Raw genomic sequence first — 288358 nt, 5'->3', positions numbered from 1 at the left:
AGGACATCCTTTTCAGGGCCCTAGTTTCATGGCACCAGTAGTCGGTTTCTTGCATGGCTCTGCGTTCCTGATGCGGAAAGTCGTGCACAGAACTGACGTCAACGCGCATAGGTGGCTCCTAAGTAGTCTCCGTGACGTAATCTTGGCGCATAGGACGCCAGTGACGGACGAGGAGTCGCACAACGCCACCTACTGACGCGCAGGGGTACTGCTAGCAAAACTTTCCGGATCCAGTCTGACACCTGGGGGTATTCTAAGGTAAGGAATCTATCATAACTTTACACAAAGACAGGCTACGCACGGGAGACTCCACAGACCACCCATGAGGAATCAGGACCCGATGCACATCGACCCACACAAACCCCCCCCAGGACTGGCCCACCTTTCCAGCCACCCCCAGTAGACCACTTCACCAGCATTGCCCATAGATAACGGATCACAGAGGAGCGATGCCCCCTTAGCCCACCCACCCCCCCAACCTACCCACATTTTCCAAAGTTACATTCCCAGTTCGGATATAAGTATGGATTACCCCTTCACATTACCACCTACAGACGAGAAAGGTCCAGCAACTGTTACGAGGGACTGGGTGCCACAGTAGTCCGCTCGATCTCACCTACAAACATGTTTTCAATGTACCATGCATAAGCAGAGCGGCATAACCCTCCCCCCTCAATGGACATGCAGCTATCACCCGTTGAAATGTTGATACTAAATGTATTACACTGAAAAATTTACCTGAATGCTGTACACCGTATATGGAAACGTAAAAATCCAATAAAAAGTTTTTTAAAAAACTAATGTCTCTTACAGATACATCGTTACACAAGTAGTAACTTGTGCATTATTGTGCAGTATCCTGTGTGTGTGCTGCCATCTGAAATCTTTCTGGAGTTAAAAACTACCTACCAAAATGCTAGTTGTTTTAAATTCTAAGTAATTCTCTCCTTCTACAGACTTTGAACAAGTGAACATTTTAAATGATTTATGGAAAAGCCCATTGCAACTCGTCCCAAGTATGAAAAAGATAAGTTAAGAGGGGCCTTATTGGACATTTTGCATCGATCAAACCATTTTCCTATTACACGGTGACACAAAAAATGACCACACTGGAGCCCCAACCCGATTTACGTCAAAATCCCACTCACTATTGGACTACAATCTAGTGAGCTTGAATATTTTTCATAAGGTCATCAGTTTTTAAATAGATCCTAAACCAGACATTGGTCATTTTCCACAAATAAAGCTGGTGGTACAAAGTTCCAAGACCCATGAGAAGCCCCCCAACTCAATCCTATGCTCATTCTTTAAAAAGACTTAAGTGGAAAGAAGCAAATCTAATTCCTATTCTTCAATATTCGAATCAATCTTTACAAACCTGGTCAACATGGAAGGCTACTCCATGGACGATGGTACACGTAGCCTTACTTTATTGCAAAGCCGTTGGAAAAACGTTCAGCTCCAATACTTTTTAAGGCGAACAACCTGTACCCTAAGCATAAAACAAATCAGTGGTTTTCCAAAACATTAAGGAGAGAAAAGCACACATTTAACAAGGAAATAAGAGCCTTTAGGAAACTCTCAATTGCCACCAGACCATGGCAGCTCCAAAAATTAAGGCTAGTCGGTCAACATACAGGAAAGAATTATAAAAGCCAAAGCAGACTACATAAACCATAAATAGATAACAATTCAGCACTTATGTAGAAAGGGAGCCGTAAAGGTTTTGGGAAGTTTATCAAAGGCCTAACCTATGCCGACTACAGGGCGTGCACTGCAAACATCTCAGAATGCGTATGGACAAAATATGTAGAAAAATGATATGGCAAAACAATACTGGTTGATTTTATGTCACACGATTTATAACAATTCTCAAACTTAGACCACTTTAGCTATACCTCAATACAACTCCAACAAGTCATTAAAGAGGCTAAGACAGGCTGGGAACCTGGCTCAGATGGTCTCCCAACAGCACTATACAAAGCTGAGTCTGAGTTTTGTTCAACCAACTTGTGTATTTTATTTAATAATTGCCTGACTGCTGACAATATCAAATCAAATCAAAACAGACTTTATTTCGATTGAATTTACAATCATAAAAGCTCATGTGAAAAAATTTCCAACAGTTAAAAGAGAAAAGGAAAAACACTAGTAATTGCTATGTACATAGGTATAAAATTAGTATTTCTTAACGTCATCTGTACATTTAGAACCTCTGTAATCCCTGGAGAAGTTTATACACACAGTCAATATATATATATTTTACGATGCAGAGACAGCAGATAGAGAACGACAATATAATTCCAGACTCTTGGGGCCATATGTATGAAAAATCGAATTTGCGATTCACAGATTGCGATTTGTAGCGAATCGCATTTTGAGAATCGCAAATAGGTATGTAAATAAATATTCGCAAATAAATAGCGATTCCTTAAAAATCGCATATTTAAATGCGAAAACCTAAATAGCGATTCCTTAATTGCGTATCCGCAAAATTTGCGAACTCGAAAATAAGGAATCGCAAATCTGCTAATCGGAAATTCAAGTGCAGCTTGATGACATCACAACCAGGAAGTGTGACTACCCATGCTGCACCTGAGTTTCAGAAGCAGAGTGAGAGGCTGAGAGGAGAGTTGAGGCACCACAGCACTGCTACTGTGAGAGGAGACATGGTCAGCCAGGACAACCAGAAGGGGGAAACAGCAAGGAAGAGAAAACAAAAGTTTTCTGAAAGGGAGCAGGAGGTCCTGATAAAGGAGATGGTGGTGAGCCATGAGCTCCTCTTCTGCAAAAAATCCCTGCGTGTGCCAGAGACACGCAAAAGAAGAATATGGGGGGGATACTGGAGAAGGTAGACTCCATTGGCATCACCCACCGCAGCGTTGAAGAATTGCACAAACGGTGGCATGACATGCGCCAGCGCTCGAAGGAAAGGGTTGCTGCCAGGCTGCAAGAGGCGAAACAGACCGGTGGAGGGACTTCCACTGCCACCGCTTCCACGCCACTGAAGGAAATGGTCGAGGGGACCCTGCTACCGAAGAGTGTGAGCGGCATGGCAGACCTCGACAGCTCTGACCCCCCAGAACCAAGACAAGGAAAGAAGTATGCCATCACACCCCTGATACCGACCTACTTCACCTCCACACCCAGGAGAGATCCAGGCACACATCAAAAATGCAAGTCCAGTGTAGGCACACAAGCACCCAGTCCCACTCCGGGGACTGCAGGGCTTCAGGGCTGCAGGGCTCCGGGGCTGCAGGGCTCCGGGGCTCCGGGGCTCCAGGGCTGCAGGGCTGCAGGACTCCGGGACTCCGGGACTCCAGGGCTCGGGGGCTGCAGGGCTCCGGGGCTCCAGGGCTTGGGAACTGCAGGGCTCCGGGGACTGCAGGGCTCCGGGGCTGCAGGGCTCCGGGGCTGCAGGGCTCCGGGGCTCCAGGGCTCGGGAGCTCGGGGACTGCAGGGCTCCGGGGCTGCAGGGCTCCGGGGCTGCAGGGCTGCGGGGCTCCGGGGTTGCAGGGCCCAGGACCCTTGGAGCCCATCCCGGGTACTTTGCCAGGCCGCGGGCTGGAGGAGGGAGCCCCGGACGCCTGGGAGGTGTTGCCCGGTCATCGCCCATCTGGTCCCCGGCAGGGAACCGCCAGCCCCAGAAGGGTGTCCGGGCATACCCTTGCCCATAGTAATCCGGAGGAAGGCTACCCCTCTTTCTGGGAACCCGTGCGTGCCGAGTGACGGAACGGACCCAGGGCGCCGACGTGCCCGACCTCCTGGAGCCCTCGCTGGGATCCGGGAGGCGAATGGCACCTCATCGGGACTTCCAGGGAAGCCCAGGCATCTGGTCGCCCCATTGGGAAGCATTGGTGCGACCAGATGGCCGAGTGGAAAGGTGCGACCAGATGGCCGGGACCGACATGACGCCAATCTGCCTGCCCCGAGCCTCCGCGGGGGGGCTCCCGCCTGCCCTTCCAGGGCTCCGGGGCCGCAGGGCTCTGAGGCTCCAGGGCTCCGGGGCTCCGGGGCTGCAGGGCTCCGGGACTCCAGGGCTCGGGGGCTGCTGGGCTCTGGGGGCTGCAGGGCTCCGGGGGCTCTGGGGCTCCGGGGGCTGCAGGGCTCTGAGGCTCCAGGGCTCCGGGGCTCCAGGGCTCCAGGGCTGCAGGGCTCCGGGGCTCCGGGGCTCCGGGGCTGCGGGGCAGTGTGCGTAGTGGCACTATGCAAACTACGCCCAGCCCTACATATTACCACTCAGTGCCACATAATTTGAGGTTCTATGCCATAAAATCAAGTCAGGCTCTCCAGCTGACCCGTTGTCATCAACCTATTCTTGTCAGCTCCACTCATCGATTGCTCCTGTGAGCCTAGAAGTGGCTAATTTGTCTTTGAGGTCAGCTTCTGTTCCTAGGGCGTGGAAGCATGCCAAAGTTAATCCTTTAATAAAAAATCCACTCTTGATCCGGAAGATCCGGGCAACTATTGTCCCATATCCCAGCTGCCTTTTTTGGCTAAGTTGGTGGAAGCACATGTGAACTCTACTCTATCCAAATTTACTGAACAGCACAGTATCTTTGATTCATCACAGCATGGTTTTCAACCACGGCACAGCACTGAATCAGCGCTAATGGCAGTATCGGAATCCATTCGTTGTGGTTGGATGTGGGAGATTCAGCGGCCTTGGTCCTGTTGGACCTAAGCTCTGCTTTTGATACGGTGTCCCATGCGATTCTCCTTGAACGCCTCTGGGAAGTTGGGATTAGGGATGGGGCCTTGGATTGGATCCGCTCTTTTTTGGAAGATTGGACTTTCCAGGTCTCAGTACCACCTTTCCACTCCCAGGAATGTGCCCTGTGACAGGGGGTACCACAGGGCTCTCTTTTAAGCCCACTTCTGTTTAACCTATATGTGAGACCCCTGGCAGATGTGGCAAAAGGCAGGGGGTTGTCCTTGGTGTCGTACGCTGACGACACCCAGTTGGTAATTGCCTTCTCCAAAAACTGCTGTGTTAATTTAAGGAGGATCTGCTGGCTATCTCAGATTGGATGACGGCAAACTGTTTACAGTTAAATGCCAGTAAATCTGAGATCTTGCTATTTGGCAAGGACCGGGAGCTCTGGTCTGAGCAGTGGTGGCCGGGCTGTCTCAAACCCGCCCCGTCACCTAGGGAGGCTGTGAAGAACCTGGGCATGTTGTTTGACAACGGACTAATGTTTGAGAAACAGACAAAAGCTGTTGCCACTGTCTGTTTCGGGCTCTTGCGAGGGTTGAGACCTTTGCTTGGCTTTTTTCCCCCTAGAGTTCGTCAAACCATTGGTCAGGCGTCCATTCTCTCTAGGCTTGACTACGGTAACTCTCTGATTTGGGCGCTAATAAGGCCAGTATCAAACGCTTGCAGAGGGTCCAGAAGGCGGCGGCACACCTCTTGGTGGCTTTACCTAGATCCTGCTCGGTGGCACATGTGCTCCCTTAGCTTCATTGGCTACCCATCGAGAAACACATTCAGTTTAAGGTGCTGTGTATCTCACATAAGATTTTGACCCATCAAGCCCCGGGCAGACTTTCTTGCCTGTTGACACCTTATGTGCCTGGGAGTGCATTGAGATCTGCCGACCTTGCGCTTGTCTGTGCTCCTCGAGTCCGGGGAGCGAGGGAAGGGGGCGCTCCATTTGCTTTTTAGAGGCAAAACTGTGGAACTCGCTCCCGGCTTACATTAGAGCTATTCCTAATCTTTTAGCGTTTCGTAAAATTATAAAAACCTGGCTGTTCCCACTTTCCGATGTTTAATTATTAGGCTGGCTCTCTCGCTCTTCTCTCTTGGGTCTCTGGTTGCGCTGGGACGCCTCGTTTCTGAGGCAGCCATGCGCATTACAAATCACAAATAAATAAAATAAAAATAAATAATTACATGCCACATAATAACACTCTACTCAATGCAACATAAATACACTCCATGTAATACCACTCAGTGCCACATAACTACATGCCACATAATTACTCTCTACTCAATGCAACATAAATACACTCCACATAATACCACTCAGTGCCACATAATTACACACCGCATAATTGCACTGTACTCAATGCAACATAAATACACTCCACATAAATGCACTCTATACCACATACCACCAATCAACATAAATGCCCTCCACACCATGACACAATTTCACTAAGCATAATTTCACTCAACACCACAGTTCCAGGCCACACAATTCAACTCCACACATTTCCAATACACACCGCATAATTACACATCAAACAACATATTTCAACTCCACAACTCCACAAACCACAATGTACTTCCAATCCACACCATATAGTGCCACCACCTGAGCACCAAACATCATTCGCCACCATTATTTTGCATCAGCGCATCACCTAAGCATCATGTCAGTCTGCCCTTGGAATCTGGGGTCTTTTGATTCTCCCCTAGTGTCCGTCCGCTGCTCGTGTTCTAATTCAATTACTGTTTTCCAACCTCCACTCCCCCGTTATTTGTGTCCCGCTCTCCTATAACAATTTTTTTTTTTATAGCAAACAAGCATGAGAACAGGCAGGAAGAAGTGGCCAGCAGTGCAAGTACAAAAAAGTAGAAGACATTTTTTATGTTAAAATCTTTTTTTAATCTACACCTCCATTTGCTGCTATATAGATGTCTGTGCACGTGTGGTCCGGGGGTGGGGGAGGGTGTTTGGGTGTTGGAGGGGTTGGGGTTGGGGGACAGGGTGGGTTAGAGGGAGTTTTCTATACTGAGCTTATTCTTGACACATGCTTGACCTTTTGCTACCTGTATGATTTGCTGTACCGATATTGTCGTGGTGATCTCTGGTCTTGGAGGTGCCACGTTCTTATTGTTCGTTTGCTCAATAAAATTGGTTGTGAAAAAAAAAAATCTTTTTTTAATCAGGTTTTTCAGTTGTATATAATGTTGTTTTCAATTGTATAAAGGTAACCAAAATGCTTAACACTTTTCATTATGATGGAGAGGTAGTATTTTCTGGTAGTTTCTCAATGCAAAACCCTCATGCTACCTCTAATTTACCGCTCAAAAGGTGTTGGGCCCTTCACACCATGTATTACCTTCAGGATATTTTAAATAATCATGAACAGTAAAAACTGCAATTATTATTCAAGCCAATAAAGAGAGTTGTTGAGTATTTTAAAGGGTTTTATTTTCTAGTCAAAAAGTTAATTTTTCTCTGACCCTTTATACATTAGTAAAATATCAATCAGGTTACAGAATTTGGAAAACAGGAAAAATATCAATAATATAGAACACATTACAGTCTGCATATAAGCATTACATGTGGTTATGAAATGTGGCGCAAAATTTCAGTCACAATTCTTAAAGAGTTTCTAGGAAAAATAGTCTTGCATAGCTAATCAATAATTAAATAGTTTGCAAAAAAATCTCCCATTAAGAGAAATAAATGCACAAGACAAATAAATCTTTTCAGACCTAATTAATTAGTCAAAGCATAAACTTAAAGTTTAGCATCTAATTCTAGAGAGCCTTTCTATCTGTTGCTTCTCCGTGCATCTCTGTGTCTAAAGAGCAAAAAGGAGGGAGACAGCCCGCCCTTCACAAGACCTCAAAGGAATGCGGCCTGATATGCCAAGATATGACGTGGAAGCAAGAAACCTCCCCCTGAATCTCCTCGGACGCAAACCTGCCCTTCAGCAATCTCCCGAGACGTTTCTCGTACCTAACCCATAGAAGCCAGCTGAGCTGAGAAAAAAGTAGGCAGCCCCCATCCAGAGAGGACAGTATTTATACCATAATTATTGGCAGAGTACACAAAGATGTAGCATCTTTCAGGAGAACCTTACGTGATTGGTCAGTCATAAAGGCATGAGTTCACAATACCCTGACTCATTCTAAAATCCTGACTTCACCAGTTTTTAACAAAGAAGCATACATGCATAACTACATTTATAAACATTTGCAACATTTACTAGGAAAAATGTTTCATTCTAATTCATCCTTCCTTCCACAGCGTAGTCAGAACGGATACTTTTAACTAACTGGTACATTGGCACAGTTACAAAAATGTAGAGTTCAGGTTGTCCTTGACTTTTTGTCATGAGGAAAGCTGCCACAGTCTGCGCATGCTCCCTTCTCATTAAATTGCAAGCCATAGCCTTGATGGATTCACAGGCATCCATGTTTTGTGTGGGCCCCAAAAATAAAACAAACACAAAGATAATATTAATTTCATGTAAATCAGTCCATTATGTTTCCCAAGTGCATTATTAATTCACACACATTATAAAAAGAGGTGTTATTAACTGAAAATGTTTATCAAAATATGCAACAAGTCAAAGTCTATTAAGACAGGAATAATAAATCTAGATTACATGGATGAGCTGGGAAGAGAGAAACACATTCTATTAATCCTCAAAGCTAAAAAGGCCACTTTTCTCTACACTGTAAACCACATGTTAATACAGCAAAAGCATTTTCTGACAAAATAGGCCTCACTTTCATGTTTTTCATGTGCCATGTTTTTAACTTGCACCAAAATGTGCGTGGCAATTTAAATGCAGCCTGTCTGAAGCACAAAAAATAAAACAATGCCTGACTGCAGATGAAATCTGCTCCATCAATTATAACTGATCAACATAATGCACAGCAGCTACAATGCTCTACAACATTGCCAAAAGTTCTGGCTAAACACATAAGGTCCCAAAGGCGAGACCTATTGGCTTTGCCAATGCTTGTTAAATAAGACTGACTGCTGACTCTGAAACAGAAGTTACCTTCAGTTCTTGATCACTGCTGTTGGTCGTATTGTTGTAATGTACATGCGTTGAGAAATAAAATGGAACGCTTTAAATTAGGTATGATAGAGCAAGCATCGCATCGCGACTTGCTCAAGTCATGAACCTCGCCCGTGTGTAATCAATTAATAAAATTTGTACGTCTTACTAATCTTTTATTTTTATATTCGAACGAGGTAGAGGAAGCTTGCGTATGTGTTTTCTAATACAACTAATCCATGTCTCTAAAACATGGCCGCCGCTTGGAAAATTTCTTCTGCGCATGCGTCAGTCACACTCACGTGACCTGACGTAGTTATAAGTTTGGTGGGAAAGGGTGCGCATGCGTAATACACAGATTTCGTGAATAACGTGGTGATGCTCTTGTGACAGTGTATATGTTGCTAACATTTAAACTGCATAGTATATTTTTATAATGATAAGTTTAAAGTACACAACCCATGATGTGTTTTTCATACCGTCATTTCTATGTTTTAATTTGCTTTCGCTTACTTTTCATGTATCCTCGACTCGGAGGGGTGCTGGGCTGGGGAGTCCATCTTGGAGGGTATTTCTGCGCAGACTCGCCAGAAGTTGCTATGGCATTGAACTCAGGCCAAAGAAGGTTGATGCCAGAGCCACCCTGGGAAAGGACACCTTCACCCAGCAGAAGCATCATGATTATGCTCTATTGTAACGAAATGTATTCTCTTCATTGTATTCTGTGCGGCTTTCTCATGGGAACCCCAATCTTGCTAGGCGGTGCCCAGAGATGTAAATTAGGCCTCCAAATAGTCTATTCTGATTGGTGTGTTACCCAGACCCTACCTTAGGACCAATCCAGCCCGAGCTACCTCAACAACCGGATCAACTTCTACACTCCCAAGCGCCTCCTCAGATCAACCAGCCACGCCCTCGCCGCCGTCCCCCGCATCCGAAGAGCGACAACAGGAGGAAGGTCCTTCTCCTACCTGGCCGCCAAGACCTGGAACTCACTCCCGACCGACCTGCGCCTGACCCAAGACCACCTCTCCTTCAGGAAGAAGCTCAAGACCTGGCTGTTTGAGCAGTAACGGCACCCCCCCCCCCATCCCAGCGCCTTGAGACCCTACGGGTGAGTAGTGCGCTCTATAAATGACTTGATTGATTGATTGATTGATCCAAATTGAGGGATTCTGACACTTTGCAACATTGGGGGTGGTACACCGTCCCAAACAGTATATCTACCCTGGGTTCACCTAGGGAAGTCGTCCGACTTGTCTGGTTTAGCTGACCTGTCACTGACCCAACGCACTCAATAGGTGACTGAAGATACAGAGCGCTGCGGAGCACTCTGTCCGAAATTGACCATAGACTAAGGTTTTACTAAACCTTAAAGTGCTGGCGGAGCACTTTGCTGGGAGTTCGCTGACCCAATCGGGGTCTTGATCGATAGCTGCAGAGAGGGTGGAGCGCAGGCGTTGCTTCCGAACTGCGGGTGCCGGTCCTGTCCTGAGGGTTCCTGTCCTGAGGGTCCTGTCCTGATTCTAATCTGGTCTTCCTGTCCTGTCCTGGGTGTCCATTCTGCACCTGCTGTCCATTGAGGGGTATCCTTCCTTGAGGGGTTCCTGTCCTTAACTGACCCGTGGCCAGGGTTTGGTTTCCACACCAGTCTAGGTAAATATCACTCTAAATCTCCTGAAACTGCACCTTTCTATTTTTCTGTCTTTTGCTTTAATAAAGACATACCTTTGCATATGTTAATTTTCCATGCTTTGCCGCAACCATTGAATCATAAAGTCATTTGCATTTATTTCATAACGTGTTCCTATGTTACCCTACCTGTTAGAAATTATATTTTGCATTGCAGTTTGTCATTTCCTGATATGGTCTAGAACCTCCTTACTTAAACTGTCTAAAGAACTTTTGCCTTAAAGCATAGCGTCTCTCCCTCCATAGACTCTCCTATAGATATAAATGTCCCGAACTCCTGTCTCATTCCCTTGAAATAATTCTAGAATACTAGTCCTAATCAAAGCCTATCCCATCTTTAGCGATTCATCTCAAACATTCTAGTTCTGGATCCTTCATTTAAGTGTGTCCTGGTTCCATTAGTTTATAAATGGTTGCACTGACTTATTTGCTATTCAGCTATGTACTTTCTGTTATTCTGATTATCGATTGCTTAATTACTGTGAATTTGATGATTTCTGAATTTTACTAAATTAGATAAAGACTTTAAAACTTCCAGTTGTCCGTGGTCATTTTATAAGGATTATTGAATGTTATTTGCTGGGTTTGTATTTTGCTGCCTTTCCTTTTACAGCTAGCTCCCTGATCCATTGTGGTCATAGGTACCCGTGTCGGTGGATGGTAAGTCGGGTACACTGAAGAATAACGAAAGAAACTCACAAATATCTGATAGCAGACCGTGAGGTCATCTGGTCAATGTATATGGTGATTTGAAATATATGGGCCCGAAGCCGGAAGTGGCGAAATTATTGGTCGGGTGACCCGCGCGCTCTATCAGTATTTTCTGGTAGCAGAGCTATGGTTAGGGAATAGTTAAAGGTTAGGTAAGACTAGTTAAGCTAGCCAAGCCGGTAGCTGCTAATCAGTATTGCTGCTATAAGAGCGGCCATTTCGGGGGACTTGATCACTCTCTTGAGAATGCGCTGTTTTTGAAATTTATGAATTGGTTGAAAATTGTTATTCTTGTTCTTATATTGTTATATGTATTAATCCAAGCGTATGTAAAACGTGTTGTTAGGTGTTGTCGGAACTCCCCGGGTAATTGAATAGGCAAGTGGTGAATAGAATCCATTGCCTTGAGGTCGCAGGCTCAAGGAAAGTTAGGTGCAGGTTAGGTAGAAACCAGAAGCACTAACTAGGGCTTTTTCTGAATACATGTGTGAATAAATGTTAGTAACGAGGTTCATTGGCAAAATTCCAATAGTGGCGTAACCTAGTAAGGGTCACATCGGAAGAGTAGCAGGTTCATCGGAGCTTGAGTGAAAGCAAAGGGGTCCGCTGGGAAACCTTAGACTCGGATATATCCCGGAAAGAGTGGATGGGTCTAGGGAAGTAACAGGTTCACTGATGCTAGAGTGAAGGGTAGGCAGAAGAGATCTACCCGCAGCGTGTGAAAAGTAAATGGAAGTAGTTTACTTGCAGTAAAACAACTCTTTCCTGTCTAGACACTTGAGCACTGTGGCGAATGTGTATTCGTTGTAAAATAACCAAGCTCTAGCACTTTAGAAAGAAAGAAAGTTTCCGTTACCTTGTGAAGGGAGGGAGTCAGTCGCGAAGCGTCTCTGACGTCACTCTGTGCCGCGCTGGGATTGGTAGAAACAGCGGGCGGGTAGCGGGGCTGGAATTGTGAAGGAGGGGTGAGCGCCGAAGCGTGAGAACTGTCTCGCGAAAAGGCCGCGCACCCATTGGCCGAAAATATTTGAACTCGTGCACCCCATTGGTCGCGCGGAATTGCAAGACGCATCCTGATTGGAGGTAATTTTGTAAACAAAGTTAAGCGTAGAAATCGTATGTGGCACTCGTATACTCCAGAGACTAGACCCGATCCAAGAAGCTTAGGTTTTGAAAGGGATCAGTGGAAGGCTAATAGATACGATATTATGTACGGAAATAAGCGAAAAATGTCCCTTGTAAATAAGGTAAAGAATTACTTCAAAAAGGACAAGCCGATTAAAACTAGAGAGGGCATTGTTATTCCACCACCAAATACTCCCGCCTCTTTCATGATGTTTGACAGAGGGTACAATACATGTGTGTGGTTAGAAAATTGGGTGAAATACACAAAAGACGACGGAATAATGGCCTTTCCGTTAGAAGGTACCTTTAATGGTAGGATCCTATTTAATTTAAGAACCCGAATGAATGAATTACATCCCAGACCGAGACTAACGCAGTATGAGGCATTAGAGGAATGGGAGATTGAGGCTTTCCAAAGAGAAAAGCCCCGAATGGACAAAGGGCTGACAAAGTATTACCCAAAACTGAGACAAGAAACCCGAGATAAAAAGATGAAACAATGGAGACAGAGCATGATTGTTGAGGGACTGTTTCCCATGATGCCAGCAGAAGATCCTCCTGGGGGGGGGAAAAGAGCAGAAAAGACCAAACATTTGGGGCCCCTGGGAGAATCAGATGACGAATTGTTAGATGACATATGCATGAGAAGTCCGCCTCCTTATAATGAGGGACACCGACCTTCGAGTGCAGGAGATATTCCCCGGAGACCCCTACAAAGGGAAGAGGTCAGGTCCGCAAGTGTAGGAGGGGATTATCTAATTCCTCCTTATACTGAGAATCTGGGACCCGTAGAAACCAGAAGTATTTACCCCAGGAGACCCATGGGTGGGGAAACGGGATATTCACGTGAAGGAGATTTTTGCTCTCGCCCCCCCTATGGAGGTGAGGTGAGGTCCTTGAGTTCAGGAATGCCACGATTACAGTCCCGGGATGAGGAAGATCAGAGAATTCTAGGCACAGGAAGTCTGTTTCAGCAACCTAATTATGGCGGAGGACCAAGTGAGACACATCCCACTGCCCCGAGTTATGCTCCCTTTCTAACCCCGCAGGTGTTACATGGAAACACTTTGGACAGGTTATTAGAAGAAAAAGAACGAGAAGCATTAGGAAATCAGAGAGCTGAGATAATACAGAAAATCAAATGGTCGCACTGGCACTGGCTGGTGCAAGTGTCTCCTAGGGCACTGATAGCTGTGTGCTGAATTGTCAGCAAAGTTATGAACAATAAAGTTTTCAACAAAGTCTGTTTTCTTTGATAATTCTTTTAGGTATTTTATTCATACTCGTAGAATTTTTCATATGTAAATATGAGTTTTTCCATATTGTAATTGCATGTGTTCAGCATATATGTTTTACATCCGATTTGTTTTTGAAATATGCAAAAATTACATTCCAATGCATTTCGGCCAAAAGGCCTTCATCAGGGAAATCTGTGGAACAAGAATTGTATCCATCACAATGTGATTCAATGTTAAGCATGGTTAAAACATAACAGTTGACTAACGTGATAAGTTACATACTTCCTAGCTCATCTGATGTCAGAAATTGTGCTACTCACGTATAATGAAATTAATCGTAACCCTGATATTGTTCTCAGTTTACACGTTTATAAATATCTACTATACAATTATTACTTGTATTATCCATCATAACGTCGATTATTCAACCGGTTAACTGATTTTATCAACTAGGTGGCTCATGTGTAAGTTAACTGCGGCATAAACGGGCTTTAGCGCGGTGTGATTTTACCAATGGTGGAATAAGTCGCTTTCCATTAACGTATCTGCTCGCGTGAAGCGTTTCATAAACGGGGCTTGCTAATGAATGAATCGCGGTTACAAGTTAACTATGGCTAAGATACAATCGGCGCTGTGGTTATTCTTACCGGGATACAATGTATTCAAGATTCAAGCCAGCAATGAGGGTGTCCGCTCTCGCTGCTGCAAAGTTGGCGTGTGACGTATGTGGATTGGGTTGAGTTATAAAATTACACGCGCTGCCATTAAAGGGCCAGGGTTGTAGGTTATTTCAAGGGACCATGGTAAATGTGTGGATTTCAAGAAACGGATAAGGGGATATGTGGAATAACTAATAAAAACATGCTCAGCACTGCGATGATACATTTGATGTGATTGTGAAGCACAATTTACAGATAACAACTAAATTCTGTCCTTTCATTAATTCCATGTGGACGCAGGGTCTGTAGATGGTATATCCAGTAGTTTTCACGTTTTAGTAAGGCCTTTCTGTTGTCCGTCTCTTCGTTTTTTTGCACCACTTCTAGTATACAAGCTTTAATTTGATTGATTTGATGGTTTTGTTCAATGAAGTGGTTGGCGAGCGCAGATTTTAACACTTTAGTTCTTATGTTGCTCTTGTGTTCAGTTAACCTGATTTTGAGTTTCCGTTCTGTCTGTCCAACATAAGCGTAACCACACGGGCATTTTATCATATATATGATGTTTTTTGTGTCGCATGTACCATTAACATGTAACTTGATTTTGTTGCCTCTCATTGGGTGGGTAATCGTGTTACCTTCCATGATATTGTTGCAGTTACTGCAATTTCTGCAAGGAGTTGTTCCTTTGAATGTTGTGTTAGGTTTTGTCACTGTAGTTTTCTTGATGATTTCTCCTATGTTTTTGGCTCTAGTGAACGCGAATAGTGGTTCTTCAGTGAAGATATTGTTAAAATCAGGTTCAGTTTGTAACATCCGCCAATGTCTTTTGATAATGTTCTTAAACTGTGGACTTGCTGTGGAATATTTGCTTACGCAAGTGGTTCTGTTGGCCTTTTTGCTTTTCTGTATTGAGAGTAAGGATTTTCTGTCTAAGGGACTTGTTCTTTCTAAGGCTCCTTGTAGTACTTCATGTGGATATCCTCTTTTTTTGAATTTATCAAGCATGATTTGTGTTTGCGTCTTTGATTCTTCCGGGTCTGAGACAATCCTTTTTACTCGGAGGAGTTGAGAATAAGGAAGATGTTGTTTGAGGGGGGTAGGGTGGAAACTCTGATAGGCTAATAGGTTGTTCCGATCTGTAGTTTTGGTATACAGGGTAGTTTCAAATTTGTCATCTGTTTTTTTGATGGTTACATCCAAATAGTTAATTTGGCTTTCATGTATTGTGTAGGTGAACTGTATCCTTTGATCGATGAGATTAGGTTGTTGGATGTTGGTAATAAGCCGTTCTTTAGTGTCTTTCCACAAAATGAAAATATCGTCAATGTATCTTAGATATAGCCGTAGTCCTTGTTGCCATTGTTCTTTTTGCAAAATGTGATTGTTTTCATACTGGTGCATGAAAATATTAGCGTATGAAGGAGCTGCCGGATTTCCCATGGCAGTTCCTGTCTTTTGGAGGTACCATTTATCTTCCCACTTGAAGAAACTGTGCATCAAAGTGAAATTCAGTAGTTCTAACAAAAATATTTTCATGTTTTCATCATATTCCATGTGAAGTAGTGCTTCTTCTACTGCTTCTAACCCCAATAAATGCGGTATGGAAGTGTATAATGCTTGAACGTCAATAGTACACATAAGTATGTCTTCATTTGGTGCAAGTTTTATGTTGTCAAGTTTGGTCAAAAAGTCGGTGGTATCTTTGACATAAGAGTTCATGGTGATAACAAATGGTTGAAGGTATTTATCAATCAGTTTGCCTACAGGCTCTTGGATGCTTCCACAGGTAGATACTATGGGACGACAAGGGGGTTTGACTGGATCTTTATGAATGTTGGGTGTCAAATAGAATTTTGGTGTTTTAGGATAATCTGTGGTTAGATATTTTTTCATTTTGTCATCCACACATCCATTCGAGATACCCTCTGATATGATGGTTTGGAGTATCGCTTGTGTTTCCTTCGTGGGGTTAGTATTGAGTTCCATGTATGTGTTTTCATCCTGCAAATGCACGGTTGCTTGTGAGTTGTAGTAGTCCTTGTTCATTATAACTAGAGCGCCACCCTTGTCCGCTCTCTGACAAATGATTTTGGGATTGTCTGCTATATTTCTAAGGATAGCATGTTCTTTTTGAGTGAGGTTTTTGATTTTACTTTTTCTCCGGTAATTGATTTTGTTTAAATCCTGTTTCACCAATTGTTCAAATAAATCCAAAGTCTTATGGCTTATAGGTGCCATATATGTGCTTGTAGTAACTAGACCTTTTAAAGAGTCTTCCTTCTTTTCCTGTTGTTCTCCTACAATATTAGAGAAAAAATGGCGAAGTCTAAGTTTTCTCATAAGTTTGAACAAGCTTATGTTGACCTCCAGATGGTTGGTGTGTGCAGTGGGTACAAATGATGTGCCCTTCTGAAGAATTTTAGTTTGTAGTTCGGTAAAGGTAACGTCTGAGATGTTAATCACCAAATTGTCTACCGGTTCTTCTTTCTGTCTTTCCTGGTTGTTGCATTCCGAGTTTGCGGGGGGTCTTTCTCCGTTATTTGTCCAAGATTTTCTTCTTGACCTCCTGGTTCGTCTCTTTCGTTGGGGCCTACTCCTAAAAAAGGCTGACCAGATGTATTGGTTGAAGGTGTTGGTGCAGTGGGTCTTTTTCTGGATGTGTCTGATGTACCATCAGTATCCGAGGAGGAAGTGTCCGTCTGTTGTGTGTATGGACGATTTTGTCTTCTTCTTGCATATACCTCCGCCCAATTATATACTTCATCTAATTTGTAATCGATGGTATCTCGACGGTATTTACGTAATTTTCTTTCATTGACTTCTTCGGAATGTTTTGCGAGTTGGGTCTTGATGTCCTCTAACGTTTTATTCAATTCTTCAGTTGTCATCATTTTGCTTAGTTCTTCTTTCACTATAGTTATGTCTTTCTCCAGTTCTTCCAGTATTTGAGACAATTCTTCAATGATCAATAAGATGAGGTCTAACGAGCACTTATTTAGGATTGCATACCATTTGTCGGTGAATTTTTTAGAATTTTTACACAAAGATGGTTTTAATAAAATTCTCAGACCCCTTGGGATTCTAGACGCTTTGTGATATCTGATCATTGTGCTGGCATGTAATCGTTGATTGATGATTTTGCGTGATAGATACAAAAGTTGTTTCACTTGTTGATCTTTTGATTTCGTTGTGGTATATTCAATGCTTTCTTCTTGGATGAGTGAATATATTTTGGAAGATTCTTCATGAGTATATGCAAATGTATCGGCTTTAGTTTCCGTGAGTTTGGTGATCTCATCATACTGCATTTTTCTTGAGTAGCGTGCTACAGTCCCAGAGCAGGGTGATATCAAACAATTAAGGATAGTGGCCGTGCACTGCTTGAGGTTTTGTTAATGTTGAGGCGTAGGTCGTGCTCCTATGGGTACTCCCCGCTCGAGAGTATATGAAACATCAAATGGTCGCACTGGCACTGGCTGGTGCAAGTGTCTCCTAGGGCACTGATAGCTGTGTGCTGAATTGTCAGCAAAGTTATGAACAATAAAGTTTTCAACAAAGTCTGTTTTCTTTGATGAGCTAGGAAGTATGTAACTTATCACGTTAGTCAACGGTTATGTTTTAACCATGCTTAACATTGAATCACATTGTGATGGATACAATTCTTGTTCCACAGATTTCCCTGATGAAGGCCTTTTGGCCGAAATGCATTGGAATGTAATTTTTGCATATTTCAAAAACAAATCGGATGTAAAACATATATGCTGAACACATGCAATTACAATATGGAAAAACTCATATTTACATATGAAAAATTCTACGAGTATGAATAAAATACCTAAGAGAATTATCAAAGAAAACAGACTTTGTTGAAAACTTTATTGTTCATAACTTTGCTGACAATTCAGCACACAGCTATCAGTGCCCTAGGAGACACTTGCACCAGCCAGTGCCAGTGCGACCATTTGATGTTTCATATACTCTCGAGCGGGGAGTACCCATAGGAGCACGACCTACGCCTCAACATTAAGAAAACCTCAAGCAGTGCATGGCCACTATCCTTAATTGTATAATACAGAAAATGTCACAGCTAAATGCAAGTCCTGAAGCCTTGACGATCCCAGTAACAATTGGACCGGTGGTTCCGTTGTATGGGGACCGTCAAGGAAGTCCGAAACCTCCCGTAATTACTCCTGTCATTGTACCGACCAGACCAGAACCCTTAATTGTAGATGACCAGACAAGTGAGTGCGAGTCGGAGGTCTCACTGCTAGATCTGCCCATTAGAAAGACTGGGAAAAGGATACCGAAAGGACAGAATACTTTTAATGCGAGGGAAATTCAGATGGAATCGACCTCAGGTACGAAGAGTGTCACATTGGTGACTCCTGAAGAAATCGAAAGATGGAGTCAAGAATTGGAAAAACAAGCGTCCCCAACAAAACCTTTAGATCTCTACAAGCTGAGAATAGAAATAGAGGAATTGATGGCAGGAAACGTAGGATTAGACAGATTAAGTACCTACTCTGAAGACGAAATGCTGTTTATCTGCAAGAGTCTCACTCGAAGTACCAGAGTACTTCATGAAAAACTGACAGACACGGCTGCTAGAATGGGAATAGATATTTCAAGATCGAAACCGCTGCGAAAACCATACAGGGCAGATTTCTCAGACAAAGATTTGGAAAACTTGAATATGTCGGGGAAGAAAGCACAGGTCAAAGAACTATTGACAGTATTGGAGAAATGGGGAGATGTGGAAAGGTGGAAAGCCAGATGGGCCAAGAAAAAGGATGAGGCCAGGTCTAGGCAGGCAACTCCCGAATTCTTGCTAAAAGAAGCTGAAAAACCAGAACAGTTATGCCCTATGCGTGAAGTACCAGGTGGAAAGTATGTGCACGTTCCATGGTCCAGACAGGATATTGTGTCCTTTACTAACGATTTCCCCAAATTGCGCGAAAAGCCAGTTGACTGGTACAGGCAGGTGGAAAGGTTCGTAAAGGTGCAAAAATGCCTGTGGAAAGACCTGGATGGGTTTTTCGACATTGTGGTCCCGGTAGATCTGTGGACCGAGTGTAAAATAGCCATAGCTTGGCCTAGTGAGGAATACCCAAGAGATGACAAAACAGGGGCACCATCGAAGGAAGTAATGAGAAAATATGAGCAGGTAATACAGCATCTGAAACTAAAAGTGCCAGCAAAGGAAACTGATTGGACCAAGATAGACAGAACCACGCAGGAAAGAGACGAGACAGTGCACTCCTTTTATGAAAGGCTGTTGCAGGTGTTCAAAACATACAGTGGAATAGATAACATCGAGATGAAGGATATGACACATTTTATTTACAGGTTTGTAAATGGTTTAAGACCCGAAATTTGTCAGTGGATAAAAGATAACAAAATCTGTTGGCATACTAAAAAGATGGATGAGGTCCTACGGTACGCAAAGTACTGTGAGGACGAGATGGCAGAAAAGAAAAAGGCTCTCAAGGAGAAGGTTATGTGGGCTCAAGTGAAGCTCGCAGAACAGCAGGAAAAACAATTGAATAAAATGGCCAAAACTACTCAGAACCAAGGTCCTGGGGGTGGGGGTGGAGGCAAGCCCCGGCCCAAAATGAGCAGGGAGGAGGCTAAGAAGAAATTTTCCTGCCACCAGTGCGGAGAAATTGGACACTGGCGAGACGAGTGTCCCTATTTGCCGGATGATAACTCCAAAACACCTGATTTAACTCCACAGACGCAGAATGAAAGACCAAGAAAGACACAACAACAGGTAAAAACGATTCAGTTGCCCCGAGCACCAAAGCAAGTATTTAAGGGAAAATCCACACAGGGTGATGACGTAGAAGTCTGGGAAAGCAATGAGAACAGAAATACAGCAACTTCGCAGTATTTACTAAATGATACCTTCCTTTGTGATGACCAGTACTGACGGGGCCTGAGAGGGGAGGACGAGGAGTGCGTACTTGGCGCCTCCTTGCCGGTAGACCAGTCGGGGCCATACATTGAAGGAAAGGTTGACGGAAATGATGTCACTTTTCTGTTGGACACTGGCGCTACCCGTTCTACTGTGAGAACAGTGGACGTTCCAAACCTACCCCTCTCGGGAGAAGCCATCCAAGTAGTGGGTGTATCTAATCAATTGATTAGTACTCCTGTTACCGAGCCCATGGAGATCTCAATTGGAAACTTTAAAGAAATGCATAGATTTGTCGCTTGTGACACCAGTCCAGTGAACCTACTGGGACGTGATTTGCTGTGCAAAATGAACTGTACCATCTTTTGCACACCAAAGGGTGTTGAAATTCAGACCCCAGATGAAGATGGCATTTATAAATTAATGTTAATCAGACCTGACTCAGAAATTAAACGAATGACTATGCAGGATTTGCCCAAAGAACTCCAAGAAACAGTGAAGCCAGAGGTATGGGACTTTACCGGAAAAGATGTAGGATTAATGAAAAACGTAGACCCCATACAGATAGCCATCAAGGACAATGCAGTATACCCTAATACTAAACCCTACAGAATGAATGCAGAAGTGAGAGCATCGTGTTGCCCTGGAAATACAGAAATTACTAGAAGGAAACATCATACAGGAAGTAATGAGTAGCCCATGCAACTCACCGATTATGGGCATCAAAAAGCCTAGTGGCAAATACAGAGTAGTTCAGGACCTAAGAAAGGTGAACAAGATAGTGGTTCCTTGCTGCCCTATTGTCCCGAACCCAGCAGTGATTCTGTACCAGATTCCCTGGGATGCTGAGTGGTTCACTGTGATAGACCTGTGTCATGCATTCTTTTCCATTCCCTTGCATCCAGACAGCAAATTTATTTTCTCATTTGCCTTCAACAGTCACGTGTATGTCTGGAACAGGGTCCCCCAGGGGTACACAGAGAGCCCCTCTATCTTTAATCAGATCTTGAAAAAATGCTTGGAAACTTTGGTCTTACCTGGAAATTCTGTCTTGGTGCAATACATTGACGACCTCTTGGTGGCGTCCAAAAGTCATAAGGACTGTGTGATTGACACCATTGCCCTACTGAATCACCTGCGTGAGAAGGGACATAAAGTGGCCCCTGAAAAATTACAGTTCTGTACAAAATCAGTGAAATATCTGGGGCACCAGATAGAGAAAGGCATCAGGAAAGTAACATCAGAAAGAGTGAGAATAATTCAAAAGATGTAGTTACCCCGTACTCCGAAAGAAATCAGAATGTTCCTTGGAGTGATAGGATACTGCAGGCAATGGATTGTGGGATTTGCAGTCCTAGCTAGGCCCTTGATAAAAATGACCAAGAGAGGAACACCGGATATTGTAGAATGGGATGATGAAAGCTTAACAGCCTTCACAAAATTGCGAGATTGTCTGTGTACAGCCCCTGCGTTGGGAATGCCAGACTATTCCAAGGAATTTGCCCTGTTCTGTGACACTCGCGATAATTGCGCGTTGTCAGTCCTAACCCAAGAACATGGCACAACCAGAAGGCCAGTGGCATATTTCTCTGCCACCCTGGATCCAGTGGCTGCTGGATTACCAGGATGTCTGAAAGCAGTAGCTGCTACTTGCACAAGTTTAGAGCAGAGTGAATCCATTGTCATGGGACATCCTGTAACTGTGTATGTTCCACATGGAGTGGTGATTTTACTAACAAGAACGAAAACTCAGTATCTCACCCCTAGTCGGCTGACTAAATACGAGAGGATTCTCGTGGGTGCTGCAAATATAACAATTGTCAGGTGCAACATTCTGAACCCCGCCACTCTGCTTCCCAACTCAATGGATATGGAAAATGGGGAGGAAGAGGAGCATAACTGCATTGATTTAACAGAATTTTGCACAAAACCACGCCCAGACATTAAAGAAACACCTTTGCCTAAACATGACATGGAATTGTTTGTGGATGGTTCATGCCTAAGACATGAACAAGGAGGCCTGAGTGCTGCCTATGCGGTAGTCTCCTTAACCAAAATTGTAGAAGCAGGTTATTTATTTGAAGTAAAGTCTGCACAAGTAGCCGAATTGATCGCTATGATAAAAGCTTGCAAAATTGGGAAAAACGTACGCCTAACAGTGTATACTGACAGTCAGTACTGTTTTGGAGTTGTGCATGACTTTGGGCAATTATGGCTACAGAGGGAGTTCCTGGCTTCATCAGGTACCCCTATTCGAAATGGAAAAGTTGTTCAAGACCTTTTAGAGGCAATCCAATTACCAAAGGAATTGGCAGTGGTCAAGTGTGCTGCCCATAAGAAGGACTTTGACCCTGTATCTTTGGGAAATGATTTTGCTGATCGAGTGGCACAATTATGCGCCAGGAATCGATATATCATAAGTCCAAAACGGGGGGGGGGGCGGAAACAGCTGCCAACTTCGAGTGTTTGAAGAAGTGCCTACATGGGATGAAGTGAGAGAATGGCAGCAGGCGGCACCCTGGCAAGAGAGAGAGAAGTGGAAGGAAGAAGGGTGTAGACCAAGACGTGAGGATGGTGTCATCTTGGGCCCAAATGGTATGCCTGTGTTACCCAGACACTTGCTTGGCACAATGGCTAGACTGATACATGAGGGATCACACATTGGTAGGGACGCCATGATTCTGGTATTCCAACAGACTTGGTACAGCAAAAAATTCAGGAAAGTAGCAGAGTCCCTCTGCCAGAGGTGCCTGTCATGTCAAAAGATGAACCCAGGCAAGAGAACAATGGTGGAACTAGGGAAAATTGGGAGGTCAGGGGGTCCCTTTGTGAGAATACAGGTTGATTTCATCACCATGCCACGTTGTGAGGGGAAACGTTATGTCCTTGTCATTGTCTGCCTATTTTCAAAGTGGGTGGAAGCTTACTCTACTCCCAAAAGTGACGCACTGACAGTAGCAAAGTGTTTACTGAAAGAACTGATACCTAGATTCGGGGTTCCAGTCACTATTGAATCAGATAAAGGCCGACATTTTCAGAATGATGTGATCGACCAACTCTGTAAGGCCTTTGGGATCTCGCAAAAACTCCACTGTGCATATCATCCAGAGGCATCTGGAGTAGTGGAACAAATAAACGGGACTATCAAAACAAGACTAGCGAAATTGTGTGATGCATCTGGCATGACCTGGGTAAAGGCCCTGCCTCTGGTTCTGATGGGACTCCGAAGTATTCCAGACCGGAAGACAGGCCTGAGCCCTCATGAAATCCTGATGGGAAGAGTGATGAGACAAGCATGGGTACCAGGAAGCAAATTGTTGAGTATTACTGATGATTTGGTGCTTGAATACTGCAAGAGATTAGGTGACCAAGTGCGTTATATCTCTCGCCAGATCAGAGAAGACGCCGTCGCCAATCCAACGACTCCTCTCCACAAACTGGTTCCCGGGGACTGGGTCAAAATAAAGAAGCATACTCGGTCGAGCTGCCTGGAACCAAGGTGGGGAGAGAAGCGCCAAGTGATCCTGGTAACGACCACAGCGGTGAAGTGTGCAGGTGTTCCCCATTGGATCCACGCCAGCCACACCCAGAAGGTATTACCAGACGGGGAGCCTGGAGAAGAAGGCCGTCCAGCAGAGGGGCCTGCAGAAGTAAGACCAGAAGTAACTGACGACGTACAGCCCAGTACCAGTCAAGCTGTGCTGTCCGCAGACATTGGTCCAGGAGTAGTTGATGACGAGCTACCAAGAGTCCAGCCTGCTGAAGGGTTCCCAGAAGTTGGTCCAGAAGTAGCTGATGACGAGCTGCCAAGCATATGGCCAGATGAGTGGATACCCTTGATTGACCTCACCGAAGACCCAATCAGAACAAGAGCGCGGATTTGGAAAGGTAGAGAGTGGAATAGAGAGGAAAAGCAAGGCACAGGCGAAGAACCTCAGACTATTGAGATTCACATCAAAACTGAGGAAGGAGAAGGTCAGACAGGGACTGAGCAAATAATTGATACACCTCCCTAAACTCCAGAAGTCGAAAACAAACAGATTAGACCTAGTAAAGAGATTCGAGCGGAAGAAAATCAAGGGATCGAAGTGCTCGAACAGGATCAGATAGGATTAGAACAACGTGTTCAGGAAACAGAAACAGAGACATTTGAAAAGCAAACGCAAAACTCTCCTGAACAAGGCCAGATTAGTAACCAGGCAGAAGAAATAGATGCAAGTCCTGGAACTAGTAAGATAGGAAGGGAAGAAGAAGCAGAATTGCCACAAACTAATGAAAATAAAAGGGCAAGAGAAGAGAACGAAGTCTCAGTACCAACTAAAAGACTTAAGAAAAGAAAGCATATTGAGCCTGGATTCATAAAGAAATTGAGACTGAGAATAAAAACGGTAGAAGAAAAACGTGCAGAAGAAAGGAGAAGTTCTCGCATAGCAGAGCAACCAGAAGACACTTCCAAAAGAAGGAGTGATCGAATAAAAAGACAAAACAAAAAGTACAAGTCTCCTGAATGGACGCTCGTTTTGGAAGAATTTGAAGATCTTGATATAACTGACGAAAGCGACGGAGAACCAGTCGCTGAGTACTCTGCCGAAGAAGAAGACGAGCCACCGTGAATTTGCACAAAGTAAGCTACTCGTGTAAAGACACAAAGAGGGGTCGAGAAACTTCTTCTGAGCCAAAATGTCTGATTCAAACGTGAATGGTAGACCTAGTCGCAGTTGTTGCAAAACATGCTGCAAGGTATGTGTATGTAGTGTAATTATAGTGATATTAGTTTGGATAGGACTAACAGTGTTCATTCCTTTTGCGGTGAGGAAAAACACTAATATTGACCCTACTGAGATTGTAAATACTGACAACGAGGAGCTGACAACACAGAGTGTAGCAAGACATGAGAGAGCACTCAGACAAACAAAACGAGACCTAGAAGCATCAGATGAGGGAGGACTACATTATCATGGAGTTAAGAAGAAGACACATTTAAATGTTTTCGCAAACTTGTTAATACACTATGTAGAGACTATGGAAATTGAAGATTGCTATGTCTGCATGAAGCTACCTACCTCTGTGGCTGAAGGCGTGACATACCATCACCTGCCCCTGACATATGGAATTTCCTGTAGCATTTTAGCAAGCTTATTTTACAAAAGGGAACCGTTACAGTACTATTACTCTAACAATGACGTGATCTTTTCTGAACTTCCTATACGTGGGAACTTGAATCCTGTACATACTAAAAGTGACGTTACTCCCTACATGGGCGAATACTTTCTGACTATAGGTAATATCGACATAGGTGACGCACACAGAGATAACTTGACCTGTTCTTTGCGTGAGCAGGAAAAGATGTTCCTGAACATGGCAGAGAAGAGGAGAATAAAAATACAAAGAAAGGCAGATGACGAAAGACAGACAACGCCAAAATGGGCTGAGAACATGGAAGGCACCTCAAATGGTGGGGCGGGACCTGCTCTGTTGCTGGATTTTGAAAAGAAAGGAAAGCTATGTCTTCACCGCGAGAAGACTAGCTATTATAATAACATTTTCATTGGTTCCAGTGAATGTGAACATAATTACAAGGTAATTGGAGGATGGGGTTTCAAAAATGGGTCAGAGCCTGTGTTTCCTGAAATTTATTATATATGTGGAGACAAGGCTTATTTCAAATTGCCGGATCACTGGTATGGAAGCTGCTACTTTGGCATTGTCTTCCCGAAAATATACCACGTGAATGAAGTTGCTGGAAGCAGTGAAAATACTAATGGCTTAGTGCGTAGTAAAAGAGAAAGCGTAGGTGAAATAATGGGTAGTATTTTTAGTGCACTGATACCTGGAGTGGGAGTGGTTCTGAACACTCACAGAATTTGCAAATTGTCCACAATTGTAGATGTGTTGTCTACTGACACAGCTCATGGATTTCTGCTGGTCAATACCGAAATGGTTGCGATCAGATCGATGGTTTTGCAGAACAGACTTGCTCTTGACACCTTATTAGCAAAAGAGGGCGGAGTCTGCCGGATGTTGAAGGCGCAACATTGTTGCACTTATATTCCGGATAAAAGTGTGCAGCTCAAAAGATATGTGAAAAACATTACTAATTTGGAAAGGGAACTCAAACCACTCGAGGTTGACAGTGCCTGGAAGAGACTGGTAGATGGTCTCTCAAATGTAGGTCATTGGCTTGCTAGTTTAGGTAAAAGCTTATTGTTCAAGGTACTGATGCCAATTGGAATTATAGGTCTTATCCTATTTTTCATATTTGTCTGTTGCAAATGCCGTAAGCACACCAGAAAGCATCAAGTGAATGCCAGAGGAGTGAAACGAAGTGTGGATGAGCTTGAATTAGAGGAAATGAATAATCAGATATACAAAAGGGTGAAAAATTCTCACCCTACCAAAAATGAGAAAGAAAAGCTGAATCGCTTGTTGGAAGAGATAGAGTTGTATAAAGTGTGAAGAAGTTGGCATCTGGTTCCATTATTTTTGTGATGATAGTAAATATCATCAAAGAGGGGATTGATAGAGCAAGCATCGCATCGCGACTTGCTCAAGTCATGAACCTCGCCCGTGTGTAATCAATTAATAAAATTTGTACGTCTTACTAATCTTTTATTTTTATATTCGAACGAGGTAGAGGAAGCTTGCGTATGTGTTTTCTAATACAACTAATCCATGTCTCTAAAACATGGCCGCCGCTTGGAAAATTTCTTCTGCGCATGCGTCAGTCACACTCACGTGACCTGACGTAGTTATAAGTTTGGTGGGAAAGGGTGCGCATGCGTAATACACAGCTTTCGTGAATAACGTGGTGATGCTCATGACAGTGTATATGTTGCTAACATTTAAACTGCATAGTATATTTTTATAATGATAAGTTTAAAGTACACAACCCATGATGTGTTTTTCATACCGTCATTTCTATGTTTTCATTTGCTTTCGCTTACTTTTCATGTATCCTCGACTCGGAGGGGTGCTGGGCTGGGGAGTCCATCTTGGAGGGTATTTCTGCGTGGAGCGCAGGCGTTGCTTACTGAGAACGAACTTTAGATAAAGACTTTAAACTTCCAGTTGTCCGTGGTCATTTACAAAAGTATTGAATGTCATTTTGAGTTGTATTTTGCTGCCTTTCTTTTACAGCTAGCTCCCTGATCCATTGTGGTCATAGGTACCCGTGTCGGTGGATGGTAAGTCGGGTACACTGAAGAATAACTAAAGGAACTCACAAATATCTGATAGCAGACCGTGAGGTCATCTGGTCAATGTATATGGTGATTTGAAATATATGGGCCGGAAGTGGCGAAATTATTGGTCGGGTGACCCGCGCGCTCTATCAGGTATAAACAATAAACCATCTCCTACTGGTTTGAAAAAGGCCTTCCAAAAGTATTTCACCTCTCATAAACGTGGTTCGGAGGTCATTGTTTATTCTGACATTCTTTTATTCCTTTTCCAGGGATGCGCTGAGTGATTATTATGTTTTTCAATTGCACCAAATAAATACATAAATGACAAATGTAAGAAATAATATAATGCGAAGTCTAACCGCGATCCAGAAACAGGTTTCCGAGCCTATGTGGAAACTGAAAGGTGACATGTGACAACCCCCCCTCCAGAAGGTTTTCGAAATTGTCGTAGAGACTGGGGCAAAGTACAGTAATACACCGATGAGGTGATCTCAGAGCAGGCAATATCCTTACCCTCTTATAGATTTTGCATATCTCCATAGCATCAGCATAAACCCCTGATGACATCACACCATCTGCACTATGATGTCACAAGGCGAGTGGAACATGAACATAACGTACTCGATGGGGACAACTCCGCTGCAGCAGAAGCAAGGAAGGGACCTCCTGAAACCAGTATTCACCTCAGAGACTACACAACGAACTGTCCACGCCACTGGTTAAATGAATTAAACAGGTGGATAGATCACTTGGAAAACACAATCACTGCTGTGATTTCCCGTTCCACCCCCACAGCCTCGAGCACATGGTCTTTCCCGATTGTGATGAGGAACACATTGTGACATATTCTGGGTATATATAAGGGTCAGTTACTAGGGAGCCGTCGCATTGAAGAGCCTGACATGTTCACGAGGCAACAGACTCTGCTGGAGCCAGGGACCAACGAGAAGACGGAGTCCATGGCTGAATGACACGGACTCCCTCGGTGGAGGAGGAGAGGGTTACGCCGCCTGCCACAGAGAGAGAATGTGAGTCAGTGAAGCAATAATGCTCTTGAAACCCGTTGTCATCATCCACCTTAACCCCAGTTTTCGAAATGTCTTCACACCTATACCCCCTCGAAATCGTTTTAGGCAAATCCACTCTACTTACACCACTTCATGAGGCCTTCTATACCCCATGCAGGAAGACAACACAAGCTGTACGACAGACAATGGGTATAGGAATATGCGCATCAATGTACGAGATGTGACAAAAAATTGTAACTATGTAATCCAGAATCCCGGTGCTAGCCTATACTTGTAGATTTAGATATCACTATTGCTTAGAGACAAATGTAAGTATACATGTGTTAAGAAAAAATGCAATAAAGTTTGTGTTAAAGATAAAGTGAGGCCTTTTATACCCGAAATCTGCCAAGCCACTTATTTTTCTTCCAATCTTTTCAATCCTTCCCTAATCTGTCTATTTCCAAAACCTGCCTTATTTCAAATCTGCTTTCCTTGTTCCAAATTATACCTCCCCGACTCACATACCCTCTTGACCTTCAATCACCTCATCTTGTCACACATGCTGCCAAATCATATTTCAGTCCCTCCCTTAAACCCAGTCCGTTTAATTCTACTCCCCTACATTACGCCCATCACCCCTATTACTCGTACCCCACTTCTGGAGGATGTAGCCTTAGAGATAGAGCGGTCGACCTCGTAGCTGGGGCACCGGGTTCGAGTCCCGGCAATGACGCTCAACATCCTGTGATTCTGGGCAAATCACTTAATCTCCCCGTGCCTAACAAAAAGGAATGTGTTCATCTGTAACGAAACCGGTGCTCGTGTAAAGTGCTCTGATACCTGATATCTTCGGCTCTGGATCGCGCTATGTTAAAACTCTAAAAAAAAAAGATTCCTTCTGACTGCCACCCACCTTAATTTGTCTCCCATTTTGCACACTCCATCCTCCATTATTTGCCAAACTTCTTCATCCAAGTTCCTTACTTCAAAACACTTCACTTGTCCCAAATCTTAATTTACCCAAATCTCACCTGAGCCCTATTTTCCAACAATTCCACTTCTCCATTATCATTACAAGTTTGGGTTACATCGGATATATATATATTTTAATCATTATCTGGCAGATGCATCAAGCAAAATACCTCCCGGTAAAATACCGAATCGGTAAAACAGGCCGTTACCAAACGCTAAACCTGAAAATGCCATGCATCAACCAAAAATCGCAAAAAAATAAAGAATCGCTAACAACATCCCCTCGGTAAATTACCGAATCGCTAATCAGACAATCGGAAATAACGAACACCAAAGCTGACCTCGGTAATACCGAATCGCTATTGAAGAATCCCAATGGAATGCATGAACAATCGCTAATACCGAAAAACGCCAAAAACGCTATTTAGCATGAGCAAAATAAGGGGAATCTGAATCAGGAGGTAAAGTTATTTGAAGGATAGAAAGAATAAAAAATAAATTCCCAGCATGTGCTGACAATCAGTAACCCTTCACATATGCCCTGGGAAACCCCACAAGTCATCCAAAATGGCTGCCCTCTACGTGCTTGCTAGGAGGAGGAGGATCAATGCCCAGGCTCAGCGCAGGAGGATGATCCAGGACAGGGTCTTCAGGGTGGGCATCACTTTGCTGGGGCAGACCGAGGAACAGGTGTACGATAAGTACAGACTCAACGTGCCATGATCATGCGCCTAATAGATCTGGAACCATTACTGCAGCATGAGACCCGTAAGACCAGCGCCATACCAGCCCATGTCCAGGTCCTATGCTGCCTGCACCTGCTGGCGTCTGGAAGCTTCCAGGGGGTAATAGCTGAGACTGGAGGCGTGTCGCAAAGCGCATTATCACGCTTCTTCCACCGGTTCCTAGAGGCCATGCTAACATTCATGAATCTCCACATCACCTTCCCCACAACCCCCCAGCAGCTGACCCGCACCAAACGGGAATTCTACCAGGTGGCACAATTCCACCATGTGATAGGGTGTGTTGACTGCACGCATGTCCCCATCTGTCCTCCATCAGCCACCGAATACATATACCGCAACCGGAAGTCATATCATTCTATTAATGTGCAGGTTGTGTGCAATGCTAAGTACATCATTACGGACCTTGTAGCCCAATTCCCCGGGAGCACACACGACGCTTACATATTCCGTCACTGTGGCCTCCACAGGCGCCTGATCAACGGTGAATTTGGAGAGGGACACCTACTAGGTACATATTGATGCATCATCGTTCACTCCATCCCCACATGTATCATTGCATTCATGCTGATGACCTTTCTCTCCCCATCCTGCAGGTGACAGCGCTTACGCATTGCGTGAATATCTACTGACTCCCTACCTCAACCCAGCTACACCGCAAGAGCAGCGCTACAACAGAGCACACATCAGCACACACAATGTGGTTGAACGTACATTCGGCATCCTCAAAAGTCACTTCCGAATACTGCACAAGACTGGAGGTGCCTTGCAGTACGACCCAGTGACCTGCTGCCAGATCATAGCAGTCTGTGCCATCCTGCACAACATCGCCACCCGCAGTGGGATACCCATAGAGGTGGACGGAGAGGATGAACTACGTGCACAGCAACCCCCCCCCAACACCAACAGGCGCATGTGCCCAACACAGCAGAAGGGCAACAGAGGCGGACATACATCTCACAGCATCATTTCTGAGACAGGTAAGAGAGTGCCTTGACAACAGTATTTGATTTGGAAGGGTTTAATGGAAATGAACACCTGACAGGTGCAGAAATATGTAACTCAAACATGATGCAGCTGCAGTAGAAGTTAAACTTAAATTGTCCCTTCTCAACACGGGTGATGCATGTGGCACTATAGTTGGGCCATGGTTACATCACCATGGATAGTCTGACTTTGCCACAGGTCTACTTGCATTTGCCGCGTACCCCCAGTCTCTTGTCCTGTGACTCCTCTGCTTCTCCACGATGGGTGTCAGTGACAGTTGAGCTGCGCACACTGCGCCTCCTGCCGCTAGTCTCCGGCAGGGAGACGCTGCTCACACTGGAGGCTGCCTCGCTCCCCTCATCCACTCCCACACTGCTGACACTGGCTGACCCAGGCTGCAGTTGCTCCACTGCAGTGGTCACCCTCTCAAGGGCCTTTGCCACATCCCCACAATAATGCCCTAGGTCCACTTGCAGGGACACGGACCTGCGGGACAGCACAGCTGTGCTGTTTCACAGCTTATTGATGGCCTTGTTGGTGGAATTCAAAGCGAGCATAACCTGCTAGTGACGCCGGTGCTCACTTTGTTGGCCTGTGACTATGGCACGTGTCATTTCCTGCAGGCAAAGCTTGATCTCATTGTTGCCCGCAGCAACGGCAGTGGTGTGCTCACGCACAGCGTCAGTCATGTTGCCTATTTTGTTGCACAGTTTTGTCATGGAGAGTTTCATAGCACCCATGTGTCTCCCCTGCAGGCGCTGGACACGCAGCATCCGGCCTCCACAACTCCGTACCCTTCGGACGGATCCACTTGTCTTGCTGCTGCCCTGACCAGGGGCACAGCCCTCTGTCTGACCCGCTGACGTGCTGCAGTTTGGGTGGTTGGAGTGACGACAGCCTGGCGTGGGACATTTTGGGGTGCTGAACTCTGCTCCGACTCCATCTCGACCAGGGAGGGAACATCTGCCCTGCGGAGTTGACCGCACTGGTGGTGGTGGTGGTGGTGTCTTTTTCCGCGAGGATGGCGGTGGTGGTGGTGTCTTTTTCCGCATGGATGGTGGAGGTGTTGTCCGCGGTGGTGGTGAAGGGGAGGACATGGCTTCATGTCTCTGTGAGCACTCCGCATCGGTCAACACTGGTGACTCCGAGATGACGAGGCGGTCACTGCCGTCCGAATCCATGGGGGATGCATCTGTGTGTGAAACAGTGCATAGTTAATATAAATGTATTGTATGTGGATATAGCATTGTTGCCTCTAAATAAAGCTGTTTTTTGGACAGACATTTGGCCCTTTGCTGCTGTATTCATTTCATTCACCTCTGGGGTCAGACATGCACTCATTCATGTATTGACTACAACTCCCATGGTGCAACACTGTGGTGAGGCTATGTGTTTGAGTCACGGCTACATGTGCACTGGGTCTGGCATGGGGGAGTGGGCAGGGATTGACTACACGCTGCATTGCTATGCTGCCATGCATCTTACCTTGTCCTCCTTCCGCAGCACCAGAGGTGTCCAGATGGGTGACACCCACAACAGCTTCCGGCTCTATGGTAGACTCCACTAGGTCCTCCAGGGCTGTGTTGGGTGTCACATTGGATGTGCCCCCACCTGTGCCTGCAGCATCCTTGACCCTCTGCGCAATCCTCTCCTTGGCCCTTTTACTCAGGGCATACCAGCGTTTTTTTTTTTAAATCGTCGATGCTGCGGTGGGTGACTCCGCAGGCATTGACCTTGTCCTTGATGCGCAGCCACATCTTTTGTTTTTCAGCCTCAGGCACCTTCAGCGACAACTTCCCAAACAGTTTGTCATTGTTGCTGGTCACACACTCTATCAGGATTTCGAGTTCCTTGTCTGAGAACTTGCGCTTCCTCTTTCTGTGTGTGTCCTTTCCCTGCTAGGGGGGCCTCCTTCTCCATCTTGACCTGCTTACCTAGTCCTGGTTGCTGCTGGTTCAGTCTGGCTCCTCAGCTCCTGTGCTCTGCCTCCTCCTCTGAGCTCCTCGGGCACAGAATGGAGCATGGACTGTCCTACTTCCTGGTTGTGATGTCATCAGCCTGCTTCCGATGCGTCGCGTATTTTTGCCGTTTTCGCTATTACCGATTTCACAAATACCGGATTCACTAATACCGATTCGGTATTTGCTAATTCGGTATTTGCTAGTCTCGCTGACGATGTTTCGCTATTTAATACCGATTTTTACCGATTCGGTAATTAATACCGAATTCATTGATGCCTCGCGGTTTGCATGTCCTTAATAGCGATTCCTTATTTTTCGCTATTAAGGACATGTAATACCGATTTTTGATGCATATGCCCCTATGTTTTTTATGGAAGTGTTATATGCTTTTATGGCTTATTGACCGATAAAGATGGTTTTGATTGGTTGCATCGGATATTGGGCTTAAGCACTGTTTGTGCCTAATCTCGAAATCGGAGTAGTGTGAAATTGCTGCACTTTCGGTTGTCAGGCATAACAGATTGTAATGGGAGAAAAGGGCAGATTTTGGATGTGGCAAGCCCGCGTTCGCACGTCATTTCCTATTCCGACGTCATTTACTCTGAAGGGGGAAGTGAAATCGTCGGGGTAAAACACTGTTAATTGAGTTACCCTGGGGAGATTTTTACTACGCCGTAATTCTGTGGCATTTGTAGCAACGCTATTGATTTCCCAACATTTTTTTGTAAATCCCTGTCACCCAAATTTTGGTTTTACATGAAAGTTTCTACAAAAAAATTGAATTTATTCTTTATTGAGCACCAGCTCGGAATGATGTCACTTCTGGAGCTCAGAACTAGACGTGCTGTCAGTTGAAAACTGACAGCATCCCTCGGGGCACACTATGCAGGGATAGTATCCTTCATAAACTTTTCCAAAAGTATTCAAAGTTGAAAATGTTCTTTTATTCGCAATAGTTCATATTAATCCATGTTAATCCACAAGTTTAGTTAAATAAAGCTTTAGATGAAGTAACTCGTTGTCAAAGTAATACTTTTTGTAGCTCCAATGCATTTCGGGCTACCGCCCTTCATCTGGGAGCATCTACAAGAACGACAGAACAATGTATGTATCAAAATTGGGTGTTAAAAGAAATGTTTTGCATGCAAGGTGACTAAGTGGTGAAAATACACAAGCTTGTTTGTGAACGGTGTTTAAAAATGCCAAACTGAGAATGAGTAAGGTGAAATGATAGGTCATGCGGAAGAAACTATGAACCAAGTGTAAAACAACGTTCAATAAAGACGGGTGGAGAAATGGTGAAGAGGTCTGGGAGTCGAGGTGCTTTAAAGTGAGTTGCCGGGTAAATGATATGAACAGTGACTCGATACTATTTACGAGTGAATTACATGGTGAGGTTAACGTAACGGTTACTGCGACGCTGAATGCGCGTTTTCTAAGTTGTGGCATCATAGGTTACTTACAGTTACTGACAACGGTATGTCTCAGCGGTCGCGTTAGGTGCGGGCTTCCTCCATGTGAGCGAGCCAGTTTGTGAAAATGCGGAAGTTACTGCCGGCGTGTAAACCGAATGGTGAAAGTGTCATGTGACTCGAGAATATCGAGATAGAAAGAGGGCTATATCGCGGTGTTGTGGTACGCGCAAGAGGTGATGTGTGAGAGCGAACTGGGTTAACCATGTGGTTAGTTAATATCAACAATACATAACAAAAACATATTTGTATTTGTAAACATACACAATTCAAAAATAACATTAAATGCGGTCAGGCTGGTGGATCAGAACAAAAATGCCAGCAATGGGCTGATACAGTCATCATATGTATGATTCAAAGGTAGCATGAGAATTCAATCCGTTCATTAGGCCCATAGGGCTTGGTCGAATTCAATCTGTAAATCCAATAATTCTCTCGCTGGAGCAAATATTTAGTGTTGTCTCTTCCTTCAGTTTTAGTTATCACTTCCAATACCATGGCTTTTAATTGGACGATATTATGATTCATTTCCATAAAATGGCTAGCTATTGTCGATTTTGAATTTTTTGTTCTTATGTTCGATTTATGTTCATTGAGTCGAACCTTGAATTTGCGTTCTGTTTTCCCTATATATATTTTCCCACAAGGGCATTTCAACAAGTAAATTAGATTCATGGTGTCACATCTAGCCGTAACGTTCAGTGTTCTTTCATGGCCTTTAAGGGGATGTCTCATTTTACTGCCTCGGATGATGTTGTTGCAATTGCTGCAATTATTACAGGGTCTAGTGCCTAATCCTGTTGTGTTCATTAATTTGGGTTGTTTTAAAATTTCTCCCAAGTTCCTTCCTCTGGTATAGGCAAACAGGGGTGGTCATTTGAACATGTCTTTGAAATCCTCCTCTACTTGTAACATGGGCCAATGTTTTAGTATGATTTTCTTAAATGTGGTGCTCACATTGGAAAATTTCGATACAATGACCATTCTGTCACTTTGAGTTTTATCTCTGGGTTTTCGTAACAGTTCAAGGCGATTGATATCATTTACTTCTCTTGAGGAGGATTTTAGTATGTGTTCCGGGTATCCTCTCTCACGAAATCTTTCTGTCATCTCTTGTAATCTTACTTTGGCCACTTCTGGGTCTGAAACAATCCGTTTAGCTCTTAACATTTGTGAGTTTGGTAGATGTTTCTTAAGCGATGCCTGGTGAAAACTTGTGTAATGAAGAATATTGTTACGGTCAGTGGCTTTACGAAATATGTCAGTGGTGATATGATTTTCCTTGATAGTGATGGCGACATCCAGAAAGGTAATGGATTCAGGTTCAATTTTCCATGTAAATTGCATGCGTTGGTTGACACTGTTTAAGGTATGAAGTGCTCTTTCAAGACTTTCCTTGGTATCTTTCCATAAGAAAAACAGGTCGTCAATGAATCGAACATACATTTTAATGTGTTTGTTCCAATCAGGGTTGGACCAAATGTGGATGTTCTCAAACTCGCCCATGTAGGTATTAGCGTAAACTGGAGCAGCGAAATTCCCCATGCTCGTGCCCACTAGTTGCAGGTACCAGTTTTGATCATGTTTAAAGTAGCTTTGATATAAGGTAAACATTACCAATTCCATCAGAAATACTTTCATTCCTTCTTCTACTTGTAATTTCAAGATCGCTTGTTCCATAGCCTCTATTCCTTCCATGTGAGGGATAGAGGTATATAGTGAGCTGACATCAGCTGTGCACAGCCAGAGATGTTCTTCTGGTTCAATTTGGATGTTCTGTAGCTTACATAAAAAATCTGTCGTATCCCGAATGTAGCTTGCCAGTGCTTGTACAGTTGGTTGAAGGTGTCGGTCCGGGAATTGACCCACAGGTTCGTGAATGCTTGCTCGTGTAGATACTATAGGGCGTATCGGAGGGTCCTTTAAGTTTTTGTGTATTTTGGGTGCTGCGTATATAGTAGTACTTTTGGGATTGGTTTTGATCAAAAAGTTTCTGGTTCTTTGATTGATGATACCTCTTGTTAACGCCTTATCAACTATGTCTGTTAGTATCACACTGAATTGAGACATGGGATTTTCTGAAAGCATCATGTAGGTCGTTTGGTCTGATATGTGATCATTGAGTTTTTGTTGATATGTACTTGAGTTCATGATAACAAGGGCGCCGCCCTTATCTGCTTTAGTACAAATTATGTCTTTGTTGTTGGCGATGGATCTTAGTTTGTCTCGATCTTTTTGTGTAATGTTTTTGTATTTAGTTTTTTTGTAGTTAACTGATTGTAGTTCCTTTTTTATCAATTGTTCAAAAAGGTCTATAGTTTTATGGCTCGTGGAAGCCTGGAAAGTACTGTGAACTTTTAGTCCCATGAGGGGATCTGGTTCCTTGTCCGTCTGGGGAGGTACTATATTTTCGAAGAAATGCCGTAGCCTTAATTTTCTTGTAAGTTTGAATGTACTAACTTCTAATTCAAGTAGATCTGAAAGACTAGTTGGTACAAATGATGTGCCTTTTTGTAGCAATTTGATTTCTTGATCAGTAAACGTATGGTCAGATATATTAATGACTAGTTGCATGGAGTCTTCTATTTCTTCTTTTTGACAAGTGTTGTACTCCTTGTTTGAGGAATTTCTTTTGGTTTTACCCCTCCTGGGTCGTCTGGTTGTCCGACCTGTTCTAAAAAATCAGAGCCGCTCAATATACTTGATGTACTAGGGATTATCGATGTTGTAGGTGTTTGTTCCTGTGAGGTTTGAGTTCTGTTCAATGATGCTGATCCAGATTTGCGTTGGTGACTAGTCGCATCACAATCTGTTGATGATGAATCCGTGTTCTGGGTATAAGGTCGGTTGCGTCTTCTCTGAGCGTATATGTCCGCCCAGGTGTATTCCTCGCCTAATTTGTAGTGCCCCGAGGGATGCTGTCAGTTTTCAACTGACAGCACGTCTAGTTCTTTAATTATTCGTCTCCGGGTGGTTCGACGATACCTCAGGAGCACCTACCAACCATTTAATATACCACTATCACTCCAGAACAAAAGCTGTGCACTGGTTGAACACTTTCTTTGTATTTTCATACTTCTGGCGCTCAAACAGTAAATTTACCCACTAATATAGGTAGCGAGTTTGGCTGAATTTACAGTTTAAATACAAATTGAAATTTTTGCAGGGAGATATTTAATGAGGGTCGAGATTAAGCCAATCCATATTATGGAGTTTATCTCTCTGCAAATTATGTTTTTGGAGTTTTTGTTTCCATGCGAAACCACCATTTGTGAAAAAGAATGGAGAAGCTACTTGGGGAGGATGAAGGGTTGTCTGGTAAAATTGTGGGAGTTCTTTATACCTGGAGCCTCGATTGAAGAGGGTAACATTATTTTTCTTCTCCCAGGTTCGTGCCTCTCAATGCATTGGCGTCTGTTATTGCAGTGACCACCAAAGATGGACTGTTTTCTGCTAGGTATGACAATCAGCCTTTTGTAACAGATTTGTAGTTGACGCAGCAGGTCTTAAAGATGATACAGGGCCCCTACAAACAAGAATGGTTCCCAAGGATATCAACTACAAACAGATCAATATTTTTCTAATAGTGCAAAAGTAATTGAACCAATCATCCTTAGGCCAATAAAAGTGGTTTATAATTTTAGTAGCTCCACACTATATTCAGGACGTCTCCATCTTCTTTGTGATAAGTTGGTTGAAAGATTGGTTGCTGTTTTAATGTATAAGGAAATGCTCGTTTAAAACAAAAATATATATAAAAACATTTAGAAATTTGTACGGCAACGTAAATTAGTACTGCTACTCAGTTTTTGTGACATGTGCAGCACGTTTTGACACTTTTTCAGCTATATGGACAGTATTTACAAATCAACCATATATACATTATTTAACAACTATATGCATATTTGAAAACCATTCAGTGATGATAATATATACAAAAAAGCGTCAGTATCGTCGACGTTTCAGTCTCACATAAAGCCATTCATCCAGACCATCATCAGGACATGCGTTGCACCATGAATAACAATTATTGGCACAAGGTCTCTGGTCCTTCTGCCTCTAATGATGTTAATTGTACAACAGTTATGAAAGCCACAAAGTTGCCCTCGCAGTATTTGAGTGAAAAAGTAATTCACCTCGTCCGCCCTCTCTCGTTTAGGATCGTCCTAACGTGCTGCACATGTAAAAAAAACTGAGTAGCAGTACTAATTTACATTGCCGTACATGGATTTATATATGGAACAATACCTATACAAATGAAAAAGTATATGTCTTGAAAAACTGATATAAAAAAGAAAATATTTTTGATAAAATTGACTCTTGAGTACTGGGATTTCATGTTCACTAGTGTGACAAATTTTAAATTATAAATAGTGTAAAATTATTCCTTTAGGAACAATTGTTTGTTTGTTCTTAATGAGGGAAGGCAGCAGTCCCAAGCTTTCTGGAGGCAGAGCTGGCTGCAGGTAAGTGTTTGTTTTAGTTTTAAACTGTTTGGTGCGTGCCTGTATTTATGTATGAATGTTTGGCGAAGAGTGTTGTAAATGAATGTGATTGTCTGTGTGTGTGTGCGTGAGTGAATACATTGCTTTAATTGTTCTGTGTATGTGTGCGTGAGAGGGTGACCCGTCCGCCCCTCCATCCGAAACGTACCTCAAAAATAAGATTTAAGCACACCATGAAACAAAGACTAGACAATCTCTTCCTTATAACTTCCACCGTAATCTTTTGTGTGAAGAATCCAATCAACTGCTGACATTTATTTTTCTTTTCTCTCTTGCAGAAACGCTGGAGCTGTGCTCCCATCCTGTAAAACATGAATATATTAATCTCATGGACTACCTTATGGTTCACCCTGATCTTGACAGACTTCTGGACAAAGGTGTAAGTGTCCATTTTACGTGACAACGCATTTGCAGCATTTGATGCCTCTTTCGTGGGGTGTCATACTGAGCTCCGTGAAAAAAAGGACACCCGCTCCAGAGGTTTTCATATGTGTCCATGAGTGTGCTACTTGAGACTTATCTACAACATCAAGAATGAAACTGAAGTGTTGGAGAACAGTCGGGAGAATGAAGTCTATAGATCCTAGGAATCCTGGATGTTCTGGGGAGTGATGAGCTGAGATGAAGGGAGCCTTCTGGAGTTTCTTAAAGAACAGCTAGAATTTGGCAGGTGCCCATTGCACGCAGAAATTATGTAAGCTGTTAGGCTCAAAACAAGAAGATCTCAAAAGCAGCAAAAGATAGAGGTACAGTCCATCAAAGCATAATGTGCCTAGAAGGAAGAGCATAGTGCTGGTGCAACAGCCAAGAAAGAAGCAACTGATCCACAATGGAAAATCAGAACGTCTGAACAGTATAGAACAATCAAAGTACATATTTCCAGAACTTGATTAACTGAAATCAACTTAGCCTGAACATACTAGGGTGCAAACTAGAACTGTATTCTCTCCCCCAAGAAAATACCAACCCATTCCAAATGTACTGCCCTAGAAGTTGAACCTGCTTACCCCAAATCTCTACTATTAGATCATTCTTTGCTATTCTATGTGGTTTGGTTTAAGCTGTTACAATGTAAAATTCCAAACTAACAACAGATTACGCCCTCATAATGTTTGCTGCCACCGTACACCTATCATCATTGCCTTTCAGATATTCATCCCTTTCATGCCTCATACCTTTGCACTCATTTTAATTTTGGTTCCTTGTTTGAGTTACTTACACTCACAATTGAATTACTCTATGCCACTCCACTTTACGCCACTCCACTGTACGCCACTCCACTGTTCGCCACTCCACTCCACACAATTGAATTCTACCACACTCTACACAACTCCACTCCAGACAACGCCACTCCATGCCACTCTACTCTACACCACGCCACTCTATACCACTCTACTAACCCACTCTACACTACTCCTCTACCCCATTCCACTCTTCCATGTCACTCTACGCCACTCCATTCTACACCACGCCACTCTGCACCACTCCATTCCACTCTACTCCACGCCACTTCCCTGTATGCCACTCTATGCAATCCTACTGTACTTCACCCAACTGTACGCCATTCTACTCTACAGCACTCCACTCTACTCTATGCCACTCTACCGCACACCACTCAACTCTACACAAGTCTATGCCACTCTACTCTACACCTCTCTGCTTAACGCTACTGAACTCCGCTTTAACCAATCCACTCTATGCCACTCCACTCCCTTCATTCAACTCCACTCCAATCTATGCCACTATACTCTACCACTTCACTCTACGCCAACTCTACTCTATGCCACACCACTCCATTCAACGTCACTCCACTCTAAGGCACTGCACTCTACTCTACATCGCTCTATTCCATGGCACTCTATTCTACACTACTCTACGCTACTCCATGCCACTGTCCTCTACGCCACTCCATGCCATTGTCCTCTACGCCACTCTCCCCTATGCCACTCTATGCCATGCCACTATCTTTTTGCCATGCTGAACAGCTGCCACGCCGCTGATCAATATGGCTAAAAGACTGACAAAACCAATAGGCCTTGCATAGGCAAGAGCTATTGACTTTGTCCATGGTTGTTTGTGTCTGCTACTGCCTCATGGCTTTTCAGATGCCTCCTGCTTGGGCAGCAGTGTCAGCTTACTTCCACCTAGCTTACAACACAGGGCAGTGGGACAGCCCATTTCCATTTCAACTACTGATCAGTTAGCCAGCTATTCATGTTTTTGATCCCAACAGTATTTAGGACAACACTAAAGTATACAAAACTGTGATGGATAGAATGCTTGAATTAATCTCAGCCACTGGTAATTACTCAGGCCGCCTCCCAATCCATTATTTTGCACACCATGCCATCTTAGTTTGGACCTAGCCATACCCTGCTCCAATGACAACAGCCCAACTTGAACTACCAGGCCAGGTCCTTCATGAGATGAAGTAGGTTTAGGGGCGTCAATGTTTTCTCGGATCTTCTGCATTTTTTTCATTGAAGAAGAGGTTGATGGCATTGCACTTTTCTGTGGAGTGAGAAATATGTGAATCTAGCAGGAGGGATGCAGTTCTTGATTGTCTTGAAGAACGTTCTGCTTCTTTTAGTGGATTCATTGATGGCGATGGTATAGTACTGTACTTAGGCTGATGTGATGGTGTGGTGGGAGAGGTGTGGCGCCGCGGCCAGGGCGACTGAGGCTGGAATCTGGGGACCACGGTTCGATCCCCGGCTCCGGCGGCAGGTTAGCCCAGCACCATGTGACTCTGGGCAATAGCTCGCTTAATCTTCCCGACGGCCCCCAGCGCCTAGAGACCCTTACGGGTGATTGTGCGCTTTACAAATATGGACTTTACTTTATGTGATGATCTGTCTGCATGTTGCACTGATAACCTTCACTATCAAGAGCACCTCAGGAGTTCTGTTTTTCTTACCTGTATCATATGGATTGTATATTGTTAGGAATGTCTTTAGCATGCAAGGGCGCTAACGGCTTTGGCTTGAACCTGCATTTAGTAATTTGGGTGTGGATGTTTGTAGGAAGCTGGCTCTGTTTATACTGTACCAAAAAGAGGCATAGTGTGAACAGAGTCCAGTGAGTCCGCAAAGGTATGGCAGAGGTTAAAGTAGATAATACCTTACTTTTAATTTAGTGGTAACTGGACTGAGCAGCTAGGCTTACCAGAGGGTAATGTTAAGCATTTATTGTACACTCTAAGGCAAGAAATTATATCTCACAGTCAAAGACTGACTCCAGACCAATGGGTTGTACATAAAGTTGTTACTTTGTTGTTTTATTTCTCAAACTAAGAATCATTTACTGCAGGTAAGTTTCACAGTGGTTTAAAAGTAGCAATACTTTTCAAGAATGCAGTAATGTTTTGTAAATGCAGTTATATACTTTACAGTATTAAGAATGTTTTCAGTAGATGTCAATCAAGTACACTTGTGTGCTTTTGCAGTGATAACGTTTGAAAGTTCAATGTAATAGATAGAACTACAATGCAAATCTATGGAGGAAAACAATGTTAAACAATTTGCAGGAAAGTACCTAAACTTACTTCCCCAGGCTTCGGGGGTTTAGGACAACACAAGGCTAGGTTTAAGACCAGGTAGGAACTGCACCACAAGCGGCACTGGGGCGACAGACTGCAGAGGTCACTGGGCCCAATGTTATCCAATGGAGCCGGGGGTACCTCGAAGTGGCACAAGTTGAAGGTAGGTAACCATGGTCTAAGGGCAAATGCCCCAGGGCGGCCACAAAACAACACCTAAGCTACACCAACAGCGGCACAGGGGTGTCCGGGTCTAGGGTGTAATGCAAACCAGTGTTGGGCTTTTCACTGGAGTTCGTCGTTTTTGGAAAGAGGCTGCAGGCTTGGACCAGGAGGCTGGATGAAGGCGACCAACGGTTGGGTAGGTAAGTTGGATGGCTAGGGGACACCATCAGCTGGGCTCCCTAAAGTCAGGGGGCGGAGGATGCAGGGGTGTCTTTTGGTGTTGGGGCTTCTCACCTGGTTCCAGTAGCAGTCGGGCTGCAGGCGTTGACGTTGAGATGGGGTCATGGAGAGGTCAGCCACTGATGCAGACGAGGTCAGGATCGCCGGGGAGACTTCACAGGATAGGTGAGTCACTGGAACTTGGGCCGTGGGCGTCGGGTGCAAAGTGTGCTGGGGACACGGATCCGCCTGGATCCGGATTCCTTGATGTTGGAGTTTCTTTGTGGGACAATCCGTGTCCTCGGAAGACAAGAGTCTTTTTCGAAGGCAGGGCAGGTCTCCAGGGTTCTTGAAGGCTGCTTAGCTGCAGGACTCGCTGGCCTCAGCTCGCAGGTTCTCTGAAGCAGAGGACAGGCTGGCAGGGATGGGACCAAAGCAGTTGTTGTCGTCATCTTCTCTGCAGCACGGCTCTTCGGTTCTTCTTCATCTTAGGGTGTCGTATCTAAGGAGCAAGGTTCAGGGGGACCCCTAAATACTAAGATTTAGGAGCGTTACAGAGAGATGCAAGTTGGGAGCAATGGGTCCCTTCCCTGGGGTGTCTACACCCCCCTTATGCCACCCTCCAGTGGGAGGGGCATATGCCTCGTCCTCATTGGGGAAGTCCTCTCATCTTCAAGATGGAGGGGACTGAGATGTGTGTTTCACTTCGCCTCCCCCAACCCTTGCAAAGGTGGGCACACCTCACTTTCTCTCTAGGTTTTCCCACCAATTCTCCTGCCCAAAGTGGGGGTCAGAACTGGTGGGAGCCAGCTCCTGATAGCAGCAGAGGCTTTGGCTAGCTTACGAAGGAAGCAAGCCTTTGAAGCTTCCAGTTTGTGGAACCTGCCCATCCTGGGGGAGGAGCAATGACACCTCTGCACAGGATGTGCTTTGTTTCAGGACCCAGACAGGTGGCAGGCAGATGGAGGGTAGCCATTCAGGAACCACTGCAGGGATGGTCGTTTTCCAGGGGGCATCTCTAAGATGCCCCCTGAGTGCATTTTACATTATATCCAACACTGGCATCAGTGTGGGTTTAAGGTGCAGTGAAGTTTGGTACCAAACATCTCAGTCTTCAGTAAAGCCACGCTGTGGCGTCCGTGCTGACAAACTCCCAGCCCGTGTACTCAAAATGGCTTCACCACACTTACAATGTCTGTTAATGGCACAGACACTGTAGTGGAACTTTTTATTTTTTCACCGAGTTTTATATAGCGCAAACTTGACCAGGTTTCGGGTATCAGAGCGCTTTACATAGCACCAGCTGGATTACATGAGGACACATTCATTTTTGTTAGGCAAGGAGAGATTACGTGATTTGCCCAGAATAACAGGATGTTCAGCGTCATTGCCGAGCCTCGAACCCGGTTCCCCAGATTCAAGGTCAACCGCCCTAGCCGTTAGGCCAACCCCTCATGCAGCTATTCCTTCACCAGTGGTATGGTGTACCTGGCATTAGGGCTGTAATGCCTGCTAGAGGGGTGACTTATCCATACTGCAGGCAGAGTGGGTGGACATTGCACACAGGGATGTGGGCCATGTCAACTCTTTGTAAGTAAGGGTATGCAGGTAAGTTGGATAGCTGGGGGACAGCATCAGCTGGGGTCCGTAAAGTCAGGGGGCGGAACATGCAGGGGTACCTTTTGGTATTGGGGTTTCGCAACTGGTTCCAGTCGCAATCAGGCTGCAGGCATCAAGGGGGAGAGGTGTTCCTGCATAGGTCAGCCACTGATACAGACGAGGTCAGGATTGCCGGGGAGACTTCACAGGATAGGTGAGCCACTCGAAATTGTGCCGTGGGCGACTGGTGCAGAGTGTGCTGGGGATACGGATCCACTTGAATCGGGAGTCCTTGAAGTTGGAGTTTCTTTGTTGGACAATTCGTGCCCTCGGAAGACGAGTCGAAAGCAGGGCAGGTCTCCAGGGCTCTTGGAAGCTACTTAGCTGCAGGACTCGCTGGTTTCAGCACGCATGTTCTCTGAAGCACAAGACAGGCTGGTAGGGATGGAGCCACAGCAGTTGTTGTCATCATCTTCACTGCAGCACGGCTCTTTGGTTCTTCTTCTTGGGTGTTTGTATCTAAGGATTAAGGTTCAGGGGTGCCCCTAAATACCTAGATTTAGGGGTGTTACAGGAGGATGAAGGTTGGGACCGATGGGGCCCTTACCTGGGGTCTCTTCGCCCGCTCTTATGCCACCCTCCAGTGGGGCGGGCATATGTCTCATCTTCATTGGGGAAGTCCCCTCATTTTTCAAGATGGAGGGGAGTGAGATGTGTGCTTCACTTCGCCTCCTTCACCTGAGGGTTGGGCTGGCAAAGGTGAGCACACCTCCCTTTCTCTGTAGGTTTTTCCGCCAATTCTTCTGCCACAAGAGGGGTCAGAACCAGCTGGAGCCAACTCCTGATAGCAGCAGAGGCTTGGGGCTAGCTAACAAAGGCAGCACGCCTTTGAAGCTTGCCGTTCGTGGAACCTGCCCATCCTGGGGGAGGAGGCATGACACCTCTGCCCAGGATGTGCTTTGTTTCAGGACCCAGAGAGGTGGCATACAGCGAGTAGCCATTCAGGAACCACTCCAGGGATGGCCGTTTTCCAGCGGGCATCTCTAAGATAACCTCTTAGTACATTTTACATTAAATGCAAAACTGGCATCAGTGTGCTGTGAAGTTTGGTACCAAACTTCTCAGTCTTCAGTAAAGCCATCATGGAGCTGTGCAGTTCGTTCTGACAAACTCCCAGCCCACGTGCTCAAAATGGCTTCACAGCACTTACAATGTCTATGAATGGCGCGGATACTGTAGGGGCATATTGTTCATGCAGCTATGCCCTCCCCTGTGGTACAGTGCACCCCGCCTTTAGGGCTGTAATGCCTGCTAGAGAGGTGACTTACCCATGCCAAAGGCAGTGTGGGTGGGCATTGCGCATGGGGATGTGGGCCATGTCGACTCTTTAGTTTGGGCTGCACCAAAACACGCTGCCTGCAGTGGCAGTGTGTGGGCGTTAAGGTGAGGGGTCTCCGAGGGTGGCGTGCCCTCAGAAGCCCTCTCTGGTCACAAGTGTACCAGCGGTACCATTTACAAGGGACTTGCATGTGGCCCAGAGGTGTGCCAGTTGTGGATTCAAAGGTACAGTTTTGGGAAAGAATATAGGTCCGGTAAACCTGATTGGCAGGGACCCAGGGCACGCTCAGTCAAGTTGGCATGATGTATCTGGCAAAAAGGTAAGGAGTAACGATGCAAAAAGGGGCACTCAAAGACTGAATTCAGACCATTAGGTTGTAGAAAACATTGTTACTTTGTTATTTTATTTCTAGAAGCAAGAATCACTTAGTGCAGGTAAGTTTCACAGTGGTTTAAAAGTAGTAATACTTTTCAAGAATGGACTAATAGTTTGTAAATGCAGGTATATACTTTACAGTATTAAGAATGTTTTCTGTAGATGTAAATCAAGTACAGTTGTATGCTTTTGCAGTGATAAGGTTAGACAGTTCAGTGCAATAGATTAAACTACAATGCAATCCTAAAGTGGAAAACAATTTGCAGGTAAGTAATGAACTTACTTCCCTAGGCTTTGAATGTTTAGGACAACACAGGGCTCGGTTTAAGACCAGGTAGGTACTGCACCACCAGCGACACTAGGGGCGGCTGGATGCAGAGATAACTGGGCACAATGTTATCCAATAGAGCCTGGGGGTACCTCGAAGAGGCACAGTTTACAGGTAGGTACCCGTGGTCATATGGCAAATGCCCTGGGGGTTGAAGTGGTACAAAAGGAGGTGGTGATGGACGGAGCATCTGAATGAGCACAGGGAGGGGTCCCCATGCAGCACCAAAGCTGCACCACCAGAGGGACAGGGCAGTTGGTTGCAGGGTGCAAATCAGTGTCTGAGGCCCACTGTTTTCCACTGGAGGTCGTCGATTTCGGAAAGAGGCTGCAGCCTTGGACCATGAAGCTGCACGAAGGGGATCATCGGCTGGGAAGGTAAGTTGGATAGCTGCGGGACACCTTGGCACCATCAGCTGTGGTCTCCAAAGTCGGGGCGGAGGATGCAGGGGTGTCTTTTGGTGTCAGGGTTTTCTCGCCTGGTTCTTGTCGCAGTTGGGGGAACCTCGGAACAGAGGCTGCAGGCGTTGAGGGGGGTCGTGGATAGGTCAGCCACTGATGCAGAAGAGGTCAGGATTGCCGTGGAGACTTGACAGGATAGGTGAGTCACTCGAATTCGGGCAGTGGGTGTCAAGTACAGTGTGCTGGGTACGCGGATCCGCCTGGATCTAGAGTCCTTGAAGTTGGACTTTCTTTGTTGGACAACCCATGTCATCGGAAGACAAGAGTCTTTTTCGAAGGCCTGGCAGGTCTCCAGGGTTCTTGGAGGCTGCTCAGCTGCAGGACTTGCTCTTTTCAGCTCGCAGGGTGTCTGAAGCAGAAGACAGGCTGGTAGGGATTTGGCCAAAGCAATTGTCGTCGTCATCTCCTCTGCAGCACTGCTCTTCGGTTCTTCTTCTTCTTAGGTTGTGGTATCTAAGGAGCAAGGTTCAGGGGTGCCCCTAAATACCTACATTTAGCTCTGTTACAGGGGGTGCAGGTTGGGACTAATGGGTCCCTTCTTTGGGGTGTCAACGACGCCCCCTCTTATGCTACCCTCCAGTGGGGAGGGGGAATATGCCTCGTCCTCATTGGGGGAGTCCTCCCATCTTCAAGATGGAGGGGGCTGAGATGTTTGCGTCACTTTGCCTCCCACACCTGAGGGGTGGGGTTGGCAAAGGTAGGCACACCTCCCTTTCTCTCTAGGTTTTCCCACCAATTCTCCTGCACAAAGTGGGGGTCAGAACCGGTGGGAGCCAGCAGCTGATAGCAGCAGCAGCTGGTGTTAGTTAACAAAGGCAGCAAGCCTTTGAACATTCCCCTTTGTAGAACCTGCCCATCCTGGGGGAGGAGGGCATGACACCTCTGCCCAGGATGTGCTTTGTTGCAGGACCCAGAGAGGTGGCAGATGGCGGGCAGCCATTCAGGAAACACTCCAGGGATGCTGGTTGTTCCAGGGCGAATCTCAAAGATGTTCTCTTGAATGTATTTTACATTGAGGTGGCATCAGTGTGGGTTTAATGTGCTGAGAAGTTTGGTGCCAAACTTCTCAGTCTTAAGTAAAGCCATCATGGAGCTGTGGAGTTTGTGCTCACAAACTCCCAGCCCATGTGCTCAAAATGGCTTCACTGCAATTACAATGTCTGTGAATGGCACAAACATTATAGGGGCACATTGCTCATGCAGCTATGCCCTCACCTGTGGTATGGTGCACCCTGCCTTTAGGGCTGTAATGCCTGCTAGAGGGGTGACTTACCAATACTGCAGGCAGTGTGGGTGGGCATTGCACACAAAGATGTGGGCCATGTCAACTCTTTAGTTTGGTCTGCACCAAAACACGCAGCCTGCAGTGGCAGTGTGTGGGTGTTAAGGTGAGGGGTCTCTGAGGGTGGCATGCCCTCATCGGCCCTCTCTGGTCACAAGGCCCTTGGTAACAGGGATACCTTTTAGAAGGGACTTGCATGTGGCTCAGAGGTGTGCCAATTTTGGAGACAAAGGTACAGTTTTGAGTAAGAACATAGGGCCCTGTAAGGGAAACAACCTTTACAACGCAACTTTTACAACGCACTACCATTACAACGAAACTTTTACAACGCATACCATTACAACGCATGTTTTTACAACGCAAGTACTTTTACAACGCATGCCATTACAACATAAGTATTGGTAAGTATATAATTATATTTAATATTTTATATGTTTTTTTTTTTAAGTTTTCAGTTTTTGGGTAAAGGGGTATTTTTAGGGTTCAGGGTCAGTTTTCAGTTTTTGGGTAAAGGGGTATGTTTAGGGTTCAGGGTCAGTTTTCAGTTTTTGGGTAAAGGGGTATTTTTAGGGTTCAGGGTCAGTTTTCAGTTTTTGGGTAAAGGGGTATTTTTAAGGTTCAGGGTCAGTTTTCAGTTTTTGGGTAAAGGGGTATTTTTAGGGTTCAGGGTCAGTTTTCAGTTTTTGGGTAAAGGGGTATTTTTAGGGTTCAGGGTCAGTTTTCAGTTTTTGGGTAAAGGGGTATTTTTAGGGTTCAGGGTCAGTTTTCAGTTTTTGGGTAAAGGGGTATTTTTAGGGTTCAGGGTCAGTTTTGGGTTTTTGGGGTACAGGGGTATTTTTAGGGTTCAGGGACAGTTTTGGGTTTTTGGGGTACAGGGGTATTTTTAGGGTTCAGGGACAGTTTTGGGTTTTGGGGTACAGGGGTATTTTTAGGGGTCTGGGTTAATTTGGGTTTTTTTGGGGTACAGGGGTACAGGGTAAAAAAAAATTTAATTAATTAAATTAAATTAAATTAAATTAAATTATATTAATTACAATTAATTTAAATTAAAAAAAATATTATATACTTACCAATACTTACGTTGTAATGGTATGCGTTGTAAAGGTATTTGCGTTGTAAAAACATGCGTTGTAATGGTATGCGTTGTAAAAGTTTTTGCGTTGTAAAAAATTTGTTGTAACGGTATGCGTTGTAAAAGTATGCGTTTTAACGTCATACATCCCCCTGTAAGGCTGATTGGCAGGGACCCAGGGCACACTCAGTCAAGTTGGCATCACGTATCTGGCAAAAGGTAACCATGCAAAAAGGGGCACTCAAAGACTGAATTCAGACCATTAGGTTGTACAAAACATTGTTATATTGTTATTTTATTCCTAGAACCAAGAATCACTTAGTGCAGGTAAGTTTCACAGTAGTTTAAAAGTAGCAATTATTTTCAAGAAGGCAGTAATGTTTTGTAAATGCAGTTATATACTTTACAGTAAGAAGAATGTTTTCCGTAGATGTCAATTAAGAACTACAATGCAATCCTACGCAGGAAAACAACGTTAAGCAGTTTGCAGGTAAGTACTCAACTTACTTCCCCAGGCTTTGGGGGTTTAGGACAACACAGGGCAAGTTTCACGACCAGGTAGGTACTGCACCACCAGCAACACTAGGGTGGCCGGATGCAGAGGTCACTGGGCACAATGTTATCCAATGGAGCCTGGGTGTACCTCGAAGAGGCACGATTTGCAGATAGGTACCCTCAGTTTTAGAGCAAATGCCTTGGGGGTTGTGGTGAGCACAGGGAGGTGCTACAATGCAGCCCCAAAACGACACCACCAGCGGCACAGGGGGGTCAGGTGCAGGGCGCAAATCAGCCTCTGACGCCCAATGTTTTCCAATGGAGGTTGTCGGTTTCGGGAAGGGGCTGCAGCCTCGGGTCATGAAGCTGCACAAAGGTTATCAATGGCTGGCCAGGTAAGTTGGATAGCTGGGTGACACCTGGGCACCATCAGCAGGGCTCTCCAAAGTCAGGGAGTGAGGATGCAGGGGTGCCTTTTGGTGTCGAGGTTTTCTCATCTGGTTCTTGACGTGGTTGGAGGGACCCTTCGAACAGAGGCTGTATGCGTTGAGGGGGGGGACCTGGAGAGGTCAGCTACTGATGCAGATGAGGACAGGATTGCCAGGGAGACTTCACAGGATAGGTGAGTCATTTGAACTCTGGTCATTGGCCTCAGGTGCAGAGGGTGCTGGGGACGCGGATCTGCCTGGATCTGGAGTCCTTGAAGTTGGAGTTTCTTTGTTGGACAATCCGTGTCCTCGGGATTCAAGAGTCTTTTTCAAAGGCAAGAGCTGGTCTCTGGGGTTCTTGGAGGCTGCTGGCTGCTGGACTCACCCGATTTAGCTCGCAGGTTCTCTGAAGCAGGAAACAGGCTAGTAGAGCTGGGGCAAAAGCAGTGTTGTTGTCCCCTTCTCGGCAGTACAGCTCTTCAGGCCTTCTTTTTCTTAGGTTTTCATACCTAAGGAAAAAGGTTTACAGTTGCCCCTAAATACCTATATTTAGTGGCGTTAAAGGGGGGACAGGTTGGGACCAATGGGTCCCTTCCCTGGGGTGTCTACAGCTCTTCTTATGCCACCCTCTAGTGGGAGGGGACATATGCCACGAAAGAGATTGGAGGACTCCCCTCATCTTTAAGATGGAGGGACTGAGATGTGCGCTTCGCTTCACCTCTCCCACCTGAGGATTGGGGTTGACAAAGATGGGCACACCTCCCTTTCTGTCTATGTTTTCTTGCTGATTCTCCTGCCCAAAGTGGGAATCAGAACCAGTGGAAGCCAGTTGCTGATAGCAGCAGGGGTAGCTAACAAAAGCAGCAGCCTTTGAAGCTTCCCCTTCATGGACCCTGCCTATCCTGGGGGAGCAAGTATGACACCTCACGCGGACACTGTAGGGGCATATTGTTCATGCAGCTATGCCCTCCCCTGTGGTACGGTGCACCCTGCCTTTAGGACTGTAATGCGTGCTAGAGAGGTGACTTACCCATGCCACAGGCAGTGTGGGTGGGCATGGCACACAGGGATGTATGCCATCTCTACTCTTCAGTTTGGTCTGCACCAAAACACGCAGCCTGCAGTGGCAGGTTATGGGTGTTATGGTGAGTGGGTTTCTGAGGTTGGCATCATACATGCTGCAGCCCCCAGAGGCCCTATCTGGTCACAAGACCCGTGGTACCAGAGGTACCTTTTACAAGGGACTTGCATGTGGCCCAGAGGCTTGTGAATTGTGGAGAAAAGGGTACAGAATTGGGAAAGAACACATGCCCTGGGAGTCTGATTGGCAGGGACTCAGGGCACACTCAGTCAAGTTGGCAACATGTATCTGGCAAAATTTTAGGGTGTAACCATGCAAAAAGGGGCACTTTTCTACAATGTTCACATAGTTTTCCATGGAATTGTTGAGTCCAGGCAGGCAGGCACCGCACAGAGTACGGGCAGAGTGCTCACTTGGCAGACTCCTAATTTAGTTCAGGGCCAGAGTCCCCCACGCACTGTAGGTGCTGGATGTAAGGTCAATATTTCATTTTGTTCCCATTAACTACTCCCATCATTTTCTGGAGGAAGATTTTTTTTAGGAAATTAAGCACCAAACACATTTACATACCTTTCAGTTTCTGAGGAATCATGGAAGCACTCTGTTGCCTCAATCTGGGGCACACCTGGAGACTCCCACGTCACTTGTGGAGTTAAAAGAAATTCTGAGCCTAACACTCAACACGGGAAACCTACACAACCCAACTGTACAGTCCTTCTACTCATGCAGTTTGGGCAACACCCAGCTTCGCACTTATCATGAGCACAGCTAGGTTTTTGATTTTGGAGTCTATGTTGCTTTTCAATGATAATACAGCTGCATTGCCCAGGATCACCCATACCATGACAGACTCTTCAAAATACAGCCTGTCGTGGAACTTTTGTCTGCCAAGTTTCTAGAGATTTACGGGTCATCCGTCATAATATAAATCGCCCCCTAAACCTTTGTCTTGAGTGATGCTCCTTACAGCGGGATTAGCTCGAGGCTGAAGCACCCACAACAGATGCACAGAGGAGGTGTGAACAGTCTGTAACTTCACAATAAACAGCCAAATCTGATAGAAATCAAGAAGAGACACTATGGGCTGTTCACCTTCTAAGTAACTTTCACAACCAGAGACCAGATACTGCAGGCCAAATACACTGAGTGGCGAGCAATTATAGTCCCAGACTGCATTGTATGAGATAGGCTGCGCCCAATTTCAATTATCCATTTGTGAATCCAAGTTTATCCAATGCTTTATTTATGGGGCAACTATTTACAAATCTTTTTAACTAACTGTTTTCCAAGTATATTACACTATCTCAAAACAATGTAAGATACCTCCTTTGTTGTCAATCAACTACCAATGCATTTCAGACAAACTGTGCTTCAGAGGAGATGATCTTATATTTCTGAAATACAAAATACAACTATTGTCAGCTGAGGAAGCCTGATGCATGATTACCAAAACAAATACATACCATTTGAACGCTTAGCATGTTTTTAAGGATTGTAGACAGAAGGCCTACCAGACCATTGCAACAAAATATTGGAAAATGTTCCATTTAGGTTGAAATTAGAGTGTTTGTGAACTAGAACTAACAGATACTGCAGTTCCACAACCCTACCATCCATCAAATGACTTAAATCAGCAGCTCTCTGTATCGGAAAGGACCTAATCGGATTTATAAGGGGGAGGCTTGTCTCAACTTTCCCCACTTTAGTGTCTGGGTTCCCTTCCTCCAGTCTCAGGAATACCAGCAAAACATTTCCACTGGCAAAGCATACTCATAGCCATGTTGTGTATATGAACAGTCAAGGACTTCTAACCTGTGTTACTCTGTTCACTCATGCACTGCACACCACCATACTAGCATACACGCACATAATTAAGTGCATAGGATCTTGGTGCTAAGACCCAAGATCACAGTGACCAGCAGAACACTAATGCTGCCACCACTGTGCCACACGTGTGAAGCACCTGACCGGGACAGTAGTCCAGCTGTCAACATGAGGATTTCGCTTGGTGCGCCCCTCGAAGTTCAGGACCAGCATAAGTCCAGTACCTCTCGCAAGTTAATGTCAAGCCTAGAATTCTGAATACACACTGCATTAGTGACTCACCATGCAAACTTTATCTATTTCCCTCATTCATCATGTAAAGTTGGATAAGCCTTTGGGTGACAACATCACTGACAACTTTCACAACCATGCGCCAAAACAATAACTCACTAACACTTGACACTGTCACCACCCCATTTCATGCCCCGGCTATTTACAATGGACCTGAACCCACAAAAGCTTTATTTTAAGATCTTGACAACATTTTAGATCACCTTCACACTCTGGTCCCTCTGAACATTCTTGTGGTTTGGGTTTGTAACAGATACACAAACACCCACATACAGAATACAATCTACCCTCTACTTCATGCTGACCAGATACTCATTAATATTCACACATGCTCCACTCACAACACAACAACCTCATACTGACCTCTGGACACAGAGGCTACTTCTGGCCCTCCTTGTCCACATCCCTTTGATCATGCCTGCATGCACATATCAGTTACACTACTTGCACGATGATTCACTGAGTGTCAACTCATTCCTCTTTAGATATAAAATCCTGTACCTTATCCCTGCTTGCTATAACACAGTGCACAACAATCTCTCTACTTCGCCCAACATCTTCTACGACCTCAGAAACACACTTCCCTCACTCTTAGATCCACACTTGCATCTCAGAACCTTTAACCCTCCAGCACCACATGCAGAGCAATGGATCCTTTTTGATGTCCAATCTCTGAATGCCAAGCTACAATCCCAAGTGCAGTGCTGGAATCAACCCTGTGCCCTCAATACCTGGAATCTTACAAAAACCCACTCCTTGTCCTTGCTATAACTTGACAAAACCAAACATTTTTCAATCACAAAATGTTATCTTCGCTCCAGAGCCATCCAACATGTCTTCTTCATTCCTTACAATCACTCCAAAATTCCATATCTGTCACTTCAGAAACTCTTGCAGCCACCACTTTTGATCAATATTTCTACTAGAACATTTACATCAGGATCACACTGGCCACTCTGTGTGCAATACCTCTAGCTCTCTCATTCATCCCATACTCTTATAACCAGAACTATTGCACAGCGTCTGCCTCAAGGCATACAATCAACATAAGAGCAATTCAACATTACCAGCCATTCACACGCTCACCTCAATCATGCATAAGAGGCTACAAAGTAGGCCTTCTTCTAAACAAATCATTTAGAGCTACATGTCCATACTTCAACTAGGTGACACTTGAACAACTGACCATTAGCATCATTGTCCCATTTTAGGCACACATTGTCATCTGCCATCCACCCAGACTTTTAAGAATCTCGAACAACATCTGAGATCAACTAAACCCCTTTGCCACTGGTTATATTTGGAGACTGTACTCAACTAAAGAACGACAAAAGAAACACACTCTTCTCACAACTTCTTGTTGACCATAAGCTAAACAGGACATATTCCATTCAATCACACTGCAATCCTCTTGACTGCATACAAATCCCTCAGCACATGAACAACTCTCAAATCTCCCTGTGCTTATCCTCCTCTGACCACATCCTCATCCACTTGTTCCTCACAGTACCTCCACCCAGTAGTCCCCTAATTCACCCGTCTCCAGACATCCCTGATTACCACAACACAGTGCACAACAATTTCATTATTTCACCTGATCCCAACTCCTTCAGTAACCTCACACCACTCTACACTTAACATTAGACTCACACTTTCCTTTGTGAACTATTATGTTACAAGCACTTTACCCTGGATCTTTCCTGGCACTGATCTTTAATAAATAAAGTGTGATTCCAGATGTGCAGCTGGAAAAAATATCAAAGTTCTGAAATCTTAAAAACATTTGCCTCTTGCCCTAACCACTGCTCTTGTCTAAAACCTAATTATACTAATACGGAAATCTCATCTTCATTCCAGCCTTATCAAAACCTTTATCTCTTGCCTTAACATTATTGTTCCCTGACTACACAAATCTTCTAGTGAAGTTGTTTTCACTCAAATATGTGCATGATGGCCACACAGCTATATTAAATGATCTTCTTCACTCTTACACCCCAAAAGACAAAAGCCACTTCTTTCACATCCTTACCTACAACCTCAACTACTGAATGTCATCCCATTCTGAAATCAGATAATCAAAATGCTGTTGAAATGTTGCCATGGAATACAGATACATGAATGCACTTTGATAGAATGTTAATCAATAAACTGTGCAATGTATTTTATTTGTTAATGTAATAATTTAGGATGTCTTTAAAATGGCTCATTAATAAATGTGTGTTTTAAAAAAAAAAATGTACCAGGCAACTATATTGAATCCTGAACAGTAACAAGACCCAAAGGCCTTTCTTGCAACCTTTGCTCATAGTGGAGCGGTACTGTGTGTCTGCTTAGCACTGATGTCATCTTAGAAATGTGCTGACTATAAGATGTTTACTTAACTTTTCACCCCATGTTAGATCATTGCAATAGAATACTATGAGCTTAGTAGATTTGTATAGAATAAATGGTGACATAAACTTTTGTAAAATATTGCTCCCGAATAAAATATACACGTATCTCTCCGTTGCTGACTAGCTTTTGTCTACACAATGAGTTTAAAGAGCATCCTTAGCTTAGGTAAGAAGGTTCTCATGAGAATCCTCCCTCATGTAACAAACATAATACAATTTGTATCAAACTTGGATGATGAGTGCAGACTGTAGAAATCGAAAGAAAATGCATTGCGCTACTGGCGACACCATCAGATGGATGACTTTTATTCTTCATCAAGTGAAGACGCCTTAGTATAATTATACAATTTCAGAAAACCTATATTAAAGAGTGTTCCTAGTATAACCACACTTCCTATTCCTTTCCCTTGTCCAGTGGCCACACTGATGGATTATTCCCTGTCCTTAGACTCTTCTTATTCAAGAGTTGAAGTTGATTCCTGTGGCTATTTTTGTCTGAAAGCAGTTTAGCTTTAAACTGAATGATCAACAATTTTCAAATGCCTCCATCTCCATTGCAGAATACTATACGTCACCACTCACCCCCACCCCCAGGAGACAAATGCAACAAGTTTTTTATTCTTCCATTAGCTGTGCCCAAAACCTCAAAAACATACATTACTAGAATCCATGGTAAACGTAGTGTGACATTTAGCACCAAAATTACCAACACAGGATTTTTCACTCGTAATCGTTTTTTATGCTCTCAATCCTTTCTGTGCACACATGATCCCATGTAAACACATTGTTGCATTAGTTTCCTTCGCGTTTCAACTACATTCAAGACTTTGTCCACAATTAGAACATTATTCAGAGATCTGTTTCCATCACCTCTCTGATCATACTTTCAATTGAGTTTATGCCCTTTGCAATTCCAGTCCATCATCAGATACATAAAGCATGTGCATATATAATTCTTTGCTCATCAGTGTTTATAAGCAACAGAATCTTCAAAATGACCCTCATTTATATGAGCAACAAAGTGTGGTTTATCCATTTCTAATCTCCATAATCTGGATGCAAACCATGTTCCCATTTTTAGGTCTCGCCTGAGCCAGCGCACATGCGCTGCTCGGCAAGGCATTTTGTAAGGGCTTTTAAATTCCAAACAAACACTTGTGCGTGTGCTTGGAATTTATCACTTGCTATTGGGCTTTGCGTGCTGTCTTTCTAAGAAAGAGAGCATGCAATTGGCCCAAGGGGGGTGCATGTCCCACCTTCTCTGTTCTGTGGCCTAGGGTTCGCGGGAGCGAGCATGAGCGCTATATGCTTCCAATTATTGCGCCATGTCTCGCGGTCGTGTAATTGGAAACAGATGGGCAAACAGGGTGCTTTCACTTTCCACGCGGGGCCACAAGCGTGCTCGCGTGCGCACCACTTCCGGGCTTGTCTTTGTAATGTTTTCCTGCACAATATGAGCACTCTGCACTATAATTTTCTTGATTAAAAACTGGGAGGATTGTGGGGGTTTTAGAGCCAAAGAACAGAACAGCTGTAATTAAAGTTCCAGGTTTGAGGAATCCACGAACACAACGCCTTGAACCTCCTCAGATATCGCCCAATAATTTTAAAAGAAAAGGGCGTGGAAGGCCCCTCCTTAGCACTGTTGCTACTTTGGGGTGCGTGGTCAGGCGGCGTCGTTGCCATGTGTTGCCCCCATAGCTCCCTCACCCCCACCCCCTCCCCGCGCTCCTCAGGTCAAAGTGCAAATTTCCTGTGAGCAAGTGTATCCCCCCACCCCTACCCGCAATTCATAGACGCCTACACCGCGGAGAGCGTCGTCTTCTGAGGCGGCAATGTCACAACGCTGGGGTAGTCGGCCTCCACCTCCTACGGCCAATAGGCGGCTCGCAACCCTGGGAATGACTTCAATGGGTAGCATGGCTCCTGTTTGAAGGGGGCGGGGCTGAGAGTGCTCGGAGTGGACGTGACTCAGAGCCCTAAGTTGTACTAAACTAAAGCCTTCAGCTATGGAGAAGTTATTAGCCATCCCAAGCCTGGAATTAGGCATGCTCCATTAGTGCCCAGCTCCATGGCACCTGCTGCAGAAGTCCAGCAGCCTGTGCACCGGAGGGGAGCAAGACCAGAGGGGAGCCCTCGGCAGCGGGCGAATACTTGCAGGGGCTGGGGCTCTGCATCCGAGGGCTGCGTCTTAGAGAGCGGTAAGTTGGACCTCACCAACTGTTTCCCACCTAGACAACTAGACCCTGTAACACCGCATGGCCTCATGCACCCCTGCTTCCCCTGAACCTGGTAACTTTCCGGTAGGGTAAAACCCTACATTAAGAGCTGTGGACGCTAATCCCTTTAAATTAATAACCCTAAAATACGTGCAGAAGGCTAAGCTTATTTGGTAATAAGCCGCCACTCTCTAATGTCCATCGAGGCATTCGGCTTGTTAAGCCTGTCATCATGTTTAATTGAAGGTGGCATTCCACGGTGAACTTCGAGCTGCTCCTCTCATGAGACCATTTATTCATCCAACCACACCGCTGCAGGTTGAAGCAGCGGATGTATGACATCACAACGCATGCTTTTACTCCGCATGCCATTACAACGCAGTTTTTATAACGCAAGTCGTTACTACGACTTGCGTTGGGGGGTGTTGGATAGTGGAATAGTTTAATTTTCTATTCCAACTACAGTCCCCGTGGATAGTAGGGAAGGTGTTGGATAGAAAATTAAACTATTCCCTATCCTACAGCGCCCTCCAGGGCAAGTCGTTGTAACGACTTGCGTTGTAATAGCTGCGTCGTAATGGTAGTGCGGAGTAAAAGTTGCGTTGTAAAGGATGTTGCCCGAAGCAGCGGCACAGGTTACTTTGCCAAGATTGCAAGAACACATATACCAATGGAGAACTATTGTACCTTGTCGACATAGAATGGGTAAATTCCTTTGATACATCAAGACCAAGGACCTGAGCCTATGGGGTGGTCAGCATCCCAAAAATTCATTTGTACCCTAAGACAGGGGATAACAGAGGCCCCCCTGCAGCCCCTGCGGTGCAGGTAGACTCCAATCCTTCAGGGGTGCCCTAACCCTTCAGAGGGCCCCATTCCATCCAAGACCAACGAATATCTGTGGATTTGAAAAACTCAAGGACCCCACTTCACATTTTGCCTGGGCAGCCCCCATTTTACATCATGCCACTCCCCTTAGACTTCTCTGATAGATTACCAGTGCTTGCCACATTCCTGGTATTTGTCATCTTTTACATCTGAATTATCCAGCTGGCGTTAGGTGTCATCCTGTTTTTGTAGAACACAGAACCTCACTTTCTGGAGTGATAAAATGCAAGATGCTATATTGTACCCTGCTTTTTTTCCTTTAAGGCCACCAGTTAATCTTAATTTTTGAAGGAAGCCTTCTTTATTTCCTGATTGGACCACTGTGAGTCTTATAACTGATTGCTGTCAGCAATGACATCAGGATGATTGTAGATATGGAAAGCTTGGCTGCCCTCATCTTACTGAATTTATCTGCAGCTTTCGATATGGTTCGATATGATTTCTGGTGACATCCTTCCAGACAGACTTATTAATGCAGGGCAAGGGGAACAGCACAGAGTTTGTTTTCTTCTTTTTTATAAGGGCACTGAAAATCGGTTACGTTGTCAATATTCTGCTCCACTTACAAAACCATAAATTGTAGTGTGGCGCATGGCTCTTCTAACTGCCCACTGCTCTTTAACATCTATGCAGCCACACTTGCCGGTTTTATTGCATCTTATCGTTCTAGGTCTGACATTTCTGTGTGTGATACACAAATCAAACTAAGATATGAGGATCATCTTATGATGCATCAGGAATAGTTTAAAAGGCACCTGTTCTCGGTAGTGAGCTGTATGAATGCCTTCGCAAGACCGTTGTCCTAATTTGTGGTAATCTAAACCTCAAACTGGTGGCCCAACACACTTGCTGCCTGGCCTGTTACTTTTTCCAATGTGAGGCATCTAGCTGGCATTGTTGACTACTCTTAGACATGACATCCTTGGTGTGGCATACCCCCAAATCTTTTGCCTTCACTCCTACGGCTTGCAGAATTAATTTTTAATGGCTTTAGGACTCTGTTTACTTTTATCACTGCTAACCAGTGCTAAAGTGCTTGTGCTCTCTCCCAGAAGCACAGTAAAGTGGTCCTACACCTGTTTGGCACATTTAATTTACTGGTACTTCCCTAGTATATGGTACTACATGTATACAGGATTTGAAATTAAATGATACTAGAGGGCCTACAGCATTTGTTGTGCCACCAACTAACTGAGCACTTTAGAAAATGTCTCATGCCTGACAATTGTAGCCAATAGGTTAGGTTTAAACTGCCCTTTTGCCCTGGTAAAATGAACTTTTTTCCAGGCACAAACCTTCCTTTTTAGGTCGAGCTTTGACCGACCTGTTATATCTGTTTTTTGAGGTTTGGCAAACCCACCAATTGCCATTATATAATATCTGTGTCATTCAGAAATGCTGGCTTGTTATTGCTTCATTGGTGTAAATGCCACGCCTTTGCATGCTTAGTTCTGATGTATATATTCTCAACATTAATGAGGATTGCAGATTGATGAATATTTTCTATGAATATGATCACTGATTGTGACATTGTGAAGTCTCAGGGGATCAGCCTCCATTGATTCCACGATTCGTTATTGGTGTTTCTCAGGACTGAATGGTTGGGATCAGGTCTATTCTCTCTGGTTGGATCTTGTTCCCGGTTTTCCTCAATTTTGGTCTTATTTGCACACATGTTTCTGTTCTTAAAGGTGATTGGTTCTTTTCACTCACAGCGGGGTGATTGTGCAGTGTCTCCCATCTTTTCTTTTTAATATGTAATTTTGATTTCCATTTGATCCTAACAAACTACTGGGTGTGAGGAATAAAGCACATTTGCATCTGAAAAAAACCATAGGAATCGTAAACATATGATTATCACTAAACTCATTGGGTTTTTCCGACTGGTCCTTTGCCCTGTGGTCTGTCTGTGCCCCATAGTCACAGCTTTTCTGCATTTTCTCACTATGGCTATCAACTCCTCAAAACAAACACACACTTTTATTGTGAACACACTTTCTCCCTTCAGCTCAATATCTTTACCCTTCATTCTCTCTCTTTCCTGAACTTGTGCAACCTTTCTCCCGCTCCCTCACACTCCCTCTTTCGTAACAAAAATGCTTAACGCTTTTTATTATAACTTTTCAACATGATGCGCACAATGCTCTACAACATAGCCACAATTTCTGGCTAAACACATAAGGTCCCAAAGGCTAGACCTATTGGCTATGCCAATTCTTGTTTTACTATGTATTTATGATAATCATGTATTATTGGTTATTTTTAAGGTTTGCGCTGAATTTATTGACCCATAAATGTTTTTATTTGTATTTGGTTTGAATTTTTAGTTTGTGATTGTTTTTTATCAACCAAAACAAACAAACTTAAACTGTTTACTGCCATCTACCACTGATGTCTGGGGCCAAAATATTGGGCACTCCAATTGGATGATCAAGTTGTTTCCTTTAGGCAATTGACCCCCATACATTAGCAAGCTCAAGCAGGTTCGACTTACTTCAGAACATGTTGGGGTTTAGAAACCTAGGTTAAGTTTGACACTTTAAATAGCACTCAATAACATAAATATCCCACCAGTGCTTTATTTTCCAAATCGTATTCTTTTAAAAATATGATAACCAACAATGAGAGGGTGCCAGCACTCTCTGGGACTCCGATATGACCCAAATGCTTTTATAGCTCCCTCTTGCTAAGCGCTGACTTTTCTGTAACAGTGGGCCTATGGCCAATGCTTCCTTTGCATTTTAATTCAGACCAACAAAGTAATGGGGTCTTTTAGTTAGTGGATGGTGATTATCGATTGGTCAGAGCTTAGAATACTAGAATTGGATCTCCTGGTTATGTCCAGATGACCCGTTGTCCAACTGGGCACACAGTACAGCTTACCGCCATCAAGGGACAGTGAAGGGTTTACCTGATCCTTATTCTATAAGTGGGGGACAACAGAGATGGGGACCATTTCCCATTATTTGATCACAAAAATCCCATGAGTCCAAGGGCCCCTGTCTAAATATCTCCGAATTATGGTCAAGATATACTGGTAGTGGAGCACCTGGGAGGGTCTTGGTATCCACAGTAGATGCAGCTGACACCTGTAGACATTGGACAGTTTCGGGTTAGCCTAGACTGCAGCTTCAAGCAGTGATATCTTCAGAATCAAGAGGGTAAAAAAAATGGTTTAAATGTTTTTTTGTCATGGTGGCATCAAGTCACCAGACCCGACACTGGAGATGAGATGAATGACTGAATGTTCACAAGAACTCACATTTCTCAATCAGGTAATGGAGCAGCCCTTCGACACAGATGGGTTTTTTACTTTCTATTTGGGCTGCTGGGCTTTGGTGACTGTGACTTCTTTGACGTCTTAGTCTGTCCATCTGTTCTCATGCAGCTCTTTCCTGTCAGCAGACCTTGTGTTAATCTTCCTAGTTAACAGTTCAATCCTGGTGGCAGGCACACTTTAGTATCTCAACAGGTAGATGATATCAGCAGAAGTGACTCTGCAGGCTTTTCGAGACTTGGGAGCGGGTAGCACTTTAGCAGAGATTCTAGATCCTTTCCCTGATCCAGGAGTCTTCTGCCTACTGTGGTGTATATATTCAATATCAATGGGGTGACCCTGTATTCCCACGAACCTGTCGCCACTCAATATCTATGCATGAAGATGGACAGTGCACGGGTTCGGTGCAGAACCCTTCCCTGTTACTGCAACAGAAGATCCTCTTGAAGAAGTAGCCTGACTGGAGGACTGATGGTCATGGCCAACAGCTTGGGACACCAGTCATACAAGGGGTATGAGAGGCAACATGTATAGAGTGAGTGGGTGGTTGCTCGACTGCAATTAGACCAGGGGAAGACCCCTCTCATACTTAGATATTGAGCAGCGAAAATTCACTGTATTCGATCTCCCTCCTGTGGTTGTGGATTTTATCCTTGCTGAGCTCATTTACATCCAGCAATGGAACCGATTTTGGGCTGGTGTGGTTTCCGTAACACAAACCTGTTACAAGGTAAACTGTTGCATGTGTTATTGTTTTGTTTTCGGTCTTTAGCCCAGCAAAGACTTGCAGTGGGCACTATTAAAGGTTTTATGTCAGCCGTTTCTGCCTTTTAGCTTGTGCCGGGCCAGACGTTTTAGTTTAAATTGCCTATTGTGATGAGGTTTCTGAAAGGTTAAAAACATATTTTCCCCTAAAAGGTTTATGATGCCACCATGGGATTTCAATTTGGTCCTGACTTTCCTCATGTGTACTCCCTTCGAGCTGATGCAAAGCTGCGCGTTGTGTCTTCTGACTCTGAAGACTGTGTTCCTTGTCACAATTACTTTGCCTAGTTGTGTTAGTAAGTGTGAGGCTCTTAGTGCAGTCGCCATACACCCACCACCTATTTCCCCCAGACAAACTGATGTTGAGGACCTAGGAGGCCTTTTTGGACTGGACAATCCATCAACTCCTTTGCACGTTGGGCAATGCATCCATTTCCTGACGCTCTTTGCTCTGCCTCATACCTTGAAAGAAGAGAGATTCAATCAACTAGAGTCTAGACCCAAGAAGAGCCTCAAGCTTTTATATTGAATCCACCAAGTAACATAATGTGGACTATCAGCTTTTTTGGGGCAATGAATGGCAAGTCCGTGCAGAAAAGGACTTAGTCACGGTGGATAGTCCTTTTCATTAAGATCTTTTAAGTTTTGGCTAAGTTTCAGCCTCAGGAATGAAAGAGGGCTCATTAAACAAGGGCCAAGGCTGCTACAACTGCACTGGCACACACAGTGGGAGATCTCAAAATTTTTCAGGCTGCAATGTAGGCGTCTAGACACACTTTCACAAAGCACAACTGCGTTGGCATCCAGGTCCGGAGGAAGGGAATGCCACCTGTTCTGTCCTGCAGGACTTATCTCATAGAGACTCTAGTTGTAGATTCCTTATATTTTGAATTTATTTTCCCCAGGCGTCAGTCTGGACCCGAAGATTTGTCCATCAGCAGTACCCCTGCATGTCGGTAGGCAAACGTTGGTCTATATATCACTATGTGATCAATTGTTACTACGTAGTTTAGTAACAATTGATCACATAGTGATATAGGCCAACGTTTGTGAGGGATATTTACCCTGAAGAAGGCTAGTGACCCAGAAGGGCAATTAAATTTGGCTGAAACGTGTTGGTACATGCAGTGGGGGATAAGTGGTAACTCCTCCTATATACCCCATCTTTTGATTTTTTTACTCCTTCCAAGGTGGTCCAATAATAAAGGAATTTAGGTGGAACCTTCTTAGGCAGTTTTAGCTCACTTTTTCTGCACCAGTGATCCCTCATGAGGGAAACTTTCCCTTCACTTTTCGTTTACCTCACAAAATATCAGCACTCCGTCCAGTGTGTTGGTCTACACCTGGGCGTTGTAAGCGGCCCTATGATGAAGCATGCCACTAATTAGTGGGGGTGGGCAGTATTTAAAAAATCTATTGATTTTCCCTCCTATCCCTTTCTCTCAACCCTCTTTGTTGCGGTTTCTTTGGCAGAGGCACAGAAATAACTGCTCAGAGTAGAGTCTTCTCTGTTATGTTTTTTAGTCCTTCTCTTCGTGTGAGTTAAAGTGTATTTGTGAGGGGAGTTAGAGAAGGCTCACTCCCTAGTCTCTCTTTTTGCGATTGTGGCTAGCACCATTTCGGACAGAGAAGTTTCCTTATATCTGAGGTCACTACACTTAAAACCTATAAGTCACCCTTAAGGCAGGCCTTTCAATCCTGAAGGCAGGGTGCTCGGTTCTAAGTCCTACAACCTTCAGAGTCCATTCTCCCAGGTTGTAAGTGCACCAGCCATTAAGAAACATAGAGTGGCCATGAGTCATTAAGCGATGGATATCTCTAACCTGTTGTGTTTGGTAATAAACATGTTGGAATCATAACCCCCACACTGTAAGCGGTGTGGGCGGTATGATTCCATGCACTGTAAAGCTCCTCCGGGAGGCCCTCAGTGCTCCTGGTACCAGTCTCCTTGAACCGGACAGCAAACTATGGCTGCTGCCGACCAGAGACAAGAGTCACCCCTCCTGCTGCTCAGCCAAGCTCTAGCAGGGGAAGGCAGAACAATAGGTATCCTGTCACAGGGAGGTGTGACCACCTACCAGACATGACTTAGTGTATTGGGACAGGGTGGGGCACTTGCTAGCGCCACAGACTGCTGGAAGAGCGCATTTGAAGCCCTCCTTGCATACGCCATCGGGCATGAGTTTGCCCTTTATAAGTTGCATTTACATTACATTACGTTACTCCAGTTCAAACCAGTTCAGGGAACCATTGGCTCCTGCTCTGGCGCAAAACTGGACAAAGGGCATGGGAGTTTCCCAGACTCATCTACGTCTTCTGGGTCCATTCCTGACTTAAGTCGTGGTTTGCATTACACTGTTTTAGTAAATGGTTTGGTCTCTCCCTAGAGACCACTGTGTATTCTGTGCTACTTACATATTCTATTGACAAAGTATTGTGTGTTTTGTGCATATATATCTCCGGGTAGGAGATATTGTATTGCGTTAGTGAGTGTTAATAATAAATACATATTTGTATAACTACACTGTGTGGTTCTTTTTCGCTTAACCTATACCATAAGATTAAGTACTGGTAAAACAAGCTGCTTTACTCTCCTTCTGGACTAAACCTCAAGGCTGCTTTCCACAGCTACCACTTAGAGAGCTTTCTAAGGTTGTCTAAGACCAGTAAAATCACCATAAGGGTTGTTTGGATTAGTGCAGGGTGCTACACTTACATAAGTGTACACCATATACTAAGCCAGCGTCCCACAAAGTGACTCCATAACATTTCACAAACAGTGAAGGGCATTCTTTGCTAAGGAAACAATTTAAAACGGCAAAGACCCTCACAAAGCAGTTATGCAAAGGAGCAAACTTCAAAGGATCTTGAATGCAGCTAAACCTTACTGGAAATTATCGAAAACTAGTGAATAATGGACCCTGTTTTCAAATACACTGGGGCATATTACCAACAACTAGCGATAATTTTTGTCTCTAACTTGTTTAGAGACAAAAATTATCGCCGCACATCGGCGATTTTTATCGCAGATAAACCTTGCTATTAGCAAGGTTTATCGCAAATGCGATAAAAAACGGCCGCAATGCATGAATATCGCTGAAAAGTCAGCGATATTCATGCATTATCGAGCAAATGCTCTTAGCCATGTTATCCACCTCCCATTGGATAACATGGTGAAGAACTGCTCAGGGCAGGTGTTAGCTTTTGGAGATATTCGCGCTTAGCGCGAATATCTCCAAAAGTTGGTAATAGGAGATAGCGATGTTAGCGACTGTTTCCAGTCGCTAACATCTTGGCACGCCCACTTTGCATGTCATTAGTGATAAATATCACTGACATGCAAAGCGGGGCCCAAGATGGTCGCTATCTCCTATTAGCTGTCACTAACTGGTGTTAGTGACAGCTTGGTAATAGGGAGATAATTTTATCTCCGCTTTCTTGGCTTTTAAAGCCAAAAAAGCGGAGATAAACCCCTTGATAATATACCCCACTGTCTCCTTGGATTGGAAAGAAAAATGTCTACCAGTCAATGACCAAAGTTTTGGCTCCTGAAACTGCAAAGTAGGCCAGGAGACTTGAGGAGACAGTGCATATTACCATACCGCTGCCTATCAAACCTCTTTTTGCATTTTAAAGAATGAACATTTAGTTAAACCGTACAGGCTCTTCAAGTACGGCTGTTGTAGAGATATCTTTAATTTATATATTATTAAGGTATTCATGCATTCAAATAGGTATTGGGTAAGAAGAAACACTTTTCTCTAGTACAGTGTTCTGGGATCCAGTTTGCAGGCGGACCTATTCTGTGTCCCTAAATGGGACGCCACAGCTCGTTTCAGAATCATTCCCCGGTATTCCAACCTAGAATGAAAGGGGGATCAGCCTCCAAAACTTCAGGTTGGGGATTCTGGAAACAAATCCTAATTCAGGATTTCAATTCAAGTGACCACCAAAGAAGCCATTCCGAAATCTGCATCCTACAAAAGGGAGAGGGCAGTTCTTTGACCGTTGGGAGAGGTCCTGTGGACTATGTCACCTTACAAGTCATGCCAAACCCTATAAATATGGGGCCTCATTTGTGAGGCCCCAGCACTTTTACGCCGCTGGGACATCACTTTTTTAAAGTTCCGGTGGCCCAATGTGCCATGGCATATTTACAATGCCACATATGGTCTTATAAATATGTGCCCCTTTCATGCAGAAAAGTGCGTGAAAGGGGTGTTCTATGGGTGTTACTGTGGGTGTTCCCACGCAACACCCATGGAATCTGAAGCATTCCCAGATTTAAGAGGAATCGTAAACCTGGGAATGCGTCTGAACCTAACACCACCTCAGGGGTCGTGTTAGGGAGGAACAACGAGGAGAAATTTTTCATTTCTCCATATGCTTTCCTTTTTCTATGTATGCTACATTCTGCAGCACGCATAGAAAGAGGACACCACCTCTAGTGATTGATTTTGTGCAGGAAGGTGTCCCTTCCTGCACAAAATCAATCAGCCTCGCAACGCAGGCATGCGTTGGCGCAATTGCAGCCCATTGTGCGCTTGCGCAGGGGAAAAGGATAGGAATGCGCTTTATCTTATTGACAGGGTGCATTCGTGCCCATTTCTTTGGAGTACGGCAGCGTAGCAGGAAGGCCTGAGGGGTGCACTGCCCTACGGCAAAGACTCATAAATGTGACCCACGGTGTATTGGCAATACACCGTGGCAATGGGGGAATATGCATTTTCACTCTGACTGTAGAACTGTGGGGTGAAAATACTTGATAAAGGGCTGCAGTGAAGAAGGTTTAGACTAGAGGAACATGTTGCATATTGATTATCTACATGTAGTGAGATATGTGATCGGCTGTCTATAAATTGTCAAACTGTAGATCAGGATGGCCAGTGTACTAAATACAGCATCCACTTATTTTTTTCTCCCTGTGCTTAGGTAACTAGATATGCCACAATTCGGGACACTTTCAAAGCAAGTTATGCAGATATTAAGAACCACATAAATAAATGGACTGCTACATTGTATAAACATCACTGTAGCTACTACTCATTATCAATGGCATTGTTCGTATGTTAGACAAAATGAAAACAAGTTCATAATCAACTTGTATACCTAGGCACAAGTGTATGCTGTCAACCAGCATGAATTTTCCAAGACACAGTTTATCAATGATTCATTCCAAAGTTTTTCTTTATTAGTCATCCATGCTTGGTAACGACATCCAAATGTTACTTCACATTTAATATCCAGCCAAACGGATTAACCATTTCATATTATCAATTAATTGATCAAAGATTGGCCTCCCAATGCATTTCGGCGCCAGCCTGCGCCTTTGTCAAGGGATCTGCAAATTCAAATGCCAATAATTAATACTACGTCCTGAGCGACCAACAAAGCTGCATGCTCACTGCGCTGCATGCTAACTACGCTTGTTAATTAGTGTGTTAAGGGAACAATTTAAGTTTCTGGTCGTATTACTGTGTAGACATCAGGTTAACAATAGATGCCTTTACGCGCGCTAAGTACGTGAAAAAAGCTCAAGCTTCTGATGCGATCGCAGCCCAGAGGGTGGACAGACTAAACTAGGGAGAAGCCGTGTGCGGGTAACTGGAACCCTTGGGTAACGGAAGGTGAATAGCCGGTGTCAAGGAGCCTCCTACGTATGTGCAGGAAGCAAAGGGGGATAAAGTTCGGGTTTAAACACTCCGCCCGTTTTTAAATTACCCGTCACCTTGGTAGATAGCGCCGCTTAGCTGCGTTAGCTTTAAACAGCCACCATTAATTTCGGGCAGAGTGTTTAAACCCGAACTTTATCCCCCTTTGCTTCCTGCACATACGTAGGAGGCTCCTTGACACCGGCTATTCACCTTCCGTTACCCAAGGGTTCCAGTTACCCGCACACGGCTTCTCCCTAGTTTAGTCTGTCCACCCTCTGGGCTGCGATCGCATCAGAAGCTTGAGCTTTTTTCACGTACTTAGCGCGCGTAAAGGCATCTATTGTTAACCTGATGTCTACACAGTAATACGACCAGAAACTTAAATTGTTCCCTTAACACACTAATTAACAAGCGTAGTTAGCATGCAGCGCAGTGAGCATGCAGCTTTGTTGGTCGCTCAGGACGTAGTATTAATTATTGGCATTTGAATTTGCAGATCCCTTGACAAAGGCGCAGGCTGGCGCCGAAATGCATTGGGAGGCCAATCTTTGATCAATTAATTGATAATATGAAATGGTTAATCCGTTTGGCTGGATATTAAATGTGAAGTAACATTTGGATGTCGTTACCAAGCATGGATGACTAATAAAGAAAAACTTTGGAATGAATCATTGATAAACTGTGTCTTGGAAAATTCATGCTGGTTGACAGCATACACTTGTGCCTAGGTATACAAGTTGATTATGAACTTGTTTTCATTTTGTCTATGATATTTCTCACCCCGGAGTAGAGGGTGTTCCTGGAGCACAGTAACCGTTTCTAAATTTCAATCACACCTTGCAGTGCTCGAATCTTTCAAACTTTTGTGATTGTTCGTATGTTCACAGCATTTTCGAGGTTAACCATTGACGCCACTAATACATCTATTCATGCATCAGTGAGAGAGATCCATAACCGAGCACGAAGCATCTTATTTACATATGTATGGGCCTCGCTTCTCCCAGTATACAGATATGATGTAAATCCTACGTTGCCTCCTGTGCTTTAAATGGGCCGGAACTCACAGGTACCGAGTACTGGCACTTCCAATTTTTTTTGCCGTCAGTACCGGCACTTCTCTGTGGCCAGGGAGAGTTCCGGACTCTGATCCACGGCACGGCAGGCGCAGGTTAGGTCTCTCCTTCAGTGCAGGGCAGATGCCGCTCTGCTCCCGAGGAGCTTCTAATGAACCGAGCCGTAATGTAGCCTTTTGCAGAGTTTCAGGGCCCATTTGAATGTTCCAAAACAGCAGGTGGTTGAAAGGGCTTGTGTCACGCTGTGATTAACAGGACAGGATCTCTAGACAGACCCTGCACTATCAATCAGGTGGGCAGCGACCATTCCGGTGAAAGTGCCATCATGGCTTTCATTATGTGTAACGAGTTAATCTGTTTTATTGACACAAAGGCATTACTCGTGTGCTTTAATATGTGCTGCAACTAGTACAAAAGTCATTATGTATGATCATATCTTGCCCCGCGCCCCGCCCCGCCCCCTTGCCACACCTCTATTTTATTGAGTACCTGCACTTATTCTTTCCGATTTAAAGCACTGGTTGCCTAGTCAAATGGGCTTGCAAATCACGTTCAGAAAATATAAGGATGTTCTGAACAAGGCTCCAATTAAACTAGATGCTTTCTGGGCTCGAGGCCATTGATGGCTCGCCCCTTGTCACTGGAATCAGCTGCCCTTGTCTATTCGTGGATGCTCTGATCTCACCCTTTTTCGAAAAAACTCCTGAAAACCTTTCCATTCACCCTATAATCTCATTTCGTACAGTGTGATATCCCCTGCTGCAAAGGCGCCTAGAGATCCCCCTGGGGGTGATTAGTGCGCCAAATAAATGAATAAAATAAAAAATAAAAAACCACGCCCATCACTTCAGGCCATTTCATTCGCAAAATACAAGCCGCGAGGACAAGAGCAGGGACCAGTTTAGGTGCAGTACTTCCTAAGGAGGCAGAAGTGAGTGGGAATGAACACTACTGTATACTTTATATTTAAACTTTTATATCACCCAAATAGTTTTCAGGTGGCTCATTTCAAATCTTCTACAGCCTACTAATAATTGCCCCGTTTACAAGAATAAATGAAAACTTTGAGAAGAGAAAAAACGAAATAAAAAGATATTATCCTAACTGCACAAATAAATACTTAATTGGATGAAATATATGTACCCCCGCCCCCACACCGAAAACACCAAAGGGCATCCTGCCAGGAAGACTTCACCAGGGTGCATATAAGAAATCCTTAAATGAGTTTCATTACATTTGCCGGGCGAATAAGCTTATATATGCTTTTAAATACTCTGATTCTACTTAAATGGGTTTGTTAAGTATGTCAGGAAATCTAAGCCACGGTCTTTTACCATGGCTTTGAAGTTTATCAGATCTTTGTAAATTTATAAAATGTGTCATTTGCTGATTTGCAATCTTTGAGACAAAGGATGCTACACTGTTTTTGAGTAACCCTATGAATAAGCATTGGCAAAGCCAATAGGTCTTACTTATGTGAGAGTTATTAGCTTTGGCAATGTCTTATAGTTATGTTGTAGAGCAGCATGGCTAAAAGTAATTTAAAAAAGATACGACACAAGAACAAGAAGTTAAAAAAAAAGCAGTATGACAAAGCCAGAGTTGCTGCTTTATACTGCTTTAATTTTCTTCTAACAGGTGGGAGAGAAGAGGCAACACAGACAAATGAGGGTGGAGATGTGACGGAAGAGGCAATACAGACAATGGTAGGGTGGGGGAACGGGCAAGGAAGAAGCAACACGAACAATCGGAGTAGTGGGAGGGAAGAAGCAACACGAAAAAGAGGTGGTTGAGGGATGGGAGGGAAGAAGCAACAAGGAGGACTGACCTAGATAGAAAGAAAACTAGTAACTCAATCACTGAGCTAGCAGCAAAAGGAAACTACATGAAGTAATCAGTACTTGGTCCATGCTCCAGATGAAAGAAGAAGAAGTGAAGCAGCACATTAGAGTGGCAAAGAATCCCACGTATGTTAAGGAATGGGCTGGCTCTAATCCCCTTGTAGACAACAATATCTTTCATAAGTGAGTGGGAATGCGCTATCGTATGTGTTCCACGTGATACCTAAAAAGAAAATATCCCAGATACTCCACACCACATTTACATAATCCAGAAAAAACCTTATGTGAATGCCAGATGTCTAGAAAAAATACATATAATTTTCATTTGGTCAAGTAAAATACCTTATATTAAAAGTTACACAGACGCTGGTTGAACATACCACAATACATTATACATAACCTTGGAAGAAAGTTTTTTTTTTGTTTTAACACAAGACAAATCAATTTGTCTTTAAGCAGATGCACCAATACCAAATATATCACTGAGCATTTATGAATTCAGTTATTCAAGTAAAAATGTCCAGTGTAGGTAGATGGTGACACAATAAATCCTTGACTCGTTTCAGTGAGACAAATTATAAATTCGACCTGTATCAGGACTATAAAACGTATATCTCTTCCGTAAGAGTAAAATCTGATGTTATAAAAACATCTACTTTGATACTGATAATCTGCTTCGCTGATGTGGATGGAAGCCCACTTGTCAGCCAGAAGTGGTTAAAAAGCACTGTGTTTCTAAAAGGTTTTCCTTTAATCACTTCAACATGCAGAAATCCAAGCTCCAGGATTATATTATATAGTGCATACCATATCTGGAACCTTGCTTGGTCTTAAGCCTCTACACCTACAACAAGGCTAATCTGTTGGTTATTGTACTAAAATATTCAAGGCATGTAAGTGTTGAGCTCACATGTAAACTTGGGACACAGAAGCACTTTGGTACTCTATTCCCTCATCCGTCAAAGACCCCCGAGCTGTCCCAGCTTGAATAAAGTACATCTGTGTAGAGGGTAATATCTGCTTCTAGTCCTATGTAGAACTAGGGGCAACGCAAACTATACCCGTTACACACTAGGGGCAACACCCATTGTAGTCAATAAAACCACTATTAAAACCGCTACCCCAGTTATTAAAGGCAGTCAGTTAACAAATGACCATGAACAAAGAAAAGGGACTGCAGTAGGAAGAACTGTCCCATCGCTCCTAATCATGGCAACCATGAGGGACTGGTCATATTTCGCAAAGCTTGGTTGTACAGCAAGATGGGAACCAAACAGCAGCAGCATGGCTCTTAGTCATATCTACCACTGTGCCGTCTACCTGTGCTACTCATAGGAGTCTTGTACCGCTACCCTGTCCTGGGGTAGCTACGTTTAAAATATAACATGCACGCTGTGTTTGTGAATGCAGTACCACGGCAATAGTTAAAGCAAGTAGCTCTTTCAAAGCCATGTAATCATTCTTTTTTTTTTTGTTTTTTTTAAAACCTTTATTGAAAGACAGGTATAAGTACAAGCGCTGGCCCACAACCGCAGGGGCCGGCCGCAAAGTCAGGAGAGTCAAAAAAATAAAGCAATGTATACGACAGGATGAATACAGGATGAAAGCAAAAAAGTCACGACATCGCCAGCGCCAGGATAAAGCGGTTTCATTTTACATTTTACAGTAATAAAGGAGGCAACAACCATATCTACCAGCGCGTCATGCAACATATACCAAAAAGAAAAATGGGGGGGGGGGGCGGGAGGGAACAACCCCCCACGCAAGCAGATGACCACAGTAGAGCAGAGCCCAAAGACCTCACACGCCCATAACAGGCGCGAAATAGACAAAGAATACCAACAAATGAATAAAGTGGACGCCATACGTACAGCCCACCCACCCCGAAAAAGGAGAAAGTGCAGACGCTTACGAAACAAAGGAATAAACACCAAGGGACACAGCCCACCCCCTGAAAAAAGGCAAAAAGGGACCATAGAATAAAACAAGCTAAAACAACAAACACCCCCCCCCACCCTACATCACTGTAATGGCTACGGTCTACCCCACTAAACAGCGTGCCTGTCGCCCAGAGTCACCCGAAATATAGAAAGAAGAAAGGGGATAATAACAAGGAAAGAGAGGGGACAAGAAAGAAGGGAGAAGAAAGGGAAGAAAGAGAGAAAGAGAGGAGAGGAGCCGGCGAACGAGACATAAAACACCACCCCCCCGCAACAATAATGCAAAAAACAGGATGTAGAAAACACTGAAGCGTGAAAACAGGAGGAGGATCAATTCCAGGCAACCCGGTTCCCACCAGTCACTAATACACCTTCCACCCCTGGTTCAGGACAAGCGGCAAACAGTAAGACAAATACAGGAGTGAAGCATTAATCAACAGCGGTCAAATAATCTGGACGCAAGAAACAATCCCAAACCCCGGTCCATCAGCCCAGCAGCCAACAACAGGAGAAGCACCCTAGCCCTGACCCGAACGTGGATATACCCCCAGATGCGCTTCCCAAGAGAGGCCCGCCCACCGCATAACAAAGGAGCAAAATGGCGAGAGGCAAGACGACAACAATATGGGAGCACAAAATGGCCACGATGAATCACCAAGGAGTCCGTCAAGTATAGCAGAATGGTCCATAATAACACCAGGAGCACACGACGTTGTAGGCAGTGTAGGCAAGAGGCACAGTGCAGGAGGAGAAGGCAGCCGCAGCACCACAGACAGTTCTCGAGGCACACACGATAAAGAGTCCGGCCACAATGTTGCACTCTTCACTGAAAGGGGAAACAAAGTATCTCGGGCGGAGTTGTCAAGCTGGTGATCATGGGCGGCAGCAAAATCGACAGCGAGCTCAGATGTATAGCAGGCAGGAGAAAGCGCTGTCGCCCCATCCATTGAAGGTGGCGGCAGGCGGCAGCTTTGCAAACCCGGATCATTAGCGCCCCACCTCTGCGTAGACGCCATGTCGTCCAGCTTGTCCCCCAAGTCCCGGTAGCAATGGCGCACATTTGCACGGAGGATGCACAGGGCTGCCAGGACAGTGCCAAGGGTAATCTTAGGCTGTAGTCCCTGGACCTCATGTCCCCGGGGAATCTCTCGAGTTTCGGGCTCTCCTGTAGACAGGGCAACACTGGTCGCTGGCGTGGACGGGCGCATCACCTCACAAAACATGGCGGCGTACAGAGCCATTGAGACCAATCTCCACGACGTTCACCGGGCCAAGGAGAGAACCAGCGCACCCCCTTTTAGCCGCCGGCGGAGCATCCCGCGCCGCGCCCAAGAGACATTCCGTGCAGTTCAAGCGCCCCTCGGCAATCCCGGGCAGCGAAGCGTGGGGTCAATAAGCTACATGCGACCCAAAATGGCCGGACAGTCCTCTCCCCGTACCCTCCGCCTCGAACAAAGGCTCTGTTCCGATGGGGATCTGCAGCTCCGTGCGCGCTGCCCTCTCTCCGTCCGCCTCGCGTCTGAATAGGTGGCTGGGCTCGGGCAGCGCCTCGCAAGGGTCTCGTCGGTGTCTCAGCAGCCAGCGCCAACGGAGCTCTCCGGCCGGCAGCAGGTCTCAGGGGCACGGCAGGAGGAGCCCACGTAAGCGGGGTCCGGGGCCGTGAGCTAGGAGGCAAATATCTTCGGCTGCCGGGCAGGCCGAGGGTCCGGGAAAGCGCCGCCGGGATCAGCGCCGCTTCGCACACAATCTACCATCGATTGCGCCAGGATTAAAATCAGGATGCCAGCGCGGCAAGAAAGGACTGGCGGAGCCGGGAGCCTACAGGTCCGCTCCGGTCGCCATCTTGGCTCCTCCCCCCATGTAATCATTCTTGCATTTTTGTTTACATGGACTACTAGACTAACCGCATTCTAATAGTTGGGAACAGCATTAAGTGTATAGGCCAAATGAGGTCTACTAAACGTAAGCAGCCCAGCTGACTGGGCAAGTAATATTGAAGGGGGTTAGTGGGAGGGAAGCAACACTGGCAAAAAGAAACAGTACCTCAATCACAGCACGAGCAGGGGACGACCACTGATCAAGAGGAATCAATCTGTGCTTGGCCCATGCGCCAGAGTAGAACCAGGAAGTGACGTCTGGCACCTTCTGGCCAATTAGGATGCAGCAAAGAAGAAAGACAATGAAGCCAACAAATGGTAAGCCAAGGGTGGGCTTCAAGCCCTTTTAGTGAACAATTCCCCTTGCAAGTGACTGTGTGTAGGAGAGTGGGGTCTGCAATCCTATGGTCACCCCAGATTTTTGCTTTTTGCTTCACTGGTTTACGACTTTCCCTGGCTGTGGGCCTGCTAATCAGACCCACAGCCTAGCTGTTCTCTCTCCAAATTGACAACCATGTACTTTAGGTGCATTTACCAATTGGTACTGGGCCACCTTATCAGTCCCTGTACCCAGGGCATAGGTGTACCCAGGGCCTACCAGGGGCTGAAGCATGTATTATGCCACCCCTGGCTGGCCATCTAAATCTGACACAACTGGCTGCATGACAGCTGGGGCAAGGTGGTGTAAACACCCTTTGCTGTAGATATAGTATACCTATATCTAACCCTAAAATGGACACATATATTCCTATCAGTCACTCCTATGGAAGGCCTTATCAATCCTGAAGGCAGGGTGCTTGGAATTATGTGAGATGGTGCTCTGGCATGAGCTGAGCCCGTTTGCAGCTTGTGGAACCAAGTCCTAATAGCTGTTCCATGATAACGCTATACCATATACTCTTAAGTGCATTATAATCCTCGCGGTTAAATGCTAACTCTGGTATAACATTATCAAAACATGACGAGTAAGGTGTCATACGATTTGGAATACTACCCCCTCGCCAATTCTGGCGACGGGGGTAGCATTCCACCCTTCTAGAGGGACACGACATGTATGTAACTGTGAACCCCGGTTAAAGTTAACTCGAGCCTCAGCATCACAAAATGGATGCTGCCACCACAGACACAAGTCTGACCTCCTGCTGCTGGGAGTCCTTCCAGCAAGGATGGCTTGGACAAAGGGTTTCCTGCCTTGGGAGGTGCTAGCACCACCCCAGACAGGATTTTGTGTATTGAGGTAGGGAGGCCTGAAAGGAATGAGACATGCCTGGGGCACACAAGGTGCCCTGTGCATACACCGGTTCAAACCAGTTGCTGGGGCATCCTTGCCCCAGCTCTGGCGGGAAACCGGACAAAGGATAGGGGGTGTAGCCACCCCCTTTCCTGGTCCCACCCAGGGGATGGACCTAGTCAGTAGTGCAGCCCCCTTTAGGAGAATAAAGGTAGGAGCTGGTCCCATTCCAAATTAGATTATCCTGAACTATTCAACAAGAAGAAACTCTGGACTTCGACGTTCTGCTGCACAGAAGACTGAAGAATCTCCCTTGTGGGCAAGGAGTGTCCACCCTGCAACTGCAGGCACCATCAAGCGTCCAGCGGCTTCACTTTGTCGTCTTCCCTCGAGGATCCAGACTTCAGAGCCCGACGAGACCCGGATTCCCAGACCTCTCCGACCTCAACTCACATCTACAGCAAAGCTGAGACCCGTGGGACCGGCCATCTTGGAAGAAACTGCACTTCGCTTCCAGCACGACTCCCGAGGTAAACTCGACCAAGTGCTTTGGGGATTGAGAAGCCCCAGCCCCGAGCAGCTCCTGCACTGAAGATCAGCCCTCCAGTATCCACGAGATCTGCGTGGGGCCCTTCTGCTTTGTTGCTGCTCGACGCGTTGTCTGGTCACTTGCCAGCTGGCTAGTGGCCTCCCAGACGACGAACCTTTGAATCTTTGCTGCTGGTCTGGTTGCTCCAGACTGGCCCTTGCTCCCTTCCAAAAGAGGGGCACCCTGGACTCTCCTAGTCCGCACCAGACGCTTTCTTCACTCACCGCGTGGGTTGCCTTTGCCAAGGCCTGTTGAGTCCAATCCCAGATCCGACACCGCCGACAGCGAGAGCCTGCGTGGGACAGCTCGTGCCTCCATCCTGGTCGTCGAAGACACCTCCTGGTCCACGTGGCTGCAGAGTCAAGCGTCCACTCTTCACCTGATCGCGACGACGACATCTGGTTCCTTCCTGGTTCCACTCCAGTCACTGGCTAGTGACTGTGAACATTGTCCCCTCTGCTTTCAGGTCTCCTTCTTCAACAATCCACCCTTGGATTGCACCGGACATCTTCCTCCTGGTCGCCTGCAGCATCTTTTCTTACAGGCTCCATAGACTTCAACGCGAGAACCCGACGAACTTTGACACCTGTGCACCCGCAGTCCGTGGGTGAGGTAACAAGAGCATTTCGGTGCTCAAGGGTAGTTTAACTGTACTAGTGTCCAGTTCCACAGTCGTTTTAGTCCTACCTAGTCAGGATTGTCCTTACTCACCTTAAACTTGAACTGTACTGTCCATAGACGTTGTTACGCATCTCGCGTGTGAGTTCACACTCTGCACACGCGTTCCGTGGGCCTCCTATTACTTACCTGAAGTTAGTATAGCGTGGTCCCATCGATCCTACAGCCTCTGGACAGCTCCATTCCGATTATCGACTTTCACATTCCACTTACTTAGTATATGGTTTGTCGTGCCCCTAGGGCACCATTGTAATTTTGTGCGACTTGTAGTATTTTTCGTAAGAGATTGTCATGTGCTTAGCCCTCTGACCTCATAAAGAGTTCAGAGGTGTTGTTATTAATAAATATAGTGTTTATTTTCATAACAACCTGTGTGGTGTCCTTTCACTTGGTATTCAAGGGGTTATATTGTGGTAAAACAGCGGACTTCACATGCCAAAAGAGTTTAGCCTAAGACTGCTTTGTCCATGCTACCATTAGGATAGCTGGTCTATAAGGTTGACTTACAACCAATCACCTTAAGGGTTGTTTGGACTGATACAAGGTGATCACTAGAACTAGTGAGCATCATATATCAGGCCAACTTCTCACACTGTGCACATGCACTATCGGCAAGCGCGACCTAGAAATCATACAAGTACAAAAATAACTTGTTTTTAATTTTATTTGGGATTAAAAAACAAAATGCAAGTGGTTAACATTTGCAAGCAGGAGAGTTGTTAAAAATAAAACAAATATGTGGTAAAAACAAACAGTATAAAACAGCAAATAAATAAATAAATAGAGACAAGACTCAATCATAGTGGAGGTTGTACTTATCATGAGGCTGCCCACATACTTTTTTCTGCTTTTCAGCAAGGTGGAAATGGTTAGTAAAGAAGGGAATGTGCATTTAGACTTGTTCCATTGTTTACAAGTAAGAGAAAGGATGCATCTCCCACAACACAACTAAACACAGGCAAAATAACAGTTTTAGATGGTAAAAATATGTAATTTTCTGTGCCAGGAATCAACAAGACTAAAAAGAAAAGGAACTATGGAACCTCTTCTTTGGTCTTTGGAATAGACCCTGGTCTTTACACACCCTAGAAAAAGGGCACAACACAATGTGTATTCTGGGCATGCTATTGACACGCAGACTCAGCTTTATAAAATATAATAAGATGGTACAGCAGAGACAGACATATTTCCAGCTAGCAGCGCATACTGTGTCTATAGGCAGTGAGCCAAATGTAAATACCCAGTTCAATGTTAACAATTGTAAAATGTATACTTTTTTCCAAAATCAAGTTACAGCTGCCATTTCATTGGTTGGGAAAATCACTAACCAGAACTGAAAAAAGGGCCCCTCTCCTTGTTTACTTTTTTCATCATACATATTAGAAACCCTTTCTTATGTTCAAAATCTACATGAATAGTTTCGACTCCCCGGTTAATGGTCATTATTTTCAAACTTAGTCTCAGAACTTGGTAGAGAAACTGACCTAGGCAAACTTTGAGTAAAACAGTCGAGTGCAGTGACAGCTGCATACACATTCATATAAACACACTGGCAATGTGAAAGCTCATGAAAAACTTCAGTCAGGAGCACCCAAACTCCTGCGCCTCTTTCAGAACATGGAAGTCTGAATCTCCTTTTTGAACATTCCTTCAAAATTAAGATCTTTGCCGTGAGCCATGAGCTCTTCTTCCACGTCCTCTAGGGCCCACTGATGGTCCGTCAGCTCCAGCGCTTCCCATTCAGTCTGCAAAAAAAGGTAGAACTCAAGGTCTTAAAACATAACCTAATACATTTAAAACAACTGCCATACACAGGAAGTAAAGAATATGCACATTGATCTTGACTGTGTTCCTTTTCTAAGTCTTTATGTTTGTGGTGTTTTTCCTAACAAAATATGCTGCAGTAGACTTCACAAGACGCATAGTGCAGGCTATGTAGTATTCACCCTACTGTTTGCAGTGCACCTCAAATCCAAGCAATGAACAGACTAAGGGGGAAATTAACCAACTTTTGATGAAATGCAACACAGCAACTAAAGGCCCATTAAGTCCATCTTTATGTGCGAGCCAGCTCTCACGTATTCGCTAATGAATGTCATTCATCCAGCCAAGGAAGGAGTATCAGATATGAAATTGCCAGTCAAAGGACTAACAGCTAAACATCATCACTGTAAATACAGAATCTGACCTGTATGAAATTATTTTATTTAGACATTAAAAGGCACAACCTTCCCAGCTCGATGCAACAGCTAGTACGGGAAACATCCTTTACCCCGCATTTTTTACTCCGCATGTCTTTACCTTCCATTGTTCACTACTCCGCAAAAACTTTTACAACGCAGGGTTTTACACAGCAAACTGTAACAACACATTCCCCAAAGTAACACCCCCCTGGAGTTAGAATAGTAATTGCATTGTAAAGGGGAATGCGTTGTAACGGAGTGCATTGTAAAGCCATGCGTTGTAAAAGATTTTGCAGAGTAAAAACTGCGGGGTAGATGCATGCGGTGTAACGTCATACAACTGTTGGTACTATTACGCCATCTCTAACTAACAGGAAGGTGCCTTCAGAAAGGAAAGAAACACGTTCACAGCACACCCTAAGATGAAGAAAGAAAAAAGTAATTCTAAGATGGAGTAAAGAATGAAAACGGTGTTACTATCTGTTAAAAGAGTTTGGGGACATTTGTGTCAATTCCTCAAAGGCTACCATAGACACACAACTTTAAATGCCTACAAGACTTTCTGCTCATGGCTTCTAGGTTTAGCACAAAGGCATTATGCATCTCGTTAGACTCCTTACTGTAGTACAACATAGCAAGCCAACGGCCTTGGTACACTGTCTTCACCGCTAACAAGACCAATGCAGCAGCACAGGGGCAGCTACTGAGGCACAATTTCCACCTCTGACAGCAGAAGCCTCCAGTACCACCTGCAAATCTGAACCCTGCTAGGGCCAGAATAATGGAAGCAGTTAAATGCACTGAGTACAATGTAAAAGGCTCAAACAGTAATTATCAGCCTTTAGCTGCTGGACAGGTGACAGGTGGGCGGCAGTCACGGGTTCACAGTGACATCCGAGGGGTGGTGTTAAAGGTGGACCAAAAAGCATAACTGCGGGTTTCGTAGGGGTGAGAGTAGAGTTAATAGATGCGTTAACAGCAGGTACGACGGCAGTGGTCTGTGTTTGGAGGTGGTTACCTGAGCGGGCTTCCCTTGGAGGTGGGTCATCAAGTAGGTGGATGTGTTTGGGGGCCGGCCGGAGGCAGTGTTATGTAACTTTGCTGGAGGGCGCAGCAATAGTATTTACTGATGTATGTAAATTGCCCAATGAAAGGGCGGATGTGACAAATGGAGGAACCAGAATCCTTTTTTTATGGCTGGGGTGAGCCCCTGCAGTATGGCGGGTCGCTGGCCTGAGAGCTCTTGACTGACGCGGACAATGGGGGGGCCCTCCATGTACTTTGCACGTAGGCCCCCTCAAGTTTCTTTACAACACTGCTTTAGCATATGTAGTCCTGGGAGACCCACCACTGCTCACCAATCCTGAGAAGGCACCCACACACAGTATGATCTAGGGTTGCTGCAGCAGGTATGTGGACAGGATTGGTGATCAAGAGGCCAGCAGGTAAATTCTTAATCTCAGAGCAGGCAAAGAGAACAAAAAAAAACAACCAAAGGAATATGCGACTGCTCCAAATCGATAAGAAATGCAGTGTAACAGGCCAAATATTCAAGGGGTCATACGGAAAGCCAGTTTGAAAACAGATACATAGTTGCATTGAAATTAAATATCATTCTAAAAAAACTAGATACTTTACTACTGCTGTCTGTACTGCCTTTCCAAAATGTTAGGGAAAACTGAGAGGCCGTCGCTCTTTTGACAGAGCCTTGGTGGAGGAGGAGCACCTTCCCTCCCAAAGCAGGCATGCTGATTTGAGTTGACAGACAACTGTCTATTGGAACTGGTGCAATATTTGAAAGGCTTCCATCCATCTTTTCTGTAACCATGGCCCTATTAAGTGCACTAATGGAGCAGTGGATGACATCATCCACCTAGGTTACGCTGGCTGCTTGAAGTGCACACTCAATGTGTGCCTGCACTCACGATAAACGCAAAGTTTAGGTAAAGGAGTTCGCAGTTGCATTGAAAGCAACAACATTTGGCCTCCACAGCACAAAACTGCTCAGAATTCAAATTCAGGATTTTATTTTAAACTCTACTCTTCTTCCTTAACCCCCACATTTTTATTAATCTTTACTGTTTTGTTACATACCTGCAACTGCTTAAGAAACTTTAACATGTTTTCAAACTCAGAAATCCTGTTACATTTCCAGCAAATTGCCATTTCTGATAAATACTTCTAGCTGCAGATTCCTCACCTTTCTTTCTTCAGGTGTCAGATTGGATCCGGAAACTTTTCAGCAGTACCTTTGTGCACCGGTAGGGGGCTCCGCACTGACGATGTTCCGCTCTGGAAGGACATACGGGGCCCTATAGGTTTCACTCTTGCACGCTGACATCTGATAGAGACTTTTAACCAAAGATTCCTTACCTTATAATGTTCCTATTAATTCTAATGGGGTATCCCAGTAACCCTCAGAACCTGGGTTCTAGGAAATCATCGAGGGAAGATGGCGGCTGAGTAGGAAGCTCAGTCGGAGAGCTCCCGGAGCACCCGTGATTCAGTGGCAGTAGCGGTTGGAAAAGGCTCCCACAAGCGGGAAAAAAAAAGAAAGAATGCACGGAGCATGATGGCAATAATTTGTCGCTCTAACCTGACACTATAGATCCTCTTACCTCCTGTGAAGCTGGTCCTGGAATGGTGTGTTCCCTTGGATATCTCTCTCCCCCGTCTGGCTGCGGGGCAGCGAGTGAAGTTCGGCGTCCTCCGCGTAGTGGCTTGGATGAGGGTGCTGCTTGCCATCGGAGGTTCCAGGAATCGTCCGCCGGGGCAGACGGGAACTGCAGACCGGGTACGGTTGAGCAGAAACCAGAGAACCGCGCTGAGGCTGGGGAGCAGTTTCATAAGTGGAGCGCTGCAGTAAAAGCAAAGTTGTGCTGCCGCCGTGCCTCCGGAAGACTGAGCTATCAGTTCCGGGGTACGAGCGGCAGAGTCAGGGAGGTGCGGTCACTGAGACTCGAGCCCGTCAGTGGAGCAAAGTCTGCCTCGATCATAGCCTCAACCAAAGCAAGCGGGCTCAGGGACGACTTTCAGAGCAAAAGAAACACAACGTGGCAGAAAAAAATATATGAGAAGACGATAGAGTGTAGAAAAACAAGAACAAAAGGACTAAAAACTGCTGTTTCTCACAGAAGCGACGAAAAGGGGGCTAATAACATTAACAAATCAGAGAGGGTCTGGACATCGAGTAACGTAATTTGCATAGCACATCAAATTAGCATATGCAATAATTTCAACAATTCCAACAGTCAGTTCACTGCTCAGTTTTGTCAGCTTTATCAGCCTTATCAGCTTTGTCAGCCGTGTCATTTTTCTTTTCCAAAAGAGAAAACTTTTACAAACAATCAGCCTATGAGTAAACTCATAAAGCCAATACAGGAGGAAAAAGAGGAGGAGGCACTTCAAGAGTTAGAGGAATCTCCTGTAAAAAATCGAGGGGGGTTTAAAGAAGCATTAGAACCTCAGCATTCAGAAAGTCAGATCAAACAAGTAAAATCTTTCTATAGCCTGCGCAATAGAAATTTCTTGAGCCAAGAGCAATTCCCCAAAGGCATTACTCCGAGAGTGAGTAGGAAAAGACAAAAAACCATATCCAAAGGTTACCTTAAGATCACCTCAGAGAAGGAGGAAAATAAATTGGAATCTGCACAAAGATCCAAAATAAAAATAAAAGTTACTCCGTCCCTAAAAACCTATTTTAAAATTCAGCAGCAAGGGCTGAAACCAGAGCCTCTAGCTTCCTCACAAACAGAACCCACTCCAGAAATTCTGAGGGGCGAGAAAGAGGAGGCTATTAAACTTGCAGACGTTTTCTCTTCGGAAGAAGAGAACCCACGGACGATCCCCCTCCGAGCCGGAAAAATAGGTTTAGGTAGCGTAAGGAAAGGGAGAAAACCTAGAAGTAAGAAAAAGAGCTTGTTAGAAGCAAGGAGTTTGGAAGATATTTGGAAAACTAATAAGGGAAGCAGAACAGCAGAAGGAGCTGAAGCTTTGGAAATCCATATGGCGGAGGGAGGTACTGAGCCTTCTGTTGCAGCAGCACATAGAACTGCAGAAGTCGAGGACAAAGAAGAAGACAATGCGAGTTCTCTAGGAAGCCATAAAGATTCCCCAAAAACCCATACAGACGAACTTCTTGAGAAGATATGGGCAGAAATGAAAGAGAAATTCTCCATCTCAGAAGCAAAGCAAAACAAAATTCAGGAAGTATGCGAGAAACTAGACAGTAAGTTAAACGCACTAGGAGACAGAGTTACAGCAGTGGAGAGCGTAGTTGCTGTTCTAGATAAAAAGGTGGAAAAAAACAGGAAGGAAATAAACTCCTTAAGATCAGAAAACAAAACCATGAACGAAAAATTGGAATCCTTGGAAAATCAAGCGAGGAAAAACAACTTCAGGGTTCTAAATGTGCCGGAGAATCAAGAGGGCAAGGACATAAAAGCATTTGTAGTGGCACTTCTGGCAGAACATTTCCCATGGGTAGATAAAGGGGTACTGGAAGAAGACATACAGAGAGTTCACAGAGACCCTTACGGAAAGAGCAAAGAAAGAAAACCCCCCAGGAAGATCTTAGTCAATTTCAAAACATATATGCTGAAAGACAGGATCTTGGGAGAGGCTCTGAGAAAAGGAACTTACAACAAAGACAGTTGGACCTTTAAAATAAGATCTGACATGTCAAAAGCCTCCCAGACCAGGCAATGGGAACTGGGAAACTTAATGTCAGAACTGCAACAATTAGGTGCTACGGTACAGATGAAATTTCCACCGTCATTACGCATCATGTGGGGGAATAAAATGCGTAATATGAGAGAGCCAGAAGAGGTGAAAACCTTGATAGAGCAAATAAGAGATCAAGGTCGTTCAGAGGAACCCCTGAGCTAAATGACCTCACACGACCTTATGTAAAGAAGATATGTCACAAAAAAAAACACAAAAAAAAAAAACCTAAAAGGAAAACATATAAAATCCAAACTCACTCAAGTGCAAAGTATATAACAAAATATGAAGGAGCTCACAACCAACCAATTAATTATTTTTTTAACTGTATATAGATAAGAATCACGGGAACGGGAAGCTAAAAGGGTTATGAAGATAACCGAAGGAAAAGAAGATGGAGGCTTCCCCGGGGAGGGTAACTACAAAGCACAATTAAGAAAACATAAAATTACACGGAAAAGGGTGGGGAGCAAAATAGGGAAAAAAAAACAAAAAATTCCTCATCTGCGAAAAATTAAGATACTAAAACAAATGGGAGTTATACAGCATAAGAAATTGCAACACGTGAATAAAACAAATGGGGAGTACAAGTAGGGACGTAAAAATTTTATCTTGGAATGTAAATGGCCTGAGGACAAAAAGTAGGAGGAACAAAATCTTGGAATACATCAGAACTGAAAAAAGTGAGATAATAATACTACAAGAGACTCATCTGTTAAAAGAAGAATGGGACCAAATAATTAAGAACTTATGGTGGGTAGATACTCTTATATGCACTACACAACAATGTAACATCAAGGGAATTGCGATAATTTTTAAAAAATCCCTAAAAGCAATTGTAACCACCTCAGTTGTAGACAACAAAGGTAGATGGGCCATAGCCAGCGTCAAAGTAGGAAATTCTCCCCTCACCATTGCAGGTTACTATGGGCCCAACCTGGATGATGCCGATCCGTTGCGAAAATTATACTCGCAGTTACTATTAGCCACTTCTCCCATAATATTGGGAGGTGACTTCAACCTAGTGATGGATCTAAAATTAGACAGATCACCACCAGGGAGACAGACTAATTTGAAAAAAATGAGAGAATGGATTGGGATCTACAAAAGAGATCTTGACCTAGTAGACATTTGGAAAAATAAAGGAGAAAATACGCACCCGTTCACCTTATATAACAAAAAACTGGGGCATAAATCCAGGATCGATTACTTTTTGATCAGCAACGAATTATCAAAGAAAGTGGAAAAAGTATCCCACTTACCAGCTCATTTGTCAGATCACTCGGCAGTACAACTAGCATTACAAGTCACAGAAAAAACAACTGAAAGAAGATTCACAGTCGAGAGAGCCTTGCTACAAGACGAACAGTTAATAAGGGAGCTGGAAATTGAAACAAATAACTTTTTTGAATTAAACGCATCAGGTACCACAGAACAAATAACTTGGGATACCTTTAAAGCTGTTATAAGGGGCAAACTTCTGAGTTTAGGGGCTCGCAAAAACAAGCAATTAAAACATGAGATCTCAGATTTGGAAAGTGACATTAACTCCCTAGATATTGCTATATCCACAGAACAAGAAGAGGTAAGGAAACAAGAACTTTTAAAAAAAAAACAGATGCAAAAAGATAAAATCGACAACATCTTGGAAGAAAGATTGAAAAAAAAATGGGACTCCAGTAAACTAGCAAGGCATGAGTATGGTGAAGGCTGTGGAAAATGGCTGGCATGGAAACTTAAAACAGATCTGGCCAGAAACAAAGTGAGAAACATAATTCCGGATGATCAAACTACTCCTAACTCCGATGAAAATATTATCAGGCAAGAATTTTGGAAATTCTTTAAAGAGCTTTATACGGAAGATATAAATCCATCAGATCAAAAGATTAATTCCTACTTGGAAGATGCTGCGCTCCTAAAACTTACGGAAGACGAAAGAGAAGTTTTAGACAAAGAAGTCCTAGAAGATGAAGTGTCGGTTGCCATTAAAAGCTTGAAAAAAGGAAAGGCAGCAGGGCCTGATGCTCTACCGAACGAACTATACATGATACTAAAAGATTCCATACTTCCACATATAACCAAATTAATTAATATAATTCTTACACAACAGAAACCTATACCAGACTCCTGGAACGACGCCATAATTACAATCATCCTGAAACCCGGAAAGAACCCTGCCAAATGCGAGTCGTATCGTCCAATATCTTTGCTGAACGCGGACTATAAAATATTTACAAAAATAATGGCAGCTCGATTAGGGAAAGTATTATCAAAATTGCTACATCAGGATCAAAAAGGATTCATCAAAGGGAGAAATCTACATGAAGTCACACAAGAATTACTAACTGCAATAGATATAGCAACACATGAGAAAACTCCTCTTACCATACTCACCGTTGATGCCGCAAAGGCTTTCGACAGGGTCAACTGGACCTTCCTTGAGAAAGTTATGGTCCAAAACAACATAGGATCAAAATTCATTCATATGGTAAATCAAATATATAAGGATCCAAGATCTAAGGTTCTAATAAATGGCAGTCTTACAGAAAACATAAAGATAAGCAGAGGAACGAGGCAGGGTTGTCCCCTTTCTCCTCTACTATTCAATTTATACATTGAACCACTAGCGAACAAGTTAAGAAACAACAAAAAAATCACTCCATTTAAACACTGCACATGGGAGAAGAAAATCGCACTATATGCGGATGACTTAATGATTTTTACGGATGACTACCTAAGAGCCAAAGACACAATCGGGAAAACGTTAGAAACATTTGGGAAAGTTTCAGGATACCTGGTAAATCAAACAAAAACAGAGATCATGACATGGAACACTTCCTTTCAAAGTAACTACATAAAAAATGAAATCAGATACCTAGGAATCCTAGTGAATCATGACATAGAGAAGATCACACAACGTAATCTGAATAAGGTAGCCGGAGATGTAAGGAAACTGCTCGAGGCTTGGGCCTCTCTACCATTGAGTTTGATTGGGAGGTCAAACATAGTCAAGATGACCATCTTACCAAAGTTCACTTTCCTATTTAATGCAATACCAATGGAGTTTGGAAAAACGGAGCTAGCACGAGCACAGAGAGACATTACAAGCTTCATATGGGCAGCAAAAGGCACGAGGATTGCTTGGAAAAAGATTAGGAGGTGCAAGAAAGATGGAGGGCTGGCCAGCCCAGACTTGGTAGAATACTGTAGAGCCTTTCAATTCAAGAACATCAAAGTATTACTAAAAAGTCACGACAATTACCCAACCTACTTGCAAGTAATTACAAAGTCAGATGATCATGCACTGTTTAAGTTTGGACACCCCAAGTACTTCAAAAAAATAAAGCTAAAGACACTAAGGGACGCAGCAAAGATGTGGGCACAAATGAGAGGCATCCTGAAAATATCTTACTACAGTAAATGGGCCCCCATTTGGGACTCCCCTGGAACCCCAGAATGCTTCAAAGATATTCTTGCATTTTCACTAAAAAGAGCCAATGTAAAGTATTGGGGACAAATACTAAACGGACCGAACCTGAAAACATGGTCAGAGCTTCAAGAGTTGACAAACAACACACTATCCAAATTCAAATACTACCAAATTCTAAGTTGGTCCAAGACCCTACCCAGTGCAAATGGTAATGATAATCTGGAAAACGATATGGTTAAAATAACACGAATACCAAATGAAGTAGCGAAATGGTACTGGGCCCTGATAACGGCCAACGATATAAACCTCAACATAGAAACACACATATGGGGGAAAGACATTCAAACAGCAAATCTAGACCTCATTTGGGAAAAATCTGTGGCAAAATGCTGGTCAACATTGAAATCCGCGGCCTTAAAAAGGAACCATTTGTATACAATTCATCGGGCTTATTGGACACCAAGAAAACTCTCCAAATTTAAAAATGCAGGAATAAAGAAATGCCCTAAATGTGGAGAAGAAAGAGCAGACGACATCCACATGTTTAAAAGCTGCCCCCGTCTGAAAGAATTCTGGGACCAAGTTGGTAAGACTCTGAGCACTATCCTGTCCAAACAACTAACTGTAAGTATAATTCTTACCCTTTTTGGAATTGTAGATTCAGGAAATGAGGGGGGGCTCACCAAAGGGCAAGAAAATCTCCTCTTTGTACTAATAGTTCTTGCAAGGAGGGAAATTTGTATTAAATGGATAGGATCTTCTAGCCCAACTCATGCAGACTGGCTGAATTCGGCTATAAGAATTAACAAACTTGATAGGATAGGAAATGTAAGTAAGAGATTTAAGTTCTGGGAAAGTTTCGAAAGTTTCTTAAACCCAAATAAGACCTAAATATAAGTCCTATGATTAACGCGATACATCTTCTGGTGGACAAGTATGATACTTGTCGAGTAGTCAAGTTGACTAGCTCCCCTCGTTCCAAATCAGAAGTAATGGTATGTAACGAGTAAAGGAAACTCCTCAAAACCAACAAGAGGAAGAAAAGAACTCCCCAGACAAGAGAGATCGAGGGGTAGTGTCGGAAAAGAAACAGAGGCAGACACCTGAAACTCCGTAATCATACAGATATCGCAAGATGAGGACAAAAAAAAAAAGAACCTGGGTTCTAAAGTTAAACAAAAAACAGTGGTTCTGTCGGGTATATAGCAATCTCTTTGTTATACTGTAAATCTAAATACGTTTTAAGTAGTTCACAATATCAAAAATTTATTGTACGATATGCAAGAACACAGAACAAAACTCTCAATTTGAAAGATTTTTCTTATTATGAATATTTTGAATGTATAATTCAACATAGAAAAAATGGCTGTCCGAGACAGAAATGACATAGAATCACATATAAAGTGAAATGCTTTGGTGACTGGTAGTGACAAGTGATAACCATGCTATACAGAAATAAGAGGAAAGGACATCTTAACATACATAAGTACAAAACATAAATTAGCATCAGTTGTGTTGTGACTTTTCACGGACGGATTGACGAACACAACGTTAATTGCATCTAGGACGCGTCTTCATCAGGAAAAGAGAAAGGAAGATAAGATGTTAGCCGTCGTAGCGATCATTTGCGAGCTGCTCCGTGGAAGTCTGACTTAGTCTCAGCGCGGCGATTAGTGGCCACTAATCACCGCGCTGAGACGAAGTCAGACGTCCACGGAGCAGCTCATAAATGATCGCTACGGCAGCAAACATCTTCCTTTTCTCTACCGGCTGGTGAAGAAATTTAGCAATTATCGCTGAAGATTCCTCAGAGAAAAGATACCTCTCGAAGGGTGTCGGCTGGCACCTGTTCCTCTCAAGCTACTGAAGATATCTTTAGCACTACCCGTTCTCAGGCTGTCCTTCATTTCTCTTGTCCTGATGAAGACCCGTCCTAGATGCAACTAAATCTGCACTTCACTCTAGGGTCGAAACGTTGATGTTGTGTTCGTCAATCCGTCCGTGAAAAGTCAACACAAGAAAGGAAAATAGTTTTGGTTGTTGTGATTATTGAATTAAAAAATGGACTGATGCTAATCTATGTTTTGTACTTATGTATGTTAAGATGTCCTTCCCTCTTATTTCTGTATAGCACGGTTAACACTTGCCACTACCAGTCACCAAAACATTTCTATTTATATGTGATTCTATGTCATTTCTGTCTCGGACACCATTTTTTTTATGTTGAATTGTACATTCAAAATATTCATAATAAGAAAAATCTTTTAAATTGAGAGGTTTGTTGTGTGTTCTTGCATATCGTACATTCAATGTTGATTTTGTGAAATACTTAAAACGTATTTAGATTTATAATGTTCTCCAAGCGTCAAACTGGACCTGGAATTTTTCAAGCAGTACCCCTGTGCATTGATAGTTGGCCTCGCTCAGCTCTGCGCAGCAATGAACGTTTTGAAAAATACACAGACAAACACAATACTTGTCTATAAAAAATGGTCCAATCAAATTAATCAAAGCTCTGCGCCTGCATCATCTGAGCAGGAATTCGATGTACAGTGCTTTTATAGGCATCAACCCAGAGCACTGATGTCAGTTCTTTTCTTTCCGCGCCAGTCAGCGTAGATCCATGAAGAGCTAACTAGCCCTACTCAAACTTTAAATTACCTTTTTCCTCAACTTTTTGACAGCACTTTTTTTGAGAATCATTTCTCCTGGTATGCTATGAATGTCCGCTAGGAATCCAAAGGTATCAAGCGATGTGTTGCCTGTCATAGAAAGATGTCTGAAACAGACCCACCCTTGGTTTATCAGTGGTGCTTACAATTCCAAGACCTGCGAGGCCTCCTGCACTGTGCACCCAAAGGCTCGATCCTGGTCCTGTGGAAGGTCTCTGCACAGCTCACAGAGCTGTTTTCGATGGTCACCATTCCAATCAAAGTCATCGGGTACATCCCACTGCAAGAAGTCAAAGAGGTTTTTGACTTCGCTGTCTCCATTCATGTCCTTGGCTGAGGTGTGGGAGCGTTGGCACACTAGGCCTTGCTCCTTCATGGAGCCTGCGCCAGGGTTCGCCCTGAGCCTCCCTGATTTTTCCTGGAGCAACCCCACCCAAATGAAAGTTCTTCGAGGTTCTGTTTGGGCAGGCCGGCCCTTCTGGTGTGCCTTCAGGCCCTACAGATGTGGGAGGGGCTCCCACTAGATTCCTGCTGGCGGGTTGCCCTCGGTGCCAATCAGGCCCCTCGAACCCGGAGCAGCTCCATCCACGATACCATGACCTTCCTCAGTGCCTGCTCTAGTACAGATGCTCCTGGCATCACTGACGCCCCACTGTGGCACTCTCCCCATTGTCATACTCGACTGACACAGAGCCGGACGAGCATCGCCTGATGCCAGTGCCGACCAGGGCCATGGCCTCAGAGTTGGACCCAGCACCTTTTTCATTTGAAAGATCTTGGAAAGTATGACAATAACTTATGGATACCGGCACCCCTTACCCGACATAGAGGTCAACAGGTTAAAGGAATTGGAGGATACCAGTGGTTTGGACACCTCACCAGACACTGGCTTGGTCTCTCCCCTACCCTGGCTACAGAAGAGGTTACCTCATTTACAATGAGGGTGCGGGGGGCAGCTGAGTTCTTGGACCTTATGCTACCCTACGTGGCAGTCAAGACAAATGAGAAGATGTTCTCTTCCGCCAGCCTAGCACTGTGGTTTATGAAAACAGCATACCTGTCTGGCCAATGCACTCATACGATCAGGGATTTGGTGGCAAACATGCTGTCCTTGGTCTCGTAGGAGCCCTGGGCCATAGTCTCCCAAGCAATTGCTGATGGGACAGATGCAGCAAAGTTTCCATCAGATGTGTACTGGACAGATTCGCTGGGCAGAGTGATTTCACGGTCCCTTCAGCCTACCTGAAAACTACCGGCTTTATGGGGGATGTTCAAGTCTCACACATGCCCTCTGATGGCTCTCACCGTTTTGGTGAGAAGGCAGACTCAGTGCTGGAGCATTTCAACGATAGCAGAGCTAGGGTCAGGTGCTTGGGCCTATCTATGGACCCTCGCCAACCTCCGTCCGCCTTCTGCCCCTTTTGTGGCAAAAGAAGGAACTTCCAACCATGTCTATTCTCTCCCAGCCAACAAGTTTCCTATCCTGTTTATGGCCGAGGATGGGGTTTCCACAGGTCACTTGGGGCCACCATCCCAAGGTTTAACTGCCCACCCCCCCAGCAGGTGCAGCCTCCAAAACCCTTTAGTTTGCCTGCATACCACCACAAACATCAAGAGGGGGCAGAAAACACCACCCCTTGCACCACTGGCCATCGATCAGATACCACAGATAGTCCAAAGGGACTACTCCATCTCCTTCCTGAACATCCCTACACACATTTACGACGGGCTGACGGAGGACCATCTTTCCTTGCTCCATCAGGAAGTATTAGCTGTCTTGGCTAAGGGGGCCATCAAGAGGTTGCTTGCATCAGAACCATGTCATGGTGTTGAATTTCCATGAGAGCGCCTCCAGGATGGTAATCATGAGGAATGATCTAAGACTACACTCAGAAGTCTTAGCAGCATCATGCTCGAAGGGCGTGTCTATATAGGAGTGCACTTCCTGTAACTCCTTGTCGGATATTCTGGCTGTTTTGTCGACCTCGGAGGTATCCTGTTGGATAATGTGCTGTGGTACCGCCTTACTACGGTACATTCTGGCCTTGCTTTCTTGCTTGGAGTTGTATTTTCGAATTGGCATTTCGGCCGGTCAGATCACGCTTTTGTCCTCTGTTGGAGAGTCAGTGTGGACTCGTGCAGAGGACGTTTGGGCAAGGCGGAGCAGTCGCGGAAGTGCTAGCGTATTATTTGCCCTCCGTTGGAAGAGGCCCTGGATTTCGGCTCATGCGGAGGACGAATTGCGTTTCCTCGCTGGCTTTGGCAGATATTTGTTATTGCTTCAAATTGCAACATGTTGCCCTCCGTTGGCGAGTCGCGATTCTCGCGGCTCATGCGGAGGGCGAAAACTCTACTACCAGGGAGTACCATACCCGGCTGGGTAATCGGCTCCTTCCTTGGCTTATCTTACGTTCTTACATGGAGGAAGGTGTGTGAGGTAACACATTACTCCGTATACCCGATCACAGAACAACATAGATCATTTATATGATTGAACTTGGAACCTGCACTGTTATAGATCTCTTGAGCTGTAATCAAGGTACTGTAACCTTTCATTTCGTTCTGCGGGTGATTCAACCCATTAGAGATTTTGCTTTATGACGACATTTTCTTCAGAGAATTCCTGGGCTATTAAGACGTTCAAAACACAGCACTTCTCTGTTTAGTGATTCACAGTGAGGGTATGTGCAAGCAGTACAATGTTCATAAGAGGTTTTATATGCGGGTATGCAGAAAGTAAGGGTTGTTGTTCTTGTATGTTACTGTGAGGTGAGAAGTAGCGCAGTACTTATCCACCCAGGGGTTGATGGTCACGAAGAGGCTTATCTTCTACATATACAAGCTGTTTCTTTCTTTTACAGGTATAGTGGATATAGAAGGAACAAAAGGTCGTTGGGTTACGTGGGTAAGGAATACCCCTGAGATATTAGAATTGTCTCAAATATTGTGTTTTGTCATTTCAGATCTCCTTCCCCGCTGTTCCCTTCCTTTCCCGCCCTCATTTGATTCTTCCTTAACCCACGGCTATTATAGCATTCGGGGTTTGGATAGATCAAGAGGTGGCACTATTTAAGCATCATACTGATCCTGAGGAATGCGAGGATAACACATGGTCCTATGCTAGACCTGCACCTTTTCAAATTCTTCCTGAGAAAAAAAATGCTCACATTAGCTCAACTCCTATCTGACCTGAACCCTGAAGACAGGATTGTAGCATTGGTCTTGCAGGATGCATATCTCTACATCCCTGTCCAGTCTGCCCACAGGTGTTATCTGCGGTTCACGGTAGGTCAAGACACTTTCAGTTTGCTGTGCTCCCCTTTGGCCTTACCAGGACCCCTCAGGAGTTCACCACTGTGATGGCAGTGGTTGCAGAACATCTGTGGAGGTCAGAGGTTTCAGTCTTCCTCTGCCTCGTCGAATGGCTGTTGAAGTTGGGTTCGTCCAAAGCAGTTGTCTCCAGAATGACGGGTACCTCCTGCACTCACTGGGGGTTCACTATCAGCTTGCCAAAGTCACACAGGACTCCTTTTCAGATGCTCCTTTTCATCAGAGCTGTTCTGGACACAGTGCAGTTTCAGGCCTATGATCCAGAGCGCGGAGTCCAGCATATTTAGGCCATGCTTCCAATGTTTCAGCCTCTATCCTGGATTTCAGGGAGAAATACTCTGAGGCTGTTGGTTCTCATGGCCTCTTGCATCCAGCTAGTGACACATGCCTGATGGCCTAAGTGGGCTCTGACATGGTACCTAAAAATCTAGTCGGCACAGCATCAGGGATATTTCTGCAGCATGGTCCACATTTCAGAGAGAAATGGAAAATACCTGCAGCCGTGGCTGACTAAATGACACTGGGTCAGCAGCAGACCCCTCTCCCTTCCCCATCCAGAGTTGACTATAGAGACAGATGCGTCAATCCTGGGCTGAGGCGGCCACCTGGGAGAGGTGGAGGTCAGAGGACTCTGGTCTCCAGCAGAATCCGGACTCCATATCAACCTTCTGGAGTGGAGGACCATCGGCTTGCTTCCTGAAAGCACTCCTTCCATTCATCAAGGAGAGGCTGGTAAGGGGGTTCACAGACAACACTGCCAGGTGGTATTGCAACAAACAGGGTTGGGTGGGGTCACGGATCCTGTACCCATCCTGGTGGCCACAGCTTGGTCATGGAGAGTACTGTACCCAGAACTCCTGGGCTTGAGCACCCATCTTCCCATCAGGCTGCCCCTCTGGGAGGACCTACATTCGCAACAATAGGACAGGGTTCTGTAACCAGCCCTTCACAATCTCCACCTTCATGCTTGGAAAATGAGATACTACAGCTGAACATCTTCGACCTTCCTCCGAAGGTGGATGATGTCATCTTGGCAGCCGATGTCCCTCGACAAAAACTGTATGTACCTGTCGTCTGGACACATTTGTGGCTTGATGCGGTGGGCAGCAGATAGACCTCCCCTCCAGGCAAAGTTAGCTGATTTAGCTTTTGCTGGTTTTATCCTTAGCCCGGCAAGGCATTGCCCTGGGCACAGTGAAAGGGTACCTTTTGGCTCTTTCTGCTTTAATGCGATTGCCGGGTCAAAAATCTCCAGTTGTAGACCTTTCAGAAGGTGCATTACAACATTTGTTTACTCCCTTTGTTCCATACCTTGTCATGTCACAGTGGGACCTTAACTTGATCCTCACGTTTCTAATATGCACTCCATTTGAGCAGCTTCACAGCTTTCCCTTGTGACTCCTCACTCTCAATGCATTGTTCCTCCTCAACATCAAATCAGCATGGCGTGTGAGTGAGCTTCAAGCTTTTTGTGTAAATCCACAGTATGCCATCTTCTTCTCAGCCAAACTGGTTCTGTGCACCTGGCCATCCTTTTGCCTAAAGTTATGACGGCGTTCAAAGTTGGTCAAAACAACACCTGGGGGTGTTCTATGCTCTGCCTCACCCACTCTAAGGTGAAGGAGAGACTCCACTGCTTCAACCACAAGGGAGCAGTGTGCTTCAACATAGATTGTACCAAAGAACACCTGGTGAATGATCAACTCTTTGTGAGGTTCTCTGAAGCAGAGCAAGGTAAGGCTGGAAAAAAGAAAACCTTTCCAGCTGGATCGGGCTCTGTATTAAGATCTGCTTCACACTGGCTAAAAAGTAGTCTCCGGAAGGACTGTGTGCCTATTCTACCAGGGTGAAAGCTGCTACCACTGCTTTGGCACACAAAGTCCCTGTCCTGGACATCTGCTAGGTGTCTATCTAAGAGTCCCTCCAAATGTTCACAAATAAATTTTGTCCGGAACGTGACGTTCACAGAGAGAGGCATTTTGTGCATTTGGTTCGGGAGGGTTTGAGTCCATCTACAGACCCATCTCCAAACAGGAACTGCATTGGTATTTATTCAAAAGGTGAGGAATCTACGGCTAGAAGTCTCAATTAGAAGAACACGTTACTTACCTTTTTATTTTTTTTGAAGGTTTATATAGCGCAAACTCGACCAGAAGGTATCAGAGTGCTTTACATGAGCACCAGTTGCATTACAGTCAGGGAAATTCATTTTTCAGGCACAGGGAGATTAAGTGATTTGCCAAAATCGCAGGATGCTTGAGCCTTCCGCCAAGACTCGAACCTGGTCCCCCAGCTTCATGGGTGGCCACTCTGGTTGTTACGCCAAATCCTTATGTAATGCTCTTTCTGGTAGACACTCTAGAAGCAGATTCCTCACTGACCCTCCCATCCTCCCCTTTCTGTGCTTGACCTCTATCCATTAATGAGATCCCAACTCTAGGAATCTGCAACCTGGTCACATCAATTTGCTTTTGGGGCTCAGCGTTTGGAGGCGCGGAAAGTCTTGAAAGCTACTGAAGTGAGTGTATGGGAGTGGCTCCTATATGGGCGCTGCACATCATTTCCAGAGCGGAACGGTGCCAGTGCAGAACAGGACAGCTCCACCTACCGGCATGCAGAGGTACTGCTGAAAAGTTTCCAGATCCAGGCTCGCGCTTGGGAAATATTCAGAAGGTTAGGAACCTGCTGCTCGATAGTGTCTGTAGCAGAATGAGAGTTACCTAAGGTAAGAAACATGTTTATTTAAAACATTTTTATTAGTGTTTAAAAAGATACAGTGCACTTCCAAGATATGGCCTCTGCACTCCTAATACACTTCCCCTAAAATTGAGTATACTTTTTACGTAAATCTTAATGTTTAATTAAATCCTCAAAGCACTTTAGCTAACCTTGTAGTAAAGGGAAGCGGGCCTATAAATGATAGTATATTCGTTTTCGGTCAGAATCATACCGCTTCACCGCATCAGTAAGAGATAGCCTATTTGTCCGGTGACACGTCTACCTCTGCTTACATAGGCATAGCGATAATTTGTTCTACGCAGGATATTCTACAGATTCCAGAAGCACATTGTGGATTAAGGGATCTGCAAGATCTCAGTATTCAGTCACCATATGTCACTTGGCAAATTCATAGAAATGCCTAAAAGTTATCACTTGGAGAAAGTAAAGTTTTAAAATTTGATCCGTTTTTACTGTATGGCATTTCTCATTACTTTTTGAAACTTTTTTTCATAGAGCAACCTCAATATCATATTCCAAATGCTCTCTCACCTGACAACCACTCACACTTCCTCTAGAGCTCAAGAGATGCAGTTCAGCTAATATGTCAAAGAAAGTTTTTTGTGGCCTCTGGAATTTAATTTTATGTTTTAATAAGAGTAGCATAAAAATGTGGTACACATCTTACATTTATCTATCAGTGGATACACAAAGTTTTACAGATCCTCCGTTAGGTTTGTAGACTAATACGTAATGTATTTCTATAATGTCCATCAGCCCCATCAACAATTAGAAAAATAGTTGAAGGGGAAAAACTAGCAAACAGAGAAAGAAGAAGGGAGTGGTGAGATTGTGGCAAGAATTAAAAGTTCAGAAAAGTAGATAGTATCCATCAGTAATAATCACTCCTCAGTTAGAATCCTGCAACTGTCATATATGGGAGCAGCAGGTGAGCCTCCTGTCCCTTTGCAAAACCAGAACGTTTTAAATAAGGACTCCACATAGCCAACTTACAGAACAAAAAGTCTTTCAGCTCAGTGACTCCTCTTTCTTAAATTAGTCTAAAACTCTTGACACTACTTCAGTCTGTGTGTAAACAAATGTTCTTTCCTCTTGGGTGTCTCAGAACATTGCCCTTTGCCAAACCGTTGCCTGGATGCCTATATTTATTACTTCATTGCAGGTCTTGTGCAACTCTGTTTTCCCTCTATAGCATATCCAGGCACAAGTCCAGGAGGGTAGCACTTAATGCCCTTCACAGGCAACTCATTTTTTGCGTGGCTGCTAATCGTAGGACATTCTCCCATAACTTTGCAAAAATAGCTGTTCCACTGCCTTGGCTTGCCTTCCTTCCTTTGCTTGGATTTCTTTAACTTATTCAAACCTAAATTTACTGTTGCGAGAACTTCTGTATCAATACAATTTTAAATCTAAATTCTGCAGAAAGTCTTGCCACAGGAATTGGAGATTTGCAGCTCTAGCACCATTTCAGGTGCAACACTATATCACTCCCCGGAGCTCTGGAGCTCAGTACACCAATACTGGGATGTACTTACAGGGCTTCCAATTTCACCATATTAACATCAGCAGCCTGAATCAACATTTCTGGGTTTCACAGTCTCCTGTCTGCTCTTCTTTCAGTTTACGGGGGCACACATAATATTGGTTTTCACTGAAAGAACCAGTACTGTCCCAACACTATTCTGTTATCTTCTTGCCATGTAGGGGTCACTAGGAGCAGCCAGTGGAGGGTTTTTCAACAATTCCAGGTCCCTCTCTGCATGCCGGGGCCTAAACCCATCATGCCCCGATTCTTTCCCACTCTAAGGCATTTGGGCATTATGACAGCTGCAAACATTCCAGCACTTCTCCCAGAGCAAGCTGCACTTACGCATTAGCAAACACTACAAAGTTAATATCAACCCAAAGAATGCACCAGCACTGGTAAGACATGTCTTGTTTTAATATCTGCTTTGGAAAATGAGATTTTCCACCTTTATCCAAGAAATCAAAAGAGATTTCCCTCTCCTATCTTTGTCCCCTTGCTCAGTTTAAGTTTGCCTGTTCAGAGTTCACAGCACCCATACTCTTTCAAATCCGCTTCCTCAGTAAATCCTCATTTTACTCCCCTTTAATACTGGGGCATTTTCCCTGCAGTCACCCACTCAGCCGCTGATCACACAGGTTTCTACCACCATTTTGCAGCAGCTCCATTTCAGATGTTGGTAGATGGCCACCATTTGGGTGTGCCTCATAGCTGCCTGACTCAAATGTAAGAGGTCCTCACAACATATGTGTTAGAATTGGGGGTCTCTAGTTGGCACAGGTAGGTACTTGTGACAAATATGGACCATCTCCTCTAGTCAGAGTAAGGGGGATTACACTCCTAAAATAACCCCTGCTCACCCCCTTGGTAGCTTGGCACAAGCAGCAAGGCTTTATCTCAGAGGAGTTGTAAGTTAAGCATTTGTGACCACATACAGTAACCCAGTGACAACACTACAAGTGGACACCACACAAGGTTTTATATCAAAAATAGGTATATTTTATATAGAGTTACCACAAGACCAATAAACGACAAAAATAATCCACAGTACTATTAGCTTTCAAGAGTTCTTGTTAAAAAGGCTTAAATCAAGGTTCTGTGCGAGTTGGTAGCCCGGACGGGCTACAGCGTTGTTGAAAATAACGGAGTCTAGCAAATCCAGCGGACCGCGTCGGTACGGGCCCACTCAAATGTCGACAGACTCAGTCACAGTACCTTTTACTTGGGGCGGCCGGCACGGATGTGCGAGCCGGTACCGGTGATCGTCGCGGTGCAGAAAGGAAGCGTTGCAGGACGCGGTGTCCCTCGATGGGGTGCAGGCAGCGGCCCGTTGACGGAGTCGGTGGATCCACGGCTGCGTTGCAGGGCGAGGCGGTGCTTCAATGCAGTGCTTGCAGCTTGCGGTGCAGCGAACAAGCCGGGGTTCGGGAGCTGGCGTTGATCCGTCCGGACAGCGGTGTGAGTCGGCCGGTGCGTCGCGAAGCGTGTGAAGCGGTGCCCAACTCCGGTGCGGTCACAGGACTCGAAGTCAGCAGCAGTGACCACATCGATCAGACCAGTTCGACTCGGTGTAGCGAGGCATTGCACGTCGCGGTATCTACCAGTCGCGGTGCAGGCTACGGCTCGGTGACGGCGTCGGTGAGCGCAGAGCTTGGGTTATTCGAGGCAGACGTTGCTTGATGCGATCCCTACAGAACACTGGGCCGGTCATGAGAGTCGGTCACAGCTCCCTGCCAGTGTAGCCACTTGTTTCCAGCAGCAATTCACAAAGGCTGGTGAAGTCCACTGTTCCTGGGACTTCGGTCAGGGGGCAAGCTCTCTTCCAAGCCCTTGGAGATCTTTGCACAAGTTTGAAAGAAAAGTCCACAAAGTTTTTTCTCCTCTCTTTGGCAGTCAGGCAACCACTGCAGGCCAATCCCCCAAGCAGCACTTCAGCTTGGGAATAGTCTCTCCTCAGTTTCTTCAGGTTCCTTCTCCTCAGCGGAGATTTCGTCTTGTAAGTCCAGAAGTGATCTAATTTCATGGGATCAGGGTCCCAATACTTATACCCCAAAATCTTTTGTTCTCGTAGGGGAGAGGGGCCTGTGCCCAGTTCAAGCCAGTTATGCAGCACTCTGTTTACCAGGCTTCTCCTTTCCTTTCACAACGCAGGGCAGGCACCCACAGGAGGTGGAGCCAGCATTGTGGAAGGCAAGTACAGTCCTGGAGCACGTTGTTGACAGTCTTCCTTCTCTTCTTTCAGTGTGCAGGGCAGAGACATCAGACGCACCACAGGAGGTGAAGGCAGCATTGTAGAGGGAAGGCCCAGCCCTATTCAGGTCCCAGGTGCAACTCCTCCCTCACATCTAGATGCAGATCTTCATATTCACCACCGGGCTGCCCCAGCCTGTCTCTTGGAATCCCCCAGCCCTGTCACTCACAAAACCAGACAAAGGAATACACAACCTCGTAGAGGCAGGCTCAATTGGTTAGGCAAGCAAATACCTACTTTCTAAAAGTGGTATTTGTAAACACAGACTATTAAAATAAACTTCACTAAAAGATGTATTTATTATTCTGAGTCCAGGCATACTAAACTCGAATTTCTATCATGTTCTCGGAGTCTGCTAGGATTATAAACATGTAACAATCCAGCAGCCCATTCTGGACTACGGAGAACAGGTAGCCTTGCAATAGTGAAAAACGAAAATGGCTGTAATTCACTATTAGGACATGCCACACACATCAGGGCTTGTCCTACCTTATACTTACAATGCACCCTGCCCTTGGGCCTACCATAGGGGTGACTAATATGAAGAAAAGGGAAGGTTTAGGGACTGGCAAGTGGGTGCACTTGCCCAGTTAGCATGACAGTACCAGACTGCACGCAGGCTCTGCAATGGTAGACCTTAGACACATTTTACAAGGCCGCTTCTGTGGGTGGCACAAACAGTGCTGCAAGCCCACTAGCAGCATTTGGATTTACACTCCTTGGGCACACTCAGTGCTCTGTACTAGGGTCTGACAAGTAAACCAAATATCCAATCAGGGAACCACTAATCAATACATCAATTTACAGTAGGAAGCACTCGCACTGTGGCACTGGACAGCAGTGACACAGTGCCCAAAGCATCTAACACCAGCAAAAACACAGGAGGCAACAGCAAAAATGGAAGGGAGACCCACACCAATAGTGCCAGGTCTAACAATATGGAATCAGAAGCAGTGGCGGACAAGTGTAGGCAAATATTCCGAACCATAGTGAGTTGCCACTAAAACTGTGCATTCCTCAAGGTGAAGTTTGGGCATTTTGTATTCTTTGCAGTGGTGAAGTTATCAAACTGTGGGAGTGCCCCAGTTCTGAAAGAACTTGTTAAGTTCTTAGGGATTCATTTCCCTACTTGTGAATTTGTTGGTGCTTCCTGTTGAACAGGTTTGAAAAGTCATTGTCTAACCCCAGCAGAGGCACCACTGGGAGCTGGACGAGATTGCAAATGGTCCAATGTAAAATCGTTTGTGAAATTGATGAGTGCTGAGGAGAGTGCACCATCCCTTGCTTTTTGAAGTAATGTATTGCAATAATGAGGTATTGTCTTCACTTGGACTGTTTTTCCTCAGATTTGCATACAGACCTCTCGGACAGCTAACTGAATCCTTGTTAGCTCCAGCAAGCTGATATGGCACCCTTAATTTTCCTACATCGAGATACCCTGAACAACTATACACCTCAACCCAATAGTAAGATGCCCTTTTTAATGGTCACCTGTGGCTGAGAGTCCAGGAAGAGACAGGCTTGTAACAGGTTGTCTGTGCGCCACCATTTGAGGGTGCGAAGAGCTGCAATCTACACCAACACAAGATCTTTCCATTTATCCTCCACTTGTGACCACGGCCTCAATAAGTACTGCTGCAAAGTTCTCATGGGAAGTTACGCATGAGTTACAACTGCCATGCATGATTCGCAACAACTTCATTACTGTCCTCACAGACAATGGACATGATCTGTAAAGGCACACAATGCTGATTTTTGGCATTCACTGTGAACTCTTGTTTGATCTCTTTTTTGAAGGAATACAGGTTTAATGGCACCTTTGGTGAGAAGAGCCTGGTTAGAAGAGCTCGTACTTCCTCTTGCAAGAGTTGGCGATGGCTTTGACTCACTGCATTCTGCCGAGGTGTTATGTTTGGTGGTGGGGAGCGGAACACTGCAAGCAGAATCCCTACTTGATGATGGAAAAGACCCACACGTGTGAGGATATTTCCTCCTATCTGGGAACAGAAGCATGAGCCTTCCCCTAACTGGTGTTGCGCAATCACCAAAAAAGGCGAGCAAAAGACTGCTTGGAGGTAGAGAGCCACTTCTGCTTTGCCTCATCCGTTGCCCCAGTAGCCACTTGGACCATAGGCCTCCCTGGTGAAGTGTCTCTACTGGAAGGACTACTGGTGATGGAACCCGCCACACTGAGTGGTGGATGCAACTTTAGCTCCAGCTCTGGATTGTTGTTTCTGGAACCCAGTCTTGGGTGATGGGTCTGGAGGGTTCCCGTTGCTTTAGCAATGTTTGTGCCCTTTTTCGTTTTCTCAAGCATGGTATTCACTGGAGGATTGAATAATTGTTCCCTGTAAAATACCATGTTAATAAGGTGCTATTGAATCTGAGGATGGAAGCCGGAGACCCTAAGCCATGCCTAGCTGCAGAGGATGATACTACTGCTGACTTCTCTGGAGGCTGTGTCAGCAGCATCCACGGTGCACCTGATGTTTGAATAATATATCATCTTGCCTTCCTGCACTTTCTCCAACCCATTGTTCCAGTATGCCTCTGGGAGATGTTTGACCAGATGCTCAATCTCCTCCCAATGGTAACGGTCTTATCTGTGGAGAAGCCCAACAGTTAGCGCTCATCTATTGTGTGGATGTTCTCACAGCGACATACTAGCCGCATCAATTTTGCTTTCTTTATGAGGAGTTGGTGCATCCCTAGACACCTGGGCAGCAGCTCATATCCTAGCCATGTGGGCAGCCAGAAGATTCAGTGGGATGTGTCCACTGATGTACAGCAGGTCATCAGGGGCTGCGGTGTATTTTTTAATCCTTCCTTGGCGTAACTACACACAGCTTCAATAATCCCTTAAAAGTTTTCTGTGGTACAGCTGGTCATAAATTTCAGTACTGGCAAGTACTGCACTTCCCTCTCCATCTTCGACAACGTTTTTACTAGAAAATCATCCTCCTCTTGCACAGCATGGAGCTGAACATTGTGGTGCTTCACTGCCCATGGAGTAGCATGTAGAATGCAGTGGTGCTGTCTGGAGGCCAGCCCTTTGTACAGTAAGGTTTTAGGCTCACTTAAGTGTCCTTGGTAGCCTTCACAAGTCATCTCCATCACCCTGTGGCTTGGCCTCCAATTAAGTGTCCTGGGTGTCATACTGACTATGTTGGTGAGAGTAGGAGTGCAACAAGTGTATAGACCCCTGATGAGGTGATGATCCATGTGGTGACTGTGGTGGGGTAGTATGTGGGCGGGTGGAGGCGTGGGGGGATGTGTGAAGGATACAATGGCACAGGGGAGGTAGCCTGCTTCCTCTTCTTTATAGGTCTGGGGAGCTTCCCAGCTCCCCTGACACCCCCTTAAAGGTTAATTTTCTCTGCTGCTTGGGAGTGTCTGTCATGTTTCTGGATCATCAGCGGGTAGAGGGCATGCAAAGAGTTTCCCTGGGGATGTATAAATATAGATCATTCGCAGCCTAGCATCAGGGATCTCGGGTAACACAATGGTAGAGATGACTAAGTTGATTCCGATCTCGTTGTCAATACCTTCATCGTTGCCATCTTCATGGGTGCTTTTGAAGCCAGTTTAGGCATCAGCTTTGGTTCTGAAAGGGGCTGGTCTTTTCCTCATGGCTGAGTGTGTAGTTCACGAGGCTTCTTTAGAGTTGAAAGTGGTTCTTGGTGCTGACCAGGCTCTGAACTGTAGGTAAGACCTGAAGGTTGGTGCCTCTTCTTGCCAATCTCAGAAGTGGATAACCAACTTCCGTGGACTCTTAGTGAGATGACTTTCAAGGTCGAAATTTTGAGGGTTCATCATCTGGTATTGGTGGAGGAATTAGGCCCCTGGGTGTGGTTTTTGCCCTGGGACCTTGCTTGGCTCTGGGGTCACTGGCTCCTACTCGGCTTCAGAGCCCTTGGATGACACAGTCTCCTTCTTGGCCAGGCAGAATGCTGGAAGGCTACTCATCTTCCTCCACACTTAAGGTCCTCTGGACTGAGATATCCAGCACATCAGGGGTGTTGTCAGGCTAAGTTGTGTACTGTGCCAAGCGACATTCTCTTCAGTACTTGATGGTTTTCTTGTTCGTGAAGTGTTTGCACATAGTCCGATTCCTCGTGGTCTCAAGAGAGGCAGAAGTTAGACACTCCGTTATGGTCCTCTTCAGTACTTGATGGTTTTCTTGTTCGTGAAGTGTTTGCACATAGTCCGATTCCTCGTGGTCTCAAGAGAGGCAGAAGTTAGACACTCCGTTATGGTCCGACCACATGGAAACCTCCTGTTACTTCTTGGGGAAAACTGGAATGGTGTATTCTACGTACCCTCTCCACAACACAGTCATACTAATATGACCCAAGTACACCTGTCAAAAAACCATTGTGGTGCGGCTGACCTTGGAGCAGCAATCTCCTCAATTATTTTTTAGGAAACGGATGTAGTTTCCTTGGCATCCGGTCCAAAGCAAGTGATGATATGCTTGATGATCCCAAAGCTGGCGTTGAAACAAATGAATGCAACGGCGGGAAAAAAATAACAATTAGAGGTGGAGCCTTAGTCCTGGTGCATTCTGGGCTAAGGGAAGAATCAGAAAACATCTTGTGACCAAAGTCTTTGTCAAACAAAAACTTACAAATATCACTAACACTAGATGGCAAGAGTATAAAGCGCATGTGTATCCATAACGACACATGCCGCAAACCTTTTGGTTTCAAAGACACTGAACTTTCAGTGGGGCAAAAACGGCAAGGTACTAAAGGGAGGAGGGTCAAAGAAAAGTTGAAGAAACTAAGGGTAGAGACAGGCAGACCAAGAACAATCTTTCTGAAGTCCCCTCAAGGGCTTCTGCTTCATTGAGGACTTATAGTGAAATATGAAGGGTATATAGCAAAGGAAATCTCAATATATACGATGATGTGGCATCAGTGTCTCCTACGCTATAACTGTCTGTCTCAAACAATTTAACGCTTGCACTGCTCCGACTACAAAAATAATGCACTAAACTGTCCAGCAGAGCTGAGGAGTGTGTCTACAGGGAGGAAAGGCAAACCCAAATGAAAAGAATAGATAAAAATAAACAAATAAATGGCGGCCCACAGAAGCCTTTCCTTACATCTGGGTTGCGGTCCACCTATCACTGGAAAGAGAGAGTCACTCTTCCACAGAAACAAAGAGAAATGGGGGGTGGGGCAGTGAGAATGAGAGTTTCTGAGATATTACTACAGAACAAACAGTGGCGTAAAGAGTGCATCCATATATGCCCCACGGTAGCTGAAAAAACCCCTGAAAGTTGTGAGGTAAAGTCATAAGAGCCCACACATGCCTTACCCCTTCACTTTTTGTGTGGTGTGACTTTAGGTTCTGATGCCTTTCACAATCACCAGAACTTCAAATGAGTACCAATCCTCATTATTTGTCAAGTTTAGACAGAAATCCATAACTCGGTTGATTTTGTTGCAAATTTTATATAAAATAGATCATGGAGTTTATCTGGTGGGACATGTTTTGGCTTTAAAATGGCCTTGTAATCCCCCTTTTTCAGACAACCCTTAAAATTCAAATAATTGAAAAGAAGTACAATTCAAATATGGAAAATTAAGTGTCAACGGTCCTATAGTGACCAAAGAAAATGTAAAGGATAAAGGACAGCCATTGTGTTTGCACTTTTTCATACTTGATAAACAAGGAGAAGGATCAGGGGCTTTAGTGCACAACACCAGATTAAGTTTTCAAGAGTACCAGATGGGATTTTCTTAGCAAGTGAATCTGTAGACCATTTATGCAGGAACAAAAGTAGGGTGGTACCATCTGAGGTCACTCTTTTTAACCTAAAACACTCTTCCCTCAGGAAGACAATGTTCATGGAAGATGACTGACAGCTGGAATCCTCCATGTATACACAGATCGGGTACAGCTTATCCAAAGGCAATATGTACTTCCCTAATCAAGATCTCACGAGATACCACTTGGTTGAGATTTCAATTCCCTTCGCATCCATGTATTTGGTGATACATTGTATGTATTTTGTAACTGAACAACAAATCCAAAATAGCACCGGCAATATGACAGAAGTTACCAGTTACTGAATTCTAGGGAACAGGGGGCGATTTGAACCATTAAATTAATCAAAGTGAAAGGTTTTTTGAGACTATGCCAAATTACCAAGTCCCTGAACCACCAAATACCTTGTCGAAAAATGCATTCAGGATGTGAGCTGTGAGCGCTATTTGCTATTACTTTGGTGCAGAATGAACAAGCACAAAGGCACTGGCAGTACGCATGTTGGTCTTTATGTTGTATTTTAAAGGTTTAGAAATAGGCAAATATGATTTGCTTCATACCTTAAAAGCTTTGTTGGTGTCGGCAGGCATGGCCATTGCTGCCCCAGTCATTTGTTCCTGCATTACTCTAGATTGGTCAGCAGCTGAAGAACAGAAAATATTTTAGATTACTATACATGCATGCAAAGAATTATAACAATAAGACATTATGGTGAAGCATGAATAATGCAAACATTGAACCAAGGACCAGACTGCTCTACACCATAGATATTATGTTCACATTGTCTCAGGGCAACATGAAACCATGTGGTAGCATAGCTGCTTGCAACTCTGAATCGCGTGAGGTGGGGGGAGGCAAATGTTACTGTTATTGGAAAATAGCTGTTGTCTATAGGAGCATGAATAAAATATTGGTTCATATACTGTGCAATGACTTTAAAGAAACACTGCTAACCCAAAGTGGAAGAGTTAAAAAAAATACACCAGAACGTTCTGATATCCTACTTGTCTTGAATATCAACACAGTAACGCTTAATAAAATTGGGTACGAATAGCCAAGTGGTCGCAAAACAGACATATATTACCAACAGTATCACAGCAGTCTATCGAATGGAATGAGCTGTGTGACTTCCAGCCGGACTGGTAAATTAGTTTAATGATTTTACAACTTATCGCCATCTTGCAGTTCCAAGTTAGTGGTTGCCTTAGACTTGTGCTGTGAAGCATAAACCAACAGAAGCTGGTCTGTCCTCATAAAGAACTTTCTGCAATTTACATTTTGGTTAGCATCTATTAGGTCATTTTATACTAAGGCAGTAGTATTGAAATTGTAGCACCAACCTTTAATTCACGCCTTTTGGGTTACAGACCCCACAAAGGTGAGACCTTACTGAAGTTTGTTCCAATAATAAGTGAAATAGTAAATAGTAGGAGCAAGGGAGGTCAGGCTGTAATGAAACATGCACACAGATGTACAATGAAAGTACATGGATATAAAAGTTATTATTATTTTGTATGTCAATTTGGTATTTAGAACAGCATGTGATTACCTAAAAGGTGCCCTGGCACTAAAAAGAGCTAATTAAAAATACTGCAACTAAGGGGAAATAAAGTCTATTGCTTGAGAGTGAAAAGTTACACAATTCACTGAAACTCTTAGCTCCCAAAGAACTGTTTACAGCATTGATATGCTATAGAAAGAGTACTGCTTGTTGGATGTTCTACAGGGCCTTTGTCTTCCACAACACCACAAACAAACATTCCATCTTCAACTTGAACACTTTATACCCAAGACTTTCAAAACAAAGAAACTTGAAACTTTTTTGGAGTCCGCACAGCCAGACTCAATAAGATGCTGAAGAGAGCGAAGATATTTGTACTCAGCGTATGCTAGTACTCCGAAGACATAGGTAGCAAGGAAAATATGGAAGCTATCCAGAGTTTTTCACTCGTATCCACCCGCCCTCACTCCTAGCCTGCAACAGGTGCAGAGAAATCAGCAGGTCAAAGAAAAACAAATTGTTTTGTAGCTTTGAGTATCTCAATCATTTGCAGTGTATCTTCTAAATGTACTTGCTGTGCATTATTCAGCCATACATTGGCTCTGTCTAGAAACATTCCTTTACAAACGTTTTCTAGTTAGGCATCGATGTACAGGAAGTGTGTAATACCTGCTATGATGTCGATTGTAGTAGGCTCACAAATCCTTCTAATTTAACTACCCATTTAGATTTTTTTTCAGACAGTTTCTCTCCTTTTGTAGGGAGGCAGGAATGTCACACGTGAATCTAGAACAGATTCAAGCTGCCAAACAATTCTTACAGGAAAGTAATTGGTTTCTTTTGCAGCATACATCTCTTCTAGTTTCACATGTCGTGCATAGTTTTGTGGCACGAGTTCCCTTGTTTAGAGGGGGTCTAAAATTGGAGCACTACTAAAAAAAATTCTTCGCATCAACTGTTCTGCTTCTGTCACTTTCCTTGTTTTTATATCTACACAGTTGTTTAGAGAGCACATTTTCAGATGACATGTCGCTGCCACACCGGCTTAGCAACCGTGCATTCACCTTTTCTAAAGTTGTTAACAGGCCCAAGTGGTGCATTCCCCAATGCAGGAATAGAATGTCAGTGATCCCTATAAATGCCCATTCTCAGGAGTTGATCCTCTGCTACCCATTTGCTTTAATTGCCACTGTGGTGATGTGCCCGTTTACCTGCGTGAACATTTCCTACCCCGGAACATGATTAGCAACAAGATAATTCTTGAATTGCCCACTTCTAAATCTTTTGGGCTAGTTTTGATAGTGGGTTGAGATTGTGCATTCCCCCGTCCCGCCAATTGCTTAATCAGGTACAATTCTGAAGTTGTGCTGACTCAAGAGTTGCACACTTGTGTTGAGAATTTGATTTTGGATAGCCTTTACCGGTAGAAAACCTGTCCTGCATTCCAGATAGTTTAATAGTTTACGTATTTTACCGCTTCTTGTAAGGGCTAACGATGCCATAGCTTGCATTCTTCCATGTATGCAACCCATCATACATATGCTGCATCTATTGTTAGGATGGCTTGTGCAACAGAGGTCTTGAAAGATCTGCCCTTTTACATACTATCTGTTTCTATCATTTTAGCTCCCTGCTGACTTTGTTTGATACAACCACTATCTTCTCAAAGTCCCCTAGAACTCGGATGCAACTGATAATTAACCATTCCTATTCTGGTCTCATCTGCATTCTTAAAGTAAGGATCCAATGAATACATGAAGCCATTGCCTCCAACAACTTCACAAAAGTCCTGACTTAAACGTCTGGTTAAGGAGAATGTGTTACTGCAATGCTTGCACTCTCTTCACTGGTGGGTAGGCAAATGCCTTCATGGAGCCCAATTATGACCCAAAGAGTACCTTTCTTTTCTAGTAAGGAGGAGGATATCTCCCAATTGACTGTGATGTCCAACTGATACAGCAGGTCTACCCTCACTATCTGTATGTTCAATTGGCATTGTTTGAGTGTTTGCCTTTATCAAGTGAGATGCTACAACTGCCAGTGTTATGGCGCCAACTTTATACCAACCTGTAATACAGAGGTTCCCAAACTTTTTTGACCTGCGGCTCCCTTGACCTAATTGCCAATTGGCCGCGACTCCCCATCATATCACTTTTTTTTTTACAGGTGCGGGGATATACTACCTTGGGAGTACTTCTAATTTTCTCCCTGACATTAATTATTTTTCCTATGTAGGAACACTTTTGTTGTGAAAATGACATGAGTATTTAATTGAAATATATCGAAATCTTTTTTAATACTCACCAAAAAACACTTTTTCACTTCTTTGACTGTTTTGAAAGTAAAGTGGGACACATATTTAGAAATGATTCAAATGGGCAAAGAAAGGTAAAGGGGTGGGTGTGTTTGCATGTATGTGTGAGTGTCTGTGTGTATGTGCGCGCACCCGTATGCACGTACTTGTGTGTCAGAGTGCGTGTGCATGAACATTTGATGTAATTTCTTTTTCATTTGTCTTCTGGGTATGACATAACCTCAGTGTCAGTGCAGACAATTCTCAAATTCTGATGGCGAGCAGCGGGGCCGAGCCTGTGCAGTGAGGCCAGCATGGCAAAAGAAAGGCAAGCCAAGTGCTGAACACTGCATTTTAATTGGCATGCCATTAATGAGTGGCAGTGATTGGGGCCGGCAGCTTGGCTCTGACTGATGACAGCTCTAAGAAGAAGTTTAGGCCCTAACCCTCTTCTTAGAACTGTCACCTGTCGGAACCGAGCAGCCGGCCCTTATCACTACCCCGCTTCCTCAATGACAAGTAAATTAAAAGGTGGGCTGCAACACTTTTTTTTATAAATCTCTTTATTGAGCAAAATAAGCAATCCACTTGTGTACAATGAATAATGAAGTAAGCCTCCAACAGGCCCCATTTGGAGCATATTACAGTAAAACAACAATCGTATAAAGGGATCATACAAAGGGATCATGGCAAGTGAGCATAACACATTGCAATTTTCCATTTTTTCTTTCAATGAAATCGTAATCATGACAAGCAAGAAGTCATAACTGTGAGTACGTGAGAACAGAGGAACAGACTAATCTGCACATTAATTATGTTAAGGTGAGGACATTCAGCAAGTGGTTGCAATCATTAGGGCAGTCAGCAGCAGTACAGGCCGCAGCAGGCAACCCCCATGGAGGAAGTCGCCATCAGTCGCGCAATGGCCATTAATCAAATCCGTACATACAGCACACAGGTTAGTCCCACTCAGCACCACCATCTCCTGCCGAGAATGCGGCCAAATTGTGGATCCCCAAGTAGCAGTGAGACGGATGGGTACAGTGCCCTCCCACCGAGCATCCTAGCCCACACCCTCCGGTACAATGGAGGCAATCGAACGGGCCTGCGCCTCCTGGGTAAGTTTCGCAACATATGAGCGGTATGGTCCCCAGATGTCCAATGGTCGGGATGCAGAGGGAAGTTGTTCAGAGTATTCCACACTGTTAATGTTGCAATAGGCCAGGCTACGGAGCCCAGCATGTACAGTGGGGGGTCGTCTAGCACACCAGAGCAACGCTATCTCCCTTTTTGCCAACAAAAAGCAAATGGCTGGCAATTTACGGAGTGGGCGACAAAAATTGACCACATAGCCAAGCAGAGCTATTTCTGGAGTAGGCACCAATGTTAGGCCCAAAATTTCGCCCAGAACCTTATGCACCTGGAGCCAATAGTCCTGTAAAAGTGGGCACGTCCAGGACAGATGGGCAAAATCGGCCTGCGGGGCATTGCATTTGGGACAGGAGTGCGGCCTGTTGGCATCTATTTTATGAGCAAGTGCCGGAGTGTGATAAACCCGCCTCAAAAACGTAAAGTGTATGAGTTTATGTCTGCTATTAATGGACACTTCCCTAGTGGCAGCGCAACACGCCGCCCATTGATCGTCAGTAATCTGGGTGCCGAGGTCGCCCTCCCACGCGGTCCGCACGGCAGCATCGGAGGAAGGAAGCGAGGCCAAGCAGAGTCTGTAAAACTTCGAGACCACATGTGATCCCGTCTGAGTCTGGATTATGTATGTGAGCATGCCAGCGTCCGCGGGAGGAAGCGGGAATGTGCGAAACTCAGCACGTGGCATGGATCTAATCCTAGTCAGAGTGAAAGAGTCCATGAAAGTCCGGTCTTGAAACCTCTGGTCCTCCGTAATGGAGAAAACATGGCCATCTGGGAAAAGATCCCCAACCGTGGCCAATTGGAATTTGGATAGGGTACGACGCACCACCGGTTCACCAGTGATGGGGAGCCAGTGAGGATTAGGCAACGGAAGAGCAGGGGAATACAGCTTATCAATGTGCAGCAGCCGTCTCAACTTCTCCCAGGCCCAGCACGTGGTGGAGACAGTTTGTATATCTTGAGGATCTCGGGGAAGCCCTCGGGGAAGAAGGGAATTAAGGGCCACAGGCAGTGCCAGATCGGCTTCTGGCCTCAGATGAAGAATTCTGGCGTCAGGGTGAAACCAAGAATGGGCATACGAGCATTGCCAACTAAATAATAAAGGAAAAAATCAGGCACTCCGAAGCCACCGCGCTCATAAGGGAGCGTCAGCGTACGCCAAGCTACTCGTTTTTTTTTTTACGCCCCATACCAAACGCAGCAAGACGGATCGAAGTTGAGAAAAAAAAACCCTGTGAGTGGGATAGAGATATTGTTAAATAAATATAAAAACCGAGGGAGTACAATCATTTTAATAATAGCAATCCGGCCTGCCATTGACAAGGGAAGTCGGAGCCAACGCTCCGTGTTACCTTCCAGGAAGTCTAGTGCACGGCCGTAGTTTAAGCGGACGATGGACATCGTGTCCAAATGGACATGGATTCCCAGATATTTCACGGAGTCCGTGTTCCACTCAAGCGGGAAAGTGCTCGTCCACTGCGAGGTGGCGGGGGTAAGTGGAAAAATTACAGACTTGTGCCAATTGATGCGTAGGCCCGAAAATTCGCCAAAGCAGGTTATTTCCAGCAGTAAGGGTTCCAAATTCGTCCAAGGAGTTCGAACATACAGAATCGTGTCGTCTGCATATAAAGAGACTAGGAGAGGGCCAGTGCGAAACTGGAGTCCGCGATGGAGGTGCTTCTCCTGAAAATGGCGCACCAGAGGGTCCATAGCAAGAATGAACAGCAAAGGGGACAAGGGGCACCCCTGACAGGTGCCGCGGGAAAGAGTGAAGTTCGCGGAGATGGTGCCGTTTAAACGGATCCGGGCAGTCGGCACTGTGTACAGCAGTTCAACCGTAGCCACAAACAGTTCCGGCATACCCATGCGCCTCATGACCGATAAAAAAAAGGGCCACTCCAAAGTGTCGAATGCCTTTTCGGCATCCAAGAACACCGCTGCAGCGGGGGTGGCCGTGTCAATTCTGTGCAAAACCGAGAACAGCGTGCGCAAGTTTAGGGAGGTGGACCTGTGAGGAACAAAACCGGATTGGGCAGGGGAAATAATGGATCCCATCAACAGGGACAGACGGATCGCAAGGACTTTAGCCAAAATCTTGTAGTCCAAATTTAATAAAGATAGGGGTCTATAAGAACTGCATAAGGAGGCATCGCGGTCAGGTTTGGGCAGAAGAACGATCACCGCCTCCCGGAGTGTGGGAGGGAGAACGCCAGATTCAAGGGCCTCCGCATAGACCTCTACTAGTTTTGGGCTGCAACACTTGACATTCCTGGCTTTGGCACTTGCTGGCCTCGCTGCACACAGCGATACCAAAGGTCGAGTGAGCAAGGGACCCACGTCTGGGCATACCCTGCCACCTAAGGGCGAAGAAAGCAATACCAAACATGGTTGTGCAGCGAGGCCAGCAAGTACCAAAGCCAAGAAAGTCAAGCGTTGCAGCCCACATTTTAATTTACATGCCATTCATCATTTACAATTCTATTTTGTATTTCTACCACTGACGATGCGCATGGGTGAACCTACTTGTCTTAATCTGTGAAGAAGGGGGTCTCGAGTTGCAGCAGAGCCCGGGCAGCAATGTCGCTTGTCATCCCTAAATTTCAAAGACGTGCGCGGCGCCCCTAGCTAGTCCTAATGGTGCACAGAGGAGCCGCGGCGCACACTTTGGGAACCACTGCTGAATACCTTGAACTGGTGTGATGTGCCATCATCACAAATCTGTGTGTTCGCAATTAAGGAATGTGTAGGAATCGCTAATATTTTAGCGAAACCTACATGCATAAGAAATTGCGATTCCTTAATAGCGATTTCTTAAGAATCACTATTAAGGAATCGCTATTCCTTAGCTTGATGCATGTGGCCCATAGTTTCTTAGGAGGCAGACCCTGTATATATGGTGTCCGTTGATAAGGGAGAACTTTAGGTGGCAATTGGCACAGCTATTGTAATAAAACATTGACCTGACCATTTTTTCTCTACTGGCACCTCCAAACCTGCCAGAAGTAAAAAAGGATCTAAAAATGGAGGCTACGATCAGGGGCACTGTGGTCCTATGGTCAACATGATAGCGAGTCATACAAACTTTACCCATGTCAATGCACAACCAGAGAACGTTTGTAAATAAACACTTCAGAAACTCTGACTTGAATGCCATGTTGGCTCCATCAGCTTCAACACACAAATAATTTGTGGCACCTATGAGTCAGGAAGACCAATCTTGTACTCGATTTGAAAACTTTGAAGTGCAAATGCAAACCCATATGAAGAGATCAGTTTACTATCACTTTCACCTAAGAACCTCAACTAGCCATTCCCTGCTTCAACCAGATAAACACCTCACTATATACAAGTATGAGGGCAACTATTAACCTGATGATTTCGAAGAGGCACAGAAAACTATAAAACTGATTCACCAAGAGAGGAAGTTGAATTGTTAAAGGATCTTTTTTTTCATAGAAGTGCAACTTTTAACACCTCTTTAGACCGGGGTGCACAGACGTGTGGAGTAAGATGGAGGAACTAGGCCTTCGGGAAGGTCGAGCACCCAACTCCTGCTTCACATAATGATCATATGCAGTGGAAGGTGGTCAAGCAAAGCTGTAGTGCACCAAATTCTTTAATAAATAAAAATAACAAAATCGTAAATCCATTGGCCCCAGGATGGCCCATATGATCCAGGCAGGGCCTAGAATATGAAAATACAGCACAGGATTCACAAATCCCATGATACAAATGATTTCATGTTAATGCTTGGGGATCCCTTTAGGCCACCCACCACAGAGACCTGGAAGTCAGGGCAGGCTCACACAGCCCCTTTATGTTTTTAGTTTTCCCAACACTGTGCTCAGATGTGGATCCATATTCTACAGTGTACAATGGGAGAAAAAGAACTCCAGACCAATGGCATTCCTTCATTTTTTGTAACTGGATTCACGAATCCTCGGGAGATGCTTGAATTAGAGGTGGATCTGAAAATTAATGATTAAGACCTCTGTACAATTTAACCTCTTCATGTCCGGATTATAAAGACCTTTATTCTTGAAAGTACTGAACTGAGGTACACTAAACCAAGGCCAAAAGCACTTCGTTGCGTAAAGTTCTGCTTACATGCCAGATCCGGTGTAATTCCACTTCGCAGTTGTTTCTGTGAGAATGGGAGTTAAGATGGAAAATGTCACTTTTCGAACCACCCACCCCCCCTCTTTTTTTTTTGCCTCGCATGATGAATCTGCATGAAACTTGCATAATGAATGTGCACGAAACTTGCCATGAAGAACATCTTTCTTAACAGTATATAGTAGATTTGTCGAAAGTTGCCAAACTTATTAGCAAAAGAAATAAATGCCTTTTCAAAGGAAAGCCTGACCTAACCAGAACTACACAAGTAATATCACTGCCTCTGTGAGGGAGATACATGTATTTCAGCTTGGTCATTTACTGGTGGCAGCTAGATCAAAGCATTCAACCAAGTTTTATTCAAGGGCAACAATTCCAAGAATCGATGTGCTGCGGGAAGGACAGAAAATACATAAACTTTGCATCTAGATATACAGAGCCCAAGTATGTCACAGGATGAAACTCTTGTTAAATGGGTTTAAGAGTTAAATGTTTAAGTAATTATTACCGTTATCTTGGCCCAGGATCAGCGAGTAAATGCTTCTCAGCCCAAACACGTTTAGGAAGTACCATGAGGCAGAACTCACCCTATGGAGACACAAGCGTTCAAGTAATAGTATATTAAAAGAAAAATAAATGGTTAGAAATTAGATAAAACTTCCAAAAACACAACCATCTCTTAATGCTTCTGCTTGTTCTACTATCAATACTGTTTCTAAAATTTTTTTGAGAATTAAAAAAAAACAACACACCCTTTGGATAGTTTGGCTTTTGAAGGCGACGTAATGATACAGGTGTGGGAGTAGTTTGGATGTACTGAATAAACTGGGATCATATAATTCAACTTCAAATCGGGGGCGTCATCTCGCCCCTACCAAACGCACAGCTGAGGTAGCCTACTAGGCAATCATTAAATGACTCCAATTTTCTCCATATGTTCCTTTTTTGATCCATAATGTAAACATTTTAATTCAACTTATTTTCAACGTTTTTTTCTCTACACTCGGAGTGGAATTGCCAATTTTCACTTTTTCCAAGATTCCAAGAGATAGTCTGAGAAGTGATTTGATGATGGCAACTCGGTGTAACAACCTATTCACACTTTAACTGGTCATAACATGGTTTTGCATTGTGCAAATTATCAAGGCAGTTATATCAGACTTTCAGTTATAATTCTCTTACTTGTTCGTAATTAATGTGAGCTGGTTCTTGCCAGTGCAAACCACTGGAACTCATTTAATGGGATGTGACTTCGGGAGGTGTTTGGACTGTGTGGTAACAGGGCTACAGACTAGGTGATTACTGCATTCTGCAGCTCTTTCCGAGGTAACTGGTGTACAGGGTCAGGCAGACTCGATACATACTTCATATGGAATTAAGCAACAATGTAACTATTTTTGATAGTACTAGAGCCAGGTTTCACTCCCCCAACATGGCCCAAGCAGGAGAGCCACAGGGCTTACTATTGGCTGATCTGAGCCAGCCAGGCAACTCAGCAAACACTCTGCATTCCAGGAATGAAGGCAGCCATTCCCACTAAATCAACAGGTTTGGGTTGCTTGGCACTGCACCATCTCAAACTGATCCTGGAGACTCCTTTCCCTATCCACCTACGAAGACCCAGCTGCAACTGACCTGTTAGAAGGCAGGCAAGCCAGGCAACCTACAGAGTAGCACACTGAACCAAAACTGATTAAAATGTTGGAAGCAGCCTGCCACTGGTGTACCCTGGGAGAATAAACTCAAAGGAAAGCTACATATTTCAGGTGCTCGGTTGGTGGGTTTACTAACCCTTAGATGTTGGCAATCAATGAACCTTCCTGTCTACTGTTTGTCCAGATCCTCTGTACACATCCTGGTGCTTCACCTGAAAACATCAAGAGTAAGCTGTACGCAAGCCATATGCACAAGCAGGAAAGCTGTATTGCTACCTTCACATACCAAGGTGACAAACCATCAAGACACTTTAAGCTACTAGGCATATCTGCTCCAAAACCTTTGCTAAATGTGTGCAGCATAATCATGGGACAGCAAGGTGAGCAGACACCTCTGGTAACATGCATTCTTGGTAACAACCAAGGTCAGTGTGTTAGGCAGGTATTTTTGTGGGTATACGATTGTGGTAAGCTAGGTGACATTTATAGTAGGTTGATTCTTTTTCAAATAGAAACCACCTATGCCAAATATAGTATAGATTTGAGTTCAATTGTTTTTAGTATTTGATATAGCTCTAACCGCACTCCATGCAGCAGCAGACTGTTTTACATTCAATATTTTGATTGTAGCAGGAGCATCCAAGCACGAGGTGGTGATGTGGTATGGTGGCCTTGCCCACCTTCACTGCCCTGAAGCATCTGTCAGCCTAAACTATCAAGTCTCCAAGAGTCATGGGTCATCTAGATATTTGTGTTTATTTATATTTGACACTGTCACAGAAAGTGCTTCTCAGTTTATGATAGGAGTGCATGGATATGTTGCTCTTAAGAGAGTAGCAAAGCAAAATAAGTAACATAACAACTGCATGTCTAAAATGTATTGTTGTGAGTGAAGACTTTGCCAGAAGTGCATTACAAATGCAATGTTTTCATTAAGATTGAACCGGAGGACGTACCGCAACCTCCCATCCAACTATCAAGTGTTTTTAAAGTGTATCTGATTTCGCCCCATGTACCCGACTCAAGCACTTTTCTACCATCTTTGTAAATAGATGTTAAATCTACTGTGTGAACTAGTGGTACAGGATTCAAGAGTCTAAGTTACACTAGAGGATGCACAAATAACCATCATCACACTTTCAGAGATACTCCCCCAAAATGGACCATTTGCAGGCGGGGTTGCTGGTAGCGACGCAGGCAGTGGGTAGCACCAGTGGTACAAAGTTGCAATGCTAGGATTGGCACCTTTATTTAGCATGGACTCTGTCTATGCTTTTTCAATGATATTTTTGCCCTTTCATATTTCATGGCGTGCCAGGGAAAACTAGAGAGCCTATGACCCTACCCAGCACTGCAGGACCCCCCGCATATCACAAGCTCAACTTTTGGTCACCATTAAGTCGTGTGACGTAAGACTACTAGCTGTAGTAAAACACAACTTGATATCTCTGCAACAGCATCAACTATTCACTTCAAGTAGACCGGCTCAGGGTTGTTTAAGTCTAATGGAATGAAGCCCTCTGCGTAGCTTCATGAAGCTGAGTTGCCCTGCCTCTGAATTTATTTTTAGGTAACCCCCATGTATTTTCCACCAGTAAGCTGAATAATCATGCACTTTCACAAGAGTTTCTCCTCTGTCTGTGTAATTTTTGCAAGGGATCACCATTTTATGACAGACAGCTGGACTCTGACACCTCCTCGTCAGTCCGCTACGGAAAGAACGGGGAGTGTACCCGATCATTTAAGATCTTAAGAGGGGTAAGGCAAGGCTGCGTCCTGGCACAGTTTTTATTTTCCATCTATACCAACGGCGTGGGAAAACATCTTGAGGGCGCAGCCTTGGATGTTCCCGTGCTCTCCAACCATCAGCGGTTACCGATGACCCGAACTGGGATGGGGCTCCAGCATCTTATATTGACCTATGCGTTTTTTATGAATTCACTAGATTTAAAGGTTAACCAGACCAAATCTTTTATAATTATTGCGGGGGCAGGGAAACGAGAAAGACCACCATATTTCTTTATGGACTCTGGTAAAATTGAGGTGGTGGACTCGTTTCCCTATTTAGGTGTTCCCTTTGATAAAAATCAATCATGGTACAAATTGCTAGAGGGCAGATCAATGGGTATGCAGAGAAGTCTAGTGGCACTGAAAACATTTTCTAAAACATTGGGAGCCAAACCTCTAATTCCTATGAAAAAAATCTATCATGCAAAAACAAAGGCGGCAGTGGTGTACGGGGCAGCAGTATGGGGGATTGCTCCCAGTGATTCTCTGCAATCCATTGAGAACACATTTTTTAAGTCTTTTACTTCCCTACCCCAGTCATACTATAAATATGTGCTTCATATGGAACTGACTCTACCATACATTATGGATTCTATCAAAATGGCACCACTCCTGTTGTGGCATTCTATATGGCGTAGGGACACAGTCCCCCTTACCCAAAATGTAATAACTATTTTAAAATCAGACAACTACAGCAGGATTAGGTGGATAAAGTATGTGGAGTCAGAACTAACTGCAATTGGTTTAAGTCGCCTTTTTAAAGATCCATCCACCTGTAACTCCATTACAAAGCTGAAAGCAATTGAGATATTCAACCTGGGAGCCGAATATTTAAGAAGAGAAAAAAAAATCCACTCCGCAGTCAGCTTGTCTGTATGAATTAACCCCAGTGCTGGAGGAGGGAAGCTACTTTTATTTGGCTGATGTTACATTGCCACATCACAAATATATTTTATTAAGAATTTGCCTAAATTCGATACCACTGATGGTAGGATATTCAGGGAATAAATATAAACATTCTGATCTTTACCTGTGTCCATGTGACAAGTTATCCCCACAAAATGATCTTCATCTTTTATTTTTTTGTGGTTTTTACCGCCAGGAAAGATATAATTTTATTGTACCAATTTGTAAGCGTTACAATTTTAAATTTTGTCACGTAGCATTATTTTTTCTCAAATCCTTGCAGAATTATTTTGTGTGTTTCTTGCTAGCATCGTTTTTATGGGCATGTCTGAAAAAGAGGAAGCAGGTCGGCACATAAGACGATTTAGGACTGGTTTTTAAATTTGTATTGTGTTTGTATATGTATATAGATTAAATGGATTTTAACCAAATTGGATGTTAGCAGATTTTTAAGTGTCAGGACTTATGCTATTTTATCTATATATTTTCTTAAACTGTGACTGTAAATACTTTTATGATCTTATGCTTTAGATCGAATAAAGGATTTGAAAAAGAAAAAAAAGAAAAGACAGTGGCTGTTGCCCCCTCTCTCCCCAGGCTGTGAAACAGAGGGGGTAGAATGTTTTCTAGTCAGAGGCACAGGATTACCACCATGGGGCAAAGAACCTAATGGGTTATCCCCATTAAAGGTTCCTTCTGTCTCCTATAACTGGGTTGCTTTACCTGCACCATACCTAGAAAAATGGACGCTTGTGCATGTATTAAGTGAGAGTGTGTTTTCCTTGGGCGGTCTGGACTGGTCAATGCTGGGGGCTATTGCTGTGTAAGAAGCAGTATCGCAAGCAGTGTACTGGGAAAGTCTTAAGTTGTAGCCACCGGTATCACAATCTTATTTCTTATTACACCAAATTGCCTTGTATGTCATTATGCATTATTAATCTTCTTACCATGAGGCATCCAAAGATAGTAGCTCGATTCCCTGCTGAAGCATTGGTTTGAAGCGTAATGTGAGTGGAAAAGGTACCTTGGCTGAAAAAAACAAAATAAGAGGGAAAGTTAAAAATTTGAAAAAGAAGACAAAAATAATCTCATTTTAAAGTAATTACTTTACTGTTGAAAACGAAATTCTTACTAAATCATGTGCAAGAAGAGGAGTAAGATGGTGTGTATGAAATTGTTAGCAACAATCCAAAGAATATGTGGGCGATTGGTTGTATAAATGCCATCAAGCCAAAGAAGAAACTGGGTTTGCTAACGAGCACAGATATGCAAACTGGGTGAAGTAAACTAGTCATCACAAAACGAAATCAAAAAACCAACTGCTGGATTAATTTATAAGGCATACATTTATTATCGGTGTATTTTAAAAGTTTACCTAAGACTATGTAATGATTACTACACAAATACAAATCTAAATCTTTTGGAACCTAGAAGAGGCAAGAGAAACTGCAAAAACCTTTCACACCTTGGGGGAATACATACACTAGAGATGATCCACAGAATCCATAGGTATGGTTCTAGAACAAGGGGTCACGAAGAAGACTCGGAGGGGTAGGTAGTAACTGTAACTAAAGCTGACATTACATAGGGTCTGACTCACAAAGATCATTGTAAATGCTACACTTACGATTGCTTTCCTAATTCACAAAAATCTTCAATACTTCTACCATGGTCACTTAGGTGCAAATCTTGGCATGCAATATGAGTCACAAATGCATTACAAATGTTTGTGAATGCCACGAAGTTATAAGCAGGTGGGTGGTCGCCTTTTTTACACTGCTTTTTATAAGATCATTCTTCCTACACTTCTTTGGGGACATCTACTTTTACACATCTAGCTTTTACTTACAACTGCTGGAGCATTGTATATTTCCTGTGATGTATGCATGAGTAGGTGACACCTCTGAATAAAACTGACTTTTGGGATCACACAGAATGCGGAAGTTACACAATTTTACATGCTGAAGTGTGGCTTATACAGAAAGCAGTCTGTGGGTGTGGCCTAGTACAGTGTTAGTGCAGGTTTGGTAAAAGCCGACCAAATTGGGCAGTCAGATCCTATTTCGAGATGATGTATAAAGGTGTGTGTGTCATAAATGTGAAGGTTTAAAACTAATTCTGATTCAAAGGGATAAACTATAAACATTCGTTGACGTATTTTGGGCTTTGGCTCACGAAAATGTTACACAAAGTTTCACTAACATATACTGCAAAACTAAAACAAAGCAAGTAAGTGTGAAGGTTTTGCCAACACAGGAAGTACAGCATAGACCACAGTGCATACTTTCCTCCCACACACAGAACTGTTCTATCAGGAGTAGCAGAAGTGAAAGAGTCAAATGGAACAGTCGCGCCACAGGAAGCAGCAGTGCATGCTTGTCTTGTTATAGTTTTTGTATTGTGCATAATCTGACTTTCCAAATCGTGCCTAGTTTTCCATTGCAGACTAAAGTTTAATTCAGTTTGTGGCCATTGAGTGACTTTGAATACGTTAAGTGACTAGGCCACCTTTAAAGAGTATGGAGTTAAATAGATGAGGCTGGAACGTTGTGTCAAATCACCCTCAAATGTTCCCCAAGAGTAAGGCTGCCTATTACCAGGCACACATACGTGTGCTAGGCAGCTGGAGGAAGCAAGTGCTGTTGGGTGCCATAAAGTCCAGATTATTGCATAGTTGTCTGCCACACGTATGTTAGTTTCCTTCAGCTTCTATGAGATCTCACGTTAAATGGCATCAAAGTGGCTTAACAATATGATACCGTAGCAGAGACAACAAAAGGAAATATGGGTTACAATGTTTGCAGTCTAGTTCAGGAGCACTCAGTTGCAATAATTTACCTCAATCATGATGCCTCGCTGCTGGAAGGATTTGTTATTACTTCTAGAGGCCACACTTGGCCTGTTCTGTCCAGTTCTCGAACCTGTTAAATGCTGTCTAGTTCTCAATGCCTCACTTAAGTATTTCTACTACTTTTAGAAATACTTCTCACACATTAAGTGGCAATCAGGAAGTCAACCAGGCCTAGTGTCAGAAACAGAACAGAATGTCACATCTGGCGTGGCCAGTTGTGCAGCCCACATCAGTGGTATTTTTGCTCGTGCAGTGCTGGAAGTCAGTCTTGGAATGTTGCGCCCAGATCTTGAAGCTTTTTTAAGAGTGCTTTGACAAGTTACACTCTAGGAAAGGTAGGACACAACACAGGGAGGATAAGTCTGAACAAGACCCGGAGACTGGCATAGGAGGAAGATGATCTCTTCTAGAACTGTCTATATATGTATTGTACCACTGCCAAACACTACACTGTTAAATGGTGACAAAGTACTGATTTGCCTAAATCGAAATCTTGTACCACACAGCGATGGGAAAATTACATTTATGCAGGAGTGCACAAACAGGCGAGACAAGGATATATGAAACAGTTAACCCCTTCTTTGACTATTGATACATTTTGAAACGTCACTGCAATATTTTCCCTGCGCACCAAAAAATGTATAAAAGAGATTGAAGACCTAGAAAAGCACCTATGATTCAGTCTTTTTGTCAAATCAAAAAACACTAAAACACTGGAGCTTAAAATGTATAATAAATACAAAGTCATAGACAGCCACCGATCGAAATAAAAAGGTCATGTTTTTGAAAAGTCTGCTTCTGCTGCCTTCATTCTTATTTATTCATTTATAGAGTTATATATAGCACAAGCAAGTCCCTTGCGTGCATCAGAGCGCTTTACAATAAAATATGTCTATATCTATCTATCTATCTATATATATATATTTATATATATATATATATATATATATATATATATATATATATATATATATTTTTTTTTTTTACGCATTTCGTATAACAATAACATTGTCAGACGTGGTAAATCCATGAATCTCCAAAAGAGAGCACCACTGGTCCCAGGTAAACCACATCCTTTTACATACTTCTTTATTCGAAATTACAGTTGAATATGGTTTATTAAACTTTGTTGTTATATTATAAGCATAAGGTTTTGCAAATTTACTTGTCACAAATCCAGAGAACGTCATGTTGATCCATCCACCAATAAGGATCATGGGCAGAACATTTGTCACGTTTCCTTTCATCATATCGGTCAACATGGTTGGGTCTAAAGAAAGAGAAGACATGGTTGATCTTTAGATTCTTCAACTACAAACTATTATGCTTAATGGACAAAACAAGTAACCAGCATTCTAGGATACTTTACACCTATGTGTTTTAATTGGGATTTAATGTTTGCCTTTTGCAATAATAGGGTCACAAATGAATTTTATAAGATAAAGAATTTAACAACTGGCATGAGGTCATGATTGCTGAAAGAAAGACACACCTGCCTGCAAGTGCAGCGCTTCAGCATTGGTATCTTTCATGAATTCTATCTGGCTATCTGCTATTAATGTCTAAAAGCAGTATCGACACGCACTCATTTATCGTACTACTTTGTACATTGTCTTTTGCTTTGGCTGTGCAGCTTTTAAAATGGATCTTAACCTTATCCGGCAGTGCTGCCTTTGAATGCTGCAAAACAATTAAAATGGTAAAGCTCCCAGGTACACGTTTAATAGAAGCAGCAACCCCTCAGCGAAGACCTCGGTCGTCAGAAGCCACACGTTTCTAAGACATGAACGTAGATTGGGGGTAGCACTCAAACAAAGGAGTGCAGACGTTTTCACAGGTGAGCCTTAAGTCAGTCTGCCAGATTGTGCAGGGTTTCTGCATCATCCAGTTCATGCACCCTTCCAGCACACGAAGGAGTTGCAGCAGGATTGCGTGAGCAGCCACCCTTACGGCCATTAACTGACACAAAAACAATGCAGCTCTTGGTGCCAGCTGAGCCTTGGCTTGATTTTCAGAGCCAATGAGAAGCTGCTTGGTTCTAGAGCAATAAGAGCTGTCCAGGCTCCTGATATCTGAAAACAGTTTAAAGGAAGTGAAAAACACAGAGGTACATGCTCTGACACGCTTCTGTGGATGCAAAACAGAGAAGGAAGATGAAAGACTGGAATTCTTCCTAAGAACTTTTCTAGATTTCATTTAAGAAACATTGTTTTGGATTGAAATAAAGAGCAGAACTACTACTTTGATATATAAACTGTACAAGTATGGGTTTATTTGAGTGCTACCATTTTTCTTTACAGAACCCACAGTCTATTTTTTATGTAACTCTGCTCAAAACGACTACCCAGGCCTTTTTGAGCGGGCACGATCATTTTCCTGGCAAGTACTAATTTTTAGTATTAACAGTCTGTTTAGAGGACATTCTATCAGAATTGTCAGGCATATACTCTTACTCTCGGGTGCATGCACGTGCATGCTTCATGCCCAGAGTGCAGACTGGCACAGTACCAGTACTACATGGTGTTCTTTTCTCTTCCTTCACTCAGATTGCTTGTGTGACAATTCCTTTCAGGAGCCATTGAAAGGGGTTTCTATAAGCAGCACCAGAGATGCACCAACAAAGTGCTGCCATGTGGTGCTCATGCCCCTGCAGCACTCCTTAACAATCCATTAATCTGCAGTAGCAAACACAGGCACACAATCTAGAGAGGACCTCATACTAATTTGTAACACAGTTTGAGTGCTTGGGTTTTCTTTGATAACAGTTGTACATTCTGTTTCTAAGGATCCAGTGTGTAAGTCACACCTTGGGTAGTAGGCTGTGTATAACCAGATAGCATCATCCCTCTGTACTTTTTTTGCTATACTATACCCACAACTAACATAGCTCTTCCTATAAGGTGTGCGAATAACAAACCACTGCTACCCCCCTTTTTAAGTCTTGACTGAGCCAGCGCTCATGCGCTGCTCTGCGAGGCTTCTAGTAAGCACTTCCAACTCGGACCACACGCTCCCACGCTATTGGCCTCGCCTGTGTCTTTCTAAGAAAGACAGCGCGCAATTGGCCAAAGGCGGGTGCATGTCCCGCCTTCATTCTCCCCTGGCCTAGGGAGTTCGGGAGTGAGCAGCAGCGCGGCCGGGTGCCAGCTGCATACCTCACATTCCTTTCACGCCCACACTTGTTTTTTTAGGGTGTCCGGGCCAATTTTGCATTCCACTCTAACCCTGCTTCTTCCTCTCACATAACTTTGAAGCACATTTTGGTGGAAGTATACCAAAGGTACAGCATCCCTGTATAAATTGCAGTGCTGGTAGTGTCTATTACGTCTATGAAAAGTGCTGGCACTATTCGTCGTGCCAGGTCTCCATTACCGCTTCAGGGAGCATTCACATGCCTGGTGGCAAGTCGCTCACTTGTGGCACTTTATTTTCATCCTAGTTCAAGCTAATTTCTTTCCTCTTCCTCCTGTTGCAGGTACAGAACCACAACTACCAGAATGTAACACTAAACCACAAATATGTGAGCTGCTTCTCTGTGGCATGGTATCACTTGAGTTTCTGGTGGGGATGCACTGGCGGGCAGGGCCGGACTGGCTACCGGACGTTTTGGCATGATGCCGAGCTGGGGGCCGATTTCACAACGGTGGGAGCTGATTCCGTTGACGGGGACCTGCGTGTGCTTTGAAATAAACAAAGCAAAACAAATGTTTTTCAGCATACGCAGTTCCCCATCAATGAAACCAGCCCCCAGCTCGGCAGCATGCCAAAATGCCCGGGTAGCCAGTCCAGCTCTGCTGGTGGGGTTACCCTCACACTGGGTGGGGTTTAGTTTAGGATGGGCGGGGTTCCTTGTAGGACTGAGGTGGCTTGAGTTTGGAACTATGGATGTGATTAGTGTGGGACGGGCGGAGCTTACCGGGCTCACCTGCCCGAGGCAGGTGAGTTAGCACAGAGGTACGGAGCAGGGAGGCTGCTGCAATATTTAATCAAACATTACACCGCAGCAGGTGCGCCCGGAGGAGAGTGGCCGAAGACACCTGTACTGGGAGAAGGAGCTACACCCCCTCTACATCGCTGGTCCTGCACACATCTGTACACAGAGGACCCAGCACTCGTCTGTAAACAGAAGTCTCTGCACACATCTGGACACAGAGGATTCTGTACTCATCCGTACATAGAGGACACAGCACTCGTCCGTATCAGTACACTGAAGTCCCTGCACACATCTGGACACAGAGGGCCCAGCACCCGTCAATGCACAGAGGACCTAACACTCAGCTGGAGTCGGCGGTACACAAGTGATTCACAACTCGCCTGTAAGCACAGAGCCCATCACTCGCCTGTAGACACAGGACTCGCCTCTAGGCACAGGAGCCCACCACTCGCCTGTAGGCACAGGACCCACCACTCGCCTGTAGGCACAGAACCAACCACTCACCTGTAGGCACAAGACCCACTACTCGCCTGTAGTCACAGGACCCACCTTTCGCCTGTAGGCACAGAGCCCATCACTCGCCTGTAGACACAGGATCTTATCACTGGCCTGTAGGCAAGGACCCACCACTCTCAAGTAGCTATAGGACGCATCAGTCGCCTGTAGGTACAGGACCCACCAGTCGCCTCTACAGGACACACCACTCGCCTGTGGGTACAGAGCCCCCACCGGTGCGCCGAAGACCCCCGAACTCCTGCCCTTTCAAGCTGTCCTCATCAGCAGTGTGAGATCTGTTTGGATCCGTAACCCAGAAAGACGTGCACACCTGGATCTGATGGGCCCGCGCGCCGCACCATGGGGGGCACAGGTATGGAGAGCATGGCTTTTTCAGAGAGCGGTGTTGGGGAGCTGGAAGAGCTATAAGGGGGAGGGGGGCATTGATAGCTATGGGGGTCTCGTGAACTTACATGTGGAATATCTATCGTCTGGGAGTCGCGTAATATGACGGGGAAGAATGTTCTGTGCTGGTGGGGTTTGGTTACAGACCCATATTCTGTGCTTGTGGGGTTTGGCACATTACATGCCTGGTACACGCAGCACAGTGATGTGTCGCTTGTTGCACCCACTCCCCTCGTGTTCATTGTATCAACCAGGGAAAGATGATTTGTTTCAAACCGACCCTTCCTTCCTTGCCCTTTCACCCTTCTCACCACTTGTGCCCAGTACCCTGCTTACCCGTGAAACTTGTAGCCTCCTTGCCACCCTATCTTCCTCCACAGCCCCAGTGGGTACCTTCTCTTCCCTGCCATCCGAGGGACTTGTGCCTTTTTCATCAGCTCCAGCCAGCGGGACCTCTCATGCAACAGTTGATGTTGTTGCACCAAGGATATTGTTATGCATAACTTAAAACTCATAAGGTCCCAAAGGCGAGGCCTATTGGCTATGCCAATGCTTGTTTATATTGACATTCTTAGAGGAGCTTAACTGTACACATGTGAAAAGCTTGACTTATTCAACTAACAGCAGAGCTGCACCGGGTAGTAGTAACGAGAGATTGTGCAATGTAAATCTAAACATACAGTATTCGAGTAATGGTGCAAATATGAATGTGCTGTAAGGATTAATGAGAAGTGCAGTCAGGATAGCTGAGGAATCGTGCAAATCAAGAGCTAAGATTACGGAGTGATGCTGCAAATCGAAGCATACACTAAGGATTAATGAGTGACGATGCAAATGTAGGCATGCAGCCAATACTTAAGTAACGGTGCAAACGTGGGCTGGGACAAGACTTCAGAGGGCAAATGTGCACATGCATTCAAGAAGATTAAGTGTAGCAATGTGAACATTCATTATGGATGACTGATTGATGGGCACATTGAAATACGAATTAAGAATTAGTGAGTATTGGGGCAAATCTAAACATGTAGTAAAGATTGGTTAATGAGGTTGTAAATCTGAAGACATTAAGCAGAGCTGAGTTATGGGGCAAATATAAACATGTATGATGGTTATATTTCTTTTTTTTATTCTTGGAAGCAAATTCAAAAATAGATTTAAATACTACAAATTGTATAAACACTCCACAAAAAACTATGATGATATTTAACAGTGGAATAAAAATCTATGGAAATAAACCCCATATAGTTAATCACAATACAACCAATCACAATTCGTAGCTCATCTAAGCCACAGCTCACCTTAATGATAGTTGTCATTTTTTACTGAGGAAACTGTGGTTTGCAACTACCCACTCCTGAGACATGGTATCTCTGACATAATGAGGAGGTCTCAGACAGCATGTAAGATTAGTGTTACTGGTCTGAATTTATCAATATGATCACTCACCCATATCCACTCACCAACTCACCAACAAACCCACCCATGCAGTCCTCCATCCATGCATTCCTCCTCTTCCATCTATCCATTCATCCATGAATTTACTCACCCACTAAATATTCATTCAGTTAATCATGGGCTCTCATCCATCCAACTGAAAGGTGAAAAGTTTTCAACATTTTAAGCATGACATTTTGTGACTTGCTCTCTAGAAACGTTAAGTGAAGCTCTGGATATCAGGGACAGCTTAAGGATTTTGGAGGCCCTGGGCCAAACGTATTTTGATGGCCCCTTTTCGAAACAGTTTTGAATGTATGATCCAATTTCAGCTCTTTCATGCAGTGGTCCAAATTCTAAATGCGTTTACTTCGAAAAATATTCAGGGAGTTTGATGTGTGTTTTCAATATTGTAACACAGCAGCAGCTCACTGATATTACTGCAAATACTCTATGTGACACCCACCCATTTCTCATATGTGAGGCCTGTTTTGATCTAAAAGAAACTTTATGGATGTTGCATGACACACAAATAGAAAATATTTCTGCAAAATGTCTGTAAAAAACTCATGCACATCACCGACATTAAAAATGAAGTATAGGAAAACAATTTAAAACAATCTGTTAAAGAACTATTCAAGATCATCATGGCAAGACTCTCTGCAGGACAGAGCTGTCTCTATCAGCCCTCCCTCCCCCGAACAACTGGGGCCCGGGCCAGAGCCCACTTTGCCCATGCCTCTGCTGTATATAACTTGTATTAGTCTCCTCAGCTCCTTTTTTTTTTTAAACAACTAATTATGAATAGAAAAGTACTCCACGTCACCAACCTGTCATCGGAGAAGGTGGCACTACCTTCCTCTTTGTTGTTTTGAAGAATCCATCTTCAGGATTATTGAAGAAAAATTTACGCACAAGGAAAGACTAAAAACAAAGACAAAAAAGTACAGCATAAGACACAAGCAGCCTAGACTTAAGCTAGTTAACAGGATATCAGAACAAATTGGAGAATTACCTATGCAAAGCCACCTTTTTTGCTTATGCAAAATGGGCAAGAAATAAATAAACAAAAAAACAAGCACTGACAGAGCCAATAGGGCTCACCTATGCGAGAGCTACTGGCTGTGGCAAAGTGTTTCAGCCATTATGTACACCAATGTGGCTGGCCTGCTGTTTAGCATGTCTAAAAGTTAGTGGAATTGGGTAGATCGGAGTGGCGTAGATTGGGCTAGAGGGATCGACTGGGGTGGAGTGGGATGGGTTGGGGTAGATTGGAGTGGGTGGAGTACACTGGGATAGAGTGCAGTGGGGAGTTGGGTACATTAGTGTGGTAGATTGGAGTGAGGTACACTGACGAGAAGTGGGGTAGACTACAGTAGATTAAACCTGGGTAGACTAGGATATACTGGGGTAGAATGTGGAAGAGTGGAGTACGGAGGATTGGGGTAGACTAGAGTTGAGTCGGGTAGATTGGAGTGTAGCAGATTATAGTATGGTGAAATGGAGTGGGTAGATAGGGGTAGTTTGGAGTGGGGTAGATTGGAGTGGGTCTATCGGGGTGGAGTAGAGTGGGGTAGATTGGAGTGGTGGGGAATATTGGGATAGGTGGAGTAGATTGGCGTGGGGTTTATTGAACTGGAGTGGATTGGGGTAAAGTGGAGCAGATTGGGGTAGATCAGGGTAGAGTGGAAAGGGATATAAAGGGGTGGAGTGGGGTAGATAGGAGTGAAGAGAAGTAGAGTGGGGTAGTTAAGGGCGGCATAGGGTAGATTGGAATGGGGTTGATTAGGGTCGATTGGAGTGGAGGTGGCTAGAGTAGAGTGGGGTAGATTAGGATAGGAATGGGGTAGATTGGTTATGGTGGGGTAAATTGGAGTAGAGTAGATTGGAGTGGGACTGATTGGATGGGGGATTGGAGTAGGGTAGGTCGGAGTGGAGTAGGGTAGATTGGAGTGGGGTGGATTGGAGTGGAGTGGAGTGAGTTAGATTGGACTGGAGTGGGGTAGATCTGGGTGGGACGTGGTAGACTGGAAAAAAAGTGGGTTTGAGTACATTGGATAGAATGGAGTAAGGTAGATCAGGTAGAGTGGAATGGAGTGTGGTAGATTGGGGTAGAGAATGGTGGGGTAGATTGGGTGGGCTGGAGTGGGTAGATTGGAGTGCGGTAAAATGAAGTGAGGTAAAGTGGAGTGGGTGGCGAGGAGTAGGACAGATCGAAGTGGAGTGGGGAATATTAGCTTGGAGTGGGGTAGATTGGGTGTAATAGAGTAAGGTAGATTGGAAAAGAATGGAGTGGGGGAACTGAAGAGGGAAGATTGGAGTGGGGTGGGGTTGATAGAGATAGATTGGAGTGAGGTGGATTCGGGTAGAGTGGAGTGTGGTAGAGTGGAGTGAAATGGGGTAGAGTGGGTGGACTGAAGTGTGGTAGATAGGAGTGTGGTAGATTGTGGGGGGGTTGGGTAGATTAGAATGGAGTGGGGTAGATTAGAGTGGACAGGAGTTCAATAGATTGCAGTGGAAAGTGGGGTAAACTGGGACGGAGTGGGGTAAATTGGACTGGGGCTGATTTCTTTTACTACTGTATAATAAACTCTGTATTTGTTAGGTAGAGCCTGGGTGGCACATTCGCTGCACTGCAAGGCATGCTGTATTAGAGTATGGACACGAAGCCCTGCCCACTCTCTGCCCACATTTGTCATTGGCTTGTGTCGCTGTCCTTCGTAAATGCTTGCTTCGGATTCGTTAATAGGCTTGTTAGTCCCTCCTTAGTACCACCTGGTCTTCATTTGTAACCTCCCATGAGGATTGGCCCTTTTACTTCTGTTGTCACACAACATGGCTTATTTGGCCTGTAAGCACTATTTTCTTTAATGAGTTTCTCCTACTGCAGGCAGGATGTGCTTTCCTGCAAAGTTCTGCAAGCCTTGCGTGCGTTCACTTTCCAAGCAGCTGAAACAATGGCTGCCGCTCCTTTGAAGTGAACTAGGTCTTGCAATTATAACGCGAGAACTATTTCGGCTCGGCTCTCCCTGTTAGTTTTTTGTCTCGCCCATCTCTACATTCAGCAGCTGTCATGTGACCTCTTACAGAGTCCCTGAGGTTATCCTGAAAACCGGTTTGGATTTTTGTATTCCGTGGCCTGTGGATCCCAGCCAGATATGAGGTGTGCAAACCAACGAAGAAAATATCATTCATGCCACTGGGAAAAATAAGAAATATCAGAGGCATATGCAAGAATACTTCTTATTGTGGCTCTTTGTTTTATGTTAACAGTGGGCCTGTTGGTGTCTGGCTTCACGCGGAATCTTTCCGATGAAAGGCACTATCAATGCTGCTCAGCCCTGTATTAGGAGACTAATCCGTTTACCTTATGTCCAATCAGCCAGCTGCTTAATTGCCATGTATAAGCGTTTGGGGGTACACGAGGGTGGACGGCGTCCACCCACTTTTTGCACAGGGTGGAGGCCGTCCACCCTGCCAAGAAGTTGGGCCCCACTGACAAAGATGAAAACTGCAGCATAACGATGGACCCTTTCTACTAACAGCACCTGACCTCCTTTCTCCCCCAAGCTAATACATCCTCCCCTCAAATTACAGTAGGGGTATGTGTGCACACTGTATGGCACCCACCGTTACTGTGCCTATTCCCTAGGGAATCAAATACAAAAGAACAACTGCAAAGGTGCACCACAAATTACTTCCAAAAAATAATATTATTAATGAATCGCGGAAAGGTGATGTTTTTCTTGTTTTTCAAAAGTCTTTATTTTCAATCGTTAACACCGTACAGCCGACGCGTTTCGTCCCAAGGGGACTTCTTCAGGGATTGGTAAATGGAAGACAGTACTTCCAAGTATGTCCTCAAAGTCGAGATTCTGTGTGGCGCCTTTCCCAATGTCAATGTCTTTATAAACACATGATGAAGGCCTGAACTAAGTCTTCTATTCCAAATCAGTCTGAATTAAGTCTTCTATCCCAAATCAGTGGACCTCCAATTTCTATGTCTGGAAGATCTAAGGTGTAGATGAAACGGACTTCGTGTGATTATAAATCTGATCTGCCACGTAGTGGAGATATATCTGTATTGATTTCTATTGTCCTCTGGATATAAAGTTATGTGGACCACTTGGGCGATGATGTGGGCACTGGAAACCAGTAGGCCGATCGTGATAAATCGACCTGCAGTCATCCACAATGCCTTCGCCCTTTCCGAAATCCGCGATCCGATCCGCCCAGGACAATAGAAATCAATACAGATATATCTCCACTACGTGGCAGATCAGTTTTATAATCACACGAAGTCCGTTTCATCTACACCTTAGATCTTCCAGACATAGAAATTGGAGGTCCACTGATTTGGGATAGAAGACTTAATTATATTTATTTATTTATTTATTTAAAGTTTTATATAGCGCGGACAAGATCGTTGCAGATATCAGAGCGCTTTACAGAAAGAAGGGGTAGGGACAACAGGAGGGTGATTAAGCAAACTTTTGGGTACAATATAGTAGTCGGTAGTAGGTGAGTAGCATAATGGGATAGCAATCATGTACAGATATAATACCAATAAACAATCAGGTAACCAAGAATACAAAACCGGTGCAAAGTCTTTGAACCAGCAACAATAGAGGTCAGGTGAACTTGGCCATAGGGATGGCTTTTACCTCTTTCTTAAAAATTACATAGACAAGGGGTAGGGGCAACAAAAGGGTGGTTAAACAAACAATTGGGTACAATATAGTAGTCGGTAGTAAGTGAGTAGCATAATAGGATAGCAATCATGTACAATCCCACAGTGCCATCCCACTCTTTAGCACTGCAGAACCCTCCGACAACGCTAGCATATCCACCCCCTCGATACCCTGCCTGCTCTCCAACTCACTACTCAACGATTCTCCAATGGCTCTCATCACTAACCCCATCCCCAGTACACCCCCTGACCAGACTCTATCCACCCTCCAGCAAGTCAAAGAGGACATGCTACAAATCAAAAAAGATGTCCACGCAATCAAAGAGCTTCTCTCCTCCCAGCTCAGTCTACCTCCCACCATCCCTCTACCCTACAAACGACGCACCCTCCCTACATACCCTCGCCTCCAAAGACACCCGCGCTGGCCGACTATCCCCGTTCGCACTAACGCCCACCGCCCCCGGCGTGCCCTCAACCCATTGTCGGACCGTGAATTATGCTCTCTACTGCGCTCTTATGGCCCAGGTCCGGAAAAACACATATCCAACGTACACATCCCCATACCCACAATTCTTACAAACCCTCTGAGGCTCCCAACACTCAATAATAGAGGTTCCGTCCCTAACAACCTCAGAAAAGTCCCCCTCACACTAGAAAGCTCGACCACCCTTCTCTCTCCCAAACTCAAATGCATCCTACTCAATTGCAGATCGGCCCAGAGACACTCCTCCGACATCGCTGATCTCGTCTTAGCTAGGGATCTGGACCTAGCCATTAGAACGGAAACGTGGCTTACTGAAGCCTCTACCCCGATTATGGACATACTAGTCCCCCCCAATTATAACATCATTAGGCTGGACAGGTCCCCTGGCAAGACGGGCGGGGGAGTTGCATGCATGTTTAGGAGCAACCTCTCCGTCACTAAAATCACCCCTCCCGCCTTCCCCTCCAGTGAACTCCTCTGCCTCGCCATCACCAGCGAGGGCAAACAAGCTTGTGCTTTACATCTCATCCATCACCCACCTGGTGACAACCTCATATTCACCCAACAACTCATGGACATGATCACTTCCAATGCCGGTCGGCAGACAACCCAAGTCTACCTGGGTGACTTCAATCTTCACTGGAACGATCAGAAAGACACAGTGGTGAATAGTCTCAAAACTTTCCTTAATGCGCTTGACCTCACCCAAATATGCGATAGACCAACACATGACAAAAGCTCGATACTCGATCTCATCATTGCCAAAGAGAACTCAACACAACTGGAGGCGATCCAACCCTGCGACTGGTCTGACCACCACATTATCACCTTCTTTATCAATGAAAAAGTGAAACCTATCCCAGCTCAACCAATCAAATCCAAAACTTGGAAAAGGGACATGAAGAACCTTAACCCCTCTACCCTGCCTCCCCACATCGGCAATCTCCTCCTTCCCCCTTCAGGTGCCTCGGATGTTCAAACACTGATGGACCACTACCTTGACTCTATGAACACAGTAGTCAATGAAGTCGCCCCACTTCAACTGAAGAGAGTCTCCACCAAAACTTCTAACCCCTGGTATGATGATAGACTCAATGACGACAGGCGTACTATGCGAATGGCAGAGCGCACCTGGAGATCGGACCCTTCAGCGCTGCACCTCAAAAGGCTTAAGAACAAAAGAAACGCCTACTTCAGGAAAATAAAGCGCACAAAGGCGGACTTTTTCAGCCGTCAGTTGGATCAAGCAAAAAACAGGCCAAGAAAGCTGTTCGAACTAATCAAGACCCAAACAAAGACTCAACCCCTACAATCAAACAGCACAACAAGCGACACCCCACACTGTGAAGCCTTCTCTGCTTTCTTTAAGCTAAAGACTGACAACATAAGAAATGACCTCATCTTGGATGTAAGTCGATTCCCCAACAACACCAGAATGTCTTACACTCAACCTAAAAACAAGGCATCTTGGCTGTACTTCGATACCTACTCGGAAGAAGCAATCCGCAAACTGCTCTGCACCTTGAAGCCCTCTAATCACCTCACAGACCCTCTACCTGCTAATGCGGTAAAAGACTTCATCCCCTTGCTCCTCCCTCTCTGGACCAAAATCATCAACAGCTCCCTGCAACAAGGCCTCATTCCGGACTCCCTCAAGGTGGGGCAAGTGACGCCTATACTCAAGAAACCTACAGCTGATCCGTCTGACCTAAACAATTACCGGCCCATCACCAATATCCCCACCCTGGCCAAACTGCTGGAGAAATGTGTCCAACTCCAACTAACAAGACACATTGACCAATTTGACCTCCTCAACTCTCATCAATCAGGCTTCCGAGCGAAACATAGCACGGAAACAGCTATGACACACATAATTGATGACGCCCTCCAAATTCTTGATCGCAATGAGTCCTGCCTCCTCATCCTTCTGGACCTCTCGTCAGCATTTGACACGGTCAAACATGAGAACTTGCTGGAGCTGCTAAGCACTAGAATGGGACTAGCGGGAACGGTTCTCAAATGGTTTTCGTCCTTCCTTCACAACCGGACTCAGAAGTTCAAGATCGATAATGTGCTATCTTCACCTGTGCCTGCAGATCTAGGTGTTCCACAAGGATCCTCCCTCTCCCCCACATTGTTCAACCTCGTCATGGAACCGCTTGCCACCTTGCTCCAAGCTTCTAATGTCCAATTCCATATGTACGCCGACGACACACAACTGTACCTAAAGCTTCAATCCCCGGAAGATATCAAACATCTGAACTCCACGCTTATTAACACTCAATCTTGGCTAGCCGATAATCACCTCAAACTAAATGCTCTGAAAACTGAGTTCCTTCTCATCTCACCCCCGGCGAAAATTTCAACCACCCAAACATGGCTCAACAACCTAACAGCACTCAATGTCCAACCCACCATCGTGGACTCAGCGAAATCCCTAGGCATCACACTGGACGCCAAGCTCAACATGCAGCAGCACGTCAGCAAAGCCACAAAAGCAGCTAATTTCCAAATCAACACACTGAGGAAAATTAAACCCTTCCTCCCTGCTGAAGACTTCCGAACTGCTGTACAAGCGTTAGTCATCCCTCGAATAGACTACGGAATTGTGGCCCTCAGCGGACTCCCGCTATCCACAACAGCACCCTTAAGAGCCTCCCTGAACGCTGCCGCAAGACTCATTACTGGCTCAAGAAAACATTCGCACATTTCCCCAGACTTAAAGTCCCTAAAATGGCTGCCTTTTGAAGCCAGAATACAACTAAAAATTGCAGTTATGACACACGCGGCAGTGCACCACAATGCACCCAACTACCTCGCTCAAAAGTTGTCTATATCAGGAGGTTTGAGATCCAATAGAAGCTCAAAAAATCTACTCCTGAAACCCCGTAGATTCCGGAAAGAGAAAACTTACAAGCGCTCCTTCTCAGGAATGGCACCCAGGATCTGGAATGCGCTCCCTCCTGAAACTAGGTGTATCTCCTCCACTGCACTCTTCAAGAAAGAGGTGAAAACCATCCTTCTGGCCAAGATCTCCTGAACGCTATAGGTGTTGGATCAGAGACTCTGCATTGCCTTGTGTCAATGCTCACCTTGTCCTTTGACACTATACCTCTACTTGAGGGAGACACTATTACGCTACTTTCTTACTACCGACCAATATATGATACACGTTGGGTCACTGATTCACCCTCCCGCTGCCCCCACTCAGTGTTCTCTCTATACTAAAACACTGTTATAAGCCTTCCACACACCCAAAGTGTACCTGAACACCTCTGTAGTGGGATGAATGACTTATGCCTTCTTATATTACTTGTTTACCTGACTGTATATTGATATGTTTTATGTATGTTATTATTATCGTTTCATGTTAGTGACTACTACATTGCTCCCATTACCTTTGTTCATTCCTACTGCCCCTACCCTGTCATTGTGAAGCGCTCTGATATCTGTAAGGATCTTGTTCGCGCTATATAAAACTTTGAATAAATAAATAAATAAATAAATATAATACCAATAAACAATCAGGTAATCAATAATACAAAAGCGGTGGAAAGTCTTTGATCCAGCAACAGTAGAGTTCAGGTGAACTTGGCCATAAGGATGGCTTTTACCTCTTTCTTAAAACATGCAGTGGAGGAGATAAGCCTGGTTTCAGGAGGGAGTGCATTCCAGATCCTGGGTGCCATTCCTGAGAAGGAGCGTTTGTAGGTTTTTTCCTTTCGGAAACTACGAGGTTTCAGGAGTAGATTTTTTGTACTTCTATTGGATCTCGAGCCTCCTGATATAGTCAGCTTTTGAGTGAGGTAGTTGGGTGACTTGTGGTGTACGGCCGAGTGTGTCATAACGGCAATTTTCAGCTGTATTCTGGCTTCAAAAGGCAGCCAGTTCAGGGATTTTAAGTCAGGGGATATATGCGAATGTTTTCTTGAACCAGTGATGAGTCTCGCGGCAGCGTTCAAGGAGGCTCTTAGGGGTGCGGTTGTTGAAATGGGGAGTCCGCTGAGGGCCACAATTCCGTAGTCTATGCGAGGGATGACTAGGGCTTGTACAGCAGTTTGGAAGTCCTTAGCTGGGAAGAAGGGTTTAAGTTTCCTCAAAGTGTTGATTTGGAAATTAGCTCCTTTAGTTGCTTTGCTAATGTGCTGCTGCATGTTGAGCTTGGCGTCAAGTGTGATGCCTAAGGATTTCGCAGATTCCACGATGGTGGGTTGGACATTGAGCGCAATTAGGTGATTGAGCTAGGTTTGGGTGATGGCAATTTTCGCAGGAGGTGAGATCAGAATGAACTCAGTTTTCAGAGCATTTAGTTTGAGGTGATTATCGGCCAGCCATGATTGGGTGTTTCTGAGTGTGGAGTTCAGAAGTTTGATGTCTTCCGGGGATTGTAGCTTGAGGTAAAGTTGATACCATGATCCTGATACCATGTCCAAACCACTCTTCCCTTCCCTCTCGCAATCTCAGTCCAGCAGAAAACAAATGTGGGGCGGTTTTCTTGGGCCGAAAAACTAAGCCACAACAGGACTGTGATCGCAGGTGAGGATGGTCACTGCAGGCTAAAGATAGGGAGTAAAGATATAGCAACAGCATGCAGTGGATACATCGGGAATTAGAAGTGACACTCCATCCACATCTTATGAGCGCATACTAGACTACTACTGGATCTGATAATCCAAAGTATTCATGCTTTTGATGTTGGAGTTGTGTTACTTCTAGACCCTGACCACTAAACAAAGTCCATGCGTATATATAGTCTCAAACTACAGTACAGAAGGACATTTCAGAAGTAATCATCAATCTGAGCTGTTCCTTCCACTAGACTGTTACATTCAGTTTTCTGGCCATTTCTGTTTGTAATATCTAAGTGATCCTCCTAGGCTAAGTCTGGTACACATATGTGTCAGCAAACTCTATCTCAGACTTTTGAGTATGACTGCCCAGCCCGGAGTAAATCCAAGCTTTCCTCTGAACTGGCCTACCATACCTAGTAGTCGGAGCACCCATGCACAGAATATGTAAAGTGGGTCCCTTCTAGACCTAGTCAATACTGTGCACTGAGCATGTTAGGGGAATCCAGAAACCAACAAACTTGAGATTTCATCTTTTTGGAATGTAAGATAGTAGTCTGAGTATGCTTATGACTGGTGTGCAAGGGCTGTCACTTCTGGATACAGATAAGTCCTTATCATATGCATATACACTTTTTTTGGGTTTTTTTTTCAAATGATTTTATTAGGAAGAGAGTTTTATATACAGAGTACAATGTACAGGAATGCATTAGAGGTAGCATGAGGGCAAACTTGGTCACATTGTACGCCGGTTGGGTTACATACGGCATCTCTAAGAGCATAATTGTGGCATGCACCAGCGTCTCTAGGTAATCGCGATCTTGGCGTACGGCGTCATAAGTGGGCTAGTGTTTGCCCCCTAGGATGGAAAAAAAAAACAGAGGTAGGAAAAGGAGAGAGAGGACAGAGAAGGAGGACTGAGTGGTTCAGGTGGCGGTTAAGCCGTCCAGAAAGGGGACTTGGCACACCTTATCCTTTACTGCTCTAAAGTCAAATCCTTCTGGGGTAAAATAAGTGACTTCATAAACAGCGTACTAGGCCTCTCACTACAACTTAATTTCCAAGGGCTAGCCACCGCCTTCATGGCCCCCGAAATCCAATCCAAAAACGACGGCGATCTGATTGACCTCCTGCTCACGGCGGCTGTTAAGACGATCCTAACAAACTGGAAAGACACAGGGAAGGCATCCTTCAAAAGCTGGTTCAACTGGATCACCTTCCTACGGGGGGGGGGTGGACAACATAACTTCTAATCATACACCCAACGCCAACACCAAAGGTGAGATGTGGCTCTCCCTGGACAACTACCTGAGCACACACAAGTCCCCTTAGGCAGACCTCCGGGGCCCGGTACCCCCGCACCCAATATACAATTACCGCAAGATGCATATACACTTGTAAAGGACTAAAACTGGAGATTTCTTTCGGACTGTTGTCGGAGCGAGTAAGATGATTATGCAAACTTTATGTGGAAGAGAAACATCTGGCTTACGGAACATTAGGTGATGGCACAGGAGTTTAACTCACATTAAACTTGAAAATGCATTCCAGCCAACACACTGCCTAAAACCTTCAAGTCAGCAGGTGCAATACACTGATCCAAAACTTAGGGTGTGATGAAAACAGTGTTGGACATTTCAGAAGGATTCGTGCATTTACACTAGGACCACAAGAAATGTTAGTACCAGTCATGCTTAATAGAGGGCGGTAGTGTCTAGAATGTGCCACCGTATTATGTGGAGCCTGGTACTGCGCATAGGCTTGAATAATATAAGGGAGAACTGTGTTTCATTATTTTTGTTATGTATGTGTCAGTCAACATATGTATAGGCTTTTGCCCAACTTTTTGAATCATGTCTGGACAAAAACTCTTTGATATAGCTACAGCTTTTTTCTTGTGCTCACTCATGCAAGGCTAATTCTGGTGAAAAATGCATTTTAAAATAATGTTGCCAAAGTACCTCTGGATTGGCCAACTCGCCCAATGACTGCAACAGCACAGAGCAGGTACAATGGTGATACAATTGCCTGTGTTGCAGGTCTAACGCTGTCTATCACTCGGCCCCCTGAGGTCTGTGCGGCTTCATAACTGGAAGATCATGGTCCTCAACATGAGCTGCTGGGTCAGGAATTGGTGTAGCACACAGTTATGTTAAAAGGAAAGGGAAACCTATTTGGGTTGCGAGTGCAGTGTGAATGAATGAGTGCAAGGTTGCTTGTGCTAATCTGCTTATGTGTCAGTGAAGGTTTTTATGTGTTTCTAGTGCGTGGGTGTGTGTGTGTGTGGTGTGTGTGTGGGGGGGGGAAATTGGGTATATGCATGAGTGTGCGAGCAGGTAGGTGTGTTTATCTCTCCACTTGGAAGCACCTTCTATCAATTACAGTGGGCATTTGGGGCTAGGAGGAGTCATTGTGACATCAAAGTGTGCCATATATTCAGGTCCTCAAGTGCAAACAAAACCAGTCAATGACTTAATCTCAGCCACTGGCAATCACTTGGGCCACATCTAAATCCATCATTTTTCTTCCACTATGCCACTTCAGTTTGGACCGAGCCATATGCAAATGAGTCTAGACCTGGCTCTAAAAGGAGCATTTCAGTCCAAATAGCCAGGCCAGGTCCTACCAGTGACAGATTTTTCCACCCACAACGGTGCACTACTGTCCTTTATGTCACCCTCTCAGCTCCATTTCGAAAGTACAGCAGCTGTTATTTGACAACTGTGCACCTCAAGGACCATTAGGTCCCCCAGGCACAAAATCCGGCCACTGCTTCTGCTTAACCTTTTCCCTCATCAAGATTAATAAACCTGATGCTTAAGACCCACGTCTGTGCAAACTATTGTCTCTCTAATTCAGACTGATTTGGAATAGAAGACTTAGTTCAGGCCTTCATCATGTGTTTATAAAGACATTGACATTGGGAAAGGCGCCACACAGAATCTCGACTTTGAGGACATACTTGGAAGTACTGTCTTCCATTTACCAAGCCCTGAAGAAGTCCCCTTGGGACGAAACGCGTCGGCTGTACGGTGTTAACGATTGAAAATAAAGACTTTTGAAAAACAAGAAAAACATCACCTTTCCGCGATTCATTAATAATATTATTTTTGGAAGTAATTTGTGGTGCACCTTTGCAGTTGTCCCACTGACAAAGATGCTGAATTCATCCCGGTGTAATTTCCAAACACCGGGACACTCAGCAGCGCCTGCACGTTGTTAACTGTTTTCGATCTGCAACACTGAGCAGGCAGGACGGGATGTGGCTCTCTTATTTCGGACTCCTGCTGGGCCCATGAAGGCCGAAATTGAGGAGTGATCAGGACTCATTTTGTTCAAGTCTCCATGCTGGCAGCAGTCAGGAGCCTCACACCTAGAAGTAAATGCAGCAGGGGGGAAACAAAGGTTAGCACGTCACACATACTTAAAAGAGGCAGCTTTTCACTTTGTTAAGGCTTTGTTTAGGAGATTTGCATGCACTGTAAGAACATCAGATGTGTTAATCTTACCTAGTATTTGCACAAAATAAATAGCATTTATACAGCGCTTCCTACCCCTGAAGAGGCGTTGTAATAATTTAAATATCACTATTTTTTCTTTTAAAGCACTATGGGTAGAGGAAGCTTTATGCTGACAAAAGGCAACATTGGTGTATGCGAAGCTTACAAAAGTGTGAATCTTCTGCCTATGTAAATGTAAATGTAAATGTAAATGTAGTATACTTGTAAAGCGCACAGCTGCCCCAGCAACGGGGCGTCCCGGCGCTGTATAACTCTGGGGAACCCGTCCTGGCTTTCCCTGTGGGATGGTCCCTTGCTGGGAGTCCCCAAGGTGGAGCCAGGCATCCCCGGAATTGGTGGGGCCGTTGTGGAGATTAGGCAAGCTAATGCCCAGAGTTGCCGAGTGGAACCCCTGATTAGAGTAAGCACCGAAGCGAGAATTATCGAGTCCGCTGACCAAGGTCCACGACCCTGCCGCGTCGGGAATTGAACCCTGGTCCCAGGCTGACTTCTGCTCTCAGGCCTGCCGCCTCTAACCAGTGAGCCACACTACTCCACTATGTAAGGAGGGTTTGCTCGAAATGTGCTCAAACGTACTCATGATAGACCTGCTAAACATATATGTGAGGGTTTAAGATCTGATGTCACTTCTTGTGATGCCACTTCCTGTGATGTCACACCCTGTGATGTCACGCACCTCACTTGCAGCGATGTCACCGCGCCGTGATGTCACGTGCCGTGAAGCCACTTGCATACTGATTGATTAGGTTAGCCACCTGCTTCTTTTTTTAGGACTAATGCCCTTGAGCGCTTCACTAGATCAATGGAGCACATATCCCGTAAACGCACACGCTGAACTGAAGAAGTGGGAAGGCCGCAGGTTACCAGGAGTGTTCTTCAGGTGGCAGGAACAGAATCATGAATAGTCTACAGTTTGCAAAAAGAAACGTTTTTTGTTTGGACAAACTTCAGATATTTTTGTTTGCTTGAAGGAAGTTTCTTTTCTTTTCAACAGATCTGTGGAAACCCACTGGAATGCTGCCTATATATTACAAGCCCATTGTGTTTTCAGATATCTAGGGGCCGTGCACCAGGTTGGAATTTTTGAAAGCCAAAAGCGAGATTTATTGTGAAGATAAATCCTAAAACCTTCACTTTGTATGCTATCTTTTCATCTCGCTTTTTTTTCAAATGCCGCTTAGCAGTCCGTTATATGAAAGCTGGGGCTGCATATATGACAAAGCAAACACACTTTTACAAAATGCCTGGCTTTACATATAAAATATCAACGCTTTGCTTAAGGCACCTAAGAAACAAAGCGATTCCAACCCCTTCTTAAGAGTGAATGCCCTATGCGGATTTCTGCAAAAGTTAGTAAATGTGGCGGTGAGTGGTGTAATGAAAAATGGTGTCTCCCCCTATAATGTGATGAGAGGCGTCTGACTCTCCCATATCTTGCAGCGCAGCTATTCATAGGCATTGAGCTGAATGGGGGGCCCATGAAAGTTTGTGTGTCCTCTGAAGGGCCAATGGACCCCTTCATCGCAGGGGCTGCTGGGACCGTTGTTAGGCCACCGGTAGTAGGCTGAGCAGAATTACAGCTAGATTACAGATAGTATACAGTTTAATTAGCATGTCCTCTTCTATTTTATCTACCCTATTGGATTGAAAGAATCAGCCGCGGAGATGTGTGCGCTTAAATTTGAAACGTAGCGTTTCTTCTCAATGCGTTTCTTGAATTTAAATGAATCAGTTCAACAATTCTTCAAGATTCGGTTATTTTTTCAATTCATAGTTTATCCATTACTTCAATGGTGCAATTTATGCAAAATTCCATAGTGCTCAATTTTAATGAAACAATGTTTTTGATACCCAATGCATTTCGGGTCATATATCGACCGTTCTTCAGGGGTATGCTCAGCAACGCGGACGGACGCCGATGGCGTACAGCCGACTACTCGGATAGTTCCTAGTTCGTGCTTAATGGAAAAGTTCAATCCCTACTGTAGGGCTCTGACAGACACAGTGCAACACAGGCACTGCCAGACACAGTGCAACGGATGTTGTAGCACACCACCAAATAATCATCAGAATTTGTCAAAATAATTTACATTGAATTTAAGCTGAGGAGTGCATGAGATACAAAACTACAATCTCTTCTATTTTGTGACATCACCTGAACTTATCAAATATATTTCAGTGTATTCCAGAAAAAGAAATCCCCTTAAGTAAAGGCAATTCTGGCACCTTATTGAAGGAAGGGAAAAGAGGCCATTTTACTGGAAAAAGTCACAAGCACTCCTCTGTGTAGTTGCCAGGTCTCCTCTTTGACGAATAAAGTTTTTTTTAGGTCGAGCCTGGCAGCACATGCGCTGCTCTGCGAGGCATGCTGTATTTAAGAATGGCTTGAAGCTCCGCCTACTCTCCGCCCATATTTTTCATTGGCTTGTGTCATTGTCCTATGTAAATGCTGGCTTCTTATTCATTAATAGGCTTATTAGTCCCTCCTTAGTACCGCCTTGTCTTCATTTGTAAAGTCCCCTGAGAACTAGCCCTTTTACTTCTGTTGTTGCACATTATCTCTTATTGTCTTATTTAGTCTATAAGAAATATTTTCTTTAATGAGTTTCTCTAACTTCAGGCACAACATGCTTTCGTGCACTATTCACTTTCCAAGCAGCCCTGGACAATGGCGGCTGCTTCTTTGAAATTAAATAGGTCTCGCATTTACAAGAGTTTGATCAATTGGCATTGTAAATGACAATGCCTTTTATTTATATGTTAATTATCAAAACAGATACATAAAAGGCATTGTCCTTTACAATGCCAATAGTTTAAATTCTCGCAAATGCGAGACCTGTTACATTGCAAATGCTTGTTCTCTTTGCCTGAACTAGTCTGATTTTGTTTCCTGCTGTTTCCCTGCCGCTCTCCCACCGCCACTCTTTCCTGCCGCCGTTTTTTTCCCCAATCTTCCCCTGCTTCCCGCCTAAAGTGAGCCCCGTCCACCGCCCAGGACCTACTTAATGGAGCAGATGCGCTAACGCGTCAAAGGCCAGCCCATCTGCACCCTTCCATGCCTATACTGCGCCCAGCTCCAGGAGCCCTGCTCTCCCCCCACCAGTTGCTACACCGCCACCGAGCTCCGAGTCCTGGACCCAACAACAACAGTTGCTGCAGCAACTTGCCATAATCCACAATAGGACGTTTTGCCTGCCAGCACTGCTGCTTCACCTGCAAAACCAGAGCACCAGCACATACGGCTACCACTGCTACGCCAACCAAAACCACCCCAGACCATATTTACTGCCTCCTGCTCAACGCACAATCTCTCTGCAAACATGCCACCGAGATCTGGGACACCATCACCTCCCTCACCCCAACGTCATCTTCCTCACCGAGACCTTGCTCAACCATGCATCTGCACCCGACACTGCCTCAGCAACTTCCAACGGCTATAAGATAACACACCAACATGAAATAGCCATCATCCACAAGGAAACCATCCTCTGTACCACCACCGCAGACATCACTGCGATCATGGAACATCTCAACATCCAACTCCACACCAATGGCAAAACCACCATCAAAGGAATCCTCGCCTAAAGACCTATAGGACCACACCCTTGCTTCTGCAACTCCATTCCAGATTTCATCTCCCCGCTCACAACCGACTCCAAGCACTGCATCTTCCTCAGAGACCTCTACGACCCTGACAACAGCAACACCACCAACCTCCTCAAAAGCATTAACACCCTCGGCCTCACACAACTAGTCATCAGCCCCACACACATCGCAGGGGACACACTCGGCCCCATCTGCATGGCCAGCAAGTACAGCCACGTCATCGAACTCACCTGGACCTAACACGCCATCATCCACTTCACCATCACAAGTCCCTCCGGCACCACGCACCTTTCACTGAAGCTGGAGCAAACTATCAGAGAGCCAGTGGATGGACGCCCACAGCTCCTCCCATCTGAACTCCTGAACCAACCTAGAGCAGGCCTTCAAGAAATTCTCCACCTGGATCACTGAATGCGCCCACAGAGTCGCCCCCATCAAGCCTGCAAAAGAGACCCTTCAAACAGGCTAGCCGGTACACCATGAAACTAAGAGCTACAAAATGCAACTGCAAGCAACTTGAAAGAAGATGGTGCCCAGGCAAGGACACCACAGAGCAAACTGCCTTCAAAACATTGCTCAGCCAATACTACCAACTCCTGAAAGGGAACACCCTTGCCATCCACATTGAGGCCGGTTCCCACCATAGTAAAGAACTATTCAACATCGTCAGAGACTTCTCCAACCCCATTGCCTCCGAAAACCTCATCACCCCCTCCCAGGAACTCTGCGATACCCTGGCAGACTTCTTCCACGACAATATCTCCAACATCTACAAAAACATCAAGCCCTAACCCACTGCCACCAACCGCCTCATCACTCCCATAGATTCACACCCGACCACCTGCTAACCACCTGGGACAAGCTCACTACTCAAAACACCACTGCCATCATGAACTTAATCCACTCAGGAGCTCCTATGGACCCCTGTCGGCAACTCATTTTCAACCTGGGAAACAAGTCGATCAGTAACAAACTTGCCACCTTCCTCAACGCATCGATCTCCATGTCCACCTTCTCCGATAAATGGAAACATGCTGAAGTCAAACCGCTCCTCAAGAAACCGTCTGCCGACCCCCAACATACTCAAGAACTTCTGTTCAATCTCTCTGCTCCCCTTTCCCATCAAGGTCCTCGAAAAAGCCATCAGTCACCAACCAATGAAACACCTGGAGAACAGCAGTCTTCTGGACATCTCCGATTCTGGATTCCGTACCAACCACAGCACCAAAACCACCTTCATCACTGCCACCGACGACATCAGAGCCCTCCTGGACTGAAGGGAAGTGGCAACCCTGATCCTCCTCGTTTCAGCACCATTCAACATTATATCTTACCACACCCCTATCTAGGTGTTCCACCACATCCGAATTCAAGAAGATGTCCTCAGATGGATCGCCTCCATCCTCACCGGAAGAACTCAGAGAATCCACTTTCCTCCCTTCACCCTCAAACACAAGAACATCATCTGCAGTGTCCCACAAGGCTCATAGCTCAGCAGCACCCTGTTCAATACTTACATGACCTCCCCGGCCATCATTGTCAGATCAGATCAGATAAGCTTTATTCGATTTTAGTTTAAAAATCATAAAAGCATCAACAATACATATATAAAAACTGTAACATTTCATTTCATAGGCACAATAAAAGATCATTACAGAATTATTAAAACAAGATTAAATAAATATAACGGATCAGCTGATCAATATGTAGGGGTTTCTTTATCAATAAGACAACGCTAAAACAATATACTTATCAGATTACAGCCTACCCTATCAGTTTAACTCAAACTTATGGGTGGACACTTAATAGTGGAGTTTTTAAAAAGTACAATTTTTGGTCCAAAGTTCAATCCCTATTAAACGAAAAAATTGGTTCTATGTAATATGAGGGGAGCTCGGGTAGAAATCATACAGATCCAAAATACGAATGGTGCCTTGTCTTTCTTTGGGGGGGCAAAATCTTAAAAAGGGGGCAACATTCCTGTTTTTGAATTTGATTAGTACCAGGTCCCCAGCAATGTTTTTGTGCAGCGACCCTAACCATCCCACCCTCCTGACACTCAAGATACCACCATCTAACTCAGGTGGCAAGGGTCTATTGTTTTTTAGCCAAAAAATGGATTTATTTAGTAGGTCCTGCTGGGATTCGCGTGTTCCCTGGGTGAGGGCAGGGACCCCAGAGAGGACAGACACATACGGGGCAGCCTCAGGGGGCAGGTTGATACGTGGCATTCTTACCGAGGCGGATCTGGTCACTGTATGGGTTTTTGATGCAGGTTTTAAGATTACTTTGGGGCCTGTTGGAGTAGGTGTACAGGGAGGCTGTATTTGAGTGACACCGTTACCAGACTTATACTTTTCGGGGGCGATGGGAGGGGTAGGGCAAACGGGTGTGGCCATTGTATTAGATGGAAGAGGATACTTTCTGATTACTGTCTCAATATTAATCAGCCTTTCCCCTAAATCGTTGACTTTTGTGACCAAGGGAGAGATGACGGCTAACAGCAGTTGCTCAATTTGAGCCAATAAAGTCAATTTGGGAGACAAAAGAGGGTCCTCTAATTTGTCCGAGGCCGGGTCCTCCATAAATGCTGTTGGGTTAGCGGGAAATAATATTGCGCTGGTGCACAGATTTTGTGTACTCGTATTGTTCCCATTATCAATTTCGCTATCGTGCTTCCCTCTATTGTTGGAACCCAGGGGCACAGCATTTACTTGGTTGTAGTCTTTATTTCCGGAAGGTGAAAGGACCCGTGGGGAGCCATTAGAGTTATCACTAAACATACCTACAGTAGGGGAGGTTATAGCGTCAGGGATGTACTTTGTGCTACACAGGGCGTTGAGCTCTTCCCACATGGACATAGTGTTTATGATAGTAATAACGCCAGAAAGGTCAATTAAATTGCAGCGCAATACCTCCTTCAGTGATGAAATCAAGTGGGGTGGCCCGTCCTGTCCTCCTTGTGCCTCTGAGGGCCACAGAGGGCCCGCCCTTTGCCCGGGCTTAGCCCGGACGCTCCCGCGTGCGACTCGCGATGCGAGAGGTTCTCCTCGGTTTTACCCGCGCCTCCGGGCGCTCCGCTGACGTCACCCGCCCGCCGGGGCACCTGGGGGATGTAGTCCCTTGCCCCCGCGGCGGTCAGGATACTGGCGCTATGGGCACAACAGCCGTTCCCCTCACGGCAATGGGATGTAGCAGCAGGTCCTCCCCAGTGTTTCCCCCTCCTCACTGGCAGCTTCCCATGAACTAAACTTCATTTTGTACGCCAACGACACCCAGCACATCATCTCGCTATAAGAAGAGCCCGCCACTACAAGGGGCAACTGCCACAGGTGCAGGACGAGCATCGCCGACTGGACGAAAGACAACTGCCTGAAATTCAACACAGACAAAACGGAAGTACTGATCTTCGGGAACAGCATCTCCCCATGGAACAACTAGCACCCTTATCCACACCAATAGACCATGCCCGCAACCTCGGACAGCAAGCTTACCATGAAAAACCAGATCAACGCTGTCTCCTACGCCTGCTCTGCATGATCTTCAAATGGATCCCAGCCAGCACCAGGCGAACAGTCACCCAAGTCCTAGTCACCAACAGGCTAGACTACAGCAACGCAAACCTATGCAAGAATCACATCGCACCTCCGAAGAGAATACAGATTATACAGAATTCTGCAGTCACCCAAGTCCTAGTCACCAACAGGCTAGACTACAGCAACGCAAACCTATGCAAGAATCACATCGCGCCTCCGAAAAGAATACAGATTATACAGAATTCTGCAGCCAGACTCATCCTGGACCTCCCCAAACGGACCCACAGCAACCCCCACTTCAGAAAACTACACTGGCTCCACATTCAGAAGAGCCGTCCCTTCAAGATACACTCACAAGACCATGCACAACCAAGGACCAGCATACATCAATCACCGCCTGAACTTCCACTAACCCTCCAGACCCCTGTGCTCTGCCTCCCTTCTCCTCGCTTTCTCCCCTCACATAATTCAAAGACACAGCGGAGGTCGTTTCTTCTCCTACCTTGCAACCAAGTCCTGGAAAGACCTCCCTCTTCCCCTCCAGACCTCATCCTCTCTGATGGAATTCAGAAAAGAACATGGCTGTTCGACTGAGCCTCTGCAGCAACATACTCACTGGGGACACCCTAACGGGTGATTAGTCGCACTATACAAATGTCTGACTGATTGAGACTGAGTGGAGTCGGGTAGATTGGAGTGGTGTGGGTTTGATTGGGGTACACTGGAGTGGGGTAGACTAGAGTGGATTGGAGCAGAGTGGGGCGGGGTTGACTGGGTTAGAGTGAGTGAAATGGGGTAGAGTGGAGTAGGGTATATTGGGGTACGGTGGAGTGGGGTTGATTGGATCACAGTGGATTGGGGTAGAATGAGAGTGGAGTAGACTGAAGTGGGGTTGGGGTAGACTGGGGGGGGGTGCAGTGGGTATACTGGGGTGGGGCAGATTAGAGTGGGGTAGAGTGGAATAGATTGGAGTGGGGTAGAGTGGGTAGATTGGAGTGGGGTAAAGTGGGTAGATTGGAGTGGGGTGGGTACATTTGAATGGGGTAGAGTGCAGTGGGGTAAGGTAGACTGGGTGGAGTGAAGTAGGGTATATTGGAGTGGAGTAGATTGGGGAACCGTGGAGTGGGATAGATTTGAATGGAGTGGGGTAGAGGGAAGTAGGTTAAGTGATGTGGAGTGGCATGGCGTGTTATGTCGTGGAGTGAGTGGCATAGATTGGAGTGGCGTTGAGTCAAATGGCGTAGGGTGACACGAGTGCTGCAGAATGGAGTGGAGTGGCGCAGCATAGAGTGGAACAGAATAGTGCGGGGTGGTGTAGTGTGGAGTATGCATGGTGTGGTAGGGCATTGCCATGAAGGGCAGCACATTTTCAACTGAAATGATCATTACATTGGCATCAAAATACGGTTTTACTGCACACATACAATAATGTGTACAAATGTCATCACCTGTATTGATTGTATTATTCAAATATCCTTCCACTACACTTCAGAATTACTAAAAAAAAATTGTTTTGTTTGTACTTATTCGGATATATTCTGAAACATCTGCACAGTTCAATTTTTTGTGTGCTAGATAAAAACAAGCATTTGCAATGCAATAGGTTTCGCATTTGGCAGAATTAGAGTAATTGGCAAAATAAATCATAATGTCTTTTATCTATGTGTTTGCCTTTGGGACCTTATACATGTTTAGCCATGCAGCACATTATCCATTACCTCTGCATACACCCACCGATCGGAAGGTGCACTGCAGACAGAGTATTGCTTAACATAATGGAGCAGACGAAGCATGCTCATTGTACAAAGATGTACCTTCAAAGAGGCGGCAATGGCACCAATGCACATATAGATGTCCCATCTGAAAGCTGCCAGAGAGAGACCCTATGCCGCTAGGTGTCCCATCTGGTTGAAGTAAAGCAAGCTGCAATACAACTGCTGGTCCATAGATGGTAGTGTTAAGTAGAACACAGCAGCCTCACGTTTTTAATACATTTCACCTATGGACCATAAATTGTAGGTAAAGGGGTGCATAGAGTCACGAGGAGTGGAGTTTTACAGTTTAAAGTAGTAGTTTGAAATGGCAACGCTACCACTTCTGGAGATTGAGGTAGCGTGTTTTCAGAGCATAGTCAGAATTGTGGACGCATGAAACATTCATAGTACAGGTGCGGAATACGGCCATTTGGCCAACTTAAAACCAAAATATGCAGTGAGGGGTAAGAAACATAGTAATACTAACTTGTGCTCATGGCCTGCTGTAGTCTAGGAAGACGCTACCATTTTGATCCAAGGATGAGCTGGTTGTCAGGGTGTTTGAAAAGCAGATTAACGCAAAAGGTTGTGAAGATCACGAGACGGCTGGCCACATTTGTTGCTTGTAGCTGGAAACACACCATGTTACGTAGTATGGATCCTCTGAAGTCACCAGCGTTAGGTTAAAGCAGCCTGAAAAGCAGGTTACCCAAGCTCCAAACATAAACAGACAGAATTGGAGGCCAGGCTGCTGTGACAGCATGCATGCATATCCCTTGCTTCTGTTGGTGCGTGCTGCGTGTACCACAGCTAGGCGGCTGGGGGTGGGATAAACTGAGCCCTACAGCCGCCAACTTTGTACTCCTTGCATAGATAAAGAAGATCACAACGCCTGGAGCTAAGAGCAAACCGCCTCTGACACACCCGGCAATAGTACGCCCCGTCCCCCGTGACAGGAGTTGCAGACTGCCCCCACCCAAACAAGTAGCGAAAACTATTGAACAAGCTGCGTGGATTTGAATATGTGATAGATAGCAGCAAGGGCAGCGATTCCTGTCACAGGGACTTGAGAGGTGGATGGGACTCCCAGTGAAGAATGCAGCCATTAGTGGAGCTCACTCGATGCACACACAAAGAGTAGGGGAGGGAAACGCTGCGTTTGTGCTCAGAGGGTGAAGGTAGAGCTTTTAACGTGAACCAGGAGGGGGAAACAATGAGAGCATGAGAACGGCTGATTTTGAAGTTTGGAGGTGAGCACAATGAAGAAAGGAAAAGCAGCCATCAGCTGCGCACGAGTGCTGCTCGGGGACAGCTACAAAAAAATAGTGCTCACAAGTCTAATAAATAACATGCAGCGTTAGAGCCCATGTAACAGGGGTAGTCCTTATGGGAGGTTACAAAATTTGAAAAGGATGAACTAGTAAGCTAATTCACCAATCAAAAGCTGGTATTTACAAAGGACTGTAAGAGAAGCCAATAGAAATGAGGGGAGGGGCTTCAAGCCCATATTCTAGATAGAGCATGGCTTGAAGAGAGATCACATGCGCTGCCGAAGCGAGGCCTTAAAAAACACAACCTACACCCTCTCCTCTTACATGGATACTCAGCAGGATTGTCACATAACGCCACTCACTTTGAAGTCAAAGAAAGGAAAATAAACACAAATCTTATAGAGGCTATTGCATGTCCTGGCTGCACACAATTTCCTCTTAGTAGGGGACTTTAACTTCCATGCGGAGCTTCTATCCAACCCTCACTCAAGTGACCTTATAAACAGTCTTAACACCTTAGGACTCTCTCAACAAGTCGTGGGCCCTACTCACTCGGCAGGACATACTCTGGATTTACTCTTGACCAATTCCCCCCTACTAGAAATCGACCTACCTTTCCCTATTCTATGGTCGGACCATAATGTGATAAGGTTCCGCCTGCAAGATTCATTAAGTGTACCCCCATCCTTGAATAAAATCAAATTAAGTCGGCCTTGGAACAAGATCAATCCAGAGTCCTTTGCTGCCAACTTCTCCACCACCTCTCTGTCTGAACTGGCCAATCCCAATCATGCCGCCAGAGGTCTCGATCTTGCATCCCCACTACTCTTGATCTCATTGCCCCCAAGAAACAAACCAAATGCCCCATTAAACTCTCCCCCTGGTTCTCCCCTAAACTTAAGATTGACAAACTTGTCGTCAGGAAGTTTGAACGTAAGTGGAGGCGCTCTAAAGATAGTAGTGACAAACAGCACTATAAAACTACTCATCGGCTATACATGAATCATATAGCCGAGGCCAAAAAAGAATACTTAGGCAATAGAATCACCCTTGCAGCTAATCCACAGAAGGAACTTTGCAATATCGTCAAGGAATTCACCAACCCTCCCTCCTGTCAACAACCGCAAATTGCTTCCCAGGAGTCTGTGAATTCCCTTTCCACCTTCTTTGTCAAAAAGATTAATGATATTCACAAGCTATTTCCCTAATCATCCGACATCATACCTAGTGGGAGTAATTTTGACTCCCTATCTCTACATACTGTCCCCCTCACTGACTTCCGTACAGTTTCAGAGGACGAAGTACTGTCCACTCTTAATCGTATTAAATCAGGTTCACCTACCGATCCCGCCTCTGCACAAGTCCTATCCAAAATTGGCCCTGTTCTCCTCCCCTACCTTACTGCATTATTCAATAACTACCTGTCGCAGTCTATGGTCCCCACCTTCTAGAAAGAGGCCATTATCAGACCCATTTTAAAAAAGCCTTCTGCTGATCCCAAGCAGCTATCCAATTACCGACCAATAACCCTTTTACCATTCTTTGGCAAAATTCTGGAGTCTTTGGTTAATAGCCAACTTACCTATCACCTGGAAAATAATAAACTACTGGATCCCTCCCAATCAGGACCGAAACGGCCCTACTCGAAATGGTCGGCAATATCAGACTTTCCTTGGACGCCAGACAATCAGCTATACTGGTCTTACTTGACCTGTTGGCTGCCTTCGACACCATCTCGCATGGCATCCTTCTTGATCGCCTGTGCGTATCTGGTGTCGAAGGCACAGCCCTGAACTGGCTCAGGAGCTATCTGATGGACCTCTCCTCTAAAGTTCAAATAGGAGATTTCTCCTCGGATAGCCAATCTATTGACAAAGGTGTCCCACAGGGTTCCATCTTGAGCCCTACGTTGTTCAACCTGTACGTGTCACCCTTAGCGAAACGTATTAAATCCTTTGGGTTTCAAACAGTGTCTTATGCAGATGATACTCAGCTGTTAATCACCATGGGATCTGATGTCCCCAAGACCAAAAAGCATTTCAAAATCTGTATGATAGCCATAAACAACTGGATGACGAACAACCACCTTCTCCTTAATGCCAACAAAACAGAGATTCTGCTCTTTGGGGACACAGCCAAACTATGGAGCAACGACTGATGGCCCCCTATCCTAGGACCATGTCTCCACCCAAGACAGCTGCGCGCAACCTTGGTGTAATTCTAAACTCCAAACTTTCTATGTCAGATAACATCAACAATCTGGTCCGCATTTGCTACGGACTTATGCACAGTCTCAGAAAAATATTAAAGTGGATCCCACTTTCCTCCCGCATGCCCCTAGTACAGTGACTAATTATTAGTCGCCTAGACTATGGTAACTCTCTTCTTTCCTCTACTAATGTAGAACTACTGGCCAAGCTCCAGGTCATGCAGAATACAGCGGCCAGATTAGTCCTTAATCTGCCCCAGCGTTCTCCTTCTGCACCCAGTCTAAGGACCCTTCACTGGCTTCCAATCAAAAAGAGGATCCATTTCAAACTTTGCTGTCTGGTGCATAAGACGCTTAATAACAAAGGACCTCATTACCTAGCGAAAAAACTCTCTATACACCAACAGGCAAGAACCCTTAGGTCCAATAGCGAATACCTTCTGACAGTGCCGAAGGTCCGCACCATCAGAAATGGTGGTAGATCCTTCTCCTGGGTAGCACCCGAAACTTGGAATAAACGGCCTTTATCCCTTCGCTTGGAAACAGATAACAAGAAGTACCTTAGACTTCTCAAAACCTGGCTATTCTAGCGGTCGCGGTTTCTGCCTGTCCTAAGTACTAGCAAGCGCTATGAGACCTTTGTGGTGATATATGAGCTCTATAAATACCAAATACAACGCTCCCTCGGAAGAGAGAGCTTGACATTTGACCTCAGTCTTGAATGCACAGTAAATGTGACAAGAGAAGAACAAGATGCAAAGGCCTGTTTACAGAAAGTGAGTTCATGGAAGAATACAAAAAATAAGGCTGGGCAACAGGAGGGACAAACTCAAGCTGGCCAGCCTAGAGCAAATAAAGCCAGCAAATAGAAAGCCAGAAAATGTGAGTTACAGACCAAAAAGCCAATGGTAAGCAGCAGGCGGAATGCATTCCTAGGTCGCTCTTCTGAATGTCCCCAAAATGTCTTTAGCAAACTAGACAGCTTCATTGGCTGGTAGGCTTTGACCTAAATGAAGTGCGCAATGAAGCAGCTGAGTCATACTACAGGTGAATGCATACATAAATAGGTTTGCTCATACATGCATAACCGCACACACATGCGCGTAGGGAATGACACAGGTACCATGTTTTTTATTGTCCGATCCAAGATGGCTGAGAACATTTGGAATACTAAATATTTTTTTTTTATTCTATTACATGACACAGAACTCTGTATTCTGCTGGGCTTTTCTTCACCTCCAGGCAGTAGCAAAGAATCAACATAATAACTATGCACGACATCTCCCATGACTCTGCAGTGAGTAATATACACATAATAAACATAGAAGAAATATCGCACAGTCCACCAAAAGAAATATCACACAGTCCACGAATCAGTATTCTTGCCGATCCACAACTGACTGAAACAGCTCAATCTTGTCTCTTCTTTGTACATCGTTAGTGAGTTAAGTACCTTTAACTCCTTGAGAGTATCATGGCTTTTAGGGAATAACATTGTGCTTGTTGAGTAGTCGGGTTGTTGCACAAGACTGCTTTAACCCTTGTTGTGTATTTCAGCCGTATAGGTTGTCATTTCCAGGCTGTCATAGTGCAGCCCATGCAATTTAATCAACATGCTTTCTCTTTCCTTTTATTGATAACTTTGAAAGTTATCTGGATACCCCTGCCCCCTGTATAACTTGTCCACGTTGCCATCAGCTGGACAGTGCCTATGTTCTACGCCTGTCCCAAAGCTTAACTGAGCTGCAGCGTTGTGGCCTATTAGGGAATACACATCAATATTGAGAATCTGGCAATTCTGAACCTGAAATTCAAGGGCTAGTTCAAACAGGAGAGCATCCATGGGCCAGGGGCCAGAGCCTATTGAAGTAGAGCCAGAGGATTGTGATTTATCCCTGGCCTGGGGCTTTAAGAGGGTTTTGAGAGCCTTTGTGGAGGACACAGGAAGTTTTCTGGGGGCACTTGAATAACCCTATAAAACACTGGGTACATGTACAATGTTGATCAACAAGGGTTTCATGCAGAAATAAATTACTGCACTTTACTCCACAAATAATGCCAAACAGTCACTATTTGCAATACACATTTATGCGTGAGACATATTCAATATACATCTCTTTACACCATTGCTTTTGCATTCAGACTCATCTCTGGGACCATCAATAGATACCTTTGAAAGTTCATTACTCATTTTATTTTTATTCACACAAAACATAAAACCATCTGAAATGCATTAAGCATCCCTTGCAATGCACTATGTTCTTAGGGGATATGGCTACAAATTCTATAAAGTGTCCAAAGTTCCCTTGAGAGTGAATCCACCAATTTGTTCCACAAAGACTAATTTAGCTTTGTGGTATTATTCCTTAGTATAATGTAATTAATGTTTTTCTTCTCTTTACTGGAAGGACCTTTCACAGATAGACTGTTGACGCGTTTCGGCCTAATCCTTCACTCCTCTTCAGGACAAAAGACAAGGGAGTGCATACCCTAAACACCTACAAAACATGCAACAATCACCTAAGCATTTCCATCAACATCACCATTAAAAAGCTATTAAAGCGGTTATATTGCAAATTGTCCTGAAACAAAAATCTCATTCTCCTCTACTACAACATTAAAAGAAAACTACTAAAAATGTCAATTATTTCAAGATTATTATTGATAAATACATCAGGTAAGCTGTTTAGTGTCATGTAAATGTGTATCTGACGCAAGAGTACTGGATATAAATGGATTGTCCTTAACCCCTTCCGTGCTCATGATGAGCTCAGCTCGTCATGAGGCACGGTTGCGCTGTGCTGATGACGAGCTGAACTCGTCATGACATGCGCGGCGTTCATACGCAGGGCTAATTCCCCCGCTGTGCTGAATGTTCTGAAAAATGGGCGTGGTCATGACGAGCTCAGATCGTCATGAGCACAGCGCCACCGTGCAGCGTGATGAGCTGAGCTTGCCACAAGCACCTTGGCGCTGTGCACACCCCCCTCCCCCCAGCGCCGCAGGGGAATTAGCCCAGCGGCGAAGGGGTTAACTTCAAAAGGAGTTACTTTTGTTGTTTCAAGAAGGATAAAGACTAATTGCAGATTGGTGTTGTATCCTGCTTTTCTGCTAAAGGGTTATCTGTGTGTGGTAAGCTGACTGAAAGAATATGAAGCTAGAATATCCCAAAATAGTGCTTTGATACCCCAACAGCTAGTGGTGGCAACTAGCATCTTGCAAGATGCCTAAAATAGATTAGATTATTCAACTATCGGGTAATTTGGGCACCCTCTACCAAAGGGGTGATGGGCTCCAAAGTGTTCTAGGTAGGCATGTGATTGGAAGACATTTTGAGAGCTGCGGTTTAGTCCCGAGTCAAACTTTTCAAGGAATTCTATGTTACAAGTATTGAGGGTCCGGTGAGAAAGGAGATAGAGAATCTTTACCAGAGCCAGACTATGAGCCTCTGTGTCATACAACAGAATTAAAATGTTCAGGACAATGTTCAAGAAAGTATAAATTCTACTAAAGACATAAAGGAGAGAATTATTCCACCAAGGGAATTTTGATTGTGTATAGAGATTTCTGATGTTATATGAATTTTATTGATTGTGTAATCCAATGTTTTCATGTCGTTATATTACCTAACAATGCTGTATGAGATTGTTGGAGACAAAAAAATCAAGTATTGTACTGATGGCTATTATTTTTTTAAATTATTATTTACCCTGCCTAAAGTTTAGGATTATTGGTTTGTTTTTAGAAGATTGGAAAAAAACTGAATGAGGCTTTAGTTTGAAACATTTACAAGAAGTATTGTTTCCCTTAGAATGTTCATGTTGATGAATGCAAGTTAGAAGAAAGGCTTCCTGGTGAGCTCGTCATAACAAAGGAAAGAGGAGATGGAGCTGCTTGTCAGGGCAGTTATGGGGCGACAAGGATGCTGACAGATAAACTGTGATAATTATTCTATGTTTACAGTGGTCACTACAAACTCATGGGAGTTGTATATTATATTTTTTATGTTTATTATTTGCTGCTGATGAGAAATAAAGAAATGTGAAGCAGAATGCTTGTCTCTGTGTCATTAGTAGTATCTATATTTTCTTTCTGGATGTCCAGAAAATATATGTTTTGGTTTATGTTTAGAGGGGGAGAGAGGTAGAAAATGTGTATATTATCATGGAGTACTGAAAAAAAAAGTGTGCAGCTGAAGAATACAAGTCATCCAACCAAAAGGATGGTAAAGACGCTATGTGGAACAAACACAAAGAGGATGGCAAGACATCAAATCAAGCAAATGACAGGGACAATAAAGACAACCGATTTGAAGCAACAGATGAGATTTAAGCCCACTAGGTTTTTAGTATCGTCCACAAGAGGTCTTTCTCAAACAGATAACTATGAGGTGTCTCATTTTACAGTAGTCACTCATTGACAGATGGCTCACACTTCTTTGTAGGAATTTTAGTGATCAGGCAGCTCACCACAATTGCAATGTATGTTAAGAACTCGTGCATATAATTTTTCATTAATTCATTACCAAAGCTAATGTACACATACATATGCAAATTCTCCATAGAGTAAATCCGGGTTCCAAGAATCAGCCTTGAAATTGAACTGAGAATGTAGAAATGTATTCTACTTCCTCAGGTAATTTACACTAGCGAAGTTAAAAACACATATATTATAGCACTGTATACAATGTTCATAGTTTAATCACATTTCATCACATAAAACTGGTAGTAAAACAACAACTGTACCAACCTGTTTTGGAATATATTTTCCATTTTCTCGGAGTACACGACTTCGAATCAGAATTTGGCTAAAAAACAAAAAAAAGTACGGTGTTACTTAACTGCTGTATGGAATAATTTTATGTATAATTTACGCATTACTATGAAATGTGCAATACACCTCTGTGCGTTGCTGCTGCCTCACCCTTCCTTTCCTACTGTATCTAGTTACTTGCTCTCCTTATCTGAACCGAATCGCTGTGCAATGCTGGAGTTCACAAACTCTGCTGGAGCTCTGGTCATGTAACCTGGTACTGCCAGGGTGCTAATGTAGGCTGGATTCTGAAAATCAGGCCGAAATGTGATCTTTACTTGAGATATCAGTGAGGGTGCTGTGTTTTGTGTTTGATCCTACCTAAGCCAATGAGAAAATTGAGTGGAACGGTTATTGTATCTTCTGCAAAGGAGAACATGTATACAGCACAAGACGGGAGATGTATATACCTTTAAATCACTCTGTACGACTGCTCCACTCTTTGCAGTACAAAAGTGTAAGAACCCACTGGTGGGGAATAGTGAATAGGATTGCTAACACACAAAAGAGTAATCTGATTTTATATATGGGATCCAGCGTATTATCTTGGTGTTCCTGCAACAGTACATGCTGAGCCATGGTATTTGAGTCCACTGATGACTCTTAATGTAACGTGTAAGAGGGCTGTTCCTAAACAGATGCAGACTTTGCACCTGGTCTATTTGCGTATGTTTTTATGTATGTTCTAATTTCTCAGATGTTAGTTTTGTCTGTGTTTGAAACTGCAGTTGTCTCACCCTACTAGCCACCGTTAGAGTCACCCAGGAAGGGAGATGCACTAGTATTTTAATTCAGAAAGAGGGGTTAGGCAGGGGTGCATATTGGCACCCCTCCTTTTTACGCTTTACATAAATGCATTAGAACCTGCCCTGAAGGGTGCTACACTAGACGTCCCGCGTGCAGGAGAGACTGCTGTCCCAGTTCTCCTTTACGCGGATGACGCTGTTTTATTGTCTCGCACTGGTGTTGGTCTAAATAAATTGTTGGATAAATTCGGCAAATTCATGGAGTCACTAGATCTGAAAATAAACACAAAAAAATCCCATGTAATGATAGTGGGGGAACAAAGCAGAAAGAAAAAAATGAAAACCTTTTTTTGTGGTAGAGACGAGGTTAAAAGGGTCCCCATTTTTACCTATCTAGGGCTCCTATTTGATGATAAAGTGTCCTGGGTTCCACAACTGAAACATAAAAGAAATGTATTTGCTAGAACTACCTCTGCCCTTATGGGCTTTACAAAACGATTAGGGGCTAGACCTATGGAAGCTATACTGAAGGTGTATAAGGCCAAGTGTCTAGCTATAGCGACGTATGGTTCAGAGATTTGGGGGTACAGCTCACCATATACCAGTGGTAGAAAATAAATTTCTAAGAACCTTATTATCTGTACCACAGTCTACCCCTACTTTTTCTATCCACACGGAGTTGGGGCTCGGTTATGTATCTGACACACTGAAAATAGCCCCGCTGACATGTTGGCTTAAGACCTGGCTTAACCCGGAGATCTCATTGAACCATATGATCATAAGGGACTGTTTAGCTCTAGATAATGCTGGTAAAATTCCGTGGCTGGCATACATTGATACTACATTTAAAAAACTAGGACGGCCTGGGCTTTTTTTGGCCCCTGAAACTATAAAGAAAGAAGATGTAGTTTCAATGAAAACTGCCATGGTAAACGTTCTCACATCCGAAAGGGAGGAACTAGAGCTGAGAAAAACTATGGTAAGAGTGAACTTTGGCTTAATGAGCTCACCTGGTATTGAGCCCTTATTTGAAGTTAGTAAATCGCCCTTTCCATCGGTACCTGCTAACAAGATTTCGATTTAACATAATTCACCTCACTTTGGGAGATTTCCCTAAATGGGGAACACCAGATAATGCCGACCCTTGTAAGTGCGACAATTTTTCCTTACAAGATACCCTACATTTTGCTATGTTTTGCGAATTTTACGCAGACATTAGGAAAAAGTATCTGTTACCTGTGTTAAGGGAAGCGGGGTTTGTGCAGGTCAGGCCGGCACTTCTTTATTTACAACTGTTGAGTAGTGCGCGGATCACGTTTCATATCGCAAATTTTCTAGTGGCCGCAGAGCGGATTAACAAATTGAAGAAAAGAGTAGGTCATACGGGGGCCGTAGTCAGTTAATGAATATAAGTGTGGATTATTTATTTAAGAAGGAGCTATTAGAAAATGTTATTGTATATCGTGTATGGAATTGTTTAAGTATAGTAACCATACTGAGATGGATTTAAAATGACATTTTAATGCTTTTTGAATGTGTGAAATTGTTAATGTAAGGTTTGCTGGATTTACAGATATGTGTAATAATTGTACCTGTGTCTTTTTATGATTTTAAGTTATCGAATAAAAGTACTTGACTGACTGACCCAATGTCTTCACATTTTTGTCCAACATTGACGTGGTCAGGTATCAAGGAATTTTCTGCAATGATTGAGGCCAAACAATCTGTATCAGTGCCAGCTTTGAAAATCTTTCGACTCAAGGCCATTGAACAGCTTTCAGCACAGTGATAAAAAGAGCTTTCATCAAAGATATTGATCTTTTGGAGCTGGTGTGACACATTCATGTTTTGTTCCCAGGACATATAATGCTGCCACCGTAGGTCTATTTTTCGTTTACTTTTTGGCCCCTCTTGTGTTTCAAAAGCTGCACCGAGTGATTGTGAGCTTCTGGCCTTTCAGTATTATCAAAATTAGAAAAAGGATTTTAAGTTAGCCTAGAGAGAGGTCTAGCTTTCCCCTTAATCGTCAGAAATTATAGCTGGAAGTGTCTTAAATGTTGGATGCATTGCCTAAATTTTCATCTTAGGGCTTAGTGGCTAAACCATGTTATGCAGTTTTGAAAAACTCACTGCAAAGCGGCTCAAATGCCAGTAGCATAAGAAGGAGTAATTCTCCTTCTGCGTTTCAGGGTCTTAAGAAAGAATTACTGTCAACATCGTGGCCCAGTGGATGGTTAAAATAAGGAAGAAAAGACAGTCATAGATTCAATACATTTTGGAGTTATTCTTATATGACCAGTACAACTGATTTTCACTGACAAGCCATCTTACTACTTCTCTGATCCAGACAATCTCAAGCTTTGGAACCCAATTAAGGAAAAAGCTAAGATTTTTTTTTTTTTTTAAATTTGTTTTATTGTTGCATCAAAGTAAATGGATACAGTAGAAATTATCAGCTGACGTGGCCTCAACATTCAGCCATGCGTGCAACGTTTTTCGGTTTATACAACTGGTGCAAATATACAATTCCTCAATTAATCTGTGCAGATCGTACAACTATGTCTGCTGGTCGGGAGACAGTGAACCTGCATAGCCAAGAGGACAGTGGATGATAACAGGTACGTAAATTCCCGTCTCAAGGGCGTTGGATCAGGGCCTTTACTGTCCGTGAACGGTGCTACCAGAGAACAGGGGGGGACAAAACCGTGGGAGGGAAGCATGTGGGCGCTAGCATGGTCAAAGTAGGGGGATACCGGTGACGGGCGTCAGGGGGGGGGGGGGGGGGGGGAACCCAAGGAGTTAATCGGCCTGCAGTCCAGAGGGGTGAGTAGGCAATCAGGAGCCTGCTCTGGGGGAGGGGGGGGAGACATCGGGTAGATGCTATTGGTCTTCTCGGGCTGGGAGGGGAGGGGAAGGGGTAGGCGGATCACTTACACTTGTGGACTGTCGGAAGCTGTGGAGGAGCATGGCCCATTCCATGGATATGGGAAATTTACGCGCGCCCCTGGCTTCTTCCTCTCTAAGAGCATCCTCTTCCGCCGCCGCCCATTTACCGACCGCCCCCGTCCAGGCTGCTATAGGGGGACCCTCCGGGGATCGCCAGCGCATGGCTATGCATCTGTTCGCTAACAGGAGCGCTAAGGACACGAAGCGTCTATGCACTGGGACTCGTTTAGGGACATGAAAGATGCCTAGTGCGCTAGACTCCCAGGTGGATAATGTGGTGAGGCCTGTCAGTTCCGACAGGGTGTCGTGTACCGCCCGCCAAAAGGAATGAAGGTCGGGGCAGCTCCAAAACATGTGGCGAAAATCTGCGGCAGGGGCGCAGCATCTGGGGCATAGAAATGGCGTGGAGGGATAGAATTTCTGTAAGCGCGCTGGGGTGAGGTACGCCCTGTGTAGGATATAGTATTGGATGTTCTTGAAGCGGGCGTTCCTAGAGACTCGTTTGGGGGCTTCCAGCGCCTTAGTCCACTCAGAGACATGTAGCGCGCGGCCTATGTCCTCCTCCCACGTAGTTCGCAAGGTCGTCAGGGGAGCGTGTGAGAGTTCTCGGATGGATTTATACAACCAGGTGACTAAGTGGCGTCCCACCCCCATCCGTAGGATAGTGTGTATTACTGGATGCGTGTCTGGCTCACCCGTACGAAGGTTAAAATGGGGTCGGTATCCATCAATCAGCTGTCGATATCTGAGGAATTGGCCCGGGGGGAGCCCGTATTCAGCGGTCAGGCGGTCAAGTGTTTTTATCTGGCCTTCCTCAAAGAGCGACTCCAAATCCGTGATGCCACAGAGCGACCATTCGGCGAAGCACGGAGCCGTGAAGTAGGAGTCTTGCCTGGGGCTGCCTATCAGTGGTAAGAGCGGAGAGTACGGAGGTCTATTGGGGGACATTCGGTGGATCCGCATCATGCACCGGCGCGCTATCGCCACTTGGAGGAGGTATGTGCGCCGTGGCTTGGTGCCCGGGAGCAGTAGACGGGTGAGTTCCGGGGTCGCGATTCTGCCGGTCGAGGTGACAGTTTCCTGAGGGTAACGGTCCGCCGTCCAGTACGACAGCCACTGGAGCTGTGCTGCAAGGAAGTATGACTCGAAGGACGGAGCTCCGAGCCCTCCCAGCGTCGTGGGAAGTTGGAGGGTTTTTAGGGCGACCCTGTGTCGGCCCTCGCCCCAGATAAGGATCCCTAGGAGGGAGTCAACGTCACGGAAAAAAGATCTGGGCGGCACCACTGGTAAATTCGTGAAGTGGTATAGGAGTCGGGGAAGCATTATCATTTTAGCCAGTGCAATCCGACCTATTGGGGCTAGTGGGAGTTTATTCCAGAAGGCAACCGCCGGGCGCAGACTGGCAAGTGCTTTGCAGTGATTCCCTGCGAAGAGGTCAGCTGGGGAATGGTACAGGTGAACACCAAGGTATCGGGGGGCTTCCGCGGACCATGAGAGTTTATGCGCTCCGAGCTCGACTTCCCGGGGGGGCAGGCTCGGGTGTAAGGGGTAGACTGTGGATTTATCCCAGTTCACCTGTAGTCCCGAGGCAACCGCAAATTCCTCCAGTGTCGCCCCTATAGGGGTCAAGTCCGTTTCGATGTCACGGACGTATATGAGGAGATCATCCGCGTACATGGAGACGCAATGCGTGCTGTCCGCAAGTGGGATGCCCCATTCCGCACCTTCCAGGCGCAGCCGAACCGCCAGCGGCTCGACTGCCAGTGCGAACAAGAGAGGCGACAGGGGGCACCCCTGTCGCGTGCCTCGCCGAACCTCGAACGCTGGTGATATACGTTTCCCGATACGGACCGGCGTGGTCAAATCGGTGTACAAGAGGCGTGTGTATGCTATATAAGTGTCGGGCCAATATTGAGGCGTTGCAAGACCGAGAAGAGATAGGGCCAGGCGAGGGTGTCAAATGCCTTCACCAGGTCCATAATGAGGCAGGCGGCGCGGGGAAATCTGCCACGCACCTGATCTTGTACATGGAAGACTCGGCGAAGGTTCTGGGAGGTGTTCCTCCCTGGAACAAAGCCGCATTGGTCAGGGTGGACCAGCGGGCGTATGACCTGTGCATAACGGTCAGCTAGAATTTTCCCCAGGATTTTACAGTCGGCCGATAGGAGCGTGATGGGGCGGTACGATCCCATGTGGAGTGGATCTCTGTGGGGCTTGGGAAAGGTGACAATCACAGATTCCCGCAGTGACTGGGGTAACCTCCCCAGATGGAGGGATGCCCCAAACACCCTTGACAGATGGGGGACCACTAGGGGAGAGAATGTCGAGTAGTATTCCAGCGGGAAACCGTCCAGTCCTGGCGCTTTATTCCGGGACATGGCACGAATCGCCTGGGTAATGTCAGAGGGTTTGATCTTGGTGTCAAGGGTGCGCTTGTCCACATCCAATATTGTAGGTAGCGTCAGTGGGCGTAAAAAACTATCCACAGAAAATGGGGAACAGTGGGTCGGAGTCCCGTACACTTGTGTATAGTGTCGTTGGAACGCTAAGAGGATCTCGGCTTGTGAGCGCACCAGCACGCCGTCCGGATTGACAATATCCGTGATCGGCTTGATTTCGGTATCCTGAAGGAAAAAGCTAAGATATTGCCTTAAGTGTGTAGAATTATGAGTCTCATGTTGATATCATTACTGGCATCCTGGACCATGCTGATTGGTCGACGTGCAAAACTTATTTTACATATACAAGATGCTTTTACAAGTCCTGCAACTAGGTGGCAAGGTAATGCATATGCTGTGAAAGTAGAATAGGTTCATGCTTTAGGGACAATGTTTAAACCTGCAAAGTATTGTCTTACATTTCACTGATAAAGCCCTTTTAGGTCGAGCATTCGAGACCTCTGGCATATACTTTAGTATACAGAAAAAAGGTTATCTGGGAGCTACCCTTTCTATCAGGAAAAGGATTGGGTCAACAATATCAAAAATCAGAGTCCCTTCTCCTGGGTTCACTATGAATCAGATCTCTTACTATTCATAGGGGTATTAACTAACGGCGCGAGGGGTTGCAGTGTTACATCAGTTACCAAATTTACACTTTGATGCAAATGGTGCCTAAGAGTATCAACAATGACATGAAACAGTGGTGTTGTATATAAAAATATTGATCAATCATTTATTATAAAACAGAATAAAAACAAATTAGAATAAATAGCGACATGTACAGGATGCCCAATTTATCATAAGATTTTCAAACACAAACAAAAACATACATCATGTTTAAAAGATTGCTATTAAATCACTATACCATCATTTATACAATAAATTTGTTAAAAACAGATTTGTCATGGGAACGAAAAAGTGTCGACGCAGCGTTTCGGTGCCTCTTTAATCTGCACCTTCTTCAAGGACTCGTTCACGATTCAGTTATTATACTCCAGGTTCAATTTTCCTGGTGGTATTTCTTATAATTCTAGCTGAGCACGCTTGTTCATGCGCTCGCTATGTTTCCTTGTCTCTTTTCTCTTGTACAAGTGCCTTTGGTTGGGCGTCACTTGTTTTAGGAGAGATTGGGGACACGCTTCAGTTCGGTCCACTTTACTCTTGATCTTTTGAGGGTTAAGGAGGACGCCTCTGGGAGCTACCTTCTGTTAATTTCGTCAACCATTTACTCTGTATGGTCAAAACGAAAATAGCTTGAGTTTATTTTCTTCTCCTTATAAATTCATCTTTGTGGGGCTTTTTTAGCACATTAGCGGTCCACTCTTTAAAAGATAGCTGAACTGCACGGCGTCCTCCTCCTTCCTGGGCTTGTTTGGACAACAAGCCCAGGAAGGAGGAGGACGCCGTGCAGTTCAGCTATCTTTTAAAGAGTGGACCGCTAATGTGCTAAAAAAGCCCCACAAAGATGAATTTATAAGGAGAAGAAAATAAACTCAAGCTATTTTCGTTTTGACCATACAGAGTAAATGGTTGACGAAATTAACAGAAGGTAGCTCCCAGAGGCGTCCTCCTTAACCCTCAAAAGATCAAGAGTAAAGTGGACCGAACTGAAGCGTGTCCCCAATCTCTCCTAAAACAAGTGACGCCCAACCAAAGGCACTTGTACAAGAGAAAAGAGACAAGGAAACATAGCGAGCGCATGAACAAGCGTGCTCAGCTAGAATTATAAGAAATACCACCAGGAAAATTGAACCTGGAGTATAATAACTGAATCGTGAACGAGTCCTTGAAGAAGGTGCAGATTAAAGAGGCACCGAAACGCTGCGTCGACACTTTTTCGTTCCCATGACAAATCTGTTTTTAACAAATGTATTGTATAAATGATGGTATAGTGATTTAATAGCAATCTTTTAAACATGATGTATGTTTTTGTTTGTGTTTGAAAATCTTATGATAAATTGGGCATCCTGTACATGTCGCTATTTATTCTAATTTGTTTTTATTCTGTTTTATAATAAATGATTGATCAATATTTTTATATACAACACCACTGTTTCATGTCATTGTTGATACTCTTAGGCACCATTTGCATCAAAGTGTAAATTTGGTAACTGATGTAACACTGCAACCCCTCGCGCCGTTAGTTAACCACATGAGCGCTAGCGAAATTCCCCTCCTGTGCTCTTCTTTACAAAAACCCATTATTCATGACGAGCTGGGCTCGTCATGAGCGTAGCAGGAGGCTACCTCATGACGAGCCCAGCTCGTCATGAGCGTCGAAGGGGTTAATACCCCTATGAATAGTAAGAGATCTGATTCATAGTGAACCCAGGAGAAGGGACTCTGATTTTTGATATACTTTAGTATATACTTTAGTGTATATACTTGTATGTGTATGTACTTTGTGGGCTCTGGAGATCAGCCCTAGGACTGGTCTGCTTCTGCTTAGGGCCTTTATTCTGTTCAACTGCCTCTATTTAACGGTCTTGATAGGAAACGATCAGTAGAGGTCAGTAAAATACCAGAATTGCTTTCTGCTGAGGGACTTTCTTTTTTTTATTTTTTCTGGCAACTGCCTCTATTTAACTTTCTTGACAGAAAACGTCCAGCAGAGGTCAGTAAAGTAGCAGTATCACTTTAGCATTCTCTAGATTCCAGAGCATTGGAATTGTCTTCCATGAGCACCCTTAGACAATAATATTTTTTTCAAATTTTGTATTTTCAGTGATATGACCACAGAAGGCCCTGCAGTTATATTAAAAACAGAGCTTTGGACTATACAATTTCCCGCTGAAAGACAATATTTCTCTCCATGTGTTCCCATACCTGGCATGTCACGCACTGGTGCTTACTTTCCTTCCATGTTAAAGAACAGTAGATGTTTCAGAACCCAGGCTAAGGTGCTGCATAGCTAAATACATATAAGGTTCCAAAGACAAGACCGATTGCATTGTAAATGCTTGTTTAAATGGCCACACTTTAAAAAGTTTAAACTGAATCCTTGTATCTAGTATTTTGGACTGCGTGGAAAAATGAACATTAGGAAATAGTATTTTGCTTATCTCTTGATGATTTGCTGATTCTATCTGGCAATGGAAAAATGCTTTCTTCTACAGATTGTAAGTCAGAGTTCTTCAAAGTTTCTAATAAAGCATGTGCTGACCCAGTGATATTATTATATGAATGCAAAATGACAACAAAATGGTTTGGGGAAAAAAAATTAAAATTCAATAGATTGAGAGACTTCAAAAATGTAACTGAATGTGTCAACATGTTAGATGAGAATATGCATTAAAGCATTGCCTAATGAACCTGTTATTTTTCACGTGTGAAAACAACCCGACTTTGGACTTTCATTTCAGCCACTTAGACTGTCAGCATGTGAGAAATGTAAAAGCTCCCGAAATGCAATTTCTCTCACCTGACAGGGGAATTTACCTGTCGGATACTTGTTCCTGGGTGAGTTTCTTGTCACTCTGAAGCAGGATGGAAACATAATGTCTGATCATCCCCACAAAAAATGTTATGAAAACAATGGGCAGCACCACCCATAAACGGATATTGGAGTCCAGCAGCAGCTCCGGCTCCGTCATTTTTATAACAAATTCTAATTGAGGGGAAAAAAAGTACACCTGTAAATGTATGAGCTCACAAACAAATTCATGCACAAATAAGTTACTAACAAACATTGCTAACGTGGATTGAAACTGAAAACATGTTTTACAATTATTTATTTCGAGTAACAGAAGAATGCACTGTAAACGCATTTAGGTCCCTAAAAAACAACTCTGTTTCCTCACTTCTATAAGATTAGTGCTATTTCACCAGCGGCCTGAAGGCTTCCGACTATCTGCTTCTAAAAAATCCTCTTTCAGCCTTTTTAACATATTTGGTCCAGTAGGAACACTAAGCAAAAAGCAGGCAAGGAAGCGCATCATTTTACTACACAGATTTATATTTCAAGATATTAGGAGGAAAAGGGGTGAGGTTTTATTGACCCTGTCTAACCTCTATATTTAAGAATATATGTGAAAATGCAGGCTGATGTTTTAAAGCGGTTCAAATTGACAGGCAGGCATTTGAGTGAACAATTAAATGTTAGTTTCGGATCAACAAAACACGCATTATGTAGCCTACACAGGTATAGGTATATATATATATATATAAATATAATATTCTCTATAAAAACAAGCACTGGTAAAGTCAATAGTTCTGGAGTTGACAGTCAGACTGTTGGCTTTGTAGTGATTTTTGCAAAACTTTATTGGTGGAGAAGTTGTCAACCTAAAAAATAAAAGTTGCCTAAAAGCAAAATATCTTTGGGCCTCGAAAAACATACATCGCCTTAGTAGTCCCTGGCACTGAAGGAGACAACTGTATATTTTGTGTGATCCTTGTAAAAGTAATTCACAGTGAATTTAGCCAATGACTAAAGTGGACTGATCCACTGTCAACATGCCATATGCTCCAGTGGGGAGAAGAAAAACGTGAATAACAGACTGGAGGATAAAGCTAGCTGACAGCCACTATAAGTAGGTAAATTATACATATAATTGTATTTAAATAAAAAAGGTCTTGGCTAACGCCAGGCATAAATGTGTTATGTTAAATATATTATAGAGCGCACGTTCACCCAGAGGGTTCTAATCTTGGTGCTAAAACAGAGTTAACAGATTAGAAGGGGATGGGATAAAATACGGAGCTAGATGGGCAAGTGAAAATGAGCTTGTTTTAAAATCCAGGTCTTCAGTCTTTTATAGAACTGGATCAAATTTGATTCATGACGAAATGAATATTCAGCTGGAGTGAATTACAAATAGCTGACGCTTGCGTGGCAAAACTTTCCATTTTCAATTTTGGGGGAACCCGAACAGGGGTGCAGGACTACAGACCCCAGTTCTATTCCCAGATGAGAGGCCCACAGATACAGAGGTCAAGGTGAAGGAAAAACCACTGGAGGCAAAACTGCCTAAACAGACTCCTTATAGGAGCCAGTACCATAGGATATGAATTGGAATAAAAACATCAAATATTGTTTTATTCAAAATTTACAGAAATCTCAGCACATTTGTGGATCTTACAAGCTTTAAAAGGGTGCCATGTAAAATGTTATTCTACTCCTTTACAAACCCTACCTGCTCGTCCGATACGGATTTACTCAAGCAATCAAAATTCTAATGTCCCATGAAATCAACAGTAAGTTTGCATCAGGTTGCAACAGACCAAACCTCTCCCAACCACTTCAGGTACAAGCATATTTTTCTGGATCAGTAAAAAAACCAATAAAAAACTGACCCAGTAATAAACCCCAACAACTTCAATTTTTTTTATTTTTTTTTACGATTTCCAGTTGGAAAGCATAATGCCACTCACAGCGTCCTTCCTACCAAGGGCTGTATGGCATGTCTCCATCAGTACGTTTACCTCACATTTGCTAAAATCATCATAAATAACTGCAATCACCATGTCCCTTTTTCAAATTCTAGGCTTTATAGCCTGGGCAGGTCAGCCCTCCACGAATCCCGATAAACGTATTAACCAGAAGACTGCCATGTCACTGAACCATCTGCTGAGGATAGACGGATACACATTCCCCACTGAAGTCCGACTCAATGAGAACCTGGTGATGTTTCTGAAACAACAACACCTCACCCTACTGACGCATTTAATAAAAGGTTTTATTTCACCGGGTCACATTCATTAAAAGAACCGCAATGGCTGTTATTACACCTCAGCAGGGAACATGTCTCTTTCCTCTTCCCCTTTCTATGTTCCGCTTACGCCGTGCCTACTGTCCTTACTTAGCTGCCTCCACCTACCCTATTTGCAGCTACCAGTTCCGGAGGGAGAACGGTTGTTTCTTCCACCGGTGACCACTGTATCAGCCAGAACCCATACAGCTATGATGCTACCAGGCAGCCGATTTAACTCGCTCCCAGTCCCATTGGCTACGGGTGGGGTGAGGGTTATAATAGAGAATAGATTGTAATTGGAGAGACGGCCAACAAAGGTGTCTGTGTCAGCCAATCAAAATAGGCCATTCTTGGTTTCCCCGCCCTTTCATATCCACTTCCTTCCTGTTCTAGACAAAGTCATCCTTTCTGTCCGAAGAGGCAGTGTGTTTAAACTGGGAGGGATTGAACGGTACAGCTTTTCTGCGGCTAGGGAGAAGGAGGGGCGCGTGCGATGACGAAGGTAGAGTTGGGCTGGCGCAAGAACATCTTGATTGTGCGACAGAGCTGCGTGGGTGATTATAATCCCCCCACAGATTTAGATTTGTGCCTGTTAATTTTTTTTTTTTAATTTTTTTTACAAGTAATATCCTTCGCTAAAAAGACGTTACGGTACTTCGTCTTTTCCAACGCCTCGTGAGGTGTAGTAAGTGCTATATAAACTATAATTACTAGAACCAGACAATAAAAGAAAAGCGGAAATGACTGACGAGCGCTCTAGATTCCACCAATCAGCATTAAACTACGGGCAGTCTGTAGAGTTTCACAGCCAATGAAAACAGCTGACAAGTTCAGCATCCAATCAAAATATGCGTCCTCCTTTGCGGCGACTTGATGCTACCCTAGCGCCTTAGTTACGGAATGAAAGCGGCTACTTAAAGGAATAGAATGAAAGAGTAGCTCCAAAAAATACTGAACGTGTCCCCAGTCCCCACCTTGGTAATGTCTCCTGAGCTCGAGCATCTGTTTTCGAGTTTTAAAGACTCGTGGTGGGCGCTCAGAGTCTGGGCTCGCAGGTGCAGCGAAGAACGTGTCACGCTCCGAGGGTTGCTAGGAGCTATGAGAACAAAAATAAATAGATTCAGGACCGAGGAGCCGCTGGCCTGCCCCTCAAGGAGCACAGGTCGCAGAGTCATCTCTGGCGGTGGGGACAGGAGGTGGAGGCCGCGGAGCTCTAGGTGAGGGGAGCTGTAGTAGCAAAGAAACCTTGTCGACTCACAATGTCTACGCTAGTAAGGTTACGCTTAGTTTCCTATCCCATGCTTTCATACAGTAAATCAGTGCTTTATGGGAGTTGTAGTTCAGTTCAATTGAGATTGGTCACTATTGTATTGTATTTGCATTTATAAAGCGCTTACTACTCCTGACAAGGCGCCAAAGCGCTTTTTCTGCGAGTAGCATGCTACTCCGAAACCCATAAAGAATTAGTGTTGAATTAGTATAGTGAAATATGAAAGTAATTAAAGTGGTGGATAGGTTAGTCAGTTAATTGGATTCGGAAGAATAGCAGAAGGATAGAAGAGGAAGCAAGGTTTGTATTTATATAGCGCTTGTTACCCCTGATGCAGTGTTAAAGCGCCTTCGGGGGGGGGGGGGGGGGCAGTAGCACACTACTCCGGAAACCAATAAAGTATTAGTGGTGAATTAGTATGGTGAAATATGAAAGTAATTTGAGTGGTGGATATTAGTCAGTTATTTGGAGTGAGAAGGATAGCAGAGGGATAGAAAGGCTAGAAAGGTTAGCAGTCGTCATACAGCGCTTGTTACCCTTGATGGGGTGTTGAAGCGCTTTTTTGGCGAGTAGCACGCTACTACGGAACCCATAAAAGATTAGTGTTGAAAATTAGTACAGTGAAATATGAAGTAATTTGAGTGGTGGATATGTTATTCAGTTATTTGGATAGAGAAAGGTAGCAGCAGGATAGAAGGGGGAAAGAGGTTTGTATTTATATGGCGCTTGCTACCCCTGATGGGGTTTGAAGCACATTTTTTGACGAGTAGCACGCTACTCTGGAACCCATAAGGATTAGTGTTGAATTAGTATAGCGAAATATATGAAAGTAATTTGAGTGGTGGATATGTTAGTCAGTTATTTGGATTGAGAAGGGTTGGGGAGGGGTAGAAAGGGGAAAGGTTTGCATTTATGTAGCGCTTGTAACCCTGACGGGGTGTTGAAGCGCTTTATTGGCGAGTAGCACGCTACATTATGAAAACAAAAAGGGAGATAAAGGGTATTTTTCTTTATGTAGGATAGATCCTCCTTGTACCCTTGATCAATGATAAACAACAAATGGAGGAGTACCCCGAGGAGGCTTCTCAGTGCCTCCGTCTAGGAAATATAGAGGTGCACATGAGCCAAAAGGGGACAAATTTTGTCCTTTGTTAGAAGACCCCTCACTCACCAACCTAGTTGGTGACATGCTTCATCATCGGGGTCCCACCCGGACAGCCGAGTGCCATCCGGGTGTGCTGCGACACCTGACTACAGTGGACGGGATTTGTTTTTTGAATTTTTATATGGGAAAGTGAAAGATTGAAAGTGAATATTAAAAGTTGTCCAATTAACTACTCACTAGTAGGACTTTATTCTGGAGTGATTGGGCAACAGATAAAAAATTATTAATGGGACACCTTTGCCTGGTTAGGTGGGCTGTTGGTGTCACGCGTCGTGTTTTGAATAAAAAATGGTCTACATGTTTCAATCACTTATGCAAATGTAGGGTTTTCGTCAGGACCAGTGATGGTAGCCCGGGTGGTGTCCACTCGCTAAGGTGTACCCTGCCCTTGACTACGTGCAAAACCACCAAAAATTCATAGTGGTTTAAAAAGCTGTTGTTCTTCTCCAGTATTCCTAGAAAAAGAAACTTGAAGGGCTTAGTAAGCAAACTTCATGGGCGTCTGGGTTGCTGAGACTAGTTCCTGCCACAATTTGTGGGGATTCTTCTAACGGCAGCTTCGCCTAAAGTGCAACCTCCTTGGAGCCCCGTGGATCAATTGGAAAGCATAATGCAACTCACAGCGTCTTTCCTACCAAAGGATGTATGGCATGTCTCAGTACGTTTATCTCACATTTGCTAAAATCATCACAAATAACTGCAATTCTAGACTTTATTGCCTGGGCAAGTTAGTCCACCAAGAATCACGATAAACGTATTAACCAGTAGACTGACATGTCACTGTACCATCTGCTGAGGATAGACGGGTACACATTCCCCACTGAGGTCCGACTCAATGACGACCTGGTGATGTTTCTGACACAACACCTCACCGTCCCGACGCATTAAATAAAGCGTTTTATTTCCCCCCGGTCACGTACGTCAGAAAAACAGCAATGGCTGTTATTATACCTCAGAAAGGGAGAATGTCTCTTATTCTCTTCCCCTTTCTATGTTCCGCTTATGCCGTGCCTACTATCCTAAACTAGCTGCCTCCACCTACCCTATTTGCAGCTACCAGTTCTGGAGGGAGAACGGTTGTTTCTTCCACCGGTGACCACGTTATGACCAGCATGAGTCCTGGATTTCAATGAGTTCAACTCTGAGACTGATGGCCTGTATCCTGCTGGTCGAGCACACCATGTGGCACGAGGGTTCTGCAATGGGATCTGAAGTCCCAGTGGGTCCCACATCAAGGGGACCTCTCAGACCACGTTCAGAATGAGGAGGCGACTGAAAAGATCTGCAGTGATGGTTATTTTTCTAAAAGGAAAACATAAAACGCTGCCTACAGATAGAGATGTTAAAATATTTTCTCTCAACTTTATCCTATTTTGAGATCCTACTCCTGGGCTGTGATATTCTAGCGCATCTTCACTCAAAATTCAAAAACATATGATGGAAAACGAGGACAAGCCAGTAACGTCTTCTTTTAGTCTTGCTACATGTTTTGTGTTGTTTATTTGGTGTTTCAAACCAAAATACTAATTGTGTTTTGATTCTTACAAGAAGTACTACTCGAGGATCTGTACTATAAAATCCCAGAATAGGCTATTCAGTCAGTTGGAGATTTCTGTTTGGCCTATCAAATATTTCTTCAGCTTCTATGCTTAAGGGGGATTCAACAGTGTAGGAGAGTAGGGTCTGCTATCCTATGGTCACCCCAATTTTTGCTTTTTGCTTCACTGGTTTTCGACTTAATGTGGCTGTGGGCCTGCTAATCAGACCCACAGCCTGCTGTTCTCTCTCTAAATTCACAGACATGTACTATAGGTACATCACCAATTTGGTACTGGACACCTTATCAAACCCTGTACAGTGCACTATAGGTGCCCAGGGCATAGATGCATCCAAGGCCTACCAGGGGCTGCAGCATATCTTTTGCCACCCCTGGCTAGTACTTAAATTGACACAACTGGCTGTTCACACAGCTGGGGCAAGGTGGTGTACTCACCCCTTGCTTAGATATAGTATACCTAGGTCTAAACCTATATCTGGACACATATGCACCTATAAGTCACTCCTATGGCAGGCCTTTACAATCCTGGAGTCAGAGTGCTTGATTTTATGTGAGATGGTGCTCTCGCATGAGCTGTGCCTGTCTGCAGTGTTCAGAACCATTTCCTTACTACTGTTCCAGTGATACTGCCATACCATATACTCTTAAGTGCATTATAATCCTCGCGGTTAATGCTAACTTTGGTTTGGCTTTATCAAAACATGTCGTGTTTGGTGTCATACACTTTGGAATACTACCCCCTCGCCAGTTCTGGCGACGGGGGTATCATTCCACCATTCTAGAGGGAGAAGACATGTTACTTTGCTTTAAACGCGGTTAATCCTAACCAGAGCCTCAGCATCACAAAATGGATGCTGCTGCCTCGACACAAGTCTGACCTCCTGCTGCTGACCGAAACTTGGCAGGGGGGGCCTAAACAAAGGGTTTCCTGTCACAGGGAGGTACTACACCACCCCAGACAGGAGATAGTGGATTGGAGCAGGGAGGGTTGAAAGAAACTAGACACTGCCTGGGGCGCACAAGGTGTCCCAGGCAAAATCCAGTCAAACCGGTTCTGGGGCACTCCAGCCCCAGCTCTGGCGCGAAACTGGACAAAGGGAAAGGGGTGTAACCACCCCCTTCCTGGGTCCCACCCATAGGAGGGACCTAGAAGGTAATCCAGCCCCTTGATTTGACATAAAAGTAGGAGCTGTGCAGATGCACATCAGATTATCCTGACTGAAACTTATGAAACAAAACTCTGGACCCTTCGACATCCCACTCGACGTGGAAGACTGAAGAATCTCCCTTGTGGTCAAGGAGTGACCACCCTGTGCAAACAGGCACCATCCAGCACCTTGACGTTTGCTTTGTTGCAGTTCCTGCCGGAACTCGAGCGACAGAGATCGACAAGACCCAGCGTGCCTGCCTTCTAACAGCCCGATCCACAGTCCCTGCAAAGCTGAGACCCGTGGAGGCGACCTGAAGCGTGGGGCCGGCCATCTTGGAAAAACTACGAAGCGCTGACCGTGCAGCATCCGAGGCTCCCTCGAAGCTGTGCATTGGAGTTTGAGAAGCTCCAGCCCCGAGCAGCTTTTGCACCGAAGCTTACCCCTCCACACTCGAGTGCTGCGTGGGGCCCTTTTGCATTTTCCTGCTCGACGCATTGGTCCGGTCGCTTGCCCGTTGGCTAGTGGCCCCAGTACCGACGAACCTTTGAATTTGCTCTGCTAGTCTGGTTGCTCCAGACTGGCCCCCGCTCCCCTGAAAAGGAGCACCCGCTCAGACCTTGCTGGTCCGAAGCGATCTTCGAATCCTGCGTGGGTTGCCTTTGCCAAGGCCTGTTGACTCCGATCCGGAAGCCGACACCGCCGACAGCGAGAGCCTTCGTGTGACAGCTCGTGATTCACTCCAGGACATCCTCGGTGCCCCAGAGACCACGTGGCAGTGGAGACAAGCTTCACGACAAGCACCTGATTGCGCCCGACATTGCCTGGTTCCTTCCTGGTCATTTGCTAGTGACCCAGACTCTGTCCCCTCTGCTTTCAGGTACTCTACATCTTCGATCCACCCTTGGATCACACGGACACTTCTCTTCTGGACGCCTGCAGCATCTTCATCTCCAGGCACCATAGATCTACGTGACGAAACTTGACACATCTTTGCACCTGTGCACCCGCTTCCTGTGGGTGAGGTAACTCTTAAACCCCGGTGCTCCTGTAGTGGTTTACACCTCTAGTGTCTAAGTCTAAAGTTTTGTCCTTCTAGTCCAGTCGGAAGACTCTTAAAACTGTAACTCAATAACTTTTACGCACCATTGACTTTGCATTGGTGCATGCGTGTGCTTTTAGCACTGCACCCGAATCCCGCGGCTACTCCCGTCCTAACTACTGTTAGTCCAGTGTAGTCCCAGCGATTCCCAAGGCCCTAGGCCTTACCCCTGATCGATTAGTGATACTTATACCACTTTTTTGATATATGGTTTGAGTGGCCACCGGCCGCCTCCATAATTGTGCAACTTGTATATGTAATACTGTGCTTTTGTTTAAACGCTTGTGCTTCTTTGCTCATAAAGAGTATTGGGGATTATTCTGAGAATAAATACATATATTTTTATAATATATAACTTGTGTGTTGTCCTTTCATTTGATATTACAGGATTGCATATGGTAAAACAGCTGGCTTCACATGTCCTCTTGAGTTAAGCCTTTAGGCTGCTTAGTCCATGCTACCTCTAGGATAGCTTGTCTTTAAGGTAGACTTACAACCACCACCATAAGGGATTGTTTGGACTGATATAAGGTGGCCCCAGAATTGGAGACATCATACATCAGGCCAACTTCTCACAGGGTTGACGTTGTTTGTCTTTGATGTTCCGGGACCTGTCCTGTTATGGCCCTTCAAACTGAGCCAAGTACATCCCCTTTCGCATTTGACTCTCAGTAGTAGCGATGGCGAGCAGTCATGCTTCATGGTAGTGTGGGCATGCTCGAGCTTGGAATTCAACACCCAGCAATTCAAGAACGGTATAGCCAACCAAGCGCGTATCTTTACAAGAAAGGAAAGTACTTTAATGCACACTAAAACGAAATACTATACTTATCAATAGAAAGCAATGTTATGTCTCTGGACGCTATTCAGCCAGTGTTGTGCCTCGTACGGCTTCCACTCTGCCTCCCACTCACCCTCTGGCTGTCCAGGCTCTCCGCTGGTTTTGGTTGCCACCCTTTACTATAGGCTATGCGGTAGCGATGTGAATTAAACTACACAGTTTTTAATCAACTTCAAATACATGTGCGCTTAGTTTCAGTACAACAGTTATTACTCTGCAGCAGTGGAAACAGTCTTAGTAGGGTCTCCCTCCGTGCCCGGCCTCCAGATGTGCTGCACATTCTTTGCATGCAAGGGGGTTCTGGTGGACAGCTCTTATGTGCTCCCGCCTCAGGCAATGGGGCCGCTCAGATCTCGAGGCATTAGAGGAGGAGAAGGCAGTCCTAGCTTTATACGTCCCGATTGAACCAGCAGTGAGTGTCTCTGACTTTTGGGTCTCGGAGATGGCCCCCAGCCGTAGACAGCAGGTTTTTGCTGGGGTTGTGATCGGGCCAGGACACCTCAGCAGGTGCAATGTCTTTTGACTGGTCACGACTTTGGTAGTTGCAGCCCTACATGGACCAGGTACAAAAGACAGTTACCGCCCCGCGCAGGTTGATCACACTGGCTGCTAACAGCTACACGCCTGTCGATTTCTTCTGGACAGTCGCAGCTACGCACCAACTGATCACCATAGTTGGCAGTTGCAGCCACGCACAGGCCGATCACAATACTTGGCAGTCGCAGCATCGAACAGGTTGATTAACATTCACCATCAGAGCCACAACTGGGCCTCGTTAATTGTAGCCATGGAGACACAGAGCTGGCACGTAGACATTATGGACTCCCGTGGGCCCACATATACCATGGGGATGTGCGGCACCTCGCTCCTCCTGGAAAGATACTTATTCTGCAGTTTTGGCCAAATCCTTCCCTCTTTAGCAGGCAGATGCTTCAAGACAGGTATACTACTCTGGCAGCAAAAGATCCTGACTTCAGGTGGCGTCCCCTCCGCTCTGAGAGGCTGGCTGTCAGGCAGACACCAGCCTTGGCTTCACAGTCCTCTGAGTACTCTGCAGAGCACTCCCTTCCATGGCTTGTACCGTAACAACAAGGGAGGTGGTGAAGCCCCACTTTTATACATAACAGGCAAACAGGAGATGTGTACTATGTACACACAGCCTTAAACTGTAGAACCTGTTTAGATTGCAAGTGTCCTTTCCAGGCTGTTCTCTGGACACCCCTTTTCTGTAGAGTAACTTTTCTAACAACAGGGTACTGGCTAACTTGGAGCACACAGAACAGAGAGGTCTGCATCAGCCTATCTGCCCAACTGAAAAAGGAATCCGGGAAAGACAAATGGGTAGATCTCAGCTAAACGTTAACCCACCTTGCAAAACAGCTAACCCCTACCATCCACCAAGTGGCAGTGTTCAGGAAGACTAATCAGCAGGTCTTTGCTAAGTAAAAGGCATCATTTAATATGTAGAGGTGCCTTTTTCCCACTGCCCTCATTTCACTGTCCAGGTCTCCTCCATCCAGCTTCAGGAACTTGAGCAATATATTCTACTGTCTGGGACCTCAACCCTCATCATCATTACTCTTGTTGAGTCACATACCATCTGTTCACAATGCAGATTACATACATCACCATACTCGTACCTGAAATGTTAATGCTGGAAACTGTGTAGGCGCATATAAGCAGAACTTAACACGCGTGGGCCAGTATGCCTCCACTCAGTAACTGTGATAAAAAGATATGACCACACTATTGATTCCAAAAAAACAGTACTCTACCACCAACACCAAATGTGTTAACCACATACCAGGGACAGAAGTCCACTGTCTGTAAACGTGGGCAAGCTTGGCACACACCTCCAAGGTACAGGAGAAATCCAGGAGGTTCTCTTGACAGGGACAGGCCTACACCAGTGAGCACATGCTGAATTAGTGTGAGACAGGATCAAAAATCAACAGTCAGATATCAGATTCAGAGGGTTGGACATTCAAGCAGCAGAACACAACTGTCTACAGTGCAGGACACGTTCCCGTCTTTTAACAACATAAACTAAAGAGGGTGGCAACTACGCTGATTACGTATCAAGAGTTGACAGACATAAATTAAACTTTAAATGTTGAGAGTGTAGGAGAGTAGGGTCTGCTTTCTATGGTCACCCCCACTTTTTGCTGTGATTTTCTGGTTTTTCGACTTTAATGTGGCTGTGGGCCTGCTAATCAGACCCACAGCCCAGCTGTTCTCTCTCGAAATTGATACTATGCACTTTAGGTGCACACCAGATTAGTTACTGGGTCACTCTTGTGAGCCCCTGTATAGTGTGCCATAGGTACTCAGGGCATAGGTGTACCCTAGGCCTACCAGGGGCTGCAGCATGTATTGTGCCACCCCTGGTTTGCCTTCCAAACTGACACCACAGGTCTGTTCACACAGCCTGGGTAAGGTGGTGTAATCACCCTTTACTTAGATATAGTATACCTATAGCTACCTTTATATATAGACACATATACACCTATAAGCCACGCCTATGGTAGGCCTCGACAATCCTAGAGGCAGAGTGCTTGGTTTTATGTGAGAGGGTGCCCTAGCATGAGCTGAGCCCCTCTGCATCTTTCGGAACCATCTCCTTATAGCTGTTCTATGATATAGCCATACCATATAGTCTAAAGTGCATTATAGGACAACATCGGGGGAGGAGCCTAACCAGCAACCATGATGGCCGCCTGATCTCTCGGCTCCGCTGACCCTCTTGCTTTTCTCCCGTTTTCCGCCTAATCCTGTGATTTATCCTGCTATTACGAAGTATCGGCGGAAACGGTACGAGACCCCGGATCTATTGGTGTGCTTTGTTGCTGGACCCCGGCGGTGCAACTATTGAAGCATCTCTGTCCCTGCCTCGCGCTGCGCGGCTACGACCGGGTCTTTGTTCTCGTACTGGGACCGGCCTCGCTCACTACAACAGTCGCTGTCGCCGATGAACCAACCACGGTGGCGCAAGCCTCGTCCTGCTCCCTGTGGCGTGCTTTCTTGTTTTAAGGGCTCACACGTCGCCGCTACGGGGAACACATTGTATCGTGTTTTTTGCCCGGACACGACTCTACTTGATACTTTGTCTCCCTACGAGCCGGGTTGGGCGCCATCTTACAGGCTGTTCTCTCTTCCTGATACAGCGGACCCTGGGCTGCTACCGAAAATACAGCTGTCCTCCCACGCCAACGCTCATACTCTGCGCCCATGCAGTGTGCCTCCCCTGAGCCTCAAGTCTGGTTGCGCCATCACTCGGATCTACGCGGTGCCCTGCTGGCCACGGACGGTAATGGTGGATGGCTTGACGGGCAGTGCTGCCCTTGTTTGCCCCGCGTGCGGAGGACAGCTGAATCCTCTCATCCCGGTGCACCAGTGCTGCTCAGTGACGTGATGTGCGCCCTGGCTACTCTGGGAGAAGCTCTACATTCGGCTGCACGTGAACTGGGAGACCGGCTGGCTTTGATTTCCCCTGTGGCGCCATTGCTTGCACGTGGACGCCACCGGGAGCAGGACACTGTGTCTCTTGTTGAAGCTGCCCTCTGTTGTCCCTCCACTCCGGCTATTACCGGCAAGTTGAAGATGCGAGACCCAATTGCAGTCAAGATGCCGGCTGTAATATCCTTGGAGCAGGCTGCAGTTTCGGGACGTGTGGTGCGGCTGGCGCAGCGTAGCTGGGCGCCATGTCTTGTTTCTCCTCCCGAGGTCCCTGGCGTGTCTCGATTCCTTATCCTGATGCGACTCCTATTGACTGGGCTTGCCGATCCCGGGGGATCACGGATGGGCGCTGTTCTCGTTTGTGCCACGTGTGGTAAATAAATAATTAATTACCGGTTCTATTTTTGACTATAATCAATAAACGGGTAGCTCAATAAATAAGAGTCAAGATACGAGGTAGCTAGAGTTGACAGGCTTTAATTAAGCATAAAGGACAAGAACAGGACAGCCTGCATGGGAATGGGATGGCAGCTGCCGGGGGCAGGAATAGGCTAACTTTTAATAACAGTGCACAATATTTATAGTTAAACAAATACATTACATTCAATACAGTAGGCGTAGCAGTAGGCGGAGTTTGTAGCAGTCGCGAAAGATAAGGCATAAAGTGGGTGTAACAAGAGGTGTGTACAGGGCGTATACATAGACATGTGATGCAAACGTAACAGTATATGTCATAAACGGGGCGGAAACATGGAGGGGGCTACCTGAGCAGCTGGGACCTCTAACCTAGTGGTGCGCGCAAATGGGCAATGACGTGTTACCAGGGAGAACTGGGGGGCTATGACTTCTGCACTAGAAGAGGAGACGAAAGTCTGGAGGGTCAGAGCGACATGTACCCAGGCATATCTAGTATCCGTTGTTTATAGTACATGTTGATAGAATCCAAAAGTTATCAGGATAAAGGCTAACAGACACTAAGACTGGTGCATGCATTATTCTAAATGTATTGCATGTGCGAGGAATATTCTATGAATATGAATACAGTATTTCTCTTACATGGAGACATAAAGGCTAGACCATGACGGAAACTATTGATGTGATTCAGTAGCTTAGGAATGCAGAGAAGGAGGGCTGGACTGATAACTAGAAACATAACATACTCTTGGCAGACTGGGAGGCAGAGCCAGGCCGAGCCGGGCACTGCGTGGCAAGAAAGTAAGTGAAGGGTCAGGGATACAGGTGGGGGCTGTATCGCTCCTCGGAGAGTTCAGGAAACAGGAGCTGAATCTGAGTCCGGGCCCTTTTGAGGCCTAGAAACGGGGACAATTCAATGAATTAACGTGCACACTGTAAAACGTGGCAACGTAGGTTTACATAGGCCTAATATTCGTTGTTTTCACGAGGACTGGAAATTGGCATACTAGAGATGGACACAACTGGAATTGCGTCTTTAATCGATCAGAAAGGGGATACATGCATATCGATCATGCACATATGACATAACATGGGGAACACGTAGGCACATATAACATGGCAAAATTTACTTTTCCACATTCCCTCCTTGTGCCCTACGTTTCCATCAGGAAACATCTATATTCATGATACCATCTATCATTTCATATAGCATCATTTGCTCGTCTCGAATTGTCTTGGAACGGGACTTCGGACTAGGAATACAAGAGGTAGCACAAATGCCGCAAATCGCAGGGCCACATTGTATACAGAGGCAGCAACTGAATAGGATCATTACTGCAATACCTAGGAATGACAATACTTTCCATCCCCAAGCAGATATGATATCCCAGAGCCAACCGGACCATGTCCAGGTGCCTGGATTCTGGTGTAACTGATGGGCAATTTTATGAAGTCTGGTTATAGCTGAATAAACAGACGGCGCGTTATTAGGAATGAAAATGCAGCAACTAGATCCGATGACTCTACATGCTCCTCCTCTATCGGCCAGTATGACGTCAAGAACGAGACGATTTTGGAGCACGACAAATCTCATAGCAGATTGCTCTTCGGTTAAGTTACCTAGAGCAGAAGTAGTCTCATTCACTACTGCTTCAAGGGTTCTGGTTAGTCTACGTATTAACTTACTATTCTGGATAGGTCCTATAAAGAAGAAGAAACCTTTATTGAAGTCTTGATACTGTTCTAGAGTAGTTTCAGTTTGATCGACAATTGGGGACTCGATCTCCCTTCTATGTCTGACGTGTACTAGATGTGTGTTTCTGTGATAATCAGATGGGGCTAGAAATACTGGTGGCAGTAGAAAGGCAATGTAACATGTTCCATCCCAATCGAGGGGCAGACGAACATATGCGGTCTGACCACAAACAAAATAAGAATGACGTGATGCTTTGAAAATAGATTTCCCACTGTCACTATACTTGACAGTAGTAGTACAATCACTATGTCCTACATGTGCGGAACCATTCTTTCTGACACATAATTCGCCTTTGACTGGTAGTACTGAAATAGCAGGTAAGTCTGGAGTAGTATCAGACTGGACATTCAATACCATAAAATTCGAAGAATAATTACCTAAATTATAAACTTCATTTTCTAGATCTAACCCTGTTCTATGGGAGAGACCTTGCTTGTCTGGAAAACATGTTCTGTTCAGAAGGGACATATCATTTGAGGATGACGTTAACATGGACCATGCTCCACACGAACCATTATGTGAAAACGGATAAGGAAAGAGTGGCAGAACTCCCTTCGGTGTCTGGAAAGGGGGGAGTCGACCACACACCCAACAATTAGTAGCATTGCTGGTCTGGTGTGAATAGTGTAACATTCGGATGAATGTATTATTACGCATAGCAAGACGATAGGATAGCTCGTGAGGAGGCAGATCACTAAATGTGTGCTCTACTGTAGCATTAGCAAACTTATTTACATGAGAAATTGGAAAACATAAATGTAATGCATAACTTGTGCAGGTAACCATCAAACTTAGAAACAATAAGAAACTTAGAAAAACGATACATCTGATAGAGTTTTGACTAACTCTCTCACTATGGGGGTCTATCTCATACATGTCAGAAACCTGTCTAACCGTTTCACCCGAGAGGGACTTAGACAATTAAACTGGCTGAATTATTTTACTAGACCGGAGTTTTAACTTATACTCCTGCTGCGGAGTTTTCTCTAACAGAGGAACTTTCAGTTCGGGATTGAGATTAATGTCTGATTTAGAGTCTTGTTTCAGGCAGTCTTTAGAAATGGAACAGTCTTTGGAATTGTCATTAAAAGTCTTTTTTCGGATTCCATGAAATTTCTTGATATGCGACAGATGGACCCAACCCTTGCGGCCTTCCAACTTCACGGCCGTACGGGTGGTCAGAAGGACTAGTCTCGGCTCCTTCCAGCGAGGCTCCAGCGGACTTGAACGATCAAAGTTCCTTACGAGAACAAGGTCCCCTGGAATGACCTCGTGCGGTTTCACCTCGGTATTGTCTGGAAATGCAGCGGCAACCTGTGAACGACAAGAGTGTAGGGCAGACATCAAGGAAGCTAGGTAATCTGTCAACATATTACTGGAAACATCTGTAATACTGCGAGGTCTAGGTGTACCCCACATATTTGGGGGGCGGCCGAATACGACCTCATAAGGGGACAGACCTGATCTGGAATGTGCGACCATGCGCATAAAGAATAAAGCAACTGGCAGGGCAACTAGCCAGTCTACACCTTTCTCTTGACATGTCTTGGCAATACGTATTTTCAAGGTCTGATTATGTCTCTCTACGAGACCGGCTGCTTCAGGATGGCGCACACAATGGAACTTCCACTGGTACCCTAACAAGAGGGAAACGTTTTTCATGAGCTCAGAGGAGAATGGCTGGCCGTTATCTGAATACACGACCCTAGGGAGTCCATAACGGGGAAAGAATTCACGAACCAACTGCTTGGCAGTGGTCGCTGCTGTATAATCTGGAACTGGATATGCTTCTGTCCACCTGGACAAAGCGCATACAACTACAAGGACATACTTGAAACCTCGACATCGCTCCATCTGAATATAATCCATCTGGAGGACTTCAAAAGGGTGGTCAGGAGGTTGGAATCCACCTTGTTCCACCGGGACACTTTTACCTGGATTGAACTGGCAACATATCATACAAGTACGGACTTTCTGCTTGGCTGCAGCTCGTAAGTGCTTGTTGAACCAGAGGTTCTGTATACTGTCTAACATAGCTTTTTCTCCTAGATGTGCTGGACTATGTGCGGTATTAATAATGACTTGAACCATAGAGTCGGGGAGAAACCATGTGGCTTTTCCCTTCGTCACCCATCCTTGATCTGTCTGGACCCCTCCTTGTTCGGACCATTTCTTGATTTCTTCGGGAGTAGCATGTAACTGTATGTCTATGACATCTTGTGTAGGGTCCTTAACTGTCATACATGTAGTCTGTTCTGGAATGAATGTCTGTGTCTTGTTAACTGGAATGTCTGGTGTCTGAGCTGTAAGCTTGGCTGTTCGATCTGCTAGATCATTACCTTGGGAAATGATGTCAGTAACTTTCGTATGTGCCTTGCACTTCATGATAGCAATAGCTGTCGGTAAATGTATTGCATCTAACAGAGCTTGAATGAGGAGACCATGCTGAATCTTGGTTCCATGAGAAGTCATGAAACCTCTCTCCTGCCAGAGTACTCCGAAGTCGTGTACAACTCCGAATGCGTAACGTGAATCTGTATATATGTTTACTTTCAGGTTCTTGGCACGTATGCAGGCTTGGGTCAGAACAACTAGCTCTGCTGCTTGAGCAGACAGGGTGTCAATACGATGTGTTTCTATAACCTCAGTGTCAGTAGTCACTGCATACGCGGCTACTAGATCTCCTGTACTTGTTCTCATACATGAACCATCCACATAAAGTGTCAGGTCGGGATTAGGTAATGCAATGTCTGTCAGGTCTTGTCTTGGCTTAGTCATAGTATTAATGACTTCCACACAGTCATGTGTGGCAGGATTTGAAGTAACTGATGGTAACAGGGTAGCAGGATTTAGAACGTTGCAGCGTCTGATTTCTATGTGTGGCTGGAACAGTGTCAGTTCATAACCTGTTAAACGTGCAATTGTCAAATGCTGAGTCTGTGTTCGGTTTAAAAGAACTTCCACGGAGTGTGGAACTTGTACTGTCAGGGAGTGTCCTAATACTATGGAATCACTTTGTCTGATTGCTAAAGCTGTGGCTGCAACTGACTTGAGGCACGCAGGCAGAGCCTGGGCTACTGGATCTAATGTGCTCGAAAAATAAGCACAGGGTTTGTACTGACCTGCTTGATCTTGTGTGAGAACAGATAATGCAGTACCATCACGTTCTGTGACAAAAAGTGTAAAAGGCTTACTGTAGTTCGGTGTAGCTAGAACAGGTGCTTGGCATAAGGCTTTCTTCAATTCATTAAAACTAAGTGTATGTTCAGATGTCCAAGGGAGGACAGTCGATACGGCTGCCTCCTGTGTCGTTAACTGTATCAGTGGCTTTGCTAGAAATGCATACTGAGGAATCCATTGTCTGCAGTAAGAAGTGAGGCCAATAAAAGCACGTACCTCCTTCTGTGTCTTGGGCTGTGGAAGACTCGCTATTAACTGGATACGATCTGGTGTCAACTGCCTACCCCACTTGGACAGTAAGTGGCCTAAGTAGATCACTTGCTGGACACAGAATTGTAATTTGGAAGGGGACACCTTGTGCCCCATCTCGGCTAAGAAATACAGAACTGTAAGTGACGCTCGCTCGCAGTCACGTTCAGAACGGGCTGTGATCAGTAGATCATCGACATACTGGAGCAGGGCAGTGTCAGTTGGCATGTGAATATTGTCTAGTTGTCTCTTGAGTGCTTGACTGTAAATACTAGGACTTTCTGTGAAACCTTGAGGAGCTCCTGTGAATTTATAGCTCCTTCCATTTAAACAAAATCCGAAAAGGTACTGGCTGTCTGGATGAATGGGAACACTGAAAAATGCGTTCTTGAGGTCGATAACAGTGAAAATGTAGCTTCAGAATCAATAGCTGTCAATAGGGATGAAATATCTGGGACTACTGGATACTGGGGTATGATACATTTATTAAGTTCTCGAAGGTCAATCACTAATCGATATACTGGAGGTGCATTTGGATCAGTACGTTTCATGACTGGAATGATAGGAGAATTACATACATTGGAGTCAGTTTCTACAACCACTCCTTGCGCAATGAGCTCATCAATAATTTTGGATAAGGCTGCTACAGCCTCAGGTGGCAATCTGTACTGTCTGATTCGTGGCAAGACTATGCCTTGCTTGAGAGTCACACGATGGGGTGTGATTTGCATAAAACCTACATCAGTTGGACCTTGCGCCCATAAATGCTGCGGAACATTGGACAATCTTGGATCAAAATCTCGTAATACATAGTGACCTTTAAAGTTGCGTAAAAACAATCGTATTCCTTCTGGAGAGCAGCAAATTACTGCACCTAATTCTTTCAATGTTTTTAATGCCTAACAAATTTTCTGGACATGATTTCGTAAGTAATAAATCAGTAGTTCGGGACAATGGACCAACTTCTAGAGAAACTGGTTTTGAAATCTCGTTCACAATAGGCTTTCCTGAAAATCCAAGGGAAACATTTCTAGAGCCTGAGAGCGGAGCCCCTGGAACCTCGTCATGACTGATAGTAGTCCTACTTGCCCCTGTATCAATCAAAAACTTTCTGTCTTTCCCTAATACTTGACTGTGTACATAGGGACCCTCTTGATCTACAGGTATCTCGATGAGAGGCAAGCCTACCTCCCTCTCTAGGCTGTTTCATGAATACTGTTGATACTCTGGATACTCTGTCTGGGCATACTGGTACATCTGCTGTGTAACATGCTGTGTTGCAGCGATAGGCTGCGGTGCTGGAACTGTCTGTTGTGCATTCTGTGGTGACTGAGAAGTCTGTGAAACTTGTTCTTGTCTAGGCGGACGTGGTCTTTCTTTAGTCTTACCAGTAGCTATGTTGTGTTTCAGAACTGCACACTCGTTTATAAAATGACCTGGTTGTTTACAATAATTGCATGTCCCTTTAACGGGAGCTGCAGGATGACTGGCTTGATTCGGACCCCTCTTCTGACTGTCTTGTGGAACAGATTGTGCAACTAGTACTTTCATTTTCGTATCTTTCATACGTTTCCTTTCGTGTTCTTGCTCTTCCCTGATTCTATTCTGGTGATACTGGAGCATCTGAAGCATTTGTGACGGGGTATTAGCTTGCCAGGTACTTTCGACTTTCAAAACTCGATTTTTAACTTGTGGACTTGAATTCTCGACTAGTTTAGTAACAAAAAGATGAGGGTATGACTCGCTACCCGTCTTCAAACCACTGTTGATAATGAAACATTTTTCGAATCTAGAATAAAAATCACTAGTGTCTTCATCCTGTTTCTGTTTACAAGCTGAGATTGCATCCCAATCTCCCTTTTTCGTGGCTAGTAACCTTGGCAAAACCTGAATCAATAACTCGGGCAATTCTTTACATTTGTCCCCAAGACCGGTACCTGGTACTCGGGAATTATCTTCAGCTTCTAGAGCTGTCCAATCTATCTTTTTCTCTCCCACCTCCCATTCTTTTTCCTTGAGTTTTTCATATACCCCTGCGGGCAACAGGACCTTTAGCATTTTAATAATATCTGGATACGTGTATTCTCCCATACGGAGCATGTCTTTTAATTCGCGATGGAACCCTGCTGGATCTTTGTCGTGACAGGGAATTAATTTCTTCATCTCTAAGAGTTCCATCTTGGTGATAGGGGTGTAAACAAATACTCGTTGCATTTCACCACCCGTTGTCCTAACTGGGTGTACTTCTCGTAACGGATGCTGTCTATCTATGTAAAATGGTTTACTTTCTGGAGGTGAGACATGAACAAAATGCGGATTCAGAAATGTTCGATATTTGTGGCGCTGTTCTAGAATGACACTAATTAAATCGGTACCTAATCCTTTCCATCTATACTGGAGCAACTCGTTCAGAACATCATGTAACGGACCTGGATCAGAATGTTGACCCTCATACAGTGTAATGAGGTGCTGGATCATATACATACCCACCAGTCGCTGCTCGGCTGGGGGCAGTTTCAGAAACATTTGTGCCACTATTTCGTCTGGAAAAGTGGTAGAGTCAGTAATCCATCGGACTGCTGATCGGGCTAGTTCTTGTTCATGCATGGTACTAAGTTCACTATAACCGATTCGTGATTTCAGAATGTGATCGGTAGCTTGAAATACTTGCTCAAGAGAACCTTGTTCTGGTGCTGGAGGAGGAAAAACTTTCTTGTGTTCTAGGCGTGAATGTCGGTCGGGAAGTCTAATTCTACCTACATACGCTATTCTAGTGGTGTTCTCGTCTTCTACCTCTTCAGTAGAAGAGTCGTTTTCTTTCTCGCTTACTTGTGCTGCTTTGCGTTTCTCGTGTAACCTTATTATTTCCTTACGAATTTTCTTGTACATACTTTCTATACTACTGAGTGTCTTGTGTCTACCCTCAGCTATATTATCACTCCACCTTGTCAGGACTTTCATTTCGGTCGGATCTTTAGTCGGACAATCTTGTTCCCTTACTAAACAATTAATTAGAAATTTTAATAGCATGAGCTGGGTCTCAGCTTTCCTTAGAGACATGATTTCGCCAATACTTTCTGGATCGTCTCCTGTACGGATGAAACGATATATTCTGTCTAGATCTTCTTTCATATTCGGTAGGGTGTCCAAATACTCGGTCACCCGTCTTACACGCAATGAATATATAACCATATTATCATCGCCTGGGACTGGATCATAACGGCATTCGGTAAGAGCTCGTCTGATATCTGCAACGGACTGATATTTGGGCGTACGCTGTAACGCACGTTCATGTAACTCGACTAATGTTACACGTTTGTGTGGCGGCGGGGTACCAGGAGGACCTCCCCCCGCGGCCCCTAAACTGGAATCGTCGACGGATACTCTTCGTGCTGGCAGAGTGACCGATGTAGCGGGTACTTGTACTGTAGGCTGGACCGGGGGTACCGTAACAGGTGCTGTAACAGGTGCCCCGGTGGGTGGAGGAACAGGAATTACATTATTTACAGGAGCTGGCGGAGCAGGATTTGCATATTCTGGGACTGTGTCGTCCAAATAGGACGAGAGAAAAATATCAGCTGCGGTCGGTTTGTGACGTAGCTTAATCGGAACTAATGGCGGCGGGAAATTACATGGTACTTCCGGGGTTGCTTTCGGCAAGCCCTCGGCAAGAAGAGGATACATACCCTTAATGAGGGCATTTCTCTGTCTGTCTGACTGTTCGGCTTTAACTCGTTCACCTATTTCGATTAATTCCCTTTCTTGGGCTCTTTCTGAGGATTCTCTACTTAATTCTAACTTTCTGATTTCTTTTTCGGTTCTTTTATGAGATTCTTTGCGCCATAACTCGATGGCATCTTTCTGGGACTGTCTGGATTTCTTTTTCCATAATGCTTCTTCTACTCGCATGATGCACTCGGCATCCCATGTACCTGATACAGGCCATCTATATTTCTCTTCTAGATCTTTAGTATACTCGACCCATAAGTCTAGATATAATATGGCACTTATGCCATGCTTATGATACATAAAATGACCTGGACTGTCCCTAGGCGGGACAGGAACTGCTTCTTCGAGCAGACCTTTTCTAGTTCTTAACTGGCGTAACTTCGTGAACAGAGGCATAACTAAGACTGGAATCTGGACACAATACAATACACGATAAACACAATAATAACTTTAAAACAAATCACTCATACCACAACATTGAAAACACATGAAATAACATTTAAAATAACAGTTCGGACCGAATACTACCTGGAATACTGAAAACAGAAACACATGAATTTCTCGAGAACAGAACTGATTGGACTGACTAGATGTACTGCTAAAACAGTACGAAAATTTACCGGTCTCATAAAGAGACACGTCAGGACCCGCATCCACCTAGGTGGACACTTCGTGTTGGATCTGTGTACCCAAACCCACGGACCAGAGACAAATTAATTGACCCTGTCTAGATACTACCCCAGCAATGGTACTCACCGGGCAGCAAGAACGGAAGGCCTCGGACTGGACTGGACTGCTACGACGACGGACGGACGAACTTCGGACTTCAGTTACAGGTGGGCCTCCGGATACCTCGGACCTTGGACTCTCGGCTTGGGCTCTGGTCGGGACTCGCCGCGTTCCTCCACCGCCTCGTCTGGACGCTGGACCGCAACCTCCGTCTCCTCCGTGGGCCTGAGGGATACTTGAAGCAGAAATATCTGCACGTGGCCGGTATGGTTCCGTCACGGCTGCAGAGGATCAGGGGGCCTGCGTGGCTTCTCCGGCGCGTGGGGAAAGGGCAAGTCCCTATTCGGGCGCCATTATGTGGTAAATAAATAATTAATTACCGGTTCTATTTTTGACTATAATCAATAAACGGGTAGCTCAATAAATAAGAGTCAAGATACGAGGTAGCTAGAGTTGACAGGCTTTAATTAAGCATAAAGGACAAGAACAGGACAGCCTGCATGGGAATGGGATGGCAGCTGCCGGGGGCAGGAATAGGCTAACTTTTAATAACAGTGCACAATATTTATAGTTAAACAAATACATTACATTCAATACAGTAGGCGTAGCAGTAGGCGGAGTTTGTAGCAGTCGCGAAAGATAAGGCATAAAGTGGGTGTAACAAGAGGTGTGTACAGGGCGTATACATAGACATGTGATGCAAACGTAACAGTATATGTCATAAACGGGGCGGAAACATGGAGGGGGCTACCTGAGCAGCTGGGACCTCTAACCTAGTGGTGCGCGCAAATGGGCAATGACGTGTTACCAGGGAGAACTGGGGGGCTATGACTTCTGCACTAGAAGAGGAGACGAAAGTCTGGAGGGTCAGAGCGACATGTACCCAGGCATATCTAGTATCCGTTGTTTATAGTACATGTTGATAGAATCCAAAAGTTATCAGGATAAAGGCTAACAGACACTAAGACTGGTGCATGCATTATTCTAAATGTATTGCATGTGCGAGGAATATTCTATGAATATGAATACAGTATTTCTCTTACATGGAGACATAAAGGCTAGACCATGACGGAAACTATTGATGTGATTCAGTAGCTTAGGAATGCAGAGAAGGAGGGCTGGACTGATAACTAGAAACATAACATACTCTTGGCAGACTGGGAGGCAGAGCCAGGCCGAGCCGGGCACTGCGTGGCAAGAAAGTAAGTGAAGGGTCAGGGATACAGGTGGGGGCTGTATCGCTCCTCGGAGAGTTCAGGAAACAGGAGCTGAATCTGAGTCCGGGCCCTTTTGAGGCCTAGAAACGGGGACAATTCAATGAATTAACGTGCACACTGTAAAACGTGGCAACGTAGGTTTACATAGGCCTAATATTCGTTGTTTTCACGAGGACTGGAAATTGGCATACTAGAGATGGACACAACTGGAATTGCGTCTTTAATCGATCAGAAAGGGGATACATGCATATCGATCATGCACATATGACATAACATGGGGAACACGTAGGCACATATAACATGGCAAAATTTACTTTTCCACATTCCCTCCTTGTGCCCTACGTTTCCATCAGGAAACATCTATATTCATGATACCATCTATCATTTCATATAGCATCATTTGCTCGTCTCGAATTGTCTTGGAACGGGACTTCGGACTAGGAATACAAGAGGTAGCACAAATGCCGCAAATCGCAGGGCCACATTGTATACAGAGGCAGCAACTGAATAGGATCATTACTGCAATACCTAGGAATGACAATACTTTCCATCCCCAAGCAGATATGATATCCCAGAGCCAACCGGACCATGTCCAGGTGCCTGGATTCTGGTGTAACTGATGGGCAATTTTATGAAGTCTGGTTATAGCTGAATAAACAGACGGCGCGTTATTAGGAATGAAAATGCAGCAACTAGATCCGATGACTCTACATGCTCCTCCTCTATCGGCCAGTATGACGTCAAGAACGAGACGATTTTGGAGCACGACAAATCTCATAGCAGATTGCTCTTCGGTTAAGTTACCTAGAGCAGAAGTAGTCTCATTCACTACTGCTTCAAGGGTTCTGGTTAGTCTACGTATTAACTTACTATTCTGGATAGGTCCTATAAAGAAGAAGAAACCTTTATTGAAGTCTTGATACTGTTCTAGAGTAGTTTCAGTTTGATCGACAATTGGGGACTCGATCTCCCTTCTATGTCTGACGTGTACTAGATGTGTGTTTCTGTGATAATCAGATGGGGCTAGAAATACTGGTGGCAGTAGAAAGGCAATGTAACATGTTCCATCCCAATCGAGGGGCAGACGAACATATGCGGTCTGACCACAAACAAAATAAGAATGACGTGATGCTTTGAAAATAGATTTCCCACTGTCACTATACTTGACAGTAGTAGTACAATCACTATGTCCTACATGTGCGGAACCATTCTTTCTGACACATAATTCGCCTTTGACTGATAGTACTGAAATAGCAGGTAAGTCTGGAGTAGTATCAGACTGGACATTCAATACCATAAAATTCGAAGAATAATTACCTAAATTATAAACTTCATTTTCTAGATCTAACCCTGTTCTATGGGAGAGACCTTGCTTGTCTGGAAAACATGTTCTGTTCAGAAGGGACATATCATTTGAGGATGACGTTAACATGGACCATGCTCCACACGAACCATTATGTGAAAACGGATAAGGAAAGAGTGGCAGAACTCCCTTCGGTGTCTGGAAAGGGGGGAGTCGACCACACACCCAACAATTAGTAGCATTGCTGGTCTGGTGTGAATAGTGTAACATTCGGATGAATGTATTATTACGCATAGCAAGACGATAGGATAGCTCGTGAGGAGGCAGATCACTAAATGTGTGCTCTACTGTAGCATTAGCAAACTTATTTACATGAGAAATTGGAAAACATAAATGTAATGCATAACTTGTGCAGGTAACCATCAAACTTAGAAACAATAAGAAACTTAGAAAAACGATACATCTGATAGAGTTTTGACTAACTCTCTCACTATGGGGGTCTATCTCATACATGTCAGAAACCTGTCTAACCGTTTCACCCGAGAGGGACTTAGACAATTAAACTGGCTGAATTATTTTACTAGACCGGAGTTTTAACTTATACTCCTGCTGCGGAGTTTTCTCTAACAGAGGAACTTTCAGTTCGGGATTGAGATTAATGTCTGATTTAGAGTCTTGTTTCAGGCAGTCTTTAGAAATGGAACAGTCTTTGGAATTGTCATTAAAAGTCTTTTTTCGGATTCCATGAAATTTCTTGATATGCGACAGATGGACCCAACCCTTGCGGCCTTCCAACTTCACGGCCGTACGGGTGGTCAGAAGGACTAGTCTCGGCTCCTTCCAGCGAGGCTCCAGCTGACTTGAACGATCAAAGTTCCTTACGAGAACAAGGTCCCCTGGAATGACCTCGTGCGGTTTCACCTCGGTATTGTCTGGAAATGCAGCGGCAACCTGTGAACGACAAGAGTGTAGGGCAGACATCAAGGAAGCTAGGTAATCTGTCAACATATTACTGGAAACATCTGTAATACTGCGAGGTCTAGGTGTACCCCACATATTTGGGGGGCGGCCGAATACGACCTCATAAGGGGACAGACCTGATCTGGAATGTGCGACCATGCGCATAAAGAATAAAGCAACTGGCAGGGCAACTAGCCAGTCTACACCTTTCTCTTGACATGTCTTGGCAATACGTATTTTCAAGGTCTGATTATGTCTCTCTACGAGACCGGCTGCTTCAGGATGGCGCACACAATGGAACTTCCACTGGTAGGATCATTACTGCAATACCTAGGAATGACAATACTTTCCATCCCCAAGCAGATATGATATCCCAGAGCCAACCGGACCATGTCCAGGTGCCTGGATTCTGGTGTAACTGATGGGCAATTTTATGAAGTCTGGTTATAGCTGAATAAACAGACGGCGCGTTATTAGGAATGAAAATGCAGCAACTAGATCCGATGACTCTACATGCTCCTCCTCTATCGGCCAGTATGACGTCAAGAACGAGACGATTTTGGAGCACGACAAATCTCATAGCAGATTGCTCTTCGGTTAAGTTACCTAGAGCAGAAGTAGTCTCATTCACTACTGCTTCAAGGGTTCTGGTTAGTCTACGTATTAACTTACTATTCTGGATAGGTCCTATAAAGAAGAAGAAACCTTTATTGAAGTCTTGATACTGTTCTAGAGTAGTTTCAGTTTGATCGACAATTGGGGACTCGATCTCCCTTCTATGTCTGACGTGTACTAGATGTGTGTTTCTGTGATAATCAGATGGGGCTAGAAATACTGGTGGCAGTAGAAAGGCAATGTAACATGTTCCATCCCAATCGAGGGGCAGACGAACATATGCGGTCTGACCACAAACAAAATAAGAATGACGTGATGCTTTGAAAATAGATTTCCCACTGTCACTATACTTGACAGTAGTAGTACAATCACTATGTCCTACATGTGCGGAACCATTCTTTCTGACACATAATTCGCCTTTGACTGGTAGTACTGAAATAGCAGGTAAGTCTGGAGTAGTATCAGACTGGACATTCAATACCATAAAATTCGAAGAATAATTACCTAAATTATAAACTTCATTTTCTAGATCTAACCCTGTTCTATGGGAGAGACCTTGCTTGTCTGGAAAACATGTTCTGTTCAGAAGGGACATATCATTTGAGGATGACGTTAACATGGACCATGCTCCACACGAACCATTATGTGAAAACGGATAAGGAAAGAGTGGCAGAACTCCCTTCGGTGTCTGGAAAGGGGGGAGTCGACCACACACCCAACAATTAGTAGCATTGCTGGTCTGGTGTGAATAGTGTAACATTCGGATGAATGTATTATTACGCATAGCAAGACGATAGGATAGCTCGTGAGGAGGCAGATCACTAAATGTGTGCTCTACTGTAGCATTAGCAAACTTATTTACATGAGAAATTGGAAAACATAAATGTAATGCATAACTTGTGCAGGTAACCATCAAACTTAGAAACAATAAGAAACTTAGAAAAACGATACATCTGATAGAGTTTTGACTAACTCTCTCACTATGGGGGTCTATCTCATACATGTCAGAAACCTGTCTAACCGTTTCACCCGAGAGGGACTTAGACAATTAAACTGGCTGACTTATTTTACTAGACCGGAGTTTTAACTTATACTCCTGCTGCGGAGTTTTCTCTAACAGAGGAACTTTCAGTTCGGGATGGAGATTAATGTCTGATTTAGAGTCTTGTTTCAGGCAGTCTTTAGAAATGGAACAGTCTTTGGAATTGTCATTAAAAGTCTTTTTTCGGATTCCATGAAATTTCTTGATATGCGACAGATGGACCCAACCCTTGCGGCCTTCCAACTTCACGGCCGTACGGGTGGTCAGAAGGACTAGTCTCGGCTCCTTCCAGCGAGGCTCCAGCGGACTTGAACGATCAAAGTTCCTTACGAGAACAAGGTCCCCTGGAATGACCTCGTGCGGTTTCACCTCGGTATTGTCTGGAAATGCAGCGGCAACCTGTGAACGACAAGAGTGTAGGGCAGACATCAAGGAAGCTAGGTAATCTGTCAACATATTACTGGAAACATCTGTAATACTGCGAGGTCTAGGTGTACCCCACATATTTGGGGGGCGGCCGAATACGACCTCATAAGGGGACAGACCTGATCTGGAATGTGCGACCATGCGCATAAAGAATAAAGCAACTGGCAGGGCAACTAGCCAGTCTACACCTTTCTCTTGACATGTCTTGGCAATACGTATTTTCAAGGTCTGATTATGTCTCTCTACGAGACCGGCTGCTTCAGGATGGCGCACACAATGGAACTTCCACTGGTACCCTAACAAGAGGGAAACGTTTTTCATGAGCTCAGAGGAGAATGGCTGGCCGTTATCTGAATACACGACCCTAGGGAGTCCATAACGGGGAAAGAATTCACGAACCAACTGCTTGGCAGTGGTCGCTGCTGTATAATCTGGAACTGGATATGCTTCTGTCCACCTGGACAAAGCGCATACAACTACAAGGACATACTTGAAACCTCGACATCGCTCCATCTGAATATAATCCATCTGGAGGACTTCAAAAGGGTGGTCAGGAGGTTGGAATCCACCTTGTTCCACCGGGACACTTTTACCTGGATTGAACTGGCAACATATCATACAAGTACGGACTTTCTGCTTGGCTGCAGCTCGTAAGTGCTTGTTGAACCAGAGGTTCTGTATACTGTCTAACATAGCTTTTTCTCCTAGATGTGCTGGACTATGTGCGGTATTAATAATGACTTGAACCATAGAGTCGGGGAGAAACCATGTGGCTTTTCCCTTCGTCACCCATCCTTGATCTGTCTGGACCCCTCCTTGTTCGGACCATTTCTTGATTTCTTCGGGAGTAGCATGTAACTGTATGTCTATGACATCTTGTGTAGGGTCCTTAACTGTCATACATGTAGTCTGTTCTGGAATGAATGTCTGTGTCTTGTTAACTGGAATGTCTGGTGTCTGAGCTGTAAGCTTGGCTGTTCGATCTGCTAGATCATTACCTTGGGAAATGATGTCAGTAACTTTCGTATGTGCCTTGCACTTCATGATAGCAATAGCTGTCGGTAAATGTATTGCATCTAACAGAGCTTGAATGAGGAGACCATGCTGAATCTTGGTTCCATGAGAAGTCATGAAACCTCTCTCCTGCCAGAGTACTCCGAAGTCGTGTACAACTCCGAATGCGTAACGTGAATCTGTATATATGTTTACTTTCAGGTTCTTGGCACGTATGCAGGCTTGGGTCAGAACAACTAGCTCTGCTGCTTGAGCAGACAGGGTGTCAATACGATGTGTTTCTATAACCTCAGTGTCAGTAGTCACTGCATACGCGGCTACTAGATCTCCTGTACTTGTTCTCATACATGAACCATCCACATAAAGTGTCAGGTCGGGATTAGGTAATGCAATGTCTGTCAGGTCTTGTCTTGGCTTAGTCATAGTATTAATGACTTCCACACAGTCATGTGTGGCAGGATTTGAAGTAACTGATGGTAACAGGGTAGCAGGATTTAGAACGTTGCAGCGTCTGATTTCTATGTGTGGCTGGAACAGTGTCAGTTCATAACCTGTTAAACGTGCAATTGTCAAATGCTGAGTCTGTGTTCGGTTTAAAAGAACTTCCACGGAGTGTGGAACTTGTACTGTCAGGGAGTGTCCTAATACTATGGAATCACTTTGTCTGATTGCTAAAGCTGTGGCTGCAACTGACTTGAGGCACGCAGGCAGAGCCTGGGCTACTGGATCTAATGTGCTCGAAAAATAAGCACAGGGTTTGTACTGACCTGCTTGATCTTGTGTGAGAACAGATAATGCAGTACCATCACGTTCTGTGACAAAAAGTGTAAAAGGCTTACTGTAGTTCGGTGTAGCTAGAACAGGTGCTTGGCATAAGGCTTTCTTCAATTCATTAAAACTAAGTGTATGTTCAGATGTCCAAGGGAGGACAGTCGATACGGCTGCCTCCTGTGTCGTTAACTGTATCAGTGGCTTTGCTAGAAATGCATACTGAGGAATCCATTGTCTGCAGTAAGAAGTGAGGCCAATAAAAGCACGTACCTCCTTCTGTGTCTTGGGCTGTGGAAGACTCGCTATTAACTGGATACGATCTGGTGTCAACTGCCTACCCCACTTGGACAGTAAGTGGCCTAAGTAGATCACTTGCTGGACACAGAATTGTAATTTGGAAGGGGACACCTTGTGCCCCATCTCGGCTAAGAAATACAGAACTGTAAGTGACGCTCGCTCGCAGTCACGTTCAGAACGGGCTGTGATCAGTAGATCATCGACATACTGGAGCAGGGCAGTGTCAGTTGGCATGTGAATATTGTCTAGTTGTCTCTTGAGTGCTTGACTGTAAATACTAGGACTTTCTGTGAAACCTTGAGGTGCTCCTGTGAATTTATAGCTCCTTCCATTTAAACAAAATCCGAAAAGGTACTGGCTGTCTGGATGAATGGGAACACTGAAAAATGCGTTCTTGAGGTCGATAACAGTGAAAAATGTAGCTTCAGAATCAATAGCTGTCAATAGGGATGAAATATCTGGGACTACTGGATACTGGGGTATGATACATTTATTAAGTTCTCGAAGGTCAATCACTAATCGATATACTGGAGGTGCATTTGGATCAGTACGTTTCATGACTGGAATGATAGGAGAATTACATACATTGGAGTCAGTTTCTACAACCACTCCTTGCGCAATGAGCTCATCAATAATTTTGGATAAGGCTGCTACAGCCTCAGGTGGCAATCTGTACTGTCTGATTCGTGGCAAGACTATGCCTTGCTTGAGAGTCACACGATGGGGTGTGATTTGCATAAAACCTACATCAGTTGGACCTTGCGCCCATAAATGCTGCGGAACATTGGACAATCTTGGATCAAAATCTCGTAATACATAGTGACCTTTAAAGTTGCGTAAAAACAATCGTATTCCTTCTGGAGAGCAGCAAATTACTGCACCTAATTCTTTCAATGTTTTTAATGCCTAACAAATTTTCTGGACATGATTTCGTAAGTAATAAATCAGTAGTTCGGGACAATGGACCAACTTCTAGAGAAACTGGTTTTGAAATCTCGTTCACAATAGGCTTTCCTGAAAATCCAAGGGAAACATTTCTAGAGCCTGAGAGCGGAGCCCCTGGAACCTCGTCATGACTGATAGTAGTCCTACTTGCCCCTGTATCAATCAAAAACTTTCTGTCTTTCCCTAATACTTGACTGTGTACATAGGGACCCTCTTGATCTACAGGTATCTCGATGAGAGGCAAGCCTACCTCCCTCTCTAGGCTGTTTCATGAATACTGTTGATACTCTGGATACTCTGTCTGGGCATACTGGTACATCTGCTGTGTAACATGCTGTGTTGCAGCGATAGGCTGCGGTGCTGGAACTGTCTGTTGTGCATTCTGTGGTGACTGAGAAGTCTGTGAAACTTGTTCTTGTCTAGGCGGACGTGGTCTTTCTTTAGTCTTACCAGTAGCTATGTTGTGTTTCAGAACTGCACACTCGTTTATAAAATGACCTGGTTGTTTACAATAATTGCATGTCCCTTTAACGGGAGCTGCAGGATGACTGGCTTGATTCGGACCCCTCTTCTGACTGTCTTGTGGAACAGATTGTGCAACTAGTACTTTCATTTTCGTATCTTTCATACGTTTCCTTTCGTGTTCTTGCTCTTCCCTGATTCTATTCTGGTGATACTGGAGCATCTGAAGCATTTGTGACGGGGTATTAGCTTGCCAGGTACTTTCGACTTTCAAAACTCGATTTTTAACTTGTGGACTTGAATTCTCGACTAGTTTAGTAACAAAAAGATGAGGGTATGACTCGCTACCCGTCTTCAAACCACTGTTGATAATGAAACATTTTTCGAATCTAGAATAAAAATCACTAGTGTCTTCATCCTGTTTCTGTTTACAAGCTGAGATTGCATCCCAATCTCCCTTTTTCGTGGCTAGTAACCTTGGCAAAACCTGAATCAATAACTCGGGCAATTCTTTACATTTGTCCCCAAGACCGGTACCTGGTACTCGGGAATTATCTTCAGCTTCTAGAGCTGTCCAATCTATCTTTTTCTCTCCCACCTCCCATTCTTTTTCCTTGAGTTTTTCATATACCCCTGCGGGCAACAGGACCTTTAGCATTTTAATAATATCTGGATACGTGTATTCTCCCATACGGAGCATGTCTTTTAATTCGCGATGGAACCCTGCTGGATCTTTGTCGTGACAGGGAATTAATTTCTTCATCTCTAAGAGTTCCATCTTGGTGATAGGGGTGTAAACAAATACTCGTTGCATTTCACCACCCGTTGTCCTAACTGGGTGTACTTCTCGTAACGGATGCTGTCTATCTATGTAAAATGGTTTACTTTCTGGAGGTGAGACATGAACAAAATGCGGATTCAGAAATGTTCGATATTTGTGGCGCTGTTCTAGAATGACACTAATTAAATCGGTACCTAATCCTTTCCATCTATACTGGAGCAACTCGTTCAGAACATCATGTAACGGACCTGGATCAGAATGTTGACCCTCATACAGTGTAATGAGGTGCTGGATCATATACATACCCACCAGTCGCTGCTCGGCTGGGGGCAGTTTCAGAAACATTTGTGCCACTATTTCGTCTGGAAAAGTGGTAGAGTCAGTAATCCATCGGACTGCTGATCGGGCTAGTTCTTGTTCATGCATGGTACTAAGTTCACTATAACCGATTCGTGATTTCAGAATGTGATCGGTAGCTTGAAATACTTGCTCAAGAGAACCTTGTTCTGGTGCTGGAGGAGGAAAAACTTTCTTGTGTTCTAGGCGTGAATGTCGGTCGGGAAGTCTAATTCTACCTACATACGCTATTCTAGTGGTGTTCTCGTCTTCTACCTCTTCAGTAGAAGAGTCGTTTTCTTTCTCGCTTACTTGTGCTGCTTTGCGTTTCTCGTGTAACCTTATTATTTCCTTACGAATTTTCTTGTACATACTTTCTATACTACTGAGTGTCTTGTGTCTACCCTCAGCTATATTATCACTCCACCTTGTCAGGACTTTCATTTCGGTCGGATCTTTAGTCGGACAATCTTGTTCCCTTACTAAACAATTAATTAGAAATTTTAATAGCATGAGCTGGGTCTCAGCTTTCCTTAGAGACATGATTTCGCCAATACTTTCTGGATCGTCTCCTGTACGGATGAAACGATATATTCTGTCTAGATCTTCTTTCATATTCGGTAGGGTGTCCAAATACTCGGTCACTCGTCTTACACGCAATGAATATATAACCATATTATCATCGCCTGGGACTGGATCATAACGGCATTCGGTAAGAGCTCGTCTGATATCTGCAACGGACTGATATTTGGGCGTACGCTGTAACGCACGTTCATGTAACTCGACTAATGTTACACGTTTGTGTGGCGGTGGGGTACCAGGAGGACCTCCCCCCGCGGCCCCTAAACTGGAATCGTCGACGGATACTCTTCGTGCTGGCAGAGTGACCGATGTAGCGGGTACTTGTACTGTAGGCTGGACCGGGGGTACCGTAACAGGTGCTGTAACAGGTGCCCCGGTGGGTGGAGGAACAGGAATTACATTATTTACAGGAGCTGGCGGAGCAGGATTTGCATATTCTGGGACTGTGTCGTCCAAATAGGACGAGAGAAAAATATCAGCTGCGGTCGGTTTGTGACGTAGCTTAATCGGAACTAATGGCGGCGGGAAATTACATGGTGCTTCCGGGGTTGCTTTCGGCAAGCCCTCGGCAAGAAGAGGATACATACCCTTAATGAGGGCATTTCTCTGTCTGTCTGACTGTTCGGCTTTAACTCGTTCACCTATTTCGATTAATTCCCTTTCTTGGGCTCTTTCTGAGGATTCTCTACTTAATTCTAACTTTCTGATTTCTTTTTCGGTTCTTTTATGAGATTCTTTGCGCCATAACTCGATGGCATCTTTCTGGGACTGTCTGGATTTCTTTTTCCATAATGCTTCTTCTACTCGCATGATGCACTCGGCATCCCATGTACCTGATACAGGCCATCTATATTTCTCTTCTAGATCTTTAGTATACTCGACCCATAAGTCTAGATATAATATGGCACTTATGCCATGCTTATGATACATAAAATGACCTGGACTGTCCCTAGGCGGGACAGGAACTGCTTCTTCGAGCAGACCTTTTCTAGTTCTTAACTGGCGTAACTTCGTGAACAGAGGCATAACTAAGACTGGAATCTGGACACAATACAATACACGATAAACACAATAATAACTTTAAAACAAATCACTCATACCACAACATTGAAAACACATGAAATAACATTTAAAATAACAGTTCGGACCGAATACTACCTGGAATACTGAAAACAGAAACACATGAATTTCTCGAGAACAGAACTGATTGGACTGACTAGATGTACTGCTAAAACAGTACGAAAATTTACCGGTCTCATAAAGAGACACGTCAGGACCCGCATCCACCTAGGTGGACACTTCGTGTTGGATCTGTGTACCCAAACCCACGGACCAGAGACAAATTAATTGACCCTGTCTAGATACTACCCCAGCAATGGTACTCACCGGGCAGCAAGAACGGAAGGCCTCGGACTGGACTGGACTGCTACGACGACGGACGGACGAACTTCGGACTTCAGTTACAGGTGGGCCTCCGGATACCTCGGACCTTGGACTCTCGGCTTGGGCTCTGGTCGGGACTCGCCGCGTTCCTCCACCGCCTCGTCTGGACGCTGGACCGCAACCTCCGTCTCCTCCGTGGGCCTGAGGGATACTTGAAGCAGAAATATCTGCACGTGGCCGGTATGGTTCCGTCACGGCTGCAGAGGATCAGGGGGCCTGCGTGGCTTCTCCGGCGCGTGGGGAAAGGGCAAGTCCCTATTCGGGCGCCATTATGTGGTAAATAAATAATTAATTACCGGTTCTATTTTTGACTATAATCAATAAACGGGTAGCTCAATAAATAAGAGTCAAGATACGAGGTAGCTAGAGTTGACAGGCTTTAATTAAGCATAAAGGACAAGAACAGGACAGCCTGCATGGGAATGGGATGGCAGCTGCCGGGGGCAGGAATAGGCTAACTTTTAATAACAGTGCACAATATTTATAGTTAAACAAATACATTACATTCAATACAGTAGGCGTAGCAGTAGGCGGAGTTTGTAGCAGTCGCGAAAGATAAGGCATAAAGTGGGTGTAACAAGAGGTGTGTACAGGGCGTATACATAGACATGTGATGCAAACGTAACAGTATATGTCATAAACGGGGCGGAAACATGGAGGGGGCTACCTGAGCAGCTGGGACCTCTAACCTAGTGGTGCGCGCAAATGGGCAATGACGTGTTACCAGGGAGAACTGGGGGGCTATGACTTCTGCACTAGAAGAGGAGACGAAAGTCTGGAGGGTCAGAGCGACATGTACCCAGGCATATCTAGTATCCGTTGTTTATAGTACATGTTGATAGAATCCAAAAGTTATCAGGATAAAGGCTAACAGACACTAAGACTGGTGCATGCATTATTCTAAATGTATTGCATGTGCGAGGAATATTCTATGAATATGAATACAGTATTTCTCTTACATGGAGACATAAAGGCTAGACCATGACGGAAACTATTGATGTGATTCAGTAGCTTAGGAATGCAGAGAAGGAGGGCTGGACTGATAACTAGAAACATAACATACTCTTGGCAGACTGGGAGGCAGAGCCAGGCCGAGCCGGGCACTGCGTGGCAAGAAAGTAAGTGAAGGGTCAGGGATACAGGTGGGGGCTGTATCGCTCCTCGGAGAGTTCAGGAAACAGGAGCTGAATCTGAGTCCGGGCCCTTTTGAGGCCTAGAAACGGGGACAATTCAATGAATTAACGTGCACACTGTAAAACGTGGCAACGTAGGTTTACATAGGCCTAATATTCGTTGTTTTCACGAGGACTGGAAATTGGCATACTAGAGATGGACACAACTGGAATTGCGTCTTTAATCGATCAGAAAGGGGATACATGCATATCGATCATGCACATATGACATAACATGGGGAACACGTAGGCACATATAACATGGCAAAATTTACTTTTCCACACACGGACACCTACATTGCTGTGTATCGGATGGACTTTATTGATCGTCCCTCCACTCAGGTCTGGTTATTTGGTTCGCCTGCTTCCTTCAAGATGTCTACCGTGAGGCCGGACTATGTCGCTGCTTTACATCGCAGGGGGCAGGGCTGAGAGCGCCCCCCATTATGTCGGGACTGTTTCACTTGCATCGCTGGGGCACTGATGGACTGCCGGGGATATTGAAGATGGGTATTGTACTGGTCGCGGGGTCTGGGATCGGGCGGCCGGAATGAAACGTTGTGGTGCTTTGGGGAAATTCGCTGGCCCTCCTCCGGCCTTCTGTGGATTAGGTTTTTCTTCTTTCTTTTCTCTTTTCTCCTTTTCTTGCCTTTTTCTTTGGTGTTTTATTCCCCTTTTTAGGTCTCTTTGTCTATATTTCGGGTTCCTACTGGGCGACAGGCACGCTGCTAGGGGGGGGGCCGTAGTCACATGCAGTGGTGCAGGGTGGGGGGATGATGTTTTGTATTGTTTTATGTTTCTATGGCCTTCTTTATTCTTCGTGGTTTTGGTTGTTTTTCCTTTTTCCTTTGTTATTCCCTTTTTGTATTCTCCCTTCTTCTCGTATATTTAGATCGGGCCGGGGATCGGGTGGTGTTACTTTCTGGGTGGGTTCCGCACTTTGTGCTTATGGGGTTTGCGCTGTTTCTGGGATTTTGTGTGCGTAGCGCTGATAACAGTACGTACCCATTGAATGCTCGCATATCCTGTTTCTCCTCCCGATTATGTTTTCAATGGGTGTTTTTCCTCCTTCGGGGCTTGTTCCCGATACAATTCGCTTCACTGTGTGACGCCGTATCCTCTCTTCCTGCTATAAAAAGTGCCCTTTCAAATCCTGCTGGATAGTGGCTACGTTTGCACATACATCCTGAAGTGGTTTGTCGATTGGGTGGGCGCAGTCTTGCGCGGACTGTAGTGTATTGTTTGCATACACTGTTTGCAATGCTTTACGCACGACTCCCATTGTTGTGGTTCCTTTGGTTGCTATTTTGTCGTATGGCCCACCTTGTCGGTTGTCTGAACTGAGTGTACGATTTTTCTCTAATCTCATAAAATGAAACCTGCATGATTCTCTTTCCGTCTGCTGTTACTACGTTGTAGAGCTATTGTTTTTCGCTTTCCGCTTTTTGCGATGACCTGTAATGTTTCTGTATGTCATGGCGGCCGGCCCGTAGTGGTTGTAGGCAGACGCTGTGTACTGCCCATAAGCTGAATAAAGGTTTTAAAAAAAATAAAAAAAAAAAAAATAAAGTGCATTATAATGCTCGCGGTTAATGCTAACTTTGGTTTGCTACCCCCCGCCAATTCTGGCGGTAGGGGTAGCATTCCACCCTTCTAGAGGGGAAAGACATGTATGTTACTGCTTTACCCGGTTAAAGTTAAACAGAGCCTCAGCATCACAAAATGGATGCTGCTGCCACAGACACGAGTCTGACCTCCTGTTGCTGGGAGAAACTCCACCAAGATCGGCCTGGACAATAGGTTTCCTGTCCAGGGAGGTGCCAGCACCTCCCCGGACAGGGGTTTTGTGTATTGGGGCCGGGAGGGCTGCATTCAGTGAATGCATCTAGACACTGCCTGGGGCACACAAGGTGCTCCATGCATAGCCCGGTTCAAACCAGTTGCTGGGGCACTCCAGCCCCAGCTCTGGTGCAAAACTGGTCAAAGGGAAAGTGGTGTAACCACACCCTTCTCAGGTCCACCCATAGGAGGAACCAATGCAGGTAATCCAGCCCCCATCCTTAGTATAAGTATAGGAGCTGTGTCCCCAGGACTTTAGATTATCCTGGAACGAAACTTTGATAAATAACTCTTGGACCTTCGCTATCCTATTCTGACTAGAAGACGGAAGACATCTCCCTTGTGGTCAAGGAGTGACCACCCTGTTCAAACAGGCACCAACAGCAACTTTGCCGGGCTGCAGTTTCAAGGCTCCCGCCGGAACCCGAAGACTCTGCGACTCAAGAACTGGGCTTCCAAACTTCTCTGACCCTGACCCGATGCACATCCACAGCAAAGCTGAGACCCGTGGCGGACACGAGAGACGTGGGACCGGACATCTTGGACATCCTGCATTTTGCTACCTGCACTCCTTTCCTGAAGCCTCAGTAAGTTGTGCATTGGGGTACGGGAAGCCCCAGCCCCGAGCATCATTTGACCCGAAGCCCAGGCCCCCGCACTCCGCGAGTGTACCGTGGGCCCCGCCTTTACATTTGTGCTTGATGCGTCTTCCCGGTTCCTTGCCCATTGGCTAGTGAGCTCCCTGAAGACGCCATCTTGAATCTAACTTGCGACCCTGGTTGCTCCAGGCTTGCCCCAGCTTCCCTGCAAAGGAGATGCGCCACAGACCTTGCTGGTCTGCAACAGAGCCAATCTCGACATCCTGCATGGGTTGCGGTTGCCAAGGCTTGTTGGGTCCAATCCGGATACCGACGCTGCAGTCATCTAGATCCATTGCGGGACAGCTCGAATCCAGCTCCTGGTCATCGCCGATACCTCCTGGACGTCGTGGCTGAAGAGACAAACTCACCTTTTTCACCTTAAAGCACCCGACATCGCCTGGTTCCTTCCTGGTTCCTTCCTGGTCACTGGCTAGTGACCCAGACTCTGTCCCCTCTGCTTTCAGGTTCTTCACATCTCCGATCCACCCGGACACTTTTTCTCTGGTCGCCTGCAGTACTGCTTTGCAGCTCTCCATAGAAAACGACGACGAAACCAGACATCAAAAGACACCTATGCACCTGGCTTCCGTGGATGAGGTAACACGAGTACTCTGGTAGTCTAGAGGGTATTGGCCCACCTAGTGTCTAAGTCTAAAAGGGTTCCGTCCTAGACCATCCGGAAGTGTCCTTAACTTGTAACTATGTAACTTTTACGAACCCCATAGAAAGTCAATGGGAGCCTGCGCCTGTGTTTAGACACTGCACGCGACTACCGCGGGTCTCCTACATTTTAACCTTTGGTTGCTTAGTGTAGCCCCAGCGATTCTACAAGCCCTAGGCCTGCTTTCTAACTCGGATGTATGACGTTACAACGCATACATTTACAACGCCCTCCTTTAACACGCAATTCTTACAACGCAGGATCCATTACAACGAACTACCATTACAACGCATTTTTTTACATCGCAGATACCTTTACAACGCATACCATTACAACGTAAGTATTGGTAAGTATATAATATTTTTATAAATGTAAATTAATTAAAATTAATATAATTTAATTTAATTTAATTTAATTTTAATTTTACTTTATTTTTACCCTGTACCCCTGTACCCCAAAACCCAAACCTAGCCCTGAACCCTAAAAATACCCCTTTACCCAAAAACCCAAACCTAGCCCTGAACCCTAAAAATACCCCGTTACCCTAAAACCCAAACCTAGCCCTGAACCTTAAAAATACCCCTTTACCCAAAAACCCAAACCTAGCCCTGAACCCTTAAAATACCCCTTTACCCTAAAAACCAAACCTAGCCCTGCACCCTGAAAATACCCCTTTACCCAAAAACCCAAACCTAGCCCTGAATCCTAAAAATACCCCTTTACCCAAAAACCCAAACCTAGCCCTGAACCCTAAAAATACCACTTTACCCAAAAACCCAAACCTAGCCCTGAACCCTAAAAATACCCCTTTACCCAAAAACCCAAACCTAGCCCTGAACCCTAAAAATACCCCTTTACCCAAAAACCCAAACCTAGCCCTGAACCCTAAAAATACCCCTTTACCCAAAAACCCAAACATATAAAAAATTTTAATAAAATAATATACTTACCAATACTTACGTTGTAATGGTATGCGTTGTAAAGGCATCTGCGATGTAAAAAAATGCGTTGTAATGGTAGTTCGTTGTAATGGATCCTGCGTTGTAAAAATTGCGTGGTAAAAGTAGTTCGTTGTAAAAGTTGTGTTGTAACGGTTGTATACCTTCTAACTCTCACGTGGTACTTACACCACTTTCTTAGTATATGGTTAGTGAGGCCCCTAGGGCATAACGTATACTGTGCAACTTATTGTGTATTAACTGTGTGACTTGTACTGTATTTTTACCTCTGACCTCATAAAGAGTGCAGAGGGGTTGTGTTCAGATTAAATACATATATATTTGATATATACCTTGTATGGTGTCCTTTCATTTGGTATTCAAGGGATTATATATGGTAAAACAACTTGCTTAACTCGCCTACTGAAGTCTTAGCCTGAAGACTGCTGGTTCATGCTACCACTAGGATAGCTTTCTATAAGGTTGACTTTACAACCACCATCAATAAGGGTTGATTAGACTGGTACAAGGTACCCACTAGAACTAGTGGACATCATATGCCAGGCTAACTACTCACATTGGTGTGCAGCAGTTGGGATAAGAGCTTGTAATTTGTTTGACCAAATAATCTTGTAATATCATCTGAAAGATCATATCAAGGTACCTGTAGGTACATATAAATCAAGTCTCAGATATACATAAGTTCTACTGAACTTAGAAGTTGTAGGTGGTAAGGGCCTAGCACACCCTGACTACAACGCCTAGAGAAGTTCTAGTAGGAAACCATTTAGTGTAGGTAGGTGCACACACCACATCTCACTAGAAAATGTCCTTGGAAGCAGGCCCTAGTGGGCCACTTCAAGAAGAAACCCAGAGGGTGCCTTCTAAGTATGACTCATTCACGTTTCATGAACTGAGAAGCCTGTGTGCAGTCAGAAAATTGAGACAAGGACAGAGTCCAACCTTTAACCACCTGGTAGATATTTTAGTGGAGTATGATGCAGAAAGGGCATCCAACCCAGATCACCCAGGTAGTACAGAGGGGGGGGGCAGCCCTCAACAGAAGGTCCCACTGGTGAGAACCCAGGAGATTGTGATGATGATGTGGATGCTAACCAGGTAGAAGTCAGGCAACTGAACCAGGGTAACCTAGGACTACATGGGTCTGGAGAAGGAAGGATCCAATCCAGACCCCCAAGTAGGCCTAATGGTGAGTACAGAAGACCCAGATCAGTTTCCAGTGCATCAGACCATTCTGATTCATCAGTGGGGTCTGATGCCTCTGCTCTGAGGAGAATGCCTTCACCTCAGAGAAGGGAGCATAAAGCTAGGATGGGAGAGGCCAAGCTTAGGATCAAGAGGCAAGAAGTTGCCCTTGCAAAAGAGACCCTGGCTCTTGAGAGAGAGAGAAAAAAATTGAGTGGGTTAGAACCCACTGGTGGCAGCATAATTCCTAGAGATAGGCATAGGTCTCATGACCATAAAAACCTGAACAAAATTGTCCCTCCCTACAAGTGTGGGGATGACATCCACAAGTGGATAACTGCTTCGGAGATGGCCTGCAAAGTACAGCAGGTACCCCAGCGTCAGTGGGCAGCAATTTTGTGGCTCTCCTTTGCAGACAAAGGCAGAGATAAGCCTCTGACAGTTAGTGAACAGGATGCTGACAACTACAATGTCCTGAAGAGGGCTCTGATAGATGGGTTTGGCTTAACCACTGAGCAGTACAGGTTGCTGTTCAGAGAAACCCAGAAGGCACAGACTCAGGACTGGACTGACTTTGTAGATTGTGCTACTAAGGCTCTGGAAGGCTGGTTACTGGGCAGTGAGGTCAATGACTATACAGGATTGTATAATTTGATTATGAGAGAACAAATTCTTAACAACTGTCAGAACCAGTTATTGCATCAGCACCTGGTTGACTCTGATCTGACCTCTCTCCAAGAATTGGGAAAAAAGGCAGACAAATGGGTCAGAACCAGGGTGAAGCAGAAGGTACAGAACCATGGTGGCGATCAGAAGAAGCAATACCAAAAGGGTGGGGAGAAAGCAAAAGACCAGAAGTCTTCTCAAGGTCCCCAAAAAGCTTCTAATGGTGGGGGTCCCCAACAATCAAAAAAGAAAGAAGGTCCTAAGAAACCATGGTGCAAAGTATGTAAGGTAAATACTCACTGGACCAGTGATTGCACCAAGAAGGAGGCAGCTCCAGCCACCATTGCCCCTAAGGCAACTGTTCCCCCTAGTACAGCTAATAGTGGTGGTTCTCAACAGAAGGGTGTAGTAGGGTTAACCCATGGAACTGAGATGGGTTCTGGCCTAGTCAGAATACCAACTCAGCTGTTCTTGTCTGTGATGTGGACATGGCCATGTCCTCTACTGTGAGTCCCAGTAACTTGGGCAAGTACAGACAGACTCCTTTAATTAATGACAAAATGGCTCAGGCCTACAGGGACACATGTGCTAGTGTCACAATGGTGACGCTTGTCTTTGTGGACCCTGGACAGATCATACTAGGTGAAAATTACCTTATGACCAATGCTAGCAATGTCACTACCACTCACAGTATGGCAATTGTTAATTTCTCTTGGGGAGGGGTAACTGGCCTCAAAAAGGTTGTGGTTAGCTCAGACCTCCCTGTAGAATGCTTGCTTGGCAATGACCTGGAGACTTCAGCTTGGGCTGAAGTGGAGTTTAGGACCCATGCAGAGATGTTAGGAATATCAGCACATGTCCTTGCTGTGACTAGGTCACAGGTCAGAAATAGCAACACTGAACTAGCACTGGATTCTGGAACAATGGACCAATTGCCTACCAGGAGGAGCAGCAGTAGGGTTAAGGCAGTGCCTTCCCCGGTTGCCTCAGGAAGAGAGTCAGACTTCACAGGAAGCTGATTGTGAGACCCAGGAGGAACCTGTCCTAGAAGAGCTTGAGCCTGATCAGGTTGAGTTTCTTGGGACAGGAGGACCCTCCAGGGCAGATCTGAGGCAGGCGCAGTTAGACTGCCCTTCTCTTGAACCCCTCAGACAGCAAGCCCTGCTGGGAATGCTAGTGGGACCTACAAAGTCTATTGGGATGATGGGCTCCTGTATTCAGAGGCTAGAGACCCCAAGCCTGGTGCTTCCAGTAGATTGTTCATACCTTTGGCATTCAGGGGCTTCCTTCTCACCCTAGCCCATGATATTCCCCTTGCAGGACATCTTGGCTAGAAAAAGACTTGGGCCAGGCTTGTCCCTCACTTTCACTGGCCTCACATGTCAGAAGACACCAAGGAGTTTTGTCGCTCCTGTGTCACCTGCCAAGCCAGTGGCAAATCAGGTGGCATCACAAAGGCCCCCCTAATACCACTACCTGTGGTGGGGGTTCCGTTTGAACGTGTAGGGATTGACATTGTTGGACCAATGGATCCCCAAACAGCCTCTGGGCACAGGTTTATTCTGGTGGTAGTGGATCATGCCACCAGATACCCAGAAGCTATTCCCCTAAGGACCACAACAGCCCTCCTGGGAGTTTTCTCAAGAGTGGGTTTTCCGAAGGAGGTTGTCTCAGACAGAGATGCAAACTTTATGTCTGAATATTTGACTGCTATGTGGAAGGAGTGTGGAGTGAACTACAAGTTCACCACACCCTATCATCCACAGTGCAATGGTCTGGTGGAGAGATTCAACAAGACCTTAAAGGGCATGATTAAGGGTCTACCTGAAAAGCTTAGGCGAAGATGGGACATCCTACTGCCCTGCCTTTTGTTTGCTTACAGAGACGTCCCACAGAAGGGGGTTGGCTACAGCCCTTTTGAACTTCTGTTTGGGCATTCTGTAAAAGGACCCCTGTGTCTGGTGAAGGAGGGATGGGAGTTACCTCTCAAACCTCCCAAACAAGACATTGTGGACTATGTACTTGGTCTCCGCTCCAGGGTGGCTGAGTACATGAAAAAGGCATCCAAAATCCTTGAGGCTAGTCAGGAATTGCAAAAGGCCTGGCATGACCAAAAGGCTGTGCTGACTGTTTACCAGCCAGGACAGAAAGTGTGGGTGTTGGAGCCAGTGGCCCCAGCAGCTCTCCAAGACAAGTGGAGTGGACCCCACACTATTGTTGAACAGAAGGGGGAAGTCACCTATTTGGTTGACCTTGGAACTCCCAGGAGCCCCCACAGGGTGCTTCATGTGAACAGATTGAAACCATTTGTTGACGGCAGACATGGGCTTGCTCACGGCTACAGATGAGGGACAGGAGGAGGAGAGTGACCCTCTCCCAGACCTGCTTTCTCAGAACCCTGATGAGGGTTCAGTTGATGGTGTAGCCTTGGCAGGCAGCCTCACTGACCAACAGCAGCAGGACTGCAGACAAGTTCTACTGTCCTACCGACATATGTTTTCTTTGACTCCAAGTCAGACTATCTGGTGCACTCATGAAGTGGACACTGGGGACAGCCTGCTTGTTAAAAGTAAGATTTACAGGCAACCTGGTCATGTCAGGGACTGTATCAGGACAGAGGTCCAAAAGATGTTGGAATTGGGAGTCATTGAGCCCTCAGAGAGCCCTTGGGCCAGTCCAGTAGTCCTGGTGCCTAAACCTCACACCCAAGATGGTAAGAGAGCGATGAGGTTTTGCGTGGATTACAGAGGCCTCAATGCTGTCACTAGGACAGATGCCCATCCAATTCCAAGGGAAGATGAACTCATTGACAGATTGGCATCTGCCAAGTTTTTGAGTACATTTGACTTGACAGCTGGCTACTTGCAGATCAGACTAGCTGATGATGCAAACGCCAAAACAGCACCCCAGGAGCACATTATCAGTTTGTGGTAATACCCTTTGGTCTGAAAAATGCACCTGCCACATTCCAAAGGTTGGTGAACCAAGTCCTCTCAGGTCTGGATGACTACTGTGCAGCTTATCTTGATGATATTGCTGTCTTTAGCTCCACTTGGGAAGATCACCTGATCCACCTGAAGAATGTTTTGGAGGCCCTGCAAAAGGCAGGCCTAACTATCAAGGCTACCAAGTGCCAGATAGGGTAGAGTCAGGTTGTATACCTGGGTCACCTTGTAGGTGGAGGTCAGGTTCAACCATTGGAGAGCAAGATCCAGACCATAAAGGACTGGACTGCTCCCACCACCCAGACACAGGTCAGAGCTTTCTTAGGCCTGACTGGGTACTACAGGAAATTTGTCAAGGGGTATGGTTCCATAGTGACACCCCTTAATGACTTAACTTCCAAGAAAATGCCAAAGAAAGTTCAGTGGACAGTAAGCTGTCAAAAGGCATTTGATGACCTGAAGCAGGCCATGTGCACTGATCCTATTCTGCAAAGTCCAGACTACTCCAAGGAATCATTGTTCAAATAGATGCTTCTGAGTTGGGGGTAGGTGCTGTTCTTTCACAACTGAATAAAGATTGTCAAGACCAGCCAGGAGCTTTTATTAGCAGAAGGCTGACCCCCAGAGAGAAACGTTGGTCAGCTATTGAGAGGGAGGCCTTTGCTGTGGTTTGGGCACTGAAGAAGCTAAGGCCATACTTGTTTGGTACTCACTTCAGGATTCAGACAGACCATAAGCCCCTCTTGTAGGTAAATCAGATGAAGGGTGAAAATCCCAAACTGCTTAGGTGGTCCATTTCCCTACAGGGGATGGACTTTACAGTGGAACATAGACCTGGGACAGACCATGCCAATGCAGATGGACTCTCCAGATATTTCCTCTTAGAACATGAAGACTCAACTGGTCAAGGTTAGTTTAATGACCCTGCGTTGGGGATGGGGGGGGGGGGAGTTGTGTAGGAGAGAAGGGTCTGCTTCCTATGGTCACCCCCACTTTTTGCTGTGATTCTCTGTTTTTCAACTTTAATGTGGCTGTGGACCTGCTAATCAGACCCACAGCCCGGCTGTTCTCTCTCTAAATTGATACCATGCACTTTAGGTGCGTACCAGATTGGTTACTGGGTCACTCTTGTGAGCCCCTGTATAGTGCACCGTAGGTACCCAGGCCATAGGTGTACCCTAGGCCTACCAGGGGCTGCAGCATGTATTGTGCCACCCCTGGTTTGCCTTCCAAACTGACACCACAGGTCTGTTCACACAGCCTGGGTAAGGTGGTGTAATCACCCCTTACTTAGATATAGTATACCTATATCTACCTTTATATATAGACACATATACACCTATAAGACACTCCTATGGTAGGCCTCGACAATCCTGGAGGCAGAGTGCTTGGGTTTATGTGAGAGGGTGCCCTAGCATGAGCTGAGCCCCTCTGCATCTTTCGGAACCATCTCCTTATAGCTGTTCTATGACATAGCCATACCATATACTCTTAAGTGCATTATATTCCTCACGGTTAATGCTAACTTTGGTTTGGCTTTATCAAAACATGTCGTGTAAGGTGTCAAACACTTTGGAATACTACCCCCGGCCAATTCTGGCGGCGGGGGTATCATTCCACCCTTCTAGAGGGAAAACACATGTATGTTACTGCTTTACCCGGTTAAAGTTAAACAGAGCCTCAACATCGCAAAATGGATGCTGCTGCCCCAGACACGAGTCTGACCTCCTGTTGCTGGGGGAAACTCCAGCAAGGGCGGCCTGGACAATAGGTTTCCTGTCCAGGGAGGTGCCAGCACCTCCCCAGACAGAGGTTTTGTGTATTGGGGCAGGGAGGGCTGCATTCAGTGAATGCATCTAGACACTGCCTGGGACACACAAGGTGCTCCATGCATAGCCCAGTTCAAACCAGTTGCTGGGGCACTCCAGCCCCAGCTCTGGCGCGAAACTGGACAAATGGAAAGGGGTGTATAACCCCCTTCTCAGGTCCACCCATAGGAGGGACCTAGGCAGGTAATACAGCCCCCATCCTTAGTATAAGTATAGGAGATGTGTCCCCAGGACTTTAGATTATCCTGGAACAAAACTTTGATACAGATCTCTTGGACCTTCGACATTCTATTCTGACTAGAAGCTGGAAGACATCTCCCTTGTGGTCATGGAGTGGTCACCCTGTTCAAACAGGCGCCAACAGCAACTTTGCCGGTCTGGAGTTTCAAGGCTCCCGCCGGAACCCGAAGACTCTGCGACTCAAGAACTGGACTTCCAGACTTCTCTGACCCCGACCCACATCCACAGCAAAGCTGAGACCCGTGGCGGACACGAGAGACGTGGGACCGGACATCTTGGACATCCTGCATTTTCTACCTGCGCTCCTTTTCTGAAGCCTCAGTAAGTTGTGCATTGGGGTACGAGAAGCCCCAGCCCGAGCATCATTTGACCCGAAGCCCAGGCCCCCACACTCCGCGAGTGTCCTGTGGGCCCCGCCTTTACATTTGTGCTCGACGTGTCTTCCCGGTTCCTTGCCTATTGGCTAGTGAGCCCCCTGAAGACGCCATCTTGAATCTAACTTGCGATCCTGGTTGCTCCAGGCTTGCCACAGCTTCCCTGCAAAAGAGAAGGGCCACAGACCTTGCTGGTCTGCAACAGAGCCAATCTCGACATCCTGCGTGGGTTGCGGTTGCCAAGGCTTGTTGGGTCCAATCAGGATACCGACACTGCAGTCATCTAGATCCATTGGGGGACAGCTCGAATCCAGCTCCTGGTCCTCGTCATTACCTCCTGGATCTCGTGGCTGAAGAGACAAGCTTACTGTCATCACCTTAAAGCACCCGACATCGCCTGGTTCCTTCCTGGTTCCTTCCTGGTCACTGGCTAGTGACCCAGACTCTGTCCCCTCTGCTTTCAGGTTCTTCACATCTCCGATCCACCTTTGGATCCACCCGGACACTTTTCATCAGGTCGCCTGCAGCACTCTTTGCAGCTCTCCATAGAAAACTACGATGAAACCCGACATCAAAAGACACCTATGCACCCGGCTTCCGTGGGTGAGGTAACACGAGTACTCTGGTAGTCTCGAGGGTATTGGCCCTCCTAGTGTCTAAGTCTAAAAGGGTTCTGTCCTAGTCCATCCGGAAGTGTCCTTAACTTGTAACTTTGTAACTTTTACGAACTCCATAGAAAGTCGATGGGAGCCTGCGCCTGTGTTTAGACACTGCAAGTGACTCCCGTGGGTCTCCTACTTCTTAACCTTTGGTTGCTTAGTGTAGCCCCTGCGACTCTACAGGCCCTAGGCCTGCTTTCTAACTCTCACGTGGTACTTATACCACTTTCTTAGTATATGGTTAGTGAAGCCCCTAGGGCATAACATATACTGTGCAACTTATTGTGTATTAACTGTGTGACTTGTATTGTATTTTTACCTCTGACCTCATAAAGAGTGCAGAAGGGTTGTGTTTAGATTAAATGCATATATATTTGATATATACCTTGTGTGGTGTCCTTTCATTTGGTATTCAAGTGATTATATATGATAAAACAACTTGCTTAACTCGCCTACTGAAGTCTTAGCCTGGAGACTGCTGGTTCATGCTACCACTAGGATAGCTTTCTATAAGGTTGACTTTACAACCACCATCAATAAGGGTCGATTAGACTGGTACAAGGTGCCCACTAGAACTAGTGGACATCATATGCCAGGCTAACTTCTCACAGAGAGGGCTACAGCTATCCTAAATGCCGAAGTGGACTTGAGCGCATGACAAGTTTTATTTAGTAAAATACCTTCATTGAAATAGAATATTTTAGAAAAGTAATCTTTTTGATGTCTGAAAGGGAGTGACGTAACAGACCAATATCATTGCTTTGCCTAAGTGTGTTTTTCTTGACCCAAGTAAATTGTAAGTATTTCAGCCCCAGTGTCAATTCCACTTTTACAGCAGCTTCGATTGTTCCATAATGATCTTTAGCACTGGCTGTATTATTGACCAGAACGACACCACCACCTGCATTGTGAAAGCTCCAAATATGATACAGCATATGTCACGGGAGCTTGTCAACAAAAAGAAATCCCCTAAATGATTGCAAGAAAAGAAATGCACAAGTTATTAACATGCTTATAATGAACAGCCCCTCGCGGTGGCGGCTCCTCCGCTAAGTTGGGGGAGTGTCGCCCCACTGCTTTTTAGCAGTGAAATAACGGGAAAATAAAATGATGATAACTCACGGTATTATCATTTTATTTTGTCCTACTTCATGCAGATTTGCATTACATGGCAGGGCGGGTGGGGCTGCTCTGCTCACAGACCAGGGCAGGGGAGGAGTGGTAGCACCCTCCTGAATTTCGCAGTGACTGTTTGGCCGGCCCTCTCGGGCAGTCCAAACTGTCATGCGCACTTTGCATGTTCTCCATGCAGGCTGCATTATAGACTACATGGAGAACATGCCCAGGCTCCCAGTCAGCCTCTGAGTGCGGAATCATGGCACTCAGACCAATCACAGCGCTGCCAAGGAAGCGTTGTGATTGGCTGACTGGGATCCTGGGTGTGCTTCCTGTTCAGGCCGAGCGAGGGACTTCAGAGGAGAGATGCGGCGAGAAGGTAAGTTTTTTTCCCTTTATTTTTTAATACCCGCTCCCCTTTGAATCTTCCCCCTCCATTCCGTGCCAGCCGCCTCTGCCCCCTCCAGAAAGATACATTTCACCATCAAACCAAACTGCTTCATCCTAGGTTATTCTTTACGCTGTACCGGACATTCACATTGGCCAGAGCTGCCAACTTTGGAGCTGAGGAACCAGGTTTGAGTCTTAGCGTCAGCTCAACATCCTGTGATTCTGGGCAAATCACCTAATCCCCCCATGCCTACCAAAAATGACTGTGTCCTTGTGTAATGTAACTGGTGCTCATGTAAAGCGCTCCAATACCTTCGGGTCGAGTTCGCCCTATAAAAAAACTGCAAAAAAACAAACCCTTAAACATCACTGGAGATGAAGCACTACATGGAACATCAAGGCGGAACTCAAGGTAACAGCCTGACACAGTCTAAATAATAACTTCACAAGACAAGGTGTAAAGACATTGAGTCCTTCTTCACATACCACTTTTATACTGTGTGTGGGTTGACAACCCTTATGGTTGATCTGTGTTATTGAAAGTGTGAGATTGTGGTTTGTGCTTTTCTCAATGACCATAATGGACACAGGCTACCATGTTGAAATGGGGTACTTGTGAAGTGTCTATGTTTCTCAGTGAAGAAATGTCAGTTACAGTGGCATTTATGTGTGTATATGTCCCTGTAGGAAAGGAGGACTCTTACTTGCAGCCTTACATTGATACTCCGGCCACCCTATTGTACATGATATTCCCAATGGAAACTTCTAACTTCCCCACCTTTAGAATATCACCAACCTGCTGAATATGGAAAATTTCTCAGCATTGTTCCTGCCCATGACTAGGTGGTGCCATGCGGCTCTCCTTTGACTTCATTCCACCCTGTAAGCGGAGCCACATGTAAGCGCCACCCCTGTGCAGCACACACAAGATGATGGACGGAATGTTGCACAATGGCAAAACATTCACCCCCAGTCACAGATCTGGGTTTAATCCATCGTTATTTTGCTCACCAAGCCACCCCACTTCAGACATGGCATAAGCAAATCAGTCTTGACCCTGTGCCTCATGGGAACGTCCAGACTGAACTGCCAAGCCATGTCTTCCCTGGACCGGAATCAAGCATCCTTGGACCGGTTTCTGGCTATCAGCCGTCATCCGCAGGATAGCTTGACTCCAGTGGTGTAGTGAGCACGGGACCCACGTCTGGGCATACCCTTCCCACATAGGGTGAATAGCAAAACACACAAGATGATGGACGGAATGTTGCACAATGGCAAAACATTCACCCCCAGTCACAGATCTGGGTTTAATCCATCATTATTTTGCTCACCAAGCCACCCCAGTTCAGACATGGCCATATGCAAATCAGTCTTGACCCTGTTCCTCATGGGAAAAGTCCAGACTGAACTGCCAAGCCATGTCTTCCCTGGACCGGGATCAAGCATCCTAGGACAGGTTTCTGGTTATCAGCAGTCATCAGCCAGGATAGCTTGACTCCAGTGGCGTAGTGAGCACGGGACCCACGTCTGGGCATACTCTTCCCACATAGGGTGAACAGCAAAACACACAAGATGATGGACGGAATGTTGCACAATGGCAAAACAGGTCAGTGTACCACATACATGCAGAGTTTATAATCTTATATGTGTATGAAAGAAGGAGATGATTGGAAGATTCCATTAAAGACAAGATTAGAACATGAGCAATACATGATTTTGATTTTTGACTTGTGTAATGCATCTGTAGCATTTCGGCATTTCATACATTATAATACATGGGATTCTGAAACCCCTGTATTAATGCCTGTCTCTAATTTCTTTTTAATGGGTGAATTGTGACACACCCAGTCGCCAATTATAAAGAAAAGACGCCAGAACTTGACTACTATAAGTTATTGCAGTCGAGTTCTGACATCACAATACCTGCTGCCAGAGGTAGCAGTCCAGGTGAAAGCAGTTCAGGTCACATAGCATAATTGAAGCATTTGTTTAAAGCAACGAAAACGAAACCTGACTTTTCTTTCCTGTGCTCATACTTCTAGCTTTCAATGACAAAGCAGAGAGAATATGTTTATTTTTTTGCTTTCCACATTCTGAGCTACTGTAGCTTTTATTTTGCTTACAAAAGTGACTTGTATTGAACTGTTTTATATATCTGTTTGCAACAAATACCTAACAGGTTTTTGATGTGTTTCATTTTGCACTAGAAGTTTTTATTTTTCATGTTGGCAAATATGCTTGCTCTTTCATATGAAAGAGCTATGCGCCAAGGTTTTAAGTGGTTTGTAGGAAAGGTGAAGGTGTGACCATGTGTTATATGGGATAAAGTACCACCTGTCATACATTAGAAGGATATTGCCAGTCACCTCATGTACCATAACCTTATAAAGAACCTCAGACTTCGGGTTCATTCCTCTATATGGTTATGGAACTGCTCTTGACTTGTAATATCCTTACAATGTAAGGAAGGGGTACTTTATCCCATACATATTTTCAAGGATAAACTTGAGATGTTTATGATTGTCTTTTTAGTTGATAATCCTTAGCTTCCAATTTTTTGAAGAAACGCACATAATAAATTAACACGGTGATACTCGGGCTGAAAGAGAACAACCACAATGCTAAACTCGGGAAATTTTGGTTTCATAATCAATAGCTGTCATTTCTGAGTTCTGTTAATTGGCCCAGTAGAAATGTTGCTGTGAACATTCTAAAGTCCAAGTAATCCAGACCTGGGAACAGCCTGTCACTGTTAAAGATATTCAGAGTCTGTTAGCCTTTGGTTATTTTTACCCAAAAATGATTTTCGGGTCCTCAACAACATTTACTTAATTACACCTAAATCAGACTGCTTTTGTATTGGGTACCTCTGAGAGTGGCAATTCAGTTATTTTGATTAAGATGGAGCTGAATTGGAAAGATTATAAAATCTCCTAATAGGTAAAACTTGTATCTCACCCTTCCTTACAGAAAAGCTATGCCTGGGCCCACCCCGCTCAGGAAGCCAGTCATCCCTACTACCCTCGCACCTTTCTATGACCCCACCGCAAACATATCAGCCACGGTTTAAATTATCCTGATGCTCCACTGCCAAAACCACCTTCAAATGGATGTATTTTATCCCTCTGTGGTCATCTCACAGGGTTTAGAAGAAACCCACCGGGGCAGTAAGGCCCTTCGCCCCCCCAAATCTTTTTGGTAGTCAGCAGGGGCCTTTTCCCTCGCCAATGTAGATTGATGCAGATCAGGAAAAAACATCAGACTTTGCTATCTCAATGTCACCTGTTTGCGTCTCATGGCCTTTCTGCTGTTCGCCACCAACATTACAGTTCCATCAGGATAACCAGTCTGCTTTCTTGAGTTAGGGGTAGTTCTGAAAGTCTTCTTCACCATAGTGTTAACTACTTCAGGCAAGATGTTAAGCAATCCAGTCAACACGGTTCTCAGTTTGACTTACAAAGCCTTCAGGGGCACTCCTACTAGGACACCCAGGATCCGCAGATACGTACCCCTCTGCAGGTTATCCAGCATCTGTAGTTTCGCATCAAGCTGTACCATGGATGCCACAGTGTTTCCCATGATGAACCACCCTCCCTAACCAAGATCTCCAACTCATATTTATACCCTTCCAGCATTTTGATCCGGCCTGCTAGTGATGTAAGCATAAGTTCAGCCATCATCATTTTACTCATTAAGGTCTTCAGCTTCTCACTGCTGTGCACAGTTGTGAACCCCATTGCGACAGTGTCCCCCAGATTAGGATGCAGGGGTGTCTGCTCGCATCCAAACGGTCAAGATCTGACAGCCAGCTCCTCCATTACGTCCTTCGCTTTAGGTCTAGAGCCAGCACCTTTGAGTTGAAGAAGTCTTCTTCACATCTCGTTTTGTACGCTATGTTTCGCAACTGCAAAAATTGCAGTGAAGCGTTAAGTGAAGCTGTAGGTCCTTTTAGGGTATGCAGTGGGTTCCATGGACTTTGCGAAAGCACCCTGTGGGAGGTTCAAAGTAGGCCATTGGCCTCTGATGCTCAGAAAGCAGAAGACCGCCTGCCCAAAGTTAAACAAGGCCTCTTATGCTTGCCCTCTCTCTGCATTGCCTCCTTCAGCTCCCTGCCTTGTAAAGGTGGATCAGACAGTTTGCCACACTCTAATCATTGCAGGTCAGCCGGTCCCAGGTGACTCCTCAGCCAATGGAACTCCAGCAACACCCTGCCTCTCACTGGAAGTGGTGGCCTTAAGGAGGTTGCCACTGTCAGCATACTCAAGCATGCAGCAGTTCGCTAAGCTTAATATTTGACCTTCGCTTTCTTGTTGATTCTAAACCATTAACTCCTTCTACCTTTTTGAGTAGGTATCTTCTGAAACATCAATTACTCAATTGTCCTTGTGTTAGTCTGCTGTGCCGCATATTATCAATTAGACGCTAAAGTTAAGACATGTGAGCTGATCTAGATTTGAGAAAGCATTGATTTCCCCGTTGTTTTTGTTCTTTTTCCAAAATCAATTTTCACATCTGGCTTTGGATTGTAGTCCTATTCTCTGAACATCCTGAGTTATTTACCCTTCTCTACCTCCCGCACCATGGTTGCAGGAGCGCCCGCATTCTTGAAGCCCATTTATTGACACATTATTTCAGTCACACATTTGCTCTAGTTTATAAATTTCGTTGAGCATAATCCAGTGGGACTGCCATTGGCAAATGATTTACAATGGCATCCTAACTGGGGCAGCAATTCCGCTGTCCTTATAAATGGGTGGTATTGTTACTGGTGCAATAATTATGGTGGCATTTCAACCAGACAAGCAATTGTTATTGTTTTTCTATGTTCCCCAGCCTGCTGGTAGCACATTTTTGTCACAGTAGTTATGGCTGCGGGAATGTAGCGAATTGCATAATTTTGATGCAGTGTGATTGAAACCACATTGATTTGGAAACCAAAGTCCATAGCTGGTTTGGCTTCATCTGCAAATTTAAACTATTTGTTACTGCTTGGAATCTTTCAAAGCTATGAATTACGTTAGAGGATTGGTGACTATGAAGTTGCTGAGTTACATATTTCATGTGGAAAACGTGTACTCCTTGATCTGATGTTAAAGGGCTCCACCAAAACTGTCTTAGCCCTTTACATCAGACTTCGACGGAGACAATCAGACTGCTCCAAGATTTATTGCAGAAGGAACTAAACAGATAATTCTAGGATTGTTGGTAAATTGAAGTAAGGAACATTTGAGCACCAGATGTGTCAGAAAAGTTAATGTGCTAAATCTGATATCCACGTGCAGCATTAGATTTCTGAGGTTCTTGCCCTTCATATTGTGGTTTTAAATAATTTTACTTGAAACGTTTTTTGGAAATGTATTCCTGGTCCAAAGATTGAGTATTTTAATGTAGAGCCATAGATATTCAATGAGGAATGTCCAATGGAATACATACACTAATGTGTAATCCTGAATGAAAGACAAGAAAAAATCTGAATTGTAGTTCTTGTAGGTAACATTATTTTACATGGAATAAAAAAATCTCTTTTTTTATTTTCTGTATAAAATTTGAAAGGAACATCAAAAACTTTAAAACTATTAATGTGTTGCTAATGAATAAAATATGCCTCGAAGTGGAAGATGGACAAGGAACAAACAACAAGTGCTCTGAACAGTGCAATGTAATAAGCGTCAAAAGGGGTAAATGTTTTATTCTATCGTTAAATTAATATGCCTGAGCAGACTAACCAAAAAAGTCGTACCATATAGTTCCACGTACCATAGCTTTGTTTTCTACATTTATGGGTATTCGTTTTTACTTAATTACATTTATGATCAAATTTATCAACACTTTGCGCGGGTGCAAAATCACTAAAAGTGATGCAAACTGGAGAAAAGTGTTGATTTTTCATTAAGGATTTACCAAAGTTTGCCTAAAAGTAACGCAACACAGCGATATGCACTGCTTTGATAAGGGAGCATCCCATGGTTGAGACATCAGCACTCCCACGCACTCAGCCATGGTTTTTGGCGCAAAGCTCTATCTACTAACATTTGGAGAATGGGCTTAGTACCCTAAAATACGCCTCATTGAATCAAGTAGAAATGTTTATTTGGTTGCTGCTCTGTATTGCATGAAGTAATAGTACATTTTTACTGCCAACCTTTTGATGCAAAGTCATAACTAAGGTTATGCATTGCAGGTAGGTAGCTTGCATTTTGCTAACCCCTAGACTTATGTGAATTGCCTATTCAGTGTCAATGCCTGCAGTATTTAATATTTTTCTCACATTCAATTCGGAACTATTTTCTTCTAGATGTGGAAATGGCCGGATATCAACTCTGGTCACCATGGACTCCACTAGATGAGTGCTTTCAATGGTTGCGACGTACAACACCCAAACCTTTGTCAACCAAGCACCCATTCAAGGCCTCTCAGTCCTTTCTGCATACCCCATCCGATCTAGAGGTGCAGCTCTGCTTTCAGGAACTGAGCATTGTTCTGGATACCAGCATCTTAGATCCTGGAATAAACCTTCGGCAGCCATACTACACTTCGGAGCCAAGGATCTTCAAAACCAAGAAAGACGTTCTTAAGCCGCAGCCAGTGAAACTCAACGGAGTGGACTCTGTGTTCGGTAGGATTATCACTGCTCAGGCCCCCAAGTGGACCGGTACTTTCAGAGTTTCTGAAAGATCGGCCTTTAGTAAGATCATCAGCCCTGAACATAAATGGCCCACCGGACTAAAGGAACCCCAAATCCAAGTAACAATAGCTATGTGTAAGCAAATGTTGAGGTCTATTTTGTTACTTTACGCAACGTTTAAGAAATGCACCTTTGTTTTACAACATTCAAAATAAAAACGCCAATGACAGGACAACTCTTACTATATGTATTTTACATAAAATTGTTCATTTTGTCAGTTGCCTAGTGGACGAGTACAACAGTTATTGGTGGGGTAACTGTAATCATGGCTTCCGGAGTCAATAAAGGGCATTAATACCTTAGGTGCTGAGTGTCCCTCTTCAGCACTAATCTTTTTTTTGATATTTGACTAGATGTTTGTACCAATACATCTTAAAAAAATAACCAAGACTCAAATGACATAATTATTTGTCCCAAGATACTAATGCTATCTAAGGGTTTTATAGCCCAGGTTTAAGAAAGATTTCAACATATGAAGACAATGTGTGTTTTGAATACATTGAAATTAAAATATGTTTAAAAGGAGTGTTTGTGTTGGCATTAATGAGAACACCTTTCCTTTGCTTAACCGTAACATCAACCTAGATTTTACAAACTGACAATACTGAATGTAATTTTTACCCAGGTCTCTCGATCAAGAGGTGGTCTTTTTTTTTGGTTGAGCCTACAACGGAAGCAAAGGCTTATTGCGCCCTTTCTAACAATTTACAGGGGCTTACAGCCCTCCCATTGCTTACCACTGGTTGGCTTTATTGTCACTCTCATTTGCTTACATCTTATTTGATTTTCAGCTTGTATATCTTGTGTTTATCACTCCCTTGGAGCATAGTCTCTTTACCATCTCTGAGACTGGCTGGCTTCTATCTTCCACGAAAACCTCCACATTTCACTAATAAATGCAACAATTCAATTAAAACTGATTATGGGATTGCATTTATTTAGCGGGCCTAAAACTGGCTCACTTCTCATCATTAAAAAATCATAAAGGGCTCATATGTCCTGGCTACCGGGCAGTTGTGTGTGCTGCCGAGCTAGGGGCTAATTTCTCTGTGGTGGGGGCTCATTTCGTTGATGGGGACCTGCGTGCGATTTGAAATAAAAAAAAAAAAACGAATTTCGTTTTGCACACGCAGGTCCATCAAAAAAATTAGCCCCCAGCACGGCAGCACACACAACTGGCCGGTAGCCAGTCCGGCCCTGTATATGTCCCCAGTTCTATGCAAAATACTGGCTCCCGCTAAAGGACAGAATTAATTTTGAAGCATTGGTTTTAGTTGACCAGGCACCCTTACTTGTTTCCCAGAATTTCTGGCCAATGATTTCCAATGGAATTCTCCAACTCGTGCCTTAAGAGCGAGTCATCAATTTCTGCCCAACATTTTTTAAAACAAAAACTGGTTGAGATGTGTGACTGGACTTTCTCAGTTACTTCTGCCAAACTACTGAACTTCCTCCCACTGCAGCTCGTGCAGATGCCACTCTTGCTATATTCGAAAAGCAATTAAACCATTCCTCTTCTAATCGTCATCTATTATTGTTTGCAGTTAATTTGGTATAGCACATGACAAGACACCTATGCGATAGAGGCGCTATAAAAATACAGGTTCATATACCATAAGACATAACAATAATAATTAAGGGGCATGGTAAGGCTTTTCATCTGCCTCAGCTGGTACCTGTGGAGAGTAAAACTTTCATCTTTCTCCTTGTCAGTGCCCCTCCTCTACATCCTGATTGACTGTTCCTCCTTTTTTATGGGTGATATACAGGAGGCACCAATTCCTCTTTTTCTGTGTTTGACTTAATTCTGTCTACTTCTTGAGGGCCTTCTCCCATCTCAGAGGTACTGGGAAGAAGAGCGGGCGATAAGTGTTTTTGTTGGAAGAGCCTGGACAAAACCCTGTGGTAGAGCCCCTGGCTCATTCAAGGTACACCGAGTATGGGTGTTAGGTCAATATGGCATGGAGTGTGCTGCCAGATCACCGGAAGTCTGTGCCTGGCTGAAATTGACTCCTTCCCCAGGGCCAATACCTGGGCACAGAGAAAGGCCGAAGCCACATGTACCTCTAAACACCTCTAACTCCTGAGATTACCTGCCGCCCAGGGCACATGCACATTCAACCTAGTGGCTGACTTCACAGAACAGGGATAAAAGTGCTAGATTTGCACCACAATACCAAGGAACCTACCACAGGCACCCACATGAACCAGCACAGACACCAGGAACCCCAAGTCACGTTCCAAGAAGTCAAAGAGGAGATCTACTTTGGTAAAAGCTGATTTATTGGGTTCACAGAGCAAAGTAACCTTTGACATCCAAGTTCAAAACAACCTCTTCAGTGGATCTGACTATGAAGACTTGCTACCTATCTCTCCTAGGGTGTGGCCGCAGAACCTAACAGGGCACAAGAAATGTAAAGGGGATATTCAGACTTTGACTTTTCGTGGAGAGCCTCATCATTTCCCTGGAAGAAGTAAACATTAAGCGGGGATTTCCACAGAACAAATCTTCATCCATGAGCCCCTCTCGCCATGAAGCCGATGATGGGCTTCCTTAGGGTCTGCCACTTTCTAGGGGTATCTGATGGGAACACCCTTCTGTCACAGTTTGGTCCACTTCAGCACTTGACTCTTCTGGAGACAACTCTGCTTCCATTAAAAAAAGCATTGTGTTGCTAATATCCAGGTTTGCCATTATGCTGTCCAGATAAGACAAGATGTTTTTAGCGCTTCAAGGCGAAGCTTACCATGTTAGTCATCCAGCAAAAAATCAGCTGGGCTCGCCGAGTTCCATGCCGATACTACCCTAGAGGTAACTGCAATATGAAAGGATACATTATTTAATTGTGTCTGGTGGAAGGGACCTCCATTGCGGCTTGTGGGGTATTTTGTTCTGATTCTTCTCTCCAGATCCAGTGAGAGGTCTAGGATACCCAACAAATGGCCAGGCAGACATGGAAGGTACCTCACTCAGGCTGACTTTAAAAAAGAAATTAAACACAAATCACAAACAAGAGATCTTCTATGACACTACTGATCCACTATCTGAGCGTTTTGTGTTGTTGCAACCCTGAACAGCCCTATATAATACAGCGCTGAACTGTAAAGCCATACCTCCTCAGTTGGATAAGCAGTCTAGTTGCTCAGTTCATTCAGCAAGGCCAATCAGAATACCTGTCTGTGTCCCCGCCATGAGAACACAAAACTTACCTGGTTGGTTGCAGCAACACAATTTGGAAATATTTGGTTCTGACTTCTGAGCCACTGTACATGCAGGTGTCCATTCTTCAGCTTGTTTGTCCCATTCAGAAAAGGGGGTGGTGATGAACAGAGTGTCTTAATTAAGCAGACCACTCTTACCCAGTCCAAAGATCAGGGCTTGATCCATCACCGTTATTTAGCTCACTGCCCCATCCCAGCTCAGAACCTGGCTATATGCAAATTAGTCTGTCCCTGGCCCAGTGCATCATGGGAACAGGGCAGACCAAACTACCAAGCCAATTCTTCACCAGAAAGGATACAAGCTACCGGGGACCGGTTTCTGGCATTTCAGCCTCGTCGGCCCGGCTTGCTTGAATCCTGATGGAGCAGTGAGCAAGGGACTCATGTCTGAGTATACCCTGCCACACCTATAGTGGCCAAAAACGATTCAGAAAAGGGGGTGGTAATGAACAGAGTTTCTGAATTAAGCAGACCACTCTTACCCAGTCCAAAGATCAGGGCTTGATCCATCACCGTTATTTAGCTCACTGCCCCATCCCAGCTCAGAACCTGGCTATATGCAAATTAGTCTGTCCCTGGCCCAGTGCATCATGGGAACAGGGCAGACCAAACTACCAAGCCAATTCTTCACCAGAAAGGATACAAGCTACCGGGGACCGGTTTCTGCCATTTCAGCCTCGTCGGCCCGGCTTGCTTGAATCCTGATGGAGCAGTGAGCAAGGGACTCATGTCTGAGTATACCCTGCCACACCTATAGTGGCCAAAAACGATTCAGAAAAGGGGGTGGTGATGAACAGAGTGTCTGAATTAAGCAGACCACTCTTACCCAGTCCAAAGATCAGGGCTTGATCCATCACCGTTATTTAGCTCACTGCCCCATCCCAGCTCAGAACCTGGCTATATGCAAATTAGTCTGTCCCTGGCCCAGTGCATCATGGGAACAGGGTAGACCAAACTACCAAGCCAATTCTTCACCAGAAAGGATACAAGCTACCGGGGACCGGTTTCTGGCATTTCAGCCTCGTCGGCCCGGCTTGCTTGAATCCTGATGGAGCAGTGAGCAAGGAACTCATGTCTGAGTATACCCTGCCACACCTATAGTGGCCAAAAACGATTCAGAAAAGGGGGTGGTGATGAACAGAGTGTCTGAATTAAGCAGACCACTCTTACCCAGTCCAAAGATCAGGGCTTGATCCATCACCGTTATTTAGCTCACTGCCCCATCCCAGCTCAGAACCTGGCTATATGCAAATTAGTCTGTCCCTGGCCCAGTGCATCATGGGAACAGGGCAGACCAAACTACCACTCATGAGTCCCTTGCTCACTGCTCCATCAGGATTCAAGCAAGCCGGGCCGACGAGGCTGAAATGCCAGAAACCGGTCCCCGGTAGCTTGTATCCTTTCTGGTGAAGAATTGGCTTGGTAGTTTGGTCTGCCCTGTTCCCATGATGCACTGGGCCAGGGACAGACTAATTTGCATATAGCCAGGTTCTGAGCTGGGATGGGGCAGTGAGCTAAATAACGGTGATGGATCAAGCCCTGATCTTTGGACTGGGTAAGAGTGGTCTGCTTAATTCATACACTCTGTTCATCACCACCCCCTTTTCTGAATCGTTTTTGGCCACTATAGGTGTGGCAGGGTATACTCAGACATGAGTCCCTTGCTCACTGCTCCATCAGGATTCAAGCAAGCCGGGCCGACGAGGCTGAAATGCCAGAAACCGGTCCCCGGTAGCTTGTATCCTTTCTGGTGAAGAATTGGCTTTTCTGAATGTTTGTCCCATTGGGCACAAAGGATACAACCACCCATGGGTATGAATCTGGAGGCTGAGAAAATAGAATATGGGTAACAAGGGATATTTTGAGCGCCCATCTGATATAGTCAAAAAGTGAAATCAGTTATACACATAACATTGAGTGCTAAGCAGTTAGGATATCCTGTTATGTGATATGGAAAACAAAACGGTTATGATTCCTTGGCAATAATTGTAAGATGCTTGCACACCACTAAAGTTACCTTGGTTACGTATTACACATATACTCGTACAAAGTTCATTTTAAATTGCCTATTATAAATGAATCAATGATTCTTCATTTAATATAGCTATCCATAATCTTCTTCGGTCTTGTATGTTGCGACTCTTGGTGAAACGTGTTTTATCTTAAGAATTCCTCAGGGCTGGATATCGAAGGCACTGATGGTTTTGTTGTCATGAATGTCTCTCAATCAGTTCTGCTTGTAATTAGGCATTGCAACATTCAACGCGTAGTGGCTTGAGAGAGTTAGTGCTATAAACAAGCCCACGCTAATGGCAGTGGTTTCGCTGTATTGACATTGTTGACTATTTGCACTCACTGAAATGGCATCTGTGTTGAAACACCTTATGAGATCAAGGAACTTTTAATGAAATCCTCTCTCTGGAGGATTGTTGGCAAGATGCAAATCAGGAACCATGACTACAAATTTTGCAAAGTCTGATTCAAGGCGCTTCCAGAGGACCGAACCATCTTTCTAGCATAGGAAACTAAGTTGCTGCAGGACTTTTGGGTTTTATCAACTGTTAGAACGATCAACCCTGGGTTAACAGCTTTCAGAAGGAGAAGGAGGAGACCACCAATATTTCTCCTTCTTCTCAGAAACTACAAAGTAAAAGAAGCGAAACTGAGTCCCATCCAGGGGCCATTGTGCACATTAACACAGTTGGTGTGGAATATCCTGCCATCTTTATACCTAGAGGGTTATGACACAGTGCCCTCGGGCCCTGTTGGAGGTGTTTCCTTTTCCTGTCTTTCCCCTCCCCGCTCAGCTTCTTTCTCTCAAATATTTTTGGCTCCAGTGAAGACATTTCTGGAGCTGGGGCAATCCACATTGTTCCAACGGGGGCTAGGGATGAGGTTTTTCTTTCTTCAATTTCCTTGCAGCACTTCCAGCAATGGGGCAGAACAAGCATTTCCAGAAGTGAGATCGGATCCATCTGCATAGCCAATGTAAAAAAGAGGTGACAAACTTTTCAATTTAAACTTATTGGACAAACCTCTTATTAAAATGAGCATGTTTTTGTAGATTTGACACTGTTCCTAGGCTATTCATAGTGATCTTTAAAAAGCAGATTGAATCCATTGACAAAAGTTATTTCAAGACAACATCCTTTTTGTCAATTCACTGATCCCTTCCATGGCAACACAATTGCAAGTTCAATAAATGCTCCTGTTCCGTTAATGACTTAAGGACTAATTCAGTTTACTCAATTGTGAAAGTCAGTGCTGCTTTTGTGCCACAGTAATACCAGAATCCATTTTGGTATCAACGAGAAAGGTATGTTCTTTAGTGAATGTAGCTATTTGTTTTGACACCGACCTTTCAATCTTTTTGTCTAGAAATAGTTGGTTAATGTCTGGAAGTTGGAAAGATCCCTTGTTTGAAGCCCTCTTTGTTTTTGGGCATTATTTCAAGACGACACCTTTATCCAAAGAGTTGTTGATGCCTCTGGCTGGATTAGATGGAGCAGTATTAATGAGGATATTCTTGCATACATGAGCAGGACATGAGTCTGCCATTGATCGTGCTGGCCTACAAACATTTGCAGCCTTGATGAAGTCCTGTGTCTGCACGAGTCTAAAGGTGACTGTGATTGTTTTCATAATGTGTTTTCTAGCAAACAGCACAGCACTGCTGGGATTGGAATTGAACAATAATTGAGCAATAGAGAGGGAAGCAGGGGTTTTAATATCATTTGGAGGGTTGGAAGTAATGCAGGTGTGCCAGGCACACAGCAAGGGCTTTTGAGGCCTTTGACTACTGTGCTGTCAATGCATCAGGATGTCCTTAGGTATTGCCACTTCAGGTTCTATGGTTAGAGAACACTCTTTTCATGTGAACTCATCTATCCGGTCTGTTTTTGTGCTCTCGAAGCCCATCGTCAGCTCTCCTGTCTCATGTTCAGGTCTCTTGAGTACGGCCTGCTCATCAGCCATGGACATCTCTTCACGACATAGGGTAGGTTCCTCTGAAGTAAGGCAGGCTTGGGTATCCTGGCTCCAGCCAGCATTCCCTGCTACCTACTGATGTGCTGTTCTTCAGACGAAAAGAAAATTATACATCCATACTGCTCACCCTATAAAGGTTGAGCAGTGGTCAGTCCTGTAGGTGTACTGTATAGACATTGACAATTATTGGAAATAGTGTATATTGAGTCTAATAATTATACATTAATTATTAACTTGAAACACAAATATACATCAGTTTAGTATTTATGCAATTACACATTTAACGGACTCCACTAACCATGTATGGAGTGAACAAACTATAGGAAAGTCAATAATAATTTAGGAAGAATATAATTTTGCTTGAATACGCTCTCTACTAGAAAGCATACATATTCCGACAGGGCAACAGTGCACTGTGCACTACTTACTTCCATGTAGTCACAGTCATTCAGTTACTAAGATTTCAATGGGAGTCACAGGCACAAAGGGAGAAAAGCATGAAAGCACAGAAATAAAAACAATATGATTTTGAATAAAACTGAAAGTGTTATGAAACCACAGTACTGCTTCTGGAGAATTAATTATTTCACGGTAACCCATGGAATAAATCCATGAGATAGTCTCAAAAAGTTAAGATCCTCTTATAGAACTGGGATACGCTTTATTTAAAGCACCATAGGTAATGGATGTGTTTCAGAATTTCTAAGAATCAGAGATTTACTTTTTGGGTCTGGCTTCATATTCCAACAGTCACCTAACCTTGTGAGTGCAAATGAAAAATAGCACATCTGAGAGAGGGGCTTTGTCTCCGCCCACATATTGGTTACATTGAGTACAGTATTTGATTGGGTAGAAGATGTGGGCTGCTATTGAGAAACAGTGGTTGTCGTACTCCTGTTGGCTCCTGAAGGGAGTTTGGTCACCTAAAAAAAGATAAGGATGTGGCTGTTGCCAATGGGAAGACTCGCTCCCTGTGTGCATTAACATCAGTGTGGACCATGTTTTTCTTGATAGGCTAATCCTGTTGGCAAATAGACCTTCTTAATAAGGATGTTCCCACTTTCAAAATGGGTGTGGTAACCACTGTAATATTGCAAAAGCATCTGTGCATGTTTTTGTTCTTCCACGTTTAAATTTGTGCCATGCAGAATAAGCAGTTTGTTCTGCCCTTCCATCCAATCACTCCTACAGACCCGCCAGTTGCTGCAGCCTCAACAGTCTCATGTCGATCCTTCCTCCTGCACCTACCCACTGTCTCAGTTCACAATCCCTAACTGCAGCAGCTCACACATGGCCAGCTCCCCAGCCATGGGAGCCAGAGTCACTGAGTGCTTTGGATAGCCCAGACCACATGGCCCAATTTTGACTATAGTACAAGAGAGCGACAAGCTGAGCCACTTTTGAGATGTATGCAAATATATCCATTTTACAGTTAGACAATGCTGTTATTTCATTGTCATATCTCTGCTACTGTCCTTTCAGTGGACATGGTGCGCACTCTACTCCTAAACTGTCCCCTCTGCACCCTGACAATTCCGCTCACTAGTGTTGGCTAAAGCCTTTCCCATGAATTTCAGCAAGCAACACAAGTAAAGAGACTTCTTGTAGATGGTTTCGGGCAGAGTGGGCTTCTCCCAAGAAAAAAAAAGTTTGGGTCAAAAACACCATAGACCTGACCCTGAAAGGGCATCCGAGAAATATTCTAGTACTTTCAAAGTGTGTGAGAGAAGCCTGAACTTTCTTAGGAGTAGATCCCATTTCTTCAAATGGCATAAGTCACAAATTACCTCCACTATGCCATGGTCTGCATTTTTTTGTAGGTGGGCCCCTTATGCCAAGGATTACATATAAAATGCTATTGCCAGAATTTTGCCATGGATACTCCACCCATTAGTCATGGGTACCCTCAAAAATTACCTCCGGTATTCAGGGATCAGACTTTTGCCTTAGGAACCCCCTATAAAACAAGTCCAAGGTCTCTTGTGACAAGAATTACCTCAAATGTCAGATTCCTTGTTTTGCTATGGATGCACACCATATGCTAAAAATTATGTACAGCATATCAGAACCTGCATTCTGCCACGGGTAACACCTCCAATTCGTATGCCATTAGTGCCCTCATCCATAAGGCAAGAATAACCTCCAGTATTCCACACCAGCAGCACACTTGTGAGCACAACACACATACACTCACACACAAATATGCACTCATACATATACAATTCTCTCACTCTCATTCGTTCACACTCAGTTTAACACAATTGCATTCATTATATCTCTTGCACTCTTTCTGTACTCTGTCAAACTCACACACACACACATGCGGACATTCACATTCCTTATAGTCGAATCTGCTTATTTGGTTAGAAAGGCTTGCACCGTTGCTGTCCCTGCAAAAACCTATCTTGCTTTTTGGTGAAGCATCGTTCAAACATTTTATCCATACACCATTCAGAAATCATAACATATGGCCTTGTCAATGCTTGTTACATGTTGATGTGAATGAAAAAGTGCTCTTCCTTAAAATAGCTGTAACAGGTTTATATTTGGTTTCACTTGTGAATCAAGCAGCAACACTATTAACTAGTCCACTTTTAAAAAATGAAGATCACAGTGTTCAGCTGATCTTATGAAATGCTTGACTCCTTTTTTTTATTCAGTAACACTTTGCATGTTGGGATTGTTTAGACCCAACTTTCAATGTAAAAACATAGAGGTTGCAGGGTGAGCAGCGAAAGAGAAGAGTGAGCTGCAGGAGTGACTGGTGAGCACTTGGTGTGAGGAGTTAGTGCACAGTGAGTGGTGTGTCCTAGTGAGTTCTGGCAGACTATTGTGCCTGTGTGTAAGCAGGGTGAGCTGCATGAGACAACAATACTGTGCGGTGAGGGTTCCCTACTTCAAGCACTTTGTGAGATTCAATTTTTTACTGAATAAAATTGTAACTGTTTTAGACACTCAACTTAGAATGACCCACCACAAAGGCCACTACAACTGAAAATTATATACACAACTAAGGAGTATCTTATATTAACAATGCTAGCTATCAAAAGTCATGTGTAGACATAATTCATGCAACAGTAAAAGAAACTCTTTATAGCAGGCTTGCTTCTTCTTTTGTGTTTTTATTTTTATTTTTTCCACTTCAAGTATTATTGTTCAAAGATGTTTCAGAAAAAAGATGAACAAATACATCCAATTCCATTGATGGTCAAATACATCACAATACAGCCTACGCGTTTCGTCCACATTTGGACATCATCAGGACTGTAAAGACAAAGAAGAAAAACAAATATAACTAACCATTCCAAAAATATTGCATGAGTGATGGGTGAACAGAGTGTCTGTGTGAATGCAGGCTGAGCAGTGTTCCCGTGTGAGTGCAGGCTGAGCTCTCTAAGTCCCTATGTGAGTGCAGGGTGAGCGATGTGCCCGTGTGAGAGCAGGGTGAAAGGAGTGAGTGCATGGTAAGTGATGTGCTTATTTGAGTTTGTGTGCAGGTGAAAGTGCAAAGTGTGAAGAATGAATGTATGGTGAATGTTATGCTTGTTTAATATTGAGTGCAGGGTGAGTGGAGAGATTGCAGGGTGAGCAGTGAGAATGAGAGGTGAGTGGAGTGTCATGTGAATGCAGGGTGAGCAGTGTGCTTGTGTGAGTGCAGGGTAAGAGGAGGGTGAATGGCGTGAGTGCAGGGTGAACAACATGAGTGCATGGTGAGGGGGTAAGTACAGCATGATAGGTGTGAGTGCAAGGTGATCAGTGAGTTTGCAGGGTGAGCTGTGAGAGTGATAGATGAGTGGAGTGTCATGTTTGTGCAGAGTGAGCAGTGTGCTTGTGTGAGTGCAGGGCAGGAGGGTAAACGTCATGAGTGCAGAGTGAACTGCCTGAATGCATGCTGAGAGGTGTAAGTACAGTGTGATCCCTGTGAGTGCAAGGTGAGTGATGGGACTGCCGGGTGAGTGGTGAGAGTAACAGGAGAGAGGAGTGCCATGTAAGTGCAGGGTGAGCGATGTGATACTGTGAGTCACAGGGAAAGAGGAGGATTAATTACGTTATTGCTTGGTGAGCAGTGTAAGTGCCTCTGTGAGTGCAGCCTGAGCTTGAAAGCGAAGCGTGAATAGTGGGAAGGATGGGTGAGCTGTCTGATTGCAGGATGCATTCCCAGGTACTTTGAGCAACTCAACATGTTATCCACGGTTGTCAAGTGGAGTTTCTGATATAATTTAAACTATTGCTATTATGGCATCAATCAGGGATGGAGGTTGGGGGGAAACAAATGATTTGAGGATCCTGAAATAAGCTTTCAGCCTCTTGATATGCCTATTGGGTTGCTACCTTTCCAAGAGAAAAATACTGCCCATTTGTTGTTGTTTTAAGGGTCTACAAGACCTGGAAGTGAAACTAAATTCAAACAACAGCGTATGTATTCATTTGTAAGAATATTTTCCTGCCCATATTTAATTAGTAGTCAAGGATCATCAACGCAGCTCTAGAACACATTTAAAAGTGCTTTCTGATTATATTTGTTGCTTGAAGAATATACTGATAAGGGGTAAAAATACAGGGGCATTTTATCAAGGGGGTTTATCTCCGTTTTTTTGGCTTTAAAAGCCAAGAAAGCGGAGATAAAATTATCTCCCTATTACCTAGCTGCCGCTAACACCAGTTAGCAAGAGCTAGTAGGAGATAGCGACCATCTTGGGCCCCGCTTTGCATGTCAGTGATATTTATCACTAATGACATGCAAAGTGGGCGTGCCAAGATGTTAGCGACTGGAAACAGTCGCTAACATCGCTATCTCCTATTACCAACTTTTGGAGATATTGGCGCTAAGCACGAATATCTCCAAAAGCTAACACCTGCCCCTGAGCAGTTCTTAGCCATGTTATCCAATGGTAGGTGGATAACATGGCTAAGAGCATTAGCTCGGTAATGCATGAATATCGCTGACTTTTCAGCGATATTCATGCATTTCGGCCGATTTGTATCGCTTAGGAGATATACCTTGATAATAGCAAGGTTCCTAAGCGATAAAAATCGCCGCAGCTCGGCGATAAAAATATCGCCGCTAAACCAACTTAGCGATAATTATCGCTAGTTGTTGGTAATATGCCCCACATCTTTAGGTGATTTTGCTTAGATTTGTACTGGCCGCGATAATAAAATGCCGATTTGGCAGTCGAAAACTGGCCAGGTGACAGCACTACTTTTTAGGAAATGCATTCTCCCACTTTGGCAGCAAAAGTACTTAACTGTAGCATCCTGCTACTAATAACCACAGACACTATTTCTTATGTATACTGGAGCTTTATTGTGTTGCATCCAGGCTGTCTCCTGTCCCTACTCTAACTGCCCGGTTCCTGTCCCCAGCTCCTCCTGTTCCTGCTCCTCCCAAGACTCCGCCCCCCCAACCACTAGACTACCTCACACAATTCTACATCTCCCCCTTTCTTAACAAAGTGAGCTTAATGTCCTCAGTGTTCGCAGTTCTTCAATCCACCACACGGGTTGGCGGACAGCCTGTTCTTCAAGCCTCAGTAGTGTCGAATCAGTGGTGGGCTTGGCTTTGGTTAGTCTTTCCGGTGTCTTGATCAGAGCATTCTTGACCACGTTGCGTGTAAACTGTTTACTCTCACAGTCTGCAGTCCTCATGTTTCCTTCTGGTGGTGTAACTACGGTTAGTTCAGATGCTCGATCTCTTTCATGAGTGGATAATGTTCTCCTCTTCCGAGCGCCCGCATCTACTTTTACTTCCTTTTGTCCTGTCCAGCCGAGGGCAACACTGCCCTCCAATTCAGGGTCATGTATACCAGACAGTATGGTGCTATTTGATGAAACTGTCTTGGCTTGATTCGGTAACTCATTCACAGCCTCGGGTTGTCTGGCGAACTTGTGAGCTCTCTGTGCATAGGCATGTTTTTCTCTCATCTGATAATCTCTCTCTACTGACACGTCCGGCTTTCCTTGCGGAATGACTGGCTGGTCCCTTCCCATCCGGTGACTAAGGTCCACTGTCTCTGTTTTCCTTTTGTAGGTCCTTTGAGTCAGCCTCGCGGATCCCTTCAGGGGTGACGGTGTCTGACCTATGTCCGGATATACTTGTGATTGACATGACAGGTTGTCTTGTGGAGTGACTGAGTATTCAGAGACCTTAGTGTGTGACATGTTGCTCTTGACGGGAAGGATGTCCTCTGGTTCCATGGTGCGTTCGGGTGGTTGACGCCATGGCTGTTGTCGGGACCATGACTCGGTCGACTCACGGGAATGAACAGACGTGCTCTCTGGGTCGGAGAAGTCCTTTGTCGACTTCCAGGATTGGACAGACGAGCTCTCTGAATCAGAGGAGGTCTTGGCCATACCCCTTTTAGAGGAGCGGACAGACGCGCTCTCCGAACCAGAGGAGTTCCTGGCCATAGACGTGCTTTCTGGGTCAGAGAAGTCCTTTGTCGACTTCCAGGATCGGATGGATGTGCACTCCGCGTCAGAGAGATCCTTCTCCCCATTCCTTCTCAAACGTTTCTTTGAAACTGTCTTGGGTAATGGATTTTTGAATTCCGTAGTCCGTGGCAAACTGCACTTCCCCTTTGAGTTGTCTTTGAGATGCTTCTCCGTGTGCCTTTGTTGGAACATCCTCAATGCTGTCTCATTTGGGAGGTTGTTTGATGATCCCGTGCTTGTTCCTTGTGCTTGGTCCCAAGCTTTTGCCTCTTTGTCCTTCTCGCCTGAAGTTACCAATTTCCTCTCCGTTTATTCGTTGTCGCGGGAGCCACGGGTGCATGGATCTTTTCTGGTTCGTTGCTGTGGAGGATCAGTCCGTCTTGTGCGACCTGTTTCTCCTTCTTGCTTGTTTAATGCTCTAACACCTCTGATCTGGGGGTGATGTGTTCTCCTGCCAGATGTTTCCTTGGACTCGTCTTCACTGCTTGACGACTGATGTTCCTGCGCCGACTTCCGGTGTTGACCAGTGCGACCCCTTCTTCTATGGTTTGTCTTTCTCTCCCACTTGTTGTGCAGAATGCCCTCTTGTCCAGGAGTGCGATCTGTCCCACTTGACGCTCTTTCCTCATCAGAGTGCTGTGTGTCATACTTTGAATGACTCCTTGAGGAACTCCTGGGGGGTGAATAATTCCTTGGAATTGTCTTTTGGATGGTTGACTCTGAGTCATCTGACTCCCAGTGATCCGTGGTGGACTTTGAGTAGTCGGACGCTGAGGGATCTGACTCTGAGTAATCCTTGTCACTTTCTTTGTCACTGTATCTTTCCCGTTGTCTTTTTTCTGGTCTGCCTTCCCTCTCTCTCTTTTCAGATCTGTTTGTTTTCTGAGTTCTGTCTTCCCAGATATCTTCATGGTTTGCTCTCAGGTGCACGTCCTTCAATCCGTCTCTTGCTTTGATTTGCCTTCCAATTTCGGCCTTCTTGATGATTTCCTTTAACGACCAATGCCCTTGCAGGATCTTGCGCTTTGTGTCAGGGTTTGTGCAACCTTCAACTATCCGAAGTCGAACCGCATCCTCATTTGTAAAAGTGTTGATGTGGCAGCCTCGTACCAGACTTTGCAACCAAGTGATGAAATTTGGCAACGGTTCGCCTGGTTCCTGCCGTGCTGTATTGAAAGTCATGCGATTATGATCCACATCTGTCTGTGCGTTGAGATGGGCACAGAGCTCCCTTTGGAGTCTTTTATAGATTTCTGTATCCTCTTTGGAAGATGTCCTGATTGGGCATCGGCCCTCAGGACCCACCAGATGGAGGAGTAGTATCAGACATTTTCTCTCTCTTTGCTCACCATTGGCTTTTAAGAAATCTTCCAATGCTTCGAGCCACCAGTGTCGTTTGAGATTCGAGATCCAATCATCAGTCTGCACCGCTGGGGCCGGTACTTCAATGTATGGAGTGACCCGCTGTGCTACGTCTCCTCCCGCCATGAGAGAGGGAGATTCTGGTCACGGTCTTTGGTCTGTCGTTTGCTTAGGAATTGATAGTCTTTGTAACCATCACAGTATGCGCCGGTGAATGAACTTGGATGGTTCTACTCTCTCCGGGGTCCTCTGCAGGACTGCCCTCCTCTGGGTCTTCTGCAGTTCTGCCCAGCAGCTCTTCTCCCCTCGGCGCTCTTCGGTTAGTGCTCAGTGTCGTCTTTGTCTGTCTCTTGCATGCGTCTGCGTTCGTTTCTTTTCCACACTTGCGTTGGCCAATGTATGTTGCATCACCTTTGTAGGTGCTCGTGCTGGTTTGCTGTTTCTTGCCAGTGTTTGATTATTTGCTTTTCCAGTATTTGTTTGTTCTTCGCCAATGCTTGTTTGGTTTTCGCCAATGTTTGTTTGGCCTTCACCAATGCTTATTTTCTTCCTTTGCCACGATTTATCCAATGCTTGTTGATGCGCATGTATCAATGCTGGTGTCTCTTTGCATGTATCAATGCTTGTTTCTTTGCAGGTACCAATGCTTGTTTACTCTTCGCCAATGCTTGTTTCCGTTTATCCAATGCTTGTTGATTTGCATGTATCAATGTTTGTCTATTTGCAGGTATCCATGCTCGTTTCTTTGCATCTACCAGTGCTTGTATGCTCTTCGCCACTGCTTGTTTATTTGATTTTGTCAGTGCTTGTTTGGTCTTTGCCAATGCTTGTTTGGTCTTCGCCAATGCTTGTTTCTATTTTCTCAGGTATCTCGGTGTTTTGTCAAACCTGCATTTAGTGTTGCACCAACTTGTGCTTGTTTATTTATCTGGTTGGCTTTGCATTAGCTCGTGCTTGTTGTCTTTAAGTGCTCTGGTCTGCCAAGGCTTGTTTATTTGGTGACGCCTGACTCTAAAATGGCCGCTCTCTGGACATCCAGGGGTCTCTCTCTGGGTTGCCTGACTTCAAAATGGCCGCCCAGGTACTGCTTAGTGATGTCCTCCAAGGAGCCTGACTCTAAGATGGCCGCCTCCATGCACTCTCATTCTCCACGAGGTCTTGGTTCTCATGCACTCCTCAGCTCACTCACCGATGATCTTTTCACTGGATCACCAGGATTTCCGCAGCTCAGCTTCGAGGCCACTCTCACCCTACAGGTAGGCCAGGGGGGGCGAGCTCCGGTTTCTCCCGTCGGCCGCTCGCCGTTTCTCACACATCGGGGGTGAGACCCGATGTCGGCCGACTCTGCATTTTCTCTCCGGTGCCTCTGCAGGAGTCACTTGGCTTCTGGGACCCCTTCCACATTCACGAGTCACTTCAGTGGGACTGGGGTGGGCTCCCAGTACCTCCTTTATCGTCAGCGTCACTGGGGCAATTCCGGCGCTTTCTTTTGGCGCGAAAGCGTCTTTCAAACGCCGGCCATGCAGCGCTTCTTTCCGACCACTTGCCAAAACTCACGCATCGGGCGTGAGGTTTTCCGCCGTCGGGAAATGCACAAGCCCCGATCTCTGCGCTCTCAACAGCGCTTGACAGCGGCGCCTCCCAGACGACGTTCGCTGTTCTGGGGCACTTCTTGCTCAGTTTTTCAGCGCCACACAGGGTCGGAGTGGGCTCCCGATCTCTGCAATCGCGACACTCACTCAGGGCACACGCTTCCAGCGTGAGATGCGTGATCGGCTCCTCTCCTCAGCTGGGCTTCACTCGGCGGCGTTTTCTTCGACGCTGCCTAGGGACAGGTGTTTACTTAGGGGCTGCAGGCAGGGGATTCACCATCCCACCCTCGTCGCCAGTTGTAGCATCCTGCTACTAATAACCACAGACACTATTTCTTATGTATACTGGAGCTTTATTGTGTTGCATCCAGGCTGTCTCCTGTCCCTACTCTAACTGCCCGGTTCCTGTCCCCGGCTCCTCCTGTTCCTGCTCCTCCCAAGACTCCGCCCCCAACCACTAGACTACCTCACACAATTCTACACTTAACAAATGAAAGGAAAAGGCAGAGTGCGGACGCAGGGGGTACTGGAACAAGTGGGATAAAAAGAGAAAGCCTCTTTAGCATGTAATTGGTTTTAAAGTCCTGTAAAATGCTCAGATGAGGCTCCAGCCACTGCCCATACAGACCACAGCAGCTCAAGTCCTCTGTGTGGGTCCTGAAGCAACATCAGCCCAGGCTGAGACACATGAGGGGGCGCTAAAGCCCTTTTAGCCCTTTGGGCGTTGCATGCCTGCCAGCAGTATAAACATCACACCCCAGGGCAACAGCAGAGACGCGGATGAATAGACTGCATTGAAGGAGACCTTAAACGCCATTTCTTACCTGCACTTCTTGCCCTATCAGTGAAAACGCTCATGCGAGCAAGGAAACAAGTTTCAGGTGTTGAGAGGGAACTGAAAGCTAAATACGTAGAGTCGTACCTAAATAAAGGTAAGCAGTACCAGCACATGTGCTAAAACACATAGGGGCATGTTAGCAAGAAGCTCGTTAAAATTATCGCTGTTTTAGTGGCAGGAAACTACCGCTAAAACGGCGATAATGGGCTTGCTAATATGCGTTATAGAATTCCAATAGAAGCCCAGGTTAGATGTCTTCTATAACGCATATTAGCAAGCCCATTATCGCCATTTTAGCGGTAGTTTCCTGCCGCTAAAACAGCGATACTTTTAACGAGCTTCTTGTTAATATGCCCCATAGATATCTGATCACTGAACTCTGCCACCCACGTGCCTGATTTCGTTTATGGGGAGCACAGTGTTGCACTGCTGGCTCCTGTCAGAAATTGGGGCTGGAGGTGCTTCTTACTTACTAGTTTGGTTCGACTGCAAGGAATTTGCAGCTTTAAGTCCTGGAAGCCATCTGCGCTGAGAGCCTTTCAGCGATCATTACAGAGTGAGAGCTCTTGCTGGATTCAGGCTGTGGATACCTTGAGAAGTGATGTGCTGTACAGTGTCACTGGCAGTGAACTAAGTTTCCAATCAAGGGAGTAGCCAGAAAATCAACCCCTCCTCTACACTTCAAACCAAAGCTCTTATGGCACCACACAAGTGAAGCAAGTCATCACAACCCTCCCCGAAAGAGCTCTCTTGTCTTCTGCCATGAAAAGGCTGGTGGAAAGGGTCTTTTGGCCCTCTAGTAGGGCCCCTGTCCCACCACGGCCTTCTGCTATGGGCCCTGGGGTGCACCTCTAGTGTCCCCCTAAACATCCATGCATCGTGTGGTGCCTGCCACAGGGTGCATGGATGTTTCCAAAGTATATTTTTTCTATTGCAACTTGTGCTGCGGTCTGCACTTTCTGACTACTGTGACGCCGGTTGTATCCAAATAATGATAGCGGGACTGCTGACTCCTTGTCGGGTGGTCCTGTTTCCACTACGATACCGGTCAGGCACTCATCTGACCAGCATCTTAATGAGGCCAATATGGGGATGTGTAAGTGTATATGTATTTAGCAAGATATAAATATTTTTTTATGTTCAGCTTTCAGGAAAAATCCAATTACCTGCCCAAACATAAAGAAGTGGTTATACAGAGATATCACAAATGTATATCACTTCAAGATTAAAGTTATGTTAAGAGCAGTGCTTAATTTTAATTTGTAAAAAAATAAGTGAAAGCGCTCTCGTCAGTAGGCCACTGCAGCTTGCACCATACATTGCCCATGCTATGCTGACAATGATAGTAACAACACAACTACTAACCATTACACTCTTACAAGTGTGACAATTCGGGCTATTTCAGGACCCAAAGCTATAATAATGGCTTGGATGGCAGGTAATAGCTATTTTTTATTTATATTGAATTATTAATTAACTATTGCTGTGGTCATCTCTAAATTAGCCAGACAGCACCACCTTGTGGCAGACTGTCACAAGTACCGGTGTTGACAATTAAGTGCCAGTGCCGAGCTCTGGAAACCACAGGCACAAATTAAGCACTGGTTGAGAGTTATGAAAAGTTGCTTAACACATCTCTTTGTCTTGTTCAGATCCACAGAAATCTGCAGACCACCTTCATGCTCCAGGCTTTAGGAGCAAAGTAGGCAAATGCTCGGCTTCCAGCTCTGGCACAGCAGATGCGAAGGATGTGGGCAAGGATGAGGCTGGCCGAGCGTAGGTATCTGGCTGGGGTGTGGAACAGGATGCAGTTGTTGAGGTATGCTGGTTGTGTAGTGCTTTGTAGATGTGAGCAAGGAGTCTGAAAAGGCTGTGTTTGGATTGCAAGCTGGTGGGGGTCTTTTAGGTACCTGGATATGTGTGCGCGAAGTGGAATTTGGATTGTTGGTCTTGCGGCTGCATCAGGATAACTTGGAGCCTATTGACAAATAGGGCAGTCATGCCACCTTAAAAGGCATTGCCATAGTCGAGATGCTGATGACAGGGGCTTGTAAGATGGAACTGTGGGTGTCCAAAGTGAACCATTTGAAGACCATGCTGACTAGGTTTGTGATGGAGATTCAGCCTGCCTTTGATCACGATATCCAGGTTCCTGTCTGAATTCAATGGGCGGGGATTCAGTCCTAGTTCAGTGGAGTACCACCATGGGACAAAGTGAGGTTTCTTTGCCGAAGAGGACCATTTCTGTTTTGTTGCTGTTGAGATTGAGGCACTTCTTCTTTACCCAGTCTGCTATAGAGGACATGCATCTGATTAAGTTGGCTTGAGTGGTGGAAGTATCTTCTGATAGGGCATGAGCTGAGTGTCATTGGTGTAGGACATGATGCAGAATCCTTGGGAATGAAAAATGCTGGAGAGAGGGGACATGTAGATATTGAGGAGCATAGGATTCAGAAAGGAATTTAGTGGGATGCCATAGATCTGCTTGGAAGCATTGTAAGAGTAGGGGGTAGCCTGCCTGTTTGGGTGCATCCTGAAAGGATGGAGCTGATCCATTGTAGAGGGTTTGCTGACAATATATTGCCTCTAAAAATGTTGCCATACTAAAATATAGTGACAAAAATTTTGTTGGGAAAAATATCGTCATCCATTAGTAATATATATTTACATATATCTAAGTACAAAACTATTATTAAACTAATAATTTTATTTGATATTATAATTTCTCCATTATTGAATCTTTCATAGATTCACATGCTTGTATCTGTTTCAAGGGAGGTGTCTTCTGCTCCTTCGTCTAAGGTAGGAGTTTTACCGGCTTTGACTCCTGTGAAAACTGCGCCGTCGACGGTGACGATATCGATGACGACAGCCGCACCGGCGACGTAGACCACATTGTCGAAGAAGGGTTTGTCGACGATCCCGTCGACACCGTCGATGACCGCGTTGACGACTGCCTCAACGACGACCTCATCGACGGCATCTTCGTCGACGGCTCCATTGACGTCGACAACATCGACGACGATAATTCGAATTTCGTCGATGGGAACATCGTCGACGGGAGCCCCGTCGACAACACCTTTTAAGTCTCCGAAGACGAAGTCATCCACATCTTTAAAGTCCTTTCCACCGTCGACGGGCTCGTCGACGGTGAAGAAATCTGCGGATTTTACTAGCTGGACTAAGATTTCACCGCTGCCACCATCAAATCTGCTAGAGATGCAGTCAGAGGATGAGGAATCTGGAGTGGCTTATAGTCCTTCCCAGCTTCAAATAAAAAGTCAAGACACTGACGATAATGAGTACCAGGAAGTTCAGGAAGTGTTTTCTTTTCAGGACCGTCCAGTGACTGAAAAGAGATATTAGTCATTTCAGCAGTCTTTTGATTATGAGGAGGAGGAGGAAGTACAGCGGGAGGTGAGAGAGGAAACTGTTTCCATGCCAATTTCTCTTGTAACAGATCTTCGCCATATGATTAATGACTACTATTGTGGATTCCCAGAGGCTAACGCTCAAGCCTCACAGCCTGTATCAAGTCCAGCTCAAGTTCAGGTGGCTCAATCCCCGCCTCCACCTACATCTTCAAATTAAAAATTTCGATCACCCCCTGTTATTACAATTAGAGATGATTTAGTGGACAGTGACGGAGATCAACCAGAAGAAGGGGAACTTCTTCAGGGAAGTCCAGTTGGGATAGAATGGGATCAATATATTATCCCTACTACGCCGTCTCCATCACCGTCTCCAGCAAATTCCCCTCCTCAGGATATTGGAGGATTCCATGATATTATAGAAAAGGCCTCAAAAAGATTTGAACTCCCGCTTCGGTCCAAGAAGCAGAATGTTTTCTTTATGATTTTAAAGAGGAGTCTAGAAAATCTATCCGATCAATCCCAATTATAGACTTCATTTGGAATGAAGGTTTGAAACTGATGAAAAATCCAGCTTCTGTCGCAGCTTCAGTGCCTAGGATAGCTAAAAAGTATAGGGCACCAGAATCCTCTCCTGCGTGTTTAATTGGGCATCCACGGCCAGAGTTAGTGGTGATGCAGGCAGCACAACACAATTCAAAGAATCCAGTCTCAACAACTGCAGCCCCTCCAGACAAGGAGGGAAGACGTATGGATGGAGCAGGAAAGCGTTTTGCTGTGTTAGCGGAAGCAGCGATTAGAGCTGCAAATGTGTTAGCCCTCTCAGTAGATACAATTGTCAAATGTGGTCACATATAGCTCCATTGTTGCCACATTTGCCAGAGGATAAAAGGGAAGAGACAGCCGCCATAATCCAGGATGGTTCCAGAGCGGCATCTGAGTCTATAGAAATAGCAATGGATATGTCTTCTCTTTCATTTCGTCAAATGGCAGCGGCGTTGGTGCTGCGAAGACAAGGATGGCTTAAAGTCACTTCGTTTAGACCAGAAGTCCAAGCGAAGATAATTGACATGCCGTTCGACTGAGAAAATCTGTTTGGAAAGCACATCGATGAGGCCCTTCAAGGCATCAAGGCTGACACTGACACAGCGCGTGCATTGGGTTCTCTGCAACAGGGTAGGTTTCAGTCCTTTCAAAGGAGAGGGTCGAGAAGACAGTATACTTAAAGACCAACATATCAATCTGGCAGATATCAGCCTTACAATCAGCAGGGGTATCGCCAGTTTTCAAGTGGACAGCAGTTTCGATCCTCAGGTACCTCGTATCAGCAACAGTCAAAAGGAAAATCTTCGGCAAGAGGAAAGTCTCAACATCTAAGGCGGAACACGACCGCCTACTAGACCGTCTACGAAGCATCAACTTCGCAGCACACTCCGCCCGGGTCCATAGACAAGGCGACAGACCAGGCAAACTGTTGACCTGGCTGATCGAACGGGAAGATCGATCTGCCCCAATATCGGCCATACAGGCTAGGGACGGCGAATTGCTATACTCCCAGCGCCAAATACACGAGGCGTTCACGCGTCATTACACAGGCCTGTATCGCTCCCGATTACAAGTACCACCGACTGCCATCACGGAATATCTCTCTGACATACCTTTACCTACCCTACCGCCGACACAGCAGGATGACCTCGGGGCACCGCTGGATCCCGAGGAACTCCGCGACACCATCTTTAACCTCTCGAATGGCAAAACTCCGGGACCGGATGGCTTGCCGGCCGAGTTCTACAAGGCCGCCTCAGACATTCTGATCCCACACCTGGTGAAGATGTACTCTGCGGCGGTAGATGACTTCGCCTTACCCCCGACACTTAACGAGGCAACCCTTGTCTCCTTACTTAAGCCTGGCAAAGACGGCACACAGATGGGCTCTTACCGCCCTTTCGCACTCCTGAATACAGATTACAAAATTCTTGCCTCCGCGCTTGCTCGCAGGCTGGCCCCTATGGTTCCTGCGCTGGTACATCATGACGACGAGACACACATCACACAACATCCGCCGGCTGTTCCGATTGCAGGAATATGCCACTAGACAGTGGCCACGAGCAGGGTGCCTCGTACTCGACCTAGAGAAGGCGTTCGACTCGGTTGAGTGGCCCTACCTGCGAGCGGTCATGGAGAAGTTCGAGCTGGGGGATGACTATCTGGCCATAGTCGGACTTTTATACCGCAAACCCACGGTCCGAATCCGCACTGGCGCGTTACTCTCTGACCCCATTCGTGTGCGGAGAGGCACCAGACAGGGTTGCCCATTGTCACCCCTACTGTTCTCCTTAGCAGTAGAACCCCTGGCTGCGACACTCCGGTCACAAGGAAATGACTGGGGCATACCATTGGCGGACGGACTGCATGTAGTGTCATTATATGCTGATGACCTTCTCTTGTACGTTAGAGATCTGAGCGAAGTCCCGGAGTCCCTCACTGCCATCTTCGGCACCTTTGAGGAGATGTCGGGATTGCGAGTAAACTGGGCCAAATCGGGGGTATACTCCTTCAGCCCGAACGTTCCCGAATGTGACATACATATTGGAGGTGAGAGGTTGCAGTGGTACCCCAACACGTTCAGATACCTCGGGATACACATCTATCGAGACCCCATAGATATCTTGGAAGGGAACCTGATGAGGGCGATCGCTTCTACCCGAGCACAGGTGGGGTTCTGGAATACATTACCGCTGAATGTCCCAAGTCGCATAGCCTTAGCAAAAATGATAGTCCTACCACGGCTGTTATATTATTTTGCAAATATACCAACGTATGTACCAACCCGGGTGTTCCGAGATCTCGAGATCCTGCAGAGAGACCTAATTTGGAACAAGGGTCGACCTCGAGTTGCATTGACGAAACTCTATATGCCCACTGAGGAGGGCGGACTAGCGGTTCCCAACATGGAGCTCTACTATCTAGCAGCACAAATGCAGTGGGTGTCGGGCTGGCTGGGTGGTAAAAACCTGGGCGACACGGCCACGGACACCACTGTCTGGTCCCTACTCCAGATTCACGTACTGTTCCATCCGCTGACGCGGACTCCCCGACCGCCGCAACTGCTACTCGCGGTGGCGCGCAGATGCTTCCTCCGCTGCTTGCGTCTAACACGAGCGACGACTCCATATGCGCCGATATTGCCACTATTAGGTACTCCGACAGTGGCGGGGACCCTGACCACTGTGAGGTTGGATAGCTGGATCACCGCAGAGGTGGAAACGTTGGGCGACCTTTACTCTGACAGCGCCCTCCTCCCCTTTGCAACCCTCGCGAGAGATACATCTCTCCCGGCTGGACAGTTCCTAACTCACGCGTCCCTCGTTCATGCATTGACTACCGCTTGGGGAGACATGTCAAGTGAGCCACCAACACATCACTTCCTGCAGTACCTTCATGTCATGAGCAACGGCACACACATTATCCATTGGTTAACGCAAGCACTCCTTTTACACACACACCCGACAACCATACACCTGAGGGAAAAATGGGCGGCTGACAGGGGGAGGGACTGGAAGGATAAAGAGTGGGCTATGATCCTAGCTAGCCCAGTGAACATCCCCCTTAGCCCTCGCTTCAAAACCATACAGTTTTACATATTGCACCGCGCGTACCTCACCCCGGGCAAGATAAATAAGTATTTTTCAGTCGCGGACACTGCCTGCGGCCGCTGCTCCCTTCTAGGAGCAGATCTCCACATGCTCTGGCTCTGCCCCGCCCTCCAGCAGTACTGGGACGGAGTGACCGGGTTACTAAGACATTGTACCAAGGAGCGAGTGCTGCGCACGTGGGAGGCCTATATATTGGGTTTGTACAAACGCACGAGACTAAATAAAGTCCAGACTAGGTACTGGGATCTTGGACTTATCACGGCTAAAAGACTACTTACCAAGCGGTGGAAAGCGGCCACACCCCCACACCTCCGACACTGGTGTCTGTCGCTGATTAACTGGGCAAGGGCTGAGAACTCCGTCCTGAAGCGGGAAGAGACAGCAGGGCTCAGAAAGTTCCCCATCGCACAACAATGGGAAGACATACTACATTCTTTCCAACAGAAATGTGTGGAACAGGGAGTTATGTGAGATATCATGCACCGCCTCCCCCCACTCCCTAAAGCGCATTCCTGCGAATCATACACGATGCACCATACGCCACCCAACTGACCAGTATGCAGTGCACACCGCTTGACATGTGTTTTACAGTTTCACACTGACGACTACCTGCCCCACTCCCGAATGCGCGCCACCGTAAGAGACGCTGCAACAGGGGCCCGGGCACTGCACCGGAATACCACACCGAACGAACGCTTGGGGACTCCCTCCCCCCCCCCCAATATAATACTGCCTCATGAACAACCTGCATTGTCCCCCCCCCCCGATCTCCTGCCTACCTACCCCCCCGTGAGACACGGCTGGCACACTGATTACGATCCCCCCCTCTCGACATTATGGCGAGTTCTGCCCACACTTACCCCTACCCGCCTCCTATATGGCCCATGTTCCTGTTTTGTAGTTCATTATAGATTTGGTTTTATCTCCTCTTAGACCATATCCGTACACATACAACTCCACGTCTTATACCGTTTGAGCCTCATGGCACCCTCGGACGTGACAGCTAGGAATTAGACACCTCTCCTGGGTGCTGAGAAACAGAGCGACTATTTCCACGGGAATGGGCAAACAAGGCGGTTATGCGCCCCAAACACGCTTAGGCGCTGCATACCCTCATCACTCGTTCATATGAAACCGTACCCGTCTGAATGTCGACCCACACAGAGACACTTATCAATGACGCATGTAAGATATAACGGGTTCGAAAGCTGCAACTGCTGTTGATGAGGGTTGGTTCAGCGCAGCTACTCTGGCCCACTGACTAAATACGGAAAACCCATAGACCACACACTTACATGACAACGAATGCTTGCATGATAACAGTGATATGTGATGTACTGATGCACGCTGCCGGACCCCAGGGTTGTCGGCCTTGAAGCTGTGTTCACTTATCCCACCCAAAATAATGTTCTTTAACTGCGGCTGGCCCGGCTGGGTTGTAAGCTACAACGCTGTGTATACTGTATATCGGACAATAAAGGTCTTTTTAAAAAAAAAAAAAAGAGGAAAGTCTCAACAGCCTAATAGAAGATAGTGACTTCAACACAGCACCCGCCACTTGTTCAAGCTCCAACAACCATTATCTAGCTCTATTTTTATCAAGAATGGAAGTCAGTTACAACAGACAAATGGGTATTGGACATAATTCATCAGGGCCATACCCTGGAATTTATACAGAAGTCTCCAAATCAACCTCCTATTCTCAGAAAGCAATAGCACCTGTCCGCTCTCAAAGCGGAAATTGTATCTCTCTTGCAAAAGGAGGCATTAGAAGAAGAGCCGAGTTTTCAAGGAGGGAAAGGCTTTTATTCGCATTTCTTTCTAATAAAGACAAAACTTACAGGGAAATGGAGACAGGTAATGGACCTGAGAAGTTTGAACAAATTCATCAAAAAGATATGGACCTCTGACCTGCCTTTGGTCAGGAGCTCGCTCCCCCACGTGCGCAGTACCACCTAGCTGTGCCCGTGTCCCAGACCCCCGCCCACGCTGCTGTTCGCATGTTCGAGGCCCTCCTCCACCTGCAGGCACCTGCCTGCGCCTCATCCCTGGTGTCTAGTGGGCTGCTGGTAAGCGTTCCTAGACTCGTGTATTTGTGCCTTGTTTTATTGTGCCTTGCTTTTACTGTGCTGCTATTGCGATCGTTTTTCATTTTGTGCCATTTTCTCCCCTTGCTGGCTCTCCCTGAGCCGCTCTCAGCCTTCCCGCCGCTGCGTCCCTGCAGCCCCGCCCCCATAACACCCCCATTCGCTTTCCCCTCCCGCCTCCCAGCTGCTCCTCCCTCCCTCCTCCCTTCTTAATGGCGGTCGCTGCGGACAGAGGCAGCCCGTTTGCGCCCGTCCGCGCCTGGACCGCGCCCAGCGCCAGAAACCCTGGACCCCGAAGCCGCCACAACACCAGACTGCACTACGACTCCAGCACCCTCCATGCAATCAACCCCGGACGAGATCACTCCTGCTACCGGGCCACCCCGAAGCACACCCAAGGGCCCTTCACCTACCGGAACTGCAGCTTCACCAGCATCCGGCCCGCCAAACCATCAGCAAGAGAACCCAACCACCTCTGATGCATCCTCCTCAACACCCGCTCTGCTCGCAAGCACGCCATGGAACTCTGGGACCTCCTAGACTCAACCACCCCGACGTCGCCTTCCTGACTGAGACCTGGCTGAACACCACCTCGGCACCAGACATCTCCATAGCCATCCCAGAAGGCTACAAGATCTTCCTCAGAGACCGCACCAACGGAGTAGGAGGGGGAATCACCGTCATCCACAAGGACACCCTCAGAGTCTCAACCAAAACCGACGACACCCTCACCACCGCCGAGCACATGCACTTCCAGATCCACACCGAACCCAACACCACCCTCAGAGGAACACTCGTCTACAGACCACCCGGACCCGACCACAGTTCAGCGACTCCATCACTGACCACACCAGTATGCACGCCCTCTCCTCCATGGACTACATCCTCCTCGGGGACCTGAACTTCCACCTCGAGAACAACAATGCCAACTCCACCGCCCTGATCGACAACCTCGCCAACCTCGGACTCAAACAACTCGTGACGACATCCACCCACGCCGCTCGACACACAGTGGACCCCATCTTCTCCGCAAGTCCCGACGTCTCCTTCAACCACACCACCGAACCCCACTGGACAGACCACAGATGCGTCCACTTTACCTTCAGGAAACCCACCACACACCACACCACCCAACAGATGCCACGCCGCTGCTGGGGCAAGGTCACCGAGGATCAACTCACCACCACCCTCACCCTGGGACCACCCACCGACCCCACCGAACCCTACACCGCCGCCATCAACCTCAAACAGTGGATCAACGACTGTGCCGACACCCTCGCCCCACTCAAGACCTCCGCCACCAATCACACCAACAAGAAAGCTACCTGGTTCACCGAAGACCTCCGGACCTCCAAGCGCACCTGTCGGAAGCTGGAGAAGAGCTGGCTCCGCGACCGAACACCAGACAGCTACACAGCCCACAAGAACGCCACCTGCAGACACCACCAACTCATCAGGACCCCTAAGAGGACCGCCTTCAAGGACCTCCTAGACAGCAACGCACACAACAGCAAAGAGCTCTTCAACATCGTGAAAGAACTCTCCAACCCCAGCTCCAACACCAACGACATTCCACCATCAAAAGACCTGTGCAACTCACTGGCATCCTTCTTTCACCGCAAGATCACCGACATCCACGACAGCTTCGACACCGCCACCCCCACATCCACCGCCGAGACCACCCCCCTGCGACCGCCACCCGCACTAGTCGCCTGACCGCTTGGTCCAACGTCAGCAACGAAGACACCATCAAGACCATGAACTCCATCCACTCCGGCTCCCCATCTGACCCATGCCCTCACCACGTTTTCAACAAAGCCAGCGCAGCCATCGCACCCCATCTCCGAAAAACAATCAGCATTTCCTTCGAGACAGCAACCTTCCCAGAGAGCTGGCAGCACGCCGAGATCAACGCCCTACTGAAGAAACCCAAGGCAGACCCCAACGACCTCAAGAACTTCCCGCCCATCTCCCTGCTCCCTTTCCCGGCAAAGGTCACAGAGAAGATCGTCAACAGACAGCTGACCCGCTACCTCAAAGACAACAACATCCTGGACCCATCCCAGTCCGGCTTCCGCAGCAACCACAGCACCGAGACTGCCCTCATCACCGCCACCGACGACATCAGGATCCTTATGGACAAAGGAGAAACAGCCGCCCTCATCCTTCTGGACCTATCAGCAGCCTTCGACACGGTCTGCCACCGCACCCTAACAGCACGCCTCCATGACTCCGGAATACAAGAGAAGGCCCTGGCCTGGACTGCATCCTTCCTCTCCAGCAGAACCCAGAGCGTCCGCCTCCCACCCTTCCACTCCAAGACCACCGAGATCATCTGCGGCGTTCCACAGGGATCATCCCTCAGCCCGACGCTGTTCAATATCTACATGGCACCACTCGCCTACGTCGCACGACAACATAGCCTCAACATCATCTCTCCTACGCCGTCGACACCCAGCTGATCATGTCCCTCACCGAAGACCCCCACACCGCCAAAGCCAACCTCCACAGAGGAATGAAGGCCGTCGATGAAGGACAGCAGGCTGAAGCTGAATTCTGACAAGACGGAGGTCCTCATCCTCGGCCCCACCCCCTCAGCCTGGGACGACTCCTGGTGGCCAACATTGCTAGGACCAGCCCCAGAACCCACCGACCACGCACGCAACCTGGGGGGTCATCCTCGACTCCGCCCTCTTCATGACCAAGCAGGTCAACGCCGTCTCCGCTTCCTGCTTTAACACCCTCCGAATGCTCCGCAGGATCTTCAAATGGATCGCCTCCAACATGAGAAAAACAGTCACCCAGGCCCTCGTCACCAGCAGACTGGACAACGGGAACGCCCTCTACGCAGGAACAACAACCAAGCTCCTGAGACGGCTGCAACGCATCCAGAACGCCTCGGCACGACTGATCCTCGACGTCCCCCGATGCAGCCACATCACACCACACCTGAGAGGCCTGCAGTGGCTCCCCATCAACAACAGGATCACCTTCAAACTCCTCATCCACGCACACAAAGCCCTACACAACGCCGGACCAGCATACCTCAATGACCGACTCAGCTTCTACACTCCCACCCGCAGCCTTCGCTCTACAAACCTCGCCCTCGCCACAGTCCCACGCATCCGGAAAACCACCGCCGGCGGAAGATCCTTCTCCTACCTCGCCGCCAAGACCCTCTCCCTACCAGCCTACGACAGACCCAGGACCTGCTGGCCTTCAGAAGACTTCTCAAGACCCGGCTTTTCGATCAGTAGCAGCCCCCCTCCCCCCCAACGCATTGAGACCCTCACAGGTATGTAGCGCGTTTTACAAATGAATGATTGATTGATTGATTGACATATTTTTGCATGCTATCCCTTCAGGAAATTCTCCTTCTTCTTTGCAAAGGAGACTACTTGGCATCCCTGGACCTCTTAGATGCTTATTTTTACATCCCGATCCATATAAAAAACAGAAAATGTCTACACTTCATGGTGGCGGGGCGCCACTACCAATTCAAAGTCTTGCCATTCGGTCTGAAATCGGCCCCAAGGGTTTTTATGAAGTGTATGGCGCCAGTGGCAGGTCACTAAGACTTCAAGGCCTCCAAGTCTTCCCGTATCTAGACGACTGGCTCATAAAAGGTGCTTCGCTTCAGGAAACACAGCTCTCTCTGCAGTGTTCATGGATCTTTTCAGTCGTCTGGATCTAAAAGTCAATCTGGATAAGTCATGTCTTATCCCATCGCAATGTCTTCAGTTTCTGGGAGCCATGCTCCAAGAATTAGAAATACAAGGTCATTGGTCAGAAAGAGAAACTCATCTTCACATCAACCTACTAGAGTTAAAGCCAGTGTTCTTGGGATTACAGGCGTTTCTACCCAGGATCAGAGGTTCCACGGTTCTGGTCAGGATCGACAGTACGACTACCATGTTTAACCTACTGAAACAAGGGGGTACAAGGTCGGAACTTCTCTCAAAACAAGCGCAAGAGATTTGGAGATGGTTGCTACTCCCCAACATCTTGCTGCAAGTTTAGCACATTCCGGGGGTGGACAACTTAAGAGCAGATGCCCTCTGCAGATCTCCAAATGTTTCTCACGAGTGCGAATTACATCAAGGTCAACTTCTCCAAGTCTTTCGCCTATGGGGAACCCCATCACTGGATCTTTTCGCGACAGTTCACAACTCAAAATGCAAGCACTTCGCAAACAGATTCCATCTGAAAGGATCGTGGGGCAATGCACTGCAAATGTGCTGGACAGGTATGTTCGCATATGCATTCCCTCCATTCCCTCTAATTTAGAAAGTGATTCGGAAAATGAAATTGGCGCAGTGCCTCTTAATTCTCTTAGCTCCAGCATGGCCAAGACAAGCTTGGTTCTCCGATCTCCTCAAGCTGTCAGTGGCACCCAGGATTCAGTTCCTATTCTCTCAGAACCTGATTTCCATGAACAAAGGTCAAATTCTCCTTCCAAATTTGAAATTGCTCAATTTATCGGCATGGAACCTCACAAGCATGAGTTTTAATATTTGAATGTTTCTCAGGAATGCAGAGATATTTTCTCCAAATCATGGGCAATCTCTACAAACAAGACCTATACAGCAAAATGGAGGAGGTTTTGTCAATGGTGCGCTTCTCAAAATCTTCATCCCTTTAATATCTTTTCAGATCAAATCCTGCCTTATCTTTTGCATTTGGCTAAAACGAATCTTTCACATGCTTCTATAAAGGTACATTTGGCAGCTCTTTCAAGATATAGAAGAGATCCTAACCGTCGATCTCTCTGTTCTCAAAGAGTGACAAAAGAATTTCTCAAGGGACTTTTCAGGACATTCCCCCAGTTCACGGTCTAACAGTCTCTTGGCAGCTTAATACGGTTCTGGCACAGCTCATGAAGTCTCCTTTCGAACCAATACATAAAACAGATTTACAATTTCTTTCATGGAAGACGGCCTTACTTTTAGCTCTCACTTCAGCAAGGACAGTAAGCAAAATTCAAGCTTTCTCGATTTCTGAACCTTTTCTCCAATTTCGACCTCACAAGGTTATCTTGAGGACAAATACGAAGTTCATTCCTAAGGTTCCCTCCATATTTCATCTCAACGAACCTGTGGTGTTACCTAAATTTTTTAAGGATCCTTCATCGTCTGCGGAACAATCTCTACATTCCCTGGACGTCAAAAGGTGTCTAAAATTCTACATTGACAGAACAAAGTCATTCAGAAAAACAAACCAACTTTTTGTAGCATTTTCTGATCCAAGAAAAGGTTTGGCACTATCCAGATCTAGTATTTCTAGATGGATTTCTCTGTGCTATGACAAAGCCGGTAAACCTCTTCAATTCAGAGTACATGCACATTCCACCAGGAAGATGGCAACTTCTACAGCCCTATTTGCAGGAGTGTCACTGCCAGACATTTGCAGAGCAGCAACGTGGAAGAATGTGCACACTTTTACTAGACACTATTGTCTAGATACAGCATGGCGAAATGACGCAGCAGTGGGACAAGCAGTTCTATGGCATTTACTTCATTAAGGTATTGTTCAAGAGTATATATTTCATTATATATATATATATATCTATATATATATATATATATATATATGTTTGCATGTATTTCAAGGTCATGCTCTTGCTTTATTTACATTCTGTCTGGTCAATAGGCATGCTTTGTGTAACATTTTGAAAATATTATATTCTTATGATTGTTAATATATGAAAAATAGGAGCAGAGCCCACAAAGGCTGTGAGGTTCTATCCTGAGCAACGCTCCTTGTAATAAGTACTGCTCGCTATTCTGATACAAGCATGTGAATCTATGAAAGATTCAATACGGGAGAGAAAACTAGTTACTTACCTGGACACTATGGTTCTCCAGTATTATCTTTCATAGATTCACATGCGGCCCTCCCACCTCCCCGTTACTCAGGTAGACCTCTTATCTCCAGATATATCCTTGGCTCTCACTCGGAGCTGGTAATCTGAGGTATGATGGCTCTGCTGGGGAGTGTGATGTCAGGGCTAGCAGCTGATTGGCTGAGTTTTGGTCCAAATAATGAGGAGGTTTGGCAACGACATATTATGGTCCCCTATGGGACTTTCTATGCAGTGTTTTACTCTACGATACTGCCATAGTCATTCTGTTACCGTTAGACTCCCACCATGACGACGGGGAACATACAATATTTTTAAAAAACAAGCCAATTTTAATAACAATAAAAAAGTAAACAACATAAATAAGTTACAATTGACAAAAAATATTTTAAACATTAAAAACATTGATAATTATAAATATTATCATTTTAAATTGCGCCTTGAGACCCTCACGGGTGAGTAGCACGATTCATAAACCCCTGATTGATTGATTGATTGAAATGAACAAAAACAAACTAATAGAATATGTAATAATATAAAATAAATAATAACATTTTACATGTAATACATATTCTATTCCCACTACAAGTTATACAAAGGTAGGCAAAGTGTTGGACTAAATACTATTCCCACTTCACACAATGCAACAGTAGGAAACCGTTTACTTCACACAGGGGTAAAATTACTTGTTCCCACTACAATCACTGCAACAGTAGAGTAATTATTTAATTGCAGAAGGATACATTTTACTATTTTCACTCCATGCAACAATAGGGAAAGTGTTAGATTGTAGAGGGGTGAAATATACTATTCCCACTCCACTAAGTGTAACAGTACAAAAACTGTTGGATAGCGAAGGGGTAAAATTTACTATTTCCACTCCATTCACTACAACAATACGGAAAGTGTAGGATTGCGAAGGGAAAAATTTACTATTCCCACTCCAGTCAGTGCAACACTATGGAAAGCGTTGGATTGCGGAAGAGTAAAATTTACTATTACCACTCCAATGAGTGCAACTATAGGGGAATTGTTGTATTGAGGATGGGTAAAATTTACTGTTCCCACTCCAGTCAGTGTAACATTAGAAACAAACAAATTCTCTTCAACATGATAAAATAATTAAAAAAAAATTTAAACATATAAATATGTAAAAAAAAGAAAAAATATATTTTAGTTTAATAATTAAATTAAATAAATACGTATTCCAATTTTAAATACATAATATAAATAACTACAAATATTATTATAATTAAAATACAAAAATATATGGGGCTGATTACGAGTCTGGAGCAGTTTGGCCTTCTCTCCGCTGGCATAGCTGCGCCAAACCTGCGCAAGGACCGGCCGCCATATTACAAGTTTAACTCATGAATGGCGGATGGTCCATCGCCTTTGCGATAGCAGTGCCTGAAAAACAGGAACCGTAATGGGAACGCCAAAAAGTTCCAGAAGGGCATGGAAAGTGACGTCCATGCCGTCCTGTAACTTTGGGGGAATATTTGCCACCATAAATGTATCCTCATGATGGGGTTCCATGGGGATCCGTAGGGCCCCCTTTGTTCCTCCACCGCCAACCTTTTTGATGGTGGAACTTGTAATATGCTCAGCAGGACTTCACCAGTCCCGCTGAGCATCTTTCATTGTGGTGCAGCTGCACCACCGCCAGGGAACAACTGTTCCCTAGTGCAGCAGGTGCACCTCCACCGCAATGACTTCCAAGGTTATAATACGGCGGACGGTGGACTGCCACCACTACTCCGGCAGTCGGAAGACAGCCAGCCTAGAAATCAGGCCCTAAGTCTCAACATAATAACAACTAATAAGTAAAATATTATTTGCATTTAAAAAACACTACACAATTAACACATACAATAATAAATAACATACTTTTTTATAAAGTAATTATATTTAAATTTGTTATAACTTAAGTTACCTTCTACCCTATACTTCAACAAAGTATACAACACATCTGAAAATGTTATTGAAAAGAATATTATTTATACGTTACATAATAAAATATTAGTTAAAATATTAGTAATAAAAATGTATTCCTAAGATAATTATAGTTAATTACCACCCTACAATTTATCCTTACAAATAAACCAACTCACATCAAACATATACATCTAAAAAATATTATTTTCAACATTTTCATAATTAAATCTTAATTAAACATTTATTTTTAACAATAAAGTAATATTGGAATAATAATCAATTAAAGTTCCACTATGTACATCTACACCTAATATATAATATAACAACTATTTTATGTACATATTTAACATAATAATTTTCATTTCTATAATTATTAGAAAGTAACTTTATTTAGTATAATTAATTTCTATGCACCCTTTACACATACAAAAACTACAACACACACCCAAAAAAACATTTAACATATTACACAATTAATATATTTATTTTTCATTGAAATAAATAATACTATTTAAACATTATTTATTAACAAAAAGAATGTATTAAATAATTCTAATTTAGTTACTTCCCACCTTATACCCCTACAAAACGCACAACCCACAGCTATAACTAAATAAAACAAAAAAATGATTTACACTATTAACATAAATATTTATCAATGAACTAATTATCATTAATAAAAAATGTATTACCTAATTCTAATTAATTTACTTCCCACAATATAACCCCACAAAACTCACAACATGCTCCTAAAATGTAACTTAACAAAAAGTTAATTGCACAATTAACATATTTAATTATTAATTTAAGAATTGATATTAATTTAAATGAAGCATTACTTAATTGCAATTCATTTATTTCCCAACCTATAGCACTACAAAACCCACAACCCACAACTAAAATGTATGTATGTATGTATGTATTGCGTACTTGTATAACGCGGACTGTCACCCAAAGGGTATCCTGGCGCTTTGTCTTATCCAGACCAACACAGAACACCTCACTACACTGCCCTAGGGAATAGATGGGACTTCAGACCTTTTTTAAATGGGCAGAATTCCCCCGTGCTCCTTAGAGTCACTGGCAGGGAATTCCAGAGTTTGGCCACAGTGTATCCAAAGGAACGGCCTCCCATCCAAATGTAAGAAAAAAGAGTAATTGCACAAATAACATAATTATCAATTAAATAATTAATATTAATTAAAAGCGAAATATTAATTCATTATAATTAATGTACTTCCCACTCTGCACCCCTATAATCCCCACAACCCACACCTTAAATTAAAAATTAAAAAGAATGATAATTATACCACAATTAATAAAATGAATTATCAATTAAATAATTAGTATTAATTAAAAATGAATTATTCATTAATTATAATGACTTTACTTGCTACCCTGTACCCTATAGACCACACAACATGGATCTAAAATTTAAATTAAAAAGAAATTAATTGCACAATTAAGGTGATTAATTATACATTAAATAATTAATATTCATTAAAAATTAATTATAATTAAATCACTTCCTACCCTGTGCCCCTATAAACCCACAACCTGCTACGGTACTAAAAATCACAAAATATAATTGAATGTAACTTAATAACTACTAAAAATGTAACAACTACATTAAAGAACATAAACAATAATTATATAAAATTGTTACATAATTTACATTTAAAAAACGATATTATTAACAAATATATTTTTGTAAACAATATTAATGATTAGAATATTTTTAAAATCATTATTACTTACCTTAAAATTGATATTCTTGACATTCTTGTAGACGATATTTTCTTATCACAATATTCTATACACAATGGGGTCTATTAAGATGGCAGTCGGAAAATCACACCGACCGCCATGGTAGCGGGAAAAGACCGCCCGCTAGGACTGCGGAATAACCGCCAGTCCAATTAGTATGCTCCGCAGTCGAAGTCCGACTGTGGCAGTATGATCATGGCCTTTAACATTGCGGCGGTTGCTGCTGCCAGCTGCTAGCGCTGTTTTGCATTACTCTGTGTCATGGGAGCATCCCGTTCGCGGTACTTGGGAGTTCCCATGCAACCACCCATGGTTTTTAACACAAAACCCTATCTACTAACAATAGTAGATACAATTTTGCACCAAAAATTAGCACCCTTTTGAAGTAGCCGTTAAAAATGAGAAATGCTTTTATTTCTCCTAACTTTTCCCACTTTGCATTTATGCTGCACTTACCGCACATTTCCGAAGTGGGAAATTTTTTAAAATTAGTCTAAGCATAGTATTTTGCACTGTACGGGTACCCTTCAGTACAAAACATATGCCATACTTCCGCAGACTCCATTGCACTATGGTGCAAAAGTGTGTGTGTGGAACTCGGGAACCTGATTCTGCGCCAGCGCTAGGGAGAAAGAAGGATAATGCCATATCTCTACTGATATGGCAAGTTCCTGCTCTCTTCCTGTCACACAATGCAGCACAGCAAATTTGCCCCCACATGCATCAAAATAGCCAATAGTGAATCCTTAATTGTGATTTTTAAGGAATCGCAATTAAAGATTAGCTATTGGCTATGCATGTAGGAATCGCAAATAAATTAGCTATTCCTACAAATTCCTTAATTACGAGTCGCAAATTGCGAGTCACCACAATTAAGGAATTGCTTCCCATTCATTCCTATGGCCTAGAGGCCCATAGGAATGAAAGGGAATTGTGCGCAATTTGCGAGTACCCAATAGGTACTCACAAATTGCGCATGCAATTTCAAGGGTGCTAGGGTGCCAAGATGACACCCTGTAGGACCCCTGAAATTGTTAAGTGAACCCATGTTGCGCACACACATGCCCCAAGGGCATGTGTATGTGTAACCTTGACATTTGAAAAAAACACTTTAGTGCATTTTTCCAAGTTTTCACTAATTACCATCAATTTTCATTTGACCGTAATTAGCGTCCCCTAATAGCGAAATCGCTATTTTAAATATCATCATGCATTGCATTTAAGGAATCGCAATTTGCGATTCCTTAAATGCAATCACAACTTAAGTAATTGCAAATTTGCGATTCCTTAAATTGCGATTTTTGCATTTGGGATGATGCATCCCAAATGCAAAAATACCAGTCGCAAAGGGGCAGATTCTGCAAATCTGCCCGTTTGCAACCGGTTTTCGTTTGATGCATGGGGCCCTTTGTTCCTGCACTACATTGTGTGACAGTTTTGAAAATCTGGGCCCTTTTACTCTAGCCGGTCGCTAGTGTGAGTCAAGGTAGTAGAGCAGTTGAATTCCTCTCGAAATGATGGTCGTGAATAGTCCTGTCTTACGATCTTGTACCTAGGCATGGGCTGTTACGTCAGGAGCCAATTCCGGGTTAAGTCAGGTTTTGGTAAGAAATGTTACGTCCGGGTAGAGGTTTTGCAGCAGGTCCCAGACTTCAATGGGGTGTTTGGCAACTGAGTTGGTGTTGAGGAGTAGGCAGGTGAGAATGTGGTGTGTTTTGTGTGAAGTGTGCAGAGTGTTGAGGTCGGGATGGTGACTAGTAGGGGTCGGTGGTGGGCACGTGGGGGAGGCCTAAGCACCGTGCATTGATAGGCATCCATGGTTGAGGATGCGGAGAGTTTTGGCTGAGAAGCAGTTAGGGCTGTAGTCATTGTTGGCAAATCAAGGGTCCTGGTGCTGGTCATGGTCAGAGCTGGGTAAATATGGGCACAGACAGGCTTGCTTGTGGCGTACCAGTGACACACCAGCTGTGCACTCTGCTGCTGCCATTAAAATGGCTTATGGGAGGCTGGAAATGAGAGAAATCGGTGAGGTTGGCAGTGCTGGCAGCACTAGAGAGAAAAGGCAGGAAAGGGAGAGAAAGAAGAGCGGGGCACGCAAAGGAGGAAGGGCAGGAATGTGAGAAAAAAGAGCAAAAATAGCAAATGAGATTGAGAGGCAAAAAAAGGAGAGATGGTAACAGGCCCAGAAAGAGAGGCAGTAAGCAGAAAAAAGGGGCAACGAGAGAGACGTAATGGGCAAAAGCGACAGAAAACGAAGGGCAGTAAAGGAGGAAAAGCACAAAGAAAAGACAGAAGAGAGTCAATAAGAAGAAAGACAACTCAACATTGAGGAAGTAAGAGGCAAAAAGAAAGTGACAGTAGTTAGCAAGAGGCACAAACCGAAAGACGGCAGAACTCAAAGCAAGGCAGAGAAGAGAGGCAGTGGGGGTGGGGGGCAGAAACATTGCAGGTCCGAAAGGGCCAGGAGATCTTGGTTGGAGGACACAGGGGCATGGTGGGCACCTAAGCACCACCTAAGCAAGGACCAGGTAGTCTGGCAACCTCCTTCTCTTATCCCAATGGTGTTTCCCTACTTCTGCCACAGGCCCTCATGTCTTAGTGTATGTGGTCATTGGTGGGAATGGTGAGAGTGACAAAAACAAATTGCTTCCATTGGATCTTGCACTGCAGATTAGTGAAAACCTGACAGCTCCATCATCAGGAACACTGTCCACAGACCAGATGCCTGTGAAAGTGGTGTCATGGGGTGCCCAATTAAGGACAGCTAAACCAACAGCATTCTTTCTGTCAAAGACAGCCATATAAACCAAGGAGGCCCTAGTAGAAAAGCCATGATATGTCCTCCACATGCTAAGCAAAAGCTCCCATTGCACAGGGGCATTAGTTATTGATTCCTGGATATATACCTCCACTTTGGGGACCTGTATCCAGGAATAACATTAGTTATGACAGACCTGTCAATGCACCAAGCACCTCCTGCCGTAGATCTGTTTTCGACCGAAGCATTTTACACCATTTATGTGGGGGACATTATGGGGGGGGAAATGTTGCCAGCTAACGCAGACAGGTTAAATTATAGAATTGAAGTTTTAAATGATGCCCACATTTTTAAAAATTTACCCCAAATCTTGGAGTTGGAGCTAATGTGGTAATATTAAGTTACATTAGTCTGGCAAGGGTGAACAGAATAGAAAGGACTACTGATGGAACCTTGTTGGGCATACTCATGTTGAGACAAGGGAGTCAGCATTCCTCTAAAAATTGGTGTTTGACCATACCAACAAAAGAATTCAGGTGGAGGGATGCATATTGCATTAGAAGGATCACTGACAGATGCTGCCTTGGTTAATTAAACAGGAAGTCTTTAGTGAGTTATCTGTTGGCGTCAACCAATTTCCTCAAAATAGTGCAATGTCAAAGCGTTGTAAAAGAAAGTGGATCGACCATTCGACACTGGTCATTTTAGGGCTTTACGTTTGCATTAACAACAAGATTCAATTTCACATTAATGTGTCAAGTTTGAAACTTTTGTTGACACTTAGATTTCTGACTCTTTGCCAGACAATCTGACAAGGTAATTTATTTGTTGATTAGAAAACAGTGCACTGGTGTTGAGAGAGACAGTCCCCACCTTACTACATAAGCTGCTGGAACGCCTTTGCTTTACAGAGACCTGTGCCGTATATTAAACATTTGTCAACTAGATACCTCCTGGAGACCTTACCAGATAAGTTAAGTCGCCAGAATGCCATGGAAGTGGACTACACAGAGAAGCCAAGCAGCAGAGTACTTCTAGAAACAGTTAAGGCAGTACATGGATAGAGCTGAGATGGCACACTAGCGGTGGCACACCCATTGCTTTGCTGTAAGGATTTGGAAATTTGGTTGAGTTGAGTGAGCAGTAATAATAGCTCGCCAGGACCACTCACATTGATGAGGGGCCACTCTGTCACAGGGATTCTGCTCCTACACAGAACTGTGCATAGAGACTTGGAACCTCAGTGAATTAGGGTGTGCCAAAACTCACCTTGGTAGCCAAAATCCCCTACTAGACTAGCAATCAGTGTCTCATTGGTTCTTCCATACCCCAAATGATTAGACAACCCAGAACATGAACTTAGAACACCTCAGGTAACGTGGAACACATGAACACTCTTTCGTTATACTATCATACCAGTCCAAAACGAGGAGTAAATGAGGACACATGCAAGTTTGAAATATTTATTTCTAATGCCGTGTTCTCAGGCGCAGTACTAAGCTAATACAAGCAAACATATTATAAGCAACACGGTTATCAGCATAGTTACTGTTCTATAAAATACAAAGGGTGAAAGCATGTTAAAATGCTAAAGGGAAGAAGTCTAAATAGCACCTCAGTCTTAACCTCCCTTGCTAGTATATTATATTATATCTACAGAAGGTCTCGTTGGGTTTTAGAAGGGCTTCCCCATACCTCTGGTCTTAGTAGAAAGGATCACATCATCTTCTACACCAACTCTCTGCATGCGAATATTCATCAAGTGTGTTTGATTGCTCTGCGCAGTGCATTATTAAACGCGCCAAAAGCCAGAGTTGGCCACAGCTGCAAATGTGTTATGTCTAGGACGTGCGCTGATCAGACCGAACAACAACCACTGTGTTGAAATAACCTTGAAGGCCTTGGCACTCACTGTTCAGACATAGCTTACCAAGCAAAACTGATACTATAGGAAAACATATTATTCTCGTGTGAAGCAAAATATTCTACTAGGCTCAAAGCATTAATAACAATATGTGCCGTGTGCAGAAGCAGCAGAAAGGAAAAATGGCGTTTAAACTTCTAATAAGCTCATGCTAACTTAACACAGTGTGAAGGCAAAGCCTATCTCTATGACACCCTCCCTTGATCCGAGCACGGATAAGATAAGATAAGGGGCAAATTTAGGAATGCAGAGTTCAAGAACAATAGTCAGAACGAGTCTTAAATTTGCACAAGGAGGATAGAATAAATTTTGAAGAAAAACCTCATAGTTCGTTAATGTGAAGTCAATAGTTCTGGGCCCAAAAAATTTGATGAACAAATAAAATAAATATCCGATGTCCAATAAGTGGCGTCGGTCATGGAAAAGAGACAGAAGATATATCTCATCCTAACAATGAATATGCAAAATATGCAGCAACAGCCTCCAACAGGAAGTCACTGTTCTCATCCGAAAATAATTCGGCCATCCAATTTAACAAAGGGAAAGAACATACATGTTCCTCAATTACCGGAGCCTCCAGCACCATCAGAGGACAACTCGGTGGGTTTTCAATGAAGCTGCGTGCCAAGAAATCTTGCGCCGCTGCGAACACATTCCAACGACCCAGTACTCCATGCATCGCTACAAAGGCCATAATCCCTCCATCAGAACAAAGCAATTCATGAGCAACTAAGGGGCTCATAAGTTGATTATAATCCACATCGGAGACACCGTATTGCAGAGACACAAATCTAGGGCCCATTCGAAGTCGCAACGCAGGCAATGAAAGACAGGCTGAAGGCATGTAAAGTAGGAAAATTGAAACGATAATCCATAAGCTGCACTCAATGTAGCAAGAGGCTGCGCTCCATAGTACTCAAGCATTCGGGCGCAAAACAGCCCCAGCCGAGACAGACCGTCTTCTAACACAGGATGTGCATCAATTTTGAAACAAGCAAAACAGCAAAAGTACGCCAGCAGCCAGAGCTAGTAATAAGGGAAATCCACCAAACAGGCTGGAAAAAATAGAATGGAAGAATGCTGGAAACACACCAAATATAGTTTGAAAAGAAGTCACAAGGCCATGGGGCGTGGCTAGGCGCGCAATGAGGACAGCAGCACCCGGGTAGAGCTCCGCGCTGAGCTTCCCCTTCCCCAGGCTAATTATCCGATATTTATCATCGGAACTGCCTGACACTGCAGGCGGACCACCAACCAGCCATTCTCGGCATTCTGGCCGACTTTCGCTTTTGAGGACCACCACCAAAGCACCGGACTTTCCTGAGGCTCCCTGGCGGGACTCGTTGCCACGCGGCCGGCGAGGGCATCTACGAGAGGCCGGGGACTGGGCCGTGCGTCTGGGCCTCGCCACGCGGCCTGCGACCCGGACTCGCCTGCATCTGCTCTTAACGAGACACGGACCTCGGGGCCCCCCCGGACAGTTCGATCCCTGCAACTGGAGTGGAGCCGCGCACAGTTGCCTGGCGAGACGCGGTGGCATCGCAGGTGAGCTGGGAGTCCTGCACTGACGGTGGCCCGGGCCAGAGCCGTGGATGCCGAGCTGTCTGCTCGTGCACTGCGCGGTGGATCGACCGGGGAGATCCTGAAGCCGCTCGGTCGGCAGAGGCGACAGCGGAAGCCCGAGGAGGAGGCCCACTGACTGGGCCCTACGGTGAGGCCCGGGGCGGCGGCCGCGCACCAGACCTTGGACCCGAGGACTGCCTGGGTTCGCTGGCGGCTGCCTCTCTTCCCCCACAACGGAACAGTCACGGGGGACCTGGCCTGTCGGTACCCGGCGGAGCGCTGCAATGAGGCGGACGGCGCCCGGATTTGTGGTGCGGTCGGCGGGCCGACTGCCCGAACACCTGCGGAGTTGCAGCCGGAGCTCATAGAGTAGACCGAGGGCAGAGGTAAGAGGGCCCCACCTGCCTGATACAGAGAGAAGGCTACGACCCCCCTCCTACTGGCACTCCCTCCACTGGCGAACTCGGTGCCGCTCAGAGGGGCTGATCTTCACAGCGAACAGCGCACACCGGCTGCGCCCACGTGCTGACAGTGCTCATACCCCACTGGACCCAACGCCCCCTCGCTGGACGACTTGCGTGGGGGGGGGAGCACTGCTGGATTGGTGCCCCCCGCTTCCCCCTCTAGATCCTTGTGCAACAGGCAGACCCACGAGGCACAGTACCGGCTGGTCGCAGGACTTCGAGGCACGGCCCCAACTTTAAGGAAGCGGGGGACTACATGGGGCGGACATTGTGGGCCCGGAACGATTGCAGAACCGAACACTCTTTTGGGGCCACTGAGCCACAGCTGCACCACTCTACGCGGTCAGTTGACAGTGAACATTAGCCGCAGTTTGATAACCCCGGACTCCCAGGCAACCACGAGCCGTAGGCTGACCCCCCCCCCACTGGCCTAGAGAGGACCTGAGGCCCCTGCACCTGTGGGATCAAGCTCACCTGAAGGCTCGGCTAACAGCGGGAATCGCACAACACCCGGGATTGGGATTGGCGGCTTGCCACAACGCACCACCACACGGGCCCACCACTCACGTTGGAGACGCACAGGGGGCGAGTTGCACTGTCCCGCGGCGGCAGACACCGGGAACACCTCCCTGTGCCCTAACAACGCTACTAGGCCTGGAGACGACGGTCGCCCCGTCCCCTGGCTTCACCGCTGGTGGAGTCACCTCGCACATGTCCAGAGGGGTGAGAACCCGCACTGGTACCGGAGGAGCCCCGCCGAAGGGAAAATCTGACAAGTCATTACACAAGATGGCGACTGACCAAGTCACCTCACGGTTGGATAACATGCTCGCTGCCATGGAACGCTTGGAACAGTCCCTCCAACAGACCAGGACGTCCCTGGAATCTAAGATAGACAGTGTCGCCATAGACCTCACCCACCTGCGGGACGACCACAAGAAACTGGCCGATCGGACTAAGATGCTGGAGGGAACGGTGAACGACCTTGGCCCCGCAGTCTCACAAACTGACAAACAAGTACAGGATCTCCTGAACAGGGTAGAATTCCTGGAAGACCGTGCTGAGGATGCGGAAGGGAGGGCGAGACGCAACAACGTCAGACTCGTCGGAGTCCCGGAAAAATGGGAAGGCGCCCAACCGACTCAACGTGTAGAAGACTGGCTGCGTGAACTATTACCTGAGGACACACTCTCGCCACAGTTCGTGGTAGAACGAGCGCATCGTGTACCCACGAGACCTCACACCACCGGCTGCAACCCGAGGCCGCTGCTTTTCAGGGTCCTGAACTACCGTGACAGAGACACTATTCTAAGGGAAACCAGACGGCTCGGGGAAGTCCGAATCGACAACACCACGGTAATGTTCTTCCCGGACTACACCATACAGGTACAACGCCAACGCCATGATTTCCTGGAAGTGAAGCGCCGACTACGTGAGGCAGGCCTCAAGTACTCCCTATTCTTCCCCGCAAAACTGAGAGTGGTGGCACGAGACAAAACATACTTCTTTAACAACCCTGAGGAGGTGAGCGACTGGCTCAATAGCGGAACGGACACAGCGCCGAGAAATACACAACATCCTGAGACGCGGCCCCGAGGCCGTGGACCACGGCGCCGACGCAGAAACAGAGGCCGCACAAACGACCGCCCAGACGACGCGACACACCACTCCCCACCGCTGGACCAAATGCTCCAGGAACAACGGGACGCACTCCGTAGAGTCTCCCAACTGAGCGCTTCACCGACCTCAGACACTGTTCAAGCCACAAGCCCACAGATGGCTCAAAGCGATGATGAGGCTAACTACGGGATTCCAGACTCTCAACTATCGGTGGAGCTCCCGGCGGTCACGCCGCAAACGGCTGACATGCCCCATTGAAACACGACACATGAAACCAACGGATGGCGACAGGGCGGCGGCGGCGGGGCTAATAGACAGATAATAACTGAGATGCCACGGACACGGCTGCAGCTGGGGTTGTCCCTCGCCGCCCTGGAAACTGATGGAGAAGCCCTTGCGTAGTGAGTACTCACCCAGAGGTATGGGCGCTGTGAAGGCGGTGTGGGGGTGGGATTGTTCTGTCATCCGCCCATATCGCATGGACACATTCCTACCCCATACAATTGGGAAGTACAGTTTGCTTCTCTCACATATATGTACATAGACACCCGGTGGCCACACTACTGGTGAAGACATGGCCTATTTGCAGGCCGCATTTGACTACATGGTGGGAATCGTTCGTAGTCCGGGGAAGGGCTACAGATTGACCTCACTTGATTGAACTTTAAAGAACTGCCTTATTGATACCTAGCTCAAGCTGCCCCCTAGACTTGAACGCTAATATTCCGCCCTCTTGGCGTGTTTGGATGGCGACATGTTCCGTTGCCGACCTTTTGGTATTTACTGCTGTTTAGCACTGTTAGTGAACCCTGTTACATTTCCCCTTTCCCACGTCAGAGAATTGCCTATGCCCTTGATAGAAATGTCGGAGTCTGTGTCAGTGGGGGGTGAGGGGGGGAGACGGGGAACCTTGTGGGAGTGGTCGCCTGGAGGGTGGGTGACAGGAGAGGCGGAGGCCTCTTACCGAGATAATAGATATGGCTGAGATTAAGATTTGCACATGGAATGTGAGGGGAATGCACACACCATCGAGACGTTACCAAATATATTCATATTTACGTCGCCATAAATTCCATGTAGTTTTGTTACAGGAAACACATCTAAACAAGACTGAGGTCCACGCGCTGCGTAGACGGTGGCGCGGACAAATCTATGCCACCGAGTACTCCTCCTATGCCCGCGGGGTGCTCATATGGATAAGGCCGGGCACTCCTTGGGCAGTCATGGATACACAGATAGACGTGGGAGGTCGGTACGTGATAGTGAGGGGCAGGCTTGATGGGCACCCGGTAGTACTTGCATCCATATACTCCCCTAACACTGATCAGGGTGGCTTCCTTGACTGCCTCTCCACGGTACTGGCACCCTGGCATTGCCTTCCGTGGATTCTTGGAGGCGACTATAATTGTGTCCTGGACATACACTTAGACAGGTCCACTGCTCCCCCACCTAACGCTCAGGCACACGTCACCACGAAGGCTCTCCTTAACTGGGCCCAACAATGGCGCCTACAAGACGCATGGAGGACTCGCAACCCCATGACACGCGCATATTCCTACTGGTCAGGCGCACATACACTTCATGTCCGCTTGGACAGGTACATGGTTTCCCCCGATCTCCTTCCATTAGTACTAGACTCCCAATACATGGGCCGTACCCACTCAGATCATAACTCTCACACACTGATCATTGCATGGGACGTCCCACATCCTCCCATTCCCGCCTGGCGCCTCCAACCAGACCTCTTACTTGACGCGACATTCCGAGAATCCTTGCTTACGCAATCAGCCCAATACTTTGAACTCAATACTGGCACGGCGTCCTCTCCCCAAACCGAATGGGATGCTTTCAAAGTGGTGACACGGGGGCTCTGCCTGGGAACACAGGGACACATGAGACGCCAAATAGAGCGAGACCTGACACGACTGGAATCAGAACTGCTGGACCTCAAATGCCCTGCGGGGGGGGGGGGGGTGCGAACGCCCGACTGACTGCAGCTGAGGCGGAACATGCCCGCCTACTAGACCGTCTGTGGTGACAGACCAGGCAAACTGCTGACCTGGCTGATCGAACGGGAAGACCGATCTGCCCCAATATCGACCATACAGGCCGGAGATGGCAGATCGCTATACTCCCAGCGCCAAATACACGAGGCATTCACGGATCATTACACAGGCCTATACCACTCCCGACTCCATGTCCCACTACCTGCCATCACGGACTATCTCTCTACCATACATTTACCTACCCTAACGACGGCACAACAGGATGACCTCGGAGCACCACTAGATCCCGAGGAACTCCGTGACACCATCTTTAACCTCTCGAATGGTAAGACTCCGGGTCCGGACGGCTTACCGGCCGAGTTCTACAAGGCCGCCTCGGACGTCCTGATCCCACACCTGGTGAGGATGTACTCCGCGGCTGTCGATGACTTCACCTTACCCCCGACCCTTATCGAGGCGACCCTTGTCTCCTTACTCAAACCTGGCAGAGATGGCACACAGATGGGCTCTTACCGCCCTCTCGCACTTCTGAATACAGACTACAAAATCCTTGCCTCCGCACTTGCCCGCAGGCTGGCCCCTATGGTTCCTGCGTTGGTACATCAAGACCAAAACAGGTTTGTACCGACGAGACACACATCCCACAATATCCGACGATTATTTCACTTGCAGGAGTACGCAACTAGACAATGGCCACGAGCAGGGTGCCTTGTACTCGACCTGGAGAAGGCGTTTGACTCGGTGGAGTGGCCCTACCTGCGAGCGGTCTTGGAGCAGTTCGAGCTAGGGGATGACTATCTGACCATGGTCGGCCTCTTATACCGCAAGCCCACGGTCCGAGTCCGCACTGGAGCATTACTCTCTGACCCCATTCGAGTACAGAGAGGCACCAGGCAGGGTTGCCCACTGTCGCCCCATCTGTTCTCCCTAGCAGTGGAACCCCTGGCTACGAAGCTCCGGTCACAGGGAGCTAACTGGGGAGTACCGTTGGCGGACGGCCTACATGTAGTGTCCCTATATGCTGATGACCTGCTCTTATACGTCAGGGACCTAACTAACGTCCCAGACTCCCTCGCTACCATCTTCGGCACCTTTGAGGAAATGTCGGGATTACGAGTAAACTGGGCCAAATCGGGGGCCTACCCCTTCAGCCCAAACGTTCCCGAATGTGACATACACATCGGGGGTGGGAGGTTGCAGTGGTATCCCAGCACGTTCCGATACCTTGGGATACACATCTACCGAGACCCAATGGACATCTTGGAAGGAAATCTGATGAGGGCGATCGCCTCTACCAGAGCACAGGTGGGGTTCTGGAATACACTACCGCTCAATGTCCCTAGTCGCATAGCCTTGGCTAAAATGATAGTCCTACCGCGGCTGTTATACTACTTTGCGAATATACCAACCTATGTACCTACCCGGGTGTTCCGAGACCTCGAGGTCCTGCTGCGGAACCTGATTTGGAACAGAGGTCGGCCTCGGGTCGCATTGACGAAACTCTACATGCCCACTGCAGAGGGCGGACTAGCAGTTCCAAACATGGAGTTATATTATCTAGCAGCACAAATGCAGTGGGTGTCAGGCTGGCTAGGTGGTAAGAACCTGGGCGACACGGCAACGGATACCACCGTTTGGTCCCTGTTCCAGATTCAAGTACTATTCCATGCGATGACTCGAACTTCCGACCGCCGCAACTATTGCTCGCAGTGGCACGCAGATGCTTCCTCTGCTGCTTGCGTCTAACACGAGCAACGACGCCATATGCACCGATATTGCCGCTGTTAGGCACCCCGACAACGGCAGGGACCCTGACCACTGTAAAGTTGGATAGCTGGATCACCGCAGAGGTGGAGACGATGGGCGACCTTTACTCTGACGGCGCCCTCCTGCCCTTTGCAGCCCTTGTAAGGGATACATCCCTCCCAGCTGGGCAGTTCCTAACACACGCGTCCCTCGTTCACGCGTTGACCACCACATGGGGAGACATGTCTAGAGAGCCACCAACACATCACTTCATATAGTACTTGCATGTCATGAGCAACGGCACTCACATTATTCATTGGTTAACGCAAGCACTCCTCCTACACACACCCCCGGCAACTGCACACCTGAGGGAAAAATGGGCGACAGACAGAGGGCGGGACTGGACGGACAAAGAGTGGACTATGATCCTAGCTGGTCCAGTGAACATCCCCCGCAGCCCTTGCTTCAAAACTATACAATTTTATATACTGCACCGCGCGTACCTCACCCCTGACAAGATAAATAAGTACTTTTCAGCCACAGACACTGCCTGCAGCCGCTGCTCTCTTCTAGGTGCGGATCTCCTCCACATGCTCTGGCTCTGTCCCGCCCTCCAGCAGTACTGGGATGGAGTGACAATGTTACTCCGACATTGCACTAAGGAACAGGTACCGAGCACATGGGAAGCCTGTATATTGGGTTTGTACAAGCGCACGCGCCTCAATAAGGTCCAGACTAGATATTGGGATCTTGGGCTTATCACAGCCAAAAGACCACTTACCAAGCAATGGAAGGCAGCCACGCCCCCACATCTCCGACACTGGTGTCTGTCGCTGACAAACTGGGCGCGGGCTGAGAGCTCTGTCCTGAAACGGGAAGAGACGGCAGGGCTCAGAAAATTCCCCATTGCACAACAATGGGAGGACATACTACACTCCTTCCTGCAGAAATGTACGGAACAGGGAATTACGTGAAAATTATGTGCTGCCACCCCCACTCCCTGACCTGTGTAAAGCCTTGAGCTAAACCCAGAAAACGATGCTGGCAAGAGTCAGCACTTCTGTGTCAGAGCAACCAGCCTTTGGGATCCAAACTGGATATGTTAAAGGAAGTATTTAGCAACAGAGTTTGTAATTCTCTGATCGAAAATTTAGTGGCATTACTCCAACCAGAATATTCTTCTAATTCAGGAAAAGAAGGAGCATTTCATTTTTTAGTAGTAGCCAATCCAAAGCAAGTTGTCTGTGAAATTGTAGAATTCAAAAACAACATATGGTTCGGGATGAGGCATGCACGGTGCAAAGCCTCAGTGCCTTGCACTTGCCAGCTTTTAGAACCCCAAACTGATTTAAGGTCAATGGTATCCTTCCAGAACTCGTAGCCTCCAACAGCTAACTGGTCTAGAAAGGACTTCGAATACAATAATTTAGTATCGGTAAGTCTAACTTTGGATGTGGACTTTTCAGTCATTTTAAAATAAAATGTATTGGGATTCGACTGATTAAAATCGGTAAAGTAAGTGAACCTTTTCAAAAAGGAAGCAGAACTGCCTTGTATAGGAGCTGGACAATGTTCCCATTGCGTATAATTGACAGTGCTCCTCCTGGTATTAGCTTTATGGAGGTAATGATTGCCAAAATGTTGGTAACAATATAAATCACCATAATTAGCAGATTCTAAATAGGAATCTTCAGCATCTAAGGCAGCATAATATTTCAAATCAGAAAACAAAGCTTCTACGGCCTGAACATCCCAATCATCAGAACATATGTTTTGTTTAATTACATCCCCCATAGAAACTCAAAGCACATTAGGGATATTTATAAACTCAGTGGGCCCATGGATTTGAAATCGAACAGCATCCCATACAATCCCATCTAAGACAGGCCAAGCAGTGATGTTAACAAAATCCAGGTCCCTCTTCAATCTGTGTGATGAGGAATGGGGAGCCAATGTTCCATTGATATGTCGGATGCATGTTCTCTCCTCGACATAGTGTCCATTCACGAGTCGGAAAAAATACACCACAAAGCCAATTGACATAAAAAGGTAAATTGAAAAAACCACCAGCCAAATGTAGGTCCAAGGAGGAATCAAAAAATGTTTCTTAAACAGTCTTGCCAAAACAGAAATTTTTGAATGTTTCCTCGATGTGTGTGAATCAGTGTCAAATGAAAATCTGGATTCTGTAGCCAAGCAAGTTTGAAAATCAGGCATCGATAAGTCAGTTGGGTAAGTGTAGTCAGTTTCATCAAGTTGAGCACCAGGCAGTGTACTCAATAAAGGACTTGAAATGGCAGGCATCTCAAGGGCAACATCAGGCACCGGATTAGAAGCCGGGGCCAAAACAGCATTTCTCAAATCGAAGGACATGAGACTGCCGGTGTCATACTAAGAAGAATCGGCCACTCTGTGTATCTTGACATTGTCAATGGAGATATACCTGTTTTCCTTACGACCTGGAAGTGGTGGTAAAATGACTGTTCTAGTGCCCTTCACACCAAGCACTGGAACAGGAGCTTGATAAGAGGGACCAAATTCTTTCTTGTTTTCGATCTTCTCTCGAACCAGTTCTCCAACTTGGGGTAACCAGCCAACTACCGTGATCTGCAACGCATCATCCGAGGTGGAGGGCAAATGTTCCTTTGCAAGACTGTCTCTCGTCTCTTGTAGATTCTGTAAAACATTGCAATGTTCATCTACGTCAAAGGAGGCAGCAACAGCTGCCTGGTCTAGACCGTCAAGGTCCGGTACAAACATCTTGATACCAAAGAGCATTTCGTATGGGGTCCGCCCACCCAGAGACCTTCTAGGGAGATTATTAAGAGCACGCTGCACGCTATTGAGGTGGGCCTGCCAGTTCCTGCCAGTGCATATAACTCTAGCTGTCAAAGACTGCTTGAAATCCCAGTTCATTCATTCCACAACACTATTACCCTCAGGTCTTTATGGAGACGAAAACTTGACTTGGACCCCCAACGAAGTCATGGCATCCTTATACGCCTTAGAGGCGAAAGCCGGACCCTGATCCGAATTGAAAGGTACCACAGGCAAAAATCCCTACAAAGACACGCAAGTCTCTTATGACAGTTCGTGAATCAGCGCTGCGGTGTAGCCACACCCACACAAAGCGTGTGCATGAATCAACTGCTACAAAGATGTACGTGCGCGCGGTATCAGAAGAAAAAGGACCGCAGTGATCTAAATAAACACATCCAAGTGGTTTATTAGAAATGTACAACTGTGTCTGGGGCGGACGCGTAGCAGTTAAAGGCTTAATCTGCTGGCAAATGTCACATTGAAGGACATAATCACGTGTCTGTTTGTACAGCCCCCGCCACCAGAAACGTTGTTGTAACTGAGCTACAGTAGCCGAAACACCCGCATGCGCAGATGCAACACCTTCATGGGCTGCAGTAATCAGCGCTGGCCTGCGGTCCGCGTTGGGAATTAACCTCTCACCAACGTCAGGTATTTTAACATAAGGAACTTTATCAGGACTTAAGTGGTATGTATACTTCGAAGGGAATCCCTTAGGATATATACTTCACTTCTCAGTTGCAGCAACTGCTGCCAAGATGTCATCATCGATCTTACTTTTGGAACGCATAACTGCTGCAACCAAATATGTCGATACTGCTGATTTTGCGGCCTCATCGGCCAACGAATTGCCAACAGCGTGGACCCCTACGCGCTGATGACCGAGAGTGTGAATTACAAACACGAGTGGCAACTGCTCTTTAAGCTCAGCCACTCGGACCCAGATAATTTTATGTTTTATTGTGATACCCTTGGAATCCCGAAAATCATTCTGAATCCAAAAGAACAGGTTTTCCTTGTAAGACTGGACACAGTAATAAGAATCACTCACAATAAGAGTTGTCACACTAGGATCAGTGTACTCCAATGCTTGCATCAAAGCACGAAGCTCTGCCAATTTTGCGGTGCAGTCCCCTAAAGTCTGCGTGTGCACGACTCTGGATTTGAACTCATAATTCACCATGACACCTACCACAATGGCGCAAGCGGAAACATATGCATGTTTAGACCCAGGCGCAACTTGCGCTGAACCATCAGTGTATATCTGACCGATCTGACCTGGTCAGAACCGGCCGCTCCACCCGCTCCTCGCCCACCTGGTATTGTATCGACCTTGCTTTTTGCTCTCGATCTCGCCTGCATTGTGTGGCTTTACTCATAATCATTTCCTGTGCCAGATTGTACCCCCGACCTGCCTGCATTGTTTGCCATTGTATTTCTGCTGAAGATTGTGCTCCCGATATTGCCTGCATCCTGCGCCTTTGTTTACGATCGTCATCTGTGCCGAATTGTACCCCCGACCTGCCTGCATTGTTTGCCATTGTGTTTCTGCTGAAGATTGTGATCCCGATATTGGCTGCATTGTGTACCATTGTGTATTTGTACTTGCAGAACATCGTGCCCCCGATCTAGTCCTGCACTGTTTAGTTTCGCTTTTGGTGCCATTTGTTGTGCACCCCTAGCCCGTCCCTCCACCCCGCTCCCTGCCGCTGCTCCCCCGCGGCCCCACCCCCGTTCCCTACAGCATCCCAAGACCAATCCCCTCCCCACTCGCCACCCCGCTCCCGCCTCCCAGCTGCTCCTCCCTCGCTCCGCTCCCCCCACTTTCCACTTATGACAGATGCACTTACGCGCAGCGTTCACGTGCAGCGGGCGCGCCAAAGGTAAGCCCGTCTACGCCCGTCCGCGCCTGGACCGCGCCCAGCGCCAGACCCCCTGGCCCCCGCCAATCCAACTCCACCCACCTAACTTACGACGCCGCAACCCTCTCTGCAGTCAACACCGGCCGACTCCCCAACTGCCACCAAGCCGCCCCAGGACGCACCCATGGTCCCTTCACCTGTCAATCCTGCAAGTTCTGCTGCATCAAGACCTACACTATGCCCACCAACGCCAAACAGAGCTCCGACAATAACCACCTGAAATGCATCCTGCTCAACACCCGCTCGGTCCACAGACACGCCATTGAACTATGGAACCTACTGGACACCACAACGCCGGACGTCGCCTTTCTTACAGAAACCTGGATGAATACCGCTTCAGCGCCCGACATCGCCATAGCCATCCCGGACGGCTACAAGATCACCCGAAAGGACCGCATCAACCGAACAGGAGGAGGCATCGCCATCGTCCACAAGAACAGCATCCGCATCACGACCAGCTCCGACGACACCTTCACCGCCGCCGAACACCTCCACTTCCAGATACATACCGACCCCAAGACCACACTAAGAGGCACCCTCATCTACAGACCACCAGGACCCCGCACACAATTCAGCGAAGAGATCACTGACTTTATCAGCCCACACGCCCTCCCCTCCGAGGACTACATTCTCCTAGGGGACCTCAACTTCCACCTGGAAAAGAATAACGACAGCAACACCACCACCCTGCTGGACAACCTCGCCAATCTCGGACTCATACAACTGGTAAACACCCCCACCCACCTCGCCGGACACACGCTCGACCCAATCTTCTCCTCCAGCAAACACATCTCCTTCATTCACCCCACAGGACTCCACTGGACAGACCACAGATGCATCCACTTCAACTTCAGAAAGACCACAACCGACCACCACCCACAACAAGTCCCACGCAGAAACTGGAACAAAATTACCACCGACCAGCTCACCACATCGCTAAACCAAAACCTTCCCGCCAAACCATCGGACCCAAACCAAGCAGCCATCAATCTCGCACAATGGATCACCCACTGCGCCGACAAATTAGCACCCTTGAAAAACCATCACAACAAACCAGGTACCAAAAAAGCCTCCTGGTTCAATGACGACCTCAAGAACTCCAAAAAGAACTGCCGCACCCTCGAGAAAGCCTGGCGAAAAAACCCAACCACAGACAACATGACCGCCCTCAAGGACGCCACCCGCAAACACCACCAGCTGATCCAATCCACCAAGAAATCTGCATTCAAAGATCGACTCGACAACAACGCCCACAACAGCAAGGAACTCTTCAGCATCGTCAAAGAGCTAACCAATCCCAGCGCCGGCTCTAACGACATCACTCCCTCTCAAGACCTCTGCAACTCTCTAGCCTCATTCTTCCACAGCAAAATCGTTGACATACATAACAGCTTTGGCGACCAGTCCACCCTCCTCACCACCACCGAACTGAAGCCCTCCACCACCACCCTTGGCGCCTGGGACCCAATCAGCACTGAAGACACCATCCGCTTGATGATCTCCATTCACTCCGGATCACCAACCGACCCATACCCCCACCACATTTTCAACAAGGCCGACTCCATCATCGCACCCCATCTCCGGGATATCATCAACTGCTCCCTCTACACCGCTATCTTCCCAGAAAGCTGGAAACATGCCGAACTCAGTGCTCTACTGCAGAAACCCACAGCAGACCCGACTGAACTTAAGAACTACCGCCCCATCTCGCTCCTCCCTTTCCCTGCCAAGGTCATAGAGAAGACCGTCAACAATCAGCTCGCAGCCTTTCTCGAATCTAACGGCTCCCTCGACCCCTCACAGTCCGGCTTCCAAGCCAAACACAGCACCGAGACCGCCCTCATCGCAGCCACAGACGACATCCGAACACTTCTCGACAACGGGGAAACAGCTGCCCTCATCCTCCTGGACCTCTCCGCAGCGTTTGACACGGTCTGTCATAGCACCCTTGTACAACGCCTCAGAAACGTTGGGATACAAGGAAAAGCACTGGAACTGGATCATCTTGTTTCTCGCTGGAAGAACCCAGAGAGTCCGCCTCCCCCCTTTCAGATCAGAGGCCACCGAAGTCATCTGCGGCGTACCACAAGGATCATCGCTCAGCCCCACCCTCTTCAACGTCTACATGAGCCCCCTCGCATCCATCGCACGCCAGCACAACCTCAACATCATCTCCTACGCCGACGACACCCAGCTGATCCTCTCCCTCACCAAAGACCCAAACACCGCTAAAACTAACCTACACGAAGGGATGAAAGACGTTGCCGAGTGGATGAAGAACAGCCGCTTAAAATTGAATTCTGACAAGACGGAAGTCCTCATCCTAGGATCATCCCCCTCCGCATGGGACGACTCATGGCGGCCACCGGCCCTGGGCAGCGCACCCAAACCAACGGACCATGCTCGCAACCTGGGATTCATTCTAGACTCCTCCCTCTCGATGACCAGACAAGTCAACGCCGTATCATCATCATGCTTTAACATCTTACGTATGCTCAGAAAGATCTTCCGCTGGATCCCCACCGAAACATGAAAGACGGTCACCCAAGCACTTGTCACAAGCCGACTGGACTACGGAAACACCCTATACGCCGGAACCTCAGCCAAATTACAGAATAAACTCCAACGCATTCAGAACGCCTCCGCCCGAATCATCCTAGACATACCCCGCCACAATCACATATCCGGTCACCTGAGAGATCTTCACTGGCTCCCAGTCAACAAGAGAATAACGTTCCGTCTCCTCACTCATGCACACAAAGCCCTCCACGACCTGGGACCCAAATACCTCACCTTTTACACCCCCACCCGCCAACTACGATCGTCCAATCAAGCCCTCGCCACGATTCCACGCATCCGAAGAGCCACCATGGGAGGAAGATCCTTCTCCTACTTAGCGGTCAAAACCTGGAACTCTCTCCCCACCCACCTCCGCCTTACACAGAACCACCTCTCCTTCAGAAAACAACTCAAAACTTGGCTATTTGATAATTAACGAACACCCCCCCCCTCTAGCGCCTTGAGACCCTCTGGGCGAGTAGTGCGCTATACAAATTTTTGACTTGACTTGACTTGTATATGATGCAATGGAAATCCTCCAAAGGCCACTTAGCCAAAGGCGCAGGATGAACGAATTCATACTGCAAAAATTCCTGCGAATGTAAGGAGGCATCAAAAATAAATGTGACATCCGGAGATGTCAATGATGCTGCCCATTGTATCCACCGTGGGTGCAAAGCTTTAGAATTCGGTACACTGGCCTTCGTCACTGCCTCTAGTGCAGGATACGGGGTAACAACCAACATGCGTTTTCCCTGCGACAGTGCACGTTCCTTAAGAATCGCCATTTGCACTGCTGTCAAAACTTTTTCCACAGTGAAAAAACGCATTTCTGCCGAAGTGTACAAGTGTGACTTGTAAACAATAGGCACTGTGTCTCCTTCATTAAAAGTAAGGTAAGTGAAACCCACCGCCCCAGGGATGATTTTTATCACCAGGTTGGTGTGGTTATCACGAGTCGTAAGAATTTAGATTCAAGTAGATCAGCTTGCAAAGATTGCAAAATAGCTGAATGTTCTGGCAGCCAGCAAGATTTGGTAAAAGTAGGTTGTATCAAAGCATACAAAGGCTTGATACGCTGGGCATATTCGGGAATATAAGTACGCCCAAAATTCAAAAATCCCAGCAAGGACTGTAATTTCTACAAAAAGTGAGGAACCAATCCTCAACCTTCATTGTTGAGCTCGTAGCCCAGGAACAACACTGTGTACTCTGCAATGTGAGAATTTGCAAAGTTGAATTTGTAACCAAAGTCCGCAAATTTAAAAACTATGCGGTCAACGCGACACAGATGCGCCCAAAGCTCGTGGTCTGTGAGATATATGTCATCCACATACGAACACGCATCCGTGTCCACTCTCTCCAAGAGAGAGACAATACGGGCGGCAAACACGCCTGGACTATTCTTATAGCCCATCGCTAGGCGTTTAAATTGGAGCTGTTTGCCACCAAAGTTAAAAACTGTCCATTGGGAACTCAGACCATGCAAATTGTGGGCAAAAAAAACTTGGAAATGTCAAGTGTGGTTTTAAACCGTTTTCGCACAAGACCATCCACTAGAGCAGAGCCGTGGGTATTCTGTACTGCACAGGTACGGTAATGCGAGTTCAAATGCCGGTAATCCAATACCAAACGGTACGAACCGTCACGCTTGGTTACAGTAAAAAGAGGGTTATTCACCGGTGACACACAAGTTTCCATTACACCTTGATATTCCAATTGTTCAAGGATTTCAGCGACGGAAGCCTTAGCTTCACGTCGGATGGGATATTGAGGTTGAGGCTGTGGCATAGACCGCAAAGGAATCTCGTGGTGTGGGGAAAATGTATCCCACCCACAATGTGTACGGTACAGAGCCGGCGCAACTGCCTTAGCCCACTCTTCTGCAAAATTAAGTGCATGCTCTTTCGAGACTGTGTGCGTGAAACTAGGGAGGATTACCTCCTCCCCTCTTGGAGCCACGAGCACAAAAGGTGGGGACCAGTCAGCCTCCGCCAACAAAATGTCATAGGTAGTTGTAAGATTTTCCCAAAATACCCCTTTTATGGTATGTTGTATGTCACCTTCAATTAAAAGGACTATGTTATAAAGTCTATCAGGGGGAGCTACTCTGGTATCAGCTGTCTCCACAACAACATATTTGTCAGTCGCTGTCACCTTCAGTAGTGGACGCAGGGCCTCTCGCACTATGGTAATCTCCGCTGCGCTGTCCAACAATGTCAGCGCCCATGTCAGATTCCGAAGCTGCGTTCTCACTATCTGTGGCATATCTCGCTGTTAAAGCGGCAACTTTCTTCTTCTGAAACTGGGGTCTTTTCGTTGTCGAATCGTCCTGCTTGCCTTTACTGTCTTTCGGGCGGGGCTGGTCGCGTCCCTGCTGGCCACCCCGACCTCTGCCGCCTCCTCCACCACCGGTCGATGAGGCCGATGAGTCCTGAAAAGAATGAGATGAGCATTGTTCAGAAACCTGAAAACGATCAGGTGATTTTATCGTCGCGCGATCGCGCAAGTCATAAACACGTTCTGTAGGTGCAGGCACTAGTGAAGTAGGACGTGACCCCTGTTTTTGTTGCTGATATTTACCCTGTTTCTGTTTTTTCGGCCAATTTTGCTTTTTAGCCTTGGGCTGGTCGTCTGTTTCTGACTTCTGCCCTTGGGGTTGTTTTTTCTCTTTTGTAGAGAAAGGCTTGACACCCAAACTATTACGGGCCACGGTCTTATAAGCCGCCGTAATAATTCTCGGTAACTGTCGGGCTTTCTCGGCATCGGGAACAGCCTGCAAAGCATTAGACACCTGAAAGCTCACCGCATCTCCCTTGACATTTGCAAGCACGAGATCGGAAACTACGTCAAAACTGCCGCATAGCCGCATACTCAATTCAACCGCTGCCTCAGGTCCGTGCTCATCTTGAACACGCTTAATGACGAGGGAAGGACAGTCATTGATGGAGTGCCAAAGCACCTCGTACACACCGGCGCAAAAATCTTACCCCAGGACTCACAGTCACCAGCCTCTGGTATCAAGTCTTTCGGCAAACTAATTGTCAGAATCCTGTGTTTCTCAACAGGAGTCGTGTTAGGAAATACTGCTTCCAACTGGTTAAATTTCCCAGCAAGCCAGCAAGGCATGTCATCCTTATCCTGGGGGCGCTTGCCCATCACTGCATTAAGCATGACAGGACTGAGCTTCATTCCGCTCGGTCCGGCTGGAAGCGCCGCAACACCTGGGGCCCCGCCCGGGAGATTGCGGGTAATGTATTGTACTAACGACTGAATTACAGTAACCGCGAAAGTATGTAGCTGTCTCAGATCTGCAGTGGGAACCGCTCCATGTCGAGGATGCGGTGTAAGTCCAGCCAAAACAGGCCAGGTAGCGCCTGGAATGGACGAAGGACCTAATCTTGTGCCTAACAAAGTGTGGGGTAGGGCGTCATAAACCAAACTTGGTGCTGCCAAGCATTAATCAGAACTTCCTGTGTCCTATACGGAACATATTCCTGTGGCACTTCAGTGGCAGTATAAGTGTCGAACACACCAGTATTTGCGTTCACAGCAGGGAATGTCACCCTCGAATAGAAAATTTCGAAAGGGTACGCTACTTCCGCACTCACTACCATAATAACTGCCATGCCCTCTAACCCGACGTTGTAAGTTTGCAAATGATTGCGTACCGCAATTCGACTATGTTGCGGTATGTCAACGTCAGCCATAGTGACACAGTAAGAAAGAGTTACAATAAAAAACCTATGGGGAAAACATGGCGCCCGCGTGTTGAGCGGTAGCGCGCACCCTCTCCAGTAATTTCCGTCTTTCTCCCCCCGTAATGTTGCCTTTTTGATCGATATCGCGGGAAATCAGTGCTGGAACGTGGGGAGGACCTATAGATTATCTTCCTGGCGCTGTAAAGGGTTGGATGGTCCCTGGATGTGCTACAAGGCTCCTGCTCTCACTCCCGGTCTCTCCCGGCCGCAGCGTTGGGAGTTCGCAGCCGTGGAGCTAAGGCGGGGCCGCAGAACGGCAGCCCGCAGTCTCCTGCGGGGAAGCGCCGGCAGAGTCAGCACCAGCGGGAGCGGCCCGAATCTAGGCAAGGCGGCTGCTGGTGTGCCGGGTATAGGCGCTTTTTCATCTCTGCGGCTATTCCTTCGGACGTTCTCGCTGCAGCGGAGCTCCCGGCGGATGGGGGGAGTGTAGCTGCTTATGTTGGAGCCAGAGAAGAGGAACGTGACGGAGGCATTGCAGCGCTTGTGAGTAGCCATAAGGGGGACAGACGCCGGTTTGGCTCAGTGGCTGTGGCAGGAGGAGGAGTTGTATCAGAGGAAGGCAAAAGCCCAAAAGTGCTTGGTGGGAAGAAACAAGCTAAACAAGCAAAAGCCAAGCCCAAACGAGGCAGAGGTAGAGGGGGTAAGTCCAGCTACTCCTCCCAAGCTTTATCATTAGAAGGGGACAGTGAGACCCATAAGGAGGTGCTTGCAAGGGGTGCAGAAAGTAGGTCTAAGTTGTAGGAGCCCGCAGTTGTGTGCATTTCTCCAAAAAGTGAGGAACCTATCCTCAACCTTCATTGTTGAGCTCGTAGCCCAGGAACAACACTGTGTACTCTGCAATGTGAGACTTTGCAAAGTTGAATTTGTAACCAAAGTCCGCAAATTTACAAATTATGCGGTCAACGCGACACAGATGCGCCCAAAGCTCGTCATCTGTGAGATATATGTCATCCACATACGAACACGCATCCGTGTCCACTCTCTCCAAGAGAGAGACAATATGGGCAGCAAACACGCCTGGACTATTCTTATAGCCCATCGCTAGGCGTTTAAATTGGCGCTGTTTGCCGCCACAGGTAAAAACGGTCCATTGGGAACTCAGATCATCCAAATTGTGGGCAAAAAAAAACGTGGAAATGTCAAGTGTGGTTTTAAACCGTTTTAGCACAAGACCATCCACTAGAGCAGAGCCGTGGGTATTCTGTACTGCATAAGGAGGTGCTTGCAAGGGGTGCAGAAAGTAGGTCTAAGTTAGTGGAGGCAGTTGAAGAGGGTAGTTTAAGGCAGGGTGTAGGCTTTAAAAAAGCTCACGGAGAAATTAGGCCATCGCGCATTACCCCCTCCCTGCGCTCGTTCTTCAAAGTACTGTCTCAGGTTTTAAACATCCATCCAAATATCAAGAGCCTTCCTCTGACATAGCTCCCTCTGGGCTTCTAGATTCGAGCTGACAGTCATCTATTAAGAGGTGCTCCAATACGTTGGTGTCACCTTTATTCCGAGCAGGTTCTCCTGTAGATATGTCTGGTATCTCTGCCCAAATGGCAGAGGTAGCTGAAATAACCTCCCAGCAGGTACATGAGAATTGTGTGCCTGATGTTATAACACCCCCAGTTCCAGTCGAGGCTTCTACACATGTTCTTGATCCTGATCTGAAGGAGACAGGCGAGATATCCAATGTACCCATGGCTCAAACATTAGCTAATTCTGTACCAGCATCAGAAGATGGTGGCCTTAGGAGTAAGGGCGACACTGGTTTAGCCTGCTCCTCAATTGAGACGCTGCTAGTCTCCCTGAAGGCAGATATAAAGAAGGGATTTTCGGTCTCGGCTGAAAACCAAAATGAGATCAGGGCTGCCTGTGATGTCTTGGAAAAAAAAGGTTGACCGGCTAAATGAAAGGACAGAGTCATTGGAAGGATCCGTTGAGGAGCTTAAGGCGAATTTGAGATCTGCCGAATTAAAAATACAATCTCTCCGAAAAGAGGGGGATGAGATCCGTGAGAGGGTTGAGTCCTTGGAGAACCATTCTAGGAGAAACAACATCCGGCTCTTGAAGGTTCCAGAAGGGAAAGAGGGGAGCGATATTAAAACCTATGTGGTGAGCCTTTTAAAGGACGCATTAAATTTGGAGGAGACAGCGGACACTCTGGATAAAGACATTCAAAGGATACATAGGGACCCTTTCCGTCTAAAGCCTGGCAGGGTCAAGCCTAGGAAAATTCTGGTAAATCTCCTTATGTACGCATTTAAGGAAAAAATCCTTAATCTTGCTCTAAAGGCTAAATCGCTAAAAGGACCGGACTTCCCGTTTGATATTCGCTCAGACCTATCGAAGACCACGTTGGATCGGCAGTGGGAACTGGGGCAAAGGATGGAAACATTTAGAACCCTGGGTGCTACGGTACAGATGAGGTTTCCTGCTTTCCTTAGAGTCATGTACAACAACAAGATGCACAATCTTAGATCACCTCTTGAGGCAGATGAGATGCTGGAATCACTGAGGGATCTCACACGAGGGGCAGGAAATTCGATGGGGTTGTAAGATGAATTGTGGCACTTTTCCCCATTAGCTGGGAATTTAAAGGTTAGAGGTTAAAAAAAAAAAAATATATATATATATATAATGAGGAATATATAAATATAGAAAAAAATAAAAATAAAAAACAAAACTCTTTTTGTAAAACGTAGTATTAATATACCATTATATACTCTCCTCTGATGGTAAAAAAAAACTAAAAAAAACTAAGGAGCTAAAAGGTACAAATAAGCCTTTACATTTTTTTTCAAAATAAATAAATAAAAATAAAAAAGGAAGAGAAGAGTTCAGAATTAGAGAAGGCAGAAACAAAAGTGAATAGGGTTTAAGGGCACTGATGGTGTTTTTATAGAAACATAGGGAGAGTGAAAACGTTCATGCACTGTTTGTGACACAGCTCGGCAGTGGGGGGAGGAGGAGGAGGTAGGGCTGGTTGAGGGTGCAGAAAAACTGGCAATTCACCAGGCCAGTGTAAGTAGGGAGGGGTTTCCCGGGGGGGGGGACGTCAAGTAGGGTGGAAGGGTTAAAATTGAAAAATGTCCTTGTAGGTCAGAGCCCTCGTTTAGTTTTAAAGAAAACCAACAAGACCAGTATATCTTCAGTCAAAGGAAATCATGATAATAGAACTTCAGGGAGTTTGGACGGGTCAGTGAGGTGGGATGTGATAGGATGACACAGTTACATTTCTTATCCTGGAATGTCAATGGCCTGCGCACGAGGGGCAGAAGAACGAAGATCTTTCAATATTTAAGAGATTCCCCAGCGCAGGTCATTGTCATTCAGGAGTCACATCTTCTCAAAGCTGAAACAACAGAGATTTTAAGAAAAGAAAAGTGGATAGACATCATTCTGGGCACAGATCAATCGGCGAATATTAGGGGGTCCTAGTCATTTTTAAAAAGCAGGCCAAAGCTCAAATAATAGAGTATAGGGAGGATAAGAGTGGCAGGTGGCTTTTGGTAAGGGTTGTGCTGGATGGCTCTCCATATACCTTGGTTGGGTATTATGGTCCAAACCAGGACGACCCATCTTACATGAACACTATTTGTGACCACCTGCTAGCCTTTCATGACCCCATAATTTGGGCTGGCGATTTTAACATTGTCTTAAATCCACAATTGGACAAGACTGCAAGC

The 288358-nt window shown here is 45.4% G+C and overlaps 2 protein-coding genes across 3 annotated transcripts; one reads left to right on the top strand and one right to left on the bottom strand.

Annotated features, from left to right (window-relative positions):
* Positions 1-78494: 78494 nt before the first annotated feature.
* Positions 78495-171539, bottom strand: EMC3 (ER membrane protein complex subunit 3). The gene is made up of 9 exons (XM_078662256.1): positions 171404-171539; positions 169023-169191; positions 159389-159446; positions 129831-129924; positions 123898-124002; positions 120829-120910; positions 116041-116120; positions 107034-107116; positions 78495-79591 (listed from the first exon to the last, which is right to left on the bottom strand). The coding sequence occupies exons 2-9, from the start codon at positions 169175-169177 to the stop codon at positions 79457-79459; spliced, it is 792 nt and encodes a 263-aa protein (XP_078518382.1). The 5' UTR covers positions 169178-169191; positions 171404-171539; the 3' UTR covers positions 78495-79456.
* Positions 171540-171686: 147 nt separating this feature from the next.
* FANCD2OS (FANCD2 opposite strand) lies at positions 171687-225919 on the top strand. Of its 2 annotated transcripts, none has more exons than XM_078662254.1 (2): positions 171687-171779; positions 225040-225919. In XM_078662254.1, the coding sequence occupies exon 2, from the start codon at positions 225048-225050 to the stop codon at positions 225582-225584; it is 537 nt and encodes a 178-aa protein (XP_078518380.1). In that variant the 5' UTR covers positions 171687-171779; positions 225040-225047; the 3' UTR covers positions 225585-225919. The 2 variants fall into 2 exon arrangements, with proteins under 2 accessions (XP_078518380.1, XP_078518381.1); XM_078662255.1 differs by lacking the exon at positions 171687-171779 and adding an exon at positions 172246-172494.
* Positions 225920-288358: the final 62439 nt, after the last annotated feature.

The sequence above is a fragment of the Lissotriton helveticus genome, chromosome 9 (genome assembly GCF_964261635.1).
Source record: "Lissotriton helveticus chromosome 9, aLisHel1.1, whole genome shotgun sequence".
Lineage (NCBI taxonomy): Eukaryota > Metazoa > Chordata > Amphibia > Caudata > Salamandridae > Lissotriton > Lissotriton helveticus.
The sequence above is the reverse complement of the archived record's forward strand: the minus strand, read 5'-3'. Positions and strand labels throughout refer to the sequence as shown.

Coding starts and splice junctions, on each gene's coding strand:
- EMC3 (XM_078662256.1), bottom strand. CDS start 169,177: ATGACGGAGCCGGAGCTGCTGCTGGACTCCAATATCCGTTTATGGGTG. Junction 124,003..129,830: donor GCCACCTTCTCCGATGACAG/GTTGGTGACGTG, acceptor CTCTTTCTTTAG/ACCCAACCATGTTGACCGAT. Junction 79,592..107,033: donor ACACCAACAAAGCTTTTAAG/GTATGAAGCAAA, acceptor CTTTTTTTGCAG/ACTGAATGGGAAGCGCTGGA.
- FANCD2OS (XM_078662254.1), top strand. CDS start 225,048: ATGGCCGGATATCAACTCTGGTCACCATGGACTCCACTAGATGAGTGC.